Source organism: Bos mutus, chromosome 13, assembly GCF_027580195.1.
Source record: "Bos mutus isolate GX-2022 chromosome 13, NWIPB_WYAK_1.1, whole genome shotgun sequence".
Lineage (NCBI taxonomy): Eukaryota > Metazoa > Chordata > Mammalia > Artiodactyla > Bovidae > Bos > Bos mutus.
Window position 1 is genome coordinate 75,202,767 of NC_091629.1, and position 288,358 is coordinate 75,491,124.

Genomic DNA, 288,358 nt, shown 5'->3' on the forward strand with positions numbered 1-288,358 from the left:
TCTCTGCTGCTAAGTCACTTCAGTTGTGTCTGACTCTGTGCAACCCCATAGATGGCAGCCCACCAGGCTCCCCCATCCCTGGGATTCTCCAGGCAAGAACACTGGAGTGGGTTGTCATTTCCTTCTCCAATTCATGAAAGTGAAAAGTGAAAGTGAAGTCACTCAGTCATGTCCAACTCTTAGTGACCCTTTGGACTGCAGCTTACCAGGCTCCTCCATCCATGGGATTTTCCAGGCAAAAATACTTGAGTGGGGTGCCATTGCCTTCTCTGGAGAAAGTCTCTATTTCTCTTTAATTTTTGAAGGATAATTTCACTGGATACAGAATTCTAGGTTGGTGGTGTGTTTTCTTTCAACATTTCAAATATTTCATATCACCTTCCTTTTCTTTGCATGGTCTGTGATGAGAAGTCCACTGTAATTCTTATCCTGGTTCTTCTCTTGGTAAGGTATTTCCCCCCCTCTAGCTTCTTCAAGATTTTCTCTTTGTCTTTTTCTTCAGTTTGAATATGATATGCAAAAGGGTTTCATTTGTTTTCTTTGTATTTATTCTTCATCTCTGACCTTCCTGGATCTGTGATGATTTAGTTTTTGTCATTAGTTTTTGAAAGTTCTAAGCCATTATAACTTCAAATAATTCTTATTTACCCATGGAGAGTAGGTATTTGTGGTGGAAAATGTTTGGAGACATTTTTTGAAGGATTCCTCTTTCCCTCCCTGGCATTTATTTTTCATTCCTCTCTCTGTGAGTGAGCTGAGATCCACCTGACCTAGCCTGGGCACTTTCTGTGTAATTGGTAACATCTGTGGCAAGACGGTCCTCTGGAAATGTCAATTTTTGGTTTCTTGGAAAAGGTTATAATAACGTCATGCTAGACAGGACAAGTTCTTGTGACTTCAGTAAGATCACAGACCTCAAACTTAGATATTTGTGGGCCAAAGGGAAGACGTATCTTGCTTGGGTTCACCTGATGGCAGACTCAGGGACAAGTATTTAAACAGTTGGAGTTTATTTGGGAGATGAGAGCATGGGGAAGGGAGATGTAGTCAAGAAGACAGCCAATAAAATGTTCATTGATGAGCAGGTTACCACAGTGAGCAGCTGGAGCTCTAGCCTGTTGAGGGCACTCTGAGAGACTGTGCAGAACTTGCCTTCAAATGATGCCTCCAGATGGGAAAGGAATCAAGGTGCTCATCTGCTGACTCTCATCACGCACTGAGGAGGGCTGCTCTTGGGGCGTCAACTCTTGCTTTGTGTGGTTGGGGGCTCCTGAATGCACAGAAAACCCTTAGACAGAAGGAGGCAGGTGCTTAAAGCAGGAAGTGATCAGTGTGCCTGGTGACTTAGATCATGACTAAAGTTTGTCCGCATTGGAATATCAGAATAATTCAAGGGCACGATAGTGAACACGGGACAGCTTCAAAATAATTTCTTATCTCTTTGGTTAACTAAATCTATGTTCAACTCATGTGTCTCTCCTTTTAAGCATCTTTACATTTTTTCCAGGGGCAGAAACAGCAAGTTTCAAAGTATGAAGCTTGCTGTTAGATTCTTGTTTCTAGTACTTTCCCCTTTTAATAGAACATCTGTCTCATCATTAACGTTGGAAATACACATTTAAAAGAACTAGACAAGAATGCTCCTGGAGTTCTGCTGAACAGGAGTTTTCTAAAAGCACGTTACCTCATTCTTACTTCTGCAAGGGGAGGCCCTACTGCATACAGATGCTATTTTCACATGGCTCACTTATATTCACATTTAAAGCTGAAAGGTCAACATGGAGGAAGACACTGCTCAGGGATGGGGCAGGAATGAATTGCTGTGCACACTGTTATTTTTAGTGGCTACCTCTTGTTGTCCTTAAACTGTCACTGAAGAGTAGCTTTGAACAATCTGCAAAATCCTGAAAGGTCATAACCTAGGAGGGGGAGAGACCCCAGGAACATGCACCAGGGAAGATGCAGATGGATAAACAAGCCATAAAGTGCACCATATTTTCTTGTTTCCAGCATTTCACTGAAGAGTTGACCCCGGGCTATTCCCCTGTGAAAGTGGAATTTTAAAAGAACCAGCCCCAAACAAACCTATACTAATCCCCAGTTGGCTGGCTTTCCCCATCACTAATGAAACACAGGAGGGTCCCAAAGTGAGGTGTGACAATTTGAGAGGCAGAGTGAAGATCATAGAGGCGAGAAAACTACCACCTCTCCTTTCATATCCTGAGGAGCATATGGGCCAGACTTAGCACGCTCAGAGTTCTGGTGGCCGGGACAGTGTTCCCACTGCTGGAGAGCTGCATGTGGATGGACACCCACCACTGCAGTGCCCCCTCCTCCAGCAGGGCTCAGCTCACCCTTTCCAAAGATGCCTTAGCTGAGAGTGTTGCACATGTTGGTTCTGAGGACTGAAGTGAATGAAAAGAGAACGAGACATGGGATAAGGGACAGGCTGACCTGCTCACCAGCTAGCTGTGGGGACCTGACTCTGGGCTCTAGGACCAGCCTATGGATGGAGCTTACAAGGTCTCATGTATCAGTCAGGAGTAAATAGGGTGGGTATTAGAGCAGTACTGGGGGAGGAGGGCTGGATCTCTAGGGACTGAGAAATCAGGGTGTTGTTCTGGTTCACTCGCTCAGTCGTGTCCAAGTCTCTGTGACTGCATGGACTGTAGCACGCCAGGCCTCCCTGTCCATCACTATCTCCTGGAGTTTGCTCAGACTCATGTCCATTGAACTGATGCTACCATCCAACCATCTCATCCTCTCGCTTCCTTCTCTTCCTGCCCTCAATCTTTCCCAGCATCAGGATCTTTACCAATGAGTCAGCTCTTTGAATCAGATGGTCAAAGTATTGGAGTTTCAGCTTTAGCATCAGTCTTTTCAACTAATTTTCAGGGTTGATTTTCTTTGGAATTGACAGGTTTGATCTCCTTGCAGTGCAAGGGACTCTCAAGAGTCTTCTCCAACAGCACAGTTCAGTGCTCAGCCTTCTTTATGGTTTGACTCTCACATCACTGCTGGAACAACCATAGCTTTGACTATACAGACCTTTGTCAGCAAAGTGATGGCTCTTTTGAATATGCTGTCTAGGTTTGTCATAGCTTTTCTTCCAAGTAACAAACCTCTTTTAATTTCATGCCTGCAGTCACTTTCCATAGTGATTTTGGAGCACAAGAAAATAAAGTTTGTCGCTGTTTCCATTGTTTCCCCATCTATGTGCCATGAAGTGATGGGAGTGGCTGTCATGTTAGTTTTTTGAATGTTGAGTTTTAAGCCAACTTTTTCACTTTTCTCTTCCACCTTCATCAAAAGACTCTTTAGTTCCTCTTGGCTTTCTGCCATTAAGGTGGTGTCATCTGCATATCTGAGGTTATTGATATTTCTCCCAGCAATCTTGATTCCAGCTTGTGCTTCATCCAGCCCGGGCATGGATATAAGTTAACTCTGCATATAAGTTAAATAAGCAGGGTGACAATATACAGCCTTGACGTATTCCTTTCCCAATTTTGAACCAGTCCATTGTTCCATATCCGGTTGTAACTGTTGCTTCTTGACCTTGCATGCAGGTTTCACAGGAGGCAGGTAAGATGGTCTGGTATTCCCATCTCTTTAAGAATTTTCCACAGTTTGTTGTGATCCACACAATCAAAGGCTTTCAATTCAGTTGCTCAGTCGTGTTCGACTCTGCAACTCTATGGAAGGTAGCACTCCAGGCTTCCTTGTCCATCACCAACTCCCGGAGCTTGCTCAAATTCATGTCCATCAACTCGGTGATGTCACCCAATCATCTCATCCTCTGTCATCTGCTTCTCCTCCTGCCTTCAATCTTTCCCAGCATCAGGGTCTTTTTCAATGAGTTGGTTCTTCACATCAGGTGGCCAAAGTTTGAGTTTCACCTTCAGCATCAGTCCTTCCAATGAATATTCAGGACTGATTTCCTTTAGGATGGACTGGTTGGATCTCCTTGCAGTCCATGGGACTCTCAAGAGTCTTCTCCAACACCACAGTTCACAAGCATAAATTCTTCAGTGCTCATCTTTCTTTATAGTCCAAATCTCACATCCACATGGTTTTTCCATGACTACTGGAAAAACCATAGCTTTGACTAGATGGACCTTTGACGGCAAAAGCTTTAGCATAGTCAGTGAACAGAAGTAGATATTTTTCTGGCATTCCCTTATTTTACTATGATCCAACAGATGTTGGCAATTTGCTCTCTGGCTCCTCTGCTTTTTCTAAATCCAGTTTAAACACCTGGAAGTTCTCAGTTCACTTCTCACTTTTGAAGCCTAGCTTGAAGGATTTTGAGCATTACCTTGCTAGCATGTGAAATGAGTGCAATTGTGTGGTAGTTTGAGCATTCTTTGGCATTGTCCTTCTTTGGGATTGGAATGAAAACTGACCTTTTCCAGTCCAGTGGCCACTGCTGAGTTTTCCAAATTTGCTGGCATAACGAGTGCAGCACTTTTACAGCATCATCTTTTAGGATTTGAAATAGCTCAGCTGGAATTCCATCAGCTTCACTAGCTTTGTTCATAGTAATGCTTCCTAAGGCCCTCTTGACTTCACATTCCAGGATGTCTGCCTCTAGGTGAGTGACCACACAATTCTACTTCTTATTGGTCTCTGGATGCTCTTTTTGGGATTGTGGAAGCAGGGCCTGTCATCCTCCTTGGAAGACGTCCAAAGGGTCAAGGTTAAGTCGACTATCAGATGGTGCTAGGAGTTGGGCCTCTTCTATGCTCAGCTTTCCTTTCCCACAGGCTGACATCTGCAGCCTCAACCACACACGACATGACAAGGTCCTAGGCCTTAGTGGAGCCGCGATGGGTAGCTGTGTCCTGGAAACATGAGGAGGAGCTTGCCACCTAGAGACATGGATTTTGACTTCTCTACCAGAAAAAAACCAGCCCATCACCTTTCTTACAAATTTTAATCTACTTTAACTAATAAATTATTATTTTGATTTATTATTATTATGCTATGCTATTCTAAGTCACTTCAGTCGTGTCCAACTCTGTGTGACCCCATAGACAGCAGCCCACCAGGCTCCCCCGCCCCTGGGATTCTCCAGACAAGAACACTGGAGTGGGTTGCCATTTCCTTCTCCAATGCATGAAAGTGAAAAGTGAAAGTGAAGTCGCTCAGTCGTGTCCGACTCTTAGGGACCCCATGGATTGCAGCCTACCAGGCTCCTCGGTCCATGGGATTTTCCAGGCAAGAGTCCTGGAGTGGGGTGCCATTGCTTATTGTTATACTCCTGGGTTAATTTTGTTCTTTTGTAGATACCCTGTCTTTCTTTTGCTTGGATGTGTTTATGGGACTATTAGATAAGAAATTTTGTAAAGAAAAGGTACTGAGCAAGTAAACTTTGTAAACTTTTTATGTTAAAGACTCCCTATTTTGGGACTTCCCTGAAGATCCAGTGGTTAAGACTCCACCTTCCAGTGCAGGGGGTGTGGATTCGATTCTTGGTCGGGGGGCTAAGATCCCATATGCCTGATGGCCCAAAAACCATAAACAGCAGAAGCAATATTGTAACAAATTCAATAGACTTTAACAATGTCCTACAAAAAAAAAAAAAAACATTAAAAAAGTCCCTATTTCCCCCTACCTTGGTTAGACGTATTTTACTGGATATAGGATTTTAGACTCAAAACTATTTCCCTCTGAAATCGAAGTCATTTCTTCATTCTCCTCCAGCATCAGGAAATGCTAATGAGACATCCTTGAAGAAAAAGCAGCAGGGGATACAAACCAAAAACGCATAAGAGACCAATACAAACAGCCAAGCATACATGAGAAAGAAGTGTCACTAGTAAATGGGAGTCAGACATTAGTAAGAACCCATTTTCTTCTCCATCAGGTTGACAAAGATTATAGAAATGGTAATATTCAGCATTGACCCAGAAGGTGGAAATGAATATTTTTATAACTACTTGATGCGTACGAAAATTGGAACAAACTTTCTGGAGGACACATTTGTAATATTCAGAAGTAAAATCTGTTACTTTTACTTTTGTAGGTGAGATTGTTATTTTTTTTAATTTGAAAAATTTTTAGTTTTCTTTATCCTTGTTGTGGCCAAGTTTCACAAAGATGCTTTTAAGTGAAAATCTATTTTTATTCATCAACTCAGTACTTATTGGGCCTTTCCTACCATCTGTTTTGGTTCAGCCTCAGGGAAATAGTTCTATATTATTTCTTTAATGTTCTTTTTTTCCCCCTGCCTTAAGTTTTCCTTATTCTTTCTTTCTTAACATTTTGTTAGATAGATATTGGTTCTTCTGCTCCTTTATCTTTAAAATTTTCTCTCATGTTTTCCATTTCTTTTGTCCTTGGATTTATATTCTGAGAGAGATTTAAATTTTAAAGTTGCTTTTTTAATTTGCTCTATTAATTTGTTTTCACCAAACATTTAAATACTATTTTTAATTTTATGAACTCTGGTTCCTTTTCATATCAACCTCTTTTTGTTTTGGAAATGTGATATCTTTACACAATCAACTTGACCCATAAGAGCAATAATTAGAATATTTTAAAAGTTCCCTATTCTATGATTGTCTGTTGTTATTGGTGAATTTTTTTTTTTTCCTTTTTCATCTTTGCTATTCATTTTGGTGTTATTGGTTTTCTTCAAATATCTGGTAATCCCTGATCTTCCATCTAGATTCACAATCAAGGAACATATTAATAGTTTAAATAGCTGGCATGTTTCTTTTCTATTTGGCTATTATTAAGTAGTATATGCAAAAGGCAAAGGAGACAAGGAAAGATACATCTATCTGAATGCAGAGTTCCAAAGAACAACAAGGAGAGATAAGAAAGCCTTCCTCAGTGATCAGTGCAAAGAAATAGAGGAAAACATTAAAATGGGAAAGACTACAGATCTCTTCAAGAAAATTAGAGTTACCAAGGGAATATTTCATGCAAAGATGGGCACAATAAAGGACAGAAAAGGTATGGACTTAACAGAAGCAAAAGATATTAAGAAGGGGTGGCAAGAATACAGAGAAGAACTATACAAAAAAAGAACTATACAAAAAAAGACCCAGATAACCACATGGTATGGTCACCCACCTAGAGCCAGGCATCCTGGAGTGTGAAGTCAAGTAGGCCTTAGGAAGCCTCATTATGAACAAAGCTAGTGGAGATGATGGAATTCCAGCTGAGCTGTTAAAGTGCTGCACTCAATATGCCAGGAAATCTGGGAAACTCAGCAATGGCCACAGGATTGGGAAAGGTCAGTTTTCATTCCAACCCCAAAGAAAGGCAATGCCAAAGAATGTTCAAACTATCCCACAATTGCACTCATCCCACACGTTAGCAAGGTAATGCGCAAAATTCTCCAAGCTAGGCTTCAATAGTACGTGAACCAAGAACTTCCAGATGTTCAAGCTGGATTTAAAAAGGCAGACGAACCAAAATTGCTAACATCCGTTGGATCACAGAAAAAGCAAGAGAATTCTGGAAAAACATCTACTTCTGCTTCATTGACTATACTAAAGCCTCTGACTGTATGGATCACAACAAACTGTGGGAAATTCTTAAAGAGATGAGAATACCAGACCACCTTACCTGTCTCTTGAGAAATCTGTATCAGGTCAAGAAGGAACAGTTGGAACTGGACATTGAGTGGTTCCAAATTGGGAAAGATGTACATCAAGGCTGTATATTGTCACTCTGCTGACAACTTATATGCAGAGTATGTCATGTGAAATGCTGGGCTGGATGAAGATTGCCGGGAGAAATATAAATAACCTCACATATGCAGATGACACCACCCTTATGACAGAAAGCCAAGAGCCTCCTGATGAAAGTGAAAAAGAAAGTGAAAAAGTTGGCTTAAAACTCAACATTCCAAAAACGAAGATCATGGCATCTGGTCCCATCACTTCATGGCAAATAGATGGGGAAACAATGGAAACAATGAGAGACTTTATTTTCTTGGGCTCCAAAATCACTGCAGATGGTGACTGCAGCCATGATATTAAAAGATGCTTTCTCCTTGGAAGAAAGCTATGACCAACCTAGACAGAATATTTAAAAGTAGAGACATTACTTTGCCAATAAATGTCCATCTAGTCAAGGCTATGGTTTTTCCAGTAGTCATGTATGAACTATAAAGAAAGCTGAGCACCAAAGAATTGATGCTTTTGTACTGTGGTGTTGGATAAGACTCTTGAGTCCCTTGAACTGCTAGGCGATCAAACCAGTCAGTCCTAAAGGAAATCAGTCCTGAATATTCATTGGAAGGACTGATGCTGAATCTGAAACTCCAATTACTTTGGCCACCTTATGCGAAGAACTGACTCATTGGAGAAGACTCTGATGCTGGGAAAGATTGAAGGCAGGAGCAGAAGGGGCCGACAGAGGATGAGATGGTTGGATGGCATCACCGACCCAATGGACATGAGTTTGAGTAAACTCCGGGAGTTGGTGATGGACAGGGAAGCCTGGCGTGCTTCAGTCCAGGGGGTTGCAAAGAGTTGGACACATCTGAGGGACTGAGCTGACTGACTGATTGAAATAGTACATGAAATTTCCTGTAAAACATACAATTTTTCAGTGAGTTAATGTTCATTATAGTAGAAATAGACCCACTTTAATATAGTATTTTAATTTTCCATGTAATGTACCTGTAACACCTATAGGAGTCATAGAAGTATCTATGTGGACAATCTTTGACATTTGGTTCATCCTACTTAGTTGATCCAACTTAATGAATTGTCCCATTAATAAAAAATCTTACAAATATATACTTTGAGGTTTTGCCTAGGGGTTTTTTGTTTTGTTTTGTTTTTTGTCTTTTTTTTTTAGTTAAAAACTCTTAGATATTTAGTTGAAAATATTTTTGGGAATCTGGGTTGTATTTTTTAAGATAACACACTGTTTTATGCATATTGAAAACCACTTTTCATCATAGATGTCTATAATTATTGACCATGATTTATTGATATTTATGCATGCAGGAGTGTTTTTAAAAGAGTGGTATAAAGTATACGAAATTGATATGAACATTATTAAAATAGTTGTATGAGAACTACAATCATGTGCAAAGTAGACAAATTATAAGGAAATCATGTATTGTTGGTTAAAGAGATTATTTTTCCCTTCAAAAAAAAAAAAAAACAACTCATAGTCTGATTGGCTGCATCAACCTGGTGAACATTTTTCATTTGAAAGATGTCAAGATCTTTTTCCATGATCTCACATGGCTGCCCCTTCATTTTTCACACACAGGGCCTTATTCATGCTGGGGATCCCAAGTCAAGCAGGCTAGCTTGAGCTCATCTCAGTGAAGCCATTACACTTCTTTCAGTCATTCTTCCACATTTGTTCCATGCATGCTTCAAATCCAGAGGAAAAAAAAAAAAAAAACTCATGGAATTGGAGAAACAAAGAAGCGGCAATTTCCTTGCCTTATTCCTCAGCCGATGATGAAGTGGAGAGCGTGTGGTGATTGGAGCCACACTCTACCCTGGCCATGGGCAGTATACCCAACCTAATTAAGAAAGATCCTGAATAAACTTGGGTGGGAGCCAAAATCGCTAGCTCCTTCAATCAATATTTTTGATATAAAAATCAGCATCTGGACTGAATGAAAGGGAGCACTGTTTCATGCCATGGTGGGGAAAAAACACAACACACCCTCTTTCTTCTGCTCCTACCTTCTCATGATGGATGTTTCATTGATTTGTATCAGTGATAACCTTTCAGGGCAGTTGAGTTGCAGACAGTGGATGTGAGCCTATCATCTGGACCAAGGAGTAGAATGAGAATGAGAGTAACAATTTCTACCTTCAACCCTGTCCCAGGCATCGCCTTTTTTTCAAGTACGTAAGCTGGTTCACGTATTCCTGCTTGAATTACCTCTGCTAATATATCAAGTTTAGCTGAAATAACTTTTTAAGAAACTTGACTCAAGAAGGAGGAGGGCAGAAAAAAGCAACACCCTGTCGGAGTCTTGAAAGCCCTCTTTAGGCCCTGCTTCTCCCCTGACATCTTCAATACTGTGGTTGTGAGTCCACTACTCATCTCCAAGAGAGTCCTAGGAGATAATGTATGTCAGAGCTCTTTGCTATTTTTTTAAGGATGATATACTGTTGGTTAGTGGGAATGTTTTCCGTCTATTGCCTGAACTGGGTGGCAGGTAGGATCTTCACTCCCTGACGAGGGATCAAGCCTGTTCCCCCTGCCCTGGGAACACAGAATGTTAAGCCCTGGACCCCCAGGGGAGTCCCGATGTCACAGCTCTGTATACAGTGTCTGGTGCGTGAGAAATGTCCCCAAGTGATTGATTTATTATCTTTCAAGGCACCACATATCTGCTTCAAAAATAATTCTACTCTTACTCCAGAGAATTCTCGTGCAGGATGTGAGACAGAGAACATTTAACTCATTTTGGTGCCTTTTTTCTTTTTATCCTGAAGACTTATCTTTTAATGAGGTTGAAACAACAAATTAAGATATAGCTACCCTTTACAGAGACTCAGTGAAATACATACTGATGACGTTGTAAGATTCCTGGAGGTTGCCTTCAAGTAATCTGGTGGGAGGGGGCACCAGATGAAAACGGATGGCCATGAATTGATAATGTTTGGAGCTTGGTGATAGGCATGTGTGGGTTTGTTATACTGTTCTGTATTATTGTATGTTTAGATTTTTCCATTATGAAAATTTTTAAAGTGTGTAAATTAGAAATAAAATTTTTTTCAACTTTAAGGTCATCTTTTTATTGACTAAATTTTTCAGACAATCCAGGAAGTCAACATCTTTAAAGTAATGTTAAACTGTATTCATTAATTTCTTTGTAATAGTCATTAAAGAGAATAACATAAATAAATATAGTTATTAAAAATAAACATATTTATTATATATAGGTATGTATAACAAAATAAACTACATACATAAATTAAAAATATATACAATATTTATTTTTCTCTTCAGAGACTCAGTAGTATTTAATTATGCATTTTAGAAGTAAAAGTTTTAAGTGGATGGATGGCTATCAGCTCAAAGCTGAGTCCTTCCCCAAGAATTTCCCTTGACTGAAAGGAATTGTCTTGTCTAAGTTACCACTCTCCCCCAGGGATGCCCTGGTAGCCTGCATCCTTTAACTAGTAGGTAGGGGACAGACCTGGCACCCTCGCCTTCTTTTGAGCTACTTCTAAAGGCCCATCTCAGTTGTATAGCTTCTCTGGGGCTTACTGAAGCCTTTGTTATGATGACATCACACTGCAACTTCTGTTTCCAAGCCTGTTCCCTCCCTCCAACCTAGATATTGTAACACTGTATGCAGTCTCAGTGGTGTGCCTGATCAACATTTAACAGCCAGCTCTCCAGACCACCAATCTGTAGTGTTTGCCAGTTTCTGTGATGTAAATACTCCCAACAAGGCCGATTTCCAGCTATAAAGGTGATGTCACTGAAAACAGAGTTGGGAAGAGATGAGCACCATTGGCTCTGGTGACATAGTGCAAGTCATGGCTCCACCCTGGGCCATTTTTTCTCAATGAAATTCTTAAAAGCAAATCTTAGTCTTTTTTTTTTTTTAGGGCTGCTGCTGCTAAGTCGCTTCAGTCGTGTCCGACTCTGTGACCCCATAGACGGCAGCCTACTAGGCTCCTCTGTCCCTGGGATTCTCCAGGCAAGAACACTAGAGTGGGTCACCCAAACTAAGTCAACACAAAAACATCAACTCATTTTTATATTGCCAATTTGGGTGATTGGTTTATTAAAGAAATTAATGTATCACAGGGAGAATATAATGAAGTTGGTCACCTCAAATGTTTCAGTGAAACACACACATACATACACACATACAAAACACCACACCACAACACCCTAAGACAATGTCCCACGATAAATACCTAGAAACATTTAAAATACAGTCTCCTTTTAATTTCTTAAATATTATACAGCTCCATATAGCATCCTGAGAAAAAAGACTTCGAATATATTGTTCTTAGTGAAACTGGGAAAAAACTGCCAAGGAACTATGATAAGTTCAAATTACAATTGTTATTGTTGCCATAAATCAAATCCTATATTTAAGAGAGCCAAGGTTTCCTCGGTCAGAGTAACTCATTTATAATATTTGTTATCTCTGAAGACAAACACCGAGGAGCATTGCATGTTTGGACACTATTAAGACTTTCACCTGGCTTGAGAGCTACTGTTGGAATAAATAAATAATCAGAAGTCGAAGATTTTTTTCAGGGGGTGGGAAGAAAAAAAGGAAACAAGATACCACAATCGGTGGAACAAAGTCATGAAAAGAAAAAGGAACATCTTGTAAGAAATGACACAAAGGAGATGAAGGAGAGCTAGAGAAGAGATACTTCTGTTCAAATGAATGGCAGGTTATTCTTCAACACTGGGTTCATTTTTGGGGAAAGAGAAGGTACCTTGAAATGGGAACAAAATGTTGCATTGGGGTGAAAAGTTTAGAATAATTAATTTACTTTAACAATATAAACACTCTTAATCACCAACAGAGAATCAGAACAAAGTTCCTGGGAAAGTTACTAGAGTTACCAGTCCCAATGAAAGTGAAAGTCGCTCAGTCGTGTCCAACTCTTTGTGACCCCATGGACTATATAGTCAATGGAATTCTCCTGGCCAGAATACTGGAGTGGGTAGCCTTTCTCTTCTCCAGGGGATCTTCCCAACCCAGGGATTGAACCCAGGTCTCCCACATTGCAGGTGGATTCTTTATCAGCTGAGCCACCAGGGAAGCCCTGGTTCTCAAATTATAACCTGGTTGACAATCCCCTTGGGAAGACAGGCTGAAAAGCAAGATTCCTGGGCACTGGAGCTGTTTGATTCAGTGGAAGTCTGGTTTGGGGCCCAGGGATCTTTATTTTAATAAGCTTACTAGTACATTCTGAAGCCCATAGTCTCTGTCAAACCAAAGCCTGCTAAAAGGCAAGATAGTCAACAACAGGATACTGCATTCAGTAAGATTTGGAAGGTGTCTATGCCATTTTGCTATTATGCAAATACACCCTCCTTACAAATATCAGTCTGGATCCTTCCTCTTCTGCTTCCCTGAAGGTCATTTTTAGAAATAGCATCTTTCATCTATTTATTAGTCAGCCAGATTCTCATCTCTGAGTCTTTAAACTCTTGCTCTGTAAAGAAAGGGGCAAATGTGCTTGTATGTGTGTGCATGCGCACACGCATTCTTCACAGTTGGGAGGGTTGGGGGTGTAAGCCATTACAGTTCTTTTAGGAAATTATCTTTCCAAACAGAGCCAACCAAAGGGACATTTTTGGCTCTGGTATAGCTATAAAGGCCCAATAATACCTATTGAATTGAAATCACACTTTTATTAACTTAGCAGTAGATTTTTTCTTATAAAAATGAAAAATTCTCACAAGTACCCTCTTAACCAGTCTCACTCTATAAGACATATATCCTTATATCATTAACCCTCTGGGGCCTGAACCCCTCTAATGTGCTCAGGAAACATTCCATTTGGATTACAGTTGTTCTCATAAGTTCATATTCAGCACAGATGGTCTGACAGAGCTAGGTTCTTGATCTCATGTTGGAGAATGTAATCAATGACTCAGCACTCTGGCATCTTGATGAAGATTCATTTTGGACAATTAACTAAGATCAACTTCATTTAAACATACATTTTCAAGAGAAAAGACCTCTGCGCCTTCCTTTTCTTGGCATATGTATACAGTATATATTTTCTTTGCACAAGGAATGCTGCACTGGTTCACTGAGTTGAAATTTAGTCTCTGTTGGAATTGAGTTATCAAAATCAGCCATTGGATGGAGCAACTGCATTTTCAGGACCCACTTCCTGTCCCCTTCTGCTTATAGGACTCCTTACAAAAATTCAGGGGGAACTTTATCATGGGATCCAGTTTTTAGCTGATGTACCTATTAGGGTAATAGTTCCCTCCATAAAACGCTTTCCACACTGATCGCCTTTATCCTTTAAAAAGCTGTGAGCATCCGGGCCCCCAGAACACGGGGGGCGTGGGTGGGTTTCTGCTCCAGCACGCAGCATGAGAGCCGTGTCCGTCTGTGTCACGTGAAGTCAAACCTCTCTTGAAGTGATTTGTTTAGAGTGTCATTTGATGGAGTGGAATGTTCTGTAACTCATTTGAACTATTACAGAAGCTTTGGTAAAAGGTCACCACTACTTTTTAAGAGTTTCCCAATCTGGGCACCATCTGGGGGCTTGTTAAAGATAAGGCTTTCTACTGGCTTTTTTTCCATACCGACTAGATTCAATTAGCAAAGGGCTACTTTTGCAGAGAAGTGTGTGTTCACATTTAGAGAGGGAGAGACAGACAGACAGGCAGATGTATAGAGACAGAGAGACAGAGGCAACTCAAGTAAAGCCCACTTAGCACCAAAGTGGAGTGCTTATGCCAGAGGACAGTACTGTTTAATAGGTCTGAATGGAGGGGTCAGAATTGAAAAGCTGAATAGCATTTACTTTTAAATGTCACTTTTTAACGGATCCGTTCTCAAGTGTAGTCTTAGGAGTCAGCTCTAAAGGACTCCACACTCAGTAGGAAAAGGACAGCTCGTTTCTCAGTGTAGTAAAAGCGATGCGAAACATTCAGTCCACAAGGCAACAAGGACGCTCACATCGTCACACCTTTATCAGTTTAGTCTAGGCCTACAGTTGGCTTGCTTGCTTTCTTCCCTCTTCCTGATGAAACAAAAGTCTTGAATTTTCCAAACCTCAAAAGCTCAGCTATAAAACTGTAGGAAACCAGGAACAGGAAAAGGAAAGTTTCCTGTAAAGACGTCTTTGGTCTTGCTGGCCAGGTCTGCGCTCTCCCTTCAAACACTCAATATGGCTTCTGACACTTGTCCTTGGAAAAAGTCCAAATGTGACAAGTGGTAGAGGCAACATTTCTTTACCCTCCCACCTGGAACTTCCCATGATACGGATGAGTTCTAGCTGGTTCTTTCATGGGTAAGAAGGAGCCCAGCTACTGCCCACCTCCCTTGCCCCCATCTGCAGAGAAAATTAGCAAACATGTAGTGAGATCTACTGAAGTAAAAATCAAAACCCTCTCATTTGGCTGAATTCCTAAAAGGGCCTGGACCGAAGAGGCTGCACAGTAGCAGCTAAAACGCAGGCTCTTTGCCATTACAAATATTCTAAGAAATGTGTGTGTGGTATGTGTGTGTTTGTGGCAGGATGCTTGGGGGAGGAGAACGTTAATGTCTCTATAGAGACATTAAAAACACAACAACGATTGTTTCTCCCTTGGTTCAATGAAATTGTTTTGGAAACCAAAACTGTCCTTAGAAAGGAGGAGAAATCCGTTTATATTCCTTTTGAGACAAAGAAGGAGGTCTTCCTGGCCAAGTCTTTAGGGTCCATTCAGGTCCAGGAAACTCAGTCCTCAAGTTCAAAGCTCATCTCATCATAGAGTTCCGGGCGTGCTGACTTCCTGTTCCGGGAGTATTTCACATTCAGGAGGTCACCCATCTCATCCAGGGCTTCCAAAACCTGCAAAGAGATTGCCTTCCATTAGTTTTATTTAAACTCCCAAGTGGCCTTGCCCTCTGAGGTCTCACAGAAAACCACACTCTTCTTTTGCCAGCTTATTTGCTTTTTAAAGAAAAGGAAAAAGATCCAAGTCACTAAGCTGAGGTTCATAAACCAGCCCGAGAGGAATGTTAGAGGCGAATGCATTTTACTTCATATTCTTTAACAGTCTAACTCCACATTACACGTGTTTAAGATATTGTGGGGATGTGAAGAGAGGAAGAAACGCATTTGATTCATGCTTACCCTTGAAGTCTTTATTTTTAAAATTTAATGACAGTATAAACTTGTGAGAGAAAAAGAAAAATGTTCACAGATTACGATTAAGTCCTCATGACACAAGAAATCAACCTGACCAGGAAGAAAATGAACTTGGAGGTAACTAATTCCTTCCCTGGTGGCTTAGACAGTAAAGAATCTGTCTGCAATGCAGGAGACCCGGGTTCAATCCATATGTAGGGAAATGAACATCCTTCTTTCTCTCTCCCATGCTTCCTCATCCCTCCCACTCTCAGCTTTTAAATACTCAGCTCTACGCTCCATAGAATAATAGAGTTTAAAACCCTAAGGGACCAAGAGCTCATCTATTTCAATTCTCTTAATCCAGGCAGGTAAAGGTACAATTTTACAAATGAAACAACTGAAGTCCAGAATATACACAATGTAATTTTTCCTTCCAGTCTATTGCTAAGCCTACAGAATTGGGCATGCTTTTTTTTTTTTTTTTTAACATTTTGGTTCTGTTTTTCTCAACCAGTCAAAAGAAAATGGAAAGATATTAGAGTCTAATATTTTTAAAAAAGGGAAAGTAAGAGTTGCTAACATCAGAATAAATGACTCATGGGGCTTCTGGACGTTCTCTGTTAGGAAGACTTTCAAACTGACATCAGTTAATATCTCTATCAAGATGTTATGGATAGTTTATTTCTAGGTGGTACAATTATGGGTGATTAAAGTTTTCTTTTCACTTCATTGCATTTTCTTAACTTTTATACCAAATATAAGCACTAAGAAAAAGCAACAGACATTACATTTTAAGTGGCATAAATCTGGGATAGTTTCTACTGCTTTTGCTGAAGGTGGGGGATGGGGCAGGTCGGTGGCTTTGAAAGTAAAGGACCCACATACTTGGGGGCGAAGGGAGACAATTCATGGACGACGTGGGAGGGGAGCATAGGACTTCAATTATTTATTAATCTCAATCTTTTAAAACTATATTTTTATTTTTAATACAGTTTTAAATGGTACTTTCCGTTTACAGCTATTACAAAATATTGGCTGTATTCCCCAAGTTGCACGATACATCCTTGAGTCCCTCTTAAACCCAGTAGCTTGTGCCTCCTGCTCAGCCGCCCCATATTGCCCCTCCTGCCCCAGTAGCAACCACTGATTTGTTCTCTATGTCTGTGTCTGTTTCTTTTTTCTTATATTCATTAATTTGTTGTATTTTTTAGAGTCCACAGATGAGCAATAGCATACAGAATTTGTCTTTGTGTGACTTATTTTGCTTCTCATAATGCCCTCCACATCCCTCCATGTAGCTGCAAATGGAAAAATTTCATTCTCTTTTATGGCTGAATAGTATTCCATTGTGTGTGTGTGTGTGTGTGAACACATTACATTTTCTTTATCCATTTGTCTCTTGATGGACACCTAGGTTGCTTCCATATCTTGGCAATTATAAATAATGCTGCCATGAACATTGGGAGTGTATGTGTCTTTTTAAATTAGTGGCTTTTTTTTTTTTAGATATATACCCAGGAATGGAATTCCCGGGTCATGTGGCAGTTCTATTTTTATCTTTTGAGAAACCTCTATACTGTTTTTCATGGTAGCTGCACCAATTTACGTTCCCACCAACAGTGCATGAGGGTTCTCTGTTTTCCACATCCTTGCCAACACCTGTTACTTGTGTTCTTTATGATGACAGCCATTCTGACAGATGTGACGTAGTATCTCAAACTATTTAACTGTTTTTGGTGTCTGTTGTAAAATGTGCATAATATGCTGGTAATGCATATATAATCTCAAAATGGATTTATGTTGAGGCTCATTGATCAACTACCTGAAACACACCAGGACTCGAGAAAAGTTGGCTTTATGCAGCTTCTGCTGTCGCGGGGAGTACACACTCCTGAACCATCTTCGTAACATCTGGGAAGAGTTACTTGCCACCTTTGGATTCATGCGTGAGAGGATTCTAAGAAAATAGGGGGCCAGTTCTGGGTAGGATGCTGCCAAGAAGTGAGAGAAACTCAGGGTTGGTCATATGTAGATTTCTTATTTGGAAGGTGGGAGGATTAAAAGGTTAGAGCTGACCTTGGGCTTCTCTGGTGGCACAGACAGTGAAGAATCTGCCTGCAATGCAGGAGACCTGGGTTTGATCCTTGGGTCAGGAAACTCCCCTGGAGAAGGAAATAGCTGCCCATTCCAGTATTCTTGCCAGGAGAATTCGATGCACAGAGGTGCCTGGTGGGCTACTGTCCACGGGATTGCAGAGTCAGACGTGACTGAGCAACTAACACTACCACTCCTCCTACTAAAGCTGACCTCAGTCCTTTACTGAGGACTACCATTCATGTAGGAAGAGGTACATGTTAAGTCACTTTGTGCTTGTAAAGTGGCCCTGTTTCTGTCTTGTTCCAAAGGCGGTCACTGAATAGACTTGTCTAATAATATGTATTTTTGGCAAGTGTTGTTTATGTTCAGTCACCACCTTAATGCCCTGACTTTTCAAAGGGTCATTTTTCATATTCTCTTCTAGTAAGAAACCTGCTCAAAATTTTGTATTGATTTGATGATCTCAAAAGTTTAGAGGCGTTTGTCTAGGTGAGAGTTCCATGCCTCTTCCAAACCAGGTAATCTGTAGGAATTAACTTGTGAAGACAACCACAGGGTCTGATATCTACTGAACTGGCTATTCATTGAGTTCCTCAATGTTGTTTGGGTCAGAAATAAGATGCAAATCCACCCAGGTTACTCATCCCTTCTGCTGTCTCTAGAGCTTGCTTCTTAGCATGTGGACTTCTCCCCACACCTGCAATGTTCCTCTCATAACTCCCTTCTTCTATCGATGTGTAAACATGCTCAAGTCTCCCTCCACTTTCAAAAGCTTTTTCTAAACCAGTTTTTCTTGTCTTTACAAATTTCTTGAAAATCTTATCTACCCTTTCTTCAGAAAACTAAGATCATGGCATCTGGTCCCATCACTTCATGGGAAATAGATGGGGAAACAGTGGAAACAGTGTCAGACTTAATTTTTTGGGCTCCAAAATCACTGCAGATGGTGATTGCAGCCATGATATTAAAAGATGCTTACTCCTTGGAAGGAAAGTTATGACCAACCTAGATAGCATATTCAAAAGCAGAGACATTACTTTGCCAACAAAGGTCCATCTAGTCAAGGCTATGGTTTTTCCAGTGGTCATGTATGGATGTGAGAGTTGGACTGTGAAGAAAGCTGAGCACTGAAGAACTGATACTTTTGAACTGTGGTGTTGGAGAAGACTCTTGAGAGTCCCTTGGACTGCAAGGAGATCCAACCAGTCCATTCTAAAGGAGATCAGTCCTGGGTGTTCATTGGAAGGACTGATGTTGAAGCTGAAACTCCAGTACTATGGCCACCTCATGCGAAGAGTTGACTCATTGGAAAAGACCCTGCTGCTGGGAAAGATTGAGGCGGAGGGGAAGGGGACAACAGAGGATGAGATGGCTGGATGGCATCACCGACTCGATGGACATGGGTTTGGGTGAACTCTGGGAGTTGGTGATGGACAGGAAGGCCTGGTGTGCTGCAATTCATGGGGTCGCAAAGAGTCGGACATGACTGAGTGACTAAACTGGACTGAATAGACCCTTTCTTACCATCATTCATTACATTTAGAAGAAATGATTTGTTAAAATTAATATACTGGAAATATACACTCATTTTAGAGAAATTGGACAATGTAGAACAGAAACAGCAAAGTTCTCCCATCATCTCAAAACCTAGAGTTAGTTCAGTTGTTAATGTGTCATCTAATGAATCATTGCTGTGTTTTCTTATTCTTGTTGTTGAGTCACTAAGTCACATCTGACTCTGAGGCTGAGATGGTTGGATGGCATCACCGACTCAATGGACATGGGTTTGGGTGAACTCCAGGAGTTGGTGATGGACAGGGAGGCCTGGTGTGCTGTGGTTCATGGGGTCGCAAAGAGTTGAACATGACTGGGTGACTGAACTGAAATGAACTGAGCTCCATCTGAGCCCAGGTCCTCATCTGTGATTCCTGTATCCACCCACAGATGCAGGCACTTCTGGAGTCTGCCCTTCGCTCATGTACTTATATTTGGACAATTCTTTCTTCTACCATTGACTTTAGTGATCTCCCCTTGAAGTGAAGTGAAAGTCACTCAGTCATGTCCAACTCTTTGTGACCCATGGACTGTAGCCCACCAGGCTCCTCTGTCCATGGAATTCTCCAGGCCAGAATACTGGAGTGGGTTGCCACTTCTTCTCAAGGGGATCTTCCCAATCCAGGGATCAAACCCAGGTCTCCCGCATTGCAGGCAGACTCTTTACCAACCGAGCCACCTGGGAAGCCCGGATCTCCCCTTAGTTCCTCACATTACAGCAACTCCAGTCTTGCGTGTTATCCTAAGCTCTAGAATTGGATTTTCCTTTTTAAAAATTTTATTAAAGTATAGTTGGTTTACAGTGTTGTATTAACTTTCTCTACACAGCAGAGTGATTCAGTTATACATACATATATTGTTTTTCACATTCTTTTCCATTATGGTTTGTCCCAGAATACTGAGTATAGTTCCCTGTGCTATACAGTAGGTCCTTGCTATTTATCCATCCTATGTATAATAGTGGAACTTTCCCACCAGTGGCTCATAGACATGTAATCCCTACCTGTCTACAACTGAGCTCATTTGATTCCCCTAGTCCTGCTGATGATTTGCTATTCTTTGCCACATACCCTTATTTCCTAGTAACTTGGCTCTGCTGTCCTTCATTCACTAGAGGACTAGAGACCTTGGATTATCCTTGATTCCCTGGCCCACATGTGTCCTGCATCCAAATATTTGCCAAGTCTTGGCAGATCCATGCATGCATAATGTCTGTTCCTAGATTCATTTCTTTTGCTCCCATTGCCCTTGACCTCATCATCTCTTATTTTGCTCAAATAGCTCCTTACATGTGATGACTCTCTGCACTTCCACGCTCCTGCAGTTATCTTCACTAGATTGTCATCTAGAGTGTCTGTCCTGCGGTTGTCATTCTTCACTAGGTGAATTTATTCTCTCTGGTATGATTATGAGGTGCCTGTTTATAGTACATCCTCTTAGACTTTTTGCCCCAGAGTTTTGCATAGAGCAGACATCTGATAGCGTTTGCTAAACTGCATTGATTTTTATGAGACAGTTTCATCAATTCCAAACTGACTGACCTGGCTTGGATCTGGTAGTATTCATTCATACAGAGATTGAAATTTAAGGACAGTAAAATGGTAAAATGGTTTTGAAATCCGTTGCACCCCAGGTAGGATGAGCTTTTACAATAGGTCTGTCTTTGATGTTGGCTTTCCAAATGTGGCTTATTTGGGTCCTATTTTCTTGTGATGGATGTAGTGGCTCTGACCAGTGCCAGGGTGTAGGCAATTGCTGCTGAAACAGCACAAGAAATCAGCATCAGCATTTAAGAAGAAGCCAAGAGCAGACGTCTGGCTTCTCAGTCAGTCTTTGCTGTGAAACCGAAACACTGACTTGACTCAAGTCTTCCCTGGGTTGGTTTTCTTTTCTGTCTGCGGAGTTGATCACATTGTTGTGCATTGCTGGGACTCCCCTCCCCCATCCCCTTATTTTTTTTAAGTAGTGAGGGTTATTGGTGTTGTTTCCTTACACCATCCAAGAGAAATCCACGGAAACCCAAGCAAGCTCTGTAAAAGAAGGCACTCAGACTCCGAGGCCCCATCCCACTGCTTCTGCTGGGCCGTGGGCACTCACCGTGTCCAGCATCTCCTGGGTGTGTGCTGCTGAAACACAAAACCGAGCCCGCGCTTCTGCAAGGGGCGTAGCTGGAAATCCAACGACCACCACACCGATTTTTCTGTTTAATAGATGCCTTGCAAAAGCCCTAAGGGAAAGATTAAGAAGGAGGTTAACTGAGACATGACAAAATTCTACTGCAAAAAACGGAATGTGGCTAATGACTTTGTTTTTAAAAAATAAGTAGAAGATAACTGAAGTAATGAAACTTCCGTCAAATACAATGGACCAGGAAATGTGGCAGCCAGTCACTTGGTGGCACCCATAACTGTGTGTGTATTTTGTGGGACATGGCCCGTTCATTAGACAATGGTGTGTTCAGTCTTCGACACTGAGCAGAAAATGCGGATGGACATGGACACGACCGTGATCCTGGTTGGACAAATTTGCATATATGGAAACTTTTTGTCTGTAGAGTTCCTAAGGAATAAAAGCCCTAACACACTTGTAGGATGAGAATAGAGACACAGACTTCGAGCAGGGACTAGTGGACACAGAGGAAAGGAGAGGGTGTGATGAAGTGAGAGAGTAGCATTGACATATATTCATTACCTTGTGTAAAATGGACAGCTAATGAGAAGCTGCTGTCTACACAAGGAGCCCAGTCCGTGCTCCGTGATGACTCAGAGGGGTGGGATTGGTGGGGGTGGGGCGGGAGTGGGGCTCAGGAGGAAGGGGATATATGTATACATACGACTGATTCATGTTGTTGTACACGGAAACTAACACAGCATTGTAAAGAAATTATACTCCAATAAAAAGAACCATAACACAATGCAATTACATAAGGAAACAATTTGTTATATGCAAACCTATATGCTTTCAATACTTAATACAGTACCGATAATACAGTGTGGAGATTCTTATAAGCCTCTACTTCGTGACTGTAATTTCAGAATCAGGATCAGAGGGTCTGCAGGAGACAACCCCAAGCCACGTTCTCTCTCCAGAGCCAAGGATTTTATTTTCCATCAAGCCAAAGATATGAAATAGCAAGGGTCTTCTCACTTTTTATGTGTGCCTTCAGGGATAATAAACCCATTGGCTGGACTAAACGGGGATGGGGAGGAGGGTGGGAGGGAAAGAAGTGTTCACTCACAGAGTCTTTCTCTAGTAGGAGCCTAGAGGCGTAGGTCATAGAATTTCAAAGCTCTGTGATACAGAGTAAAACCTTTTAAAGCTAGGATTCCTTCCCCTTAACCACTTCTGCTGCTAAGTCGCTTCAGTCGTGTCCGACTCTGTGCGACCCCATAGAAGGCAGCCCACCAGGCTCCCCCGTCCCTGGGATTCTCCAGGCAAGAACACTGGAGTGGGTTGCTATTTCCTCCTCCAATGCATGAAAGTGAAAAGTGAAAGTGAAGTCGCTTAGTCGTGTCCGACTCTTAGGGACCCCATGGACTGCAGCCCACCAGGCTCCGCCATCCATGGGATTTTCCAGGCAAGAGTACTGGAGTGGGGTGCCATTTCAGAGCTAATCTCAGTAACGATTCTAGAATACTGAGCTCCCGAAGTCTGTAAATTTCTTGCACTGAGATCCAACCTCAGGCACAGGCTTGTGCGTCCAAGTAAGTAAGTATTTCCCTCTCTGTGCTCATCACTCCCCACAGGACTCCTTTGTCCTTGAGAAGCTCTGCCCACAAGTGGGGTAAAGGTCTCAGATCTTCTAAGCTTTAAGAGGCGGTGGTTGTTGTTTAGTCGCTAAGTCATGTCCGACTCTGTCACCCCAGGGACTGTAGTCTGCCAGGTTCCTCCGTCCAGGGATTTTCCAGGCAAGAATACTGGAGTGGGTTGCCATTTCCTTCTCCTTTGCGGGTGTCTTATTTTAGGCTGGAAGCTGACAGCACCACAGAAACCCTGAGTTTCAGGAAGAATCCTCGATGCAGCCACAGAGAGGAAGGTTGTGGGGTCTCTCCTTCTCCTCCTGTTTAGCTGACGGCTTTTAGGTTTCCTCAGGCAGAAGGCGGGTTATCAAAGGAAGCGATGGAGATTACAGGGACCACCAAACACAGCCTCTCTGGCCCCCTGGCTCGGGCAAGGCGAGATTCAGCCTTTGATTTGGGAAGGTTGCAAGGAGATGGAGCTTTCTAACTGAGGAAGCTTGAAAACCGGCCATTCTTTCTCTTTCTTGATCACCCTATGGAAGGCTGCCCACGGAACTGCACAGGATGAGAGCTTGTAATTGTCTGAGAAACAAGTCAAGAGCTTTTATTGCTAGAGTACAAACCACCTGACCCATGATTTCTGGTCGGCTTTTGGGACTCCCCAAAGACCATTTTCACTGTCTGCACTTTCCTCTTTGTACCAGAGGAAGTGAGTTTTGCCAAAGAATGTAGAGTGAAATATATGCCTGTTGATTCATTAGGTTAATCTGAGGCCTCCCTGGAGCATGTCTAAATTTAAAGCTTACAACTTACACAACTAAAGCTAGCCTCCTTCAGTTAATGTATATGATTGTTCTGAATGTTCAGCATAATGAGCCTCTGGGTTTGTACTCCCCAAATCAAATTAGAGCTGGCATAGCCCGAAAGAAACTAAACTACTTGAATAAGAAGAATAAAATATTAGCCTTGCACTGAGCACAGCATCAGTGCATTTTCTGCACCACCATCCTCCAAGCACATGATGAGGCCTGGGGCTGGAAAATGTCAGTCCTCCACCAAATACGAAATACAATTCTTCTGATTACTTAAGTGATTTTTTATCAGTGAAATCACATTCTACTCTACTACATAGAAGAGTCCAGTGGTAGAGCTGCAGTAAGACTTTATTCAAAAGGATACCTGGCTAGAGATCATATTTCTATTCTGCAGTGGGGGGGAAATGTGAAGAAATCACGGTTCTTTAATAAAATCAAAGGTTTTTAAATAAGCAAATGGAAAAAGTGTTCAGACACTGGCTGAGACAACTAACCCTCTGTTTCAAAAGCTTTTCTGCATATAAACTTTCCATTGAAGGAATATCCGAGAAGAAAACAAGACCAGGGAATGGCTACTCCTGCCAACAATAGATAACATTACCTTTTGGAACTAAACTGTTCTAAGTTTCCTTAACAACAGAAATAATTAGATTTTTTTTGGTGCTAATTGTATAGTCCCCATTGTACTAATCCATGCCCTTTTGATTCACCAATGATGACATTAAAGAGCGTTAAATTATACTCTGCATTGCTTTACAGAGATGTGTATTTTCCCCCATGGACTAAAGCTTGAGAGGCTGTGCAGTGCACTGAAAAGAGCCCTGATTTAGGAGGCAAATGGAACTGACCTGAACTCTGGGCTCTAGTACCTACAACAGGAGTGACACTGAGAAAATAGTTTTGACTTTGTGCATTTAGGTGTCTCCATTTGTAAACCCGAGCTAGGCATCCCACCTTCAATGGCTGAACATTGGGTTTAAGAGCCTTCCTTAGCATATAATTAACATTCAGCAATATTAGCTCCTCCTTAAAACTATCTTACATGGAAAGGTATTAGATTATTCGACATATCATCCAAGGTCCAGTTGATGCAGGACATAGCAAGATCTTTTCCTACTCTTTTCCTGGAAGTTTTATTTTTATTAAAGGATAATAATTATTTTACTTTATCTTGTATAAAATAAAGATTTTTTAAAATATTGTAATTATTTTAAAAAGACATGCAACCACAATGACTCAATCTTACACTCAGTTGAAACTAGTAATAATAATCATTGTAGCCACAGTGGTAGAAGTAGTTGTAATAATGATGTCTACCACTGAGTGCTTATTCAATCACTATACAAAGTGCTTCATATGCACTATTAATACAATTAAAAATAACAGCCAACACTGAGTAGACCGTAAGAGGTGACATGCCAATGCTGATACACTTCATCTTGTTTAATCTTCAAATGATGTTAGGAAATAGGTCCTATTCAATCCCATTTTCTTTCTTTTTTAAAATTTATGTTTAATTGGAAGATAATTGTCTTATGATGTTGTTGGGTTTCCACTGCACTACTTGAATCAGCCATAATTACACACGTGTCCCCTCCCTCCCCTCTCCCATCCTCAGAGCACCGGACTGAGCTCCCTGTGTTACACCACAGCTTCCCACTAGCCATCTGTTTTGCACACGGTAGCGTGCACATGGTAGTGTTCACGTGCCAGTGCTGCTCTCTTACTTCATCCCCACTCTCCTTCCCCCTCTATTTTCACAGTCTTTATTCTTTCCCCACAAATAGCTTCATCAGTACCATTTTTCTAGATTCCATATACATGTGTTAATATGTGGTATTTTTTAATGACTTATTTAATGCTGTATAATAGACACAAGGTTCATCCATCTCATTTCAACTAACTCAAATTTGTTCTTTTTACTGGCTGAATAATATTCCATTGGGCTTCCCTGGTGGCTCAGATGGTAAAGAATCTGCTTGCAATATGGGAGACGTAGGTTCGAGCCTTGGGTTGGGAAGAGACCCTGGAGGATGGCATGGCAACCCACTCTAGTATTCTTGCCTGGAAAATCCCTGTGGACAGAGGAGCCTGGCAGGCTACAGTCCATGGGATCGTAAAGAGTCAGACATGCCTGAGTGACTTGGCACAGCACAATATTCCACTGTATATATGTACCATAACTTCTTTATCCATTCATCTGTCAATGGACATCTAGGTTGCTTCCAGGTTCTGGCTATTGTAAACTGTGCTGCAATGAACACTGGGGTACATGCATCATGCATCTTTTTGAATTATGATCTTCTCAGGGTATAAAGAGGAGAAGGCAATGGCACCCCACTCCAGTACTCCTGCCTGGAAAATCACATGGATGGAAGGGCCTGGTGGGCTGCAGTCCATGGGGTCGCTAGGAGTCAGACACAACTGAGCGACTTCACTTTATTTTTTCACTTTCATGCATTGGAGAAGGAAATGGCAACCCACTCCAGTGTTCTTGCCTGGAGAATCCCAGGGATGGGGGAGCCTGGTGGGCTGCCGTCTATGGGGTCGCACAGAGTCGGACACGACTGAAGCGACTTAGCAGCAGCAGCAGCAGCAGGGTATAAAGATGCTCAATGTTGCTTATCATTAGAGAAATGCAAATAAAAATTACCATGAAGTATCACCTCACACTGGTCAGAATGGCTATCATTAAAAAAATCTATAAACAATAAACACTGGAGAGGGTATGAAGAAAAAGGGAACCCTCCTGCACTATTGGTGGGAATGTAAGTTGATACAACCACTATGGAGAGCAGTATGGAAATTCCTTAAAAAGCTAGGAATAAAACTACCATATGACCCAGCAATCCCACTACTGGCCAATGTACCTGATATATCTCATTTTCAATATGAGAAAATCAGGGATTCAGAAGTTTGGTTTAATGAGGAAGAGACAGAATGAAAATTCTTTTTCATTCCAAACATCTCATTATACTCTAGAACACAACTTTTCCAGGAAACTCCTTCTCAGTTTTACTTTCGTTTTTCACATTAGCTTTGCCAAGTCAGGACTCCTGTCATATAAAGCAGGAGAAGAACTCTCTTTCATTCTGTCACCATGCACTTAAGTGCATTTGTTTTGTTTGTCGTGGGCTCTTCTCATTAGATGGACTCAACTTCCCATCCTGTTGAGGTTCTAATTCCAGCTTCCATCATCAAATATCAAGCATACTCCCTAACACCACCCTCCAGTATTGTGTACTTGACGCATTCCAAAATAAAGCAAGCTTACTTCTGGTGTTTTCATTTGAGCAAATCATAAGGTATTAGATAAGCATGGGCTAAGCGTGGAGTCGGAACACGCCACTTCCCTGGCCACTCTGAGTAAATGTGGACTTTTTCCGTGCCATCCAAGACCAGATGCTAGAGGGCTTTGGGGTATCTGCCGCTCGGAATCACCATTGTCCCCGCTCCCCGCCATCAGCACAGAGCAGTGTCCTGTGGCATTCCCGAAGCACCCTGTCTTCTGGGCCACCCCAGCGCTGATTTCCTGACCCAGATCCACAAACAAAGGGCTCAGTGGTGGACAACGGTGGTGCACGAGGCCCTGGCGAAATGACGTGAGAGTGGACATCAAAGAAACCATCTTTTAGGAATGTTTAACGCAGTCCTAACCATCATGAGTTTTCAACAAATAGCTCCAGAGCTTCTTTTCTATACTACTTCTAATAGTCTGCCAATCAACCTAGACTGTCAGAGAATCAAATAGAAAGTTCCAACAATATGGTTGTGTTAAAGGAGTGTCAGGACCTCCAGAATCTGATGAACATCTGTTGATAATTACTTTCTCCCATGTGCTGGGTCAGACACACAAATATTTTATATTTAGAAAAGATTTTAATTAATTTCTTTTTAATCACAGAGTTCATTCATGTCTAGCAGATTGGAGAATGACTCCTGGAAAAACTCATTAACACCATATTGAGAAAAAGTCATTTTTTTTCTCTTTATGCATTTGTTACTAATGCTCAATTTCAGAGTCACAATCAGTGGAAAAGAGCCTGAAGTCGGCTTACAGGAGAGGTATTAAAATTTGGTGTTGGGAGCAAGAGCTTTGGAGCAAGAGCCTAAGTTTGGGTTGGCCTTTTGGTTTTCCTACACTTGATCTTGACTTTGGAAAGCTGTTTAACTGCTCTCAGCCTCAGTTTCCCCACACATGAGGCTGCCTTCTTTGGAGGATGGCTATGAGAGTTCAACGGGAGAGCACACAGAGCCTAGTCATGTTGTTTTTGAATGTTGGGAGAGGGGGTCTTTTGAGGTTCTCCCCAAGAAAGATCTTGGGGCAGGAGGAAGGGCAGGACCCTTGTTCATTTATAGCTGAGGCCTCAGGCAGCAAGTGGTTTCGCCCAATTCACAGAGCGTGGAAATGGTGGGCCGCAGCACCTGGCTCCCTTCCCACAAGACCTTGTGACTTTTGAGAAACTGGACAAGTGAGTTTTGAGCTTAGCATCTTGCGCAAGATGCAAAGCAGCATCTGCGCTGAAAGAGTCCCCTGGTGTCGGAGCGCCATCTCCATCAGATCCCCCTGGGGCTTAGGTGTTATGGTGGGGGTCTGCTGGATACTCACGCTACTTTCGCAGGCATGTAAAGGAGCAGGGGGACCACAGGAGACTCTTCGTTGCCATACACAATGAATCCCATTTTGCTTAGTCTCTGTCTGAAGTATCTTGTATTTTTTGCCAGTTGCTGTACTCTCTGCAGCCCTGGAAGGAAATAGGCATGAAATCCATCAGACTGTCTTGGCAAGTGCTGTTAAGTCTTTCTGCAGGCCTGCATTAAGGGCTGGAGGAGGGTCAGAGCAGGATGGGCAAAGATCTCCTGGTGGGCAGGGTGGGCACTGATGCCTGGGACCTGCCCTGTGCCTGGAAGACAGGGTCTGGGGGATGGTGCTGCTGGCCACTGCTGCCAACTACAGTCATGCTAGGCTTCAGGGCAGCAGGGGAGCAGGAAGTGTGTCTCGCCAGAACAAAGGAGGTGAACTACTATTTACTAGGTACCCACAGTGTGTGGAATCTGCTAAGTGCTATAGACACGTTAGTTCAGGGGAAGGGAATGTGACAGGAAACAGAACACCAACCAAGAAGGAGATTGTTGCAAATCTCAACTCTCCCTCTTCTTTTCTGTCATTACTCTTCACCCCTTCCCGCATCCTCATTCTCCAGGAAGATCCCTCCCCAGCTCTGCCAGTCCTCAGAAAGCAGACCATGAGGGAGAAAACACCTTGTTTGTTATACTTTCTTCAGAAAGCTGACCTATCCCCCAGGCTGGCAACAGCCCGTGGATGAAGGATACGCTTGGTTCATTTGGCTGCTGCCCCGGGAGCTGTGAGTGGGTCTCTCATGAGAGCTTTGCCAAAGAGATAATACATATGAATTAAACCAGTAAGACTGTCTTGCTAGTAGAGCATGACTATAAAAAATTTAGAGAGAATCAACAACTGGATGAAAAACAAAAAATGATGGAAATTGAGAGAAAAGTGTATTACTGGAATCTATGAGACAGAGGAAATCATTGGTCAGTAGAAACTAGGGTAGCCATGAAGTAGAGAAGTGGGCAGTGCAAGGTCATCAGGAGCAACGAGAGAAAAGAGATAGAAACAGTCTCCTGGGGGAGACAGGCATGAATCAAATAATCACAAATGAATGTAAAGTTGCAACTCTGACGAGGGTGGTAACGAATGCCGTGTGGTATTTGGGAGTCCACAGTGGAGAGCTTAGACCAAGTCCGAGGAAAGCAACGCGTGATGAGTGAACTGAGATCTGAAAGATAGACAAAGGTTACCAAAATAAAGAGGAGGGAATTCCTCACCCAGAAAACAGATGCAACGGTCCTATAGTTTGTAGAAAAAACAGAATGGTTGAGAACCAGCAAGAAGTGGTTGAGGGCAGGGCAAGATAGAAGGAACAAGTGAGTAGATTGTCTGAAAAACCAGAAGTACAGGGATTGGAGAATCCAGCATTGAGTGCTTGGGAAGAGGAGCTTAAAAGGGAAACAAAAGCAGGAGCAATCAGGGAGGGAAAAGAAGTCAGGAGAACTGGCATTCACTGGCGTCATTAATATGGCGCTCATGGATAACTGTTGCTTTGAGGGTTCCTAGCTGGGACTTGGGTTTAAAGAAACAGTTAGTTACAGGTATAGTTTACCTTCATTCATACGGGCTTTTAGTTTCCTACCCACCTTCCTGAAACAATAAGCTCTCTCCCCTAAAATTTCAGATTTGCAACATGAATCCAGGAAAGGGACTTGGAGAGGTGTAGAACCATTTGCATAAATTTTGTTGCATAGACACAGCCTCTTTTGTGCTTTTAAAAAAAAAAAGAATTGTTTTGGAACATGCTGAAGTGTCTTCTGGTACAGAGAGGAAGCGATTTGAAGGACAGAACTAGAAGTGAAGAAGAAAAATATTTGTCATTACTTCAAAAAATTTTCTTCATCCATACATTGAAACTGTGCGTGCTTAGGAAGATGAGAACATAGGAGCAGGGGGTATTGTGGATCAGAAAAGAGGGGCTGGACTATGACTTGCTTAAAGAAGGTGATTCAGATACAAATGAACTTATTTACAAAACAGAAACAGACACAAAAACAGACTTATGGTTACTAAAGGGGAAACATCGAGGGAATAAATCAAGAGCTTGGGATGAATGTACACATACGACTATACATAAGATGGATAACCAATGAGGATCTACTATATACTAATAGCACAGGGAACCACTCAATGTTCTGTGATGACCTATGAGAAGCGAATCTAAAAACAAATGTATACATCTACATGTATACCTGAATCAATTTGCTGTACACCTAAAACTAACACACCATTGCAAATCAACTATACGTCAATAGAAAAAAAAAAAAAAGGTGTTCCAAATGAAGGCACAGATATACATCCCAGTCTTCAAAATGTATTCCATATGGCTCGTCCCCTTGTGCGTTCAGCTCTTCTGTTGATGGTTAGCTGTACAATGAATAGATGAGTTCATCAGGCTGGGTCTGATACTTCCTAAATGATCCCCCTCTAGGACTAGAAGGATTTCCTGGTCTGGAAGTACCTGAATGACTTATATTGCTTTTCCCAATGGCATTATCTTTGCACTTGCCCATAATGACTCATCCATCATTGAGCTGCCCTGCTACTTAATCGGCCCCATCTGTCCTCTCTGCCTTGATTAACCCATGTAACTGATCACCAGCTAATGTCATTACTTTCTGGCTTCTAGATCCTTTGGAGAGTTGACCAGATGGATCAGAATATTGATCACAGGGGCAGCTGACTCTTAAGAACTGGATGTTTTGTTCTTGCCGTCTTTTCCCTCTTTGAAGCATGCAGCATAGCATGGCAGGCAAGCCATTATGACACACTGTGGACACCGCTTTTTCTCACATAGGGCTACTATAGATGGCTTGACGTCTTTTGAGCTGGCCAAGATACAGCTCCTTTCAATTACTCTATTGCTCACTTCTGAAAATTGGAAACATTCTCCTAGTGTTGGAGGGCCTGGAGGCAGAGAGAGATTTGTACATATAAAATGCTACTCATCTACAGGATGCGGGGGATTTGATTAATTATGCTGTACTTTGAGCTTCTTGTTTGAAAAGCACTTTGTCAAAGTAGAAAGAATTTTTGCACTTGTCGTTTCATACAGGGGTCCTGGATGAAGACTGGGCATGGTAATGACCTTCCCTTTGCAACACATAAGGTCCCTAGTTAAATACTTTTTGATTCTCCTTCAGCCTATTACAGAGAAGACAGGGGAGGCCCCGCCCAGATAAATAAGTTAGGGGTGAGATCTCTTATGTAGAGTGCTGGAGAGCTTATGCAATTGTGTTATTTTGCTAGATTCTTGGTTCTCTGGAAAAGGAATAAGCCCTGGAGTTAAATGGACTAGGAAACTCCAAACTCCACGTGGACGACTTAAGGCTTTAAAACCTCAGTTTTACCTGGAAATAAATAAACTTATTTCACAGGAAGACTTGGAGCAATAAAGGGGTTAATGCAGGAACATGCTTAGTACTGTGTCTGGGAAACAGATATTTACAAGGTTAGTTACATTTTTCCATTAGCAGCAGTTCTCAGCAGCCTCAGTGGCACTTGGGAGCATCTAGAGAGCTTGGCAGAGCCCCATGCCCGGACTGTACCCCAGACCAATGAAATCGGCATCTCTGGGAATGAGACCAAGCATGAGTTTGGCTTTCACCAGGTGCAGCCAAGGAAACTCGGTGTCTCAGAAACTATGGCCATTAGCAGTTCAGCCCCAAGGCCACGGGTGGCTGTGTTTGGCTGTGTCTTGGCTGAGTCATGCTCCTTGGTGGGACATGGAAAGTAAAAAGACGGGCATATGTCCTTGCCTCTTGTTTGGCAAGATGACATCCCAGCAGTTATTGAACGCCTGGGGTCTCCAGCAGTACATTTGGGGGGTGACTTGCTCCCAAACAGTTATCAGCTCCAAAATGCTCACAGTTATCAACCCCACTGTCAACCTCGCCCCTCCCGTGAGGCTGGATAAGGTCAGGGATGGACCCAGCTGGGCAGATGACCTGTAGGGTGCCATTCGGCCCACTCGGGTTTCTAGCTCTGCCGACTTGAGGGATGGACTGGGTTTAACCTTCTCTCCAATGCTGTTAAAACAAAAACAGCTGGGGCCGGGGAAGGAAAACAAATAAAACCCTAAGCGTCCCACTACAAAGCCGTGCAGTCCCCTAATAAAAACAATCATCAGTGGAGTTTCCAAAAATATGCTTGGGACAACTCAATCTTCAGAGGGCCAGGAGGCACTGTGGACAGAGGACATGCCCAGAATGACCTGTCAGAAGCTAAAGAAGGAAAATTTCTTCTCTGTTGAACCATCGGCTGGCAAGAAAGAGAAAGGCATTTCCCTCTGTAAGGCTCTGGCGCATTTGCCAGCCAATACCAATGACACACTCTATTTTCTGCAGACTTTTCAAGCTCGCTGTCTAACAGAGGAAATGTGCATAGACCCAGATGCCGTGGCGGGGACTCATTTTACGCCCCAGGTTGAAAAGGGCACATACAGAGACACCCATGGCGCTCCCCCCCAGTGCAGAATGCAGACTGGGAGACCTCAAACCTGCTTCTTGGCAGCTGTGCTGGGAAAGGGTGGTGGGTAGAATCTTCCCTTAAAACCTGTCGCACAGTTTAAGAAGTTGATCTTTCTCAACAATCAAATTGATCCTCCAGGGTGCCCCAGCAGTGGCCTCAGAAGGTCTCCCCTGCCCCTCCGCTCCCACCCCAACCCTCCATGGCCTACCCCTCCCTTCCATTCATTTGTCTGATGCTCACACTAGGCTTCTCCTCCAGGCACAGGGAGGGGCAGGGGCGGCGGTGCTGGGGAGAGATCTTGGAGTAAAATTTCAACGTGGCAGCAGGAACCCAATGTCTGTTATTTTAAGCTCTGGACACCAGACAGGACATTTTGTTTCCAACACACTCTGGGGCAGGGAGATCTCAGGAAAGATCAAGAGGCTACAGAGCAGCAAGAATCATAAGAATCACATTAGCAGTGACAAGCTTCCCAGTGGGATGGCGAAAACAGGGTTTGGAGTGGTTTGCGGAAAGGAACACACGTTTTCATCAGGCGCTGAAGCGCTCCCTTTTGATGTCCAGATTCCAAGGTTACGGCGTGTGTTATGCTCACACGCACATGTGCCAAGGACTGCCCAGGCCTCTCCATGCCCCCATTAATACACGCAGGAGTGGCATTAATACACGCAGGAGTGGGACTGGGCAGGCTGGACGCTTTCGTTTCCGTGCCTCTACCAAGCCACTCACGGCTCAAAGACACCGTCTGGGGCTTAATCCACAAGGAGAGGTAAGAATGAGCATCCCTCGTGCAGCTACTATGAGCCAGGCTCTGTGCTTTTGGGTCCCCTTCACAGACGAGGAGACTGAGGCTGGGAGATGGCTTTTGCGTTACCCGGTGGACCCGGACATTGGTGGCGCCATCGAGTTTATCAGAGTCTGCTCTTTGAAGAAGCTGTTAAACTTATTCCCGATGAGGTATGAGTCCCAAGATTCATGGGTTCATGCATTTCACAAATGAAAAGCCTTCACTGTGTATCAGAGAAGGGCCAGCTGCTAATAAGGAGGAGAAGATAAAAAATTCTAGGGCTGTACAATAATCTACCAGTTAGGCAAGAAATAATCTACCAGTTAGTGCTTCCGAGGTGTTGCTAGTGGTAAAGAACCCACCTGTCAATGCAGGAGACATAAAAGACACAGGTTTGATCCCTGGGTTGGGAAGACATCCTGGAGGAGGGCGTGGCAACCCACTCCAGTATTCTTGCCTGGAGAATCCCATGGACAGAGGAGCCTGGAGGGCTACAGTCCACGGAGTCACAAACAGTTAGACATGACTGCAGCAACTTAGGATGTGCACATAGTCTACCAGTAGACTGGGCAGATATCAGATAATAGACACGGGAGAAGGGCTGTAAGACAGATAGAGGCAGTCAGCAGGCCTGTCACACAGCAGTGCTTCTTGAATCCTTACAGAATACGTGATATGATTTAATTTTAATTTGCATTTAAATAGAGAGCAGTTCCTTAGAAAGTTACTAATGATGGGGAATGAGGGTAACTTGGGAGGCTGGAGTCTTCTGGGAACCTTGTGAATTGGTGATTCTTAAATAGGGGAGCACACCAGAGTCTTCAGGGAATTTTTTGTTTTCTAGGATACTCAGGGGTAAGTCCCCATCTGCAGAGATCCTGCTCCAGCAGGACTGGTGTGGACCTTCTTGAAAGCCTTCCCCTGGGTGACTGTGGTGTGTACCCTAGTTCAAAACCAGCCCTTGTAGTCATGAATTATTGTGGCTGTTGATTCTATGAAGGTAATAAGGGTGATTCTAATTGAAGACCCTGGAGAGCAATTTTGTCTCCGAGTATTTTTGCGTTTTTCTGCTCCATCTACAGATCTGTATGTCAGCTTCCATCCACCCTTTTCTCTTTGCCATGAAGATGAGCAAGTCACTCGTGTCTGAGCATGAATTTACTGCTCTGTTAAGTGGGGATGGTAACGATCTGTCTCCTGGGACTTTGGGGAGACTGCTACTTACTGCTTTTCAGTGCGGTGGCTGCTGTGTGGTGGGATTAAAAGACAAACGTGTCTACTGTTTTTAAGGAGCTTATAGATGACGAAAATTAATATAATAATCACAAACGGTGGAAAATTGAATGCCCTGTGGAAGAAATGCTCTGGGAGTTTGGAGCAAAGACCCCGGAGGTGGCCAGAACACACCTTTTGCACCAGAGGGGGCTCGGTAGCCCGCTTGCCCAGAACATTTGGTTCACCGTCAGGAGAAAGGTCAGGGGAATAAGACCCAGAGGGCTATAGTTGCCAGCCTAGGAGCTGGTGGGCACTAGAGAGTCCAGGCAGCATCACAAACGGGGTACGCCATGTTCTGAGGGGGTTTCGGGAGAGGAGATTGCAGTGTGTAAGGGAAGGCTGGAGGTGGCACAGGAGGAGGCCAGGGTGGCAGCACAAATGGGTGAGAGAGGGGCTGCAGCGACGGCTGTGGCCAAGGAGAGATTGTGGCTGAGAATCAGCTTCTTGGAGTTCCTTGAAAGGGCTCCAAGAGACGGTGCACATGGAAGAAGCCCCTCGGCAGCCCCTTTGAGGCAGGGTATACAGTATTCAAACTCTCCGGTTCTCAAAGTGTTTGCCGGGCAGGTTGTACTGAGGAAGCCTAGCGGGTGGGGGGAAAAGGTGAGGTGGAGGCTCAGCAGCTGGGAGAACAGAGCCCCCACCTCCAACGTGCTTCCACGCCAACAGAGTTGAGGACTGGGAGCCTGATTTTCCTGGGTTCAAAATCCGCTCTGCCACCTTGAGCAAGGCATCTCATCTTTCTGCAACTAAGGTTCTTCACCAGTAAAATGTGAATAATGACAATGACAATAACAGTAGTAAGCATGTCCATTTCGTACCGTTACAAGGATTTTATTTTAAGCACTTTGGAGAGTGTCTGGTACCCAACTGGTCCTATAAGAGTGTTGTAAAGTTATACAACGATTTTATAACATGGGCTTCCATGTGCATTTCATCTGAAAAAAAATTCTATGGTTCAAAAAGATTAAAAACCGTTCATTTTCAGTCATCATCAAGCACTGAACTGACTTGCTTGGATTTGCCCTCTGAAGCTGTGGCCAGCAGAAGTGACCTGTGCTATCCACAGCCATTCTGGTTGTTCCTGTAACCTCAGTTTTTTGTTTGCTTCTTTTTCGTTTTGGTGCCTAGGACATGTGTTTTTATATGTTCTTATCTTCCAGAACTAAGTATTCACTAGACTAATATTCATTCGGAGTATTCAAGATGAAGCTTATAACTACTGGAAATCTTCACATAAAGTCCTATTTTACAAAGGCAAAATGAATTTTAGGGGCATTAACCAATACCTAAGACCTAATCAGGTTAGCTCTGAGAAAGGCCTGGGCTCTCCCTGAAGAAAGAGACTCAAAGAGGGAGGGAGGGGTCTTAACAGGGACATTCTCCACTGCTGACTCTGAAAATGGAGGGCATCACATGGTAAGAAATTCAAGTCTCCAGCAGTTGAGGTGGGGTCCCAGCTGACACACAAACCGGAATCTCAGTCTGGCAACCCTCAGAAACTGGGTTCTGCCACACCTATGTGAGCTTGGAAGAGAAGGGTGAGCTCCAGAGAAAGCTGCTGACACCCTGATTTCTGCCTTGCCAGAGTCTGCCCAGACTCCCGACCCCAGGAGACTGTGAGATTATAAATGGGTGTTGTTTGAAACCTCTGAAGTTTGAGACTTCTCTGGCAGTTCAGTGGTTAAGACTCTGTACTCCCAGTGCAGGGGGCAAAGCTTCAATCCCTGGTTGGGGAAATAAGATCTCACATGCTGTGCAGCCCGGCCAAAAGATAAAAACAGGAAGCCCTGAAACTTGTGGTCATCTATTATGCAGAAATAGAGAACTAATACATTCTCTCTAGCCCAGAGCACAGCCACAAATCCACCTGCTTAATCCTCCCCAGCTGTGGCTGGTGGGGTAACTGGTTTTCTCCCCAACTTCTCCAGACAAGAGTGGGGCTAGGGTACGGCCCCCAGTGTATTGGCGATTTTTGGTGTTCAGTTGAAAATGAACCTGTGACAGGAAAAACAAAGATCAATGTGTAACAGCAACTCCCCTTCACCCTCAAAGATCCTACAGCTGGAATCACGTTCTTCTCCAGTTGGACTGAACCGACAGAATTCCATGTGTGTTACATCACAACGCCCCATCTCCCCATCCACACAAGAGGAAACAAAAGTGAAGAGGAAACTTCTGCAGGACTCCTGGTGTAAAAGGATATCTTGTTTGTAGGATGGGAGGAAGGAAGTGGCTACACTATCCTTTTGCCCCAGTGCCATGGAAAAGACAAACAGATTCTCTTTACACTCGTGCCGTGGAAATCGTTTACGGCCTCAAAGCAAGTGCAGAATTTACTGGTCTGCCATAAACTTCTACTCTTGGCTAACTCAAGGGGAAGGAAATGAAGGGACAGAACATTATGGACCAGTTTTTGAGCCATTTCTGCAGAAGCAGACAAACTTCCCCTCCTAGGTAGGGTTCCCCAGGTTGGCTAATTCTGCTTATTGGATGCCCTCCCCACCCGACTGTGGTCCTGAAAACATGTGAGCAGCCATAGGGCAGAGAGGCAATGACTGGCACTTTGCTTGCTAACTCCAACCTTAGGTCGCTCCCCGCCCCCCAGGCCAGGTAGAACTTTCTGACCCCCCAGCACAGGTGATTAATCATGGACAGAGGCAGCCTCTCAGTTGAGAGCCAGCCGAGCGTAGCACCTGCCATCTGTTCTGCATTAACTGTTGCTGAAAGGCCAGTGGCCTGTAACCGTTTAGAAAGCACAGCCCTCTGCGCCTTCTGCCTCTTTCTCTGCATTTCTCTGTGTCTCCAGCTGGCAACCAAGGGCCAAACAGATTTAGGAAGCAGCGGCAGGGGTCTTCCCTGAGCAAGGCCATGGGTCTCAGATGCCAGGGGCTCCAGACGGCCCGTTTCAGGTGGGATTCTCTGTGGACTTCTCTGCACTCACGGAGGGACTGCAGAGGGACAGAACTAACAATGTGTTGGGGTTTCAGGGGTAAAAAGAACTTGGAGGAAGTGCATTTGTATTCGCTAAACTCCCTGCCAAGGTAGGTGCTGAGAAGACCTTTACAAACTCCGCCTCTAATTATCATGGCTTCATCTGCCTGATCACAGTCCTGTCTGGTTGTCCCTCTTTATTCCTCATAGAGCTTCTGGGTGAAGAGTAAGTTAGCAAGAATGGCCACAGGATAAGCTTGATGGTTTGGATGGAAAGGCGTGGTTTGCAGCCCTCCAAACAGCTTGCCCTGTGGAGAAGCAATATCTTAGAAGTTTGTGAATGAGTCTCATGTCAAATGCAAACAGCAGGAAAGCAAGAAAACTCCACTCTGGAGAGTGAATTGCTGTCACCCAGTATACTCCTTTCTTTCCGCCTTCAAAGTCCTAAATCTTCCCAGTTAGTATTCCCTTTTTTTACACCTATCAAACTCAAGTGTAAAAATATGTGTGCCCTGTTCCAGGGACCAGAGCAAAGGTCCAAGGTCACAGCTGGAAGGCTCGGGGGCCACTTTCTCCAAGTCCATGTCGGGTTAGGAGTGGGGTCAGTATCTCACCTGCCAATCTCACGATAAAATTTCACAAATGAGCAGGATGAATGAAATAATCCAGACAAAATATTTTAAAAATGAGGCATAGCTGGATTTTCCAGTGCAAATGCGTTATAGTTTAAGTCTCACTCTTTTAAGTTTCCTCTCCGGAGGATAAAGAAAAGAAAAATGATTGAGGTTCATAAATGAAGTTATTTGAAAGATCTTGCCATTTTATTCAACCCCTGTTAAGAATTGAATAAAAAAATAGAAATTTAAGCCTCTGGAAAATTTTTAAATAAAATCCCAGGTATGGTAGAGAACGATTTATGTGGACTGAATTCGCCCATGTGTACAAAACAGAAGCACGCAGTTTTTGATGCTTCCCAAAATAGATGGATGCTTAAAGCAATGTTGCATAGAATTGTATTTTCATATACATTCCATCTTTATATAAAGTTGCTAGTTTTATCTTCCTGCCTGGGTTTAGAATTTAGTTTTACCTTGATTGGTTTGTACCTGCTGGGTGCTGATATGATGAACATCAGAAGTTTGATACTTTTTTAGCCTCTTTGCCTCCTTTTAGTCCGTGTCCCCAGATAACCAAAGTGCGGCTGAATAAGAGAGTTGGGATGTCTCAAAATAAACCCACCCAATTCAGATAATTAACCCAAAGGCCCATGGTTTAAAATTGCATGTTTTAAATGGCAATATAATTTTCTGATAAAGATGCAATTTATAATTTTCTGTCTCATCACATCCTCCCTTCCCCCAAAATGTCCTGAATTTCTGAGAGTGTGTTACCACTTCCAAAATATACATTCTCCCCTGTTCTGGCTTGACTTCCAGAGCTGTTCCAATTTCACGTCTTTTTAGTTTCTTCTGGGAAGCATTATGCCCAGGGTCCACTTTCTGCCTCCAAAAAGTACACAGCATTGGGGAATTTAGCACCATCATAATGATAACGATCTCAGTACCTGCCATGGCCTGGAATCAGGTTCTGTGAAAAAGAAGCCGAAGTGTTTCTCGTAAAAGCCAGACTAGAAGCCCTGAGCGTCCCTATAAAGGAACAGACTCATCTTCAGTCTTTTGGACCTTGTTTTGTTTTGTTTTTTTCTTTAGCTACTTTTATTCCATTCCAGGTCAAGAGTTTATTTACTAAGTCAATAGAGAAAGATTGGGAAACTCTTTAAAATATACAATGTCTTCCCACAATATACATCCGTCAGAAAGGCAGGGGAAAGAATGTCCTGGACTGAGGTTAAGTACTGCGGCAAAGACGGGCTGGCTATTCAACGAACCCTTTCCTTCTCCAAGGCAGATGGCTAATTTCATTTCCCAGGATCCTTTGTGGTTAGGCAAGGTCACACGACCCAGTTCTACCAAGAGGATGTGGGCAGAAATGAAACATGCCTTTTCAGTCATGGCCCCTGAAAACGTCCCACACACAGGTCATCTTAGCTCCTTGCCCCAACCTTTTAAACCATAGATTGAAGCGGGAGGAGCCACCAGATGGAAGGAGGCTGGGTTAACATCCCTTTTGGACTTTATGTGAACAACAAATAAATGTCTATTGTGTTATGTGTTGGACTTCATTATCACAACAAGTTAAACTTAACCAAAATTGATCTTGTAAGGAAAGACACCATGAAAAATTTTCAAGGATTCAAAATCCTAACGACCATTTGCTTTCCGTTGGCTAAATGGAAACAAGGGAAACTCTAATTTTTCTGTGGGAAATTTAGTTCCTCAATCTCTCATTACTAGTTTCCAGGGAATGTCATGAAAACATGAAATTTCTTGATTGAAAAGGATCCTAAGTGCAAATCACCATTAAGATGGGGAAGAGGAGGGCAGAGGTCCCTCAGCATACTCAGTGGAAAAATGCCATACAGGAAAAAACCCTCTTACCTGTATTTTGGAAATACACTTCAGCTCGGACAGAGGATTAAGTGGTGCCAGTCTTTGCTGATTACTGTGTGAGTCAAATGCACAGTTGAGCTTTGGATGGTGTCTCCAGAGGAGACCTTAAGTGAGGGATTCAGCTACTACTTGGATAATTAAAGGAAAAACTCCATTTTTGCTTCTGTGATTTGGTAGCAATAACTTGAATTATCCTGCTTACTCATCTCTATATTAGATGGTGTCCAGAACAAGCCTTAGCATATGTAATCATGTAAAACTATTCATTTATCAAAAGAATAGAAAAGGAACTATACATTTTGGCTTATGCATGTATCTACCAAGGAAGTGATCATAAATCCAGTATTTGAACCAAAATAATTCTATAAGTAACCTTTATAGAAATGATACTATAATTATTTATAGAGAGTGAATAGAATTCAGGGAATCTGCTTAGCCTTAAATTTGGTCATTCAGTTTCCATTCATTCATATACTTAATGCTTGCATGCGTGCTCAGTCACTCAATTGCATCCAACTGTTTGCAACCCTATGGACTGTAGCCCACCAGGTTCCTCTGTCCATGGGACTCTCCAGGCAAGAATACTGGCATGGGTAGCCATTCCCTTCTCCAGGGATCTTCCTGACCCAGGGATCAAACTTGTGTCTCCTGAATTGCAGGTGGATTCTTTACCGTCTGAGCCACCAGGAAAGCCCATTTGATGCTTAAGGCACAATTATTAATAACTAACTAATCACTACATATTTGGAGGACTGGACTAAGGTGTGTGTGACTAACATAAGAGGCAAGGATTGCATGAGACAGAGGAGGAAAGGATTGTTTCCTGTCTGTGGCATCAAGACAGGGCTTAGAAGCCTGAACAAAGGTTCAGAAGGTGAAGAGTGGGTATAGTGGATGTGTGGGGAGAGATGAGAGTCTTCTAGACAAAGGAAACATCACAAGCATGCAGAAGGGTGGTACCAAAGCCTTGTGCATAGTTATAGGATATGGCCAAAGCTTACACTGAATGAGGGGGTGGGGCATCACTCATCCAGCCAACATATATCGCCTGAGGCTGAGACAGTATCACTGCCCTCATGGCACTTGTACTCTCCTGGGGGAGACAGACAATCACCAAAGAAACAAGAACATAATGCTAAGTGGTGATGGACCCTACGGAGGAAAATGGTATGGAATGAAGGAGTAGATAGTCACCCACAAGGGAGGGGGTGGTACTTTAGAAAGGATAGTTATGGAAGGTCTGGGGTTGCTGGCACAAGTTAGAAGGGTCACTCCAGCATCAACACCCCCCTATTCCAAGCTGTGCTGAGTCCAGGTTTCATCCAGTCCCCAGGTTTCAGTCTGAAGTTCTGAGAGAGAGCTGGAGTAGCAGAAAACACAAGGGCATCTGTGTCTGGTTTTGGGAGCAAGGAAGGTCTGGGTGGTGGCCCAGGGGTCAACAATGAGGAAAGTGGAAGTTGCTGGAAAGCAGAAAGGACCACCATTGTTTTCTTTGATTTTGACGCATCTGTGTTTTTAAACCTGATCTGGACTTCATCCACTAACATCATCCACCAAAATCATCCGCTTTCCCTTTTCCATTGTTGTTCCTTTTTGAACAGAAACCACAGTCCTCTTTAACCCTTTGGATATTCTCAGGAATAGAATCAGAGATTTTGCAGGGAAGGGGCAGAACACTCAGTTTTGAGAATAGTCACCATAAACCAGTGATGCTATAATCTAATCAAAATTTGGATTTAAAAGACATCACCTCCCTGCTTCAGGAGAGGCCAGTATGCAGAGGGAAAAAGAAGAGCAATCACATTAGCTGAATCTTCATTCCTTAATCTTGCCAAAGACAGCAGAGGGACGTGCAAACAGAAACCTGGGGCTGAGGTAACAGCTTCTTCACAGATAGAATGTTTTGAATACCTTTCAAGTCATGCAAGAAATAAAAAGAATCTCAGAAAATCAGTGTGAGGAGGCCCTCTGTTGGGGAGCATGTCTATCTAACACTTCCTCCTCAGATCTTGGGCTCATCACGATTTTTATTTTCTAAAGAGCCAAGGAAGCTCTGCTTGAGGAAGAATGCCTGTATCGGCACAATGACAGGGGTACTTAGATCTAATTTGGGGGGTCAGTTACCCCATCCCTCTCTTACTGACCTTCCTGCTAATGTTTACCAAAGCCTGGGTCTCACACTGAAATATTGAAAGTGGAGAATTGAGGTAAATATCTGGATAATATCTAAGTTTGATTTGTAAGACGATTGAAGAGGGAAGCTGGTAATACTATTTGTCCTATCTTTTTTGCAGCAATAATCCCAGAATATTATACTGAGAAAACATATTAAATTATGAAGGTAAGACAGCTTATTGTGTTTCATCCTGTCAAATCCTGTATTTACATCAAGGAAAAACACAATTCATTATTCCATCCTGCCACCCACCCTGCCACCCAGAAGGTCCTATTTAAGGGCAAGACAAGTGTGATTTTGAAGAAAACTAGAAGATTCTATTTTTAGAAGAATCTTCTATTTTCCTTTATTGTTTAAGCACAGGAGATTTTATTAGCAACAATGAAAATGTATTTTACCAAAGTTGGATAGTATATATTAGAAATTGGAACTCTATTTATTTTCACTTATATGTAAATTTCCACTACTCTGTCCTTTCTAGGGAAACCTTATCAGACACTCAATTATAAACACATCAAATATTGCCATGTATATGATAGCAAAGGGACTTCTCTGTTGGCTCAGATGGTAAAGAATCTGCCTACAATGCAGGAGACACAGGTTTGGGAAGATCCCCTGGAGGAGGGCATGGCAACCCACTCCAGTATCCTTGCCTGGAGAATTCCATGGACAGAGGAGCCTGGCAGGCTACAGTCCATGGGGTCGCAAAGAGTCAGACGTGACTGAGTGACTAACAATTTCACTTTTTTACGATAGCAAAAGTGGCTTTGTGATTCACAGAGTTGGTGAATTCCATCAGCCTAGCACTGAAGTAACAGCAGGAAAAGTTGATGAAATCACAGAGATCCTTTTTTCAACAGCCATGCTGGTGAGACAAGGATGTGTTAGCCAATGGAGCAATCCATTGTGTGTCCTGAGGTGGAGAGGTTTCTTCCATCCCTTTTTCAGGTGACTGATGTGAGTTCAAGTTTGAGAAGCATGTTTCTACACAACAGAACGGAACAGGGGGGCAAGCATGGGCAGAGGGAAGCATAAAGAGAGCAGAGGCTGGAATTCCGGCAAATGTAGCTGGGGAAGAGCACCCAGCAGTAAAGGAGAGGAAGGACAGACAAAGAAAGAAGAACCAGAAAGAAGAGCGTCTTCCACAACTAAGGGAAGACTGTCCTCAGGAAGGGAGGGTGAGGTGGAGATGTCCGTCCAGTTTGGCTGGGGGAGCAGCGGCAGGGTAGGCGGGCGGTGGTGCCCTCTGAGGGACAGAGTCCAGGGAAATGGCCAGAGGACGAAGGCTGATAGCTGTGCGGGGAGGAGAACGGGAGCTGGCACATGGGCCATTCTTTCCGGAAGATTTGCAGCAATGGAAGGGATGCGACTCAATGGCTGTAGGAACAAAAGGAGGGGTGAGGGGAGGTTTTTACGGGGGAGGAAATGATCAAGTTCATAGTTGAGGAAAGGGGCCAATGCTGTTTACAAGGTGAGAAGGAAGAGAATCAAGCACAGAGGTGTGGAGGAGATAAGGGTCTTTTATTTACTGAGCTGAAAGGGAAAGAGCGAAGGATTCAACAAATATTTGTTGAGAACTTGTCACTGCCAGGCACTGTTCTCAGTGTAAAGACTAAGATGAAACACTTGTTCTCCTGGAGTTTACATTCTAGAGAGGGAAACCAGAAAACAGGCAGATCTGTGGATTATTTGCCCGGTGCTCATGAGCGCTGTGATGACTGAAGCAAGGTGAGGAGGATTAGAGGGATGGGCGGTGGGTGTGCAGTTCAGCACCCAGCGGCTCCTCTCATGAGGCTGATTCCAAGCGGAGATGGGCGGAAAGTGAGGGAGCGGGCCACGTCGGTGTTGGCTGAACATGCTGTTCCAGGAAGACCAGCATATGCGAAGACCCTCCTCTGTAGTAGCTGTTCCCTGGGTTCCGGGAAAAGCGAGGACACTACCTGCTCTGAGCAGACCGAGCAAGGGAGCGAGCGGTGGGAAATGTGGAAGATCGCATCAGGAGAAGAAGCCTTGAAGGCCACAGTCTGGACTTTTATACTAAGATGGAAAACAGTGGGAAACTCTGAGTGGAGCAGTGATCCAGTCTGAGTGAGTTTTTAAAAAAAGGTAATCGTGCTTCTGTGTGGAGAATGTCACAAGGCAACAAGCGTGGGGAGTGGGGACTCACTCCAGTGATCCAGGTGAGAGCTGATGGAGGGAGTGGTGGGGCGCGAGAGAAGACCCGCATCTGGCTTTACGTCAAAGGAACTGCTGCTGGATTTGCTGCTGGAGCAGGTGTAAGGCCTGAGAGATGGGGAGATTCCAGGGTGCATAAACACTGTTGGAAAAACTAGAGAAGGAAGAGGAGAAAGGAATCGTTTGCCTTTATCGGGTGCTTACTACGCATCAAGCATCATGCCGCATTCACTATTCTGTATTACATCACTTAATCCTTTTACAACCTCAGTTTATAATGAAGGAACTGAGGCTGAGAGAGGGCAGGCAACTGGCCATTTCATGGAGCAAGTGGCGGGTCGGGGACCGGGCCTCACACAGTTTGGCCGCAAAGCACACCCCCTAAACCCTCCACGTGATACAACTTCTGTTTCCTCTGAGAAGTGAAAGGTTACCCAGAGTTGGGGGGACAGAGAACCCCAATTAGGGGTTCAAAAAGAATGTTGACTGATTAATTGAAAAATATGCATCAAAAATTTAAATAAATAGTAAGATGACAATTGTAGACAATGCTTCCTTCAGGGGAGTGGTTGGTGCAGCTTGGGGCTCACCCTCCTGTGGCTCTCTGGGCCATAAAGAAAACGACAGAGCTGCCATCTTTCTGGACCGCTACCAAAGCAGTGTCCATCTCTGGGCAATCCCCATCGCTGAGTGACCCCTTCTGCAGTTGCCACAACTGGCGTGGGACTGCCCCCCAGCTCCCAGTCCTATGAGACAAACATTCCCTCCATCTTGTTCAGCATAAACACTGACCTGAAACTGAGTGGGCCTGCAAGGTGAAAGTTGAATCATGGAATGTTTATTAAGCCAAGCAGTGGGCTGGATACTCAGAGGAACATCAGATTAATGTAAGACACAGATTTTGCCCTTGAGGGGCTCACAGTGTTGGTGTTTGGCTGGTGGACCACTCAATGTCCGGTAGGACGGAGAAACCAAATCTCCACTTTGGGTTCATTGTGCTGTACAGGGCGATGGGCCAGGGGATGAAAAGGGCCTCGGTGCTGGGGAAAGGATTGGGCAGCTTGCAGACCTTCAGCTCGTGTGTATTAGCTCCGCGAGGAGCCTGGCTGCAGTCAAGGTGGCTATTTGTGCATAAACATTGTCATTTCACTGGGACTACTATTTCATCTTTGAACCTTGGCTTCAAAGGAACACTGACCTTATTCCTGCAGCCTGCCTTTCTTTGAAGCGTATGGCTTTGCCTTGCAGATTAAAGTGAAGACATTCATCAAGGAACAGATCTGGCCAACCGCTCCCCAAACTCAACCCGAAAACAAAGCCTTGAAAGGCTCCTATCAGAGCAGGAGGGGAGAAGGCTGAAGATGAAGGCTCAGAGCAGGGCAGTTTCTCAGACCCTGTAAGGCAGCTCGGGCTTGATGTAGTGCAGTCCTTTGAGCTTTGGGCAACTTTACCCTGGGAGTTGGTCTATCTCTGCAGAAAGGGGTGAGTTAATGCAATGCTCCCAACCAGTCTTGTTTATCTTATTTAAAGCAGGCACTGTTGTCAATGAGGCCAGGGTGATCATTCACTGGGTGCCTTTGAATTCTTCAAAAGCCATGTCAGGCTGAACCGTCTGCAACTTGGCTGATGATTCTATCAATTTTCTTTTCTATCGCTTTCTTTTGTTCATTTCTTTGAAAAGAAACTGTTCAATCTTTCTCCCTGCTTCCCCTATCTAGACTCTGAGGACACAGACTGTACACATAGCTTTTTCTCTTATTTTTTTCTTTCTGTTCTCTCTGAAAATGGCAATAAGACTGAAGAGAGAGGTTAAAAATAATGACCAAGCAATTCTTTAATTAGAGGCTAAGAGAGAAAACTAAAGGAAATATCTCCCTCCTTGGAGGGAGAAAAACTGATGACAGATGGCTATCAAAGGGCTTACGATCATATCTTTGAATGTAACTTTTCTGGAGATCTTTTTGATCAAACAGAGTGAGTTCTGTTCGTGATGAAGTGGCAAAGCTGTCCAGAGGCAGAAAGGAAAAGACTGTCGAGTTGGGTATGTGTGAATCAACGGATGATGATAACATATACACTGCAGGCATCACAATATTGTAAAGTAATTAGCCTCCAAATAAAATAAATTAATTAATTAAAAAAGAAAACAAAAAATATATAACCTACAGGGCTTAAAAAGTCAGTGATCTTTATGAAGACATAGGCTAATTTTCAGAGTAAACTTTTTCTAGTTATTTGTCTTTAAAATAAGATCAATGGATAATTCTGGTCATCACAGTACAATTCATTTAACTTGCATTTTAGCTGAAGTCTCAAATAACTTTTTTTCATTAAGAAATCCATGCAGTCAAGAATATCATTAAGACGACTTTGCAAGAAGCCAGTGGTTCCAAACTAATTTTTTCACATAACCTGGTAGCTCATGTGGGGATGGAGACAGGTCTATTTTGAGTTTCAGTTTTAAAAGATTGAATAATATCTGCTTATTCATGTCCATATTCAGACCCATTAATTTACTACTACCACCTCCCCAAATTCAGGTGGGTCATGTGACTAGTTTTGGCCGATGGATGGTAAGCAAGATGATAAGCATTACTTCTAGGCTGATGCTCTTATTGGCTACCATGGTGACTGTGGAGGCCATGTGTTGAGACAGCCAAGCCTCAAGCCAGCAGAAGCCTGAGTCACTTCCATGAGGGGAAGTGGACAGAAAGTTGTCCAATTTGTGTTATATTTGATATTAGATCTATGCTACTAATACTACTAAGTCACTTCAGTCGTGTCCGACTCTGTGTGACCCCATAGACGGCAGCCCACCAGGCCCCGCCGTCCCTGGGATTCTCCAGGCAAGAATACTGGAGTGGGTTGCCATTTCCTCCTCCAATGCATGAAAGTGAAAAGTGAAAGTGAAGTCGCTCAGTCGTATCCGACTCTTAGCAACCCCATGGACTGCAGCCTACCAGGCTCCTCTGTCCATGGGATTTTCCAGGCAAGAGTACTGGAGTGGGTTGCCATTGCCTTCTCCGAATTAGATCTATGAGCAAGAGATAAACCTTGGTTCAGTTAAGTCACTGTGATTTTCCAGGCTTATTTGTTATACTGGCATAATTTAGCTTATCCTGACTAACCCAGGACCTGGACGGAAATCTAGTCTTACTTCATTCACTTCCATCATAAGAATCCTTCCTACAGCATCCCCGAGGTAGCACAAATACTTCTTGAACACTTCAGGAATAATACCAAGTCATCTAGCAAGCAATTATATAATGCTTACCATAGATAGAATTGTTTCAGTCATAATGAAATCTTGTATGTCTTATTTTATCTAATTCTCACAAAAACCTTAGCTTATCAATAGCCTTTCCATTTTGCAACTGGAGGAGCTGAAGCACAGAGAAGTAACTTAGAGTTGAACAGATCAATGAAGACACTTGCCTAAGTCCACACAGAAACTTAAGCAGTGTCCCAGGAATCAAGTCCCGGCAGCTGCTTTGAGTTCATCCCTTAAGCACTGCAGCATGCATAGACTGGAATCACATTTCCTTTTCACATAGACTATTCAGTAAGACATAGAATCATAAAAACCCCAAAGGCAAGGCTGGAAAGAACCGTGGAAGTCAGTCAATCATTACATTTTACATGGAGGAACAAAGTCACCTCAAATCCATTTTTTCTTTAGTGAAAAAGAAAAGTCTACCATTTCTTTTCAACCTAGCGACCTGCGGAGCCCTAGCGCTCAGCGGAAGGGCATCAGGGACCAGGGTAAGGGCTTCCCTGGAGACTCAGATGGTAATGAATCTGCCTTCATTGCAGGAGACTTGGTTTGATCTCTGGGTCGGGGAGATCCCCTGGAGAAGGGAATGGCTGCCCATGCCAGCATTCTTGCCCGGAGAATCCCATGGACAGAGGAGCTTGGCGGGCTATAGTCCACGGGGTTGCAAAGAGTCAGAAACAACTGAGCAACTAACACCTTTTCAAAGACGCTACGTTATCCATATCAGCCCTGTTCTAGTCCGTTTTATATAGTAGGTTTCTGGGTACAAAGTGTATGTGAATCAAGTATTTTGTGGCTTTAATAATATTAAACAATGATGGACCTCTTCATACTTTTACTGAAATAGTAGGCTCGCTCAGGACGTTGCACTAAGCACTGTAGGGTTTCACATCAGCTCAGAGGTGGGACAGGGCACACGGATGGTATAGCCCAGCGCGCAGTTCTGGGGCCAGGATAATTTGCTGCTTCTATAAACACACTCACTAGATTGCTTGACAGCAAGAACTCCCCTAGTCATCACTGTGCCCTATGGTGGTACACAGTAGAAGCTGTATAAACTATATCTTAAAGATAGAAGGTGAAGTCTAACAGCCCTTGATGAAAGCATATTTCAAAAAAAAAAAGAAAAAAAGAGTAAGCTCATTTGAGTCAAACGAGGTAGCACATCTTGGCCATGGAGACCCAACATCAGAGAAATGGCTGATCAATTATTGTTGTGAGTGTTTTCTCTGTATATACTTGAATGAGGAGTGGCGGATTCCTTCTCCCCAAACCCTGGTGAGTAATGATCGAAGAAATGAATTAATGAATGAATAGATGGGTGGGGGATTAAAAAAAGAATATTAAATTGACTAGTTCATTCTTAGGGAAACAAATGACCATCCCCAGAAAGCACAGGCAAACACACACCAGGCAGGCTTCATTTTAACACGACTAATTAAACAAAATCATCCACATTTGCTGATCACATGAAGAGGTAAGTTAGAAAGTGTTCATTGCTTTAAAAAAGCATTGCCCTGCTCACCCTTTCTGTGTGCTAATGGCTGTTCCAGTACATTTATGTACTCTGTACTACTACGCATTATGTACTATTAATGCACACATGGCTTAATTTACAAATTGGTTACATTAAGACAAAGCAGTATATTTGAGAAGGGGAGAGGTTGATGGGGCAGAAGGGAGGCAGAGAGGGGTCTAGGAAGGAATGAAAGGGAGCTGGGCTTGCTGCAGACCCTCTTACCTTCTGTGGTCCCATCTAGTCCCATGATGAGTTTCATTACTCTGATGATTTGCTCTGCTACCGGGGGGCTCATGGATGTGCCATAAGCAGCGCTATGGGAGTGAGTCCGTAAATAATCCACAAGGTCCTTTAACGAAGGAGGGAAATCCAAAAAGAAGGCAAATAAATCTGTGTTGGTGGACCCATCTCCACACATTACAGCAGAAGACATTTGATTCTTGAACGTGGTCTGATTTTCCAGGCGCATCACTAAGCTATTTGTTTTTTCTATCCATTCTTCTCAGCCTCTCCCTCAACAACATAGAAGGTATACAAAAATAGGAGCTCCCTTGGAGTTGAGATGTGTAAGGCATCTTCCCGACCCAGGGATCGAACCTGGGTCTCCTGCATTGCAGGCAGATTCTTCACATCTGAGCCACCAGGGAACCTCAAAACCAGATGTGTAAAGGAAAAACGGCCTCCTAGACATTTGTTTGGGTATCCAGGTCATGCGAGCAGTGGTTTAGTATGCAGGAGGGTACAAAGAATGATCTAGAATGTGTCTTTTTATTTTTGTCCTTGAGCGTAGTACATGAGCTTGTGCACAGGAAGAAGTAACGGCAGGGGAAGTAACAAGATATGCAGACTAATATACGCAGCGAGGCTACCAGAAGGCAGAGGAGAAAGAGGGGATGTGCTTCTTTGGAAGTAGACACGGGAAGCTCCACTGAGGCAGTGGGACTGCGTCTTGAAGAAAGACAAAGATATAAAGAAAAGTTCCAGTGTAAGGGTGCAGCAGAAGGGAGAGGAGAGATTGACCCAACGTGGAGATAAGGACAAAATAAACTCCAGTGTGCCGTGGGCTGGAGAGAACCACTGGGATTTTTGCACCGCAGTCTTAGGAGCACTGGCTGGCTGCAGGATGCTGGTCCCTACGGTGGTAGAAATGGTTCTCCACCTGCACGCCTGATCAGCCTGAACCTGAGGTCGGCGTAAGCATGCCAAGAGCCTGAAGGAGCTCCAATCACCTCCTTCTACAGCGGTGTGGTTAGGGGAGGCTGAGCGCTGGTGCCCGGGGACACTCAGCCCGGCTGGGAAGACATCCTCCTGGCTCACAGCCCAGGACCCTCGGGGTGCCCTTCAGAAATGCCAGTGTGCTCAGGATGGCTCTGAGTGAGCAGTGGGGTCCATGAAGCGGCGGTCACTTATCTTCCAGGATCATGAGACAGCTTAGAACCCCACTTCGGTGTCTTCTCAGTCACTGCCTGGAAGGTGACCTGGGGGGAGCTCTGCTTTGAGCGGGCCGTGTCCTCCTGACCCCCCTGCACTGGCCACATCCACGCCCACCTCTGTGCTTGGCACCATGCCCACCTGTCACTTTTCCCTCTCAGGGTGGGTGTCCTGGTAGCTCACAGCCATGCGTCCTTACCCAAGCATTTTAAGTGTACATTGTTTATCTTCCTATGAGCTAGTAACTAAAGTTATTAATGGCGTAAGTAAAGTACCTGAAGTCACTATACACTTTCCTAAACGTTCCCGCAGTAGGCAGTGGCTTGGCTCCCTGGCAGCTGGTGGTGTGATACGTCTGCCTGACCCCCTGGGGGACCAGGTAGCTCCAGTCCACCTGCCCTGCTCCCTTCGGAATGTCTTTTGTCTGCAGTCCCCTCTCCAGCACTCCTGCTCCCCTGACTTTCTTTCCCCTGCGTTTCACACTCTTGACATCCTGATTTTTTGTGTCTTCTTCCCTCTCCATCGTTCTACTCTGGTTTCCTCTTTAGGTCTTTTAATTTTAGACTCTCCATTCCAGTTTTTTTTTTTTTCCTCTCTATTTTTTCCTCTCTATTTCCTCCCTTCTTTCCTTCCCCCCCACCTCCCTTCCTTCCCTTCTCCCCACCTTTCTGTGCCCATTCCCACCCCCACCCCGCCTCCACGCTCCTTCTATCTTTCTTTCCAGCAAGTCTGTACAAGGAGATGCTCTGGACTATGCTCCACGTGCAGGAACCTGAGAAGAAGAGGAGGACAGAAAGCCTAGTCCCCAGCAGCCATTCTCCACTTGCACTAAAATCAAAATTAAGTTTTCTGTTTGTTCTTTTGTTTAGTGAATCTTATAAGCGTTTTCATCATCTGATGGAGGTAGTATCCGTCACTGACCACATGGTGTCCAAGAAGTTCACTTTGGAGCATGGAGGATGCGGGGGAGCATCAGGGAGAAAGAGGTGGTCATTTTCCAGAGGAGCTGCAGCCAGGCTGTTCTTCATGCTCCTCTATGAGCAGAAGCAGGGGTTTTCTTTCTCTACTGAAAGCTGGTACCTCCCAGCAGGATGCTGGGTGGGATGCAGGAAAAGGGATGATGTGGGCTCCTGTGGTCCAGGAAGGAGAGTTTTGAGGAGGTGACTTGGCCTTAGAGGATGAGTAGATTTGGATAGTTGCAGATGAGGGGAGAGGCATGGACATGGGCTAAAATTAGGGATAAAGATGGTATGTTAATCGGCACAGGATGGAGGAGCCAAATGAAGGCAGATGGAAAAGCTAGTGCCTCCAAGAAAGGTAATGAGGGGTTGTTCCCTCCAGGGCAGGTCTGACCTCAGAGTTACGAGATAGGCTCTGGAGCCTGGATCACTTAGGTTCAAATCCTGGCTCTGCCACTTGCTGATATGAGACCATGGGCAAATTACTAAGCTTCTCTGTGCCTTAGTTTTCTTCTCTGAGAAATGGGACAACAGTTATACTTTTTTCAGAGTCATTATGAGGATTAGAGCTAACATATACATGGTGCTTAGAAAAGCATCTGCTGCATAGTGAGTATCTGGTGCTGTTGGTGGCTATTGTTAATGGATGGCCAGCTCGGAGACTCTGAACACTTGGAGCATGAGGTGGGAGGAGGGGGCAAAAACCAGATACTTGGTGTGTCTTTATCCCAGCCTCCTCGTCCAGCAGAGGGTCATGCTGTATGCTTATGCCTCCACACATTGGTAGATCTGGGCATCAAAGATTTGCACCCCAACACTTCTCCCATCCTTATTGGGTGGTAACAGTGAGAGTGCAAAGAAAGGAAAAGAGGCATTTCAAAGAAGGGAGAATCTAGACCTGATGAAACAGTGCTTCACTACAGAGATGGATAGACCCAAAGCCGATATCCATGGGCTGCTTGAGGCTCCATTGTAAGAATTTTAAATGTATTTCACATGCATAATTACCTACAGTAACTCATTTTAGCTTCTCAGTAGCGCTATAAGTTAGGTACTATTTTGATCTCTACTTTATAGGTGGGGTCACTGTGTTAAGGAACAGATCAGAACATTATCCCACCAAAAAGTGGCTCGATAACAAGGATTTGTACCCAAAGAGTCTGGCTCTAGAGTTCCCCCTTCTCCCACCCTTTAGTATCAGATTATATTACTTCTTCAGAGCAGAGGAGCTGGCTTGGTACGGTGATGGGGAGGCCCTGGGGAGTGCAGAGAAGACTGTTCATCGCTACTCATGTGGTGTTTCCCCTAATCACAGAGACTGCACCCTGGGGGGAGGTGAGGAAGGGGAGAATTTCTAATACACACACCTGTTCACAGTTCTAAACCATGGATTGAATTGTATCAGTCTCAAAATGTGTCCTGTATATTCCTCTTATTTCTCCAAAGAGACTGGGACCTCCTTGAGAGTAGCAAACAGAGTTACAGACTTTATTATATACTCTCTTAAAATCTGTAGTGGTGAGTACGTTGCAGGGGTCTGGTAGATACTGATGGTCTAATGGAAATCAGAAGGGTTTTAGGGACCAAGGAAGGATGCTGAGGGTCCCTGAGGTTCAGTCAGGGGGTACAAAGCTGTATTCTTAGGAACTAGTCTAGCAATATTCTCTTAGCTTTGGCGCATCACTGACAAAGATCAAAGAAGTGAAACAAAGCTGGCTTTGCCTCCTAAAGGTGCGTCCTCAGTCCTCAATTTCCCTCACGAGTTGAGAAATTTCACAAAACCAAGGTCACGTGCATCCTAAGTTTGAGTAAGTGCCTCATCGGCACAGTATCACTTACTTTTAAGAGAAAGACCATCTTGTCCACAATCTTATTTCTTTCAGACTGAGTCTACTTTCTCAGAGTCTGAGTGTGTGGATGGAAGTTAGCTTGCTTGTGTTCTTCAGAGAGGGGAGCTCCCGGGGGCACCTCAGCAGAGCATCTTCAGGGCAGCCTTGGCTCCTGGTTTCCGATTTGCTCCTATCACTCGCCCACTGGATGCCATGAGCCCTGAATGAAGAGTTGGCTTCGGTCCTAGGCAAGGAGAGTCTGGGCTGTGTTTTCCCTCAGGGAGGGTTAGAGGTCTTCTCAGACTGAGATTTCCAAGACCATTAGGAAGTACAAAACCCTGAACCTGGAGTTCAAGGACAAGAGTGGCTTTTCTGAGGAAGTCGGACAGGAGGCTCTTAGGGTAAACATCTTGGCATTCATTCCATGACCCCCATCTCCTTCAAAGGGCTGTTAATTCCAGCCAGGGCTGAGCATGCAGAGCAGAGCTGGCTTCCGCCTTTGGTGCCAGGCTTCTGGGCTAATGTTCACACCAAACTCAGCTGCTCTCCCTCGGCCCCTCCTCCAGAATCCCAGCCCTGCACCCTATCAGCCCTGAGGGTCACCTTTGCTGCATTCAGTTGCAAATCTCTGGTCTCATGGAGGCTGTGAAAGCCCGTGGTCAGCTCCAGGCATGCAAGAGGACACGGGATCTGTGCCTGAGAGAAATCTGGACCCCAGAAGCTGGGGTCTGTGCTGTTGACCCCATCTCCTCAGCAACTGGGTCAATGCAAATTAAAAAAATAAGGAAACCAGCCCCATCAGCTCAGGCTTTCTTCAAAGAAGAAGGGAGGGAGCTCTGACAGGTGGAGAGAAGTACCTGACATTTCACCTGAAGTTCTTGAAAGGATAGAAAGCTTCAGTGTGGGTTGTTCATGGCTCAGCTACAGCAGCTCCGAATTCACAGTGGGCAAAACAGTGAAACCCAGCTGGCTCTTGAGAGACAGTTTTAGCAGTTTCCCTGGGGTCAGGAGAGTTGGTTGGCCCAAGGCAGACATGAATTTCTAGGACATTTTGTTACTGGAAGGCTGGGATGAAGACAAAATCTCTACTCTCTGAGGTTGTATCTTAGCACCAAAGCAATTTTTCTCTTGTGTGTTTCCAAATATTTTTTCTTCTGTGACACATCTGGTTGCTAATGCATGCACTTCTGACCTTGACCTGCTCCATAAAGATTTCTGGAGCCTCCTAGAAACTGTTATTAAGATTACAGTCCCTGCACATTGACATTTAAAAAGAGAGTTAAGACCCAGAGAGTTTTATCGTTTTCTAGATTTTGGGACCCAAGTGATTATTTCACCTCTCAAGATTTACTAGGAAGCCCAGGAACATAGTGAACTTGAAATTATCAATAATTCAGAAAAATGTAAAGTCCTAGTGTGTACACTTTAACTTGTTTATGGTTAGTTTTGTTGCCTTTGTAGAATTTAATATCTAGAATGTTGGATATTTTGTAATACTTCCTCGAATTGAGATATCTATTTAAAAATATTCAGAAAAACGTATGTAACATGAAACTCTGAAAACTGAATTCGAATTATTTAAACAGATACTAGAAAGATTTTTTTCCCAAAGATTTTCAGCATTTGCCCAATCCTATGTCCTATCAATTAAAAAACAAATTCAAAGTGAAAATTCTTCACAAAATTCTTCAAAGTCCAGAGGAATTAAAATCCATGATTTAAATGGAAACTATACATAATTTAAAATTAACATAATTTAACAAGTTAAAGGCACAGAGGAGCAGATACTAAGTACGATTAACTCATGAGCTCATTAGGCTGGAAGGAAACCAGCCTGTGACCTGCATTTGTCACAGGCTCACCAAAATGACTCCAGGCAGGTGTTTTTATCTGTACTGTGCTGTGCTTAGTCGGGTAAGACTCTTTGGGACAGGCTCCTCTGTCCATGGGATTCTCCAGGCCAGAATACTGGAGTGGGTAGCCTTTTCCGTCTCCAGGGGATCGTCCCAACCCAGGGATCGAACCCAGGTCTCCCACATTGCAGGCGGATTCTTTACCGTCAGAGCCACCAGGGAATCCCAAGAATACTGGAGTAGGGTAGCCTATCCCATCTCCAGGGGATCTTCCCGACCCAGGACTCAAACTGGGACCTGCTGCGTTGCAGGTGAATTCTTTACCGGACTGAATTTTAAACCATCAGGGAACAACACGAGACACTCTCTCTGCTGTTGCTGCTGCTGAGTCGCTTCAGTCGTGTCCGACTCTGTACGACCCCATAGACGTCAGCCCACGAAGCTCCCCCGTCACTGGGATTCTCCAGGCAAGAACACTGGAGTGGGTTGCCATTTCAGGCCTCATATCCTGCTCACCCTCCACGCCTTGAAAACTGCCCGGTGTTTTCTTGGTTTTTCATCTTCCCAGTTCAGGGCTAATAGGTCTCTGCCAAACACTCTCTAATTCTCGCTGCCACCTAGTGGTAAATTCAGAGACTGCAGTGTAAAATAGAGGGAGAAGGGGGAAGGAGCGGGATGAGACATCCTTCTGGTTTCAAGTATGCCAAGAAGCTGTTTTTTAAAGAACAAAAAATGATCCACATATTTTTCTTCTTCCTGATTAAGGCAAATACTAAATATTAATGATTTTTACAATGGTTCCTTATCTACCGCAGATCAACAGAAGGTAGGTAGGCAAGAGCAAATACACTTTAAAAACAGCCCGCCTGCCTTCAGGATGGGGAGTACGTGAGAGAGTGTACTGAGCTGGGCGTGAACTGGCAATCGGGAGCCTCTGTTTCCAGCGGGTAACCACATGCAGGAACTCTAAGGGGGAACATGATGACAGCTGCCGAACTTGACAGCATTTCAAGGATCCGCTCACTTCAGTTTATTCAGGTTCCCTCGGCTCAGGAAACAGAGTTACGCTTGGTGAAAAATCTTGTAGCTCAGAACTGCTGCTAAAGTCATCACAAAACTGCAAGCTCACAAAACGAAGTAGCCTGGGCGAGGGCTCACCTACATTTAGGACCCTCTGACCCCATGGGAGCCTGGTGGGCTGCCGTCTCTGGGGTCGCACAGAGTCAGACATGACTGAAGCGACTTAGCAGCAGCAGCAGACCCCATGGCTTCGACAGTCGAGGAAGGGAACGTCGAGCCTCGCGCTAGACTTTAGCTGAATTCTGTAAGATCCTGGGCATTCCCTATGTTTTCAGTACCCCTCGATGAATTCCCGCAGGCCTGTGGAAGGAGGCTGAACAGCAGTGCTTTGAGCTCAGATGAAAGTGGCGCTTTTTGAAGGGCGAAGGTCACGGGGAGCTCTGAACATTTTTAGCGTTTGTGCCGCGTCTCATGGCAGGGTGGGTTGCGCGCAGTAAAATCTGCCGTTTTAAATCATGGGCTTTCCGCACCCGGACTGTGTTCAGCTGTCCTCCCTGGTTTGTCTAGCTGGTTTACCAGGAGTCTGAGCTCCTATTCCTGTTGGTGACAGTGAGGAGGAATCGGGAGTTTTAGAGAAGCCACAGGCCATCTGCATACACTGCTGTGCCCTCCCCGGGGGAGCCAACGCCAGTCCCTCTGGGGCAGGTGTACAGCTGGAGGAGAGAACCATCAGGGCTCTGGTGAAACTGTTGTATGATGGAGCAGAGAACTGGCTTTTTGAGCCCTGAAAGTCAGGTTTTAATATTTCATTTTCTTCCTCTCGTCTTCTTCCCTCTTCTTTTAAAAGCTTTTCAAAAATTTGTTTCATTTTGGTGACCTCCTGGGTGATGTTGGCAGTGGAATGACAGGGATAACACTTAGTCTAATTCCATCAGCTCAGAATCTTCAGTCACACAAATAAGATATGAGAGGATGACAAGATTAGACTCATGGCTTATCCAAGACTGTGGGAGAGAATTACTTGGCAGAGAAAAATCTCTTATGGACCTAGAGACTGTCATACAGAGTGAAAGAAGTCAGAAAGAGAAAAACAAATATTGCATAATCTCTTATATGTGGAATCTAGGGAAAAGGTACAGATGAACTTATTTGCAAAGCAGAAATAGAGACACAGATGAGAGAACAAACATGTGGATACCAAGGCGGGCAAAGGTGGGTGGAATGAATTGGGGAATTGGGATTGGCATATATACATTCTTGATACTATTAATATGTATTAAGTAGATAACCAATGAGAACACACCGGGTAGCACAGGGAATTCTACTCGGTGCTCTGTGATGACCTAAATGGGATGGGAATCCAAAAGAGAGGGGGTATTTGTGTCCGTATGGCTGATTCACTTTGCCTTGCAGCAGAAACTAACACAACATGGCAAAGCAACTACATTTCAATAAAATATATAAAAAAGATCTCCAATCTTGCCACTGTTTTGTTAAAACTCTGAAAACCCACATGTTGTCGCAGAGGGTCAGTGTCTTCAACATCTGACCTCTGCCGCTGTTCCTACCAGCCACCTTAGGTTTTTCCCAAACTACTTACAGTTCTGCAGCATCACTTCTGTGGCTTGGTAAACAGCATTCTCTTTTTGAAATATGACCCACACACCCCCTCGTCACCCTTGGGCTACAAGACTGACAGTCTTTCTGAGACTTCTGAGTCTTTCTTCTAAGTCTTTCTCTCCTTTGCACTGTCTTTGCCTATGTACACAGCCAGAGTTGTCGTTTCAGGATCACAGGATTATTCATCACAAGAACCTCTGCACTATCAGAGAATGAGCTCCTTGACCTTCTGGGCCTCCCATGCCTGTGAACCCATGCTGCCCAGGCCGCCTTAATCAGTCAGGTGTGCTAAACTGAACTGAAGCCCTCAGGGAAACCAGAGGACCCCCAAGACTGCATTCCCAGGGCATTCAGGTTTTAAATAGATGCAAGGAATCTGTCTCTTACCTTCCTTCCAGCTATGTAACCTCCTGCGGCTCCAAAGCTTTTGGTGAATGTGCCCATATATACATCAATATCTCTGGGGTCTAGTCCAAAGAACTCCACCACACCCCGGCCGGTGGGGCCCACGGACCCAATACTGTGAGCTTCATCCATGTAGAGATAAGCCTTGTATTTCTTCTTCAGAGCCACGATATCGGGCAGATGCACGATGGAACCTTCCATGCTAGGGCAAAAGAACAAATGCTTGTCAGCAGTGAGCATCCGCCAGGGAGGCTCTGTGTCACTCTCCCTTTCTGCCCTGATACCAAACAGGGATAACTGGGCAAATTTTATTTGGTGGAGACGTGCTCTCAATCTTGTACGGCTGCTCTGGTTTCGTTTCACTGGGGGGAAATTAATATACAGTCAATGGATTTAAGTGCTTTGAGTTGTTAAAGCTAATTCCCAAGTAAATACTTAGCTCACTGTGCTATTAATTAGCTTATTTGTAAAGTCAACTAGCATAACTAGACTGATCAGACTGGATTCCAGGTATTTTGATAATTTTAATTACATTGCTCTATGTCAATGCATCTATATCAGCCTGCTACTGTCTATTTGGCCAGGCTTCCCAGGCTATGCTCGTGGTAAAGAACCCACCTGCCAATATAGGAGACATTAAGAGACGCGGATTAAAGCTTTCCTGTGGCTCAGACAGTAAAGAATCTATCGGCAATGTGGGTTTGATCCTTGAGTTGGGAAGATCCCCTGGAGAAGGGCATGGCAACCCACTCCAGTATTCTTGCCTGCAGAATCCCATGGACAGAGGAGACTGATGGGCTACAGTCCATGGGGTTGCAGAGTCGGACACTACTGAGCGACTGACACTTTCAAGAGACATGCATTAGATCCCTGGCCAGAACCCCCTCCAGCATTCTTGCCTGGAGAATCCCATGATCAGAGAAGCCTGGCGAGCTACAGTCCATAGAGTCTCAAAGAGTCGGACACGACTGAAGTGACTTAGCAGCACGTCTGACCTAAACTCAGTGCTTGACTTGCTGAATATTAAAGGAAGGAAGTAAAAACACACAAAAGGGACTTCCCTGACAGCATGGTGGATGAGAATCCCAGCTGCTAATGCAGCGAACACAGGTTCGATCCCAGGCCTGGGAAGATTTCACGTGCTCCAGAGCAACAACACCCCTGTGCCACAACTGCTGAGCCTGTTCTGCAATTCCTGAAGCCTCTGCTCTGCAACAAGAGACGCTACCTCAATGAAGCCTGTGCATCTCAACAAGCAGTAATCCCCACTTGCCCATGAGAGAAAGCCCGTGAAAAGCAGTGAAGACCTAGCGCAGCCATAAATAAATTAAAAAAATTATTTTTAAAAGAGAAGATCAGCACCGAAGTTACAGGGAAAGGCACTTCTGCCTAATATAAGGAACAACAAACAAACAAATAAAAAACACACAGAAGAACTTGAAGACATCATTACCAGGGAAGTCTCTTAAGAGATCACAGTGTTCATTAAAGCACAGGAGAAAGGCCTTAGGCTCTCCTGTTGAGTCCTTACTGAACCTGAAGGCTTATTTGAGGTGTCTGCTGGTATCCCCTCTCTTCCTTTAGGGCAATGCTTCTCACTTGTGTGAGCATCAGAATCCTTTGAATGCTTTATTACATTCGAATGGTTTGTTACAAGGCAGGTTTCTGGGCCCCACCCAGAGTTTCCAGTGGGGGTCTGGGGTGGGTTGAGAACTTGGGTTTCTATCAAGGTTCCGAGAGATTCCAGGATTTCTGGCTGCAGACAACACTTGAGAACCACTGCTATAGATTAACTTTTGTTTTAGCCCTAAGTGCTTAATTTTTCACAGCAGTTTGCAATTTGGTAAATTTCCTTGGGGTTTTAAATTGCAAAATCACTTTAAGTTCTCCAGCAAAGGGAAAGACAGGAGGCAAATAAGCAAGTAAAATGAGCATTCGTATATACATGGCACCTCTGGAACCCAATGGATTTAAAAGAACTTCTGTCTTCAGTCAGTTCTCAGGACATCTTGTGAGCTGTGTTTTCCCACACAGTTTTGACTGCGCCGTCAGCTAAGCTCTATGAAAACACACAGACTCACACTCTCACCCCCATGAAGGAGCTTGTCAAACAATTCAAGGAACCCATCAGTTTAGTTCAAGAACTAGTCAACTGATGCAAACAGAGACTTGACCGTCTCTTCTTCTTAGTTTATTTATTAAATTTAATGTATTAAGAAAATAGCTTAAGTGTTAGGTCCATTCAGTCAAAACAGTCCAGCTGTTGGGTAGTCACCTAGACCAATGGGGAGTGGATGATCTTTTTAAAAGAATCATCTATACATGTGTTCCCCATCCTGAACCCTCCTCCCTCCTCCCTCCTCCCTCCCCATACCATCCCTCTGGGTCATTTTGATATTTGGCAAAACTAATACAATTATGTAAAGTTTAAAAAAAAAAAAAAAAAGAAAGAAATAGAAAAAAAAACAAAAAAAAAATAAAAGAATCATCTATTATTTATTTAACTTTGGCTCTGCTGGGTCTTCATTGCCGCACGGGCTTTTCTCTAGTTGCGATTCACGGAGGTGGCTCCTGTTGTGCAGCGCGGGCTCCAGGCCTTGACAGCGGCGGTACTTGTGGCACCTGGGCTCAGTTGTTGCGGCTCCCAGGCTCAGTAGTTGGGGTGCACGGGCTTAGTTGCTCTGTGGCGTGTCGGATCTTCTGGGATCAAGGATTGAGCCCAAGGCTCCTGCGTCGGCAGGCAGATTCTTTACCACTGAGCCACCAGGGAAGCCCCACTTTTTTTTTTTTTTAAATGGATTTTATTTTTCAGAGCAGTTTTGAGTTCACGGCAAAACTGAGCAGAGGGTATAGAGTTTTCCCATATGCTGTCTGCATCACACAGGCATAAGCTCCCCCCTTGTCAACAATACCTACCAAAGTGGTGCATTTCTTTCAGCCAGTTGACCGCCACCGGCAAGTCACCATCTAAAGCCCGCAGTTTATACTAGAGTTCACCCTTGGCATTGTTCGTGAAACTGAGCAGGGCCTTGTGGGGCTCCTGGGCACAAAAGCCTTTCTGTCCCCTGTTTCTTGTTTCTAGGGAATAGGCTTCAGCCTTCATAACTTTTCCTGAGTTCCAAAGTGTTAGCCACTCGGTCGTGTCTGACTTGTGACCCCATGGACTGTAGCCTGCCAAGCTGCTGTGTCCATGGGATTCTCCAGGCCAGAATACTGGAGTGGGTTGCCACGCCCTTCTCCAGGGGATCTTCCCGACCCAGGGAACAAACCCAGATCTCCTGTGTTGCAGGCAGATTCTTTACCATCTGAGCCACCAGGGAGCCCATAAGCTGCTAATCAGGGAAGGGACGGGGTGCAGGGAAGAGCAGTCAAGAGACAACAGAGCAGCCTTGGGGCTGGGTTCTGGTTCTGCCTCAAGGGACACACACAGTGTCTTTGAGCTCTTCTGCAGAATTAAAACCCCCAGGTGGAGGATGTTAAATACTTGATGACACATTCTTCATTCCCGAGGTCACAGAGTGATGCCCTCATCAGGAGACCACCTGAGGCCAGAATACAGGCCCTGCACACACACCCTGACCCCCAGAACCCTGCCTTGGAACCACTGCTGTAAAACTCCTCACCAAATCCCCCCAGGTTGGGACCCACAGTTTTAAGGGCATTATCCCCTTGCGTCCCACTTTGCCTGGCAAAGCAATAGAGCTATTCCTTTCTACTCCATCCAAAACTCTGTCTCTGAGATTCAATTTAGCAGCAGTGCACAGGGGCTGAGTTTCATCATCATACACTCTATGGGTTTGGACCAATGCATAATGATGTGTACCTGTCATTATAATACATACTACTTTTTTTTTTTTTGCCCTAAAATATCTGCTGTGCTTCACCTGTTTATCCATCTCTCCACCCAACTGCTGGCATCCAGGGATCTTTTAGCTGTTTTCATAGTTCTGCCTTTTCCAGAACATTATATAGCTGGAATCATACGCTATGTGATGTTTTCAGATTGGCTTCTTTCAGTTAGTAAAATGCATTTAGATTTTCTCTGTGTCTTTTCATGACTATAGCTCATTTCTTTTTAGTGCTACAATTCCACTGTCTGAATGCACCACCAGTTTTGCTGATTGAAAGACACTTTGGTTGCTTCCAAGTTTTGGCGATTATACATAAAGATGCTACAAACATCTGTGTGCAGGGTTTTGAGAGAACAGAAGTTTTCAGCTCCTTTGGGTAAATACCAAGGAGCAAGATTGCTGGATTTTATGGTAAGAGTATGTTGGTAAGAAACCACAAAACTGCCATCTAAAGTGACGGGACCACTTTGCATTCCCACCACCAGTGAGTGGGAGCTCTGGGTTCCTGCATATTCTCACCAGCACTTACTGTTGTCAGTGTTCCAGATTTCAGCCTTCTAATAGGTGTAGTGGTATCTCATTGTTTTAATTTGCATTTTCTCTGATGGCATACGATGTGAAGCATCCTTTCCCGTGCTTATTTTTATCTGCACAGCTTCTTTGGTAAGGTGTATGTTAAGGTCTTCGGCCCATTTTTTAAATTCAGTTGTTTGTTTTCTTATTGTTGAGTTCTAAGCATTCTCCTCCTTGCATCTTTTAGATAGCAGTGCTTTATCAGATCTTTTGCAAGTATTTCCCCCAGTCTGTGACTTGCCTTCTAACACTCTAGATATTCTCTTGCAGAGCTGAAGTTCTTAATTTTAATGAAGTCCATCTTATTTGTGCTTTTCACAAGGTCATTCTGAATGGATGCTTTCAGATTTTAACAACACGAAGATCATAGAGTCATCTTCTCTTACTTAAGTTTGCAAGTTAATTCCAGTATTTTCTTAGAGTAATTGCTTGTTAAAGTTATTGCCATTGATGGTGAGTCCAGCCCTCTGACCCCATAAGCTGAGGTGGTAGTCACATCATTTACTAATTCAGGACTTGGGCAACTTAGTTGCTGCTCTCTGCCTCAGTTTCCTTGGGTGTAAAATTAACACAATGATAGCACACTGCTCACAAAGCCTCAATGTGAATTACTAGAAATAGTACTTGTAAAGTGTCTGACACATAGTGGGCACCCATTGGGTTGCTCTTGTCCTCAGGAGGAGCTTAGGAGGAAATGGTAGCACTGGGGCCTCATTTGAGAAATTGGGAGCCCTCTGTGTTGACTCAGGAAGGAGGCATATGGGTGTCATACCCAGTACATGGATGGATGCCCTCAAAATTCTAGAACCTTCTTCTTACCTTTTAAAATGTTGTAAGTTGGTAACACAAACACACTAAAAACCTGACATGTCACAAATAGCCATTTTTTGTTCTGGAACTGAGTTTGGCAGGATCCAGAGTTCACACTGAACACTTTGCAGACACTCTAGGCAGCTAATTAGTCATCTTTGCTGGTGCTGGTCTAGCTGATGTTAGGAGTCTGTCTACCTGGTTTATATTTCTTCCTCAAAGATTAATGACTCAGCAATACTGCTGATTCCAGGAGTTAATGCAGGGCACACAAGAGTTCTAGAGAAAACTCAGTTTTTATAAAGAGTGATATTCATCCACAATAAGTTTTCATTTTCTCAATGTGACAAAATTTGAATTGAATCTTTCCCCATAGTGGTATATTGAGTTTGGTTTGTACTTGAAAAGGCTATCTATGTTATTAAAATTGCTGTCAAAGAATACTGTGCCAAAAATGATGAAAAACAAACAAACAAACCTAAGAACAGTATTTTCTTCTTGAGTGGAAGGTCATATTTTCTTTTGGTTTCAATAGAGGGGAAAAACAAAACAAAACAAAACTAAAATACAACCGTAGGTAAAAATAATTTCACTTGTTAATTGAAATCTCTCTGCAGGGATTTGGATTATTCTTAAACCAGTAAGCCAATGAATAATCTCTTTATATCTTTTCTGTTACATAATGTATTAGCTAAGTGACAAGACTCCTTTTTTAAATCTCCCTCTCACCACCTTCTCCTCTGTGTTTAAACCATATTACCCACTGGCATGACTGGGAATTAAGCCACTGGTTTGCCAACTTACAACAAAAATCTCCTTGGAAAAATCTCCTTGGTGGGCCCAGAGTATAATCCAAGAGAAGAAAGGTGGAAAGAGAGGAGAAAAAAAAAAAGGAGCTGAAATTAATTAAAAATCAAGTAACTACTGTTTTCTTTTCCTTTGTCTTTATTCATTTATACCATAGGGATAGAGGTTAGACTTTACTACTGAAGTTCTCAGTTCTTAAACTTACATTATTTGGGTCAAGAGAATGGCTTATATTCTTAGAGACAATGGCATGCTGAGATTCCAACATTTGTTTATATATGTAGCTTTGGATATGACTAGATAGTATTTCTTGATTAATTTTATTTAGAAAATTTAGGCTCCAGCTATACTGGTTTATATCCAAGGTTATTTTGGACCCATCTCCCATTTCTAATGTTTCCTTGGTGGCTCAGGCAGTAAAGAAACTGCCCACAGTGTAGGAGACACAGATGAGATCCCTGGGTCAGAAGACCCCCTGGAGAAGGGAATGGATATCCACTCCAGTATTCTTGCCTGGAGAATTCCAGGGACAGACGAGCCTGGCAGGCTACAGTCCATGGTGTTGCAAAGAGTTGGACATGACTGAGAGACTAACACTTTTCACTTTCCCTGACTGTAGTGTATATTTGAATGATTTTAAAACTTCTCGACCACCATGAATGGACTACTGGGCTTCCCAGAAACACAAAACTAGAAGAGAACGACTTTAAAAATAAGGAAAATGCAGATGAGAACATCAAAACAATACTATTGTACTTCTGAACCCCAGATCATGGAACTCTAGACTTCGATCTCGCTATTTTACAGATAAAGAAACTAAGCCCTAAATGGGTTGATGAGGAAGGTCAAATGGATGCCTCTGCATTTTCCACGTTCACTTCATCGGATGCGGGCACATGGGCAGACTCTTTGGTTATTGGGTCTCTATCCCTGCAGAGCCACCTGGTTTGAATCCCAGTTCTGCTTTATCTCAGTTACCTTCCCTGGGGCAAGTTATCTAGATCTTGGAACCTGAGTGCCTCCATCCTCACAATACCCTCAAGAGTACTGGTGGTGCCCCCCACATGAAATGTTTAATGCGTCAATGCGTAGGCACTTGATAAATGCATACTTTGTCCTCTGACACCCATTCTCCAGGTGTCAGATAGCTTCACCATGCAGATGGCTTACTGTTTTCTGAACTGTGTCTTCCTCAACTGAAAATAAATTTAATGATGAGGACTGCTATCCTTGATTGTGGGTTTACTCTGGGCTGGGCTTCTGCCAAGCACTGGCATGTATGATCTCATTTAATTTTTACAAAGGAATTCTATGAAGGACACATAGCTATAGGCAGCAACACAGGATCTGTGCCCACATCCAGGCCTCCCTCCAAATCCTGACTCCCCTGTCTTCTCTATATACATATTAATACTTTCATGATCTATGGATGGTGGTAGTATCATTGCTATTACTACTATTATTATACCTGCTGTTGTGGAGTTTATTGACTTCTAGGATTTGGTATCTAGACTTTTCTACCTTGATAACTACCTTGAGACTGATTTGGCTAACTACTCTTTTGGGGAGTTTTGAAAAAATTGATTTATGTGAGCTGTCTGTGGTAGGGGGACTTTGCCCATGGGGCAAACCACAGACAGAAATTAAAAGGATCTGAGAGTGAAAATTCTAAGGAAGATTCACGTGGATGTTAACAAGGTATACACCCATAATACATCTCTGGGAAGTAGCGGTGCATTTGTTGATTGCTGATTTTGCTGATATCAGGTAGGACCCAGCCCCAGCACAGCCATTACCAAGGGGTTTCTTTCTGTAACTGATGGGACTATTTGACAGTGAAATGCCGGTGGTCCGCTTAATTCAGCCATAATCAAAGTACTCAGAACACACAACTTCCTTTTAGTGGAGCTGAGTTCTGTTTGTTTGCAATTGGGTTCTGTTATTCTGCTTCAGGGAGATGCCCATCTCTGGCTCAGCTGATCCACCCTCCCACCAGTCCAGGCCTGACTGACAGGTGTTTAGATAAGGGCTCTCCTCCCAGGCTGGCATCTGGCACAGATCTCACAGGGAGAAAGACCCAAGTTGGAGGTCGTGACAGCCTGAGAGTCAAATCGAGATTATTTCCTAAAAGTCGCAAGTTCCGGGCCTGTGGTTGGTTACATGAGTCTACAGCAGGGCTTCTCACCCTTGTTACCGTTGGCATGTTGAGCATATTGCAGGGCCCACCCCGTGTGCTGTAAGGGGGTTGGCATCATCCCTGGCCTCTGCCCACCTGGGGCCAGCAGTGCTCTGTTGTGGCTGTGACAACTGACAATTGACAGGTATGCTCGGGTGGTGCCCTTGGGAACGGGAAGAAATGCTGCTCCTGATGGCAGACTTCCTTCGCAACCACATTCCCTCTTGTTGGGAATTTAAGCCCTCACTCCCTTCCTTGAAATATTGTTTATCTTTCCATAATTATATCATTGGAAGTATCACCCTTGATTCTTCTGACTTTAGGACTGAGCATTGATTTAGGAATGAGCAACTTCGTTGACTCATGGATTAGGGCATCCGACAGAAGCCGGGTTTGGGGCAATTTCGACTTTAGTAACAATCATCAATTTGGAGAATGAAGCAAATTCAATTGCAACCCTCAGTATGAAAGTGCAGTTCTGACCGGCTTAGAGGATGTTGTGTCTGCTCAGCCCACAAGCTGAGAGAAGACTGAACATGTCTTCAGATGCAAAAACCATCTCCTCTTCCCAGCTCTGAATCAAGAATTGCGCTCCGGGTTAGCCTTACCTTGAGGAAAATGTGCAGGCCTTTTGTGTTCTGATGCCAACTATTGGCCAAGTTCAAGGAGCAACTAGACTTTGGGTGCACTGTTGAATTAGGGGCAGCTGAGCTCCCATCAGCGGTACCTACTTTCTTGCCTTTGTCGTAAAGGCAAAGAGTGTTCTGAAGTTGAGTAACCCAGCCCCAGAGGTCTTTGAAACTGTGGGGCAGCCTAGGGTAGTGGGAGGAATCAATGCAAGCTAGCACCATTAGTCAGGACATTTCTGAAGACACTTTCTCCAGTACACCAGCCTCTGAGGTGCTGCACCATATGTATGGTCATGGACAGGTCAGGTGAGCCAACCCCTGACAGCTCACATTGGTGGCTTTGGCTCAGGTCCCTTCCTCTCCCCTTTATCTCATTCGTTTGTCTCTTTCACTAGGAGAGGTCAGCCTTGCCCCACTTGTCAGCTTGCTGTGCGCCTCAGTGTGTGAACAGGTCTCTGGTTGTTCACCTACCTGTAGATGCCCTCCACTAGGATGAGAATCTTTCTCCAAGCTCTGCGGGTTCGAGGCTGGCCGTAGATGACTGCATCTCTCAGGAGCTTCTCTAGGCTCTGCACGTCTTTAAATAATACAAAAAATTTGGAGTCATGAAAGGGTTTTTCTTTTCTTCCTTCTTTTTTTTTTTAATTATGGAGTAGGAGTCAGATATTTTACACTCAGGCTTGGGCCTGAATTTTCAGAGAGCAAAGCTGGAATCAGAGAACAACTGGAGGGGAGAGAGCAGTCTATTTCTTAGTAAAATTTAACTCTGACAAGATGAGAAGTTGGGTTTCCAAGCAGGGAGAATAAGCCTCTAGTGGAGGTATTGATACATGGTTTCACAAGCTCTTCCATGGCGCCTTTTAGAGATTGAAAAAATGCACGAAATGCATTTCTTAGGCTGAAGATTTGTTGCCAGGTTAAAGCTAGCCTGGAGAGATGTCATCATCTAACACTCACCAGTCGATCCTTTATGCACCATCTTGGAAGAGTTTAGCTGGGTTTGCTGGAGTGGCAGCGTGTTTGGCCGGCAGGGATCTCACTGCCTAGGCTTTGGGGGGTGGGTGAATGGATGCGGCGTGGAGGCCACACTCTGGAGTAAAGCGGTCCCAGGTTTGCTTCAAAACTTTAAGGCAGTGTCATTTTCATGTCACTTATCTACCAGGGGGGCTCAGACTTCAGACAATATGAAGCATCGTCTGGGGACCTGGTTAACGTGCACACCCCCAGTCTCAGCCCTAGAGGTTCTGGACTAGTTGCCATGGGAGGGGGTCCACAAGTCTGGTGCATGGGGTCTTGAGACTCCTGGATCCATCACCCAAAGCCAATCCTTTTTTTTTTTTTTTTCAATGAAAATTCTCTACTTTGATTTTAACATTTTTAAATTAACTTTTTAACTGAAGTATAGCTGATTTACAATGCTGTGTTAGTTTCTGCTGTATAGCAAAATGAATCAAGCATACTTATACACGTATCCACTGTTATCTAGACTCCATTCCTATACAGAAGATCTGTATTTTGAGCTACATTTTCCAACCACAGTTTAGAAAAATGCATAATGACCTCAAACCCAGCATTTCCAAGGTAGAACTTGCGGCAGGTGCTATTATTGGCCCTAATTCCTACCCTCCGCACATTCGAGTCCTTTGACATGTAAGCTCACAGCCCTCCCACTAAAGAGGTGGAGGATGTTTTCCTGCTTCTGACTTGGGTTCAGCCAATGACTTGGTTTGGCTAATAGGATCCAGGGAAGAGACAGCAGGCGAGTTCTGAGTATGGCCTGAAGAGACCTTCTGTGTTTCTGCTTTTCCTCTTGTGCTTCTGCCAGTAACAGGAAAAGAACACTCCCAGGGCTAGCCCAGCTGGTCCCAGGAGGGGCCCAAGTAGGACAGTTAGCCCAGCCCATCTTCAGTCACGTGTGAAAAATCAGGGGATATTTACTGGGTGCTACTGAGGGTTCGAGGCTGTTTGTTGCAGGAACAGCAAATGAACGCAGCCTCCCAAAGGCCCTTCCTAACCTAGCTCCTGGCTATCTTCCTGATATTATTTCTCAATATTCTTCAACACACAGCCTCTCATCTGTCTTACACACTTTCCCTCTCTTGTCTGTTTGGAGAACATCCACCCATCACGCAAGACTCCACTAGAGCTCTTTTGGCCAATACAGCAGGCTTTCTTTCTTCCTTGTGTCCTTAATGATTTATATATATAAATTGCCTTCTCCAGTTATACATATATGCATTCCTTTTTATAATCTTTTCCATTATGGTCTATCAGGCTGTTGAACATAGTCTCCTGTGCGCTACAGTGGGACTTTGTTGTTTAAGATGATGTGGTAAACATACACAATGGAATACTACTCAGCTGTAATAATGCCATTTGCAGCAACATGGATGGATGTAGAGATTAGCATATTAAGTGAAGTAAGTCAGACAAAGACAAATGCCATATGACATCACTTATGTGTGGAATCTAAAAAGCAACAGAAATGAACTTATCCAGAAAACAGATACAGTCTCGTCTATTCTATTTTTAAGCACTCATCACATTGCTCATTATTTGAGTTCACGTCTATCCTCCAGGGAAGGCAGGGACCTTATCTTATTCATCCTTTTAGCCTAGTCCTAATGCTCAGTGTTCAACTTCACTTTCACTTCACTTTCATGCATTGGAGAAGGAAATGGCAACCCACTCCAGTGTTCTTTCCTGGAGAATCCCAGGGACGGGGGAGCCTGGTGGGCTTCCGTCTATGGGGTCGCACAGAGTCGGACACGACTGAAGTGACTTAGCAGCAGCAGCAGCAGTAGCAGCAATGCTGTGTTAGAGCTAATTTGCTATGTAATAGTTGAATCCTTTATCTTTTCACAGAAAGGATTGTAGACCAGGAAACAGGAAAGGGAATGACACTTTGGGATATAAATATGAATTATCAGTAAGGACAGTTTCCTCATGCTTGCAGTAGTATTTCTTTAAGTAACTGTCTTTTTAGCTTTTGTTTTTTTTTTTCTAATTTTATTTTATTTTCAAACTTTACATAATTGTATTAGTTTTGCCAAATATCAAAATGAATCCGCCACAGGTATATATGTGTTCCCCATCCTGAACCCTCCTCCCTCCTCCCTCCCCATACCATCCCTCTGGGTCGTCCCAGTGCACTAGCCCCAAGCATCCAGTATCGTGCATCGAACCTGGACTGGCAACTCGTTTCTTACATGATATTTTACATGTTTCAATGCCATTCTCCCAAATCTTCCCACCCTCTCCCTCTCCCACAGAGTCCATAAGACTGTTTTATACATCAGTGTCTCTTTTGCTGTCTCGTACACCGGGTTATTGTTACCATCTTTCTAAATTCCATATATATGCGTTAGTATACTGTATTTATGTTTTTCCTTCTGGCTTACTTCACTCTGTATAAAGACAGGCAGATACATCTGAGTCATGACCTAAGATGCAGTATGTTTCTGCATCATTGATCACTAGAGGGCAGCCAAGGAAACAAAAAGCAGCTTTCTTTGAGAATTTCAGGGATAACAGCCCTTCACTTTTATTGACTTTTTGCTTTCAGCTGGGCTCCTAAAGTGTTGAAGGAACCCTTGTGCTTGGAGAAACCAGCTCCCTTTCCTGTAAGCCGCTGAAGGCCAGTTAGTCTTGGAAGAGAATAAAGAGATGATGATTCAGAGAATAAAGAGATGATGAGTCTAAGCAGAACTGTTTAAAGGGCTTTTCCTCCTGGGACTTGGAATTTACAAGTCTTTATACAGAAATAATACATGATGAATGTGATTCCAGTAATAAAAGAAAACCCAAGTGAACTAAATTATAAGTCATTTAAAAATCAATATTCTCCCAGTAGTTAGTTGCCTAGGGAAGAGATGGGAGATTGCAAAGAGGCAAACTTCTGGAGAAGAATAGAATGATGACTGCTGTCTTAGTGGGGATATCACCACTGTAGATGAACATCAAAGTTTATCACACTCTATATTTGTAATGGAAAAAAATCGATATTCTAAGCTTTTGAAAAACCTGCACATGCCTAGATTATCATACTCTTCATGGAGAAGGAAATGGCAACCCACTCCAGTATTCTTGCCTGGAGAATCCCAGGGACGGAGGAGCCTAGTGGGCTGCCGTCTATGGGGTCGCACAGAGTCGGACACGACTGAAGCAACTTAGCAGCAGCAGCAGCAGCAGCAGCATGCAGTCAAAAAGGTCACATACATCTTAGAGGCTGAGTTTGGGAGTTTAAGTCAACACCGCTAAGGAAAAGAAACGTTTCCATCCATTCTTCTAATATCAGACAGCCTGCAAATGCCATCGATGTGTTTGCCACATTTTGCAGACAGCAGGGAACTCATCGTGTTTGTCATGAATGGACAGCTCTTTGGGGAGAAGTTTTTAGCAGAACTTGAGAAGACCCCTGGTGTCCACCCACCATCCTCGCGCAAAGGGAGAATCAGTCAGTCATGTTTCCCCCTTGGGGGATAAACTAGCTAACCTCTTTACAGAATCACTGAGGCTAGACACAGAGAGGTATGACCTCACTCACTGTAGGATTCTGGACCCATGGTAACATCTGGTAACATGGTAACATTCTGATTCTCAGGTTCTTACTGTATAATTCTACAGTGTGGGTTACAGACCTGTAGGATTCAGGGGATTATGGCTTATGTTCTGCAGGCGTTACGAGAGTCTACTGTTTCAGCAAATCATGTGCTAACATCTGCAAGGGATTTTTGAATAATAATACTTATTAAAGTACTTATACTCACATTATGTTAATCCCTATGACACCTCTGAGAAGTAGGCAAGAACAATTAGGTTTTGGCTGTTTTCAGATAAGCAAACTAAAGTCAGAAGTTTGTCAAACCAATAAAACCCAAAACAAAGCCAAAAAAAAAGATTCAGACTAAACAAATCAGTTTCTGGTCAGAGTATAAAAAAAAACTTGAGTTAGGGAAATTAAAAGAGTACATTTGACGCTGTCCAGGTGCACCCACAGGGTGCTATCGTACTGTGTTGTTACAAAGTCATAATGACACACTGTGGACTTGCAATCATCACAACGTTGAGTAACAACAATGCCTGAGATGTTATTCACCACCACACCTGGCTCATCAAGGTGGGTTCCTTTGGTTTGTGACAGGATGAGAGAAGGGAGCTGGCATGGTGGGTGATGAGATGTAGCCTGGGGGCTACATTCTGGCTCGAAGCTGCCCTAGTTTGTCACCAGTTAAGGAATTAGTAAATCCCAGGAAGAGCCCATCTTTGTGCCCAAAGCGCCAACCAGCTTTAGGTGGCAATGACTGTCTGTGTCAGCTCCTGCACCTGTTTTTGAATTCAAAGTCCTGATAATATCAGCAAGCTTCTGGGATCTACACAGACACTGAGAAGAGAGCCCAAGTCAAAGACGATTGCAAAGAAGCCGTAATCATCTCAGAAGGCAGGTTCGGTGTAATTCAAAGAGCCTCTTCCTAGAGATTAGAACTGGGTCCCTGGCCTCTTTTTAACTCCCTTGTACAGTGCCGACACGGTTTCTCCTGCCACAGCCGCCTCTTTCTTCATCTCTTGTGCAACTGAGCTTTTGTTGAGACAGGAGAACTTTGTCCCCAGCCATCCCTCACTGCCCCGCCCTGCTGGCTCATCCCGGGCCGCAGTGGGGGCCGCATGGAAGGCTGTGCTTCCCAGACGCTGCCCAGTGTGCTGGCAATTCACCTCCACCCCCCAGAGCTCCAGGAAACCTGCCTGCAGTGCATTTGGATACATCCTCTGGCTCCCTGCTCTGTGGGATGCTTGCCCAAATCTTTTCATGCCTACAGACAAAAGATACTCAGCAGCTCAATAACTGCTTCTTAAGTGAAAAGATGGTTGGATGATGAAGAAATGCTACTTGTTTCTCTTTCTAATTCTTCCGCCCACCCATCCCCTAACCCCCCGCCCCACGTCCTTGGGTTCCTGCAGAGACACTCAGTGGCTTCCTCCAATATTGAGCCCAAATGTGAACTATCAAGCAACAGATACTTAAAGCAACTGTGACTGATGATAAATTATTCTTTTAAAAGACTTTGTGTGTGTGTGTGTGGACGATTTTTAAAGTCTTTATTCAATCTGTTACAATATTGCTTCTGTTTTAAGTTCTGGTGAAGATCCACAGGGCATGTGGATCTTAACTCCCGGACCAGGTACGGAACCTGCACCACCTGCATTGGAAGGGGAAGTCTTAACCACTGAACCTCCAGGGAAGTTCCCTAGTCTTACTTATAAGACGGTTTGGGGGGGACTGCTCCCTTGTGTAGCCTTTGGGGGGAAACATGATCATAATGGCCACTTCTGGCAAGCAAAGCAAATGTTCTTCTCAAGTCACATTTATGGAGTCTCCTCCGCAAGATCGGTGAGGGCATTTCTGATGTCCTGGAGAAGTGATGCCTTTGCAAAGCAGTTTGGTTACATACTTTGGTTCAGGTCTTCTGGATGGATCTATAAATATGGGGCAGGTATCACGTGGCCTTTTGTAAGTCAAAGAAGCAAGGTGAGGTTCCTGGAAGAGGGCAAAGGGCAGCAGGGAGGAGAGGAGTTGGGTTGAGGTTTGAGGGTGTGCTGGTTGCTGGAGGCAGGGGAGAGGGTCATTGCAGAAATGTCTGGCCTTGGGGACATGAGATGAGCAGACAGAGTCTGCATAAAGGGACAGGGTGTCCCATGCACTCAGGTTCGGGGCCTGATACAGCAGGGAGGTCTTGGATCCTCAGGCAAGGGCCTGTGGGAATAGACTGAGTGGGATCCTTGGGTGAGTGGGATCAGGGCAGGAAGGTGAGCCTTGACTCGGGGAGCAATGTGGGAGCCTGAGTCAGCACCTAGATGCTATGTTTCAGGTCATGGGGCAGCCAAAGGTGCCCAGTGAGTGCTGCCTGCCTCCGCCTGACCCAGCTGCCCTGACCCGGGAGAGTTGCATAAGAGATGGAAGCCGCAGCCTATTGCGTACATCACCCTTCCATCGGGGGAGGCATGGAGTGGAAAGGAGGTCTAAGTTCATTGTGTTTCAAAGGGGAACTCTGAACTCAGACCCCTCCTTGATTTACATCTCATCTCTGCCTCTTTCCAGCTCTGTCTCTGAACAAGTCACCTCACCACCACGTGCCTTTTTGCTTCATCTGGAGCAAGGGGCAATTGGTAGGTGTCTTGTTATGTAGCTGAGGTTGAAATGAGTGCGTGCATGTGAAAGTTTCATTCCAGCAAGGGTTCAATACTCTTACTGTTAAAAGGTATAGAGGCAATTGCTTTATTTATTAAAGTGAAAATCTAGTTCAAGAGCCTGGAGATCTAAAAGGCTGTGGCTTGTAAAGTAACCTAAGTGATGTTTATAGGTTTGACCTTCCACTCAAATGACACTCGTGAGCCCTCAGAAGAGGCAGGGCCCCGAGTGTTCCCACAGACACTGCATCCTTTGTTCCCCGTCCTCGTGGCCTGTGAATGCTTCTAGAAAGAATCCCGGGTCTTCCTCTCAACTTTTTTTTTCCCCAAACCACTCCAAATTCTTGGCCTGCCCATTCCTCTGACCTCACGCAACTCTCCTAGTTGAAAAGACTGCTTCTCCTCTTCAAGACCAGCTCCAGAAGCCCTTTGTGACTCGCTCGAGTATGGAGCTTACGCACACCTCTCTGCTCCAGGTGTGGCCTAGCGCCTGGAACAGCAGCATCACCTGGGAGCTTGTTGCAAAGGCAGATGCTCAGGCCCCTGCCCAGATCTGAGTCTGGACTCTGCATTTTAACAAGTCGCCACACAGTGCTTCCTTGTACATTAAAGTCTGCTGCTGCTGCTGCTAAGTCGCCTCAGCCGTGTCTGACTCTGTGCGACCCCCGTCGAGGGCAGAGGGCAGCCCACTAGGCTCCTCCATCCCTGGGATTCTCCAGGCGAGAACACTGGAGTGGGTTGCCATTTCCTTCTCCAATGCAAGAAAGTGAAAAGTGAAAGTAAAGTCGCTCAGTCATGCCCGACTCTTAGCGACCCCATGGACTGCAGCGTACCAGGCTCCTCCATCCATGGGATTTTCTAGGCAAGAGTACTGGAGTGGGGTGCCATTGCCTTCTCCGTCATTAAAGTCTAGGAAACATTATCCTAGAATCTACATCCTATGCATTTACCAGTAAAGTGAGCAGGTTCAGAAAAAGCAAAAACAAAACTCAGTTCTGATTGATTTCCACAGACCTCTGAAAGCAGAGGTTGACCTTTCCAGAAAGTTGAAATTCACCCAGGATTTGAGGTCCTGGAATTCTCAGGGTGATGATATACTCAGCCCAGAGGACGCATTCACTAAAGGCCTCCAGGTACCCCACGGTGCTTGGACCTATTTCCTCAACGCACCAGAATCATGAAGGAGACCAAGCCTGTGGGGCCCTGGTTGGAGCTGATGCGTTGGCCAGTGCTGTGAAATGGCTGGAGAGTCTGTTTTATGGCACTGATGAGTCACAAATACAAACTAAGTGTTGGCTGTTTCCCTGGAGCTACCCGCAGTAGACGGTGCAAGGAGATATTTTTAGCATGGTGCCAGAGGCCAGACTCCAGCTTCTGGGTTAACAGGCTGCTAACAGGATAAGACATCACACTAGACTGATTTTCACATGAGAATCCATGTCTCTCTCTGGGTCCTCCATGGGGTCTGGCAGTAGCTGGACTTAGCGAGAGTGGAAGAGTATCATCCAGAGATGTCCATGCACCTGGGTCTTCTCACTGCAAACACAGGCTATTCTTTGTCCAGGAGATTTCTTTCTGGCTGCAGGAGTGTACTCAGCCTGAGTCAGGACAGCCCTCAACCAACCAACAAGCGGGAACTGGTGGGTAAATCCTGCAGCTCCCACTCTTCAGGTGGGGTGACACTGAGGCAGCTCACTCTGGTGCCCAGAGCCTCCTGGTAGACTTGCTCCCCGGTTGTCTGTAGTGGTAGACAGCACACTCTTTCCTGGCTGCCTCCCTTCCCTGTCTTCATCCCCTGCTCATCTGCCTGCATCCTGGGATCACTTCCTCAAGAAAGGACCTGCCTTCACATCATGTCTCAGGTCTGGTCCTGGGGAAAATGAACCAAGACAGGAGCAACAGACTTGGGTTTGAATTTTGACTCTCATCGTATGTTGTGTGTGTCCTTGGTCAGGTCATTCAGTCACTTTGAGCCTAGTTCTCCCTTAATAAGTGAGAATAGTGAAGAGAAATATAATCTGGATTTTTGTTAAATTTAAATGGCTGATTATATAAAAGGCTTAATACAGTGCTTAGCAGCAGTGAATGTTGAATAAATGATCATTGGGATCTCAACATGGTTGTCCCTTGGTATCCACAAAGGACTGGTTCCAGGAACCTCTGTGGACTCACAAATCTACAGATGCTTAAGTCAGTTATATAAAATGGCATAGTGCTTGTATATAATCTATGTACATCCTCCCATATAATTGAAATCATCTCTGGATGACTTATAATACCTCAGTTCAGTTCAGTTCAGTTCAGTCACTCAGTCAGGTCCAACTCTTTGCAACCCCATGGACTACAGCATGCCAGACTTCCCTGTCCATCACCAACTCCCGGAGTTTACTCAGACTCATGTCCATTGAGATGGTGATGCCATCCCCCTTCTCCTCTTGCCCTCAATCTTTCCCAGCATCAGGGTCTTTTCAAATGAGTCAGCTCTTCGCGTCAGGTGGCCAAAGTATTGGAGTTTCAGCTTCAACATCAGTTCTTCCAATGAATATTCAGGACTGATCTCCTTTAGGATGGACTGATTGTACCTCCTTGCAGTCCAAGGGACTCTCAAGAGTCTTCTCCAACACCGCAGTTCAAAAGCATCAATTCTTTGGCGCTCAGCTTTCTTTATAATACCTAATACAATGTAAATCCTGTACAAATAGTTGCCAGCATGTGATAAAGTTTTGCTTTTTAAAAAATTTTGTTTGTTTACTTACTTATTTTTTAGCCTTGCCAGGCCTTCTTTGCTGTGCATGGACTTTCTCCAGTGGTGGCAAGCAGGAGCTACCCTCTAGTTGCTCCTCCGCATGTTGGATCTTCCAGGACCAGGGATTGAACCTGTGTCCCCTGCATTGGCAGGCGGATTTCTAATCACTAAACCCCCAGGGAGTCCAAGTTTTGCGTTTTTAACTTTCTGGAAAATGTTTTCCTGAATAATTTCAGTCTGTGGTTGGCTGAATCTGATGACTGTGGAGCAAGCAGAAGTGGAAGGCTGACAGTAACTGTCCACATCTGCTATCTGCTGCTGCTGCTAAGTCGCTTCAGTCGTGTCTGACTCTGTGCGAGGAAGAGCTAATCCTTGGTGATAGATTCTGCTAAAAATAGACTTAAGTGTTGTTTATTTTTCCTTAGAGAATATTGCCTTCCTTTCAGAACTTTCCTTCTTTTAGTCTTTTCAGTTCCTCATTCTAATTTGGGGGATTTGCCTGGAAAATCCCAAGGACGGAGGAGCCTGGTAGGCTGCAGTCCATGGGGTCGCTAGAGTCGGACACGACTGAGCGACTTCCCTTTCACTTTTCACTTTCATGCATTGGAGAAGGAAATGGCAACCCACTCCAGTGTTCTTGCCTGGAGAATCCCAGGGACGGGGAAGCCTGGTGGGCTGCCGTCTATGGGGTCGCACAGAGTCGGACAGGAACGACTGAAGCGACTTAGCAGCAGCAGCAGAGAAATGATGGGGGCTTCCCCGGCGGCGCTAGTAGTGAAACAACCCGCCTGCCGACGCAAGAGACAGGAAACGCGGGTTCAGTCCCTGGGTCAGGAAGATCCCTTGGAGGAGGGTGTGGCAACCCACTCCAGGATTCTTGCCTGGAGAATCCCGTGGACAGAGGAGCCTGGTGGGCTCCAGTCCACGGGGTCGCAAAGAGTTGGACTTCACCTGGAGGACTTAGCAGGCAGGCGGGGAAATGATGAATAGCTCAAAGTTACTGGTCAAACCCGGTCACATAGGATTCAACATTTTTATGACGGTCTGAATAGTCTTAACTATACTTCAGTTCAGTTCAGTTCAGTTCAGTCGCTCAGTCGTGTCCGACTCTTTGCGACCCTATGAATCGCAGCACACCAGGCCTCCCTGTCCATCACCAGCTCCCAGAGTTCACTCAGACTCACGTCCAGGTATATCTTTTTTCCCATACAGAATATAAAAATTCAAGGACCCAGAACTCTGATGAATTCATAGTTACTCTAATAACAAGCAAGTATTCTCTGGTATTAATCTACATAAAAATAGGACCTCTTCTCCCTCCAAGGTCAGGACAGTACCCTTAAATGTAAGCAGAGGACACAGGTGAAGGCAAGTCCAACAAAGTGGAACACACAGTTGTGTGATACCCCATAATCCTGATGTTCAAGAACGTTCCAGTTTAGGTGGCCATTCTTTTTTCCAATGAGTCAGACTTTATTCATTTGTTCACTTCTTTCCTCTTTCCAGTAAAGAATTGCACCAGTCAGTTTTTCTTGTTCAGCAATCATGTCACCCAGTTAACAAAAATACTTTTCCCCCACGCAAACCACTATCGAGTTCTTTCTCATACTGCAATAGACTCTTCAAGCCCAAATGTAGGATTTTACATTTGTCTCAGCTACATTTGATTTTATTTGTGTGACATTATTGATATTTTAAGAGTTTTTTTTTTTTCTTTGCTCGTGAAGTGCTACATTTTCCTCTTTTCTTGAAGCCACCTTCAGTTTTGATAAATAAGCCTTCCATTTCTTCCTCAAAGCCTTGGAACATGCCCATCAGACAGGGATCAGAGAGGAAGACTTTTTCTTTTCCTATTAAATAGTAGTTTTAGTGATATAGAATCCTATTATTTTCTGTTGACCAATCATGATACAGTGGTATTAAGTGAATAATAGTTATGAAATCACAACAGTAAAAGATGTTTATCAGTTTTCACAATCAGTAGCCAGACCAAAAAAAAAAGATAATTACAATTGCAAGCCATAATGGAAATATGATTAACCTAGCAGTATAAAATAATTACGCACAATTTGGGGGGTTAGGCGGAGTGATGTGGTAAGTGGGAGTGCACGCATGCACATGTTCTCCTCCACCCGGTCATTCTGTGTCTTTCGGTTGGTGCATTTAACCCATTTACAGTTAAGGTAATTATTGACATGTATGATCCCATTACCATTTTCTCAATTGCTTTGGGTTTATTTTGTGTAGGTCCTTTCCTTCTCTTATGTTTCCTGCCTAGAGAAGTTCCTTTAGCATTTGTTCTAAAGCTGGTTTGGTGGTGCTGAATTCTCTCAACTTTTGCTTGCCTGGAAAGCTTTTGTTTTATCCTCCAATCTGAATGAGATTGCTGTGTAGACTATTATTGTTTGTAGATTCTTCTCTTTCATCACTTTAAATACGTCATGAAGGTGGCCATTCTTAAACTCCATCTCACAAGTTATTAGCTCCTATCTGGCCTGGTTGCACACCTCTTATACACCCAGGGAGGCAACTTTATATCTTCAGCAGATTCTTTGAAAAATCTCTACTTTATTCCAGTCAGCACTTGTACCTATTAAGGATTAAAATATCATTGTTTACTGAGGTATTTAGGATTATTCCAGGATAAATTAAAGTTTTGCTTTTTGTAACTTTCTGGAAGTTTTTTTTTCTCAAATATTTCCAGTCTGTGGATAGTTGAATCCAGTGGATGTGGAACATGCAGAAATGGAGGGTGAACAGTAATTGCCCACATTTTGCTATCCAAGAACTCATCCAGCAATAAAGACAGCCAGCAGCTACTGATGCCTTACCTATTGTGAATTAATTAAATTATTTTTCCCTCCCTATACCATCTCATTTCTGGAACATCTCAAATGAGAAGTTGTTCCAAGGACACTGAAACTAGCCCTGCTCTCAAAGGTGGTTGTGTTCTGATGTAAATACAGCAGCAGGGAGAATTCTTTATGGGTAAAAGTTGGGTTGAGCACATTAGTGAGAGAGAACAAGTGATTTGTATATCTGAGACTGAAAGTCTATTAGTTTTCTACTGTAAGAGATTAGCACAAATCTATGGCTTTAAAATAGCACAAATTTGCTATCTTACAGTTCTGGAGGCTAAAGGCCTGAAATGGGTCTTGTTCAGTTTAGTTGCTCAGTCATGTCCATCTCTTTGTGAGCCCCACAGACTGGAGCATGTCAGGCCTCCCTGTCCATCACCAACTCCTGGAGTTTACTCAAACTCATGTCCATTGAGTCAGTGGTGGCATCCAACCATCTCATTCTCTGTTGTCCCCTTTTCCTCCTGCCTTCAATCTTTCCCAGCATCAGGGTCTTTTCAAATGAGCCAGTTCTTTGCATTAGGTGGTCAAAGTATTGGAGTTTCAGCTTCATCATCAGTCCTTCCAATAAATATTCAGGACTGATTTCCTTTAGGATGGACTGGTTGAATCTCCTTGCAGTCCAAGGGACTCTCAAGCGTCTTCTCCAACACCACAGTTCAAAAGCATCAATTCTATGGCGCTCAGCTTTCTTTATAGTCCAACTCTCACATCCATACATGACCACTGGAAAAACCATAGCTTTGACTAGATGGACCTTGGTTGGCAAAGTAATGTCTCTGCTTTTTAATATGCTGTCTAGATTGATCATAACTTTTCTTCAAGGAAAAATGTCTTTTAATTTCATGGGTGCAATTACCATCTGCAGTGATTTTGGAGCCCCCCAAAATAAAGTCTGTCACTGTTTCCATTGTTTCCCCATCTATTTGCCATGACGTAATGGGACTGGATACCATGATCTTAGTTTTCTGAATGTTGAATTTTAAGCCAACTTTTTCACTCTTCTCTTTCACTTTCATTAAAAGGCTCTTTAGTTCTTTGCTTTCTGCCATAAGGATGGTATCATCTGTGTGTCTGAGGTTATTGATATTTGTCCTGGCAATCTTATTCCAGCTTGTTCTTCAACCAGCCCAGCATTTCTCATGATGTACTCTGCAATATAACTTTGACATACTCCTTTCCTGATTTGGAACCAGTCTGCTGTTCCATGTCCAGTTCTAACTTGCTTCTTGATCTGCATACAGATTTCTCAGGAGGCAGGTCAGGTGGTCTGGTATTCCCATCTCTTTCAGAATTTTCCACAGTTTGTTGTGATCCACACAGTCAAAGGCTTTGGCATAGTCAATAAAGCAAAAGTAGATGTTTATCTGGAAATCTCTTGCTTTTTTGATGATCCAATGGATGTTGGCAATTTGGTCTCTGGTTCCTCTGCCTTTTCTAAATCCAGCTTGAACATCTGGAAGTTCACAGTTCACATACTGTTGAAGCCTGGCTTGGAGAATTTTGAGCATTACTTTGCTAGCGTGTGAGATGAGTGCAATTGTGTGGTAGTTTGAACATTCTTTGTCATTGCCTTTCTTTGGGATTGGAATGAAAACTGACCTTTTCCAGTCCTGTGGCCACTGCTGAGTTTTCCAAATTTGCTGGCATATTGAGAGCAGCACTGATCTTAGACAAGTATTAAGCAACCTGTTGTGGAGCCTGAATTTACTCATCTGTAAACTAGTACTGCCCTCATGGGGCTGTCCACAGGGTTAAATAAGTACGTAAGGAAAGATCATCAACTCAGCATCTGGTGCAGTGTAAATTCTCAGTAAATGCTAGTTGCTTATATAAAATAACCACAGTAAGCATTTATTAAAAGATATAAATGAGAACTGTTATCTATTTTCTTGGGCCCAAAGAGAGAGCATGAAGAATAAGTTACTGAACGTTTTAAGAGCTTTGTAAAATTGGAAGATAAATTGAAATTCTTCCATTGTAATTTTGGCAAAGGACTAAGAAATTACAATTTTGTTTGAAGATAATTTCAAACTTAGCAAAATATTTGCAAGAATAAGAATATTACAAAGAACATCCAAGTACCTTTTACTTAGATTCATCTAATAACACAGCAGGTACAAACAATTCAGTAGCTTCTATTACCAGGCATTTTATATTTCTTTTCCAACATACTGTGAATCAGGCATCATAATACAGATTAGTTCCATACCATGAATCAGGCATCATAATAGAGGTTATTTTTGGAATTAGTAAATAACAATCTAGGAAGGTTAAGTAATTTGCCTAGGACCACATTATAGTAGGTATAAAACAAGAAGACAAATGTTTGGGTCAAAGCCTATACTTAGGAAAAAAAAAAAAATCAGTGGTTGTAAATTTATGTATGCTATATACTGGGCTTTCCTGGTAGCTAGCTGGTAGAGAATCTGCCTGCAAGGCAGGAGACCCTGGTTTGATTACTTGGTCAGGAAGATCCCCTGGGAAAGGGATAGGCTACCCACTCCAATATTCTTGGGCTTCCCTGGTGGCTCATATGGTAAAAAATCTGCCTGCAATGCTGGAGACCTGGGTTCAATCCCTGGGTTGAGAAGATCCCTGGAGGAGGGCATGGCAACCCACTCTAGTTTCTTGCCTGAGAATCCCATGGACAGAGGAGCCTGGCAGGCTACAGTTGATGGGGTTGCAGAGAGCTGGACACAGCAAGTAACTAAGCGCAGCGCAGCACGTGCCGTATAGCATACTTGTGGTTGCTATTAACACATCCCATCTGTTTTATCACCCTATCTACTCATCATCTTCATCTTTATGGACTGTCCAAGGAAGACTATTACATTTAGAATGGATAAACAACAAGATCCTACTGTATAGCACAAGGAACTATATTCAATATCCTGTGATAAACCATTGGAGAAGGCAATGGCACCCCACTCCAGTACTCTTGCCTGGAAAATCCCACGGATGGAGGAGCCTGGTGGGCTGCAGTCCATGGGGTCACTGAGGGTCGGACACGACTGAGCGACTTCACTTTCACTTTTCACTTTCATGCATTGGAGAAGGAAATGGCAACCCACTCCAGTGTTCTTGCCTGGAGAATCCCAGGGACGGGGGAGCCTGGTGGGCTGCCGTCTCTGGGGTCGCACAGAATCGGACACGACTGAAGTGACTTAGCAGGCAGTGATAAACCATAATGGAAAAGAATATTAAAAATGTATACCTGTGCATAACTGAGTCATGTTGCTGTATAGCAGATTGGCACAACATTGTGAATCGACAATACTCAGTAAAAATAAAGGAAAATATGACACAGATGAACCTGTCTATGAAACAGGGAGAGACTCACAGAGGGTGGTTGGGGAGGGAGAGCTGGAACTTCAGTAGATGCAAACTGTTACACAGAGAATGGATAAATGGCAAGGTCCTACTGTGTAGGACTATACTCAGTACCCTGAGGTAAACCTTATGCAAGATTGCATGGATGCTCAGTCATGTGTGATTCTTTGCAACCCCAATGGACTGCAGCTCACCAGGCTCCTCTGTCCATGGGATTTTCCAAGCAGGACTACTGAAGTGGTTGCCAGTTCCTCCTCCAGGGGATCTTCCCAACCCAGGGATCGAACCCAAGTCTCCTGTGTCTCCTGCATTGGCAGGAGTATTCTTTACCACCGAGCCATTTCTGAGTTACTTTGCTGTACAGCAGAAATTAACAATAGAAATGATAAATTTATATAACATTATAAATCAGCTATACTGATTAAAAAACTAAACTAAAAAAAAAATAACAACTTAAGTCTCCAAACTTCCCCAAGGCAGTTCCAAAAAAGGAGGCAATTTTACACTTCTGATAATTGTACGCACTCTAAGAGCTCTGCCATAGCTTCGGCAGCCGCTTTGTAAGACCATTAATGACAGTGACACGAATATGTTTGGATTACACTTAGCAATCTGGGTGCTTAATGCAGTTCAACCATTTGCTCCAGGTCACCGGAGGTTAACAAGCCAGTTGTGAATATAAACATAACCGTGTTTCATTAGCTAAGCTCCCAGTGTGAAGAGCAAGGACAAAGCTGCATCAATAATCTTTGCTTTTGTCTAGGAGCAAGTGGTACCTCTTGGATAAAATCACTGATACTCACTGTTGTGTTTGAAGATCCTTATGGTCGCGCCTGAGAGTCGGGCCCCCAGCACTAGGGATGCGTGGTTTAACTCGTCGCTTAAAATGAGGCATCCCTGTGTAGAAAACAAGCACACGGAACACAGGCCAATAAATAAAGTCAAGGGGAAGAGGCACGCGGGAATAGGAGCTCACTTCAAGACCTGTAACATGGATTCCCACAGCCCTCTTTAATTTTAGAAGGCCGAGAGTTTAAACGGGTGTTTGTGTGTTTGCATGGATAAGATCCTCAAGAGCAATTAGCTGATGGAGATGGGGATCCTCTTAAGGGAATAACATCTTTTTGAATTATTTATATGCTACAGGATTGATGGTTGGCAGGAAAATGAATATACTTTTGGGTGGGGCATGGATTTTCTGGGATTTTCCAGTTCCTGCTGGATTATTTGAAATGGTTTTGAAGCACTGAGACTAGAAGGCAGAGTTGTTAGTTCATTTTTTTTTTCCCTGCAAGACATTTCAAGCTCTTCTTTTATGACTCCCATTCCACAGTATAGCAACATCCATGTAGACAGAAGCACCACTGCTTTACAGTTAAAACTGCATCTGGAAAAGTATGGATGCAATTCAGTCTGAGGCAAGGAGAGAAGGTCAGTCTAATTTACTGCTTATCAATTTATGTTTATAAACTATTTTTCTTTATTAATTTAAAGATTCCTAAATTATGAAATTGCCCAACCATATTTTAAATGCAGGGACATGCAAAAAAAAAAAAAAGAAAGAAAGCATTTTTCCTTTGTGGCCAGCCAGAATCTTTGAGTTCTTCCTTATATTTTAGAAATTTCACACATGATACATTTTAAATTTTTGAGGCCAAAGGGAGCAAAATTCTCACATCTCCATACTCCAGACATTGTGTATTTATAATTTTTTGGTGAACATATGAGAGTTGTAAATCATCATATCTCACTCAAATTCTTTAGCATGTATCCACTAGGAAAAAGGACATTCTCCTACATGATCATGATGCAGTCATCATAATTAAACATTAATACAATGCTATCACTTAAAATGGGCTTCCCTGGTGGCTCAGATGGTAAAGAATCTGCCTGCAGTGCAGGAGATGGGGGTTGGATTACTGGGTTGGGAAGATCTCTTGGAGAAGGAAAGGCAAGTATTCTTGCCTGGAGAATTTCATGGACAGAGGATCCTATGGGCTACAGTCCATGGGGTCACAAGGAGTCATCACTTAATATATCAGACTTTGCCAACGGTCCTAAAAATGTCTTGATGTCTTTTGTAGAAGTTTCATTTCCTTCTTTTTTGTTTTTTCAGTGCAGAATCCAATCAAAGATTATATATTGCATTGTATTAGTTGCCATGAGTCAGATTTTTAAAAACAGAAATCTGATTACGGCACTTGCTTACTGAAAATGAGGCAACCAATTCTCCATTTTTCTCCAGAAGAATTTCCAAAACTCTACCACCATTTATGCTGCAAAGTTCTTTACAATTTGGTACCTGTCTTCATTCTGATTTCTTCTTCAACCATTCTCTTCTGTTCTAATTCTTTTAAACTTCAGTGCTTTATACATACTTCCATTTCCTTCTCTTAAGGACATTACTTACTTATCTAAACAGATAAGTACCAGATTCTGTTCTTATGTCACCTTCTTTGCATGGGCACCCCAGCCTTTCTTGAAAGAATTATTTTGTCCCTTCCCATTTATGGGCACACCTTTTCTGTAATATTCATTCTAAGGTGGTACTAGTAGTAAATAACCCACCTGCCAATGCAGGAGACTTAAGAGATGTGGGTTTGATCCCTGGAGTGGGAAGATCCCCTGGAGGAGGGCATGGCAACCCACTCCAGTATTCTTGCTTGGAGAATCCCATGGACAGAGGAGCATGGCGGGCTATGGTTCATACGATTGCATAGAGTTGGACGCTATACCCCATTAGACTGTAAACTACCTGAATTTACAGGACAAAGGTCTTATACATCTTTGTATGCCCTACATCTTGCTTCATTGGAGGATACAGAAGATTCTCAATAAGTGACTTACTGAATGAACAAAAAAGTGAATTACACAAGCAAACTGTTTTGTCAAAATAAATGCTTAACAATCATTTGCTACACTGAACATGATGACTCAGGAGCTTAGAAATTTGATTGAACTTGCTAAATTGTCACGGAAGAGGAATTTTGACTCACATCTAGGGCTGAGATTCTATAACTGGAATCTCATGACCAAGAACTTTGTTGGACTCAGCTGGCACTGACACAGGCTGGGACCTGGACCTGGGACCCTTTGCCGCAGAGCTTGCACCTAGACGAACCTCTCTGTGTTCTTGAGCAACAAAGTACAAAGAAGTTATTTTTGTGGGACTAAAAATAGCTGTATGCATACACTGCAAATTATGGACAACGAAATATAAAACCCAACTGCCACTTCTGAAGAGCCAGCAGAAGAAGCAGGGTGTTGGGAGCAAAAACAGGGTACTGCACATGGTCCCTGCACACAACATCACCACAGCAGTGGGCAGACCACCTAAGCCATCCCTTCAGCCTGACCTCTGGACCCACCTCTGTCCTCACCTCATGTAAGAAACCAGATCGTCCCCCTTCAGGGAGTGAGCAAATAAGGGAACCTCTTACTTATTTTTGCTCCTGGGGCCCCCTTAAAGCCTTGTCTTAATCTCTTGTCTGGTCTCATCAATTTCTATTGATTAGGAAAGGACCCTGGTTGGTAATAGTACATATATTCAAAAAGCTGAACATCCAATCCTAAGAAAAGAAACTTCTCAGCTATATGTCTAACAGAAGGTCTACTCAGATTGTCTCAGGAATAACACAGCAGAAGACAATTATGTTAACAAAGACTCACCTTTCCAACGAGTGCAGGGATATTCATTGAGTTTGTTGCAAATCCCATCCCAAATACCATAGCAGCTTCCACGTTCAGGAACTTAGCTACAAGATCCTCCAGCTCTTTATGCTTATCCAAGGTTCCTGCACATGAAATAATAGGGTGGGTGAGTCTTCTGTTCTCAACAAGTTGAAGACTGAAGACTCAAATTCCAATGCTTACCCATCACCAAAAGACACATATAAGAGTGCTCATAGCAGGTCTGTTGGCTGTAGACCCATTATAGAAGCAATTCAAATACTCATACACTGTAGAATGGATCAATACACTGTGGGGGGTATTTATATAGTAGAATTCAGCACAGCGATGAGAAAAAACAAACTAATGTTCCATGCAACAACATGGAAAACATCACAAATATGTGGTTGAGTGAAAAAAGTCAGATATGTATACACGCATATTGTATGAATCCATTTATAGTTTACAAACAGACAGAAGCAACCGATAGTACCAGTGTTAGGAGTCAGGTATTTGCTGTTGTTGTTTAGTTGCTAAGTCATGTCTAACTCCTTGGACCACAGCCCGCCAGGCTGTCCATGGGATTTCCCAGGCAAGAAAACTAGAGTAGGTTACCACTTCCTTCTCCAGGGGATCCTCCCAACCCAGGGATGAAACTCCACCTCTGCCCTGGCAGGTGGATTCTTTACCACTGAGCCACCAAAGAAGTTCTAAAAGTCAGAAAAGTGGGTACTTTTCTTGGAAGCATGCAAAGCGCTTTGAGATGCAGAAAGTGAAGAGGAACTAAAAAGCCTCTTGATGAAGGTGAAAGAGGAGAGTGAAAAAGTTGGCTGAAAACTCAACATTCAGAAAACGAAGATCATGGCATCCGGTCCCATCACTTCATGGGAAATAGATGGGGAAACAGTGGAAGGTGTCAGACTTTATTTTTTTGGGCTCCAAAATCACTGCAGATGGTGACTTCAGCCATGAAATTAAAAGACATTTACTCCTTGGAAGAAAAGTTATGACCAACCTAGATAGCATATTCAAAAGCAGAGATATTACTTTGCCAACAAAGGTCCGTCCAGTCAAGGCTATGGTTTTTCCAGTGGTCATGTATGGATGTGAGAGTTGGACTATGAAGAAAGTTGAGCACCAAAGAATTGATGCTTCTGAACTGTGGTGTTGGAGAAGACTCTTGAGAGTCCCTTGGACTGCAAGGAGATCCAACCAGTCCATTCTGAAGGAGATCAGCCCTGGGATTTCTTTGGAAGGACTGATGCTAAAGCTGAAACTCCAGTACTTTGGCCACCTGATGTGAAGAGCTGACTCATTGGAAAAGACTCTGATGCTGGGAGGGATTGGGGGAAGAAGGAGACGGGGACGACAGAGGATGAGATGGCTGGATGGCGTCACTGACTTGATGGACATGAGTCTTAGTGAACTCTGGGAGTTGGTGATGGACAGGGAGGCCTGGCGTGCTGCGATTCATGGGGTCGCAAAGAGTCGGACACGACTGAGCAACTGAACCGAACTGAACTGAGACGTTTTGTTTCTAGATCCTGGTGCGAGTTATGTGGGTATGTTTTTTTTGTGACAATCCACTGAACTTTATACTTATGATTGGAGCAATTTTCTATATATATGTGTTTTATCATGTAATAAAATTTATAAAAAATGCCACAATTCCTCTTTCCTCCCACCCTACACCCCACGAATAATTAAATTCTAACTCCCTCAGAGATTCCCCACTCTTAAATGCAGAATTCATGACTTTCATACATGCAATCAAGCTATTTATTTATTGAACCTTTGGAATGTGCTAGATTTCAAAGCCCACTATTTAAGTTATCTCATTTAATTTTAAGGGCCCAATAATGCAGGTATTATTACTTTACAGATAAGAAAACTGAAGTGGGAAGCGGTAACAGATAAAAATCAACAGAGACAGTCAAGTCTAACTCCAGAGTTCACATTTTTACGACTCTACCACCTTTAAAAGCTTACTCTCTGACCACTTCTTTTTTTATTATTATTTCTTTTTTACTATTTTTCCCCCTTCTCTCTACAATAGGTTCTCATTAGTTATATATTTTATACAGAGTAGTGAATATATGTCAATCTGAATCTCTCAAATTATTGCTCCCTCCCTTCCCCTCTTGGTGTCCATACTTTTGTTCTCTTTGTCTATGTCTATTTTTGCTTTGCAAATAGGTTCACCTGTACTATTTTTTCTAGATTCCCTATATATGCATACAGATGGCCAAGAGGCACATGAAAAGATGCTCAACATCACTATCAGAGAAATGCAAATCAAAACTGCAATGAGGGCTTCCTGCATTGTAGCTCAGTGGTGGCTCAGTGGTAAGGGATCCCACTGCCAACGAAGGAGACACGGTTTTGATCCCTGATTTGGGAAGATCCCACATGCTGTGGAGCAATTGAACCTATGTGCCACAACTATTGAATCTGTTCTCTAGAGCCCAGTAGGCAAAACTCCCAAGCCCATGTGCTTCGGCTACTGAGGCCAAGCACCCTAGAGCCTGTGTTCTGCAACGGGGAACCACCACAATGAAAAGGCCATGCACCACAACTAGAGAGCAGTCTGCAGAGCAACAAAGACCCAGCACAGCCAAAAATAGATAAGTAGATACAATTCTGTAAAAAAACTACAGTAAGGTGCCACCTCACACCCCAGAATGTGCGTGCGTGTGTGTGTGTGTGTGTGTGTGTGTGCGCGCGCGCTAAGTCGCTTCAGTCATGTCTGACTCTTTGTGACACCATGGACTGTAGCCCACCAGGCTGCTCTTTCCACGGGTTTCTCCAGGCAAGAACATTGGAGTGGGTTGCCACACTCTTCTTCAGGGGATCTTCCCAAACCAAAGATGAACCCGCACCTGTTCTGTCTTGTGCATTGGCAGGTGAGTTCTTTACCACTAATGTCACGTGGGAAGCCCCACACCCCAGAATCAACCACCACCAAAAATCTACAAACAGGAAATGCTGGAGAGGGTGTGGAGAGGAGGGAAGCCTCCTACACTGTTGGTGGGAACAGACGTGGATACAGCCACTATGGAGGAGAGTATGGAGATTCTAGCACCCCCCTCTCCCCATGTTACGTACAGTCCCTCAGGCCTCACGGAGAGCGTCAAGGCTCCCATAGTCTTATGCTTGCCCTCGCTCTAAGTTCTGCATCTATGCTGTCCAGTATTGTAGCCATCAACTACACATGGCTAGTGCGATGGCAGAGCTGAGTGTTACATTTTTTTAAATTTTAGTTAATTTAAAGGTTAAAACTGAAGCTCTGGAAAATATTCTCTACTAAACACAATTTTACTGTTTTAGTCAGATTATTTTACATTTATTTCACTTTAACCAATGAAAATTTAATGTCTGGATTGACAGGTGCTGGAAGGGTAAAAGAATCTGCCTGCTAATGCTGAAGGCATAAGAGATGCAGGTTCAATTCCTGGGTTGGGAAGATCCCCTGGAGAAGGAAATGGCAACCCACTCCAGTATTCTTATCTGGAGGATCCTCATGGACAGAGGATCCTGGCTGGGTACAGTCTATGGGGTTGCAAAGAGTCAGACATGACTGAAGCAACTGAGCTCACATGGAAGGGTGTAATATCCACTATTTTTTGAAGATAGTACAAAGACAATAAAAACAGTATAGTATAGTTTATTAATATTTTACTTATTGATTACATTTTTAAATGGTAATATTTGGGATATATTGAGTCAAATAAAATGTATTATAAAATTAAGTTTGCCTGATTTTTTTTAAACTTTTCAAAAGGCAGCTACTAAAAAAATTTAAATTACACATGTCTTGCATTTTATTTTTGTTTCTCTAAGTAATACACTTAACAGAATAAAAAATGTACAAACTGAGAAATGCTGTAATTTATATTCATAGAACATAGGAGCAGACTTAACTTAGATTTAAGTTAGAGAAATATTGTTAGCATATTCAGGACTATTATAATCATGCTTCTATTAACACATTTGACTATACAGAGTGTGATATCAGAATTTTATCTAAATTGGTAAGTCAGCCTGCTTATTGAACTAAATTGATGAAGTGTTAAACTTGAGAAAGCATTGTATGGTGAGCTGAAAATTTTATTTTGCATTTAACATAAAAAAGAATATCTGATGACCCATCTTTGCTCTTCCTGAGAGGTCACAATAGCTAGCTGGTAGTCTTTTTCTCAAATCTGAATTCATTTATCCTCCAAACTGTCTGAAAACATTGTTTAGAAAACAAACATTCTAGCAGAGTCAATTTCACTCAAGATTTGGAGGTGGTGAATAGTTAGAAATTTAAATTGTAATTGAAAACTTTATTATTCAAGATATAACATAGTGTGAAGAAAAGAAACTGAAATTTAAAGATAAAATGTGGGCACATTTGTCAGACTTGTTTTTACCTCGCAGAGACTGTATCCTAAAGGGTGGTGAGAGGACCACCAGCGTAGCCATGAGGGAACTGGTCTTGATGGCAGCTCTCCCACTAAACAGCCGGATGGCCTCTGGCAATCTCTCCTCGCTGGAGGGATTGGGAGAAGTGCTGTTTTAGGCATCCTTGACCTTAGGAGTGCTCTTTCCTCCACCTAGAATGAGTTTCTGCAGCTCTGAGTCATTCTTTGAGACCCACCTAACACAACATCTTTTCTCGGATGCCATCTCAGCTTCCCTAGGCAAACTTGGTCATCTTCTCCCCTGCGATTGCATGAGCCTCATCACAGAATGATTGTAGCACTTAGTAAGTTTCACTGGGGATGTTCATGGGGCTGCCTTATTATAGGAAGAACCCTTGGAGCACAGATACTGGGTGTGGGACGTCTGTCTTGGCAACCATGGTGCCTATGGCAGTACTGACACATAACAGGTGCTTGCTGAGTTGCATGCTGCCTTTTGAGGAAAAAGAAGCCAAGACTGAGGCTAGAGGAGGGAATGGCACAGGGAAAAATGTCAAGAAGCCTTGTGATGCCAGGGCCACCAGGCCACCAGGCAGGGAGCATCAGTCTGGGAACACTGACGCCTGAGGAAGGCCTCCAGCGAGGATGGCAGGTTCCCAAACTTTTTCAGCTGGGTAACCTTCTCCATGAGCCTTTCCTGCCCAGAGATCAGGGGACAACAGTGTCCTGGCCCCATCACCCAGAAGTGTATCAGTAGATTTTCATGGTGAGTCACTGTGCTGTCTTCCTCCACTTACGTCTTCCCCAAATCTGATGTTTTAGGGGCTTGTCTGTAACAGTTGCATCATGAAAAGTCCTTAAGGTAATATGGAAGTGGATGTGCCTATGAACAGCCCGAGAAATTGCCCTCTACCAGGTCTCTTTCATTAGCTTGACTCAAAGGGAAGAAGAAGGGAGGAAATGCAGGTGACCATATTAAGTCCTTAGAAACCAGTCTTATGAATTTCCAGTGTTTGGGTGGTTAGTACATTCTCACATCTATCAGTTTCTGTGACCGGATGTCTCATAGGTGGGTTACAAGTTATTAGCGGTTTTGCATCTAGGGCTCTACTTTCCTCAATTTGTAGAATAGTCCCCACTCCCAACTCCCATGATCATGGAGTTTCTCTGATTAGTGTCCATCGCTCAAGTTTCATCAACAGATTTGAGAGATTTCCAGGATGGCTGGACATTTTCTACTCTAGGAAGCCAAGACTTTCAAAGTTAGACTAGGCTAGTCTGGGATGGGGTGGGGATTTTAAGAAAAATTAATGGACGGCTGCTTTCCTGCTCCTGTTCTTTGGATTCAAGAAATGAAAGTGTAGGGATTAACACAGTGTTGTAAATCAACTATACTTCAATAAAAATATTAAAACTGAAAAAAGGAAATAAAAATGTAGGAGGACCTTGAGGAAACAAAATGGGCACTAGAAACTTAACTCGCTTGCTTCTACCGATGTTCGAGCCATGTCCTGGTTGAATGAAGACGTTTGAGTCCTGTCAAGTGGCAGTTACTGATCTGAGCACGTTAGGAATTCTAGAATAGTAGTCAACCTTTTGTTGCTGATATGTAAATATGGGCAGTTTTTGAATCCCAAGAAAGCAGAGCTATAGTCCTAACTGATACTGTGAGTGTGCATACTCAATCGTGTCTGACTGTTTGTGACCCCATGGACTGTAGCCAATCAGGTTCCTCCGTCCATGGGATTTCCCAGGCGAGAATACTGGAGTGTGTTGTCATTGCCTTCTCCAGGGGTTCTTCCTGACCCAGGGATCGAACCCAAGTCTCCTGCATCGGCAGGCAGATTCTGAAGGTACAAATAAATCCACAATAATCTTTATTTCTCTTTCCCTCTGTGATGACTTTCATCTTTTCTTTAGTCTCTGAAAGTCAGTAACAACCACACCTAGGCTGGTAAGAATGGATATCCAAATTGTGACATTGTGCCTATATTGACATTTGCTCTTATCCTGATGGTTTATTTATCCAGTGACTACTGGAAATCTACGTTGTGATAAAAGAATAAATACAAGCTGGGTATATGCTCTTGGCAGCTCTCTCTGCAGGGCTTTTGCCTGCCAAGCACAGGCTATGCCACCATCAGTCATATCAATAAAAATCAGATTCAAGGAAAAGTAGCAAATTAGGAACTCCACATTTCAGTTGATTTTCTAATGGTATTGGTCATGATATTGACACTGGTTAATCGTAAAGAGCGTGGGTGTTATTAACAAGCCCGTTTCCCAACCACCACCTTTGCCTATGTAGCGCGTGGAAAGACTGTTTTCCAAACTGTGGCTGTCGTCACTTTTCATCCAGAATATCCTGTCTGTCAACTGTTCCTTAGACGTGAGCAAGGAGTAGGTGGCCATTTACGGTGGCAACCTGCCAGCTTTCTCATCTGGCCCCTCCTACCGTGCCACGGCTCCCAGCCCACTTCTGAGCCACTGTGCTTGAACTGGTGATTCCTGCGTTAGAAGGAGCATCGACCCTTCCACCTAAAGGATCCCACCTCTCAGCTCTCCACCACAAGGTTCCTAGAATACCTGCTCTCTGCTTAGTCCACTTGTGACCGGTCTAGTAGGGGTTGTGGACCTACAGAGCCTCCCGAGTACCTTTGTTTTCCTGTGAATCAGAGGAAAGCCTAGAAGCCAGATGTGGTGTCTGAAATGGGTCTAGAATACACTGCCACTCTGAATATTGGCCACTGCTGCTGGGCCGAGAGAACACTCATGCTGATGAAGTCCGGTAAAACAGCAGAAACAATTTTTATCTGCCCACCTTCCCAGGCCTTAATTTCAAGCAAACTCCTGACCCCTTGGAAGGTTAAAGCATTAATAGATAATTAGAATCCCATGCAAACAAAAACCTTAAGTGAGGTATGGATACATAACTATGATGAGCTTTCCTGTCACAAATAATCTCAATAAGAGGAGAATTTTTAAGTGGATCAAATGACCTGTACATAACCTCTGACCACATGCACAGTAGAGTTATGTTTCACACTTTTTCTTTTAAACATCTTATTTTGATAAAATTTTAGACATACTGAAAAGCTGTAAGAACTATACCAAGAATCCTTAAATACTTTTCACTCAAGATTCCCTAAATGTTATCATTTTAGTATGCTTCTTTAAACACCATTCTCTCTCTTTTTATATATTATATATATAAAATGTAATTTTTTCTGAACTACTTCATACATTACAATCATGATGCCTTTTCTACCCTTAAACATTTCACTATTTCCTAAAAACAGGGGAATTTGCTTATATAATCCCAGTACCATTATTATTAATACACTATTATCTACTGTACAGAGCAAATTCACATTTGATTCTGTCTTTAAAAACCCACTTCTAAATACAAAGGTAGAAGAAAGAAGGGGAATCAACTTCTAATGAGGGTCCACTTATGTACTGTGGTGATTTAATTTAATCATTACACCTTCACACACTCTATAAAATAGGCACCCTGGTCCTTATCTTATCAATGAAGAAATAGACACAGAAGTGATGCCACTTACCCAAAGGAGATAGAGCTAATACGGGCAGGCTATCTCCTTAGCAATGTGATAACCTGCCCTACTGAAACATTTCAAGCTTTAAATTAATTAATTGTCATACAACTTTTTGAAGTTATGAACTTGTTTTACAGGTAAGGACACCAAAACCAGGGTTTAGTTCACTTGCCCGAGGGCAGTGGTTAGTAAGTCTAGAGCCAAGGTTCAGATTCAGTGTGTGTGACTCTTGAGAGATGTTGCTTTCCCTTCAGAAGACTCTTTCAAATCTGTTTCCTGAACTACAATTCTTAAGATCCCAAACAAAGTTCTTTGTTCTTGGCAGCTTTGAGACTGATTATTGTTTGACATTATCAGTGGTTAAACGATATACACAAGTACCAATGTCAATGAAAGTTAACCCGTATCCTTAGTATATTTGGATTTAACAGGATTGTTAGTCTAAATGAAGTAAAGGAGACTATAGCTTGATATACCCTGATGTGCAGCGAATTCAGAAATCTGGACAATTGCTCTTAAATCTAGGGGATTCATCTTCCCAAGTACTTATCTATATCAGCTAACTTTTTAATTGAAAAAAAATTTGGCCATGCCACATGGCATGTGGGATCTCAGTTCTCTGACCAGGGATGGAAGCCACCTCCCTGGCGTTGGAAGCATGGAATCTTAGCCACTAAATTGCCAGCGAAGTCCCAGCACACTTTTTGTAGTGAGGCAGATGGCAGCCCAGAGGACTTACAGAGCACGTGGATTCAGATAATATGCTATTACTACACATCCACTTTTTGAAATCTTAATTTAAAAAAATTTATTTTTTTATTAGACTACAATTGCTTTACAATGTTGTGTTAGTTTCTGCGGTGCAATGAAGTGGGTCAGCTATATGCACACACATACACTCTCCCTCTTGAACCTTCCTTCTGCCCCCGCCACTCCACCCCTCTAGGTCATCACAGCGTTGAGCTCCCTGCGCTTTACAGTAGCTTCCCACCAGCTGTCTATTTTACATACAGCAGTCTATATATGCCAGTACTCTCCCAATTGGTCCCACCCTTCCTTTCCCCATCTGTGTCCACATGTCTGTTTTTGACATCTGTGTCTATTCCTGTCTTGCAAATAGGTTCATCTGTACCATTTTCTAGATTCCACATATATGCATTCATATATGATATTTATTTTTCTCTTTCCAACTTACTTCGCTCTGTATGACACACTCTAGGTCCATCCACCTAGAGTCCATCCACGTCACTACAAATGATCCAGTTTGTTCCTTTTGGTGGCTGAGCAATATTCCATCATATTCATGTGCTACATCTTTTTGTCTATTCATATGTTGTTGGACATTTAGGTTGCTTCCATGTCCTGGCTATTGTAACCAGTGCTGCTGTGAATATTGGGGTACATGACAACACATCCCCTTTTAACCATCCAGTACACAGGGAAAGAAAGACCAAGAAGCTACATCTCTTTGCTGACCAAAAGTAGAGAAGAGGGGAGAAATTGATGGAAGAAATTTTCACATATTGATGTATGGGGAAATCATCCTGGCCTACACATGATTTAAAAAACTTTATGCTAACTAGTTGAAGTAATTGTGAATAGAGACACAAATGTCAAGTCTTTATGCTAAGTTGCCAAAATAGCTCAGTTAGGAGAGTGTTAGGCTGAAGATCTAAAGGTCCTTGGTTCAATCCCGGGTTTCAGCAAGTTGCACTTTGGAGGCTCCCCTGGTGATTCAGATGGTAAAGAATCTGGCTGCAATGCAGTTTGCATTGCAAACTGGGTTTGATCCCTGGGTTGGGAAGATTCCCTGGAGAAGGGCAAGGCAACCTATTCCAATATTCTTTCCTGGAGAATCTCCACGGACAGAAGCGCCTGGAGGGCTACAGTCCATGGGGTCGCAGAGTCGGACACGACTGAGGAAGTAAGCACAGCACACATGCTAACTAGAGTAACTTGTCTGTGGCCTGTCAAATGGTTCTAATTTAACCATTAAAGAAAAGAATGCATTTAAAAACCAAAATAGAGTAACTGTGTTTCAGGCATCCGAAATGGAGCAAGGTGGCCGTTCTGGACGCGGTTTCAGACATGTTCCTGTATCACTGAGAACCTGACTTTTCTGAACTCTAACAAACTCAAGGACAGCACCTGCCATTCTCAAAACAATACCTGTTAGCAGTTGCCAGCTGCCACCTTAAGGTCTCAAGGTCTCTTGTAACTGTGCAACCATTTCTGCTGCTGCTGCTGCTAAGTCGCTTCAGTTGTGTCCGACTCTGTGCGACCCCATAGACTGCAGCCTACCAGGCTCCTGCGTCCACGGGATTTTCCAGGCAAGAGTACTGGAGTGGGTTGCCATTGCCTTCTCCGTCTCAGGCCCTGGTCCATTCAAATGAAGAACTAGTATTTGAATCCCAGCAACCTCATCCCAGAGACTTTCTTCTCAATCGTTCTGCTGAGCAACTACATTATAACTCTGCATGACTAATTAATATTATGTTAAACAGATCTACCAAGTATATCTAATCAATTTCCTATGGCTGGAAATTCACTTATTTCATTTTTTTCTATTATTAAATATAATTCAATGATTATTCTCAATCATACCTCATTGAACACCTTCAAATTTTTCAAAGCAAACTGTCTCAAAATGGAACTGCTGAGTTAAATAGCTTATTGTTGATACATTTTCAAATTGTCCTGCAATTTATTCTATCAACAATATAGTATATAAGGGTACCCTTTTCTTTACTCTTTTGAAACTATGGGATCTTATTTTTTGTCTTTTGCCAATGAAGTAAAAGATGGTAACTCTGCATCTTCATCACTTTTTCTTTAAGTGCAGAGTATTTTTCACAGGCTCATTGACCATTTATATTTATTTTTCTTAATTGTCCAGTTATGTACTGAATCTACTTTTAAAAATTAAATTTTCATTTAAACTAGCCATACATAGAGAAAAGGAAACAAATTGTCCATATGGAGCTCTATGAAATTTCATAAACAGAACTCACATAACTGCATCAAGATAAACAAACAAGCAAACAATATGAACAGCTTCCAGGAAGTCCCTCCTTGATCACCATCCTCCTCCCTGAAAGGTAACATATGCATTCTAAACAGGGATATTGCTCCCAAACGGTTGAAAATTGGTTTTTGGAGGGAGCGTACCTTACTCTACTTTTAGGTAAAGCAGAGATATCTGCGTACCATGTAGACAAATACTTAGTGTCTCTGGGCTGTTAAAGTATCATAGAGGAGGTGATAATGAAAAAGTGGGATGAGGAACATCACACTGTCCTAATTCTGAAGTTTGGTCTGCTTTGAAATTTGTCAAAATCTTGGCCCACTTCTTAAACTGGGATGTTCTCTTTCTTTTGATTTGTAAGAGTCTTTACACATCCCTGGACTTCCCTGGTGGCTCAGACTGTAAAGAAACTGCCTGCAATGCGGGAGGAGCTAGACGCAGGTTCGATCCCTGGGTCAGGAAGATCCCCTGGAGAAGGGCATGGCAACCCACTCCAGTATTCTGGAGAATTCCACAGACAGAGTAGCCTGCTGGGCTACAGTCCATGGGGTTGCAAAGAGTCAGAGACGACTGAGTGACTATCACTTTCACTTTACACATTAAGAATATGAATGTCTTGTTACATATAGGTGAATAATTCTAATTTTGTTCTTTGACTCTTAGTTGACATTGTTTGTTCTTTTTTTTTTTTGGTACAGAAGTTTAAATGTTTCATTTTGTTGTATCTTTTGCCTTATGTTTCTGGGAAAGCTATTTCTGATTCCCTGAAGCACAGGCACACGGTGGACCATTGTCTGAATCAGGTTTGTGAAATCCAAAGGATAGCTGTGGCTAGTGGTGGCTTGGGAGCAACTTGTCTCTCCGAACAAGAAGAGTCCCTGTGTTCTATGGACCTGAGCAGCTTGTGTTGCATGGAGATCATTTAGAATGGATCCCTGCCACATAAGCGGATTCTGCCAGGTGAGGTGAGTACAATTGGAAAGACCGGAGGTCATTATGGGTTGCAGGGCTGAGGGTTGATAAGTGACAAGCTAGTGAAGTGGCGGCTGGAGTCTGAATGCTTGTGTTCCCCTAAAATCCATACGGTGAAAACCTAATGTCCTGAGTGTTGGTATCTGGAGGTGAGGTTTGGTGGGGTTTCGAGAATGGAGCCCTCATAAATAGAATTTGTGCCCTTACAAAAGAGGCCCCAAAAAGCCAGCCTCACCCCTTCCACCACATGAGGAAACACACAAGGAGGTGTCGGCAGCTCAGAAGAGGGCCCCACCCGCCACGCTGGTTCCCTGATCTCAGACTTTCAGCTTCCAGAACTGCAAGGAGCACACTCATTGTTTATGAGTTACTCCGTGCGTGGTATTTTGTTACATCAGCCCATGGACTAAGACACAAGCATTGCTCACATCAAGGGCGCTGCAGTCTGACATTTCCAGCAGGGTCCTTACCAAGGGACACAAAACTAATGCCTTTTGTACTTGAATTGTCTGAGTAGCTTTATTCTGTTCAGTTGTTCATCCTTTCATCCATTTAGTCATTCACTCAGTCTCAGTTTTATTTATACAGTTATTTCTGGTGACTTTTTGTTTTTACCTACAATTGTAAACACATTAGCAGTTTAGCGAAGTGCAGCTTACTAAGATACTATGTGTGAGGCAGGAATCTGGATGATTTCTTTATATGATCAGCCAGTTATCACAAAATTAATCATGACATAATTGATCCTTTTCCAGCTGGTTTGAAATACTGTTCTTTTTCTTATACAAATGGGTGGACCGAACTGTGCCTGTCTCTAAAGCTTCAGTTTAGACCCACACTGCCCACTCTTTTTATTTATGTCATGGGATTGTGTTTAATTTACCCTTTCAATTAGGGAAGAGAGGATCAAATTTTAAGAATGAGATGTTCCCTTCTAAGATACTCATATCTTTCTGTTTGTTTCAAGTATTCTTTTAGGTCTTTTATAAAAATCTTATAGTTTTCTTCAAATAAGTTCTAAACATTTTCAACATAAGCTTATCCCCTAGGTCTGTGCTATTTTTCCTCATGTTTATTAATAATATTATTTTCCCCAGTATGTCCTCTTATTGATTGTGGATCATGGACTTACTGAATTTTTAAAATTGTCTTTTTTGAATTTAGGTCTTTATTGAATTCTTCATTAAATATTTGTTGTTTCTAATAAATGTTTGTTAGTTTACTATGTAAAATGGTGGAAAGTAGACTCGGACCCTGTCCCTCCTGCTCCACCACCCCTCATCTCTATAATAGTCTCGAGAACAGCCCCTTCAGAGGGTCGCTTTAGTCCTCAAAAATCAAGGCTTAAAAACTAGAGAAAGAAGCGACCAGATCATCTGTTCACCTCTTCTTTAATTGCACATATATTTCTTATTTTGTCACATGGTACTTATACATTGGCTATTTATTGACATAAAGAATAAAAAATTAATGAATAATTATGCTACCTAGTACTTCCAAAGGTTACTAAAATGGTGGTAAAAACACATCTTCATCTTTTCTCTGACTTCAAAGTGAAAGCTTCTAGTAACCAGAAGTTTCATCACAAAGTGTAGTCTTATTGTTTGAAGTAGATATTTTTTTATTCCATTCAAGAATCTCTTCTCTTTATCCTATTAAAAGTTTTATAAGGAATGGATACTAAATTTTATAACTGCTTTAGTGACATCTATCAAAATATTCATGTGTTTTCTTCTTGGGTCTTTCAAGGTTACAAAGTGTCTTACTGAGTTAACTATCCTTACAGTCCTGAATAGAACTACTTGCTCACGGTATTCTGTTATTTGACTGTGCTCTTGAACATGCAATGCCAATTTCTTATATATTTTTTTCTCAAATAATATTGCCTTATAATTTTCCTTTTATGAAATGTTTGTTTGCCAAATTTTGGGATCAGGGTTATGCTGGCTTAGTGGTGGGTGACTCTGAGTGGTCATCAGAATCACCTCTAGTGACTTATATAGTCATTATAAAATATAGGTGCCTCAGCACAACAGAAATTACTCTTCTCTAATTTATCTTTCTGTTTTAATCTTCAACAATTCGGTACTTTTGCTTTCCTCTTATCCCTTGTTCCTTTGATTGGTTAGTTTACTAGCTTCAGTTTTACTACTTTAGTAATGTAAGAATACATATTTTCCTCTGAGTACACAACTAGTTGGATCCTATGATGTTTTCATAATTGTTAGTTTCTAAATATGATTTCATTGTGACTTCATTTCCATGTTGATCCAAGAGTTACTTAGGACAGGGCTTTAAAACTTCCAAGTGATTTTTAAAAAGGTTTCATTTCTAATTTTGGTATTAATTTTTAGTTTTATTTCACTGTGGCCCAAGAATGTGACCTATGTAGATTTCATTTTTTGGAATTTAATGAGGTTTGCTTTGTGCATAAAATATAGTAAATTTGTATGAAAATTAAGTTAGTATTTAAAAAGATTACATCTACTGGTTTTTTTTTTTTTTTTTTTTTCAGGAAACATGAATTTTATTTTTACGGTATGTAACATCATTAAAAAAAAGCCTTTAACAACTTTTCCTATTTCCTTTTTTCAAAACAGTTTTCCTAAAAATTTATGTTTTGTTCTCTTTTTTTATTAAGTTTATTTTTTAATTGGAGGAAAACTACTTTACAATGTTGTATTGGTCGTTTTAAGTTCAGCATTAAATACATAATTATTAAACTAAACTCAATAACTATACCATCAATGTCTTCTTTGTCTTTATTTTTTTTTGCCTTCATTTTTCAAAGAGTGGAAGTTACTTTAGTCTCCTATCACTATTTCATTTTTTATTTTTGTTGCTTTTGTTTTTAATCAGGCACATTAAGTTGACCCACATGATTTTTGAAACCTCCTAGGATAATTCATTATCCTACTAATTTTCAGTTTCTATAGAAAAATTAGGAATCATCTATGCCTCTGCTGTGTTACTTAATGCACACTCTCTGGGCACTGCACTGATCTTCATTATGAAGAAGGCTCTCTACATAATTTTTATAAGATGAATCTCTTCTTATGTTTAATAATTCATGCATTAATCTTAACTTTCCTTAACTGCTTTCCTTTCTGTTTGCATTTGTCCCACACCTTCGGTCATTTATTTATTTATTTTTCAGGTTTCAGTTTATTCTTTTCTTGAAGCTTAATTCCTGTGACGTAAGAACAAGCAATTCTGCACATACCTTGCCTTAGGGTGAATGCATCAGTGTCTGCCATTGTTAAATCAATATATTCAAACAAACACCTTCCACATACAGAAATATCTTGCATAATAAAGATAATACTGATGGGTTTTTTCCATTTCATTTTTATTTATTTATTTTTTTAGGCCATGCTGTGAAGCTTGTAGGATCTTATTTCCCTGACCAGTTATCGAACCTGGGCCCATCAATGAAGGCATCGAATCCTAACCACTAGGCCTCCAAGGACTTCCTGAAGATATTACTGATTGTTTGATGCTACTACTCAGACATTATGAACAGTTTTTACACAATTCTCAATCCTAGTGCTAAAAATCTAAATAACTGTGTAGTTTTTGAATCCATTTCTAAATAGATTTCAGTAGTTATTCCAGCTACTTTTCAGCAAAGACAGTTAATCTATAGACTTTCCAGCTAAAAATTTGAAGGCAAGCCACTTTAAAAAGAGTATCAGTCTCAACACTTAATAGACTGTTCATTCCAGACATCCCTAATTCAGAGCGTAATATCACACACCTAAAGTCAAAAATGTCTAATCTTTCACAACAGATTAAAAATATTATTGAAAAAAAAGGCTAGTCTGTAGTGACCAAAAACATTGCATAAGGCACACAGTTGCAAGGAGACAGCCCAGATCAGGGAGCATTCTAACAAAAACCAACACTGGTATAGAAGATACGAATTGAAAACGGGTCAGAGATTTTAAACGCTTGAATGACGATTCAAAGTTGCCATTTCACTCTGTCTCATGTTTATGACATTTTAAACATCACAGTCATCCACTCCCCTCAGCCTGTGAAATGTTAAATCCACCCACGAGAGGGTCCAAACCTCCCTGAGCTCCAAGTTCCGCTCTCTTTTAGTTGTTCAGAAAAATAAGCAGCAGCACAGCACTTCACATCTTAAAATACCACTTGCAATTCTGTACGTATCTGTCTGGAAATGTGTCATTTCCAGCTCTATTTTGGGCCTGGTTTTAAAATTTTAGGTGCAGATTTGGCAAACACCCTACTCTTGGGCACTTTTTAGTGCTCCTTCCACTGTCCCAACCTCTCTCCTGGGCATGGAGGGTGTTTTTTTAGTGTTGTTTGTACCAGGGAGGTGGAATCAGGTGTCTGGTTGGGACCCATCTTCCCATTTTTTCACCTTTTAGAATAACTTTCATTTAGTTGTATTTTGATTACAGCCCATAATTGAATTTAGTTTTTGGCTCAGTCTTTTGCTTTCAGTAAGCAAATGTGTTCTAAATGTATATTTTTGGTCAACATAATATTTATGATGTTTTATCCTTTTACTACATTTTAAACATTTCTTCTTGATTTCTTTTTTGTTGAATTTTTCTATTTTGTAATATGATTTCTGTGTTCTTTCCCCCTTTGAATGTTGGCAACTGTTTTTAAAAGTTCTAGGAAGTATTTTAAGTGATTGCTGTTGCTCAATCACTAAGTTGTGTCCGACTCTTTGCGACCCCATGGACTGTGGCACGCCAGGCTTCCCCGTCCTTCACTATCTCCCAAAGTTTGCTCAAGTTCATGTTCATTGAGTTGGTGATGCTGTCTAACCATCTCATCCTCTGCCGTCCTCTTCTCTTTTTGTCTTCAATCTAAATGTCCCTAAACTTTTATTTCGAGTTCCTCAAGAAGCTATTTCAGTTAGTAAAAATTAAGTCTCTATATTTCCAAAGTATTGTTAGTCTATCGGCCCTGCTAACATTTTCTATGTAGTAGACATTTTCAAAAGTAACTTGTATTTCTTAAAATAAATGGCATTCAAAACTATATTACCAATTCCTACCTGCTATGTTCAGGTTACTATTAATCTTGCAAAACAATTTCAAATGTACCCTGTTTAGTCATATAGTTTTTAACTGCTTACATTCTTGTTTTCAGTTCTTCTATTTGCTAAAATTACTGCTGGTGGCTTTTGTTTTGCTCTCTCTCTGTTTACTTGGAAGTTGTTAAAATTTTCTTCTGAGAGCTTGAGCTGGAGAGCTCGAGGAAGCAAGTGAACATTAAAAGCTCAGCAATTCAGAAGGATGAGCAGGTGGGGAAAGCATGTCGGCTGTAGGCAGTGCAGACACGGTTCCTCATCTCTGTCTGGTTTCTCTGGGTTTGTTGAATCTGCAGAATCAGGGACCCTTATTCTGGATCTGTCTTCACTGGAAGCCTGTGCCAGGCTGTCTCCTTAAGGTTCTGGTGGCTGTGACTGTCTCTGACTCCGTGTCTCTTTTGACAAGGTGTCCTTCCAGGCTTGTGGGAGACTCAGCTCTTCTGAAGGAGGAGAACTTTTCTTCCTCTCCCTGCTTATTTCTCCAGCCATCATGCCTCAAAATAAAGATACAGTGTTGGGACTTCCCTGGTGGTCCGATGGTTAAAAATCTATCTTGCAGTTCAAGGGTTATTGGTTTGATCCCTGGTTGGGGAACTAAGATCCCACATACCACGGAACAACTCAGCCCATGACCCTCAACTACTGAGCCCGCACACCACAACAAGGGTCTGTATGTCACAACAAAAGATCCCATGCAACATGACGAAGATCCTGCATGCTGCAGCTAAGACCTGATGTAGCCAAGTAAATAAATATTAAAAAAAAAAAAAGATACCATGTCTTTCCCAAGAAATCTGGAAAACCACTTATAGACTCTGGAGTTCTAGTTAAGTACTGAGTATGTGGATAAAAATGTGTTCAATTTGAATGGCAATTTATTGCACAGTTCAGTTCAGTCACTCAGTTGTGTCTGACTTTTTGTGATCCCACAGACTGCAGCACACCAGGCCTCCCTGTCCATCACCAACTCCTGGAGCTTTCTCAAACTCATGTCCATCGAGTTGGTGATGCCATCCAACCATCTCATCCTCTGTCATCATCTTATCCTCTCACCTTCAATCTTTCCCAGCATCAGAGTCTTTTCCAATGAGTCAGTTCTTCACATCAGGTGGTCAAAGTATTGAAGTTTCAGCTTCAGCATCAGTCCTTCTAACGAATATTCAGGACTGATTTCCTTTAGGATGGACTGGTTGGATCTCCTTGCAGTCCAAGGGACTCTCAAGAGTCTTCTCCAACACCACAGTTCAAAAGCATCAGTTCTTCGGTGCTCAGTTTTCTTTATAGTCCAACTATCACATCCATACATAACCAAAGCTTTGACTAGATGGACCTTTGTTAGCAAAGTAATGTCTCTGTTTTTTAATATACTGTCTAGGTTGGTCATAGCTTTTCTTCCAAGGAGCAAGCATCTTTTAATTTCATGGCTGCAGTCAACATCTTCAGTGATTTTGGAGTCAAAGAAAATAAAGTCTCTCACTGTTTCCACTGTTTCTCCATTTATTTGCCATGACTTTATGGAACCAGATGCCATAATCTTAGTTTTCTGAATGTTGAGTTTTAAGCCAACTTTTTCACTTTCCTCTTTCACTTTCATCAAGAAGCTCTTTAGTTCTTTGCTTTCTGCCATAAGGGTGGTGTCATCTGCGTCTCTGAGGTTATTGATATTTTCCCCGGCAATCTTGATTCCATCTTGTGCTTCATCCAGTCTGGCATTACGCATGATGCACTCTGCATATAAGTTAAATAAGCAGGGTGCCAATATACAGCCTTGACGTACTCCTTTTCCTATTTGGAACCAGTCTGTTATTCCATGTTCCGTTCTAACTGTTGCTTCTTAACCTGCATACAGATTTCTCAGGAGGCAGGTCAGGTGGTCTGCTATCCCCATCTCTAAGAATTTTCCACAGTTTATTGTGATCCACACAAAGACTTTGGTGTAGTCAATAAAGCAGAAGCAGATGTTTTTCTGGAACTCTCTTCCTTTTTCGATGATCCAATGGACATTGGCAATTTGATCTCTGGTTCCTCTGCCTTTTCTAAATCCAGCTTGAACATCTGGAAATTCATGGTACACTTACTGTTGAAGCCTAGCTTGGAGAATTATGAGCATTACTTTGCTAGCCTGTGAGATGAGTGCAATTGTGCAATAATCTGAACATTCTTTGGCAGTGCCTTTCTTTGGGATTGTAGTGAAAACAGACCTTTTCCAGTCCTGTGGCCACTGCTAAGTTTTCCAAATTTGCTGGCATAGTGAGTGCAGCACTTTCACAGAATCATCTTTTAGGATTTAAAATAGCTCAATTGGAATTCCATCACCTCCACTAGCTTTGTTCATAGTGATGCTTCCTAAGGCCCACTTGACTTTGCATTCCAGGATGTCTGGCTCTAGGTGAGTGATCACACCATTTGTGGTTGTCTGGGTTGTGAAGATCTTTTTTGTATAGTTCTTCTGTGTATTCTTGCCACCTCTTCTTAATATCTTCTGCTTCTGTTAGGAACATACCATTTCTGTCCTTTATTGAGCCCATCTTTGCCTGAAATGTTCCCTTAGTATCTCTAATTTTCTTGAAGATATCTCTAGTCTTTCCCATTTTATTGTTTTCCTCTATTTCTTTGCACTGATTGCTGAGGAAGGCTTTCTTATCTCTCCTTGCTATTCTTTGGAACTCTGCATTCAAATGGGTATATCTTTCCCTTTCTCCTTTGCCTTTTCCCATCTTTTCTTTTCTCAGGTATTTGTAAGCCCTCCTCAGATAGCCATTTTGCCTTTTTGCATTTCTTTTTCTTGGGGATGGTCTTGATCCCTGTCTCCTGTATAATGTCATGAACCTCCGTCCATAGTTCATCAGGCACTCTATCAGATATAGCCCCTTAAATTTGTTTCTCACTTCCACTGTATAATCATAAGGAATTTGATTTAGATCATACCTGAATGGTCTAGTGGTTTTCCCTACTTTCTTCAATTTGAGTCTGAATTTGGCAATAAGGAGTTTATGATCTGAGCCACAGTTAGCTCCTGGTGTTGTTTTTGCTAACTGTGTAGAGCTTCTCCATCTTTGGCTTCGAAGAATAGAATCAATCTGATTTTGGTGTTGACCATCTGTTGATGTCCATGTGTAGAGTCTTCTCTTGTGTTGTTGGAACAGGGTGTTTTCTATGACCAGTGCATTCTCTTGGGAAAACTCTATTAGCCTTTGCCCTGCTTTGTTTTGTACTCCAATGCCAAATTTGCCTGTTACTCCAGGTATCTCTTGGCGTCCTACTTTTGCATTCCAGTCCTCTATGATGAAAAGGACATCTTTTTTTTTGCTATTAGTTCTAGAAGGTCTTATAGGTCATCATAGAACCGTTCAACTTCAGCTTCTTCAGCATTACTGGTTGGGGCATAGACTTGGATTACTGTGATATTGATTTATTGCACCGGTCTTTTTAATTGCTGGCTTTTAAAGCCCTTCTGCCAACTGGTTCTCTAGGAGTGGCATGTTTCATGAATGGTGAATCCACTTTTGGTAGATTTGCATCTGATTCTTAGGCCTGAGGCTGATCTGGTGAGCCCTGTGTTTATTATCCCAGATGGAAAACTGTTTAGTAGAAAAGCTGAGTGAGACTAGGAGTTACCGCAGCTGCCACTGTGGGCACATCACTGAGTTATGCGGTCCTCAGTTTCCTCCTCTGGAAGATGCGAATAACACCACTTGTACTGCCTCTACAGCACAGGTTCTGGAGAGGCATAAATGAGATCATATAGGAGAAGACACTGGGCCAGGAACAGTGAAGCCAAGCTACAGGAACAAGCTGCTCCCTCATTCTCCCAGAAGTGTGGGGAGCAGAAGTTTCCTTCTCAGATTTTACTCTTTTAAGAGAAAATTGTTTCAGCTAAAAAAGAAATAAAAAGATTGTTGGCTCTACCTTTCCCATTCATTCATCATTCATCCATCCATTCATTCAACACAACAGTCAAGGAGACCCATTCCTCCCTTCACAGGAGGAGCAGAAATAGGCAATAGTCAGGTACAAAAGTGGTGGGTATCACCAAAAAAAGTAGGAGAAAGAGCTAAATCCAAATGAGAAGTTGTTGTTTAATGGGTATGACACTTCTGAGATGCAGGATGAGTAAGTTCTAGAAATCTTCCCTACCACACAATGCCTAGAACAATCCTGTACTGTGCTCTAGAAACACTTGTTAAAAGAGTAGACCTCAAAATATAAAATTGCTAGGTGTACACCTGAAACTAACATAATGTTATAAGTCAACTATACTTCAATAAGTAAAAATAAAATTTTATTTAGGGGAAAAATAGAAAAAAAAAGAGTTAATCTCATGCTAAGTGTTCCTACCACAAAAAGGAGGGTGATATGACACTTTCTTAGGTAATAGATATATTTATTACCTTGATTGTGGTGACAGTTTCACAGGAATATGCATATGTCCAAACTCATTAAATTATACATATTAAATAAGTACAATGTTTTCCTTTTAATAGTAATCATACCTCAATGAGAAATGAAGTTGCTCAGTTGTGTACAATTCTTTGCGATCCCATGGACTGTAGCCTACCAGGCTCCTGTGTCCGTGGCATTTTCCAGGCAAGAGTGTTAGCAAGGCTTGCTATTTCCTATTATATCTCAAGGCATAATTAAACCTCAATAAACCTGTTTAATAAAGCTGGCATCATTGACTCAATGGACATGAGTTTGAGCAAACTCTGGGAGACAGTGAAGGACAGGGAAGCCTGTGATTGAAAAATAGCAAAGCTGCTTAATAAAAGTGGAGAAAATGACTCAGAAAAGGGCCAGATAGAAGAGGTATGATAGCTGCTTTTTTCAGATCACATGGTGAGGAGAGAATCATTTTTATTTGTTCTGGAGAATTAAAATCTTAATAAACTGCCTAGTATGAGCATAATGTTTGAAATTTTCAAAGAGGCCATAATATACCTTTTTCTTTTTGTATTTTAAAATAGCTTTTTGTGGCACACAATCTAGATATGATCTAGATTTGAGAAGTAGCCACAGGAATCAGGTCTAACTGAAAAAAATTTCAAAATAGTGAACGTACATACCCATTTCCTGTCTGGTGCTGCCCACGCCTAGGCCATATGTCTCTATAACCTCCTTTACTGTTCTCATGGATTCATCGTACTTGGCTGCCAAGCCAAGGAAGTTATAGGACCCCATATTGATGACATCTTTGATGATTCTTCCAGTAAACCTGCAGAGAGGTCAGGTGAACACAAAGGACTTTTTCATTCAATATCATCCTAGGGTACCATAAAATACTACCAGAAAGAGATCTTAGGCTTGGCCTAAATCACATCTTTTCTATTTTCCTTTTGATCAGCCTTGTTGTCACCACAAAATGATTTGCCCTTGGAGGAGAGTAACTCCATCATGAATCTGGGCAGAGCATTGGGAAAAGGTAGCTGGGCCATAGAGTATTACTCAGCTCTGATTTTTCTTGGGTGCTTGCTTTCATGACACCTTGGTTTAAATTGCAGCAAGGACTTTCAAAAGAGAAACAGCCATGGTCATCATGGGCTCCTTCAGCTGGAACTAGAAGGGTACAATTTGTCAATAAAGCTGAAAAAGACTCTTCCTGGCTGGTTCTGTGTATCCTGCACCTTCTGCCACAGATTTCTCTTAATTGCAATACAAATAAGCTGCCCTTGGCAACTTAATTACTGTGACTTCCCCACTGGCACCATGAGGGCTTGCAAAGGGCTGAATGATGGAAGACCAGCTGTTTCATTGCTGTTTTTCTTTCAGATCTGTAATCTGGCACCCATGCTAGAATTTCCTTGAAAGCATTTTCTTTCAAGCCCATCCAGATGGCTGCCTCACCTAAATGTCCAGTTGTAGTCATCTGTCACCCTTTCCATCACATCGAACACAGCTCCCGGGGCACTGCAGATGGGCCGGTTCCAGTTGTCTCTGATTCTCATATAAATGTTCCGTATATAAAAATTCTCAAAGTTTTGATACAGTGGCACAAAATCCTGTTATAAGAGAGGCAGAAGTTTACTTTGGTCTCTCCCTTTTTATAGTTCATTTACAAATAAACACTGAAAGATGTGGAGGAGCCATGAAAATATTCCATCTGCAAATATTTTGAGCAAGGGTTTTGGGTAAGGGGATGGGCCGGGTCCACAAATAACTCTGTGAGTTCTTCACCTCCAAGGAGCTTCCGTTTTAGTGGGAGAAGGAAAACCTGTGGCAAATAAAGGTATCAAAAATGATAGCACAACACAAATCTCCAAAAGAATGCTGGAGACAATGAATCCCAGTGAATTTTATTGAAAATGTACCAAGAGGTGTTTATGTCTAAAGCAGTTTAGTTGGAAAGAACTAGTTGGATGATTATTTGGTCTTAACTTTTTTGACCACGAATAGTCCCACTCATAACGTGTTTAGAAACGTGGATGAACTTGAATTGTTGGATCTATTGGCATAACTGCTGGCAGGTGACCAAGGGCATAGACACTGAGTTGGAGAGCTTCTGGAGGCATTTGGCTTCTCTCAAAGTTGAAGCAACAGCACTGTTTCGCTGTATCAAATGTCATCCATGCCCGAGGGACCTGCAATCCAGGTGAGGCTCAGAGCAAGACATATTTGACTTTGTCATCTAACTCCTAAGCTAGAACAAGGTAGAAAATGCAAACCTCGGGCAAAGTCAAATAGTTTGGGTGTTTGTAAGATTTTATCCAGAGGCGGAATCATGTTTTGCCAGAGGAATCAAGATGGCTTTATGCAGGAGAGGCTTTGGAGATGGTTACTGACAGTGTGATGAGATTACGATGGGTAGGTATGCTTAGAGAGGGCACTCAGCGTAAATTGGTCTCTTTGCTGGAAATGTAGGGTATATTTGAGAAGAATGAGCAAGAATAAAACATGATGGATCCTGTCATTCTTTGCTTCAAGCTTATAATGGCTCCCACTTCACTTGGAGTCAAAGCCAAGGTTCTGCTGGTCTGGCTCTGTCGCCTGAGTTCCCTACCATTCACTGCAGTGTGGGTGAGGCTGCCGAATCTGCTGGGTGCAGGACATGGGAGCCTTACATGTGCTCATGAGAAACTCAGACATTACCCTGGGGGCAGTAAGGAGCCACTGAAGATTGGGAGTGGTGAGCTTCCCTACTCCCCCTCTCATTTTCTTTAACTTCTTTCTTCCTCTTATGAAATGGAACTTATATCCTAAAGGCACAAGGAAGATGATGGGGAAAGGCTTTGCAGAAGGACTTCTTATGCTACCAATCTGGCCCTCTCATCTTCTGAGAGGGTCCAATCGGATGGAAAAAGATAGAATCTGCATCTTTTGATGGCTGCTGGCTGGATCCATGACACAGTTTTTTTCTGTTATTTCACTTTTTGGTTTTTAGTGACAATGGCATCATATCTGGGGATAACTGTGATCGTCTATAAGAAAAAGTCCTGGGGACTAGTGCATGTGAATTTGAAGGATGGTTGGGCAACTCTACTGATGACATTTGTAAGTTGAAATTCTCATATCAAATATATTTTCTCTCAAATAGTGAAATGCCCTTAAATAGATTTTACTATTATTTAAATCTATAGATTATGATAATTGTACCCTTTTACATTTAACATGGAAATGGACATATATTTGAGAGAAAATTTGATTATGTAATTCTAGGAAAATCTTTTTCAAACTATTTCTGTTTTGATTTCATACATTTTTCTCAGACCTCTTTTTTTTTAAACTGATCTGTCAGTTACTCTATATTCCCAAACATTGCTTGTGTCCTTCTATTTCTAATTTTTAATTTCTTATCTGAAATGAAGTCATCTAAACTTATCTTACAAAAAGAAAGAAAAGAAAGAAGTAGATCTGTCAGTAATATGTCTGGACTCTGAATGGAATGATAGTTCTAGGTTTTATGAGCAATCTGACACAAAATAGAGTTAGCAGTTAGTTTAGAGGAGAAGTTAAACTTTGGTTTAAGAAAACAGCTGATTTTAGAAAGAAAAGAACCAAAATAGTATGCCTACAAAATTAAAATAAAATTGATTTCAGACATGGAACCACAAGATGCTCAAGATGCTCAAGATACCAGGGCAGAAAGAACAACGGAAATCATGGAGTTCAAATACGCATTTGACCTGTGAGGAAAACTAGACCCAATTAGTTGAGTACTTTGGACTTTGGTCAACCTCCGCTCCATCTGGTCTACCAGCAGTCACTTCGGACATCACACTGCTACATTTAAAAGAGATCACCAACAAGAATTTACTGTACAGCACAGGGAACTCTGCTCTATATTCTCTAATAACCTAAATGGGAAAGGAATTTGAAAAAGAACAGATACATGTGTATATATAACTTAATCACTTTGCTGTACATCTGAACCTAACACATTGTTAATCAACTATACTTCAATATAAAATAAAAATTTCAAAAAGTGACCTATAATATGGTATACGAAGGCCAACAAATCGCCATGCCATGGAGGAGTTAAGAAAAAGTCTGCAGCTTCTGTCACTGAGGTCTCATGAAGATGTGTCTCTAGACACCCCGAGGGGAGGTGAGAACATGCTCTGCCCTGCCCAAACTTCTGGCTCCTGGCTCAGAGGTCCAGAGTTTCTACCTCTGAAGAAATGGGAAGCTAGCTCTTTATTGAGATAAAAGCTCTGAAAGCAAGACATGGGGATTCTAACCAATTTTGTGGGGTGAGAGAGGACTTTCTGCTACGGAATAATCTCCACATGCAATAGAAATTTCTATAAATTAGCCACTTGAAACTTCTCTGTTGAAGAGGTAGGGCAATTTTTAACCAAGTAGAGCTATGTTTTGTGGGTGGTATAAATGCTAACTTAAATCTGAATCACAGGCTCAGTCATCTACCTGTTCCTGAGAGGGGAAAATGAGGTTGGAAAGCTTAGAATGTAAGAATAATGCCATTTGCCACCACAAAGATGGAGCTGGAGATTATCATACTGAGTGAAGTAAGTTAGACAGAGAAAGACGAATGACATATGATATTGTTTATATGTTCAATCGTTAAAAAAGGATACAAATAAACATATTTACAAAACAGAAATGGACTCACAGACATAGAGGACAAACTTATGGTTGCCGGGGGTGGAGGTAGGGTATAGGGGAGGGATTGTTAGGGAGTTTGGGATTGACAGGTATACACTGCTAGATTAAAAATAGATCCCCAACAGGGATCTACTGTATAGCACAGGGAACTCTGCTCAATACTCTGTAAAAACCTAAATGTGGAAAGAATTTGAAAAACATTAGCCATATGCATAACCAAATCACTTTTCTGTATGTCCAAAACTAGCACAACATTGTTAATCAGCTATACTTTGATATGAAATAAAAATTAAAAAAAAAAAACAAAAAAACTAGATCTGGTTGGTCCAGCGAAGAAGTTCTGCCTTCTAGTTACAGAGCTCCTATTCCTCTGCAGCCATGAAGGTTCCTGCCTCTGTGCAGGTGTTTTCTCACCTCGCCTCATTCCTTTGAGCACTATGAGGTTTCTTTACGAGCAGTGAATGCCTTCCAAAGGTCATTGTCCTCTAGTCTCAGGTAAGCCTCCCACAGCATTGTCACTATATCAAAATATGAATCTGGACTAGCTGTTGCAAAAGCTGAAGTGCTGCAATAGGATGTATCTTTATCCATCTGCATATTTAGCTCATCACATGGTCTCAGTTCAGGTCAGTTCAGTCATTCAGTCATGTCCGACTCTTTGTGACCCCATGAATCGCAGCACGCCAGGCCTCCCTGTCCATCACCAACTCCTGGAGTTCACTCAGACTCACGTCCATCAAGTTGGTGATGCCATCCAGCCATCTCATCCTCTGAGTCACATGGTCTACTAACTATATTTTTCTTCCTGACACAAAAGGTGGATGTGAGAGTGAACCCTCGGCCACAAGAACACAATCATTTTCTGGAGTAGGGTATAGGAGGGTCATTGTTGCTGTTTAATTGCTAACTTGCGACCAACTCTTTGTAATCCCAATGACTGTGGCCCATCAGGTCCTCTGTCCATGGGATTTCCTAGCGCAGAAACTGAAGTGGGTTGCCATTTCCTTTTCCAGGGGATCTTCCTGACCCAGGGAAAGAACCCACATTTCCTGCATTGGCAGTCAGATTCCTTATCGCTGAGTCACCAGGGAAGCCTTATAGGAGGGTGGAGAAACCCTAATAATAATAATACAGCCACAAAATGACCTTGTTTCTTCTGCAATATGACTTTCTTTCTTTTTCTACCAGTAACCCTGTAAGGTACTTTATCATTTTCCAAGTGTTATAGATTTATCTATCCTATTTTTATAGACAATTTAACAGAAAGTCAGAAAATCTGAGTGGACAGATTGAGATTTGTACCAATGAATACTCTTTTCAACAAACCACACTGCAGGGCTAAGTGAACATATCCATGGTCTATTGCAAAAAATACTACCAAATTTGGAAGTATGTTTCTTCACTTCGGGTTTAACTACCTTCTCATTCAGTAGTAAATAGAACTATGGATTTGTAGAGAGAGGGAAAAGTCACTATCAAACACAGTTTTTACTTGTGCTGACAGTAACACTTCTCTTTTCACCTAATATTTCATGTTATTGCATTACTTCCTTTTGAGAAAGAGTTGTTTCTCTTACCACAGTTGAGCTCAGAAAAATAATAAAATATGTTTATGTTTTCCTTTTTTGTTGGGAAGGGTAATTTTATTATAGACAATTCACTGAAGTACGAGAAACACAAAGTAAGAAGGGCAAAATCTGATTTTTCTTATTAAGAAATTAGAGAGAGGTTGAAAAAAGATGGTACATTCAGTGCTTGGCTGTGTTCTACCACACGTCTAAAAGCCCTGTGAAATGACAAAAAAGTAGATATTTAAAAAAGAAAATCAGGAAGTTCTCTGGTGCTCCAGCACCTAGGACTCCACAACAGGGAATTCTCTGGTGCTCCAGCAGTTAGGACTCCCTGCTCTTATTCCTGAGGGCCCAGGTTCACTCCCTGTTAGGGAAACTACCGATTGTGGTGAGGGCAAAAAGGTTTTCTAAAAACTCTATAAACAATAGACTATAAATGTTTTATTATTTATTTATTTAATTAATAAAATTATATTATATTAATATAAATATAAAAATAAACTATAAAAAGTCTATAAACAGTAAATGCTGGAGAAGGTGTGGAGAAAAGGGAACCCTCTTACCCTGTTGGTGGGAATGCAAACTAGTACAGCCATTATAGAGAACAGTATGGAGATTCCTTAAAAAACTGGAAATAGAACTGCCATAAGACCCAGCAATCCCACTGCTGGGCATACACACTGGGGAAACCAGAATTGAAAGAGACACGTGTACCCCAATATTCATCGCAACACTGCTTATAATAGCCAGGACATGAAAGCAACCTAGATGTCCATCAGCAGACGAATGGATGAGAAAACTGTGGTACATATACAGCTATTATTACTCAGCTATTAAAAAGAATGCAGTTGAATCAGTTCTAATGAGGTAGATGAAACTGAAGCCGATTATACAGAGTTAAGGAAGTCAGAAAGAAAAGCACCAATACAGTATATTAAAGCATATATATGGAATTTAGAAAGATGGTAATGATGACCCCATATGCGAGACAGCAAAAGAGACACAGATGTAAAGAACAGACTTTTGGACTCTGTGGGAGAAGGCCAGGGTGGGATGACTTGAGAGAATAGCACTGAAACATGTATATTACCATATGTGAAACAGATCGCCAGTCCAGGTTTGATGCATGAAACAGGGCACTCAAAGCTGGTGCACTGGGACGACCCTGAGGGATGGGATGGGGAGGGAGGGGGGAGGGGGTTCAGGATGGGGGACACATGTACACCCGTGGCTGATTCATGTCAATGTATGGCAAAACCAATACAATACTGTAAAGTAATTAGCCTCCAATTAAAATAAATAAATTAAAACAAACAAACAAAAAATAGCATAATTAACAAGTTTTTTACAATAGATCAAAAGACAATATACAGTTTTCTATGACACACATGAAATTCCAATACAACTATCTGAGAAGCTGTGACAACTAAAAAGAGAATTCATTAAGGTGAGAGTTTTTGAACTTAAAATATGAAAATAGCAATAGTTTTCCTGTATGCCATCAATAACTAATTAGAATCGAAGATGGGGAAAAGTACTATTTAATTAGTACCATAATCAAAAAATTGTACCCAAATAACAATAATAAGAGAAAATGATGACTTTAGAATAAGAAAAGCTAAAAAAATTAAATAAAAATACATAAAAATTAAAAATAAATAAAATTTTATTTGAGGACATAATATCTAAATAAAAGGAGAGACATACCACCTTTTTGAATGCAAAGAATAAAAGAAAAATATTATATTATTATTAAGATGTCAAATTTTCCAAAGTCAAAACATAGATTTAATACATTACCAATTAAAGCAGCAACAGTTCCTTCTTAAAAATTCAATACCTGAAAAGCTAATTCTAAGGTGTATATAGAGAAAATCTTTACAAACTACTTGAAAACTTGTAAATTCACCTAAAAAATCAACATGTTGGCCGATATTTCATGTCAGTGGGTAAAAGTAATTGAACTATTCAATTACTGATACTGAGACAATTTAAAAATCCCTTGAAAAAGTAGTCCCCTTCTTAACTCTTCTAGGCTTCAGATACAACTAACCGCAGTAAGCAAAGTAGGGTGGTATTGCTATGCAAATGTGCATAGATATCAATGAAACAGAATAGAGAGCCGGAAAATAAACCCACCCATCTACAGTCAGTTAACCTTCAACAAAGGAGGCAGAATATAAAATGGGAAAACTCTTCAGCAAATGGTGCCCGGAAAGGTGGACAGCTGCGTGTTCTGGGAAAGGTAACGGGAAAGGTGGACAGTGATGTTAGTGCATGCTCTTACACTACACTCAAAAGGGCTTAACATAAGACATGACACCTTGAAATTCCTAGAAGCAAGCCTAGGCAAAATGTTCTCTGGCATAAATCATACCAGTGTTTTCTTAGGTCAGTCTCCCAAGGCAATAGCAATAAAAATATAAACAAATGGTATGTAATTAAATTTACAGGCTTTTCACAGCACAGGAAACCATTAAAAAACAATAGCTAAATGAAAAGGCAAGCTATATGACATGGGAGAAAATATTTGCAAATGATGTAACAGACAAAGGCTTAATCTCTAAAGGATAAAAACAGCCCACACAACTAAATAACAACAACAAAACAAACAACTAAATTGAAAAACGGGCAGAAGCCCTTAGTGGACATTTCTCCAAAGGAGAAATACAGATGGCCCACAGGCATGTGAAAAGATGCTCAACATCGCTAGTTATGAGGGAAATGCAAATCAAAACTACAATGAGGTACCACCTCACACCAGTCAGAATGCTGCTGCTGCTGCTAAGTCACTTCAGTCATGTCCGACTCTGTGCAGCCCTGTAGTCGGCAACCCACCAGGCTCCCCCATCCCTGGGATTTTCCAGGCAAGAACACTGGAGTGGGTTGCCATTTCCTTCTCCAATGCATAGCCATCATTAAAAGATCTACACATAACAAATCCTGAAGAGGGTGCAGAGAAAAGGGAATCCTCCTACATTGTTGGTGGGAATATAAATTGGTACAGCCATTGTGGAAAACAGTATGGAGATGCCTCAGAAAACTAAAAATAGAAATACCATATGATCCAGCAATCGCACTCCTGGGAATATATCCAGACAAACTGCAATTCAAAAAGATACATGCACTCTTTTATAGCAGCAACATGGAAACCATCTAAACGTCCATCCACAGATGAGTGAACAAAGGTGTGAATACGTGTACACGCAATGAAATATTACTCAACCGTAAGGAAGAACAAAACAATGCCATCTGCAGCAACACAGCTGCAGCCGGAGATGATCATACCAAGTGAAGCCAATCAGAAAGAGAAAGACAAACACCATATGATATCACTCATATGTGGAATCTAGAGTATGGGACAAACGAACCTATCTGTAATACAGAAGCAGACTCACAGACATAGAGAACAGGCTTGTGGTTGTTGGAATGTGGGGGTCGGGAGAGAGACTGGGCTTAGTAGATACAAACTATTACATTTAGGATGAATCAACAGCAAGGTCCTAATGTATAGCACAGGGAACCACTATCAATGTTCTGTGATAAACCATAATGGAGAAGAAGATTAAAGAAAGATTGTATATATATACATACACACACACACACACATATATATATATATAGCTGAGTCACTTTACTATATAGTAGGGTTTGGCACAAATCTGTAAAACAATTGTACTTCAATAAAAAAAATAGTCCTACTTCACAGAGCACATGGAATTAAATCCTAGATGAGTTTGTAGATTAAATGAATAACTACTCCAAATTATAAAAGTACTGAATGAAACTAGAGGAAAAATTTTTATCTTTCTTACAAGATGAAAACAGCCTTCCTAAACTACTCCCCCTTCACAAAGAGAAAGGACAGCAAAAAATAGCAAAACCAACAACAAAGAAAACATTAAGGAGGTGTTTGATACATGTGATTTAAAAATTAAAAATATACGTGTGGTTAAATATAGCACAGAAAGTTAAAAGCCTGGAAACAGAATTGAAAAAATAATTAAAACAGATTTAAGAGGCAAATTATTGATAAAGGATATACAGAAAGAGCTTCCCTCAATCAATAAGAAAAATAATTTAATAAAATTATGAGCAAATGATATCAATAGGAAATACAAGAAGAGTAAGCATACATGAGAAATAATCATATGAAAAGCTCAGTCTCATTATTAACCAGGGAAATGCAGAAAAACACAAGAACATTAAAAAAAAAAAGCTCCCTTATCAAATTGGCAAAAATGAGAAATATTTTGATAATATCAATGTATCAAGTGCTGGCAAGAAAGCAAGCACTCTTGCATACTACTAGAGACATGCTATGTAATCTTTTTTAAAGGCAATTTGCCAATATTTTGGAAGTGAAAATATTTATTTCTTGGGCCTGGAAAGTCATTTCTATGCATTATCCTTGAATAAATGCATAGGATGCTCACTGAAGCATTATTTTCAATAATAAAAATAAATAATCATATAACCTTACTGTACAATACCATCATGTAGCTATTAAAAACAATGAAGGTAATCCTCTTCTGGCAGGTAAAGATCTTCAGCGTACAATTTCTTGAAAAAATAAAAAAGACAGTCACACAACAAATGTATGTTATGAACACACCTTAAGGAAGGGAGAGGGTGAGTGCAAATGAGCATCTGTGTAAGTAAGTGCACGAAAGAGAAAGGAAAGATGAACGTAGCTTTTGCAGCTATTCCCATAATAAAAAGGAAAGGGGAAAAAGACACAGGAAGAGGCTAGTCATAACCCACTCATTCCACACATGGGCTTAGTACTAACTGATAGATGCTAGCAAAGCTCTACTTTATCAAGATCCATCAACCTTGCTACTATTCTTGTTAAAAACCTATTATTGCAGATTCCTTCTTGCTAAGGGAAGCAGAAAAGTCTATACTGTGAAAGAACTAAAACAAAATGATTTGACTAACATTTTAATGACATGTCAGAAATTTCATGCCTGTGGGTGTTTGGATATTTGGATATTTATATATATCCAAATAAACGCTTGGGCTTCGCAGGTGGCTCAGTGGTAAAGAATCCACCTGCCAGCACCGGAGATGCAGGTTTGACCCCTGGTTTGGGAAGATCCCCTGGAGAAGGAAAAGGCAACCCACTCTAGAATCCTTGCTTGGGAAATCCTGCGGACAGATGAGCCTGATAGGTTACAGTCCATGGGGGGTTGTAAAAGAGTCAGACAGGACCTAGAGACTAAACAAAAACAAAACAACTAAACAACAATCACAAAATAAATGTTGACCTGAAAACTCTCCATGGGTAGTTATAATCTGATTTTACTCATGGTCATATTTTACAAACTATTTCTCAAACTTTGATTTTGGAGTTTTTCCCCAAAGCTAGATGCAATCATGGAAAATATGCCTGTCTTGTGAGGGTGCATTTGCTTTTGAGAAGCAGCCAGAAGGTATTTGGAACCAAGCCTGGTTGGGGAGTCTAGGGATACCACTGCTGGTGACTCCTGCTGCCTTTAAAGCTGGTGATGTCCGGATGGATTTAATGAAGAAAGTGAGGGGGTGAGCTGTGCTGGTATCTGAGGGAAGAAGGATCATTCTGAACAGAGGGAAAGGCGAGTGAGAAATCCTTGTGGTAGGTGTGAGGGGCTGTGTTTGAGGAAGAGGAAGAAGGTCCTTGTGGAACAGGGACAGGGCTCATCAAGGGGGCGGTTCTGTAGCACCTTGACCAGTTCTGGCTCTTACTCTGAGCGACAAAGGAAAGCATTAAAGGCCTTCGGCCAGAGATGCCCATGTGAACTGACTTAAAAAGGTTTAAAAAGATCATTTTGGTTGTTAACTGAGAAGAGAATGAAGGGACTAAAGTGTTCCCACCCCACAAGCTGCTGGCTAATATGTTGGGTTCCCAGGGAAACTCTCTCATTTTGGACCCACCCAGATCCAAACAGGAAGCCCAGCACTGGGCCGTCTGTTTGCTTTGGACAAAACCATGCCTCACACCCAGTGACCTTCATGAACCCCATCCTTCAAAACACTCAGGAGAAAGTCACACTGGGCCCATCCTGCTGTTGTTTCAGAATGCCAAGTATGGATAAGAATGAGCAAGCTTTAATTCATGCAAACATTTGGAGATTTATGTCCACATTTTCTAGTTACAAATTCCTGAACCGTTTTTGTTATATGTGGGAGTAAAAATCTCTGGGGATGAACCAGAAATATCTGGGCTTTACTTGTAGGGCTCTGGGACTGCCTGAGTCTAACGGAAACACAGTATCGCAACTGATAAGTCTTATACAAGCAGGGGCCACAGGGATTGAGACATGCAGCCATACTTGAGTTTTTAAAATCCCTGACAATGCTTGATATTCCTTTAATTGTATTTTCTGACATCCTATTCTGGATTTAGCAAAGTTGGGCCGTGACATCACTGAGAAAGTACTATAGCTAGTACTTTTAATACATTGCAATTAAAATGTACTTTTAATACATTGCAATTCAACTCTAAAGTTGCCTTTAAAGGATTAAAAGAAGAATTGAAGCAAAATATTGAAACCTTGTATCTGTCTGGGTTGTCTTTTTTCCTCCTTAGTGTCTTGATTATTAATCAAGTCTGTTGAGATAGCAGGTGCTCTGGGTCTGAGATTTTTTTAGGGCTCTTTTGGAGGGAGATTTTGCCTTTTTTTTTTTTTTAATCTTTTCACTTAGTATTACTAATTCAGTCCCCAAGTGACGGGTGTGCCACTGCTGTTCTTGTATCTGACCAAAGAAGAAATGTGAGATTATCCTGGTTTCCTCCTCTGTCTTATTTTCCATATACTCAGCAACCAAGACTTGTTGGTTATACCCCCTAAATATCTTTATAACAAGCTTGCTTTTCTTCATTCCATCTTGCCTCTTCCCCAACTCAAGCACATATTATCTTCTTCCTAGACTATTATACGGATTTTTATTGTCGCATTGCTTCTAGTCTTGAGTTGGAATTCCATCTCTGCCACTTATAACATTCTCTAAAGTTCTCTGTCCTCTTCACACCCTTTGTCTTTTTCTCTTCCATAGACCTTCCCTGGGAGATCACATCCACTCCTATGGTTTTGATTAATTCAGTATGCTCCAGATATACTGAAGATGCTACAATATCCATCTCAGACTTTTCTCTGAGGTCTAGACCTCTCTATCCAGCTGTCAATTCTTTTAACTCAGCTTGTTTCAAAGTGAATTGATCACGTTCCCCTCCACCTCCATCTTCCTTCTCAATTTCCCATCTCAATATATGATATCGCCTTCTTTACATCCAGTTGCCCAAGTCGTAGACCAAGTGTGGACTTTGATTTGTACATCTCTGTAATTCCCCAAGTCAAATCAATCATTCCTAACTCTACCTCTTTTTTTTTTTTTTCAATTGAAGTACAGTTGATTTACAATGTTGTGTTAGTTTCAGGTTTATAGCAAAGTAATCCAGTTATACAGAATAGATATATCTATCTGCTGCTGCTGCTGCTGCTGCTAAGTCACGTCAGTCGTGTTAGATAAATATTCTTTTTCAGATTTTTTCCATTATAGATTATTACAAGATGTTGACTATATTAATACTTCCCTGCGCTATGGAGTAGGTCCTTGTCGTTTATCTAGTTTATATACAATAGTGTATATCTGATAATCCCAAACTCCTCTGCTATCCCTCCACTCTCCATTTCCCCTTTGGTAACCATAAATTTGTTTTTTATGTCTGTGAATCCATTTCTGTTTGTAAATAAGTTCATTTGTATTGTTTGTTTAGATTCTACATATAAATTACATTATGTACATTACATAATTCTACATATAAATTACATTATGTACATTACATAATTCCACATATAAATTACATTATGATATTTGTCCAACTTACTTCACTTACTATGATAGATTTTAGGTCCATGCATGCTACTGTGAATGGAATGATTTCATTCTTTTTTCTGGTGGGGTAGTCCTAATTCCAACCCTTAAGCATCTCTTGGCCTGTCTCTCATGGCCTATCACTAACCTGGGCCCAGCCCAAGGTATCATCTAGATTTTTTATCAACCTGAACTCTGCCTCAACCTTTTAATTGGATTTTTTTCTCTTTTTTTTGGTCCCTGTGTTGTCCTCCTGCAATCCATTTTTCGCATTGCAGTGAACACGATCTTTCTAATCTGCAAATCTGCATTCCTCCGCCTGAAATCCTTCAATGCCTTCCCATTGTTCTTATAACAAATGTCTGTGGCTTATAAAAACCCCTTGTAGTAAGATCTCTGCTTGCCTCTCAAGCAATCTTTCTCCCCACGTAATCCCACTCTCACAACATTCTGATCATTAGAATTCCTTGGTTCCTTACATGTTCAATGTATTCTCTTATCTCTGGGCCACTTCACACCATATTTCCTTTCCTTGAAAACTCCTTCCAGCTCATCTTGCCACACTCGTTGCCTTATTACTTACTCTTCAGTCTTTAGATGTCAATTTAAGTTTCTCTTCCCCCCAGCAGGCTTCACTGAACACCAAGTCCAGGTTAAATGCTTCTATTCTTTGCCTCCTTGATGTCATCTACTTACCTCTATGGTTCCTCTTATCAAATTCCACTGCAATTGCTTCTTTTGTGGTTAGCTCTCTACAGCCATTATCTGCCTCAGTTATTCCTATATTTCCAGACTGTTGTACAGTGCCTGGCACAAAATACACACTCCAAACGAATCTGACTTGCTTGACACAAGCAGCCCTCTTACAGACTGTCTTCCTTTGTACCTTGCTCAATAGGCAAATACCTGCTCACCACTCAGGCCCAGCATAATGCCTTCCTAACTTCCTAAGAGAAGCACAGGACACAGATCCCTGTTTTCCATATCAACTTCCTCCCCATCATCACTTTTTATCATTTGTTTTGCTCATGAGTCTTTTTTTGCATACCAGACTTCAAGTTCTCTGCTGGAAGGACCTATATTTTCTTCTCTATTAGTCCCCATTACTTGGTATAGGGACTTCCCAGGTGGCATTAGTGGTAAAGAACCCACCTGCCAATGCAGGAGACATGAGATTTGGGTTCGATTCCTGGGTCAGGAAGGTCCCTTGGAGGAGGACATGGCAACCCACTCCAGTATTCTTGCCTGGAGAACCCCATGGACAGAGGAGCCTGGCTAGCAACAGTCCATGGGGTCGCAGAGTCCGACACGACTGAAGTGACATAGTACACATGCATTTGGAGTAGAACATACGACTTAGTCTTTGCTAAGGTAAGAGAGAGTTCAACAGTCAAACTGGGCCTGATTTTCCCTTGAAGGTATGCTTAACTTAATTCCAATTTGGTAATTCCAAGATAAGTGTTCTACATGACCTGTTCATGGTTATGTTGCTATAATAAGAGCTTAGCTTACTATGGGTACTGGTCAGTAAGTTATAGGATTCGAGATTCTCCTATTACATGTGTCAATGATGCTTTACTTAGATATGGTCAAGGCTCCATCGTGTGGAATAATCTGTGGCCACAATTGTATATTTTAAAGCAAGTTTTAGGGAAAAAGAGATTCATGGCATTGTATATCATTTGAACCAATGTTGGAAAACATGGTAAAAGGACACAGGCTCTTCACAGATTTCTGAATATTTTCCAAGTTGTCCTGTTAGCTCTATGTGAAAAGGAGATGATGTAGACATTTATACATTCACTATTGAAAGTATCCAGATCAGTGGGTCTACACTGAGGGTGATATTCCACTTTGTAAGGCATTTGGCAATGTCTGGAGATATTTTTTATTGTCACAAGTATGTGGGAGAGTTCTAATTGAATCTAGTAGGTCAAGGTCAGGGATGCTGTTAAAAATCCTGCAATGCTTCCCACATCAAAGAATTACCCAGTTCGAAATGTCGATAGTGCCACAGTTGAGAAACTCTGATCTAGATGAAACCCTGACCTCATGTCACTCAAAAACACTTTCCTAGTCCAGTATAGAATATAAATAATACTCAGCTCACAACTAGGAGATCAGAATACAGTCCCACTCATGCCCTCACTTTCCGATTTTGATTTTTTACCTTTAAAATGCTATTTTGAAATCTATCTCATGGGATTGTTTTAAAAATTATATTTGTGATAATGTACAAGGAAACCTTTAGTTTAGCCTGGCATCTAGTAATTGCTCAATAAATATTGTAAAGAAAATAAGTCCATGAATACATGGGTAACTTTGGGGGCTTTTATGGGGTTCAGGGCAATAGAATTTGCCTTGAGTGGTTGCTGAGCATATCACTCTTTTCGGGATCCGTACATGCATTATCACTTACGAGCACACTTCAGAGAAGAATTGACATTGACAAAGACTCAGGGAGCTGCTCATGCGTACCTTTTGTTCTTCTCTCTCCACGGCTGCGTTGCATTTTTCTATTCCCGAGTTCCTCAGAAAGTCCCTGAGATAGCCAAATAGCGTTCCGATTCCATATCCCAAGTAAGTGAAAACCATAACATGAAGAGGTGCTTCCTCAAAGGATTCCACAATTGGCCTGTAAAAATTTGAATTTCCGTTTTGCTGAAAAGACAAATGGAAATGGAAAATGAGCACTCTTCCACTACAATGAACTACAACACTGAAAATTTTGAACTTTCAATCTTTTACATGTCAAAGAGCACATTTAAGATAAAGAAAATACTTGGAGAAAATTGGAAGTTGATCACTGAAGAAGGTAATCAGCAGTGTACGTTTTATTCCACAACTCTTAAAGAAATAATTGATTCAGGCAAAAATTATCAACAGATTCTAAATCCGTTAAGTGAAAAATGAATGAGGAATAGGGTTTTTGCAAGATACCAAAGTATCACTCTGTAAATTACTCCTTAATCACAAACCTGGGATTACAACCTTAATCAGGGAATCCAATTCCATCAGAGATGTTAGGACAACTCACCACTCTATACTCTTATCATGATGTAATGTTCAATACACTGACGACATATTTAAGCTGAATTTAGCGAAACTCTAATATCTAAATTCCATTTTACAAGAAATATCAGGTAAATAACTTCATGAGGAGACAATCAGATAATCCACAACATGGGACTTTCTATATGACAACTGACTTGTGTTTGATTTTATTTTTTTTTTCAATTTTTATTTGTTTACTTGCAGGATCTTTCACTGTGGTGCACTTGTGGAGCTCAAGCTTAGTTGCTCCACAGCATGCGGGGTCTTAGTTCCCAGACCAGGGATCAAACCTGCATCCCCTGTACTGCAAGGCAGATTCTTATCCACCGGACCACCAGGGAAGTCCCATGACTTGGTTTTTAAAAGCAAAACATAAACAAGTGGGACTACATGAAGCCAAAGACTTCTGCTCAGCAAAAGAAATGATCAACAAAATGAAAAGTCAACCTACAGAATGAGAGAGAATATTTGCAAACCACATATCTGATAAGGGGTTGATAATAATAAGGAACTCATACAAGTCAAAAAACCAAGCAATTCAATTAAAAATGGGAAGAGGACGTGAATAGACAAAGAAGACATCCAAACAGCTAACAGTTACATGAAAATGTGTTCGACATCACTAATCATCTGGGAATGTAAACCAAAATCACAAAGGGATATCACCTGACATGTTCTAACAGGGTTGTTATTACAAAATAAAAGAGAGAGAGGTAGCAAGTGTTGATAAGGATGTGGAGAAAGGGGAACCTTTGTACACGGCTGGTGAGAATGTAAATTAGTACAATCATTATGGAAAACAGTGTGGGGTTTCCTCCAAAAATTAAAAGAATTACCACATGATCCAGCTATCGCACTTCTGGGCGCATATTCCTAGGAAATCAAATCAGTATATTGAAGAGATATTTATATTATTCACAAGAGCCAAGATATAGAAACAATCTGTTGATCAAAGCATGAATGAATGAGGAGAATGTAGCTTGTGTATACACACACGCTAAGTATCATTCAGACACACACACAAGACAATTCTGTCATTTATGACAATGTAGATGAAACTATATATATATATTATACTGAGTGAAATAAGCCAGACTCAGGAAGACAAATGCTGCATAATCTTACTTATATGTGGAATCAAAAAAGTTGAGCTCACAGAAGTAGACAGTAAACTGGTGGCTTCCAGACCATGGGTGGGAAAAATGGTAAGATGTTGGTCCAAAGGCGCAAGTCTTCAGTTATAAGATGAAGAAATTCTGGGGACCAATGTACAGTATGGTACCTAGAGGGAGTAATAGTGTATAGCATACTTGAATTTGCTAAGACAGTAGATCTAAAGTGTTCTCATCTCACACACACATACACTCACATGCTTAGCTAGGTGAGATGACAGGTATGTTAATTAGCTTGATTGTGGTGATAATTTAATAATGTATACATATATCAAATAACATTGTATACCTCAAATACATAAATTATTATTTATTAACTACACCTCAGTCAAGCTGGGGAAAAAAGAATGAAGGGTAGGAGAGGGGACTTAAGAGACTCAAGTGTACTGTATGTTTTTCCACTAGATCCTCTTTTATTGTAAAAAAAAATGGTAAAAACACATATTTTAAACAACTGTGGAAACCCAAATGTGGACAGGAAATGTATATTTTTGAGGATTTGTTATTTTTGTTAGGAGTGATGGTAGTTGTATAGTTGTGTGAGAGGATGTTTTAATATTTGTCAATGCATGCTGAAGGCTTAAGGAGGGTGAAATGTTATAACCATTTTCTTTCAAATGGTTCATCAAAAATTAAATATATACATAAAGCAATTTTGGGAGAATTCTGAATCTAGATGCATTAGAGACTATATTGGAGATTGTTATATAATTTTTTTCACTTTTCTGCATGCTTGAAATTTTTCTTAGTAAAATGTTAATGAAAATATTTCTCTAGTGACTCAGCAGTAAAAAAAATCTACTTGAAATGCAGGAGCTGCAGGTTTGATACTGGATTGGGAAGATACTCTGGAGAAGGAAATGACAGCCCACTCCAGTATTCTTGCCTGGGAAATCCCATGGACAGAGGAGCCTGGTGGGCTACAGTCCATGGGGTAGCAAAAGAGTCAGACACCACTTAGTGACTGAACGACACGCAGCAAATGTCACTGGTAAGTAGACTTTAAATATCTGTGCAGTCCAGTCCAGTTCAGTTGCTCAGTCATGTCCGACTCTTCGCAACCCCATGGACTGCAGCACACCAGGGTGGTGTCATCTGCATATCTGAGGTTATTGATATTTCTCCCAGCCATCTACATTCTATCTTGTGCTTCATTCCACTTGGCATTTCTCATGATGTACTCTGCATATAAGTTAAATAAATAGGGTGACAATATACAGCCTTGACATACTCCTTTCCCAATTTGGAGCCAGTCCGTTGTTCCATGTCCCATTCTAACTGTTGCTTCTTGACCTGCATGCAGATTTCTCAAGAGAAAAGTAAGGTACTCTGGTAGTCCCATCTCTTTAAGAATTTTCCACAGTTTGTTGTGACTCCCAAAGGTTTTGGCATAGTCAATAAAGCTGAAGTAGATGTTTTTCTGGAACTCTTTTGCTTTTTCTATGATCCAACAGATGTTGGCAATTTGATCTCTGATTCCTCTGCCTTTTCTAAGTCCAGTTTGAACACCTGGAAGTTCTCAGTTCACATACTGTTGAAGGCTAGCTTGGAGAATTTTGAGCATTACTTTGCTAGCGTGTGAGATGAGTGCAATTGTGCGGTAGTTTGAACATTCTTTGGTATTTGCCTTTCTTTGGGATTGGAATGAAAACTGACCTTTTCCAGTTCTGTGGCCACTGCTGAGTTTTCCAAATTTGCTGGCATATTGAGTGTGGCATGTTCACAGCATCATCTTTTAGGATTTGAAAGAGCTCAGCTGGAATTTCATCACCTCCACTAGTTTCGTTTGTAGTGATGCTTCCTAAGGCCCACTTGACTTTGCACCCCAGGATGTCTAGTTCTAGGTGAGTGATCACACCATTGTCATTATCTGGGTCATTAAGATCTTTTTTCGTATAGTTCTTCTGCTTGTTCTTGCCACCTTTTCTTAATATCTTCTGCTTCTGTTAGGTCCATACCATTTCTGTCCTATATTTAAATATCAAAGCATTTTTGTTTCTGGTTAACTAATTTGCATATAGTAGCTTAATTTTTGCTCAATGCATTAGTGAATAAAGTATTCCTAGTGTTACTAATTAATAAATATTTACGCATTCATTCATTTTTTTAATTTTTAAATTTATTTATTTTAATTAGAGGCTAATTACTTTACAATATTGTATTGGTTTTGCCATACATCAACATGAATCCGCCATGGCTGTACAAGTGTTCCCAATCCTGAACCCCCCTCCCACCTCCCTCCCCATACCATCCCTCTGGGTCATCCCAGTGCACCAGCCCCAAGCATCCTGTATCCTGCATCAAACCTGGACTGGCGATTCATGTCTTATATGATATTATACATGTTTCAATGCCATTCTCCCAAATCATCTCCCCCTCCCTCTCCCACAGAGTCCAAAAGACTGTTCCATACATCTTTGTCTCTTTTGCTGTCTTGTATACAGGGTTATCATTACCATCTTTCTTTTTTTTTTTCTCTAATTTTATTTTATTTTTAAACTTTACATAATTGTATTAGTTTTGCCAAATATCAAAATGAATCCGCCACAGGTATACATGTGTTCCCCATCCGGAACCCTCCTCCCTCCTCCCTCCCCATACCATCCCTCTGGGCCGTCCCAGTGCACCAGCCCCAAGCATCCAGCATCATGCATCGAACCTGGACTGGCAACTCGTTTCCTACATGATATTTTACATGTTTCATTGCCATTCTCCCAAATCTTCCCACCCTCTCCCTCTCCCACAGAGTCCATAAGACTGTTCTATACATCAGTGTCTCTTTTGCTGTCTCGTACACGGGTTATTATTTACCATCTTTCTAAATTCCATATATATATGCGTTAGTATACTGTATTTATGTTTTTTCCTTCTGGCTTACTTCACTCTGTATAATAGGCTCCAGTTTCATCCACCTCATTAGAACTGATTCAAATGTATTCTTTTTAATGGCTGAGTAATACTCCATTGTGTATATATACCACAGCTTTCTTATCCATTCATCTGCTGATGGACATCTAGGTTGCTTCCATGTCTTGGCTATTATAAACAGTGCTGCGATGAACATTTGGGGTACACGTGTCTCTTTCCCTTCTGGTTTCCTCAGTGTGTATGCCCAGCAGTGGGGTTGCTGGATCATAAGGCAGTTCTATTTCCAGTTTTTAAGGAATCTCCACACTGTTCTCCATAGTGGCTGTACTAGTTTGCATTCCACCAACAGTGTAAAAGGGTTCCCTTTTCTCACACCCTCTCCAGCATTTATTATTTGTAGACTTTTTGGATCATAGCCATTCTGACTGGTGTGAAATGGTACCTCATAGTGGTTTTGATTTGCATTTCTCTGATAATGAGTGATGTTGAGCATCTTTTCATGTGTTTGTTAGCCATCTGTATGTCTTTTTTGGAGAAATGTCTATTTAGTTCTTTGGCCCATTTTTGATTGGGTCGTTTATTTTTCTGGAGTTGAGCTGTAGGAGTTGCTTGTATATTTTGAGATTAGTTGTTTGTCGGTTGCTTCATTTGCTATTATTTTCTCCCATTCTGAAGGCTGTCTTTTCACCTTGCTAATAGTTTCCTTTGATGTGCAGAAGCTTTTAAGGTTAATTAGGTCCCATTTGTTTATTTTGCTTTTATTTCCAATATTCTGGGAGGTGGGTCATAGAGGATCCTGCTGTGATGTATGTCGGAGAGTGTTTTGCCTATGTTCTCCTCTAGGAGTTTTATAGTTTCTGGTCTTACGTTTAGATCTTTAATCCATTTTGAGTTTATTTTTGTGTATGGTGTTAGAAAGTGGTCCAGTTTCATTCTTTTACAAGTGGTTGACCAGATTTCCCAGCACCACTTGTTAAAAGATTGTCTTTAATCCATTGTATATTCTTGCCTCCTTTGTCGAAGATAAGGTGTCCATATGTGCGTGGATTTATCTCTGGGCTTTCTATTTTATTCCATTGATCAATATTTCTGTCTTTGTGCCAGTACCATACTGTCTTGATAACTGTGGCTTTGTAGTAGAGCCTGAAGTCAGGTAGGTTGATTCCTCCAGTTCCATTCTTCTTTCTCAAGATCGCTTTGGCTATTCGAGGGTTTTTGTATTTCCATACAAATTGTGAAATTATTTGTTCTAGCTCTGTGAAGAATACTGTTGGTAGCTTGATAGGGATTGCGTTGAATCTATAAATTGCTTTGGGTAGTATACTCATTTTCACTATATTGATTCTTCCAATCCATGAACATGGTATATTTCTCCATCTATTAGTGTCCTCTTTGATTTCTTTCACCAGTGTTTTATAGTTTTCTATATATAGGTCTTTAGTTTCTTTAGGTAGATATATTCCTAAGTATTTTATTCTTTCCGTTGCAATGGTGAATGGAATTGTTTCCTTAATTTCTCTTTCTGTTTTCTCATTATTAGTGTATAGGAATGCAAGGGATTTCTGTGTGTTGATTTTATATCCTGCAACTTTACTGTAGTCATTGATTATTTCTAGTAATTTTCTGGTGGATTCTTTAGGGTTTTCTATGTAGAGGATCATGTCATCTGCAAATAGTGAGAGTTTTACTTCTTCTTTTCCAATTTGGATTCCTTTTATTTCTTTTTTCTGCTCTGATTGCTGTGGCCAAAACTTCCAAAACTATGTTGAATAGTAATGGTGAAAGTGGGCACCCTTGTCTTGTTCCTGACTTTAGAGGAAATGCTTTCAATTTTCACCATTGAGGATAATGTTTGCTGTGGGTTTGTCATATATAGCTTTTATTATGTTGAGGTATGTTCCTTCTATTCCTGCTTTCTGGAGAGTTTTTATCATAAATGGATGTTGAATTTTGTCAAAGGCTTTCTCTGCATCTATTGAGATAATCATATGGTTTTATTTTTCAATTTGTTAATGTGGTGTATTACATTGATTGATTTGCGGATATTGAAGAATCCTTGCATCCCTGGGATAAAGCCCACTTGATCATGGTGTATGATCTTTTTAATGTGTTGTTGGATTCTGATTGCTAGAATTTTGTTAAGGATTTTTGCATCTATGTTCATCAGTGATATTGGCCTGTAGTTTTCTTTTTTTGTGGGATCTTTGTCAGGTTTTGGTATTAGGGTGATGGTGGCCTCATAGAATGAGTTTGGAAGTTTACCTTCCTCTGCAATTTTCTGGAAGAGTTTGACCAGGATAGGTGTCAGCTCTTCTCTAAATTTTTGGTAGAATTCAGCTGTGAAGCCGTCTGGCTTTTGTTTGCTGGAAGATTTTTGATTACAGTTTCAATTTCCATGCTTGTGATGGGTCTGTTAAGATTTTCTATTTCTTCCTGGTCCAGTTTTGGAAAGTTGTACTTTTCTAAGAATTTGTCCATTTCTTCCACGTTGTCCATTTTATTGGCATATAATTGTTGATAGTAGTCTCTTATGATCCTTTGTATTTCTGTGTTGTCTGTTGTGATCTCTCCATTTTCGTTTCTAATTTTGTTGATTTGATTTTTCTCCCTTTGTTTCTTGATGAGTCTGGCTAATGGTTTGTCAATTTTATTTATCCTTTCAAAGAACCAGCTTTTAGTTTTGTTGATTTTGCTATGGTCTCTTTTGTTTCTTTTGCATTTATTTTGCTCTAATTTTTAAGATTTCTTTCCTTCTACTAACCCTGGGGTTCTTCATTTCTTCCTTTTCTAGTTGCTTTAGGTGTAGAGTTAGGTTATTTATTTGACTTTTTCTTGTTTCTTGAGGTGTGCCTGTATTGCTATGAACTTTCCCCTTAGGACTTCTTTTACCGTGTCCCACAGGTTTTGGGTTGTTGTGTTTTCATTTTCATTCGTTTCTATGCAAATTTTGATTTCTTTTTGATTTCTTCTGTGATTTGTTGGTTATTCAGCAGCGTGTTGTTCAGCCTCCATATGTTGGAATTTTTAATAGTTTTTCTCCTGTAATTGAGATCTAATCTTACTGCATTGTGGTCAGAAAAAATGCTTGGAATGATTTCTATTTTTTGAATTTACCAAGGCTAGCTTTATGGCCCAGCATGTGATCTATCCTGGAGAAGGTTCCATGTGCGCTTGAGAAAAAGGTGAAATTCATTGTTTTGGGATGAAATGACCTATAGATATCAATTAGGTCTAACTGGTCTATTGTATCGTTTAAAGTTTGTGTTTCCTTGTTAATTTTCTGTTTAGTTGATCTATCCATAGGTGTAAGTGGGGTATTAAAGTCTCCCACTATTATTGTGTTATTGTTAATTTCTCCTTTCATACTTGTTAGCATTTGTCTTACGTACTGTGGTGCTCCCGTGTTGGGTGCATATATATTTATAATTGTTATATCTTCTTCTTGGATTGATCCTTTGATCATTATGTAGTGACCTTCTTTGTCTCTTTTCACAGCCTTTGTTTTAAAGTCTATTTTATCTGATATGAGTATTGCTACTCCTGCTTTCTTTTGGTCCCTATTTGCATGGAAAATCTTTTCCAGCCCTTCACTTTCAGTCTGTATGTGTCCCCTGTTTTGAGGTGGGTCTCTTGTAGACAACATATGCAGGGTCTTGTTTTTGTATCCATTCAGCCAGTCTTTGTCTTTTGGTTTGGGGCATTCAACCCATTTACATTTAAGGTAATTACTGATAAGTATGTTCCGTTGCCATTTACTTTATTGTTTTGGGTTGAGTTTATACACCGTTTTTGTGTTTCCTGTCTAGAGAATATCCTTTAGTATTTGTTGGAGAGCTGGTTTGGTGGTGCAGAATTCTCTCAGCTTTTGCTTGTCTGAAAAGCTTTTGATTTCTCCTTCATACTTGAATGAGATCCTTGCTGGGTACAATAATCTGGGCTGTAGGTTATTTTCTTTCATCATTTTAAGTATGTCTTGCCATTCCCTCCTGGCTTGAAGAGTTTCTATTGAAAGATCAGCTGTTATCCTTATGGGAATTCCCTTGTGTGTTATTTGTTGTTTTCCCTTGCTGCTTTTAATATTTGTTCTTTGTGTTTGATCTTTGTTAATTTGATTAATATGTGTCTTGGGGTGTTTCTCCTTGGGTTTTATCCTGTTTGGTACTCTCTGGGTTTCTTGGACTTGGGTGATTATTTCCTTCCCCATTTTGGGAAGTTTTCCACTATTATCTCCTCAAGTATTTTCTCATGGTCTTTCTTTTTGTCTTCTTCTTCTGGAACCCCTATGATTGAATGTTGTAGCGTTTAATATTGTCCTGGAGGTCTCTGAGATTGTCCTCATTTCTTTTAATTCGTTTTTCTTTTTATCCTCTCTGATTCATTTATTTCTACCATTCTATCTTCTAATTCACTAATCCTGTCTTCTGCCTCTGTTATTCTACTATTTGTTGCCTCCAGAGTGTTTTTAATTTCACTTATTGCATTATTCATTATATATTGACTCTTTTTTATTTCTTCTAGGTCCTTGTTAAACCTTTCTTGCATCTTCTCAATCCTTGTCTCCAGGCTATTTATCTGTGATTCCATTTTAGTTTCAAGATTTTGGATCAATTTCACTATCATTATTGAATTCTTTATCAGGTAGATTCCCTATCTCTTCCTCTTTTGTTTGGTTTGGTGGGCATTTATCCTGTTCCTTTATCTGCTGAGTATTCCTCTGTCTCTTCATCTTGTTTAAATTGCTGAGTTTGGGGTGTCCTTTCTGTATTCTGGCAGTTTGTGGAGTTCTCTTTATTGTGGCGTTTCCTCACTGTGTGTGGGTTTGTACAGGTGGCTTGTCAAGGTTTCCTGGTTAGGGAAGCTTGTGTCGGTGTTCTGGTGGGTGGAGCTGTATTTCTTCTCTCTGGAGTGCAATGAAATGTCCAGTAATGAGTTATGAGATGTCTATAGTTTTGGGGTGACTTTGGGCAGCCTGTATCTTGAAGCTCAGGGCTGTGTTCCTTTGTTGCTGGAGAATTTGCTTGGTATGTCTTGCCCTGGAACTTATTGGCCCTTGTGTGGTGCTTGGTTTCAGTGTCGGTATGGAGGCATTTGATGAGCTCCTGTCAATGAATGTTCCTTGGAGTCAGGAGTTCCCTGGAGTCAGGGTTTGGACTTAAGTCTCCTGCTTCCGATTATCGGTCTTATTTTACAGTAGTTTCAAAACTTCTCCTTCTATACAACACCATTGATAAAACATCTACATTAAAGATGATAAGTTTCTCTACAGTGAGGTCACTCAGAGAGGTTCACAGGGTTACATGGAGAAGAGAAGAGGGAGGAGGGAGTTAGAGGTGACCCAGATGAGATGAGGTGAATCAATAGTGGAGAGAGTGGGCTAGCCAGTTGTCACTTCCTTATGTGCACTCCACAACTGGACCACTCAGAGATGTTCACGGGGTTATACAGAGAAGAGAAGAAGGAGGAAGGTAACAGAGGTGGCCAGAAGGATAAAAGGGGGGAATGAAAAGGAGGGAGACAGATCCAGCCAGTAATCAGTTCCTAAGTGTTCTCCACCGTCTGGAACACACAGAAATTCACAGAGTTGGGTAGAGTAGAGAGGGGTTAGGGGAGGAGACACAGGCGACCTGGTGGAGAAAAGGAGGGTCCAAGGGGGAGAGAGCAGTCAAGCCAGTAATCTCACTCCCTAGTGAAAAATGGGTCCTGAAGATTGGGTCCTTAAAGGTACAAAATTGGTAACAAATACATAAAAGCAAAAATTAAAAATCTAGAGTAGAGTTTGGAATTTCAAAAATACGACGTTAAAGAAAAGAAGAAGGAAGGAAAAGAGAAAAAAAAGCGAACAAACAAAAACAAACAAGGTCATGAAAATTATAAAGAAAGTACAGGTACAAAATTGATAACTAATACCAGAAAGCAAAAAATTAAAAATCTAGAGTAGAGTTTGGAATTTCAAAAATACAATGTTAAAGAAAAGAAGAAGAAAAGAAAAGAGAAAAAACAGACAAACAAAAACAAACAAGGTCAGTGAAAATTATAAAGAAAGTACAGGTACAAAATTGATAACTAATACCAGAAAGCAAAAATTAAAAATCTAGAGTAGAGTTTGGAATTTCAAAAATACAATGTTAAAAAAAAAAAAAAAAAAGAAGAAAAATAAAAGAGAAAACAAACAAACAAATACGAACAATGTCACAAAAATTATAAAGAAAATACAGGTACAAAATTGATATCAAATACCAAAAAGCATAAATTAAAAATCTAGAGTAAAGTTTGGAATTTCATATATACAATGTTATATAAAAAGAAGAAGAAAGAAACAACAGAAGAAGAAAAAAAAAAAAGTCACAGAAATTATATAAAAAAAAACTATAGGTACAAAATTGATAACATATACCAAAAAGCGAAAATTAAAAATCTAGAGTAGAGTTTGGAATTTCAAAAATACAATGTTAAAGAAAAGAAGAAAAAAACAAAAACAACAACAAAAAAAAAACCAAGGTCAAAAAATTATAAAATATATATATATGAAGTTTGCTGAAGAAGAAAAAAATAGGGTATTTTTTTTTTTTTTTTTTTTTGCAAAGTAATAGGTTATAAAAGTGAAAATTAAAGGAACAATAGAGGACTTAAATTTTTTTTTTTAGTTAAAAAAAAAAAAAAGAAAGAATGATCGTAAAAATAATAAAAATATATCTAGGACTTTTTTTTTTTTTTTTTTGTGGGTGTTGTGGGTTCAGTTCATTTTTGGCTAGTTCCTTGGTCAGATTTATATTTCTCAAGATCTATAGGCCCCTTCCTATGTAGTCCGTAGTAACCACAGGGTTTTGATCTATTGCCTGTAGCTTCCAAGGCGTTTCCCTCTGTTATATCTTCTTCTGTTTGCTAGTCTCTTCAGTATCTGGTTTCCGCCCTGACTCAAAGGGCACGGTGGAGGACACTTTTTTTTTTTTTTTTAGGCTTACTTGTTCAGTCGCTGGGGAGGGAGGGAGGGAGGGATGCAAACAAATAACACTGGCGTGGGCTCGCAGTGCCTCAGCCACCCTGGGTCTGCCCCCGCTCACGGCGCGTTTAGCCTCCCTGTCCACACTGCTCGGACTCTAGGTTGTTCCGCCGGGAACAATCCGAGGCTGGCCCTGGGCTGCATGCACCTCCCAGGTCCAAGCCGCTCAGGTTCAGGCACTCGGGTAGTCCTCAGAGGCGCAGACTCAGTTGGGCCTGCGTTTTGTGCTCTTCCCAGGTCCGGCGCCAATTTGCTCTTCCCAGGCGAGTGCCAATGCTGCGACTTATCGCCTCCCCGCCACTCGGTTATCTGGATGTAAAACCGGCGCACCTTCTCAGGCAGATGTTGACCGTCCAGACCCCCAAGAAGTTTTAGTTAGCAAAGAAGCCTGCTTACAATTTTATAGATAATGTCTCTCTGGGGCTGCGATTGCCCCCTTCGGCTCTGGCTGCCTGTCACGGAGGGAAGGTCTGCAGCCCGGCTATCTCTGTTCAGTCCTTTGTTTCGTGCGTGGGCCTGGCGGTCTTAGGTTAGGGCTGGCTTTTCGCGTGGTAGGTATCCCACAGTCTGGTTTGCTAGCCCAAATTATTTCGCTCAGATAGCGCTCAGGGTATTCAGGCCAGATTCTTACTCTCAGTGATGCAGCCACGCGCGCGCCTCCCTGCCCAGCCCGGTTTGCTAATGGCGGATGCAGGCGTCTGCGCTGCTTCTCTGCTGGGAGTTACTGTAGGGCTCGCAATCTGCGAGTTTTAAATTGTTTATTTATTTTTTCTCCCTGTTATGTTGCCCTCTGTGCTTCCAAAGCTCGGCACAGATTCGGCAGTGAAGGTTTCCTGATGTTTGGAAACTTCTCTCTTTTAAGATTCCCTTCCGGGACGGAACTCCGTCCCTCCCTCTTTGTCTCTTTTTTTTGTTTTTAATATTTTTTCCTACCTCCTTTCGAAGAGTTGGGTTGCTTTTCTGGGTGCCTGATGTCCTCTGCGGCATTCAGAAGTTGTTTTAATGGAATTTACTCGACGTTTAAATGCTCTTTTGATGAATTTGTGGGGAGAAAGTGTTCTCCCGTCCTACTCCTGATTCAAATATATTCTTTTTAATGGCTGAGTAATACTCCATTGTGTATATGTACCACAGCTTTCTTATCCATTCATCTGCTGATGGACATCTAGGTTGCTTCCATGTCCTGGCTATTATAAACAGTGCTGCGATGAACATTGGGGTACACGTGTCTCTTTTAATTCTGGTTTCCTCAGTGTGTATGCCCAGCAGTGGGATTGCTGGGTCGTATGGCAGTTCTATTTCCAGTTTTTTAAGGAATCTCCACACTGTTCTCCATAGTGGCTGTACTAGTTTGCATTCCCACCAACAGTGTAAGAGGGTTCCCTTTTTAACATAGATAATGCAATCCTCAGATTCTCCATTTCCAAATGAGATGACCCATAACAAGTGTTTTGATCACTTTTAGTGATTTACAGGAAACTGTAAAGTGCCTACTAACACTTAATATACTAATTTAGCCTACACATGTATATTTAGATTGACGCATTATGTAAGATGCCATGTACCACCATGCCATGTATGGCCACCCAAGATGGATGGGTCATAGCAGAGAGTTCTGATGAAACATGATCCAGTAGAGGAGGGAATGGCAAACCATCCCAGTATACTTGCTGTGAGAGCCTCATGAGTCGTATAAAAGGACAAAAAGATAGGACACCAAAGATGAATCCTCCAGGTCTGAATGTGTCCAATACGGTGCTGGGGAAGAATGGAGGAGAGCTACTAACAGCTCCAGAAAGAATGAAGTGGCTGGGCCAAAGTGGAAATGATGCTCAGTTGTGGATGTGTCTGGTGATAAAAGTAAAATCTGATGCTGCAAAGAACAGTGTTGCATAGGAACCTGGAATTTTAGGTCCATGAGTCAAGGAACATTGAATGTGGTCAAGCAGGAGATGGTAAGAATAAACACAGACATCTTTAGGAATCAGTAAACTAAAATGGACAGGAATGGGCAAATTTAATTCAGATGAACCTTATGTCTACTACTGTGGTCAAGAGTCCCATAGAAGAAATGAAATCGCCTCCATAAATTAACAAAAGAGTCAGAAATGTAGTACTTGGGTGCAGCCTCAAAAATTGCAGAATGATCTCTTTTCATTTCAACATCACAAGCCATTCAACATCACAGTAATCCAAGTCTATGCCCCTACCACAAATGCTGAAGAAGCTGAAGTTGATCAGTTCTATGAAGACCTAGAAGACCTCCTAGAACTAACACCCCAAAAGATGTTCTATTCATCATTGGGGATTGGAATACAAAAGTAGGAAGTCAAGAGATATCTGGAGTAACAGGCAAGTTTGGCCTTGGAGGACAAAAATGAAGCAGGGCAAAGGCTAACTGAATTCTGCAAAGAGAAAGCATCAGTTATAGCAAATAACCTTTTTCAACAATCCAAGAGATGACTTTACACGTGGACATCACCAAATGGCCAATACTGAAATCAAATTGATTACATTCTTTGTAGCCAAAGATGGAGAAGCATATACAGTCAGCAAAAACAAGACCTGGAGCTAACTGTGGCTCAGATCATCAGCGTCTTATAGCAAAATTAATGCTTAAACTAAAGAAAGCAGGGAAAACTACTAGGGCAGCCATGTACAACTTAAATCAAATTCCTATGAATATGCAGTGGAGGTAATGAATAGATTCAAGGGGTTAATTCTTCAGTGTGCCTGAAGAACGGTGGATAGAGGCCTGTAACATTGTACAGGAGGCAGTGAACAAAACCATCCCAAAGAAAAAGAAAAACAAGAAGGCAAAGTGGTTATCTGAGAAGCCCTTACAAACAGTTAAAGAAAGAAGAGAAGTGAAAAGCAAGGGAGAAAGTGAAAGTTACATCAAACGAAAAGCAGATTTCCAAAGAAGAGCTTGGAGAGACAAGAAGGCCTTCTTCAGTGAACGAGGTATAAAACGAGAATAAAACAACAGAAGGGGAAAAACTAGAGATCTCTTCAGGAAAATTGGAGCTATTAAGGGAACATTTTGCCTAAAGATGGGCACTATAAAGGACATGAACAGTAAAGCCCTAGTAGATGCTGAAGAGATCAAGACGAGAGGGAAAGAATACATGGAAGAACTGTATAAAAAAGGCCTATGTCTATGGTGGTGTGGTCAGCCACCCAGAGCCAGACATTCTGAGAGCAAAGTCAAGTGGGCCTTAGGAAGCACTGCTGTTAATAAAGCTAGTGGATGTGACAGAATTCCAGTAGAACTATTCAAAACCCTAAAGGATGATGCCATCAAGGTGTTGCATTCAATATGTCAGCAAATCTGGAAGACTGAGCAGTGGACACAGGACTGGACAAGGTCAATCCTTATCCCAATTCCCAAGAGGGTGGTACTAAAGAGTGTGCTAACCATCAGACAATTGCACTCATCTCCCATACTAGTAAGGTCATGCTTAAAAACTTGCATGCTAGGCTTCAGCATTATGCAAACCAAGAACTTCCAGACGTCCAAACTGGATTTAGAAAAGGAAGAGGAACCAGAGATCAAATTGCCAACATTTGCTGGATCATAGAGACAGTTAGGGAATTCCAGAAAAACATGGACCTCTGTTTCATTGACTATGCCAAAGCCTTTGATGGTGTGGATCACAATAAACTGTGGAAAGCTCTTAGAGAGATGGGAATACCAGACCATCTTACCTGTCTCCTGAGAAACCTGTATGTGGGTTAAGAAGTGACAGTTAGAACCCTGTATGGAACAACCAATTGGTTCAAAATTGAGAAAGGAATACGACGGGGCTGTCTGCTGTCACCCAGTTTGCTTAATCTATATGCTGAGTACATCAAGGGAAATGCCAGGCTGGATGAGTTACAAGCTGGAATCAAGATAAGTGGGAGAAACAACAACAAACTCAGATATGTGGATGGTACCACTCTAATGGCAGAAAGCAAAGAGGAACTAAAGAGCCTCTTGATGAGGGTGAAAGAGCTGGCTTAAAGCTAAACGTTAAAAAGCAAAAGCAAACGAGGATCAGGGCACCCAGTACCACCACTTCATGGCAAATAGAGGGAGAAGAGGTGGAAGCAGGCTTTCTTCTTGGGCTCTAAAATCACTGTGTATGGTGACTGTAGCCCTGGAATCAGACTACATTTGCCTCTTGGGAGGAAAGCTATGATAAACCTAGACAGTGTGTTGGAAAGCAGAGACAATACTCTTCTGACAAATGTCTGTATAGTCAAGGCTATGGTTTTCCCAGTGGTCATGTACGGATGTGAGAGTTGGACTGTAAAGAAGGTGGAGCACCAAAGAATTGGTGCTTTTGCACTGTGGTGCTGGAGAAGACTCCTGAGAGTCCCTTGGACAGTAATGAGATCCAACCAGTCAATATTAAGGGAAACAAAACCCTGACTATTCATTGGAAGGACTGATGCTAAAGCTGAAATTCCAGTGTTTTGGTCATTTGATGTGAACAGCTGACTCATTGGAAAAGTCTCTGATGCTTGGAAGGATTGAGGGCAGAAGGAGAAGAGGGCATCAGAGGATGAGATGGCTGGATGACATTCCTGATGCAATGGACGTGAACTTGGACAAACTTTGGGAGATGGTGTGGGACAGAGAGTCCTGGCATGGTGCAGTCCATGGGGACGCAAAGAGTCAGACATGATTGGGCAACTGAAAAACAGCAAATTATGTAAAAATCATGCTAATTTGAAATAATGTCTTCGTTACTGTCATAGTGTAAGCACCATTTGACTCCACCAACACCGGGTTCTACACTATATGCCTTTATTTCCTGTATACTGTTGGAGTTGCATGTATTTTTGGAATTAGTCCTGACAACCAAAAAGTCTACCTGATAGGTGAATATTTTTTATTTACATTATTTGGTTTTAAAGTAATTTTTGAAAAGCCTTTTTGTAATGATATTTTACACTTGCATTGTTCAGTCAAAAGCCCACAAAATCTTACTAAATCTTATTAAAATGGTTGACTCCTTATTTATCCATTACACCAGTGTTGTAATTGAGCAGGACCCTATGAAGCCTTCTCAGAATAGACCTCCACCCATGTCCTCCCCTGCCTTTTGTCTGTAGAAAAACTAAAGTCAAAGAGTAAATTTAATCAGAGAAGGGAGAAAATGAAGAAAGAAAGGAAAATAGTCAAGCAAAACAAAATAATAATACTTTAGCCATTCAATAAATTCAGGGACCTTTAGCTTTTCCTGAATACTATAGATAATATTCTGAGCCTTGTCCTTTGAGCTGTTTTGCAGATACTGAACACCCCTGTCAGATGGGAGAAGTGAGCTGCAGGCTGCTCATCAGCATGTAGACCCCAGACTGGTTGGAACCAGAAGGTTGATGATGCTGACAACCTCACCACAGCCAATCAGAAGAATGCCCATGACCTGACCGTGCCCTGCCCCTTAAACACTGTGAGTCCTCATTATACCCTCCAGGGTGGGACACTCAGTTTGGAAGCCCACTGTGGCCCCTTTGCCTGGCAAAGCAATAATACTATCCTTTTCTACTTCACCCCAAACTCTGTCTCTGCATTTCTATTTAACACTGGTGATTAGAAGCCGAGTTTTGGCAATAGTGTCTTCTCTCGACAACCCAAACTAATGTTATTGGATGTTGCTTTTGTCTAATATCTCCCCCAAGTGCTACCTGATGGTTTAAAATAATGAAAGTGAGAGAGCATTGCTTAACATGAGGGCTGGAATGGAAGGTGAAGGAAATAACCAACGCCTTGCATTGGGAGCACAGGGCACTAATTGGATGTCTTCTGTGAACCAGCAACATGCCAGGTTCTAGGAATTCCTAGATGAATGAGCCAGACTCCATCCCTGCTCCTGAGATCGTGACCTCCCTCTGTGTCCTCACACCAGTCCTAGGTCTGATGATGGCCAGTGCCAATCTTTGGCTCCCTTCCTGGGTTCTGTTCTCTGTATGACCTTTGAACTGCATCCATCTCCAGCATTCTTGGTGACCTGCCAACCCAGTTAAGATCCACCTCCTGGTTCTTTCCACAACATAGGGATATGTAAGGGGATTCCTTCCTTCCTTCCTTGTCCAGACTCTAGCAAAAGGGGCTGAGAGCCTCAGGAAATAGATCTGATAAAATTTCATAACTGGCTAGGTATAAGGTCAAGGGAGAGATCATGACAGTACCGGGGAGGAATGTTACTGGAATATGGATAAGAGGAAGAGGGGAACAGAAGGAGATCTGTGCATGGGAGGAGACAGTGAGTGTGCATGGAACCTGCGGAGTTGGGGTGCTGTCTGCTTGCCTAAGTGGAGTGTTTGGGGGCAGTTAGAGATGCAAGACAATCTCTTTAACAAGTGGTTCTGGGAAAACTAGTCAACCACTTGTAAAAGAATGAAACTAGAACACTTTCTAACACCATACACAAAAATAAACTAAAATGGATTGAAGATCTAAATGTAAGACCAGAAACTATAAAACTCCTAGAGGAAAACATAGGCAAAACACTCTCTGACATAAATCACAGCAAGATCCTCTATGACCCTCCTCCCAGAGTAATGGAAATAAAAATAAAAATTAAATGGGACCTAATTAAAATTAAAAGCTTTTGTACAATGAAGGAACCTATAAGAAAGGTGAAAAGACAGCCTTCAGAGTGGAAGAAAATAAGAGTAAATGAAGCAACTGACAAATAATTAATCTCAAAAATATATAAAAAGCTCATGCAGCTCAATACCAGAGAAATAAACGACCCAATCAAAAAATGGGCCAAAGAACTAAACAGATATTTCTCCAAAGAAAACATACAGATGGCTAACAAACACATGAAAAGACGCTCAACATCACTCATTATCAGAGAAATGCAAATTAAAACCACAATGTGGTACCATCTCATGCTGGTAAAAATGGCTGCTATCAGAAAGTCTACAAACAACAAATGCTGGAGAGGGTGTGGACAAAAGGGAGCCCTCTTACACTGTTGGTGGGAATGCAAACTAGTACAGCCAGTATGGAGAGCAGTGTGGAGATTCCTTAAAAAACTGAAAATAGATCTGCCATTCGACCTAGCAGTCCCACTGCTGGGAATACACACTGGGGAAACCAGAACTGAAAGAGACACATGTAGCCCAGGGTTCATTGCAGCACTGTACAATAGCCAGATCATGGAAGCAACCTAGATGTCTATCGGCAGATGAGTGGATAAGAAAGCTGTGGTACATATACACAATGGAATATTACTCAGCCATTAAAAAGAATGCATTTGATTCCATTCTAATGAGGTGGATGAAACTGGAGCCTATTATACAGAGTGAAGTCAGAAAGAAAAACACCAATACAGTATATTAATGCATATATATGGAATTTAGAAAGATGGTAACGATGACCTTATACACGAGACAGCAAAAGAGACACAGATGTAAAGAACAGACTTTTGAACTCTGTGAAAGAAGGCAAGGGTGGGATGATTTGAGAGAATAGCATTGAAACATGTATATTACCATATGTGAAATAGATGACCAGTCCAGGTTTGATGCATGAAACAGGGCACTCAAAGCTGGTGCATTGGGAGGACCCTGAGGGATGGGATGGGGAGGGAGCGGGGAGGGGGTTCAGGATGGGGGACACATGTACATCCGTGGCTGATTCATGTGAATGTATGGCAAAAACCACAATAGTGTAAAGTAATTAGCCTCCAACTAAAATAAATAAATTAATGTAAATGAGAAAAAAGAAAAAGAGAAAGGCCTGGCTGAAGTATAAGATGGGGGACTCAGCTACTTTGAGTGAGCCATGGTTAAAGGCAAACGTGATAAAGGACAAAATAAAAAAGAGTAGGAAGCATGGGGCCAAATTTTGGGACCCCCTGATTTTAAGGGCACCATAGATGAAGAAGGGTGGGTGAAGGGTGCCAGTGTGGGTGACTTCAGAACCTTGATGTAACCTGCTCACAAATGAACCCCTTTGGCTGATTTAGAGGATGACTAAATCACACGTGAGTATATGATCAGTTGCTGGGTCATGTCCAACTCTTTGCAACCCTATGGACTGTGGCTGCAAGGCTCCTTTATCCATCGGATTTCCCAGGCAAGAGTACTGGAGTGGGCTGTCATGTCCTACTCCAGGGGATCTCCCCAACCCAGTGATTGAACCCATGTCTCCTTCATCTCCTGCATTGGTAGGCAGATTTTTTACCACTGCGCCACTTGGGAAGCTGGCCAAGTCTCATAGGCACATATAGGAAGAGAAACTTTCAGGACTCAAGGCCATCCTGTGAGGATAGTGTGTTTTCCCCTTTTCCTTGTCTGACCTTAAAGCCCTTACTGAGCTCCATATATGGCCAAATCAATGGGAACTTTTTGCTTGAGTTGGCTTTCAGGCAAACCTGTGCTGTATGTAACAGACCGTCTACCTCTATGGAAATAAAACCCTCAGTTGGGTGCAGAGACTGGGCTTCTGTAACTTTTTTTTTTTTTTTTTTTGCCCCTGGGATTTGTTCTGGAAGATAGTTTTATCATGAAGAAGGGGTTTCCAACAGTGTCTGTTGGCCTCAACTGGTATCTGCTTTACTGTCTCTTATATGAGTTTATTTTTAATTTAATGTAATTTTGCTTGGCAGAAAATGAGATACCTTCATGGAGAGCAATGTTATTTGGAAATGTATAGGTCTTTCTTAATGGATGAAAAATAACACATTCACTGAATTTTTTAATGAAAATTGAAGTTGGTAGCACCTCTTGGGAAGGGTTTCTCAATCTGGTATTGGATAATTCTTTTGAAATATGAGAATCTGTACTGTCAAAGTAAATAAAGCTTAAAATCTTGCTTAAAAGATTTGCTAGCCAAGGTCAACACAGCATGGTAATCTGTGATGCACTTCCTTTGTTCTACCTATTAGAAATACATCTTCTTTCGATGTTCTACTTTTTCTTTTGTAGCTCTGCTGCTGCTGCTGCTAAGTTGCTTCAGTTGTGTCTGATTCTGTGCGACCCCATGGACAGCAGCCCACCAGGCTCCCCCATCCCTGGGATTCTCCAGGCAAGAACACTGGAGTGGGTTGCCATTTTCTTCTCCAATGCATAAAACTGAAAAGTGAAAGTAAAGTCGCTCAGTCGTGTCTGACTCTTAGCGACCCCATGGACTTCAGCCTACCAGGCTCCTCCATCCATGGGATTTTCCAGGCAAGAGTACTGGAGTGGGGTGACTGGAAACCCCAATAGATCCTGAACTACCTTTCCCAGAGTGCCTGGTCATTTGGGACTCGGCGACCCACTGTGGGCTGTTTACTTCCTGCATTTCCATCAAGTGATGGAAATGAGCATGCGTGCTGTGCATGCTAAGTTGCTTCAGTTGTGTCCAACTCTTTGTGACCCTATTAGCTGTAGCCCTCCAGGGACTGTAGGATTCTATAAGCAAGAATACTGGAGTGGGTTGCCATGCCCTCCTCCAGGGGATCTTTCCAACCCAGGGATAATACCTGTGTCTCTAATGTCTCCTTCATGGGCAGGCAGGTTCTTTACCTAGATGGAAATGAGCAGGTCCATTCAAATGAGCAGGTCCCTTATTGGCTGCCTGTTTTTCACTGCTGTAGGCTAACATTGGGCTTTCCTGGGCTCAGGCAGTAAACCAATCTGTTTGCAATGCAGGAGACCAGGCTTCAGTCACTGGCTTGGAAAGATCCCCTAGAGAATGGAATGGCACCCTAATCCAGTATTCTTACCTGGAAAATTCCATGGGCAGAGGAGCCTGGTGGGCTGCAAAGAGTTGGACAGGACTGAGCAGAGCACAGCACAACAGGCTACTATTAGAGAGGATAGGAAATAAAAAATATAGCCTCTTTTCCCCAGAATTGATAGCATAATGCTGTGGGGGTAGGGGAAAAAGTATAATCATAACATTGAGCAAAAAGTAATGTCATCAGAGTGACACAAATGGAGAGATTGTATCACACGGGATGATCAGGGGTGGCTCCCTAAAGAAAGGGACATCTGAGCCCAGTCTTGAAGGGAGGCAGGGCCTGATGGCAGGGAGGGCTCGGGTGGGAGGGAGACTGCCTGGCTTCGGATTCAGGCATTTCACTTGCTGACTGTAAGACTTGGTGCAAGTCACTTAATTTTTCTTGCTCTCAAATGCCTTCAATGTAAAATGGAGCTAGTAAGGTTTCTGTTGTTGTTCAGTAGCCAAGTCATGTCCGACTCTTTGTGACCCTATGAATGCACACCAGGTTTCCCTGTCTTTCACCATCACCCGGAATTTGCCCAAGTTCATATCCATTGTTTATTTTGAAAATTAAATTAGATAATAAACGCAAAGGACCTGTCCTAGAGCAAACACTCATTAAATGTTCCTGAAATCTTCTGAGTGCGATGATAAAGGGAACTGCTAGAATGAATGATACTGCTTTTAGAGAAATATTTGGGAAAGAGAAAGAATATGTATAGAGCCTTGGCCAGTACCTATATGTAGGGAGAAGCAAGAGACTGAGGACCCATGAGGAGGCAGTAAATGTGAGAGGGGACAAAGAGGTGGGGGTTAGAGGCATTGGGGGGTTGTTGCTGAGATACTGACGTTGAGAAAGACCATGATGCTTGGGTCATCTGGAATTGCAGCAACCATTTGTGGCCACAGGTGAAGACAGTTATGCACAAAAGATGGTAGAAAGAGGAAATGGAAAGACTTGATCCTTGATGACCAAGAGTTAAGGCACCAAAACAACCAATCCAGGGACCATCCAGTTAGAGGCTCTTCCCAACTCTAGACTCTTATTACATGAGAATAACAAAATCTTATTTTTAATCTCCTTAAATTTGAGTCTTCCAGTACTGGCAGCTGAGGATCCAGCTGATCCAGTAGATCAGGTCTCTTCCCCAGTCAAGAGAGTAACAAGAACTGTAGGTGAGAGGCTGGTGGAGGTGAGTGGGACTGGTGTTCACCTAGTATTCACAATATATTCATCTCAGTTATTTCTCCTGAGCGTCCATTCTGGTTGGCTAATGAGTGCCCGGTTCTGACTGATAAGTATACCTTCCTTACTGAGTGTGTACGCCGTATGTTGTGTTGTGTGTGTATAATAAACTTTCACTCACAGTGGCAGCTAAAACTCAAAGCAGCGCTCTCCTCAGTAGAATCCTCTATTTTTATTCTAAGACATTTGAGAATCTTTTTGACTTCAAAGTTGCCATTTATTTCTCTTCTAAAATACTTTGGAATGCCAGTTCGATTCGGCTGAAGTAGTAGAAATGATACAGCTCCAAAGCTTATGGAAGTGGAATGAAGCAAGACAGATGAGAGTGCATAGTTCTACCTTAGCTGGAAGGGTACTTAATATCTTAAAGTTGCATTGCATTTTAAGAAATGAGTATTGTAATCACAGTCTGCTATAGATGTAAATGTTTAGAAATGCTTTATCAAACTCCTATGTCTAGTCTAACTCGTATCATCTTGTCACAAACATGTGGGCTGCTTTCATTTCACATCCTGATACCCTGATTTTTATGCCCTTCCAAACCTTCTCTCACGCTGACACGTTCCTGTAATTTTTTTGGTGTCCACTCCTTTTTTGAATGTCCTCTGTTGCCCGCCTCCTTTACGCCACCCTTTATACCTTTGCCTGCCTAATATCCACTGTTTAAGACCTAGGTCTGTCTTCACTTCCTAAAAAGATCCAGGCTGGGTGTTCTCACTGCATAACACCATTGTAATACTCATCACATTGTATTACAAAAATATTTTAAAAAGACAGGTTATTTAATAAAAGGACAGAAAATAAAGGATCACTTGCAAAAAATAATAGCTGTTATTATCTCTCACTTAGGCCTTTTGAATGTTTCAAATATTTTCACACTAATGTCCATTGTGGGGGAGACTGGCTGTGAGCATCAAACCACTTCCCTCTCCTCTTTCTCACAGCTGGGCTACAAGTCCCACGTCCGTTGCAGACAAGCGTGATGGTGTGACTGAGTTCTGATCAGTGTGAAATTGGTAGAAGTGAAACGTGCCATCTCTGGGCCTGACCTGTGGCTCTCTCCTGACCCGTCTCTTTCTCTCTTTGCCCTGTTGCCATCTGAATGCTGACGGCTGTTGTGACCGTGGAAGCTACCCAGTCTAGTCTGCAGAGCTTTTCTCATCCTGGTGACCTGAATGACCATGTGGAGCAGAGTCCTCACCATTTACCCCTCCAGATTCCTATAAGTGCCCATTGGACTTCATGGGAATGAGAAATAAACTTATATCGGGTTCTGCCATGAGATTTGGTGGTGCATTTTTTAAAGTATTGTAACAAATGCTTTTATTTTGGCTGTGCCGAGCCTTTGTTGCTGTGTGTGGGCTTTCTCTAGTGGTTCGAGGGTTACTCTCTAACTGTGGCATGTGGGCTTTACGCTGTGGCGGCCTGTCTTGTGGGGCACAGGCCCTGGAGTGTACAGGAGTCAGTAGTAGCACCCCGCGGGCTCAGTCGTTGTGGTGTGTGCGCTCAGTTGATCCTGGGCATGTGGAATCTTCCTGGACCAGGGATGGAACTGTGTCCTTTGCATCTACAGGTGGATTCTTAACCACTGGACCATCAGGGAAGTCTGGTGACTCATTTTTTAAATATTACCTTAATATTGTTAAAATATTATCTTGAAGAATAGATACTTCGTGTCTAAATCTTGCTTAGAAGGGTTTGGAAGAAGCCTGGGAACTAAGTTACTTCCCCAAGGAAAAGAATACATCAGGACCTGTCTGCATTGGCCAATATTTTAATTTAAATCTGGCGAGTGTAAATTGGCGTGGCCATTGTGGAAATGGTATGAAGGTGCCTCAGAAAATTTTAAAACAGGACAACCGTATGATCAGGAGTTCCACTCCTGAGTAATTATCTGAAGAAAATTAAAACATTGATTTAAAAAGATATATGTATGTACAGTGTGTGTGTATGTATATGTGTGTGTGTATATATATATATATATATAAATGGAATAATACTCTGGTATTAAAAATAATGAATTCTGCCATTTGCAACCACATGGATAGACCTGGAGGGTATTATGCTTAGTAAAATAAGTCAGAGGAAAACAAATACTGTAATTTCTCTTTTATATGTAGTATCTAAAAAACTAAAACAAATGAATATAATAAAGCAGAAATAAACTCATAGATACAGAGAACAAACTAGTGGTTACCAGCTGGGAGGGGCAAGCTAGGGAAAAGTGATTAAGAGGTACAAACCACTATGTAAAAAATAAATCAGATACAAAGGTGTAGTGTACAACACAGGGAATGTAAAGAATATTCTATAATAACTTTAAATGTAGTATAATCTATTCAAGTATTGAATCATTTTGTCATACACCTGAAACTGTATTGTAAATCAACTATAATTTAAAAAAAGATGAAATGAGATAATCAATCAAATCAATCAATGTTGCCCAATGATTCTGGGCAAGCTTATTCCAGAAAGCTGAGCCAAAGATTTAATTCTTGGTATATTGAGCATCTGTGTGTGAAGTGGTGCATGACAGAAAGAATCACATTAAAAGATTTAGGCCTCAGTGTCCACAGAAGTCAGAAAGACAGACAGACAGGTAATAAACATGGAAATTCTTGAAGGCACAAGGTCTTTATGTATTAGCTACTCCAAACTTTCTTTGTCATGGTGCACAAGTTCAGTCGTTGAGAGGTCAAGTCGCTTTCCCCGCGTTTTCGGCTTGCCCATCCACCACCACCAGGGAAGTTAGGGAACAAGTCAGGGCAGCCCATGAAGAGTCCCAGGCTTCCACAGTGGGAAGTGAAGGAGTCACAGAAAAGGTCGGATGGCTTGGAGGGACTAAATGAAGTCCTTAGGAGCAAGCCACACGAAGATCTGCGTAGGAGTGAGTGAATGAGACAGAGCCAAGACTGGGAAACGCTGAGGGAGGAGGTGAGGGTCTCTCGGACAGGAGAATCAGCACAGGCACTTCGTGGTGGAAATGAGAGGAATGGGACCTTGCAAGGACCTCATTTCCTGCCTGTTTGGAGATGAAATGTGTAGTGCCTACTGGAACCGAATAGGCCTACACAGCAGGATGAGCCAGACCTTTCCCAGGATCTTGCCTGATTTGGTGGCTGGGGTGGAGTCTCTAAGTCAGGTGGACATAATTGAACTTTGGAACAAAGCGGTCATCCTTCATCAGCCTGTAATGACTGCAGTGTTCTAATCTTACCTACAGCCAGCTGGATCACTTGAGGAGCACAGCTTTTCTGAAGCTATCCTGATAAGCCAGAGAAAGCAATGCACACGTGTTTCAATATCACTGAGATTAACTACCACCCACTGTCTTCTTGTTAAGTTATAATTCCTCAGTCCAGGTGAGAGCGTTCGTCAAGTTAAGTTTTGAGGTGCTCAAAACTTAAACTTCTGAGACATGACAGATTGGAACATATTTCAGAAATAAATTAGCCATGGGACTGGCTCTTTTTCCTTCCCAGATGGGCACGAGTAGCTGTCAACTCTCCTGAGAAGGCTGACTACCATGTTTATGCAGCTATGCCTGGCAGTGGACGAGTCATTCGGGTCGTTTTATCTTATGACTTCCATCCTCCTGGTGCTTATGGGCCAAGGTGGCGGGGGGGAGAAAATATTCTTATCTACCTAAAACCAGCTGGATCACTTGAGGAACACAGAGCTTTTCTGTGCATGCAGAATACATCTCAGGACCAGAGACCAAGAAGTCTTCAGTGACAACATCTAATCTAACAACATCTAAAGCAGTGGAAAAAGCAAACCAGAAATTTAATGGCTTTCCATATTTATACATTTGTTCATTTTTTCCCTTCCTTTTTTTTTTAATTTTCTGATTGAAATATAATTTTTTGTTTTAATTAGGAACTCTTTTTTAATTGAAGTATAGTTGACTTACAATGTTGTATTAGTTTCAGGTGTACAGCAAAGTGGTTCAGTTACATATATACATGAATCTATTCTTTCACGGAGAAGGCGATGGCACCCCACTCCAGTACTCTTGCCTGGAAAATCCCATGGATGGAGGAGCCTGGTGGGCTGCAGTCCATGGGGTCGCTAAGAGTCGGACACGACTGAGTGACTTCACTTTCACATTTCACTCTCATGCATTGGAGAAGGAAATGGCAACCCACTCCAGTGTTCTTGCCTGGAGAATCCCAGGGATGGGGAAGCCTGGTGGGCTGCTGTCTCTGGGGTCGTACAGAGTCAGACACGACTGAAATGACTTAGCAGCAGCATTCTCTTTCAGATTCTTTTCCATTATAGGTTACTATAAGATATTGAGTAGTTTCTTGTGCTACACTGTAGGTCCTTGTTGTTTATCTATTTTCCATATAGGAGTATGTATGTACTAATTCCAAACTTCTAATTTATCCCTCCCCCTGCATTTCCCCTCTGGTGATCATAGGTTTATCTTTTACGTCTATGAGTCTATTTCTGTTTTGTAAATAAGTTCATTTGTATCATTTTTTTTTAGATTTCACATATAAGTGCTATTATATGATATTTGTCTTTCTCTTACTTAGACTTACTTAGTACGATTATCTGTAGGCATATTTGTTCAGTCATTTAGCCAACAAACACATTTGTTTATTTGTTGTCCATGGCTTCCTTCTTGCCATAAAACAGAGATGAGTAGTTGGGACAGGAACTGCGTGCCCCAAAGAGCTGAAAATATTATCTGGCCTATTGCAGAGAAAGTTTCCCAACTCCTGGTCTAAAGGGAAATGCAGATGCAAAACAATTACTTACAAAAAGGGAAATGATGAATAAGTCATGGGGCTATGGAGTGGATAGGATAGGATCTGATCTTGTAAAAGAAAAGAGAAAGGTCTCCCTGAAGAAGACAATGCTTAAAATAAGATCTGCATGAAATTAAAAGATGTGTGCTACTTGGAAGAAAAACTATGACAAACCTAGACAGTGTATTAAAAAGCAGAGATATCACTTTGTTGACAAGGGTCCATATAGTCAAACCCATGGTTTTTCTAGTAGTCATGTACAGATGTGAGATTTGGACCATAAAGAAGGCTGAGCACCAAAGATTTGATGCTTTTGAATTGTGGTGCTGGAGAAGACTCTTGAGAGTCCCTTGGACAGCAAAGAGATCAAACTAGTCCGTGATAAAGGAAATCAACCCTGAATATTCATTGGAACAACTGATACTGAAGCTGAAACTCCAATCTTTTGGCCACTTGATGAGAAGAGCCAACTCACTGGAAAAGACCCTGATGGGCAAGATTCAGGGAAGGAGGTGAAAGGGGGTGACAGAGGATGAGATGGTTGGATGGCATCAAATTCCAGGAGATAATGAAGGACAGGGAAGCCTGGTGTGCTACAGTCCATGGGGTCACAAAGAATCGGATGTGACTGAGTGACTGAACAAAAGTCAGTAGGATTTAACAAAGTGCAGTGTTCCCAGCAGGAGGAAGAGCCTGGGAACTGTGGGGAGGGAAGGCGGTACGGTAGCAGGCTGGCAGGGACTAGTGAGGGGCTGGTCAGTTCTAAAGGGGAAATGTCATCCACTTTGTCCATCATTAGTATTCCAGTGCCTAGAAGGTCATCTGATACGAAGTAGGTATCCAACAAATATCTGTTGAATAAATGGATAAATCCGCTGGGGAGGTTGTACAGAGCTTGTAAACTGAGTTTAGGATCAGAGGTTTGATCCTAAGGGAGGCCATTGATGAGTTTTAAGCAAATGCTGGTTTAAAATCTGATCTGATATCTGATATCTGTTTTCATAAGAGCCCCTGCAAAGCCATGAGTGGATCTTCAGGGAACCCCAACATTCAGTGATTCACAGTGATTCATGGTTGTGTGGTTGGTAATTCTGACAAAGACAGATAGCTTATGATATCGCTTATATGGAGAATCTTTTTAAAAAAATCATACAAGTGAACTTATTTATAAAACAGAGACTCATAGAGAGCACACATATGGCTAACAGGGTGTGTGTGGGGGGTAAGGATGGCAGGGAGGGATGGACTAGGAGTTTGGGATTGACTGTACACATTGCTATTTGAAATAGATACCCAGCAAGGATCTTTCCATTCTGCACAGAGAACTCTACTCAGTATTCTGTAATAATCTAAATGGGAAAAGAATTTGAAAAAACAGATACAGGTGTATATATGTATACACACACACACACACATATACAGCTGAATCATTCTGCTGTACACCTGAAGCTACCACAACATTGTTAATCAACTACACTCCAATATAAAATTTAAAAAGTCTTTCTTGTATCCACTGAGGAAGAATATTTGATGAAGCAAACTCATTCTGCTGATTCTGAAAGTTGGAACCTACGAGCCAAAATCAAAAGGAAAGTGTCTCCTAAGCTACCTGAGAGTGAATTAACACCAGAGATGAGCTTTGCCACACAAGTGAGGTGTGCGCTGTGGCATTCCTTTCTCTTGCCAGGCAGCTGGTGACTCATAGGTCAGTTGAAACGAGGGTAGGGCTCCAGAGCCACACAAAATGTGGTCCTGAGTCATTTGGCTGAGCTCAGGGAACTGAACTTGAAGTATAAACAATGGCTTTTCTCTTTGAATCAAATGGAAACACTTTCTTCTTGGCCTTTGATTATGCTGAACCCCTGAACCCTCTGAACCCCAACCAGAACTTCTCATTCCCTGAAGATGGACCAAGCGGTACCTGCCATTGAGTAACCTGAAGAAGCAGAAAGCCCCCTACCAAGAAAGTTGCACTGGTCTCCCTTCCCTGTGTGTTTATCAGGATTTGGCTCATGGTTTCACAGACCTATTCTCCTTTACCTTCCTTCCTCCTCTGCCCGTCACCCTATAAAATCCCTTATATTTTATGCACGTCTAGAACAGTCTAGGTTCAGTTAACCTATAACCTGGCTCATTCTTTGCTTGCCTTTGAAGAGAGAATGTGTCCTTAAAGAGGCACTGCTTGAATGCATACAATTTCTCTGGCTGAAATCTTCAGTTTTCATGGAAGGCAGTGTGCATTTGATTTTCCATGAAAACCTTTTGCTTCTTGGGAAAGTAGACATAATGTCTCCAACCAACCAATTTCCCAAGAGTATGGTACCACAATGATTTGTTTCTTTGCTTCCAAGAAAACCTGATAACATTCACGGTCACACCTGTAATTATCTGATTAACTTTTTTTTTAGAAAAAGTTATTCTGTACTGTGGTATACAATACAGAAAAAAAAATTAAAAGTAACTTCTCCCAGAGCAAGGCTAGTCTTGATTAGTTTTTACCTGTACTCCTGAATCAACCATTTAGAAGTTACAGGCATTTTTTTTCTTTTTAACCATCATAATTTATGGGCCCTAAGTAATGGACAGACACAAAGCATGAGTCATCTGACTGGTATAAAGATTGATATAACACTTAAAAAACGTAAACTGATATTCACAGCCTATTTATTTCAGCCATTGAGTCATTATCTCAGGCCACCCTGTGGAGAACTTTTGTGTCTTTGCATATAGGTACCTATATGCGGTGGGCTTGGGAAGAACTAATCAGTGAGAAGCATAGTCCAATGAATGAAATGGCAGCCCCTCTTGCATAAACTTACAAACCAGTCCATCAAACCTTACATCAGTTGTGGGATTTACCCAGATACCCTCGTTATTTGCATGGTTTGGCAAAAGACCTTGTTGTCAAGGGCTCCACCAGGGTTTGTTTTGGATTCTGCACTTTGAGAAACAGTACTGTGTAGAAGCTCTAGAAACTGGCAGTGGACAGGCGTCTGTCTTATCCCGGATTGGCCGTTCTGAGATATTGGGCAAGTGAGTCTCAGTTCTGTTCTTTATTGAGAAATATGTTGCTAAGACCTATACAATGAGATTTCATGCTTCTCTGAGATCTGAGATCAATTCTGCTATGAATATTCTAGTGTTTGAGAACATCTGGAGCCCAGTTTCTTTCAGACTATCAAAGTAGATGACTGGGAAACAGGCCTTGTTGCAAGACGTAAGAATCCTTACCACATCATCAATGTCATTGCTTCAGGGAACTTCAGCAAAGGAACCAAGAAGTGAATTGACTTGCATTCCCATGCTGGGTCTGGAAGCAAGCCTTCATGATGGCACACACACTTAAAAATGAAATTGAGGATTCACGAAGGCTCAGAAGAAGGTAATTCTGAGGAACACACATGCTATATGCCATAAACATGTAAAGACAAAGGTCAATGATTTTTAAAGAAAGATTTATAGGAAGTTGTGCTATCTGATGTGCCATGTAAAATCACTTTGCTGCCTGGCTATGAAAATCTAAGATAGGAATTAACATTATTCAAGACTTGTACAATCTCATAGATTTAAAAAAATTACTACGACTGACCCCCAAAGCTGCTCTTCTAAGTGTAATGACCAAAATAGCACTTCATATCTTGCTATGAATATATCTACTGAAGACTAGAGGCACTGATTTTTTGTAACTTCCTGCCTGTTCTTGTGAGGAATAGTTGATGCAGTTGGTATGCAGAGTATGGGCCTACTGTGTGTCTAGTCCTTTGAGACATCCCTGAACTTAGAGGCAAAATATGTCTGAGATTCTTGTCTAACTCTTTCCCCTTCATCCATGCGTCTTTGGTCTCATTATTTTTCTGAGCCCAGTTTTTTCCATCCATGAAATGGGTCAACAGCCTTCAAAACTTCACAGCATAGTTGTGAGAGTCCAACAAGATCTTGGATATAAGGATCATTACAGCTGATGCTGAAAGTTAAAAGGGGCCAGGCAAGCACTGGTTAAGTTTCAAGAAATCATTTTGAGTCTTTGCATGTGCTATCATATTTACTTCTTACACGGGATCCACTGGGCAGACACTACTATTATCCTCATCTTCCAGATGAGGAAACTGAGGCACAGAGATTAAATCACTTTCCCAAGGCCACAAAATGATGATGTGAAGCTGAAATTCAAGCCCAAGCAGTGCTAAGGGGAGGCCCTGCTCCCAATCTCTATATGATGGTTCAGTTTAAGAGAACAGTGGGGCTGTGAGATGTGGCAACCATTTATGTGATACTGCTTGGGTGCATCTGAGTTACTTCAGTCATGCCCAACTCTTTGTGACTCTATGGATCATAGCCCACCAGGCTCCTCTGTCCATGGAATTCTCCAGGCAAGAGTACTGGAGTGGGTTGTCATGCCCTCCTGCAGGGGAATCTTCCCAACTCAGGAATTGAACCTGCGTCTCATGTTTTCTGCATTGACAGGCAGCTTCTTTACTACTAGCGCCAACTGGGAAGCCCTTATGTGATACTAGGGGTCGTAATAGCCTCCTAATACTTGCCTTCCATGTGGGTGATTATCTCACTTCTTTGGATCTTGGATCCTTATATGTGAAATTTGAAAGTGATAGGTGAGAATTAACAATATCTCAAAAAGCATAAACATTTGGCGGCATCTTGTGTGTGGCAGCAATCATTAACTCTAAATAAATATTGATTTCTCTGACATATTTTTTCTAAGATACACAAAGAAGGAGGCTCCCTCTGTGCGTCTTTTATTTGGAGAAATAGGAAAAAAGAGGTCTTTACATCTTACATGAGACAAATGCAATTTTGCAGCATCAATTTTGAAGTCAAAGCTAAAGAATTTGCAATCGCAGGTACCACTGCTGCTGCTGCTAAGTCACTTCAGTCGTGTCTGACTCTATGCGACCCCATAGACGGCAGCCCACCAGGCTCCCCCGTCCCTGGGATTCTCCAGGCAAGAACACTGGAGTGGGTTGCCATTTCCTTCTCCAATGCATGAAAGTGAAAAGTGAAAGGGAAGTCGCTCAGTAGTGTCCGACCCCTAGCGACCCCATGGACTACAGCCCACCAGGCTCCTCTGTCCATGGGATTTCCAGGCAAGAGTACTGGAGTGGGGTGCCATTGCCTTCTTCGGCAGGTACCACTATGAATCATCAAATACCTTAGTCCCTGCCTGATTACTTTTACAGGTGGGAGGTTTCCAATAAAATGGATCTTTCCAGAAAGGTCCTTGGTTGAGGTATCAAGAAACTGGAATGATGAGGGTGTCTCACACTGGTGTGACTTCTGAGATAGCCACTTAGCTTTGTTGAACCTCATTACTCCACATGTAAGAAAGACAGGGCATGGAATGGAAATGTAAGAATTTCTATACTAAGTTCCTTTCCTGTTCGCTGGATTATACTAAAGAAAAAAAAAAGAGGAAAATGGCTCTTGATCTCTGCAGAATTACAGATGTACAGCAGGGGAGTTTCTCAAGAGGGAGCGGCTCTGCTGAGTCCTTATTTCATCTCTGCTGTGCTGGGCTAAGTCGCTTCAGTTGCGTCCGACTCTTTGCGACCCTACAGACTGTAGCCCTCCAGGCTTCTCTGTCCATGGGATTTCGCAGGCAAGGATACTGGAGGGGGCTGCCATGCCCTCCTCCAGGGGATCTTCCTGACCCAGCGATCAAACCTGCGTCTCTTATGTCTGTTGTGTTAGCAGGCGTGTTCTTTACCACTAGAGCCACCTGGGAAGCCCATCTTCCATCTCACTAGATGTGAATTTACACACCACTCAGTTGTTTTGTCCAGAGGTTAAGCTCTCCAATGTCAAGTGAGTGGTTTTTATAAATCTTGCTACAGTCAAAACTACATTATGGAACTCTTTCCAACAAGAGAAATCAAAAGGTGATATAAGCCAAAATTCAATGTAAATTTTGCCTCAAAAGAAAAAAAAAAAGAGCTATGGACAAATATTGCAGTCCGGCTAATACTTAGGGGTGGGATGTGCTGATTTTACAATTTTCTTTGAAATGCACCAAACATATGGATTGATGGCTGAGTAGAGGGATGTGCAGACAGAAAAAAGTGTGGTGAAACAAATACAATAAAATGTTAATTGCAGATTCTATGTGGTAGGTATATGAGTATTCACTGCAGAACTCTTTTAATTTTCTGTAAGTTTGAAATTATTCACAAAAAAAAAAGTTTAAAGAAAAGGCTTTTTTTTTTCTTCTAATGATTAAAAACACAGACCTTGGGGCCAGTCTCCACTAACAGGAGGTTTAATCTTAAGCAAATTTACTGAACTTTTCTATAATATAAAAATGCTTTGCATAATTAAGTTCATAAGGTTCTGAGAATCAAATAAGCTTGTATTTAGAAAATTCCTAGCATACAGTGTGATGCAAAATTTGTTAAATTAAATATTAAAAATCATCTCATATACAGGGTCATGAATGGGAAAGCAAGTTATTCTGGTTTTTCTTGGATATGCGATCCTGAGAATGCAGAATTTTTATTAAAACCAGATAACAGGTCTCTATACCCTGAGGTATTAGTTATTTTCCTTCTAATCCAGGCATATTTCATCTTCTATTAAGAGGTAGTAGAATCATCAGGATAAATTAATAACATTTATTTCTTTTTTAATTTCCTTTAAAAAGTTCTTCTTGCTGAAAGCACATTCCCTAACCCCAGGCTTAGATTATACCTAATATTTGGATATCAACATAAAAAGTATGTAGTGACCTGGTCACACAAAATAATCTAGCAATCTACTGATGTTTAAAAAGAGGGAAGTAAACAGTAGTTACGTTCTCCAACAAAGGATAGGAAACCTTTCATTACTAATTAATTAATTACTAATAATTAAATTAGTAATTAATTAATAAGAGGTTAGACAGTTCAAAACCTACAAAGTAGACTATGTATCATATGGGTGGGGCCTTTTCCATCTTTTAAAGAACCAGAACCAGCAAAGGAAATAAAGCAAGCTGAAATCAGGTCTTTAATCACTGTGCAACCATTATTGAGCACCTACTGTGTACTGGCTCTGGTTGAGGTTCCGGGGATTCAGCAGTGAGTAAGATGGAAATCTCAGCTAGAGCCTAGCTCCCATTCTAGAACCAGAGGCAGACAAATACAGAAGAAATAAATCTATGTGTATACATGCAGATGGTGTTAAGTACTAAAGAAAACAAGCAGTTAAGGGAGGCAGGAAGCAAGGAGGTTTGCAATTTTGATAGGATTGTGAGTAGCATTTGACTTGAAAGGAGGGAGGTACAGTCACGTGGATTTCTGGGAAGTACAAATGGGAGAGGATGTGGGGATATCCCCAGGTGGGCGGGTCCTGGGCTCCTGGCTCAAGTGTGACTGGAACACCCCAAGCACCCAGAAAGGGGCAAGAGCTGAGTCATGGATGGATCAGAGTGCCCATGGTGCCTGTGGTCATTGTAAGGATCTCAGCTTTTACTCTGAGTGAAATGGGGTCCATGGGGAGGATTTAGGCAGAAGCTCACTCTGCCCAAATGACACCAAGCTCTTGATGTCATTTCAAAAGGATCATTCTGCTGCTGTATTGAGAGCAGTCTTGCTGATCGTAGTGGAGGGGGCGCAGGGGTGGAAGCAGGGTATGAAATTTAAAAGATGTCTATAAGCTTTTTAATCATCTTTCCATTGAGAGGTAGGTGTTTGTTTTTTTTAATTTATTTGTTTGCTTTTGCTTTCAAAAAAGACTTTAACTACAGATCTAATACATTTTTACCCAGAGAAAGACAAAAAATGCAATTGCCATAAGACATCACAAAGCATTCTACTTTGTTCTGTCTTCATTTATAATACCAATGAAAAAAAATACAATGCAATTGAAAAAAAAAAATCTCTACACTTACAAGAGTCTTGCATAATAAAGCCAGTCTGCCTCGATCAAAGTAACATCATAACAAATACAATAAGAGCATCATCGACTTGCTTTCCAAGCATATTCTTAAATTTACTCCTTTACTTTTGGTAAAAATCTAAGTAGGCATTATATGCCTGTTTATTCTCAAAGACTGTGCTTGAACCTGGTGGGCTTGTGACTGCTTCAACAGGTGTTCATGAAGCTGACCTCTGAGGCTAGGGTACAGAAGGCTGTGAAAGTTCTGCTTTACTTACGAGAAAACTCTTGGAGCCCTCCCTGCTGGTGGAGACATACGGGCAATGCAGCCCACAGTCTTGGCTTGCCCTGTTTCTCAGCCATCTCAGACTGCATGGGTCATGGGATTGAGGACTCTATCTTGCAGGCGAATGCTCCAGGCTCAGCTGTTCTAGGTCCTGCAGTCAAAGTCCTAGGTATCATGGAACCAGGAAGAGCTATCTCTGCAGGGTGTTTTCCTACCCAGCAGAGTCCATGATCATAGCGAATGGCTGTTGTTTAGCATTGCTCTGTGTTGGTATGGGTGGTTATTCAGTAGTGGATAACCAGAGAATGGGGAAAAAGGATGAGGCTTCCAAAACGATCAAGGTGAGAGATTGTGGGGGCTGAGACCAGAGAGGTTGCTGTGGGGAGGTGAGGAGTGGTCAGATTCTGGATATCTTGTGAAGGGAGGATCATGAGTTTGCTGACTCATTCAATGTAGAATGAAAAAGTCATGAACTATTCCATGTTTTTGGTTTGAGCTACTGGAAGACTAGAGTTGTCATTTTCTGCAATGGGAAAGGCTCTAAAGGAAGCATGTTTGGGATAGAAGGAGTATCAGGGGCTCAGTTTTGGGCATGTTAAGTTGGAGATGACTTTGATCCTCCAAGTGAAATATCAAGTAAGCTATTGGAAATGGCATATGTACGCATAATACATAAACATGGATAGTGATGTTCGTATAGTGATGGGGCAAGGTCCAATCAGGAGGTATTTACAGTTAGGAAAGAGAAGGGGTACAAGGACTGAGCCTTGGGTCACTCCACTGTTTAAAGGTCAAGGAGATGAGTAAAGCCAGGAATAGACACTGCAAAGGAAGAGCTGGTGGTATAAGAGGGTCATACCTGGAAGCCAAGAGAGCAAAGTGATTGAAGGAGGAGGAATGATTATTTGTGTCAAGTGCTGCCGACAGACCAAGTAAAATAAAGCCACCACTGGATAAGGGAATTCAAGGCATAAAACTATCATTTTTTGAGCCTCTGTTACATGCCAGGCATTGTATTGAACATTCTTAAAATAGCAGTAGAGGAGTAAGAGATAGCTGCAGGCTAACTTCCAGAGATAAAAGCTACCGTTTATTGTCGACTACACATGTGAGAGTTACTGAGAGCCTAGAATACACTATCTCATCAAATCTTCAGCATTGCCTTATGAGGTATGGATCAGAGACATGAAGCGACTTTTCCGATGAGGCACGGCTAGTAAGGGGCAAACTAGGACTCAAACCCAATGCTGCTGCTGCTGCTAAGTCGCTTCAGTTGTGTCCGACTCTGGGCGACCCCATAGACGGCAGCCCACCAGGCTCCCCCGTCCCTGGGATTCTCCAGGCAAGAACACTGGAGTGGGTTGCCATTTCCTTCTCCAATGCATGAAAGTGAAAATTGAAAGTGAAGTCGCTCAGTCGTGTCCGACTCTTCGAGACCCCATGGACTGCAGCCTACCAGGCTCCTCCGTCCATGGGATTTCCAGGCAAGAGTACTGGAGTGGGGTGCCATTGCCTTCTCTGAATTCTAGCTGAGGTCAAAGCTCGTTTTCCTGCTATCATTCTTCCTTAAGGGGTTCCCTGGGAAATCCTGAGGGCTGCTGGGTTGTGAAAAGCCACCAGAAAAGAAGTATCTCCCTGGAGAGTTCATTTTTACTCAAGGTTGTAAGGCGGGATATAAATGTAGTTTTATAGTAAAAGAAATATGAAAATAGTATTAAAAAGTGGGGTACAAAATTCTAATATAAAGTTTTTAAATAGATTAATAACAGGTGGTCTTGTTGAATCACTTTGGCTTCACTCTTTGTGTTTGTGTGGTTTTTGTTTTTGTTTTTGTTTTTTCCTCCTTGGTAAATCAATTTATGAATCCCTTTACCCTGTCTTCTCTGGAAAGACGGGTTTGTTGGTTTTTCTGATCGGGGTGTGAGAGTTAAGGTTCTTAATCTGGGGACCCGAGAAAGTCTAGGAACACATGAGCCTTCTACATGGAAAATTCTGCAATACAGAAAATATCCCAAAGGATCCTTGACTTTCCAAAGGATAAGCTCTACATGGCAGGGAAAGAACAGTCAGGTATAACTTGTAGTTGACAGGATAATCATATTTACACATAGCCGTTTTCCTGGGCAACTTTTGAAGACCCAGTTATATCATAGCCAGAGAATAATAATGGTCACCAAGATATATGAGTGCACTATCTAACAAAAAGTTTGTATGTCACTTCCTATGAAGTTTGAGAGAGGAAGATTGAGCAGTAAAATGGTGTCAGTTCTGTGACTTCTTGACATCTATTACTTGAAATCAGGGTCAGTCTGGGAAACCCAGTATACATGGTGGAGTCAGAGTTGTTCCTCAAACTTGCACACTCCAGGAATATGTGTTAATATAACAAGTCAAGAAAATTAAGAAGTAAGATACACCTATTGCTTTTAAAAATATATAAAATCAGTCTAAATTAAGAAGACCCAAGTTCCCTGAATCACTCTATTTAGGACCTCTTATTTTTCTCATCAGAGGGACTTCCCTGGTGGCTCAGCGGTAAAGAGTCTGCCTGCAATGCTGGAGATGTGGGAGATGCAGTTTCAATCCCTGGCTCTGGAAGATCCCCTGAAGAAGGAAATGGCAACCCACTCTAGTATTCTTGTGGGGAAAATCCCATGGATGCAGGAGTCTAGTGGGCTATAGTCCATGGGGTCACAAAGAGTTGGACAGAACTTAGTGACTAAACACTAGTTCAGAGATTACAGACTTGTGGCTGGTAGCAATGTCTCCTTGAAATCTACACTACTGGCCTTTTGAAGGATTAAATGACAATCCTTAAAAATTAGGATATTCTCTTCCCCTCCTCCCCCATCTGGATTTCCAGCTTCTTTTGAAAATCATAACATCTGTCAACACAACAGCGTCCTGAGTAGTTGCTGTTGTTGTTACCTGAGTTGCTTTGCTCTACTTGGGCAAACCCGTGCTTTGTTACTGTTGTTTAGTTGCTGAGTCATGTCGGACTCTTTGCAACCCCATGGGCTGCAACCTGCCAGGCTCCTCTGCCTGTGGGATTTTCCAAGCAAGAATACTGGATTGGGTTGCTCTTCCCTTCTCCAGGGGATCTTGCCGATCCAGATATTGATCCTGTGTCTCCTGCTTGGCAGGCAGACTCTTTACTGCTGAGCCACCTGGGAAGCCTTAACCCATGCTGACCTCTTTCTATTGTCCACCCCGGGCCTTGCCAGCCTGCTGGGTATTTGTCATCTCAACCTCTGCTGTAATCAAACGATCTGCAATGTGGAAAGCTTTTGAGTGAAGCATTATTTAGAGAGAATTGTGATGGATGAAGTAGATTATGGAGAAGAGTTTTGAATACTTCTCTGAGCCCTGCTCATAGTGTTTGTTTCCAAATGTTTAATTGGTGAATGAATGGCCCTATGACTTTCTATCAGTAATATGGTGGCAACAACTTCTCACATGAATTTATGGGTTAGGATACTTTAGAATTTCATTAAAACATTAGTTCAGGCCAACTAAGAGAGATGACAATACTTAGTAGGAAGATTAAAACAAGTGTATTTCAAAATAACTGGAGTGGATTCCTTGAGAATAATTAGGTTAATGTCAATCTACTTGTGTTTCTAAAGAGAATCATTTTCTAGGAAACTTTAACCAATAGATAAAATTAATTTATAATTGGAAGATATGAAATATACTTTAAAATATATATTCTTTCAATCAACAAAACAGCTAAACCTGAACGCATGCATCCTTCTTTGCCTGCTATTTCTTAGATAAGGCAGCAAGTTACAGACCTCCTCAGGTTGAATGATTACACTTTGGATTTGACAGCATGAGGCCAGGGGTGGTGGCCAGGAGGAGCAACCCCACGCCCGAGGTCAGGGGCGGTGGCCAGGAGGACCAACCCCACGTCCAAGGAGCCATGGCTGTGCGGGCGCAGGAGGGCCTAGAGGAGGTATCCCACATTGAAGGTCAGGAAGGGCGGCGGTGAGGAGATACCCCTCGTCCAAGGTAAGGAGCAATGGCTGCGCTTTGCTGGAGCAGCTGTGAAAAGATACCGCACGCCCAAGGTAAGAGAAACCCAAGAAGGTGGGTGTTGCAAGAGGGCATCAGAGGGCAAATACACTGAAACCATACTCACAGAAAACTAGTCAATCTAATCACACTAGGACCACAGCCTTGTCTAACTCAATGAAACTAAGCCATGCCCGTGGGGCAACCCGATTTGACAGAATGTGGTCCACTGGAGAAGGGAATGGCAAACCACTTCAGTATTCTTGCCTTGAGAACCCTATGAACAGTATAAAAAGGCAAAATGATAGGATACTGAAAGATAAACTCCCCAGGTCAGTTGCTGCTACTGCTAAGTTGCTTCAGTCGTGTCCGACTCTGTGTGACCCCAGAGACGGCAGCCAATGAGGCTCCCCTGTCCCTGGGATTTTCCAGGCAAGAACGCTGGAGTGGGTTGCCATTTCCTTCTCCCGTGCATGAAAGGGAAAATTGGAAGTGAAGTCGCTCAGTCGTGTCCGACTCTTAGTGACCCCATGGACTGCAGCCTACCAGGCTCCTCTGTCCATGGGATTTTCCAGGCAAGAGTACTGGAGTAGGGTGCCATTGCCTTCTCCGCAGGTCAGTAGGTGCCCAATATGCTACTGGAGATCAGTGAGAAATAACTCCAGAAAGAATGAAGGGATGGAGCCAAAGCAAAAACAATACCCAGCTGTGGATGTGACTGGTGATAGAAGCAAGGTCCGATGCTGTAAAGAGCAATATTGCATAGGAACCTGGAATGTCAGGTCCATGAATCAAGGCAAATTGGAAGTGATCAAACAAGAGATGGCAAGAGTGAATGTCGACATTCTAGGAATCAGCGAACTGAAATGGACTGGAATGGGTGAATTTAACTCAGATGACCATTATATCTACTACTGCGGGCAGGAATCCCTCAGAAGAAATGGAGTGGCCATCATGGTCAACAAAAGGGTCCGAAATGCAGTACTTGGATGCAATCTCAAAAATAACAGAATGATCTCTGTTCGTTTCCAAGGCAAACCATTCAATATCACAGTAATCCAAGTCTATGCCCCAACTAGTAATGCTGAAGAAGCTGAAGTTGAACGGGTCAATGAAGACCTACAAGACCTTTTAGAACTAACACCCAAAAAAGATGTCCTTTTCATTATAGGGGACTGGAATGCAAAAATAGGAAGTCAAGAAACACCTGGAGTAACAGGCAAATTTGGCCTTGGAATATGGAATGAAGCTGGGCAAAGACATAGAGTTTTGCCAAGAAAATGCACTGGTCATAACAAACACCCTCTTCCAACAACACAAGAGAAGGCTCTATACATGGAAATCACCAGATGGTCAACACCGAAATCAGACTGATTATATTCTTTGCAGACAAAGATGGAGAAGCTCTATACAGTCAGCAAAAACAAGACCAGGAGCTGACTGTGGCTCAGACCATGAACTCCTTATTGCTAAATTCAGACTTAAATTGAAGAAAGTAGGGAAAACCACTAGACCATTCAGGTATGACCTAAATCAAATCCCTTATGATTATACAGTGGAAGTGAGAAATAGAGTTAAGGGCCTAGATCTGATAGATAGAGTGCCTGATGAACTATGGAATGAGGTTCGTGACATTGTCCAGGAGACAGGGATCAAGACCATTCCCATGGAAAAGAAATGCAAAAAAGCAAAATGGCTGTCTGGGGAGGCCTTACAAATAGCTGTGAAAACAAGAGAAGCGAAAAGCAAAGGAGAAAAGGAAAGATATAAACATCTGAATGCAGAGTTCCAAAGAATAGCAAGAAGAGATAAGAAAGCCTTCTTCAGCGATCAATGCAAAGAAATAGAGGAAAACAACAGAATGGGAAAGACTAGGGATCTCTTCAAGAAAATCAGAGATACCAAAGGAACATTTCATGCAAAGATGAGCTCGATAGAGGACAGAAATGGTATGGACCTAACAGAAGCAGAAGATATTAAGAAGAGATGGCAAGAATACACAGAAGAACTGTACAAAAAAGATCTTCATGACCCAGATAATCACGATGGTGTGATCACTGACCTAGAGCCAGACATCCTGGAATGTGAAGTCAGGTGGGCCTTAGAAAGCATCACTATGAACAAAGCTAGTGGAGGTGATGGAATTCCAGTTGAGCTATTCCAAATCCTGAAAGATGATGCTGTGAAAGTGCTGCACTCAATATGCCAGCAAATTTGGAAAACTCTGCAGTGGCCACAGGACTGGAAAAGGTCAGTTTGCATTCCAATCCCAAAGAAAGGCAATGCCAAAGAATGCTCAAACTACCACACAATTGCACTCATCTCACACACTAGTAAAGTAATGTTCAAAATTCTCCAAGCCAGGCTTCAGCAATATGTGAACTGTGAACTTCCAGATGTTCAAGCTGGTTTTAGAAAAGGCAGAGGAACCAGTGATCAAATTGCCAACATCTGCTGGATCATGGAAAAAGAAAGCAGTTCCAGAAAAACATCTATTTCTGCTTTATTGACTATGCCAAAGCCTTTGACTGTGTGGATCACAATAAACTGTGGAAAATTCTGAAAGAGATGGGAATACCAGAACACCTGATCTGCCTCTTGAGAAATTTGTATGCAGGTCAGGAAGCAACAGTTAAAACCGGACATGGAAAAACAGACTGGTTCCAAATAGGAAAAGGAGTTCGTCAAGGCTGTATATTGTCACCCTGTTTATTTAACTTACATGCAGAGTACATCATGAGAAACGCTGGACTGGAAGAAACACAAGCTGGAATCAAGATTGCCGGGAGAAATAGCAATAACCTCAGATATGCAGATGACACCACCCTCATGGCAGAAAGTGAAGAGGAACTCAAAAGCCTCTTGATGAAAGTGAAAGTGGAGAGTGAAAAAGTTGGCTTCCAGCTCAACATTCAGAAAACGAAGATCATGGCATCCGGTCCCACCACCTCATGGGAAATAGATGGGGAAACAGTGGAAACAGTGTCAGACTTTATTTTTCTGGGCTCCAAAATCACTGCAGATGGTGATTGCAGCCATGAAATTAAAAGACGCTTACTCCTTGGAAGGAAAGTTATGACCAACCTAGATAGCATATTCAAAAGCAGAGACATTACTTTGCCAACAAAGATCTGTCTAGTCAAGGTTATGGTTTTACCTGTGGTCATGTATGGATGTGAGAGTTGGACTGTGAAGAAGGCTGAGCACCAAAGAATTGATGCTTTTGAACTGTGGTGTTGGAGAAGACTCTTGAGAGTCCCTTGGACTGCAAGGAGATCCAACCAGTCCATTCTGAAGGAGATCAGCTCTGGGATTTCTTTGGAAGGAATGATGCTAAAGCTGAAACTCCAGTACTTTGGCCACCTCATGCGAAGAGTTGACTCATTGGTAAAGACTCTGATGCTGGGAGGGATTGGGGGCAGGAGGAGAAGGGGACGACAGGAGATGAGATGGCTGGATGGCATCACTGACTCGATGGACATGAGTCTGAGTGAAGTCCGGGAGTTGGTGATGGACAGGGAGGCCTGGCGTGCTGCGATTCATGGGGTCGCAAAGAGTCGGAAATGACTGAGCGACTGATCTGATCTGATCTGAAACGATTGTGCTTTTGCACTGATGTCATATGAGTTCATTGTGTTTGGTTTTACCAGCCAGACACTCACGTTAAGTCCTTATGCAAAATACAAAATAAAACAAAATAAAAATATAAAGGTTAGGAAAAGGAATCTTTGCCAAAGATTGATGGGCAAAACTGTTTCCTCAAATTGAAGGCATTGAGAATGGTTGTAATAAGACTGTAGAATGATTTTTCTAGGCATTTTAAAGAAATAGAATATCCATGTGTTTACATGTTTATTGTGGTTTAATAAATCACCACCATTCTTAAAACAACGATTCTTGTTTGCTCAAGAATCTGTAATCTGAGCAAGGCCGGGGGGACATGGAGAAGGAAATGGCAAGCCACTCCAGTATTCTTGCCTGGAGAATCCCACGGACAGAGGAGCATGCGGAGGGCTACAGCCCATGGGATCACAAACGGTCGGACACAACTGAAGCAACTTAGCAGCAGTAGGGACAAGTCATCTCTACTCCATGAAGTACAATTGGAACAGACAGACTCCAGGGCTGGGGCACCCACTTCTAAGACAGCTGACTCACTCCGTCTACCAGCTGGTGCCACATCTGTCCTGGGTTACTTGGTCTTTCTCTGCTTGGGCTTCTCCTGAGCTGCAATGGCTTCCTTCAAACATGGTGGCTGGGTTCCAAGAGTGAGTTTGTTCTACGAGGACTGGGTTCAAGCTGCAAGGCTTTTGGTCAAGACTCAGTTTGCTTAGGGTGTCCTCAAAGTGAAATGGGCCAAAGCCGGTGACTGAGGATCATGATGGGAAAGGCGACCACACCCACAACCACAGAGGGGAAAACAGACCCTCGTCTGCCCTACTGCCCTAAGAACCCAGCAGGGTTTCTTCTTTCTGGAACATACTTTTTAAGCCATAATTGAGGCTCTCAGTGGAAGCCAATTTCAACTTAGTAACACCTAAATATATCTGAGCAAATAGGTTCTGGATGTTCCTTCCCTCAGAAAGAGCTGTTAGAAAAGGCAGTGGCTGCCCTAATATTTCCTGCTGCTCCTTGGCAAGTGTGGGTGAATTCAAAGTTATTTACAGTCTTGTAGGAGCATTTAGTAACAAACCTTCTGGATTCTGGCTTTTCTTCTTACTTAGGAGTGGTCGTCACCATCTAGCTAAGTCTCTAGCCTCAGACACTAGAGGGTGGTTACAGAACCAAGATAAAGTAGGGACAGAAAGAAGGAATCCCCTAAATGCATTTCTGCCCTCAGGGTGGGGATGGTTCAGAAGGTGAGTAGGCCAGGGGCCAGTGTTACAGTCATTTTAGGGGCAAAGAGAGTCCTGAGTGGTAGTGATCTGAATTGATGCAGTGATGAAGAATTGGTGGGAATTAATATGATCCCCCTCACGTGAATAATGAGACTTAAATACTTTCTCTTCACATTACGTTGGGAGGGCCAATAAGGTCATTCGGGTTTGTCAGGAAGATAGCATGGAGAAACCCGAATCCACTTTTTGACTGACCGAATAATCAGCTGGAGGAGGCCAGACCTGAGGGTTTTAGTAGGCACTTCAAGGCTAGGGTAAGGGCTTTTGTTGAGAGAGGAGCGCATTTTGGAGACTACAGCCTATTCACAAACGACCCAGACTCCAGAGCGATTCCCCCTCTCCACCTCTTTCGTCCCACTGGACACGAATTTAATTCACTGAATCGTGAGCTGGCCTCCAAGCAGCCCCACCTGTCCTGTGATCTTAGAACCATCTGACTTTTCCCCGCTTCCCCCCAGTTCTCCCGAGTGGGCTCCTTGCCACTCAGCTTCTCATTTTCCATGAGTAAAGCTGCTGGTTTGCCTATGCTAATCTGCTCCCAAGCAGGTGAGGTCACCCTGCTGCTCCTGCAGCTCAGAGCAGAGGGCTGGGCATCCAGTGGGAAGCTGGGGACTGCCTGACTGTTTTCACAAGTATCTTGCAGACCCGGCTTGGCTCCCTCTTTGAATAAGCTGACAACACTTTTTTGGGTTCCTCCTCCTCCTCCTCAGCACGTTCCCCTCAAACATTCTGCCAGAGCAGGAGTGAAAAAATTTTTTAAAGCCTCACATGGGAAAACAATTCAAAGTCTGTTTGGTTCCTGTGTGCAGCATGTAACAATAAGCCACGCTTTCTGAAGTGTCTTATAAAAAGGAATGCTTGTGATGTCAAATTTCAAAGAAAGACTTTGGCCCCAAATCAAGCTGTGAGTTCTGACAAGGCTCCACGGAACACCGAAAAGAAGTCGCCTTTCAAACAGAGAGACATTCCTACTCTACCAGGGGAAAATGCCACCCACTCCACATAATCTCAGCAGCATTTACTTTCGCTTCCTTTTTTATTTCTTTTGAAGCATGGTGAATGCAGCCTGTTGTGATTTTCTGAGGGACTGAAATTCAGCTCAAGAATTTTAGCCTTTGCAACTGTGCTCCCTAAAACTCTTGAGAGAAAACAACAGTCTAGGAGGGATGTTTGTACATTAGGAGTTGAAAGCTCTTGGGTCTACATATTTCCTCTCCTGTATAAAGAAGAAATTCCCTCCTTAACCCATATCTAAACTTTTTAGTAGCCAAGCATTTGAAATGAGCCGAAGCAAAGAGTCCAAACACGGAAAACACTTTCTGCCAAGGACTTTCAATGAGGACAGCTTCAAAGAGCTTTACAGCAAAATATTGAAATGTCCCGGTCATTCAGATGAAGGGGGAGGGATCGCTTCTTACCTGGGATTCTTTCACCACCCCGTTCTTCCAGCAGTTTCCCCCGTGACAGTCGGCGGCACTCTGATTATGAGGCGTCCCATTGTAAACAGCACCACCTCCAGGATCAGCCATTTGTGGGAAATCGATGGAGGCCACAGACTCCCTTCCAGAGGCCCCGGGAGAGCTTGAGTTTTTGAAGTTGGTGAGGAGATAGGATAAAGCACTTCAGACTGAGCGCTTGGAGGAAAGCTACCAATCAGGGTTTTCCAGAGGAAGAGCAACAGCCTATCTTTGGAGCAGATCTTTGGAACTAAAAGCAAAGGATTACCTTTACATTCCTCAAATCAGATTGTGGCCTCCATGGCAACAAAACTGCTCCTGGAACTACAAAGGAGATAGCCAGCTCCTAGCCTGAATTGAGGCAACCGGCCGGCTGGAAAACCCAGTGGCAAATGGTAAGGAGGCTGGCCGGGAGGTGGAGAATCTTTTAAAGACACACACACACACATACCACAGTACACTCCCCAGGTGTCTCCTCCCGAAGACAGTCAGTGCTAAATTGACATTTACCCTTTCCTCACCCTGCTCCTGCATCTAATTACATTTCTGGTTGTAAACCAAGGTCAAAGTCAACACTTCTTTTTGCTGTAAAAGAATGTTCAGAAGTGGTTGGCAGGGGCTAGAGGGAGGAGAGATGGGAAGTTTCTTTTTAACGTCGGAGAAGATGGAAAAAGTCGGGGCATGAATGGTGGTGATGATTGCCATATGAATGTGCCCTATGCCACTGAACTATACACTTAACAGTGGTTAAAAGGGTAAATTTGATATCATATATACTTAACCATAATGCAAAAATGGCAAACGAAAACCATTCAGAACCTACCGGGTTAAAACCAGTGACATCAAGAAGGACTAAGTGATCCAGAAAGATGTGGGTTCAATCTCTGGATCAGGAAGATCCCCTGGAGGAGAGCATGGCAACCCACTCCAGCAGCCTAGCTTGGCGAATTCCATGGGCAGAGGAGGCTGGCAGGCTACAGTCCATAGGGTCATAAAGAGTCGGACATGACTGAGTGACTGAACATGCATAACTGCATTACCTTTATTATGTGACCTTGGGAAAGTGGTTTTCTCTCTTTTACCTTGATTTCTCCAGCTATAAAGTTAGATAAAACCTTTTTTGTGGGCTAACCTCTGATGGGGGAGTTTGTTATGAACACAGGTGTTGGAGGCAGCATCCTAGCCCTGATAGCTCTGGTTTACTTATCGGTTCTTATTCTCTCAATGCACTAGTCACCAGACAGATCTAAAGGCCTTGTGATGAGACAGATTGTTGCACAACGTTAATTATTTACAGCCTGTGTGAGTCCTCCCAAGCCTGCCCTCATGGTCCTCTTGAATGGAGACTTCTTCAACATCAGGCACTTAGAAAAGAAACGCGTTTCTTGGGTCAGTGAACACAAACAAGCAAACACAACAAAAAGACAGAAGTAGCCCTGTTGTCAGAGCCTCATGTCCTGGTTCTCAGCTCTTTTGGGCAGGGTTTGTCTCCCCTCTAGGAAGATGTGGCAGACAAAGGAAGTGATCAGAATGCTTCTCCCAACCATGCTTTTGCCTGTGAAGGTATCCTTTCCCATAGAGACCTGGGGCAAATGATGGAGCTAATATCAGTGTATGTGAAATAGATCACCAATGGGAGTTTGATGTATGACTCAGGGAACTCAAACCAGAGTGACAACCCAGAGAGGTGGGACGGGGTGGGACGTGGGAGGGAAGATCAAGAGGGATGAGACATGTGTATACTTATGGCTGATGCATGCTGATGTATGGAAGAAACTGGCACAATATTGTAAAGCAATTAATCCTCCAATCATAAGTAAATAAATTTTTAAAAGTACTAAGTGTGCCCTTCCTTTCTGGTCTCAGGATCACAATTTTTATTGCATTTCTCCCAGCCTTTGTCTTCAGAGGAGGACTGCTCTCTTCTATGGTTGCTCCACTAAGATTTGGGAGCTAAATCTGTGTTGGCTTATTTCCTTCTAGATTTATATAAAAGAAAGAAGACTAAGAAGGAGTGCTGGTAACTGCTGGTCTGACTGCCTCACCTTAGAAAGACACATTAAGTACATGGTGTTATTTTAACTGAGCTCTGTTGACCCTACAAAGTTATTTCTGAGTAAGGATTTTGATGTAAAACTTCTAAACCTTAGATGCTTCCACCTTTTCAGCTTTTTCCCCTCTTCTTCCTTTCCATCCCTGTTCTTTTTGAATTTCCTGTGTTTTCTTTCCCCCATCCTTCTTTCTCATCTTTTCTTCACATTTTTTCTTTCTTTCTTTTTGACAAGGGGGCAAAAAACACATGTAAAGAAAACATGTCAAGGGGAAGGCAGGAGGGATACATTAGGAATTTAGAATTGACATATACAGACTTCTGAGAAGGAACTGGCAACCCATTCCAGTATTCTTGCCTGGAGAATCCCATGGACAGAAGAGTCTGGCAGACCATGGGGTCACAGAGTCAGACATGACTGAGCGGCTATATGATGATGATGACATATAAAATAGATAAATAACAGGGGTCTGCGGTATAGCACAGGGAACTCAATTCAATACATTGTAATAACCTATAATAGAAGAGAAAGTAAAGAAAAGAATATGTGTATTTTTATTCATACATATGTACAACAGAATCTCTTTGCTCTACACCTTAAACTAATACATTGTAACTTAACTATATTTTCAGTTCAGCTCAGTTCAGTCACTCAGTCATGTCTGACTCTTTGCGACCCCATAGACTGCATCATGTCAGGCTTCCCTGTCCATCACCAACTCCCAGAGCTTATTCAGACTCATGTCTAGTGAGTCAATGATGCCATCCAACCATCTTATCCTCTGTCATTCCCTTCTCCTCCCGACTTCAATTTTTCCCAGCATCAGGGTCTTTTCCAATGAGTCAGTTCTTCTGATCAGGTGGCCAAAGTATTGGAGCTTCAGCATCCGTCCTTCTAATGAATATTCAGGACTGATTTACCTTAGGATTGACTGGTTGGATCTCCTTGCAGCCCAAGGAACTCTCAAGAGTCTTCTGTAACACCGCAGTTCAAAAGCATTAATTCTTCAGCCCTCAGCTTTCTTCATAGTCAAAATCTCACATCCATACATGACTACTGGAAAAACCATGGCTTTGACTAGATGGACCTTTGTTGGCAAAGTAATGTCTCTGCTTTTTAATATGCTGTGTAGGTTGGTCATAACTTTTCTTCCAAGGAGCAAGCATCTTCTAATTTCATGACTGCAGTCACCATCTGCAGTGATTTTGGAGCCAAGAAAATAAAGTCTGTCACTGTTTCCATTGTTTCCCCATCTATTTGCGATGAAATGATGGGACCAGATGCCATGATCTTCATTTTTTGAACGTTGAGTTATAAGCCAGCTTTTTCACTCTCCTCTTTCACTTTCATCAAGAGGCTTTTTAGTTCTTCACTTTCTTCCATAAGGGGAATGTCATCTGAATATCTGAAGTTATTGATATTTCTCCCAACAATCTATATTCCAGCTGGAGCTTCATCCAGCCTGGCATTTCACATGATGCAGTCTGCATGTAAGTTTAATAAGCAGTGTGACAATATACAGCCTTGATGTACTCCTTTTCCAATATGGAACCAGTCTGTTATTCCATGTCCAGTTCTAATTGCTCCTTCTTGACCTGCATACAGTTTTCTCAGGAGGCAGGTAAGCTGGTCTGGTATTCCCACCTCTTTCAGAATTTTTCACAGTTTGTTGTGATCTACACAGTCAAAGACTTTGGCATAGTCAATAAAGCAGAAGTAGATTTTTGGGGTATTTTTTTGCTTTATCGATGATCCAATGGATGTTGGGAATTTGATCTCTGGTTCCTCTGCCGTTTCTAAATCCAGCTTGAACATCTGGAAGTTCATGGTTCATGTACTGTTGAAGCCTGGCTTGGAGAATTTTGAGCATTTCTTTGCTAGTGTGTGAGAGGAATGCAATTGTGCAGTAGTTTGAACATTCTTTGGCATTGCCTTTATTTGGGGTTGTAATGAAAACTGACCTTTTCCAGTCCTGTGGCTACTTCTAAACTTTCCAAATGTTCTGGCATATTGAGTGCAGCGTTTTCACAGCATCATCTTTCAGGATTTGAAATAGCTCAACTGGAATTCCACCACCTCCATGAGCTTTGTTTGTAGTAACGCTTCCTAAGGCCCACTTGACTTGGCATCCTGGATGTCTGGCTCTAGATGAGTGATCACACCATTGTGGTTTCTAAGTCATGATGATCTTTTTTGTATAGTTTTTCTGTGTATTCTTGCCACCTCTTCTTAGTATCTTCTGCTTCTGTTAGGTCCATACCATTTCTGTCCTTTATTGTACCCTCCTTTGCATGAAATGTTCCCTTGATATCTCCAATTTTCTTGAAGTGATCCCTAGTCTTTCCCATTCCACTGTTTTCCTCTATTTCTTTGCACTGATCACTGAAGAAGGCGTTCTTATCTGTCTTTGCTATTCTTTGGAACTCTTCATTCAAATGGATATATCTTTCCTTTACTCCTTTGCCTTTAGCTTCTCTCCTTTTCTCAGTTATTTGTAAGGCCTCCTCAGATAACTGTGTTTTTGAATTTCTTTTTCTTGGGGATGGTCTTGATCCCTGTCTCCTGTACAATGTCATGAACCTCCGTCCATATTTCTTCAGGTACTCTGGTCTATTAGATTTAATCCCTTAAATCTATTTGTCACTTCCACTGTATAATTGTAAGGGATTTGATTTAGGTCCTACTTGAATGGTCTGTTGGTTAGTTTCTTCAATTTAAGTCTGAATTTGGCAATAAGGAGTTCATGATCTGAGCCACAGTCAGCTCCTGGTCTTGTTTTTGTTGACTGTATAGAGCTTCTCCATCTTTGGCTTCCAAGAATATAATCAATCCAATTCCAGTGTTGACCATCTGGTGATGTCTATGTGTAGAGTCTTCTCTTGTGTTGTTGGAACAGGGTGTTTGCTATGACCAGTGAGTTCTCTTGGAAAAATTCCATTAGCCTTTGACCTGCTTTGTTTTGTAATCCAAGGCCAAATTTGTCTGTTACTCTAGGTATCTCTTGATGTCCTACTTTTGCATTCCAGTCCCCTATGGTGAAAAGGACATCTTTTTTTGGTATTAGTTCTAGAAGGTCTTATAGGTCATCATAGAACCGTTCAATTTCAACTTCTTCAGCATTATTGGTTGGGGCATAGACTTGGATTACTGTGATAATGAATGGCTTGCCTTGGAAACGAACCGAGATCATTCTGTAGTTTTTGAGATTACACACAAGTATTGCATTTCAGACTCTTTTGTGACTATGATGGCTACTCCATTTCTTCTAATGGATTCCTGCCCACAGTAGTAGATATAATGGTCATCTGAGTTAAATTTACCCATTTTAGTTTGCTGATTCCTAAAATGTCTATGTTCACTCTTGCCATTTCTTGTTTGACCACTTCTAATTTATCTTGATTCATGCACCTAACATTCCAGGTTCCTATGCAAGATTTTTCTTTACAGCATTGGACTTTACTTCTATCACCAGTCACTTCCACAACTGGGTGTTGTTTTTGCTTTGGCTCCATCTCTTCATTCTTTCTTGATTTATTTCTCTATTCTTCTCCAGTACCATACTGGGCACCTACCAACCTGGGGAGTTCATCTTTCAGGATCATATATTTTTGCCTTTTCATACTGTTTATGGGGTTCTTAAGGCAAGATAACTGAAGTGGTTTGCTGTTCCCTTCTCCAGTGGACCACATTTTGTCAGAACTCTCCAGCATGCCCTGTTCATCTTGGGTAGCCCTACATGGCATGGCTCATAGTTTCATTGAGTTAGACAAGGCTGTGGTCCATGTGATCCATTTGATTATTCACACAGCCTGTGGCACAAGCCCTCTTGGAGGAGGTCACCAATAACCCCACCATAAAGCTGCCGAGCAGATACCCAACTGCAGAACAATTATACCAAAGACATTCTCACACTGCTAAGAAATTTCTAGGACCCACAACAGATTTTCCAACCTGGGGATCTGGCAAAGGGATTGAGAACCCCCAGGGAATTTGACTTTGGAGGCCAGTGAGATTTGATTAGAGAACTTACACAGGACTGGGGAAACAGACTCTTGCAGGGCACCAACAAAACCTTGTGGGCACCAGGACCCAGGAGAAAGGAGCAGTGACCCCACAAGAGACTGAGCCAGACTTGCCTGTGAGTGTCTAGGAGTCTCCAGTGGAGGCGTGGGTTGGTGGTGGCCTGCTGCAGGGTCAGGGGCACTGAATGCAGCAGTGTGTGCCCCGGACCTTTTGAAGGAGGCCGCCATTATCTTCATTACCTCCACCATAGATTGGTCTCAGGTCAAACAACAAGGAGGGAACACAGCCCCACCCATCAACAGAAAATTGGATTAAAGATTTACTGAACATGGCCCCATCCATCAGAACAAGGCCCAGTTTCCCTGCATTCAGTCTCTCCCATCAGGAAGCTTCCATAAGCCTCTTATCCTTATCTCTCAGAGGGCAGACAGAATGAAAACTATATTTAACACAAATTAAAAACAAAAGAAAACATTTCAAACCACAGTTGAAATCTGCTTCTCTTTTTTTCTTTCTAATCTCAACTGCCAACTTTGGGTAATCATATAATGACCTTCATGCAGTATGTACTACATGTTCTCACTTTTGAAACTTGCCATACTGGAATATGTGAAATTCTTTTCAAACATCAGGTACCTTGGATATGTACAATCAGTGTGGCTATTGTTTCATATCATCTCCATTTAAAATAAATGTGAAGGTCTGTCTGAGTGAGTGGTGGTTTTGGGTTTAAAGGTATCTACTGCTATTGGTTTGAATGTTTGTATGCTACCTAATTCCACAAGTTGAAATCCAGATTCCCAGAGGTGAAACTATTAGGTGGTGAGGCTGTTGGGAGATGATTAGATCAGAAGGGTGGAACCTTTGTGGTGGGATTAGTGCCCTTATAAGAAGCCCAGGAATATCCCTTGGTCCTTCAGCCCTGAGGAGTCACATCAGAAAGGTGGCTGTCTAGTATGCAACCTCACCAGACATCAAGTCTTCTGGTGCCTTGATCTTGGATTTCTCAGCTTCCAGAACTGAGAGAAATAAATTTCTGTTGTTTAATGGGGCACTTAGTTTATGGTATTTTGTTAAAGCAACCCAAATGGGTTAAAGATTCAATCACTAAAATACAAACTAAATATTGAGTATGAATAACTAGGACTGCTTTAGATCAACCAGCAAACTCAACAAATGTTTGAATAACTACTGTGTCTTGGGCCATTTGCTAAGCCTTTCCACACAACAGTGAACAAGACAGTTGTAATTTCTACCCTCACGAGAAAGCAGCTAGCAGCACCTTGCATATCTTCTATTCAAGAAATCTCTTAACTGAAGACTAAAATAAACCTGCCCATTAGTGTATTAAAGGCAAATATCTAAGTACTTAATTGATGGCCTTGTGGTATTTCCTAAAGGGACTTTTTTTTTTTTTTCTGTACCTTTGTAAGCTTCTAGGGGTAGGCAAGAAAGGGGTGTTCAGAGGCTTGGTAGTGTGTTCTGAAAAAGTTCTGGGACCTATTGAGAAATGGAAAGTTGGTAGAAAATGGAGGAAACAAACCAAACAAATGGTCAGAATTATATGGTATCTGGTAATCCATTAATTCTCACTGATTCAGTCTTTACTTTTATAATACAGGGTGATGCTGATGCAAAAACTAAAATCCCAATGTGCTAGGTGACCTCTCTAAAGCCACATGAGTGTGGGTCAGAAGTATGTTTTGAATTCTAGAATTTCTGGGTGCAGAGTGACTCCCAGATAGGACATCTCTCCTTCAACTGTTATCCTGAAAATCATCAACCACCAAATAAAGACGTAACAGAAATTTTTATGATTTAGGAAATTTGATTGAATTGTGCAAATAATAACAAACTATTTAGCCTTTCTGACCATTAAAATCCTGTAATTTATATAAAAAAATGCAAAGATGTAATGGCATTTCAGTATCTACTAGAATTTGATACTCTGGGATTCCTCTGCAAGGAAGTACTTACACTTCTCAAAGAACTCAGTATGGAAAAATTCTGTGTAGAGAAAATTCTGTTCCAAAGCTTTTCTCATCAATTGTTTGTAAATAGCACAACAGAAGGAGGCCAGCTACTAACAATGCAGATATCAGATATTAGGTTGGTTTTTTAATTTGTATCAAGACATTTGCTAATAGAATGGCAATGCTATTTTCAAGTTAGAAAAAAGAAAATTTATTGATTCTTACCCCAGTGTCAGCAACAGTGGGGTAATTCTGCTTTTCTTCATGGTATAATCCTCCAGGGACAAGTGTCACCTAAGCCCTTACGATAGTAATTACCTTCAGAATGTCCCTTAGCAAAGGACAGGCAACTTCCCCTTCCCAGTGGATGTCCCAACATTTTGCTTATGAAACTGAACATCTATTAAAGAACCCCAAAACCTTCAGGGCTCAGACTCAAGTCATAAACCTGGGTATTCCTAAGTAGTACTTGAGGGTCAGTATTATAACTCTAGATACTTGGAGATGAGCTTCTTGATGTCACTATATTTTGGGGAGCAGCTATTGATTTTTGTTAAACCCCCAAACATTTTATTTCTGTCAACATGAATTTCTTTTTTTTCATAGGGTAATCATTGTATAAAGCAATGAGGATTTACATAAGTAGGTTTTAGATTAATATTTGGCATATTAAATTAGAAATGGAGACCTAGTAAAGTTCAGTCTATAAAGTTCTGTATGAAATAAGAAAAATCACTTTCACATTGTTAATTGAATAATATGTGATAGATGTATTTTGAGTAGGCTAAATTCTTAAAGCAAGAATGTCATTTACAAACAACTAAAGCACTGCCTTCAAGCACTTAAAACTTAATTTAATACCTTTAAAATTTAGAACATAAAACACTTTTATTTTATTTTGAATACTTTAAATGGCTATTGGGGAAGCTTTTAGCCTGAGCAAGCAAAACCTAGCCAAGCACAAACATGAATCATATAATTTTAATACATTTAAAATAAATTTATATGGCAAATCCAAGTTCTTCTCAATATCCTAATACTGTCTGTAGAAAACTTAATATTCTGTTATGTATACTGACTTAATGATTATAGATTCTTTAGCTCATTCACACACATAGATTATTCCTAAACTTAATAGACAAGTATTAATACTATGGGTTGATTTTCTTTATCATGCCCCTATTCAATTCAATATTCCCAGGATTGGAAATGCAGTCACCTGACTTTAAGGAACAAGTGTACCCTCTTGGGGACGTTGAGGCTCCTGATACCATTCCTAAGGGGAAGAGAATCAACAGGTGTGTGGGTGCCCAGGGCCTTGGAATCCGGGAAGGCTGACTCAGATCCCCAGGCTCTGGCTGGCCCCATATTTTGCCATCGTGTCATCAGGGAACTCTGAGTTTAGACTGTGCAGCGATCTGCTCTTACCTGCTTATCTAGGAAGAGCAAGTTCTGGAATCCTCCACCACTCACCTCTTTCTGGTCACACCATTCCTTGCCATGTTTCCACACTGTGCTTATTTGCTCACTCGTGCCCGACTCTTTGCGGCCCCGTGGACTGTAGCCCACCAGGCTCCTCTGTGCATGGGATTCTCCAGGCGACAGCACTAGAGTGGGTTGCCATGTCCTCCTCCAGGGGAACTTCCCAACCCAGGATCAAACCCAGGTCTCCCGCATTGCAGGCGGATTCTCTACCACCTGAACCACCAGAGAATTTTTAAAAAATGTAGTTGTTTTACAGCATCTTGGTGGATCCTGTTTCTTTGCATACAGTTGTTCCATTGTGTGCTTAGACCCAGCTCTTTGGTTGCTGCAATGATGATTTTAGTCCTGGTTTCCTGTATTGCTGTTCCTTGGACATCAAGTTCCTTCATTAGCTCATATATTAATAAGTTCAGTGCATTTAATAAAGCAGAGCTGTGATAATCTAATCACCGATAACTCCTTTAGATCTTTTACAGCCTCAGTTTTCATTGTCAGGCTTCTGTAGGCGTAGGGAACAGGACTGAATAGATATCAAATGATGTCAAAATACAGATTTTTAAAAATTAAATCTTTGAGATAAGCTTATTTCAATTTTATTTCCTTTTTAATTTAAAAATAAAATGCCATAACCATGTTATAGGACAACATTTTAATAAAGTTTTATTTTGTTACCTCTTTGATGGTTGAAATAAGATGGATAATATACACATGAAACTCATTTATCCTGTATCAAAGCAGAGTTCTAGTAATAACGAACCTCTGAGACAGGTCTATTAGATGCAGTTCAATTAGATTTCTTTCAACTTAATGATTGTCTAAATAGGCCAATCACTGTTCCTGGCTCTTAGGAAATAAAGATGAATTTGACACAACCAGAACCTTCAAAGAATTGTGGGCAAGAGAAACACATCAAGAGCTCTAGTCCAATAAGTGTGTGTGTGTGTGTGTGTGTGTGTGTGTGTGTGTGTGTGGCGGTGGAGGTGGGCGGGGGGGCCGGTGGGTTCGAGAAAACCAGGGCGCATAGAAGATAAGGGAGCAGCTAATTTTGCCAAGTCATGGAAAACCACACATCAAAGGCAGGATTTGAAAGAGACTTGGAACATGAATGGGAGAGGATCAGGAGATAAGATGGGGAAAGAAGGTTTCAGACAGAGGGAGTGGCATGAAAGTGCAAATGTAAGGCATGCATAGGAAAACAGATGAGAAAAGAGACCTTGTAAGTGTGAAGAGAGACAGGTCAACTTTCTCCAAGGGAGACCGGAAGTCTGGAGTCCTTTTTGAATGGCAGACGGGACAAGGAGCTGGGAGAGCAGGAGGAAGGGGTGAAGCAGGCGGCCAGAGGACAACTCATAGCTTGCTTTCTAAAAATAAAATGTTTTATTGAAGTGGAAGTTGAGCTGATTTACAATGTTGTGTTAATCTCTACTGCACAGCAAAGTGATTCAGTTATGCATACATATATATATATATATATATATATATATATATGCATTCTCTGTCATACTCTTTTCCATTATGTTTTATTATAGGATATTGAATATAGTTCCCTGTGCTATACAGTAGCACCTTGTTGTTAATCCATCCTATATATACTTTATTTGCATTTGCTAACCCCAAACTCCCATTCCAAACTCCCAAGCCTCCCCCACCCCATACCCCACTGGCAACGAAAAGTCTGTTTTCTTTGTCAGTCGGTCCGTTTCTATTTTTCAGATTAGTTTGTTTGTACCATAGTTTAGATTCCACATTTAAACCGTATCATATGACATTTGTCTTTCCCTGTCTAACTTTCTTCACTTAGTCCCATAATCTCTAGTTCAGTCAGTCAGTCAGTTCAGTTGCTCAGTCGTATCCGACTCTTTGCAACCCCATGAACCGCAGCACGCCAGGCCTCCCTGTCCATCACCAACGCCCATAGTTTACTCAAACTCATGTCCATTGAGTCAGTGATGCCATCCAGCCATGTCATCCTCTGTCCTCATCCCTGTCTCCTCCTGCCCTCAATCTTGCCCAGCATCAGGGTTGTTTCTAATGCGTCAGCTCTTCGCATAAGGTGGCCAAAGTATTGGAGTTGCAGCTTCATCAGTCTTTCCAATGAACACCCAGGACTGATCGCCTTTAGGATGGACTGGTTGGATCCCCTTGCAGTCCAAGGGACTCTCAAGAGTCTTCTCCAACACCACAGTTCAAAAGCATCAATTCTTTGGTGCTCAGCTTTCTTCACAGTCCAACTCTCACATCCATACATGACTACTGGAAAAACCATAGCCTTGACTAGACAGACCTTTGTTGGCAAAGTAATGTCTCTGCTTTTTAATATGCTGTCTAGGTTGGTCATAACTTTTCTTCTAAGGAGTAACCGTCTTTTAATTTCATGGCTGCAATCACCATCTTCAGTGATTTTGGAGCCCCCCAAAATAGTCTGCCACTGTTTCCACTGTTTCTCCATCTATTTGCCATGAAGTGATGGGACCGGATGCCATTATCTTTGTTTTCTGAATGTTGAGCTTTAAGCCAACTTTTTCACTCTCCTCTTTCACTTTCATCAAGAGGCTTTTTAGTTCCTCTTCACTCTCTGCCATAAGGGTGGTGTCATCTGCATATCTGAGGTTATTGATATTTCTCCTGGCAATCTTGATTCCAGCCTGTGTGCCTCCAGCCCAGCATTTCTCATGATGTACTCTTCACATAAGTTAATAAACAAGGTGACAACATACAGCCTTGACATACTCCTTTTCCTATTTGGAACCAGTCTGTTTTTCCATGTCCAGTTCTAACTGTTGCTTCCTGACCTGCATACAGATTTCTCAAGAGGCAGGTCAGGTGGTCTGGTATTCCCATGTCTTTCAGAATTTTCCACAGTTTGTTGTGATCCACACAGTCAAAGGCTTTGGCATAGTCCATAAAGCAGAATAATCTATTTCAGGGGTCTCCAAACACTGGGATCTAATGCCTGATGACCTCAGGTGGGGCTGATATAATAATAATAGAAATATAGTGCATAATAAATGTAAAATGCTTGAATCACCCCAAAACCATCTCCAACCTGAGTCTGTGGAAAAATTGTCTTCTATGACACAGGTCCCTGGTACCGAAAAGGCTGGGGACTGCTGCTTTGGTCCATTCATGCTGCTGCAAATGGCATTATTTCACATTTTTTACAGCTGAGTAGTATGCCACTGTATGTATGGACCACATCCTCTTTATCCATTCATCTGTCAACGGGCATCTAGTTTGTTTCCACATCTTGGCTGTTGTGAATTATCCTGCCATAAACATATAAGTGCATGTACCTTTGTGAACTATAGTTCTGTCCAGATATATGCCCAGGGAGGGGATTGCATACAGCATTCTTGATATCCTCTGCTCTCCAAAGGAGTGGAAGGAAATCCAGATACTTCAGTGGGTTCCAAGTAGGGCTGAGAAGCAACTGTGAAGGCGTTAGTGCCTTCAAGGCTGCCAGGAAATCAAGGAGGTTGTTAGTGAGTACTCAGAATGGCTAGAGAGGGACTGCTGCTGTGTCCTGGAGGCTAGTCAGCAGCAGGCTGCCTGGAAGTGCGTGTTGGTGCCAGAGAACATCCAGCACACCCCTGGGGAAGCACCGTGCTTCACTGTTGCAAACAGCGAGACTGAGCAGACAGAACACTGCAGGCCGGATGTGGAAACCCAGAACAGAAAGAAGGTTGTTCACTTTCTGCTCCTTCCAGAGTGGGCTACTGTGTAAGCAACCTTAGAACAGAGAGAGAGGGACAAGGGGGAAACACGTGACCAAACTGGAGACTTGTGACCAAACTGGAAATCAGAATTGACCAAGAAGTCCCTGAAATTCTCAGAGAAACCCCAGAAAATGACCGCATTAATTTGTCTGCTCTCTGATGGAAACAGCTACTTTTAACCAAGGTCAAGTGAAGTGTAGTTCTGACGCATCTGGGTTTTGTACACCACTGTGATTGAGAAAGTCAAGAATCACATATTTATCACTACCTACCTTTGCTTCCCTAGTGGCTTCCCTGGCGGCTCAGATGGTAGAGAATCTGCCTGCAATTCAGGAAACCCAGGTTTGATCCCTGGGTCAGGACAATCCCCTGGAGGAGAAAATGGCAACCCACTGTAGCATTCTTGCCTGAAGAACTTCATGCACAGAGGAGCCTGGAGGGCTCTATTCCATGGGGTTGCAAAGAGTCAGACACGACTGAGCGATTTAACATACACACACCTTTGCTTGAAGGCTTCCAGGTGGCGCTAGTGGTAAAGAATTTGCCTGTTAATGCAGGAGATGCAAGAGATGAGGGTTTGATCCCTGTCTGGAAGATCCCCTGGGGTAGGAAATGGCAACCCACTCCAGTAATCTTCCCTGAAAGATTCCATGGACAAGAGGGACCTGGTGGGCTACAGTCCATGGGGTCACAAAGAGTCAGATGCAACTGAGCACGCACACACACACCCACCTCTGCTTGAAGCAAGTCATACCCACCATTGCAGATGCAGTCACTGCTTCTGGCTTTCAACAGACAGTCCTCTGACCTGCCAGCTGCTTCCTGCATCTCTCTGTGCCTGAGCAGGTTCTCTGACCACATCATGTGCTCCGCTCGTGCAACGAGGCCAGATGTGCTGGGGAGTCACATCCCTTGGAGCAATCCTCAGCCAACGAGGGTAAGGAGCTGTCTATAAAAGCCCCGTAGTTTTTCTTCTCTACGGGATGATTCTGAGGGGTGTGCACAGTCTCTCTAGAGTCCCAGAGGGATTGTGTCCCTTTCCCTTTGACAGTAACTCTGATGTGAAAGCATCTATTGTTAGCTTTCCTCCTTTCCTGGTTTACCTATCATTCTTCTCGAAAACACCCCCTAATAAACTGCTTGCATCTGAATCCTTGTCTCAGAGTCTATTTGGGGGAAACCTAAACAAAAACAAACAGGGCCCAGTTAGTTGATCAGAGATCCGATTGGATCTTTTGAATTATGACGTCAGATTGCCCTGAACATTAGGAGAGTTAGCATATGAGAAACCTCAATATGTTCATTGAGTAAAACGTCAATAAATTTGGGAGAGAGACAGGAAAGCTGTGCTTTTGTGCTTCCTACAGGAAATGTTTGCCAGATATTTGTGAGAAGAAGGTCTCTACATCCTCGTTAGGGGAAGGAAAGCCATGCATTTTGAGTTACAATATCATAAAGGCCTAAACATTTGAATGAGGATCAAGCTCCACAGATTCTTTTAGCATGTATTTTATTTGGAGAAAAAGTAAAATGGATTTATCCTTTCTTTAAAGTTTTCCTGAGTAGAGATCCTGTTTTTAGCTACCAAGGGATGATAAATGGAGATTATGTGCTCAGTGTCTTTATTAGTTTTCTATTGCTGCTGTAATAAATTATCAAAGACTTGGCTAAAACAGCACAGATTCATCACCTTGCAGTAAGTCAGGACTCTGACATGGCTCTCACTGGGCTAAAATCAAGGTTTCAGCAGGGACTGACATATATATACACACACACACAATTGATACTATATATAAAATGGATAACTAATGAGATCCTATCGTATAGCTCAATGCTCTGTGGTGAACTAAATGGGAAGGAAATTCAGAAAAGGTGTGTGTGTGTGTGTGTCTGTATACTTATAGCTGATTTATTTTGCTTTATAGTAGAAAATAACACAGTGTTGTAAAGCAAATATACTCCAGTAACAATTAATTTTTGAAAAAATGTATCCTGTGGTACATCCCTTTCTAGAGGCTCTAGGGGAGGATCTGTTTCACTGGCTTTTTGAGCTTCTAGGGGCCACCCGTGTTCCTGGGCTTATGGCCCCCTTCCTCCACCTCAAAGCCGGCAATGTGGCATCTCTGACTGACTACAGCTGGGAAGGTTCTCTGCTTTCAAGAAGTCATGTGATTAGATTGTGATGATCTGGATATTCCAAGATAATGTCAGAATAATTTCAATCACTTCATAAAATCCTTTTTGCCGTGTTCAATAACATATTTAGAAGTTCCAGGGATGATGGTATGGACATCTTTGGGTGGCCATTATGCTGCCTACCACGGTACCTATAGCTACTAACTCGAAATAGATAAAAAAGAAAAAATCACAGAGTGTATCTTTAGTTTTTTGTTTTTAGTTTTGAAGGAATACAGTAAATGCATATTTTTAAAGGCTTCCATAGGTTCATTCTCAGATTGACTATCCCAAACTACTTTTGGGAATTTTTTTTTAATTGCAATCTAATATTCATAGGCCAAAGCACACTTCAACAAGTGACCTTCTCTGGAAGCTACAATCAGATCAAGAAATAGGACGTGTCTAGCATACAGACCTCTTCTCATGCTCTGCCACACTCGCATTCCCTTCTCTCCCACAGAAAACAGTCTCTCGATTTCTATATCACAGATTTGTTCTGCCTCTAAATCTGATCCAGAGAGAATTATACAGAATATATCCTTTTGTGTCTGCTTCCTTCAGTCATTTACTGCCTTAAGAGATTTTCCTCTTGTACCAATAACATGTTCATTCTCACTTGTATAGAGTTTCCATTTTATGAACATATCACCATTTATTTATGCATTACATGGTGGCCATTTGGATTGTTTCTAGGTTGTAACTAATGTTGACACTGAATTTTCCAGTGTATCTCTCTGTAACCATATACATACATTAATGTTGGGTATCTATGGAATGGAATCCCTGGGACATAAAGTGTGCACATACTCATCTTTGGACGATATTGACAAGTGCTCCAGGTGTTTGGACCATGAGCATTCTGGTTGTTCTACATCCTTAGCAACATTCGGTATTGTCAGTCTTTTAAATGTGTTAACCTTTCGGGTGAGTGTATAGTGATATCTCATTAAGATTTGTTTGTTGTTCTCTTTTTTTTTTTAAGGTAGAATTTACAGATAGTTAAATACACAGATCTTAAGGGTTTGAATAATTTTTTTCAAACTCTAAGCTTGTTTGAACAATTCAATGAATTCAATGAATTTTATCAAACTCTAAGGGCTGAAGGGCTTCCCGGGTGGCTCAGTGGAAAAGAATCTGCCTACGAATGCAGAAGATGCAGGAAATGTGGGTTTGATTCCTGGGTCAGAAAGATCCCCTGGAGAAGGAAATGGCAACCCTCTCCAGTATTCTTGCCTGGGAAATCCCTTGGACAGAGAAGCTTGGTGGGCTGCAGTCCATAGGGTCACAAAGAGTCAGACGTGACTGAGCGACTGCACGCAAGCTTCTTTGAACTTTAAGATTCCAATTTGTGTGTTTTTCTATCAAGACTGCTTTGGGAGAATTAAATCTCTTGTGATTGAAGAGGGAAAACTGTGTTTACTTTACGCTCTTAACCCACTCCTTCTAGTGCTAAGTGTAATATAAAGGCACAAGCAAGCATCCAATCAAGCTTGTGAACCACTGGACTGACTGAATCAGAACATGTTACTCATTTCACAGGCCATTTACCTTCAGACCTGAGGGGACACTTGTCCTGGAAAAGGGAAGGCAGAGACTCAGAAACATTACATAGTAACCAGGCATCACGAGAGTTTGCCTATTTGTCTCCAAGCTCTTGGATATGGTGCCAAACCACAAGTATGTGATAAGAATTAGCTCAAGAGCATTCAGAATTCAAAACAGTCTCCTTCCTTTTCTCAGCTCTTGTCACATTCTTGCGGGAGTCACATACCATCAGGTAGTTACGTCATTGTTAAAATGCAGATGCATGCTCCTGGCACACAGCGGTGCTGATGCTGCGCATTACGGCACGTGCATCATGTAGTTTTGTTTTGCCTGCAAGTTAAGAAGGTAGAAAATAGAATGGCTGTGAGTAAACAGTGACCTGAATGGTCTTTGTCCAATGAAACAGCCTCAACTTTGATTTTAGTTATATGTATCTTGTGAAGGCTGGGTGGCATAGATAACTAGCATTGCTTGGATTGAGTGAATGTATTTCTCTGATTCTTGTTTGTTTCCATCTATAAAAGATGATAACGGCCTCCAGGGCTGCTACATGGACTATGTGAGTGAACACCGGAAAGCATGCGGTACAAAAGTTTTGAGTCTCTCTTCCTCCTTTACTCACAAACACTGTTTTTGCTCAAGTCACTGAGTCGTGTCTGACTCTTTGTGACCTCATGGACTGTAACCCACCAGCCTCCTCTGTCCATGGGATTCCTCAAGCAAGGATACTGGAGTGAGTTGCTGTTTCCTTCTCCAGGGCATCTTCCCAGCCCAGGGATTGGACCTGAGTCTTGTGCATAGACAGGCAGGTTCTTTACCACTGAGCCACCATAAATAACGTTAGTGATAATATCATGACATTCGTGGAGTTAAGTAAAAAAGGTCCAAATATCACAAGCTAAGCTTAATCAATGATATGAGGTCATCCATTGAGAAGGCTCCGCTGAGGACTGTGACTGCAAATTGTTACTTCTACACAGGAAACCAGGAAGGGCCCTGGGCATTGACAGGAACCGTATAACTCAGCTCAAGTGTGAGGTCCACTGAAGTGACCCAGGCCATATCAGATTGTGCTTTCCAAGACCATTGTGATCCACTCCCTTCCCTTGACCACAGGAGAAAAGGCACAGAAAAATAGTGTCCCTGGGGGAGTTTTATGGGTCAGGCCTGGAAGTGCCACACATCTTGTTTTCCTAATTCCGCTGGCTGCAGTTCAGGCACCTGGCCATACTTCACGGTAAAGGAGGCTGGGAAATGCCATGAAGCTATCTGTGCATCTGGGAAGAAGAGAGAAAGGTAGATTTTCATGACTGCTAGACATCTCAGCACAGACGGTCCAGAGTCTGACCCTGGGCAATCTTTCCCACAATCATGGCAATATACTCATTGCCACATCACTGTGGCAGCAATGCAGGAAAGATAAAAGGCTCTTAATTTTTTTTTTAAACTTTAAATTTTATACTGGAGAATAGCTGATTAAACATTGTGAGAGCTTTTGGTGCACAGCTAAGGGACACAGTCATACATACACGCGTATCTATTCCCCGCCGGCATCCCCTCCCCACAGGCTGCCACATGTCACTGCACAGAGCTCCATGTGTGCTATACAGGAGGACCTAGTTGCTTATTCATTTTAAATATACCAGTGGGTATATGTCAATGCCAATTTTCAAGAATTTTGCTATGCCTGATCTTCATTTCAGCATGCACGATCTTGTTCCTTGACCAGGGATTGAACCTGGGCCCCCTACACTGGGGGCCTGGAGTCATAACCACTGGAATATTAGGGAAGTAGTCCCTTAAAAATGTTTATAAAATACTGTTGTTTAAAACCTATTTCCAAACTTCTTGAATGCGAAGACTCCATGAAAGGCATTTATATCTCCTGTCTCTCCTAGGTAATATATCTGGACTCCTAAGTATGACTGGGTCACTTTACACCTTTACTGGGCAGTTTAAAAATCTATCTGGTTCCAGGGAGGTGGGAGGGAGGGTCAGGATGGGGAACACATGTACACCCATGGCTGATTCATGTGAATGTATGGCAAAAGCCACCACAATATTGTAAAGTAATTAGCCTCCATTAAAAAAAAAAAAAAATCTATCTGGTTCCATACTCTCAAAGGATAAATCCACCCTCTGGTGGCCTGACCCTGGAGGTGAGTCCTCAGATTATTCTATGCCTTGGGATGGAGAAATTTTCTAAGCTTCTAAGAGGCATGTGGCTAAGCCTTTCTGATGCTGGTAATAAGAGGTTCAGGATTGTGGATCCTTCTAAGGATCTCTAGATCTCAATCTCTAGATTGAGCTTTGGGCCTGTTGGTGGGCTAAATCTCTCTAAGCACAGCTGTTACCAAATCACAAGTCCATGTGCCCCAAGCACGGTGAGGCCAATCAATACTAAGACATTAGAGATTGGAAGAGAGAAGAATTGACTACAGGTTCATACAAGGAGATGGGTGGCTCATGCCCTAAGAACCCCAAAGTGACTGATAGCTCTCAGCAAGCCCCTTTAAAAGGAAAAGCTGAGGGAGGGGTGGGATTCATTGTTGCAGACTTCTTGATGTCAGATCCTTTTTTCTTGAGGTCTGGCCATGGTCAGGTAACAATGTTCCTATAAATTTCTATCAAATGAATGTTACTCTCCCTCCTGACAAGGAAGGGCAAAGGTCCCAAAGCGCAGCTTTCCCGCTCCACGGTCCCAGTCTCGGCTAAGAGGATGCAGATCTCGATTGGCAGCCCCTTTAGGGCCTGGTTCCCACACTCTGCCTAGCTGTCATCCCCGAGGGAGTCAGCCATCCCGCCCGCTGGCTTTCAGTCTCCTCAGGCTGCCCAAAGTGGAGAGAGGTTTACCACTGCCTTGAGGGCTGGGCCGAGGGCTCTGGAGCCCTGCAGGGAGTAATTCCCAGTCTGTTCCCTGAAGCGAGAAGGCCAGGGTCTGCCTCTTACCTGACTCTCGACCTCACGACCACTCTTCCACTGTGGTCTGAATCCCTTTACTAACTGTCATTTCTTAATCCAACGGCTGAGCAGGACCCCTTACCTGGTAACAGGGTGCAGTGTAATGATGTGCAGTAATGACGGGCGTGCTGAGGGCTGAGCTCGCTGCGCTGCGGTGCACAGCCGCCGTATGTACAGCATATAAATAACAGCCCGTGACTACTCTGTGCCCAAATATAACCTTTTCCTACTACTCAATTTTAATTTGGAGCACTGTCTCCTCCTTCCATTAGGTGGTTAAGATAATCTCAGTCCAGACATCTAGTTATGAGGAGCTTTTGTGAGATCAGGTTGTGATGGAGACAGCAGACTTGGAGAATGTCAATGTCCTTGTGAAACCATTCACCTCAGATTGGGACTTGAATTTATGTGCTAGGACTCGAACCCAGCCAAAACACTGCCTGGGACTCTTATGCACAATATTTTAATGAGAACCACCTACCTGGTGTCTGGACTTACTGAGGCTCAGGTTCTTGGGTTCTCGTTGCCTCATCACAGAAAGAATTCAGTGAGAGACAGAGTGATAGCTGAGAAGTGGATTTATTTAGAGAGAAACACACTCCACAGACAGAGTGTGGGTCATCGCAGAAGGAAGAAGCAGCCTGAGACTCCAATCCTTCGGCCACCTGGTGCGAAGAACCGACTCACTGGAAAAGGCCCTGATGCTGGAAAAGATTGAAGGTAGAGGAGAAGGGGAGAACAGAGGATGAGATGGTTGGATGGCATCACCGACTCAATGGACATGAGTTTGAGTAGACCCTGGGGTTGCTGCTGGACAGGGAAGCCTGGCATGCTGCAGTCCATGGGGTCACAAAAAGCCAGACATGATTGAGCGACTGAATTGAACTGAACTTGCCGGGGTCCAGCCCCCGTGGATCCAGGGAATTCGAAGCGGGGACGGCGTCGGCGAGGATCAGGAAACAACTGCTTAATTAAACGTTCATTAAGGATATAAAGAGTAATAGAATAAGGATAGCTCAGTGAGGAAATTCAGTGGAAAAAAGAGGCTGAATAATTCAGCCAGAAGGTAAGAGAAAGAACGACATGGTGAGACCAAGTTTCGGTGAACAAGGCCCGCACTTTATTTTCCAAAGTAGTTTTTATACCTTAAGTTATGCATAGAGGATAATGGGGGAAGGGGTAGAGTCCTGCAGTAAGCCAGGCTTTCTTCCTGCAAACTTATCATATGCAAAAGTTTAGGTCATTTGCATCATCTTCTGGCCTGGAGGCCTTTTCCTCTAAAGGTGATTATTCTAAAGTCAGGCGCCAGCCTCCAAAAAGCATTAGATAAAGTTGCATTCCTACAGAGCAAAGGTGTGGTGGGCTATAACAAGAAAAAGAATTAACTCAAGGGTCCCAGGTTACAAACATTAAAGCTACTATTTACACCAATTATATTAATCAATACACTGCCAGGGACACAGCAGGTAAGGGATATGGAGACTTAGCAGCAAACATTGGCCCAACAAGTGAAAATCCCTTCACCAATACAATTTCTAATCAATCTTTTAACTGCTCAAAGGAATCTGTATTTAGACAGTTTAGAACATCTCATGCCTCTCACAGTTTGGAGGCTCTGAGCAATCACATGTGGCCGGAAAAACCTATTCAGGCAGGCTAGAGGACTTCCAAGGGAGTTTGTAGGTTGAAACACTGTCACACCCAGGAATTATTAACTGGAGCTGTAAGCTAACTCTTTTTTCAGAGAGAGGTAGTGGGGGACAGCCCCCCGTAAAGTCAGAGGTGTAGGTGAAAGCACAAAGCAGAAAGTAGGCAGACTCTGGTTTTGGGGGTAGATTGCTCGAGAATTTCCAGGGAGACTCCTGAGGCTTGATCCCGCCTTTGCGTATGCCAAGCCTCCTTCCTCATGACCTTTGCCAGGGGCGGAGCTTGCTCCCCGCATGAACTGAATGAGTGGCAGGATCATTCAAACTATTTTGGGGAAGGGGCAGAGATTTCCAGGAATTGGGCCACCAGCCACATTTTGATCTCTGATGGTTGGAACCTTCATGGTGCCTGTGGGTGGTCATGTAGCTTGCTGATGTGTTACAGTGAGCATATACTGAAGCTCAAGGTCTAGTGGATGTCAACTTGCTTGCTATCTTGGACCCGTTTGGTTCTAATCAGGTTATTTTGTGTCCCTGGGCCATATCATTCTTTCAAAGGTTGTGCCCTGTCTTTGGGGCTTCCCAGGTGGCACTAGTGGTAAAGAACCCACCTGCTAATGCATGAGACATAAGAGACACAGTTCAGTCTCTGGGCTGGGAAGATCCCCTGGAGGAGGGCGTCGCAACCCACTCCAGTATTCTTGCGTGGAGAATCCCATGGACAGAAGAACTGGCAGACTACAGTCTATAGGGTCACAAAGAGTCAGACTGTACTGAAGTGACTTAGCAAACATGCACGAACTGCCTCCTTCCCTCCGGTTTCTCTTGGTCCTTGATACATGCTATTGGGTGTCTTCTGATTCTGCCCTTCTGCCCACTTCAATTCTGGCAGATTTCAGATTTCTCTCTGCTTTCCCTGCGCTATGTGGGAAGGCAAAGAAGTCACTCTGCTCCCCCTGCCAGACTAGGAGTCGGGGGTCCTTCCAAACTTGCCCAGGGCCCCATTCACCTAGGTTCCTGCTCAAGGGAGTGTCTCCTGCTAAGCGGCACTGCCTGGGGTGCAGGACAAGCCCCTCCCACTGCCACCCATCTGTGCCTCCGCTCGCCTTATTTCCCTTCTAATCACCCCCTGCTCAACCTGGAAGCATCTCTCCTCGAGTCCCCCAGAACACCCCTTTCTCCCCAAACCTGCTGCTGTCATTCATGTGAGTGTTTTTGTGTTCCCCTAAGCACTTCACTTTTGGAACACAGAAGTCCAGAATAGTTTATTTACTCTTTTTATTCCTCTGCATTCTCTTTTTGTAAGCTCTCCCTCTTAGTTCAATGAGAATAGAACATTTTAACAGCTACGATGAGGGATGGGGAGGACTGTGATGATGCCCATTAGTTAATGTATTATTCTAATAATAATCCATATGTTTTAGAATAACATATATCAGAATAATACTTTACAATGCTATTCACCTACCTACCTTACAACATAGAAACAAATGAATACATACAAAGAAAGCAAGCAGACAATGTCCCACTATAGTATCTGAAATGGATGTGTGTGAGCTTAAGTATTTCACAGTGTTTCCATTCAGTTGCATACACTGAAGTATACTGTATATAAATTTGTAAGAAAAAAATGCTCATGACTTGGAAATAAATGAGAAAAATTATGCAGTGTCCTTTCACGGTTTGTAAATTCTGAGGAGATCATCTGATTCTGCAAGCTTTTTTGATTGATTTATGTTTACTATTTTACAATTCTGTAGGGATAGACGTCAATAGGTAGAAAACTGATAGCAAAGGCTATGATGATTCTTGTGGCTAACCATGCAAATAAATATTGACTGGTAGAGATATAATCAATTTCTGCCAATTTGAAGAGACTACCCCAAACATTATATTGCATCACCTTAGAAGACACTACTCCATTTTATACTTAGAAATTTCATTGCTATTTATATCTATCTACATCAATATTTGTCCATTATTCAAATTCTCCCTTGACCCAGTTACATACTACTGTTGATTACTGATGACAAATTGAATGAAACCCTTGATGTGTTCATTTTACGAAATTTTGTTTGAAAACAAAGCTTGGGAATTAAGCTTTTTTACTTTGGAAGATTACACCATTGCCATTCGTCATAAAAAACTGTTTCTTTGGTGTCTAAACCGCCACTCTCATCCTCTTTTTGCTCCATCAGCAATATTCCCAACAGTTTCTCAGGGTTCACATTTCATTTAGTCTTCAAAATAATCTTCACAATGATAGGTAGTAAAATTTCTATTTGGCACATTAAAAATGGAGGCTCAGAGAATGGTTTGTTTAATTTTCGGTCCCAGGTAGCTAAAAAACACTCTGTAAGAGAGCTGTGTTTCCAATAGTTATCAAGCATGCTTTTAACCCCTTGACCTTTGTTACCCCGAACAGTTTTAAGGTCAACATTTCTTAGGATTACACACGCAATACTCCTGTAAGTTTTAAAGTATTGGAAGGCCTTAGAGTCCTCATTTTAAGTATTTTCAAGAAAAAGCAAGCTGTTAGCTTTGGATTTTTAAATTCAAAGCAACATTTGGTAAGAAATGAAGACTGCTGAGCCAATAATTTTTGTATCTACTTTATGCCTGTAGGACGCTGGGTAATGGATGTCAGTTGAATCAAGGAATCAGTTCAGTTCAGTTCAGTTGCTCAGTCATGTCTGACTCTGCAACCCCATGGACTGCAGCATGCCAGGCTTCCCTGTCCATCACCAACTCCCAGAGCCTACTCAAACTCATGTCCATCGCAAAGGTGATGCCATCCAAGCATCTCATCCTCTGCCGTCCCTTTCTCCTCCCATCTCCAATCTTTCCCAGCATCAGGGTCTTTTCCAATGAGTTGGTTCTTCACGTTAGGTGGTCATAGTATTGGAGTTTCAGCTTCAGCATTGGTCCTTCCAATGAATATTCAGGACTGATTTCCTTTAGGATCGACTGGTTTGATCTCCTTGCAGTCCAAGGGACTCTCAAGAGTCAAGGAATATATAATATTTAAGTGGTTAGCAATGAAGAGGTTTTCCTGGTGGCTCAGTGGTAAAGAAACCACCCGCAATGTAAGAGCTGCAAAAGATGTGGGTTCGGTCCCTAGGTTGGAAAGATCCCCTGGAGAAGGAAATGGCAATCCACCCCAGTATTCTTGCCTCAAGAATCCCATAGACAGAGGAGCCTGACAGGCTATGGTCCACAGGGTCACAAAGAGTCAGACACAGCTAAAGAGACTTGCCCGCTTGCCAGCAATTAAGAATCTAACTGAGAAGGCAAGGAATGTGCATGTAAAATAAAATTTATTCCTTATAATTAAAAGATCTAAACAAATATTTTTCAGAAAAGGAATAGATGACAACACAATTAATGAGTAACTGCTGATCAAATGAATTATTCTTCTCAACGGAGGAAAGAGAAAAGCACAAAAGATAATGCTTGGTATTCAGATTCAAAATCAGTCAGTCAATCCTGATTATTTTCCTTTTTCTCACCATGCCAAACTCCAAGAAAGGTGTCATTCAAAGTCAAATGGCATCTGTAGTGGTATAACATATGAAGTATCTTATAACATATACAAGAATTCTTGCCTTCTTCAGACTAGCTTGTATTCATTGTTTTTTTCCTGCCCTGATCTCATGGTTCACAACATTTTGAAGAGCTGCATTTCTTCTTGAACATCCAGATAGAGAAAATATATTGAATAAGTAGACCTAAGGCAATGGTTTAGCCCTGGACCCCATCCAGTCTTAACTTTCCCGAGGGTAGTCATTATCTTGACTTCTAGCAGCAGAGATTGTTTCTTTTACTCAGCATTATGATTGTGAGGTTTTTGGATACAGTTGCATGTAATTGTAATTTGTTCATTCTTCTTGCTGGATAGCATTCATTGTATAGAATCGTAAAATTGTTACTCTTATTGTCATAGTAAGTCTCCTTCCTCCCCAAATTTGTCTTCTCTCATGCACCAACAACATACACAACCCGCTGTGATGAATTTTCTCTACTCTGAAAGGAAGTGGGGAAGGGAAGGTTGTATATTAACTGGGTTTTGACCTTTGAATAGGGTGTTGGTTGCCCAGTAACCAAGATTGGTTAAACATCCAGAAGATATTGGTTGACACATCATCTTCTTTCCAAATGGCTACTTTTTTTTTTTCCCCCTCCTGTGACTGAGCTAGTGAAGGAAACTTAAGTTGGCAACACACCAAATCTAAACTCAACCTGTTTTTCCAGTTCTGGGAATCTGACAACTTTCCCTCACTCCATTTTGAACTAGTTAATATCCAGTTCTTGCCATAGTAGTCTGATGATGAGTATGAAGAAATCACATGTACGTAGGGAAGTCTGAAAAAATTCATAGAAACAGACCACAAGTAACATGGACATGAGTTCAGATATTTTCTTCTAGTGTTTTGAAATTGAATAGCACACAGTTCGCTGATTTCCTTTATTTAAGGGAAAGTGACTTCACTCTACTCAGAGTTGTGCAATCATCACCAAAGCTATGTTAGAACATCTTCATGACTCTAAAAGGAAACTCCACACCCCTTAGAAGTTACTGCTCATTTCTCAGTTTCCCTCTCCCCCTACCTCCCCACCACCTTCCTCTAGTTAGACAACTATTCACCTATTTTTGGACTCTACAGTTTTACCTTTTCTGAACGTTTCATATCAGTGGAATCATACAATACGTGTTCTTTTGGGAATGGCTTTTTTTATCACTGCTTTATTCCTTTTTTAAGGTTGAATATTCCATTGTATAGATATACCACATTTTGTTTATCCATATATCAGTTGGTGGATATTTGGATTGTTTCCACTTTTTGGTTATTATGAGTAATGCTGCAGTGAATATTTGTATATAGATTTTTATTTCTTTTGAGTATACACATAGGAGAGGAATTGCTAGACCATACATAAAAATCCTAAAAGATGATGCTATTAAAGTGCTGCACTCAATATGCCAGCAAATTTGGAAAACTCTGCAGTGGCCACAGGACTGGTAAAGGTCAGTTATCATTCCAATCACAAAGAAAGGCAATGACAAAGAATCTTCAAACTACTATATAATTGCTCTCATTTCACATGTTAGCAATGTAATGCTCAAAATCCTTCAAGCTAGGCTTTAATAGTACCCGAACTGAGAAGTTCCAGATATACAAGCTGGGTTTAGAAAAGGCAGAGGAACCAGAGATGAAATTGCCAACATCCATCGCATCATGGAAAGAGCAAAAGAGTTCCAGAAAAACATCTACTTCTGCTTTATTAACTACACCAAAGCCTTTGACTGTGTGGATCACAACAAACTGTGGAAAATTCTTAAAGAGATGGAAACACCAGACCACCTGATCTGCCTCCTGAGAAAACTGTATGGAGGTCAAGAAGCAACAGTTATAACCAGACATGAAACAACAGAATGGTTCACAGTTAAAAAAGGGGTATGTCAAGACTGTATGTTGTTACCCTTTTTATTTAACTTATATGCAAAGTATATCATGCAAAATGCCAGGCTGGATGAAGCTCAAGCTGGAATCAAGATTGCTGTGAGAAATATCAATTATCTCAGATATGCAGATGACACCACCCTATGGCAGAAACTGAAGAAGAACTAAAGAGGCTCTTGATGAAGGTGAAAGAGGAGAGTGCAAAAGCTGGCTTACAACTCAGCATTAAAAAAACTGAGATCATGGTATCTGGTCCCATCACTTCATGGCAAACAGGTGAGGAAAATGGAAACAGTGGCAGACTGTATTTTCTTAGGATACAGAATCACTGTGGATGGTAACTGTAGCCAGGGAATTAAATGGCGTTTGCTCCTTGGAAGAAAGGCTATGATAAACCTAGATAGCATATTAAAAAGCAGAGATATCACTTTACTGACAAAGGTGGGTTTAGTCAAAGCTATGGTTTTTCCAGTAGTCATGTACGTATGTGAGAGTTGGACTATAAAGAATGATGAGCACTGAAGAATTGATGCTTTTGAACTGTGGTGTTGGAAAAGACTCTTGAGACTCCCTTAAACAGCAGGAATCAAACCAGTCAATCCCAAAGGAGATCAACCCTGAATATTCATTGGAATGACTGATATTAAAGCTGAAGCTCCAATACTTTGGCCACCTGATATGAACAGCTGACTCATTGGAAAACACCCTGGTGCTGTGAATAATTGAGGGCAGGAGGAAAAGAGGGCAACAGAAGATGAGATGGTTGGATGGCGTCACTAAGTCAATGGACATGAGTTTGAACAAACTCTGGGAGACAGTGAAGGACAGGGAAGCCTGGTGTGCTACAGTCCGTGGGGTCACAAAGAGTCAGATATGACTGAGTGACAGAACAACAGCAATATTAACTCTAACATTTGAGGAACTGCCAGACTGTTTTCCAACGTGATTGTATCATTTTCATTGCACGCAGCAACAGATGAGCATTCCGATTTCTCTACATCCGCACTAGCAGTTTTAATTCTCTCTCTTTTTTTCCTTATTACAGTTATTCTAGCAGGCATGAGGTAGCATCTCACTAGGGTTTTGATTTGTATTTCCCTGAGTGGAAGTGATATTGAGCATGTTTTCATAAGCTTGTTGATTATGCGCATATCTTCTTTGGAGGAAGGATTCTATTGAACTTCTCTATTTTTAAATTGGGTTATTTGTCTTTTAATTATTAGGTTGTAAGAATTCTTTAGGAGAAGGCAATGGCACCCCACTCCAGTACTCTTGCCTGGAAAACCCCATGGGAGGAGCTTCGTAGGCTGCAGTCCATGGGGTCGCTAAGAGTCGGACACGACTGAGCGGCTTCACTTTCACTTTTCACTTTCATGCATTGGAGAAGGAAATGGCAACCCACTCCAGTGTTCCTGCCTGGAGAATCCCAGAGATGGGGGAGCCTGGTGGGCTGCCGTCTATGGGGTCGCACAGAGTCGGACACGACTGAAGTGATTTAGCAGCAGACTTAGCAAGAATTCTTTATATATTCTAGTTACAAATAGTCTGTCATACATATGATTTGCAAATATTTTCTCCTATTCAGTAGGTTATCTTTTTACTTTTTTGACAGTATTCTTTGAAACACAAAATTTTAAAATTTTGATGAAGTCTAATTTACCTGTTTTTATTTTTCAGTTGGGCTGTTGGTGCCATTGAACTTTATTCTGAAAATTCAAGGCATTTATGAATTGTTAATGTTTACAAATTTATTGTATATTTTCCCTGAAACTTGATATGCTTATTACCATTTCAGAAAAGAATTTCTAATGACAAACTAGTCAATGATTTGCCATATGATTTTGGGAGGTTGGAATTTCCACTTTTGCTTAGGTCTGGTTTGAATTTAAAAATCATTTTAAAAAACCCAAGGAAAATTTTTTTTCGAATAAGAAAAATAAGAATGACCAGGAAATAAAAGACCCTGGAATCAATCTCAGGAAAAGAATGGTTGATTGCTGATTGGCGTCTTATGATCTTGGTGGCATGCTGAGAGGATCCTAAGATAATCAGCATGGTATTAGGTACATACTGATTCTAGGCCCTGGGCTGGGCTAGGCAGTGAAAGAGGCTGCCAAGCAGGATGCACTCTGTTCTACTTAGCAGCTTCTACGTTAGGTGGAAGAGATTTATCTAACATATAAGAAGTAATCTATGAACAGCCTTTCTAATTCCCAGGGCATCCAGTTTAATGTACTTTGAATAAATCCTAAGTAAATACTTAGACAACTAAGTGAAAGAGGTTATAGAATCAGAGGCTAAAGTATGTGGTATGGATTATGATCATGGTGTGACTCTGGACAAGTCCATTCACCTTTCTGAACTTTGGTTTATTCATCGTTAAGTGGAGACATTAATAAAGCTTAGTTCAGAGGGCTGTAAGGAAGGGCAGAGGATTCACTGCCCACCCCAGAGTGCATGAAACTATAAAGACATACAAGTGCCATGGGAACAGAGCAGGAACACAGAGACCTCAAGAGGGAGGGGGTCAGACATGGGGCTCGGAGTTGACGAGAATTGGGAGAAAATTTGGTATCTGTGTTTTGGGGTAGTCCTTATTTGTAAAAACTACTTTATGTAGAGTGCCATGTGGAGTATGTTCAAGGAGGTAAGATATTCAAAGAACTGAACACAGGAAGATTTTCTAGGTGAAGGAGGCAACAGGTGCACAAAGTATAAAATACATATGCTTCTCTTTGAATTATGGTTTTCTTGGGGTATACACTTAGTAGTGGGATTGCTAGGTAACACGGTCAGATCAGATCAGATCAGATCAGTTGCTCAGTCGTGTCTGACTCTTTGCGACCCCATGAATCGCAGCACGCCAGGCCTCCCTGTCCATCACCAACTCCCGGAGCTCACTCAGACTCACGTCCATTGAGTCGGTGATGCCATCCAGCCATCTCATCCTCTGTCATCCCCTTCTCCTCTTGCCCCCAATCCCTCCCAGCATCAGAGTCTTTTCCAATGACTCAACCCTTTGCATGAGGTGGCCAAAGTACTGGAGTTTCAGCTTTAGCATCATTCCCTTCAAAGAAATCCCAGGGCTGATCTCCTTTAGAATGGACTGGTTGGATCTCCTTGCAGTCCAAGGGACTCTCAAGAGTCTTCTCCAACACCACAGTTCAAAAGCATCAATTCTTTGGTGCTCAGCTTTCTTCACAGTCCAACTCTCACATCCATACATGACCACAGGAAAAACCATAGCCTTGACTAGACGAACCTTTGTTGGCAAAGCCATGTCTCTGCTTTTAAATGTGCTATCTAGATTGGTCATAACTTTGCTTCCAAGGAGTAAGAGTCTTTTAATTTCATGGCTGCAGTCACCATCCGCAGTGATTTTGGAGCCCAGAAAAATAAAGTCTGACACTGTTTCCACTGTTTCCCCATCTATTTCCCATACAGTGATGGGACCGGATGCCATGATCTTGGTTTTCTGAATGTTGAGCTTTAAGCCAACTTTTTCACTCTCCACTTTCACTTTCATCAAGAGGCTTTTTAGTTCCTCTTCACTTTCTGCCATAAGGGTGGTGTCATCTGCATATCTGAGGTTATTGATATTTCTCCCGGCAATCTTGATTCCAGCCTGTGTTTCTTCCAGTCCAGCATTTCTCATGATGTACTCTGCATATAGGGTAAATAAACAGGGTGACAATATACAGCCTTGACGTACTCCTTTTCCTATTTGGAACCAGTCTGTTGTTCCATGTCCAGTTCTAACTGTTGCTTCCTGACCTGCATACAAATTTCTCAAGAGGCAGATCAGGTGGCCTGGTATTCCCATCTCTTTCAGGATTTCCCACAGTTTATTGTGATCCACACAGTCAAAGGCTTTGGCATAGTCAATAAAGCAGAAATAGGTGTTTTTCTGGAACTCTCTTGCTTTTTCCATGATCCAGCGGATGTTGGCAATTTGATCTCTGGTTCCTCTGCCTTTTCTAAAACCAGCTTGAATATCAGGAAGTTCACGGTTCACATATTGCTGAAGCCTGGCTTGGAGAATTTTGAGCATTACTTTACTAGCGTGTGAGATGAGTGCAATTGTGCGGTAGTTTGAGCATTCTTTGGCATTGCCTTTCTTTGGGATTGGAAAGAAAACTGACCTTTTCCAGTCCTGTGGCCACTGCTGAGTTTCATACTGTCCTTCATAGTGGTTATATCCATTTACATTCCCATCAACAGTGCAAGAGGGTTCCATTTTCTCCACACCTTCTCCAGCATTTATTGTTTGTAGATTTTTTTATGATGGCCATTCTGACAGTCATAGTGAGGTGATACCTCATTACACTGTCGATTTGGGTTTCCCTAATAATCAGTGGTATTGAGCATGTTTTCAGGTGCTTTTCAGCCATCTGTATGTCTTCTTTGTACTCAAACGGTCATCGCATAACTATTTACAACAGCCAGGACATAGAAGCAACCCAAATGTCCAGCAACAGATGAATGAATAAGGAAGATGTGGTACTTACATATAATGGAATAATATTAAATCATAAAAAAGGGACAAAATTGGATCATTTGTAGTGGTGTGAATGGACCAAGAGTCTATCATACAGAGTAAAGTAAGTCAGAAACAGAAAAACCAATACCACATATATATCAAATCTAGAAAAATGGTACAGATGCACCTATTTGCAGGGCAGGAACAGAGAGAGATGCAGATGTGGAGAATGGGCATGTGGATACGGCTGGAGGAGGAGGGTGGGATGAACTTCGAGAGTAGCGTTGACTCACATTCACTAGCGTGTGTAAAATAGACCGCTAGAGGGAAGGTGCTGTGCACCACGGGGAGCTCAGCTCGGTGTTATGTGATGGGCGGGCTGAGGGGGTAGGAGGGAGGCTCAAGAGGGAGGGGATGTATGTATACATGTAGCTGATTCACTTGGTTGTACAGCAGAAACCAACACAACACTGGAAAGCAATTATACTCCAATAACAAAAAAGTCCACGGTTCTCCCAGGAGAAAACTACCTGTTCCAAAGTAATAAAGAGGCAAAGCTGAGAATGATTTGCAGAAGGACTGAAAACACAACCAGAGAGCTGACTCCAGGTCTGGCTGGAGTTCGAGCAACAGCCATATGGCTAACACTGGTCTCAGACTGCAGAGGAGTTGGGGAAAACCCATTCTGGGGATCTGGAGGCCTGGGATTAGTTCTAGCTCTTCCACCAGTTAGCTGCGGATCTCAGAACTGTATCTAACCTTTCTGGGCTTTGTCACCAGATAAGTTTCCCAAAGTTTAATTTGAGAAATAGTAAGCTCCAGGTGGACAGATCTGGTTCTCCAGATGGTGCCACATTCAGATTGCTCCCAAAGTTTAGGAAACAAAGAATGTTTGGTCATCTGGGACTTGAGGCAATTTCCTAACCCCTGCAGGACTTTGAACATTCTTGATGGTCTGTGGCACAAAATATATGATGTAAATGGACATTCAAATTCAGTCCAAAGTGATGCTTGGCAAAGTATTCCAGAGCATTCAGGTGTCTTTCTGCAATGTGATAGACATTCCCATGAAATCCCAGCAGCGTGTTTCCTAAACATTTATTGATGTACACCATACATAGAGAAAAGTGCCCCAATCTCTCCTAGTTCTCACAAACTGAACACACCTGACTAATAGTTTCCAATTCAAGAAATAGAACATAAACAAGGCCATGTTATTCCCTCTTACATTCTCTTCTAATTATTTCCTCATCTAAGAATCCCTTCCGAATACCATAGTTTTAAAATGTTAAAAAAAAAAAAAAACTGTTGAAAAATAAAGATTGCCAAGTTCTTATGTAGAGATCTTTGCGTGTCATTCAGAAATCTAACCCTCTGCTTGTGCCCAGATGAATAGGTACTAAACTTCTGGAAAAGAGTGTGTCACTCTATCTCAAGGTCTGTTAGCACATTTATTCTGCTCTGTCCTTGAACATTTTCCAAGGAAGACCTGCTGTAAAAAGGATGGTTTGATATTTATGAATATTTTAACTTCATAGTTATCTGTAAATGTTAAACCAGAAAGTAGCTCAGACAGTCAACAATGGATGAATCATTAATTAGTTTCCAGATATACACCATGAAACATTAAGCAGCTGGTAAAAGGGAAGACAAGGACAGTATTTATTTTCTAAATTATAGTAAAAAATTGAAAGTACAAAATTACACCACGTGAGAACTATATCTTTATAAAATTCAAATGCATATGGACAAGAACTAGAAAATATTTATGGGAGATGATGGTTGCTTTCTATATCTGTTACATTCTAAAACTGTTATTGTAATAAAAATCTGATAGGCACAATAGGAACATGCAAGCTTTTTGATTTAAAAAACGAACATTTTATAACAGCACATCAGCACTTTTAAAGTACAAAGAAATGAAAAATTACAAATCTATCTTTTGAAGTATAGATGTCCACCAAGAGCTATAAGAATGACAAAATGCTAGAGCATAGCGACCTTCAATGTCGGCAATGATTCAAGGAAATAGGTACTTTCATACACTGATGTGTGTATGCCACATGTGCCAAGTTGCTTCAGTCATACCCACCTCTTTGCAATCCTGGGCTGTAGCCTGCCAGGCTCCTCTGTCCGTGGAATTGTCCAGGCAAGAATACTGGAGTGGGTTGCCTTGCCTTCCTCAAGGGGATCTTCCCAAACCAGGGATTAAACAAACATCTCTTAAGTCTCCTGCATTGGCAGTTGATGACACACTTAGGAGGCACAGATAAACATGCCCCTTGGACCTTAGCTAGATTCTCAGTCATTGGAAGCATTCTAGTTCCAAAGGCAACCTTCTTGAGGCCAGAAATAATCTAAAGAAAGTTTCCCAGATGGAGGCCCTCTCCCACAGAGTTAAGACTGAGTAGGCTTTGGAGGCATAAGCAATGGTGTGTTAGTCTTTTTATGATCTCATTGCTCTTGAAGGTAAATTGGGTCTGCCCAGAGGCCAAGGATCTGGTGGAGGCATCAGCAATGGTTTGGGAGCTGTGGTGACCTGGAATGCCTCTTCTAATCCTTTCTAGAACAAGTGTGGGAGGTTTTCATTACAACTTTCAGTGTACTATGCTCATATTGTGGGTGGGTTCCTTGGTGGGGAAGTGATACAGAAATGGATTTGCTTTTGCTATTTTCCCCTTAGCCTCCTAGTTTTCTCAAAAAGGCTTGATTCTATCTGTTGTTTGGTATCCATTTAGGCAGGTATGCCCTTAGGTTTCACTTGGAGAGTAGGGTGGAGGAGAGAAACATGTGAGTCTGAAGTATCTGTTTCCACCCATGGCAGCAATGACTGCTTGAGAGTCTAATGGGGTTCACCTTATACTTTTTGAGTCTCACACCACCCCGATTTGCTGTTAAATGTTCAACTGTCCATCAGGCTATGTCTCTTCAATCCAAGTGACATGGCTAGATAAGCCTGGAAATATTTCTTTGATGCTTTCAGTTTTTAAAGAAAAAAATTTACTGGGGTATAGTTGATTTACAGTGATGTGTTAGTTTTTTTAGGTGCACATCAAAGTCAATACGTTAGGCTGTTGTTCAGTCGTTAAGTGATGTCCGACTCTTTGCAACCCCATGGACTGTAGCACAACAGGCCTCCCTGTCCCTTACTATCTCCCAGAGTTTGCCTGAGTTCATGTCATTTGAATCGGTGATCTTATCCAACCATCTCATCTTCTGCTGCCCCCTTCTCCTTCTTCAATCTTTCCCAGCATTAGGGTCTTTTCTAATGAGTTGGCTGTTCGAATCAGATGGCCAAAGTATTGTAGCTTCAGTTTCAGCATCAGTCCTTCCAATAAGTTATTCAGGGTTGATTTTCTTTAGGATTGACTGGTTTGATCGCCCTGATGTCCAAGGGACTCTCAAGAGTCTTCTCCAGGACCATAATTCGAAAGCATCGATTCTTTGGCATTCACCCTAACTCTCTCAATCTGTTATACATACATGTATATCTGTTCTTTTTTTTTTTTTTAAGATTCTTTTCCCTTATAAATAATTACAGAGTATTGTGAAGTTCTTAGGCTTTAATATTTAAAAAATGTTCCTCAGACTTTCTTCCCTCCGTAGTCGGTAGGTTTGTATCCACTGGTCCTCTTACCACTAGCATCTTCATAAATAATGTCAGATAGGTGCCAGCTCATTTCAGTCCTAGATGTTCTGATCACCGTGCCCCAGCTGTCATTATCCTAGATGTGGCACGTGGCTGTGTGTGCTCTCGGGCAATCACTTGACTTCTCTGGGCTGATTCATCTTTTTCTAACCTACTGATCTGAATCTTATGAAAGGTGCACAGCAGATGTCCAACAAAGGTGTGCTGAACGAGTGAATGAGCCTCGGTTTATTCATCTGTGAAATGAGGATGTTGGCTGAGCCTATTACAATCTCTTATTCAGCCCAAGCATTTGAAGATTGCTTAGGTCTTTATTATTGTAGCTGCTCAGGATATTGGGCCATATGTGGTATAAACAGGTTAGACACAATACACCCTGCAATTAAGCTTTCTACTTTTAGCAAGGAACATTGATAGGCACGTATATTTAATGTCATAGAAAGATAACACGTTCATTATACACAAAAATGGGCTTCAGGATAAAAAGTTTTCTCTTTAAAAGTACATGAAAATTTTCACAACATTCTTTAAGTAAATTAATGAAAAGATAATGATTTTTTTAAAAAGTCTTGAATCACTTTCAAGGTGAGTTTGTTGGTGTCTTGGTATTTATAAACTTTCAGTGAGAAAAAATATACAGATATGTTCTAATTTGAGATGCTTATACCTAATGTGGGACAAGATACACAAACCAATATGGACTTGGATTCTGGATCTGATCTACTCCTTACCCAACTCTGAGCTCTCAGCCAATCAGAGACTCAATTTTCCCATCTGTATAATGTACAATTGTTGCTGTTGTTCAGTGGCTCGGTTGTGTCTGACTCTTTGTGACCTCAGAGACTGTAGAACTTCCCTGTCCTTCACCATCTTCTGGAGTTTGCTCAAACTCATGTCCATCGAGTAGATGAAGCAATAAATATACCATTTTTCCTTGTGTTTCCAGACTTTTGAACACTTCATGGTATATTTATTATATTTTTTTCCAACAGTTAAATCCATTGTTTTAAAAATAAGGCCCATTATTTGAAAATGAAACTGGCATGCTGTTTTAAATAGGTTTATTCTATGGACTCCACCTTTGTAGATATCCTATAGACTTTCATTTATGAAAGTGAAATGCATATTAAAGGGAAGTACAATGCAGTCTTTATGGAAGGGGCATGAACCACCCATAATGACCCCAAAACACTCTCAGGAACTGCTTTCCGAAAGTAGAAAGCAGGCCATTAAAGATAAAGCAAGAAAGCCTCAAGACAAATGGGGTCAATGATTATGAGTGGGGAAGCAAGATGCTCATAGTGACGCTGAGAGCTCCAAACTACCACTGCCCACAGCCGGGCTGAGAATCTCTAGCTGTGGCGGGGAAGGAACTCTTACCTGCAGAGGTCCCGTTGGGCTGCCAGTCTCCTACCGTCTTAGTCCACATGTGCTTGAGGAGTCTCCAGACGGACGGTGAGAAGTGACATCATCTGAACACAGAAATGTGTTCTAGAAGTCCCTAACATCATCCAGTCACCAGGCAGCAGGTTGGTTTCCCTTCCACCAGGATGCCCTGTTCTGAGGATCCAGTAACAAGGAAACAGAACCCTCAGTCTGTCCCGACCCCTACCTATTTACCTGGGTCAGTTCTGGGGGACACAACCTTTCCAACTAGAAAGCAGTAAGAGATGCTAACATTGATGTTGTAGAAGATCCCCCCACCCGCTTTGCAGTTGAGGGAACTGGGGCTTAGTGCAGCTGAGTGCCCATGGCAGGAAGAACACACTGGGCTAATGGCAGACCCAGGGTTAGAGACCATTCCTCCCGACACAATGTCCAGAACTCTTTTCACAAGACTATGTCTATCCTATGCAGAATATAATCTGAAGAAATGGTTGAAATATCCACCCGTATTCTTAAAATGTTTTGTATTTAGTGGCGATAGCTTTGGGAGAAGTCCCTCTATGGATGGGTCTACTGCTGAAACGGACACATCCCTGATGTTCAAGGAGATGTCCAGGGCCACAAATGATGAAAACAAGAGGACGCTCAGTGAGAGCTCAGCTGTGAATACGTACTGCTTTGGCCTGAATTCAAGACCCAGCGTGAGTCACTCATTAGGACTAGTGAGCAAGATCATGACAGGTGAGATAAGAGTTATCCTAATGAAACCCTTTGGGGAGTGCCTCATGCATTTCCTGCATTGCTGACGTTCTTTTGGCTTGTGCGATCCAGTAAACCATGCTACTTCCTTTGCTGTGATGTAGACAGGTCTATACGACACATCTGGAATTCTTCTGCATGAAAAAATGAGAAGAAAAAAGGAAAGAAAGAAAGAAAAGAAGAGAAAAAGAGTTCAGAAGCTTAGTATTTTCAGGAAGAAGGAGACTGGCTCTCTTTTAAACCTCATATATGCTGTTTTCCTTTGGCTATGGCATTCTGAATCACATAACTAAAAATTTCACCTCCTGATTTACGATTCTAATAATTACACCTCATAAAAGCACTTCTATATGGATGAATAAAGGTCTATATATTTGTGGTTTAACATGGTAGCCACTAGCTACATGTGGCTATTGGAACATGAAGCAGTTAAAAGGAAATTAAAATGAAAATTCACTTCTTTAATCACATGAATTGCATTTCATGGGCTCAAAAGCCATGTGTGGCTAGTGGCTTCCATACTGGCTATTAGAGACATGGATATCTCCATTATCATTGAATGTTCTGTTGGGAAGTGCTGGTCTATTTGGTAAAGAACTATTAAATAATAGTGAAAATTATGAATTAAGTAAAATGCTTACGATTATCTAGGCGATAAGTGACAGTGCTGGAATTGCAACCCATAATAGTGAAAATTTTCATAACAGGGAAAATCATGAACCACATTCTTTAAATAGAAAGACTTACATTTAGATCCCGATTGTGAAATATCAGAACAATAAGGATAAAAAAAATATTTTGGTAATAGACTTATCATTGGAAACCTCAGATATTAGAATAACAATAGAACAATGCCTTCATATTTTTGAAGAAAAATAAGTTTTCTTCCTCCTTTCTTTTCTTTCATCTTTTTTCCTATCCATCCACTCATCCATCCATCTGTATTAACCCAGCTTTCCTGAATTTTTCTGTATAGTCCACATATTTTCTAAGCCACTTTATTATAGCCGTTGACATGCATACTGTAAACAGATCTGTCAAGTTTTCCCACTTAAATCTGGACAATATTATTAACTCGTCTAGTACAGCATTGGCTGATATGTTTTCATACTTTATATGGGGATTTTTTTCCCTTAAGAATTGTTTTTACCAATATGAATACTTATGATACATGTTATTTTGAATTTTGCTTTTTCTCAATTAACATATAAACAGTACACATGTCAAAATGGATCTAATTAACTGCATCTATTAACTATCTAATATTTCTTTATAGACATTTACCATGATTTATTCAACTATTTTCCTATTAAGAGTCATTCCATTTATTTCCAGCAACCATGTGCCAGTCTCTTAGAGCAGTAGAGGCTGAGAGAAGTAACTAGTAGCCAGAGTGGGAACATGGAGAGCCCCAGATTATCCTGGTGTATTTCCAGAGTTTGCATTCTGTTTCACTCTCTCACACTCTCAACTTTCTACATAATATTTGCACAGACTTCTGGTATTCTTACACAGAATATTACCTGCTTATCACTGAAAATATACCTCTAGGTAACAGCTTATCTTTCCTTCTAAAAAGAAGTACATGAATTATGCGTAGTGCAAGGCTACATTTTCCTGCTCAAATGGACTTTCTACTGCCCTTAACTCACTTTTATTCCCCAAGTAAGTCACAAGAACAACAGATTCTATAGGTCTCTATCTTGTTTTTGAACAGTAAATATAATTTTTGACTTCCCAAACAGGTAATCTTAAGTATATGCTTCATAGAGCTTATCTGGATGAAAGATAATGAACAGTAATTTAATTTTGCTTTCTAAGCTAATTACATAAAGTTGTATGCTATCTTTTGTACATGAGCTCTATCTACCCTACGGATAGAAGGACATACTTTTCTAAGCACTAAATTATTTCTCATGGTGAGAAATATAGGCAGCCAAATCAGTTTGATCCTTAAAGCAACTTTTATGAACCATGAACCTAATTGAAAAAATATTCCTTAAAAAGAGTTTACACATGAATATAAATATATATTTATATATTTTTGAATATATAAATATGACATTTGAGCATAATATTTTTTCTACGGTAGGACTTTAGTCATTTTAATTATAGATTTCTTTGAACAAACCACTGCTTTATCTTTTCCCAGTGACTTCAGAATTTGGGGCTGTAATTTAGCATTTGAGATACGGGTGATTATTAAAGTATTAATTTTATAACATTCACTATCTCTTATAAAAATAATTACATTCATATTTTAAACCTGAGTATGTTATTTCATATATACTACAGGTTTTTTTTACTGGTTTTATAGCTCACACTTAGGTCTTGTTCAACCATTATTTCTGCCATTTTATTTTGATTCATTCCTCAGATAATAAATTTGAGTGTTTTGACTTGTTAGGTGTTTTTCTCAGGGAGGTTGAGGGGGTACTACATTATCAATGTCCTAGTTTTCTTTTTTTTTTTTAACTTAGATGTTATTAGCATAAAATAAAGTGCAGAGTTGTCACATGTTCAGATGTTTTGAACAATTATATAATACATGTAACTGCCACCAAAAATAGGATGCAGAACATTTGCACCTTTTAAGAAGTTCCCTCACATAGCTTTCCACCCCATTCTCCATCCATTCCTTTCTTTTCCCCCTTAACATCCACTATGTTTTTTATTTCTATTGCCATAGATGAACTTCCCTGAATTTAGACTTCATGTAAATGACATCACAAGGCACAGACTTTTATCTGATGTCCTTAACATTATATTTTTGAGATTCAGCAATGTTATTGTATATGTCAATAGTCCATTCTCTTTTTAATTGTTGAATAGCTCTCCGTTATACGAATACACTGCAATTTGTTCATCTAATTTGTCTTGTTGATGGACCATATTTTGATTAAGGCTGCTGGAAATATTCTTCTTTTTAACTTTTAATTTTGTATTGGGGTATTTATTCCCTGGTGGCTCAGATGGTAGAGAATCTGCTTTCAGTGCAGGAGACTTGGGTTCGATCCTTGGGTGGGGAAGATCCCCTGGAGAAGGGAATGGCAACCCACTCCCGTATTCTTGCCTGGAGAATTCCATGGACAGAGGAGACTCACGGGTTAGAGTCCACTGGGTCACATAGAGCCAGACATGGCTGCGTGACTAACACATAGCCAATTAACAATGTTGTGATGGTTTCAGGTGAACAGAAAAGGGACTCAGCCATACATATTCATGCATCCACTCTCCCCCAAACTCCCCTCCCATCCAGGCTGCCACATAACACTGAGCAGAATTCCCTGTGCTATACAGCAGGTCCTTGTTAGCTATCCATTTTAAATATAGCAGTGTGTACATGTCCATCCCAAACTTCCTAACAGTGTTTTGTGGGCATATATTTTCATTCTCTTGGGTAAGTACCTAAGAGTGAAATTATTGGGCCTTAAGATAGGGTTAAACGTTATAAGAAATTTGCCAAACAACTCTGAAAAATGGTTGTTCCACTTTATACTCCAACCATCAGTGTAGCAAGATTCCAGTTGCTATACTTCCTTGCCAATATTTCCTCTTATAATACATCCCATGATAATTGTAATGGTTGCTTGATTGTTCCACCTTTTATTTTCACTTTTTCAGTTTCTCCCACTCTAATGGATCCTATGTGCGTCTTCAAGGCTCATTGCCCTCAGGTTCAACTCCAGTGAAATAATTCTCAGCTCAAATTCTTTGAATGGCATCTCAGTCACAACCTCAGACTGACAGCGAAGATTCTCTGTGATCCAACCTTACTTATCTCCCAATCTCAAATACATAAATTCTACACTCTACATTCCAGCCAAACTAGCTTTCCTAAGAGATTTCTTGCCTCTCTGCTTTCTTTCCTGCTGTTTGTTCTCCACCCTCAAGTTGTCCCTGACGTCTCTTATCTCCATGGACTGTCCATTTCCCAGGATTCAGCTCAGACTGTAATGTTCTAGACATCCACTCCCCCGAACCTGTACTTGAACCTCAGAATCCCTTTAGAATTTGACGTTTAGCTTTGTTATAGGATCTTTCACTTTCACTTTTGATTATAGTTCATTTTCTCTATGCCTTTTGACCCTTTCCCAGTTGCAAACTAGTTTAAAAATGAGAACACATCACATTCCATTTCTTCTCTGTTCACGGTAAGCCCTCAACAACTCTTTTTAAAAATTTTTTTTGACATTTAAATTGAAATGTAGTTGATGTACAATATCATATGCTGCTGCTAAGTCGCTTCAGTCGTGTCTGACTCTGTGCGGCCCCATAGACAGCAGCCCACCAGGCTCCCCTCTCCCTGGGATTCTCCAGGCAAGAATACTGGAGTGGGTTGCCATTTCCTTCTCCAATGCATGAAGGTGAAAAGTGAAAGTTAAGTCACTCAGTCGTGTCCGACTCTGAGCAACCCCATGGACTACAGCCTACAGGGCTCCTCCATCCATGGGATTTTCCAGGCAAGAGTACTGGAGTAGGGTGCAATTGTCTTCTCCATATTATATGCTATAGGTATACAATACAGTGATTCACAATTTAAAAGGTTATATTCTATTTATCGTTACTATGAAATATTGGCTATATTCCCTGTGTTGTACAATATATCCCTGCAGTTTATTTTATATCTAGTAGCTTGTACCTCCTAATCCCCTACCAGGTTGACCCTTCCCCTTCCCTCTTGCTAAGGTAACCACTAGTTTGTTCTCTAATGTCTGTGAATGTGCTTCTTTCTTTGTTACATTCACTAGCTTGTTGTATTCTTTAGCTTCCATATATAAGCGACATCATTCAGTATTTGCCTTTTTATATCTGACTTACCTTGCTTAGGATAATACCCTCCAAGTTCATCCGTGTTGCTACAAATAGTAAAAATTCATTTTTTATGGCTGAGAAATATTTCAATATACATCCTTGACAATTTTGTGTATACTTCTTTCCCAATTTTCATTCAGCCCATTGTTCCATGTCTGGTTTTAACTGTTGCTTCTTGACCTGCATACAGGTTCTCAGGAGGCAGGTCAGGTGGTCTGGTATTCCCAACTCTTGAAGAATTTTCCACAGTGTTTTGGGATACATACAGTCAAAGGCTTTAGTGTAGTCAATGAAGCAGAAGTAGATGTTTTTCTGGAATTACCTTGCTTTTTGTATGATCCAACAGATGTTGACAGTTTGACCTCTGGTTCCTCAGTTCAGTTCAGTTCAGTCGCTCAGTCGTGTCTGACTCTTTGGGAACCCATGGACTGCAGCATGCCAGGCCTCCCTGTCCATCACCAACTCTCTCAGCTGACTCAAACTCATGTCCATCAAGCCAGTGATGCCATCCAACCATCTCATCCTCTGTCATCCCCTTCTCCTCCTGCCTTCAATCTTTCCCAGCATCAAGGTCTTTTCCAACAAGTTGCCTCTTTGCATCAGGTGGCCAAAGTGTTGGAGTTTCAGCTTCAGCAACAGTCCTTCCAATGAACACTCAGGACTGATCTCCTTTAGGATGGACTGGTTGGATCTCCTTGAAGTCCAAGGGACTCTCAAGAGTCTTCTCCAACGTCACAGTTTGAAAGCTGAGCACCAAAGCAGTTACCAGGCTTGGGTGCGACTGCCAGCACTTCTTTCCCTCAACTCCAGGTCTATAGTCAGTTCTAAATTAGAACCAGCCCTGCAGTCTGAAATATATTGGCCTAGAACATTTTATCCCAAACTGTGCTCAGCTTTCTTCATAGTCCAACTCTCACATCTGTATTAACTACTGGAAAAACCACAGCTTTGACTAGATGGACCTTTGTTGGCAAAGTAATGTCTCTGCTTTTTAATATGCTGTCTAGGTTGGTCATAACCTTTCTTCTGATGAGCAAGCATCTTTTAATTTCATGGCTGCAGTCGCCATCTGCAGTGATTTTGGAGCCCAAGAAAATAAAGTCTCTCACTGTTTCCATTGTCTCCCCATCTATTTGCTGTGAAATGATGGGACCAGATGCCATGATTTTAGTTTTCTGAATGTTGAGTTTTAAGCCAAATTTTTCACTCTCCTCTTTCACTTTCATCAAGAGGCTCTTTAGTTCTTCTTCACTTTCTGCCACAAAGGTGGTGTCATCTGCATATCTGAGGTTATTGATATTTCTCTGGGCAACCTTGATTTCAGCTTGTGCTTTATCCAGCCCGGCATTTTGAAAGATGTACCCTGCATATAAATTAAATAAAGAGGGTGACAATATACAGCCTTGATGTACTTCTTTCCCTATTCGGAACCAGTCTGTTGTTCCATGTCCAGTTCTAACTGTTGCTTCTTGACCTGCTTACAGATTTTTCAGGAGGCAGGTCAGGTGGTCTGGTATTCCCATCTCTTTAAGAATTTTCCACAGTTTGTTGTAATCCACACAGTCAAAGGCTTGTACAAACTGGACTTAGAAAAGGCAGAGGAACCAGAGATCAGATTGCCAACATCTGTTGGATCATCAAAAAAGCAAGAGAGTTCCAGAAAAAACATCTACTTCTGCTTTATTGGCTACGCCAAAGCCTTTGACTATGTAGATCACAACAAACTGGTTCATCTGTCTTTTTTAAGTCCAATTTATACATCTGAAAGTTTTCAGTTCACATACTGCTGAGGCCTAGCTTGAAGAATTTTGAGCATTACTTTGCTAGCATGTGAAATGAGTGCAATTGTGTAGTAGCTTGAACATTCTTTGGTATTGTGCTTCTTTGGGATTGGAGTGAAAACTGACTTTTTCCAGTCCTGTGAGTTTTCCAAATTTGCTGGCATATTGAGTGCAGCACTTTAACAGCATCATCTTTTAGAATTCGAAATAGCTCATTGGAATTCCATCACCTCCACGAGCTTTGTTTGTAGTGATGCTTCCTAAGGCCAACTTGACCTCACCCTCCAGTATGTCTGTCTCTAGGTGAGTGAACACACCATCGTGGTTATCTGGGTTATGAAGATCTGTTTTGTATAGTTCTGTGTATTTGTGCCACCTCTTCTTAATATCTTCTGCTTCTGTTAGGTCCATGCCACTTCTGTCCTTTATTGTCCTTTATTGTGCCCATCTTTGTATGAAATGTTCCCTTGGTATGTCTAATTTTCTTGAAGCGATCTCTAGTCTTTCCCATTCTATTGTTTTCCTCCATTTCTTTGCATTGTTCACTTAAAAAGTCTTTCTCTTTTTATTTCTCCTTGCTATTCTTTGGAACTCTGCATTCAGATGGTATATCTTTTCTTTTCTCCTTTTCCTTTCACTTCTCTTCTTCTCTCAGTTATTTGTAAGACCTCTGAATATTTAAAGCTTAAAATTTCCTCATTTAACAAGTGAGAATCATATTACTTTACTGTCTTCCTGTGATAATTAGTTGAAAGAAAGTAAGTACTCAAAACATATTAGAGTTGTCTTCTTTTCTTTAACACAGCGGACCTAAGGACAAAGTGAGTTACACACCCATCTTCTTAAAACCAATGGGACTAGGCCCAGCTCCAGGCCTCACACAGTGAGATGCATCATCTTTATTATTCATCAAAGTCAGCCAAACATAGAAGCACTGGGAGAAGCAGGGGGATTCATAAAAAGTGTGGGTATCAGCCTGGGGAAACAGGTGTTCATAATAGTGACGTGTTTTCATCTCTAAAACCAAATGATGACATTTCTAACAAAATCACTCATAAAGATGGGGGTGCCTGCAAAGGGGGAAAGCTGGATCTCTTCCCCAGATGGACGTCTCCCCAGGCCTGTAAGCTCACCCACCTTCACAAGCCCAGTTGAAAATGGAGAGAAAAGACAAGGGCCAGGGCAGAGAGCAGGGACCAATGGCTGAGATCTCTGCACACTCACAGTTGGAATGCAGAGCTGGCTACAGTGGCATCACAGAAAAGAGCCAGTTTTGTGTCATTTTATCTTCCCAAGTGGCACAGTGGTAAAGAATTCTCCTGTCAGTGCAGGAGATGCAGGAGACTTGGGTTCAATCCCCAGGTTGGGAAGATCCCCTGGAAGAGGAAATGGCAACCCACTCCAGTATTCTTGCCTAGAAAATTCCATGGATAGAGGAGCCTGGTGGGCTACAGTCAGGGGTTTGCAAAGAGTTGGGTATGACTGAACCACTAAGCATGCAGATACATCAATTCTTCACTGGAGACGGTTGCTTAAAAGCAAAGCCTGCTTACCAAGAACTAGGGTATGGGAGTCTCCACCAGGAAAGGAATATAAAGGAAACTGGAAAGGGGCTGGAGTTACACATCAGCAAACTGTGTTGCAGGGAGACCCTAGTAAGACCTTTAAAAGATTTTGTGCATCAAATCTGGGGAGGGCCAGTGTTTGAAAGTGTCTTTCACTTGGAGGGTTTGGTGGCCAGTCTGTGGGAGCTCGGAAGCAGCAGCCACCAGAGAAAAAAATGGCAAACTCACCCAGGAAAAAAGGCTTTTATATTTTCCCTGAACCTTCTTCCTCACCCAACACCAGAAGAGCCCAAGGTCAGAAAAGGATCAGGAGCGATCTCAGAGGTCAACAATGTCTTCCCATTACCAGCTCCAAATTGCTGGAGTAAAAGAGAGGATCACTGTCTCATCAGTTCTGAAATGGGGGCCTTTGCTTGGAGAACAGGAGAGAGATATATATATATATATATATATATATATATATATATATGCATACATACATACATACATATACATATACATAGAGAGAGAGAGTTGTTTAGTCACTAAGTCGTGTTTGACTCTTTTGAGAACCCCATGGACTGTAACCCACCAGGCTCTTCTGTCCATGGGATTTCTCAGGCAAGAATACTGGAGTGGGTTGCCATTTCCTCCTCCAACTTAGGGATGGAACCCATGTCTCCTGAATTGGCAGGTAATGACAGCCCTCTCCAGTATTCTTGGTTGGAAAATCCCACAGACAGAGCCTGGTGGGCTATATAGTTCATAGGGTTGCAAAAAGTTGGACACGACTGAGTATTTGAGCACATATCATATAATGGACATTTAGATTAAAAGTTTAAATGAATATAACCTTGAAATTGAAAGTGACTATAATATCACGGACTCTGCTGAATATGCACCTGAGGGACTAGACAAGGAAATCCTGCAGAGCGCCAAGGAAAACAATACTGTGGGAAGTAGAGAAAAGCCTTTTCTTCTTTTTACCCCATTATGTTGAGATTTAGTGATTGGACAAAAAAAGGCATTCCAAATGATTAAAACTTCACAAGTCACCCTTCAAGTAGTCGCTATAACTACACAGAACTTTCCAAAGGTAAAACACAGTGTATGCACTTCTAAATGATTTACTGAGAAGAGGGTGCATTCTCATGTGACTTTTTGGTAGCTCTTTTTCCTTGTTTGTTTTGGTTCAGATTTTCATCCGGTGAAGCAGAATCTGCCAACTACCGGCCTCCCCAACACCCTTGATTAAAGCGGCCTTTGGGAGTCTGGGGGAGTCTGTCGTGCCCTGGGGGTGGGTCTCACTGCTCCATACGCATCGTGGTGTCCTCCACGGGTCATTACCGATGACCACCAGCGCCAGGCTGGCCCAGGAAAGAGCCGAAAGCCCGTGCATGATTGGACGTGTCTGGAAGCGGTTATTTCCACCCTTACAAAATTCACAGGGCGGCCCCCGCCTCCTTTCTGCCTTCTCTGATGTGTGGCAAAAACGTGATTCTAGGAGCTCCCACAGGCATTCCGCACCACAGGGCAGGTTCTTTTAACAGGCGAGGGCAGGCTACAAGAGGAAAAGCTGTTTTCATCCGTCTCTGCATCTCAGAGACCCCGAACGCGCCCTGGGGTTGTCTCCGAGCTCCTGCTGGGAGGCAGGTACAGCGCGTCCTCCCTGCGGGTCAGGGCAGGGGTTCTGCGGATGCGCTCGCTCGGCCCGGGAACTCCGCGCTCCCCGGGCGGTGGGGAGGAAGGGCGGCTCCTCCCGAGGCTGCACACCAGGAGGCGCAGGCCCTTTGAAGTGCGCAGAGATCAAGGAAAGGACGGCGGTGTGCTTGGTGCCGGCGATCCAGAGACGCTCCGTCTGCTCGGGATCGCGAGGCCGAGGGTCTTACCCATGAAGACCACCCAGTGGTCTTTGCGGTCGTTGGACCTGACCCCGAGTGTCTTGAAATCTCTAAGTTCCTCCCGGACAGAAAGAAAACAAGTTTCATTCCGCGGGCCTGGGAAATGATGAGAGGACTGAGCTTGCGCTGACATCTTGTGGTTGACCATGAAATAGCCGCGTCACTAACAAATGACTCCTGTGGACTGGCGAATGGGTGCGAGCAGAGGTGGCCTGAGAATAGAAAGAAAACAAAAGCAGCTTTTTTTCAAAAGCAGCTTTTTTTTTTTTTTTTTTTTCGGATGGCGTGGCGATATTCCTTAATTGAATTTGAAGGGTATATATGAGAAAGATAATATTTATGTTTTTGGCTAATCCAAACGGCACAGGGTTAAGTGCAAGCGTGCTTAGTTTTGTCTGACCTTTTGCATCCCATGGCTATAGCTCACCAAACTCTTCTGTCCATGGAACTGTCCAGGCAAGAATACTGAAGTGGGCTGCCGTTTTCTCCTCCCGGAGATCTTCCCGACTCAGTATCAAACCCGAGTCTCTTTGCAGTCCTGCATTAGCAGGCATTTGCTTTACAACTGAGCCACCTAGGAAGCCCCACACAGGTTAATTACCTCCAAATATGACTAATTCTGGGCTTCCCTGGCGGCTCAGTGGTAAAGAACCTGCCTGCAAATGGAGGACCCTCAGGTTGGATCCTTGGATTAGGAAGATCCCCTGGAGAAGGAAAAGGCAACCCACTCCAGTGTTCTTGCCTGGGAAATCCCATGGACAGAGGAGCCTGGCCGGCTACAGACCATGGGGTCGTAGTGTGTCGGACATGACTTAGTAACTAAACACAAAAATGACTAGTTCTGCACCCAATTAATTTCCAATATATGGGAGGAGGTTTTCCTTTATTGTTCACTTGTCCTTGCTCTGAGCCCCACCCTAACCCTCCACTCCTTCCCCAGCAGCCCCGTGGGTCCTGACAGTTGTTTCTGAGACCCCAGAGGAGCGCTAGAAAGTTTCTCAAGCCCACCTGTGCCCCTCACACCTCAAGCTGCAGGCTCAGTCCCCTCTTGCAGGTCTTTGACCCCTTTCCCACTCCGTAGTTCTCTCAAGACTTTTCTGACAAAGAGCATGGACAAAGATGACCCTCCAATCATAACTTACAGAAGGGGTGTGAATTCTACTCTCCGGACACTTGGATAACATCTAGGAACCGCAATGCCCAAAGGGAAAAGTTAAAATTCTGTTTTCTGAGAATTCATGAATTGCTGTTTCCCTTTGATTTCTCTGCTGGCCATACAAAGCTCCTGGCCTGATGCCATATACTAGGGTATATGCTTTGTCCCAGGAGAAGCACAGATTTTTAGTGTCTTTCAGAATGGAAGAACCAGAGAACTGACTCTAGTCCTTTTCTGATGAAGCAAAGCATGAAACCACATCACATCACACTCAGCTCTGTGGTCATGTAACCCCACAGCCCAGCACGTATTTAAATGGGACAACTATCTCCTCATTTGGAAGCACTACGATTACCTTGCCAGTGTTCAATTTTTCCCAAAATAATGGGCCCTCGCTTGTTATACATTTCATGACAAAACTGGCTCAGAAAGATAGTTCTTCTCAAAAACAAGTGAGTCTATCCTGATTGCTATTTTTAACTTTTACCTTCAGGGCTACATGAAAGATGGGTTTTAATATAGAAGCATTGTTTCCTCAGATACACAGACGACACCACCCTTATGGCAGAAAGCGAAGAAGAACTAAAGAGCCTCTTGATGAAAGTGAAAGAGGAGAGTGAAAAAGTTGGCTTAAAACTCAACAGTCAGAAAACAAAGGCATCTGGTCCCATCACTTCCTGGCAAATAGATGGGGAAACAATAGAAACAGTGACAGACTTTATTTTCTTGGGCTCCAAAATCACTGCAGATGGTGACTGCAGCCATGAAATTAAAAGATGCTTGCTCCTTGGAAGGAAAGCCATGACCAACCTAGACAGCATATTAAAAAGCAGAGACATTACTTTGCCAACAAAGGTCTGTCTAGTCAAGGCTATGGTTTTTCCAGTAGTCATGTATGGATGTTAGAGTTGGACTATAAAGAAAGCTGAGCGCCGAAGAATTGATGTTTTTGAACTGTGACGTTGGAGAAGACTCTTGAGAGTCCCTTGGTCTGCAAGGAGATCAAACCAATCAATCCTAAAGGAAATCAGTCCTGAATATTCATTGGAAGGACAGATGCTGAAGCTGAAACTCCAATACTTTGGCCACCTGATGTGAAGAGCCAACTCACTGGAAAAGACACTGATGCTGGGAAAGATTGAAGGCAGGAGGAGAAGAGGACAACAGAGGATAAGATGGTTTTGATGGCATCACTGACTCAGTGGACATGAGTTTGAGCAAGCTCTGGGAGTTGGTGATGGATAGGAAAGCCTGGCGTTCTGCAGTCCATGGGGTCTCAAAAAGCCAGACACCACTGAGTGACTGACCTGAAGTGAAGTGAAAGATGGGTTTTAATATAGGAGCATGGTTTCATATGATTATCTCACTATATGCTGATGACAAAAAGTTTTACTTCCCTAGACCTCCAAATAAGGGCAGTAATACGTACTTCACCGAGTAAGAATAAGATGAGATAATTTATGTGAAAGCATTGCATAAACAATATTCTATAAAAATAAATATGCATTTTTTATTTTCAAGTCTTAATGCTTTTGAAGCTGGTAAATAAGAGTTTACAATGTATAATTCTGTGTTAGTGCAGTACTACTGACAGGAAATGCTAAAATTATTCTTTATTAATTCATTTCTGTATGTTAGGATTGGCATTTTGAAATAAACGAATATGCTCTTCTATTTTAGGTTTCTGTACTTACGGCCTTCTCTCCTGTTACCTGAAGTACCTTGTCTCCTTGGGCAGATGGGTAAAGTGAGGGTTTGGGAGGATGGCGAGAGATGAGAATCGTTCTAGCAGAAATGGAAAGAGTAAAGAAGATGACCTGTCATATAAAATAATTGCTGCTGTTGTTTTTAAATCAGAGTCTTGAGAGTCAGGCTTTGTTACATGAGAAAGAATCTTCTAAAACTCCAGTGGTCCCACTGAACAGATAAACAGTGTGGACCTGGAGGCTCGGATCATAGAGTTTTTCTACCTCTTCCATCCATGGCCACTGGGAGAAGGATGAATGGACAGACAGTGGAGGAGAGAAAAGCCCGGTGGAAGGTTACGGCCCTGGGTGGGATATAATATTAAAGAAAGAAAAGCCTGAGAATTATTGCTTTACATACTCAACGTTTGCTTTAAAGAGAGGGAGCAAAGGGGATGGAGGGGAAGGAGGAGCAGGGAACGTATCAGGTGCTGAGGTTCTAACTCCTAGTCCTGTGGCTGGGCTTTTATTTATTTATTAAAAAAAATTTTTTTATTTCATTCTTTTTATTTTTATTTATTATTTTCTTTCTTTTCTTAAAATTAAATTTATTTATTTTAATTAGAGGCTAATTACTTTACAATATTGTATTGGTTTTGCCATACATCAACATGAATCCACCACGGGTGTACACGTGTTCCTAATACTGAACCCCCTCCCACCTCCCTCCCCATACCATCCTTCTGGGTCATCCCAGTGCACCAGCCCCAAGCTTCCTGTATCCTGCATCGAACCTGGACTGGGTTTCTTATATGATATTATACATGTTTCAATACCATTCTCCCAAATCATCCCCCCCTCCCTCTCCCACAGAGTCCAAAAGACTGTTCTATACATTTCTGTCTCTTTTGCTGTCTCGCATACAGGGTTATTGTTACCATCTTTCTAAATTCCATATATATGCGTTAGTATACTGTATTGGTGTTTTTCTTTCTGGCTTACTTCAATGTGGCTGGGCTTTTAAAATGCAAACCTACGGATAGGTCTAGGGCAGCCTGAGAACGCGGGGGAGGTGGCTCGCTTGCCTGAAACACTGTGGAGGATCTGCAGACCTAAGAGAATGCAGCATATGGCCACTTCCAACCTGGAAATGGGCAATGATGCTCCTGCAGGCACCAAAGACCCAGCCCAGGGGGTGGACAGGTGATCAGACGTGTGTCTAGTCGCCCTTTCAAGACCAAGTTCACATTTATGACCCTGGAGAATATAGCTTCACTGTGTTGAAGATAGAGAAATGTACTTGCCTGTTAGTTGCTCAGTCGTGCTCAACTCTTTGCAACTGCGTAGATTGTAGCCTACCAGGCTCCTCTGTGCATGGAATTCTCCAGGCAAGAATACTGGAGTGGGTTGCCATTCCCTTCTCCAGGGGATTTTTCTGACCCAGGAATCAAACCCATCTCTCCTGCATTGTGTACTTAGGCACTAGGAAAGAGCTTGAATTCGGTCTCCCCAAGCTGTCCTCAGTTCCTATGTGGTATGGGTGGGACCTGGAAGCTCCTACGTCCCCCTTCAGAGGAGAAATAGAGAAACCTGGGAGTAAGGTCAAGGATCTTGCCTGAAGCTGACTGTGGTAGAGAAAGAAGCATCATCGTGGAAACGTCTGGGCCAAGATCATGGCCTTATACCAAAAGGCATTCACAGCATCATCCAGAACTGACGCATTGATGGGGGCCCGGTTAGCAGAAGCAGTAACCAGGCATTGCTCAACTATGCACTACCTGAGTGATACCAGATACCAGAAGCTGAGGACAGCAGAGTGAGCATCGACCCTTCCCAGAACCCATGTGGATTCTGACTGCAGATCTGAGACCCTCTTGCTTTCAGATCATGACAACACTTCTGCCCTACAGCCTCCATAATTAGATGCTCTCTCTGATGAGCACAGAAAAGGGGGAAAGGGCATATATCATGTGACAGATGGAGCATGTTACATAAAGGACAATTTTATAAACAGTTTAAAATATTGAAACAGATCAGGGTTATCAGATTGAATTATATCAATTACTGCCCACCACCCACTCTAGGTTTAATAGCAGGGAGTGGCCTGAGGGGGTGGTTTGAGGGTGCTGGTAATGTTCCCTTTCTTGATCTGGGTGCTCACTCCATGGGTGCGTTTTTGGAAAATCCCAAAGCTGAACACTTAGATACTTGCATATTTTGTTATATATATTTTCCTTCAACAAAAAAGTTTGCTTGAGAATTTTGGTGCATCTGAACTCCCATACACAGTCACAGGCACACGGACAACCCAGTAGGTGGCACTTGTGAGATAAAATCAGTCAATTTTAGAGAAATAAAGATGCCATCTTTTCCCACACACCCAAATGCAGTGTGAGTAAATGTGTGCATTAATTTTATGTGCTTTTACTAATGGAAATGGGTCAAAGTCCATGAACCTGGAAGACTCTTCAAATGGTGGCAAGAGTGTCATAAGGAAAAACTCAGGCTAGTTCCATACTTAATACTCTCTACAGTAGCCAGTTTTTTGTTTTTTTTTCAAAGTAAACGCTTCGGGCCCCGCGGGACACTCAGCTAAGAGCATCAAGGGGACGCTGAGAGGCAAGGAGTGGGGACTTCCCTGGTGGCTCAGACAGTGAAGCGTCTGTCTATGATGTGGGAGACCCGGGTTCGATCCCTGGGTTGGGAAGATCCCTTGGAAAAGGAAATGGCAATCCACTCTATTACTATTGCCTGGAAAATCCCATGGACAGAGGAGCCTGGTAGGCTATAGTCCATGGGGTCGCAAAGAGTCTGACACGACTGAGCGACTTCAGGTTCACGTTCACAGTAGCCAGCTAAATAAGGCCAATTTTAGGTGACAGGAATTGAAGTTAGTCCTTGTTATGTCTACATACAAGCATACCTTGGAGATAACAAGGGTTTGATTCCAGACCACTGAAATAAAGTGAGTCACACCAGATTTTTTGTTTATCTGTGTATATAAAAATGAATTATAGTCTATTAAGTGTAAAATAGCTTTACATCTAAAAAGCAATGTACATATCAAAAATGCTTTTTCCTAAAAAATGCTAAGCATCGTTTAGCATTGACTTTGAGCAAGTCTTTATCTTGTTGCAACAGTTACATCAAAGATCACTTATAACAGATCGCCAAAACAAACGCAATAATAATAATGAAAAGAGTGTGAAATATTTTAAGAATTATCAAAATGTGATCCAGAGACATGAAGTGAGCAAATGCTGTTGGGAAAACGGTACCAAGAGACTTGCTCAATGCAGAGTTGCTACATACCTTTGATTTGCAACAAACAAACAAAAACCCACAGTATCTGTGAAGCCCAATAAAATGGGATATGCCTGTACTATATTATATGTGTTAGTAGTTGAAGCTCATTTATTATATTTTATTACAATTTTGATCTATTTGGAACTATTACATGCCTTCCAATATGGTTCTAAATGAACTTTAACTAAAATCTTCCCCAAATCAGCATTAGTCTTATAGTACAGAAAGGTTGCTTGTAAGAGGAAAATGTCAACCTCTGGAAAATGAATAGATATGTCTCACAGAGGAAGAGACTTGGCAGCACACAGTTACTCCTGTTTTGTCTGCTCTTTATAAAGAGAAGATAAGAAGTTTCTCAAAAAATCTTCACAAAGGACTTGGTATTAAAGGCGATATAAGTAACATCTGAATAGAAATCCAAGCAATTTTTAACATGACCAGATTATAATGTTTTAATTAGAATCCCACATGGTGCTTCAAAAAAACAGTTACAGGGGAGGTGAGGAAGGAAAATGAAATAACCCAAATAGCAGAAGACATCTAAAGTACAATGACGCAACAAAAACAAAACTGAGTCCTGCAAACATGTATTTAAATTTACTGCTATGTTCAAAATTGGTTACAATTTGTCCACGGAATAATTTTAAAATGTATGCTTTTTATTAGAATGCATCAATGCTCAGTTAATGGGAAGAATAACTGTAGGATTTCCAGATGAAACAATAAAATCCCATACAGACGGTCTAAATTCTCATCAGCCGGTTCTTATCGCGTTCCATCTTTATTGTAAAGCACAGCAGTTTTAAAGGGACAGCATTTGAGACAAGACAGCTGTGAAATCTAATCAGCACAGTTACCAAGCACAACAGAGAATCAGCAAGAAGCACAGTCCTCGGAGCAGCACCAGCAGCATCACCCTGACTGCACTTTCCTAAGCATCACGCGCACACCCCGGCTTTCCGTGGTGCGTGCGCACTGGCTTCGCTGACGATAGCTCCTGTGTCAGCACCAAAGCACTTGAGCAGCAGGGGAGAAGTCTTAGTGATTCGCCCCCCGAGGCCGCCCACGAGGTCAGGGCCGGGTGCTGGTTACCGCTTACCCCTAAATGTACACAGCGATTGTTGAGTGAGGGTGCTCACCCGGACACAGAAACCCAGCTCTTTGAGAGCTTGTCTTTTCTCCTGCATCATTCATTCTTCAACCTTCTCTACCCAGCAGTAGAGACACATGTCTCTTTTTCTCTCTCAGACATTGAAGATGATAAAACACATTGATATCCTCTGTCTGCTTTGAGTCTCTTCAATTTTTGGAGGCTGGGAAACACATCCTAGTAACACGTGTCCCATGGATGCCTCACAAAGGACTTGGTATTAAATAAAAACCAGTGGACTAACACCTGTCTGGTAGCCATGGTCCTGCCGCCTTCCTCTCTTTAATCAAAGAAAGAGAGCCCACGAGATGGCTTTCACCCAAGGCGTCAGGACAAAATACATTTCTGTTCTTCAGCACCCTTCCTCTTTCTCCCTTCCCCTTGGAATCAAATCGTGGCTGATTCATGTTGATGTTTGACAGAAAACAACAAAATCCTGTAAAAAATTATCCTTCAATTAGAAAATAAGTACATTACAAAAAACTATACTAAAAAAACTCATTCCTGGTCCTATGACAACATCTTAACATTATCTTCAACCTGTCACTTCTGACCCCTCCACCCCATGCCACGGTTTTCTGCTGCTTGGGGAAAATTAAACAACTCTGGTGTATTTTTCTCAGGCAATAGTTTCTGGACAAAAAATTAATAACTATTGCAAAAATTTAAGGTAAATTTCCTCCTACAGATATTTCTAGTACATAAGTTTCTCTCACATAACTGATCCAAGTTCAGACTATCAGAACTGAACCTTGACTTACATCAACACAGTGCTTCTGCTAAAAGCTATTATTACTACTACTACTAAGTCACTTCAGTCGTGTCCGACTCTGTGCGACCCCATAGACCGCAGCCCACCAGGCTCCCCCGTCCCTGGGATTCTCCAGGCAAGAACACTGGAGTGGGTTGCAATTTCCTTCTCCAATGCATGAAAGTGAAAGTGAAAGTGAAGTCACTCAGTCGTGTTTGACTCTTAGCGACCCCATGGACTGCAGCCCACCAGGCTCCTCCGTCCATGGGATTTTCCAGGCAAGAGTACTGGAGTGGGCGCCATTGCCCCCTCTCAAAAAAGCCTGCCCCAGTGGAGACTGATATAAGACTGGTCCAATAGTCAGATATACGCCAGGCTGCTTTACAGGAACTGTTTAATTCCTTGAGGGATAAAATATTGTGTCAGTACTGTTGCAAACTAATGTCTAATAATCCCAGTAGAGTTCATACCCCACTAGGCTCTGCTGATTACCTGGCTCTCAGGATGATCTCGAATACAAGCATAGGTTGGTGTCTATCATCTGCCTCAAATGAATCCTGCATTTTCAGGACAATTATTAGAAACTTTTGCATATTTGAAACTATCATCTCTCTAGGAGACCATGTTTCCCTGAGGAAATAATATCCAGAAACCTGCAGAAAGAGGCAAACAGAATTTACTTGAGAGAATTCCGAGAGGGAAAACAGACCCCTTCACACATACACTGGGAATAGTGACCCCCATGGTAGGGATAATGCAACTGAAAAAATTGCATTGAGTTCAAGACTTATTTCCAACCCTAGCAGATATTGTGGATGACACCATTTCTTCTTTGGAAACCCAGCAAACCAGTTTAAATTTATTGGCCAGAGTTGACATGAATAATCACAATATGTGAATTTCCTCTTAACCAACCAAGGGGGAGTTTCCTCTGTAGCAGACACTTCCTGCTGCAGCTACATACTCCAGGCGAGTAAAACAGCCTGCGACTGAGGGAAGAGGGACCAAGCCCCTCTACTTGGTCCCTCTTCCCCATATCATCGTGGCTCTTTCTTTACAACCTTAGTTGTAAGAGATATTTCCTTTTCGTCTTTAGAGTGCTCTCATTGTTAGTAGCTGCATTTTTGGTGTGCTCACAGGAGGAAGTGAGCTCAGGGTCTTCCTCCTCCACCGTCTCAGCTGCTCCTTCAGCTTCTGTTTTGAGCTGCACACTCTTTATTCTGTTCTCTCACTGTGCACGATTTAGCACCTTCCTGGCATTGAGTGACCATAGTTCAAGGTGATAAGCAGTGAATCACACATTTCATTGACAGTTTCCTTGCAGCCTGTGATAACTGTCCTCCATAGCCTACTCTTGGATTGGATTTGCTCATTTCTCTCCATCAAAGGAGCAGAAAAGATTTCTCCAACACTTGGCAGTGCTGACAGTTTCTCAGAAGACTTTCAAAATCTGTCGACGGTTGTGGCTCCTTCTGTAACGGGATGCAGGGCCTCGCTGGCAGGTGCCCCCGGCAGTCCAGAAATCTTGCATTGCGGTCACGGAGATGCAGACTCAGGTGCCACCCACACTGAGCACCGTGAGGAAGATGGAGTTGGCTCCTCAGTGGCTCCGGGACAGTCTGTTCCACGGCCAGGTTTGGCCTCTGCTTACAGGTCTCAGTATGGCTCCTCCCTGCCCAGCTCCAACTCAACAAGGGAGCCTGGAGAAGAAAAGCCTCCCAAAATTTAGATAAGGTTTTTAAAGTCACCCCATCATATAATCGACTCCACTTCCTGACAGCATCCACTGCAGAGCACAGCTTCAATTCCTTGAACTTTCCTCTAGACCACCTAACTCAAGCCCAGATCCTATAGTCTAGAAACTTGCAACCTTTATCTTGCTCTTAAAGAGAGACCCCAAAGTTCTCCACGGTGTTTCCCTTGTTTTAATAAGCTATAAATCAACTTATTCAACCACAGATCTGTTTCCTGTGGTCACTGGCTGGAGAGCACTGACAATGTAGAAAGAAGAACTCTTCTAGGGGTATGTCCCTGGAAACCTGGGCTAGAGACAGATTTCCAGGTACTGTGGTCTAAACAGAAACAGAAATTGCCATCAAAGAAGATAATTTCGAGTCACAAGGTCAAGTTGTGACCTTCCACTGATGGAACTGCTTATTTTACTGTGTCTGCAGTTGTGGGTTTCACATCCATGGATTCAACTGAACATGGGTTGAAAATGTTTGAAATAAATTCCAGGAAATTTTAGAAGGCAAAGTTTGAATTTGCTGCATGCTGACAACTATTTCATAGCCTTTACTCATTGTATTTAAATACCCTTCAACAACACAGACTTGTTAAATATAGGGTTGGCCAAAAAGTTTGTAACAGCTTACAGAAAGACTTGAATGAACTTTTTGGCCAACCCAATATTGACTATAGTACCATAGGGATTCGTAGACATGGAGAGCTGACTGTAAAATTATACTCAGATATTAGACTGTGGTGGTGGGGGAGGTTAGTTGACCTCTGCATTTTCAGAGGTCAACTGTACAAGCATTTACACAGTACTAGGTATTATAAATAATTTAGAGATAAAAAAGTATGTAAGAGGATGTGTGTAGGTTATATGCAACTACTCTGCTGCTGCTGCTAAGTCACTTCAGTCGTGTTTGACTCTGTGCGACCCCATAGATGGCAGCCCACGGCTCCCCTGTCCCTGGGATTCTCCAGGCAAGAACACTGGAATGGGTTGCCATTTCCTTCTCCAATGCATGAAAGTGAAAAGTGAAAGTGAAGTTGCTCAGTCATGTCCAACTCTTCACAACCCCATGGACTGCAGTCCACCAGGCTCCTCCGTTCATGGGATTTTCCAGGCAAGAGTACTGGAGTGTGGTGCTATTGCCTTCTCCAATGCAACTACTCTACCATATTACAAAAGGGACTTGAGCATCCATGGATTTTGCTATCCGTGGGGTCCCAGGACCAGTCCCCCAAGGATACCAAGAGGTGACTGCATTTGCTTATGCCAATAGTTAACATTACCGGTTTAGACTATTATGATGTATCATCCTTTTAGGGCTTCCCAGGTGGCACGAGTGCTAAAGAACATGCCTGCCAACGCAGGAGACATAAGAGACTCGGGTTCAGTCACTGGCTCAGGAGGATCTCCTGGAGAAGGACATGGGAACCCACTCCAGTATTCTTTCTGGAGAATGCCATGGACAGAGGAGCCTGGCAGGTTAGGCCAGAGGGTTGCAAAGAGTCAGACACGACTGAGGCAACTTAGCATGCACACATGCATCCTTTAAAAATATTTTTATTTATAAAGGCTCATGTGATTCTGATGCAGAGGTCAGGTTGGGGGGTTCCTTGTCCATGTCAATGGGACCCAGTTGAGGAGGGTCTGGATTTCATTACAACTTTGCAGTAGGTGGTCCTAATAGAAACTTCACCTATTTATCTCTCTGGGGCTTGGAGTTAGGTGGGACCTTTAAGGCTCAGAGAAAATCTGTTCATAATCAGGGTAGTCAGTAAATCACAGTAAAGATGACCAGAACTAACATATACTGAGCACGGTACGTGGGCACTGTTTTGAATCTTGGGGTTTTAACCTCCTAACAACCAGAGGTGGATTCTATTACTGGAAGGATTTACCAAGGAGAAGACTGAGCTACAGACATATGCAGGGAACTTGCCCCAGGTGGCTGAGCTGGGAGCTGGGTTGCGCACAGGGTCCACTGACTCACACACCACACTCTGCACCCAGGAAGAAGCTGGCCCTCCCCTCTCCCTCTGCAGAACTCTCAACCTGCTTCACAGCCCCTTCCCCTACTGCATTTTTTTCTTGGGACAAGGAGCAGCAGGACAGGAAGAAGGCAGCGATTGCCCAGGCAAATTGTCTGTCCAACCTCGGCAAAGCCTCCTTCAAAACATGACATTCCTCCTGGATGTCACATTCTCTTTTGCACACAGTTCTGAGAGGAGAAGCCAAAGGCAGCTCACAGGCCTGACTTGCTCTGGGTGGAGCCTGGAGCTGCTCTGACCATAGCTGAGTTTCTCATCCTCTGAGCCACCTGCTCTCTGGGGGAGCTGAACAGCCTCATGCAGTCCCTTTCCTTCGCTGTCCATGGAAGTTACCCTGGAGTTGACTCCTGGAGCAGCAGAAGCCTGCTGATCTGTGGGTTTAGTGTCTCCTGAGACCCCAGTGGAAGATACACCCAGGCTGCAGAGACTATTCACGTGCCATCTGCATCCTACCAGGCAACATGTTTTCCTCTGTAAAAAAAAAAAAAAAAAAAGTGTTTTAAAGAGAAAAATATAGCACCTATAACCAAAATCCAACTCTCCTTGCTGTCTCCTCTTCCCTTTCCTTGGAGTTGACCCTGATCTTGAAGGTGTGCATCCTAGGGCGTGACATTTGAATGCTTTTTTACACAACCCTGTCCAGTGAACAATATCCCAACATGTGTCCCACTTTACAGGCATGCACATCAAGCACCTTCCCAGGCCCACTTACTTAGAATGCCTTAATTAAAAAAAAGTATTTTTATTGGAGTATAGTTGCTTTACAGTGTTGTGTTGTTTTCAACAGCAAAAATAGTACTATCATATGACCGGACAACCCCACTACTGGGCATATATTTAGACAAAACCATAATTTGTACCCCAGTGTTCACAGCAGCAGTGTTTACAACAGCCAGGACATGGAAGCAACTTAAATGTCCATCTACAGAGAGATAGATGAAGAAGTAGTGGTACATATATACAATGGAATATTACTTGGCCATAAAAAGGAATGAAATCCTGCCATTTGCAGAGATGTGGTTGGACCTTGAGAATGTCATATGGAGTGAAGTCAGTAAAAAAGAGGATGCCTTACTTTTGTGTCTGGATACTTGATCCCCACAGATCAGCTGCAGGAAAGGGCCGAGAATGTTTCCACTGGATCGTGTTCTCCAAAGTGTCCACAAGCATAGCAGTTCATCTGGATGGAAATTACTGGTGGCCATCATTCTGGTGGCCCAAGGGCAGAGCAAGAGATAAGCAGGGGCCTGGGCTGCTCATCCTGGCGGAGGGGCCATGGCTCAGACTGGTTTTGTGCACTGCTAGAAGCAACAGACTGCCTTTGGGAAGAAAATAGGCCCAGACTGCAGAGGCACATTCTCTGCAGAGTTCTTACAGTCTCAGCAGAGCAAGTCTCAGAACTCCTGGCTCCTGACACCTGCCCCAGGGCTCCCTGCACCTGCCTTGATTCTGGGGCCTAGGCAGGTGACAGCAGCAGTTATGTAAGTGCTTTTAAACTGAACTATAGCTGAGTTACAATGTTGTGTTAGTTTCAAATAAACACAAAGTGATATATACATATATATACACAGTTGTTCCATTGTTAAGTTATGTCTGACTCTTTGTGACCCCATGGACGACAGCACGCCAGGCTTCCCTGTCCTTCACTATCTCCCGGAATCTGCTCAAATTCATGTCCCTTAGTTTCCTGTGTGATACAGTAGGTCCTTATTGTTTATCTATTTTATATCTAGAAGTGTGTATATTTTCATCCCAAACTCCTAATTTTTCCCTCCCCTTTTTTCCCCTTTGGTAACTGTAAGCTTGTTTTCTATCTCTGTGAGTCTATTTCTGTTTTGTATATAAGTTCATGTGTATTATTTTTTATCTTCCACATATAAGTGATATCACATGACATTTGTCTTTCTCTTCAGGACTCACTTTTCTTAGTATGATAATCTCTAGGTCCATCCAGGTTGCTGCAAATGGTGTTATTTCATTCTTTTTTATGGCTGAGTAACATTACATTGCATATACACCACATTTTCTTTATCTGTTCTTCTCTTAATGGACACTTTGGTTGCTTCCATGTCTAGGCTCTTGTGAGTAGTGCTGCTCTGAACACTGGGGTGCATGTATTTTTTCAAATTAGGGTTTTCATCTTTTGAGGATACATGCTCGGGGATGGAAGTGCTGGATCACACAGTAACTCTATTTTTAGTATTTTGAGATACTCCCATAGTGTTCTCCATAGTGGCTGCACCGATTTACCTTCCCACCAACAGTGTAGGAGGGTTCCTTTTTCTTCACATCCTCTCCAGCATTTATTATTTTTAGACTTTCTGATGATGGTCATTCTAAGTGCTATGAGTTGGTACCTTACTGTTATTTTGATTTACATTTCTCTAATAAACAGTGATGTTGAGCATCTTTTTTCTGTGCTTGTTGGTCATCTGGATGTCTTCTTTAGAGAAATGTCTATAGATCTCTTCCTCTGGCAAAAGGCAGCAGCTAAGTTGATGTTTTCCTTGCTTGGTCTCACCGAAGCTCTTCAATCTTCCCTGAGAGTCACAACTGGACCTTCTTCTTTTTTTTTTTTTTTTTTTTTCACCCAGCTCCTGGCAGACAGACAAGTGCCCTAAGTTCAAATTCATCACTCCAGGCTCTAGAATTCAGTCTGAATCATTGATCTCTGACACTGAACATTGTTTTCAAGGAAGCTAGAGGCTCCTCATACCCAAGGCAAAGATAAGCTGCATTTTTGTTTGCTTGTTTTTGCCTTTTCTGATGCGTGGAGAGAACGTGATTCTAGAAGCTCCCGAATTTATTTCTCATCCCCAGGGAAGGTTCGGATGACAACTTGGGGGGACAAGCTACAAGCGCACCGCGAAGATGCTGAGCCAGCCCTGTGCCGTCTCCCCGCCCCTGTTGGGAGGCAGGTTCGCTGCGTCCGTCCCTCGAGCCAGGACAGCGGGTTCGGTTCCTGCGCAGGAAGCGCGGCGGATGCGCTCGCTCGCCCGGGAACTCCGCGCTCCCGAGGCGGCGGGAGGGAAGGGCGGCTCCTCCCGAGACTGCACACAGAGCAGAGCGGAGACCCTTAGAAGCGCTCGGAGCTCAAGGAAAGGATGGCGGTGTACTTGGTGCGGGAGATCTGGAGACGCTCCATCTGCTGGGAATGCAGAGGAAGGGAAGGGAAGGGAAAGAATCTGTTCAGGCTCCGGAAAAAAGAGACAATGGCTGAGCTTAGACTGACACCCTGTGGCTGAGACGGAAAAAAGCGTTTCACTGAGAAATGAATGGAGTAGTTGGGGCACAGGGGTGGGGGTAGGAAGTGGGGTCTGAACACAAGAAACTTGAACTTTCAAATTTCAGCCTCACTTTTTCTCCATTTTCCTTTTTATTAGGTGTCATAGTTCCTCAATGGTATTTTTCAGTATAGCTATGAGACAGATGGTCTTCCCTGTTGGCTCAGACAGTAAAGCATCTGCCCGCAATGAGGAAGATCCTGGGTGGGGAAGATCCCGTGGAGAAGGGAATGGCTACCCTTCCCGGTATTCTTGCCTGGAGAATCCCATGGACAGAGGAGCTTGGTGAGCTACAGTCCATGGATCACAGAGAGTCGGACAAGACTTACCCACTAACACACCGGAAAGATAGTATTTCAACTATAATGACTACAAACAAACATTTCTGACTAATAAATAACTAGTTTGATTAGTTCTGGTTCAGAGGAATAATGAATAAGCCATCAACCTAATATCAATTGATGACTTCCTTTAAATGGTTAACATAATGCAATAGACTTGAATGATGCCTATGGTTTTCTAACTAGAAGTTAAAAAAAAAAAGCCTCCTATATAACCTTCTTTATGAGTAGGCTGTGTCTGCACTTTATATCCATGGAGGTTAAGTGATGCCCAGGGTCACACAAATGGTGGAGGAGGCCTGACCCCCACGACCGCAGAGCCCTGACCACCTGACCCCCACGACTCCAGAGCCCAGAGTGGAGTTTGTGGCTGTCACTTTCTTCTAATGGGCAGGGTGACAAGCAGGGTCCACTCACCTCACTTGTTTGAGACCACCCTGTAAGGGACACATTGTTCTGCTCTTTTTTAGAGGAGGAAGTAGAAGCTGAGAGACATGGGCGCTGGTTTCGTGGGCATCTGAACCTTGTCCTGTTCCCAGAGCCCATCCTTCTCATCTGCCTCCACTCTTAGAGATAGCTCATCCTCAGTTGTCCTGTGCCCCACGCCTTCCTCCCTAACTTCCATACACCTCTCCCATCACCCCGGGTTGCAAGAAATTGTTAGCCTTTGATGCTTCAGTCCTCCTTGAAATATAAGTTGATACAGAAGTTTTTTTTTCCCCCCAGAGACTTTCATATAATAATAGATAAGGAGCTTCTGAACACAGAAAACCTTTGGGATTTAAAGAGAGCATGTCAGACTGGAAGAGATATATGAGGTAAGGACATTTTGGGGCACGTAAACAAAGATCTCCTTTAAATAACCTTGCAAAGGCAGTCTTTTCTTCAGCAGCCTCAGGCTTCCAGACATCAGATGACATGTCTGGTATAATTGAAAATCCAACTGGAGGCAAACTATTGTTTATTCAGCATCCTGGACAGATTTACTGTCAGACCAATGCAAACGCCACCTGTGAGGAGCTGGAAGCCGACCCCAAAGCACACGGAAGGGTTTTTTTTTCTATTGTTTTGCAAAACAATGGTTTTAAAATGCCAAAATGCAAAGGGCTAGAACATTTTAATTCCAATTAACTTGCAGCTTTCATTTTTCCTAGAATAAATTTGAAAATCACTGGACCATTAGCTGGTATACGTACGATATTTGTCATCAGCCTAGATGGACACTCATGGCGCTTACTAAGGGCCAGTAAGATTATGCACCCAATTCCCATGTGGTAGGTTTCCTCCTACACCAAGCAGTTCTCTGACACTCGCTGGGTGTCTTACAACTCGATTCTGACATGTCTACCCAGAAATGGTATCAGATTCCCCAGGGGAAGGGCTCAGTCCCACAGGACTGCCCCCCCCACTTCAGATGCCAATTTTACATTTACTGCTTCTGGTCAATAGATTCCCACAATCCCCACAATCCCCTCCTTTCCTTGGGTTCAGTTAATTTCCTAGAGCAGTTCACAGAATTCAGAAAAACAATGTGCTCACTGGATGACTGGTTTAATACAAAATAAACGGTGATATAAATCAACAGCCAAAGAAAGAGATGCATCAGGGCACGATATGGGGAAAAGGTCATGGCGCTTCTGTGACTGACCTTTCCCTCAATTTTTATTTGTTCACCAACCCGGCAGCTCTCTGAACCCTGCCCTTCTGGATTTTTATGGATATCTCATTACAAAGGCACCACTGAATAAATCATTGGCCATTGGTGATGAAACTCAATCTCCAGGCCTTCTCTCCTTCCTGGAAATCAGAGGGTGGGGTGGAAAGTTCCAACCCTATCATCATGATTGGTCCCCTATCAGCCATTACTCATCCTTAGGCACAATGATGACTGTGCCTTTTCCCAATCACCTTTCCCTGTGCCCTCCACACTTCAGACCACACTGCTTCTTTATTCTTTATCCCATAAATACCCTGAGCCCCTCACCTTCAGGGAGGCAGATTTGAGACTGGTCCTTCCATCTCCTCGCTGGCTACCTTGTGAATAAACACACTTTCCACTGCAAACTTCAGTGTGCCAGTGTTTGGGTTGGCTGCATGTTGGGGTAACAGTTGTACCCACAGTGTTTGGGTTGGCTGTATGTTGGGGTAACAGTTGTATGCAGGTGTCCTGCACTGTGGGATGCCCTCTTTCTTTTATTATCTGGTGTCCTAAGTTGGAGCTCCCTTTGGACGTAAGCAGGTATTCTGAGACCACTGGGGAGCATGGGAGTGTTCCACGGGTCCACCTGTACCCTTAGCAGCTCAGGTACCATGTGGAGGCTCATCTCTCCCCACCCCCCTCCCTTTCTGCTTCTTCAAGTCTCTGCCCCCACCCCCCCTTCTCTTTGTATGTAGCTATTCTCTATGAAAGGGAAATTAAGATAGAGTCAGTATTGCTCTGAAATTAAGCCCTACCATGAAGGAGTCTGGATGGCTTTGACCTGATGACATCATCCAGAACATCTGACAGCCTATCTGCTTATCTGACCTTTTCTCTAAAAGTAACTCATGATTCCTTAAGGACAAGTATCTTCTGACTGGAGTCAGAGTCAATCATGATTTTTGTCAGGCAACTCTTAACAACCTTGGGGCCTTTTTTTTTTTTTTTAAACCTGGACTCTTTCACTTCCTTGTAACACTCTTGGTTTTACCTGAATCTATGTCTCTCGAGATGAAATTCTTAAAGCACCAAATAAAGTCTTTTGTTTGCAGCTTCCTGCATTATTATCATTGTTACTATTTTGGGTTGACATCTATATGGTCTGAGATAGTCCTCAAAGAACCATTTGCATGTGCCTTTTGAGTTCAACAGAACTTACTGATGCTTAAAGATGCCGGAAGGAAATCGCAATGCAGAAAAGGGTAAACTTACAATACTAGATAACGCTTTTCCTAGAATTCAGCAATTTATCTCTGCTCTGGGACTCTCTCTGTCTCCCATTTCAAGAGTCCAAGTTTTTAGGATCCTCCAGAGTACAAACCCCCAACTCCTGTCTCTGATCCCTGCCCAGGAAACGAACTATCAATTCACATCACAATAGCCGCTAAGGAGAGCTCTGTTCTGGGGAGAGAGTGGCTTCATGTTTCTGAACAACACACTTCTTTCTCAGTAGCACACCTCATTCAGTTTCTTCACCTGCTGAGTGTTTCTCCAGGGCACGTAATCTGAAGGACTTCCCTGAAGTGTCTCCTACGAAAGCAAGAAGAGTTCGCCCCCAATACACTTTTCATTTCTACCTCTAAATCCACAAGAAAGGCAGCCTTAAAATGTGTTTTGCTTTTGTTCTCAAAGTCTAGTTCCACGTTGGTTGGTCATAAGAGTAGGACACAACTGAGCGACTAAACCACCCACCACCACGTTGGTTGGTGGCAAATAGATTAACTGCTCTAGGCCTCTAAGCGAAGATAGCAAAACAGAACCCGCAGGATGTTATAGGGTTACATCGGGCTTCCCAGGTAGCATAGATGGTAAAGAATCTACCTGCACTGGAGGAGACCTGGGTTCAATCCCTGGGTTGGGAGGATCCCCTGGAGAAGGGAATGGCCACCCACTCCAGTATTCTTGCCTGGAGAATCCCATGCACCTAGGGGCCTGGTGGGTATAGTCCATAGGGTTGCAAAGAGTCAGTCACACTAACACTTTCACTTTCATGTAGGACTGGAGGTAACATCTGAGCTGGAGATATTTTAGGACTTCCCTGGTGGCTCAGACAGTAAAGCCTACAATGCGGGAGACCCTGGTTCGATCCCTGGGTCAGGAAGATCCTCTGGAGAAGGAAATAGCAACCCACTCCAGTACTCTTGCCTGAAAAGTCCCATGGACGGAGGAGTGTGGTAGGCTGCAGTCCGTGGGGTCGCAAAAAGTAGGACACGACTGAGCCACTTCACTTTCTTTCTTTTCTAAGTTAAGTATTCAAAAGCATCTTGCAAACAATACAACACTATGTAAATACAAGCTACTAATGTCCCTCTTTTATTTTCAGAATTACTTGGCCCAGGTCTTCTGAAACTGATGAATTAGGGTTCGTTAATTACCAAGTGTGGTTCTGTTACATGCTGGCAAATTGGGAGATGTGCCAAAATTACTTTTGGTGTATTTTATGCTAATGCATTTTTGTATCTCTTGAGAGTAGTATTTTGAAACATGACATTTTGAGTCTATGTTTCTGTGTTTGTGAGTTCTTCCTCTTCTTGATGTACTTTCTGTCTTTTTTTTTTTTTTTTGCTTCAAAGCAAGGAAATGGATAAATTGCTGGGGTGAGGGAAGGGGGTTGGAAAACAGATTAGGATTAGGATTATTGTAGCAAATATTTTAAGAGGAAAAAATTCAGTTCTTGACATGAAATACAGGGTCCCCCTCACCCTTCTCATGCAGCAAGTGTCAACTAAAAAAAGAGTACAACTTGAGAGTTGTGAGTTAAGTTTTATTTGGGGGCAAAATGAGGACTGCAGCCCAGGAGGCAGCATCTCAGATAGCTCTGAGAGACTGTTCCAAAACGGCAGTCGGGGAAAGACAATATGTAAGGTTTTGGTGAAGGCAGAATTCAATACCATGAAGCACTCGTTTTACAGAAGGTTTTTGTTCGTCATGAGGATCTGATGTCACCAGGAAGGGACTTAGTGCTTCTCTAGATATGAGGAGACTCAATGATTGAGATCATTAAATCTGTTCCTAAAAACATCCAACTATCTAAAGACCTGTCCCACCAGATTCCCTGGAGCACAGAGTGCCTCACTCCACCCTGAACTCCCTCAGGGGTTGTTGAAGGTCAACAGCTATAGCAGCATGAGGTTCAGTCTCCATAGAGGCAGATGGCAAACGCTGTTGTTGTTCAGTCGTTGGCAGTGCTCTTGGTAAGTGCCAATTTGTGGTTGACATGGCCCCTCTGTGGTCACAAATCCAGGCATACTTTGGGGGACTTTTCATTACCATTTCGTCCCGCATTGCTGTTGAGGCTAGTTCCCAGTTCTAAAGAAGGTTTTTATTGATAGGCCACTCAACGTGCTGTTCCTGTACTAGGTCTTAATAGTCAAAGATCCCTGGACACCTGTATTCTAGTTATGGTCCAGGAGAAAAGTATTCCCCTTTCGTTGCATCTTCCCATATCCAGAGTTACACTATTATAATCATTGATCATTGTGAACCTGTGGACTGTAGCCCACCAGGCTCCTCCGTCCATGGGATTCTCCAGGCAAGAATACTGGAGTGGGTTGCCATTACCTTCTCCAGGGGGTCTTCCCGACCCAGGGATTGAACCTAGGTCTCCCACATTGCAGGCAGATGCTTTAACCTCTGAGCCACCAGGGAAGCCTATATTGAGCTATACATTTGATCAACTGCTTCAAGTCTAGTCATCATTATTTTTGGTGGAGGCTCAGTCATACACTTGGTAATACAAGAAATAATAATCTTGTGAAACAAGCAAATTGCAAATGATATAGTTAATGACATTCAGTTCAGTTCAGTTCACTCGTTCAGTCGTTTCTGACTCTTTGCGACCCCATGAATTGCAGCATGCCAGGCCTCCCTGTCCATCACCAACTCCCAGAGTTCACCCAAACTCATGTCCATAGAATCGGTGATGCCATCCAGCCATCTCATCGTGTGTTGTCCCCTTTTCCTCCTGCCCCCAATCCCTCCCAGCATCAGAGTCTTTTCCAATGAGTCAACTCTTCACATGAGGTGGCCAAAATACTGGAGTTTCAGCTTTAGCATCATTCCTTCCAAAGAACACCCAGGACTGATCTCCTTTAGAGTGGACTGGTTGGATTTCCTTGCAGTCCAAGGGACTCTCAAGCGTCTTCTCCAACACCACAGTTCAAAAGCGTCAATTCTTCGGCACTCAGCTTTCTTCACAGTCCAACTCTCACATCCATACATGACTACTGGAAAAACCATAACCTTGACTAGATGGACCTTTTTTGGCAAAGTAATGTCTCTGCTTTTGAATATGCTATCTAGGTTAGTCATAACTTTCCTTCCAAGGAGTAAGCGTCTTTTAATTTCATGGCTGCAGTCACCATCTGCAGTGATTTTGGAAACAAGAAAAATAAAGTCTGACACTGTTTCCACTGTTTTCCCATCTAATTCCCATGAAGTGATGGGACCAGATGCCATGATCTTCGTTTTCTGAATGTTGAGCTTTAAGCCAACTTTTTAACTCTCCTCTTTCATTCTCATCAAGAGGCTTTTTAGTTCCTCTTCAATTTCTGCCATAAGGATGGTGTCATCTGCATATATGAAGTTATTGATATTTCTCCCAGCAATCTTGATTCCAGCTTGTGCTTCTTCTAGTCCAGTGTTTCTTATGATGTACTCTGCATATAAGTTAAATAAGCAGGATGACAATATACAGCCTTGACGTACTCCTTTTCCTATTTGGAACCAGTCTGTTGTTCCATGTCCAGTTCTAACTGTTGCTTCCTGAACTGCATACAGGTTTCTCAAGAGGCAGGTCAGGTGGTCTGGTATTGACATAGTTAATGACATTAGGGGGATTAAAAGTGAATACTTTAGCCATGGGGCTTCCCTTGTAGTTCAGTCAGTAAAGAATCTGCCTGCAGTACAGAAGACCTGGGTTTGATCCCTGAGTTGGGAAGATCCCCTGGAGAAGGAAATGGCAACCCACTCCAGTATCTTTGCCTGGAAAATCTCATGGACAGTCCATGGGGTCACAAAGAGTCGGGCACGACTGAGTCCATGGGGTCACAAAGAGTCGGGCACGACTGAGCGACTAACACTTACTTACTTACTCTAGCCATGAGCCTCCCACACCAAACCAGTTTTTGTTTGTTTGTTTGTTTTGTTTTTAAAAGCTCATCAAAACTAGGGAATGGGTCATTTAAAGCAGAAATCTGATTTTTCATGTGGTTCATCAAATGTGTTACATTAAAGGATTTATTAGGAATGAAAATATGGCATTCACTTTGAATTATAGCACAGATATCTCCCTGAAATGCTGTGTCAAGGGCCTTGCAATTTTGTAGCACTGCGTTTTTCATCATAGAGATCTCAGAATTCAATAGGCTAATATCCTGTTACTATCATTTAAAGCTTATGAAAATTGTTAAGGCTTTGATATGGCCAATTACATCCTCTAACCCCAGTGAAGGCACACACACACACAGACACACACACACGAAAGCTGCTAAATGGTCATGTCAATAGAATACAGATCTTTGACCTGTTGGGATCATACCAGTGGTAGATTGGGTAGGGTTACCTCTAATTTGTTGATGTGTATGACCTTAAATTCATGGAAATCGCAGCCTACACCTTTGTGTCCATCCCTGTAGATGTCAAGGCCATAAATTAGTGCCACAAACCCACTGAGTTCCATACCAATCACTCTCTCTAAGGGTAATAGTAGGCATAGTTCATAAAGTTCTTGTCTCATAATTCATTCCCAACATAGAGGAGCCTTTAAACTTGAATGACCATAGCCTAGTGTTAACCATGTAGATCCTCCCCATGACTATGGGAGTTTTCCTTTTAATAGATAGGAGGTTAATTTTTTAATTGAGACTTAGCTCATCATTCTGATTGAGTTTGTCCATCGAGTTGGTGATGCCATCCAGACATCTCATCTTCTGTCGTCCCCTTTTCCTCCTGCCCCCAATCCTTCCCAGCATCAGAGTCTTTTCCACTGAGTCAACTCTTCACATGAGGTGCCAAAGTACCGGAGTTTCAGCTTTAGTATCATTCCTTCCAAAGAAATCCCAGGGCTGATCTCCTTCAGAACGGACTGGTTGGATCTCCTTGCAGTCCAAGGGACTCTCAAGAGTCTTCTCCAACACCACAGTTCAGAAGCATCAATTCTTTGGTGCTCAGCTTTCTTCACAGTCCAACTCTCACATCCATACATGACCACTGGAAAAACCATAACCTTGACTAGACAGACCTTTGTTGGCAAAGTAATGTCTCTGCTTTTCAATATGCTATCTAGGTTGGTCATAACTTTTCTTCCAAGGAGTAAGCGTCTTTTAATTTCATGGCTGCAGTCACCATCTGCAGTGATTTTGGAGCCCCCAAAAATAAAGTCTGACACTGTTTCCACTGTTTCCCCATTTTCATTCCAATCCCAAAGAAAGGCAATGCCAAAAAGTTTTACATTAATAGAACTATCCAGGAAATGAGTCTTAGTAGACACAGACCTCCATTAACAAACTGGGACTTAACATTCATTGAAACATTTTTTTCCCCTAAAATCACTATCATTTTTACCAAATATAACCAAATTAAGATTTGTTTTTAATATAGGTATGGTTTCAGTAAACTTGGTCTGATGATTTATATAACCATAATTGATCATAGACCTTTTTGCTGTGCTGAAACTTTTATAAAGTCTCAGACTGGAGTTTTAAAATAAAAACTTATAGGGTTAGGAGTCTTATCACATATTTTGCCTAACAGATCTAAGTAAGTTCCTCCCTTCTCAGGGTCTGCAAAATTCCTTGAGATTTCTGTTAGTGAGATAACCTTCCTAACTTATCTGATGAAGTAACTGGAAACTAAGAGCTTCCAGTCTCTGGAGGGTTCACATAGAGAGAAAAGATAAATGCTTCAATTTGTTTATAAAATATAATTTTACCAAATTACCATCATAATTAGTTTGAGGGGAAGGTTTTTTTCTTAAACCGGGAAAACACAGATTCACATCAGTAATTTTTCAGATAGAAACCATAAAAGTTATAAGCATATTCACCAGTTTGTTTAGTCCTTTTGCTAACCTTTGTGAAGTCATCAGGTTTTTCCATTTGAATCTTTACCCAGTTCAGAAACTTGCTTTTTATCTAAAAGTCCTTTCTATAAATCTTCTTGAAGAAGAAGCAGTTTTGCAAAACTTGGTTTGTGCTAGGACAATATTTTGAGATAGTAACTAGAATTATGCCTGATAGCATTTTACCCAAACATATCAGAATTTTAGGAATTCCATCCAGTTTCTAGGATATCTATATTAGTAACATTTGCCATACAATATAGCCTGAGACTTATTACTCACTTGACAATACTCCCCATGTAATTCTGTACACAAAATGAACCTAATTAGTGTAGTATCTCTCTTTGAGATGTTTCAGGGGCCCTCTGAAGCATCCCAAAGTTAGCTAGAAATCTTCTTCATTAGAATGATTTAGGAAATTTTGTCAACAAATATCAAAAAAGTTTAGAACACTCAGTTAGATATGGTTTAGGTCACTGTGAAACAATAGCTATTCACTTAACCAAAGCAACAAAAGGATTTCAGAACAGATCATTTAAAAGATAAAGAAACTTAAATCTATTATCAAAGGCAGTTCAACATCTGAAGAAAAGGTGTCATCTTAACAGAGAGAAAAGCTAAATTCAAGTTTTTGCACCAGCTTACTTTATTTAAACTTAATTAAATTTATTTTAAGCTTATTTTAAAACATGTACAAAACTCTCTTCTCATGGTTCACTTTCCACAAACCTTATCACTTTCTGTACCCATTATTTTATTCTTCCATCCTAAAAAGCCACCTGTCAGTCAGACTTACTTCCTTTTGCCTTCACAAAATGCAATTCCATTTTTCATTCCTTTACTGAGAACATACTTCTTACTTTCCTTAAGCAATGAAGAAATGACTTTTATATTAGCATTTTATAATTGGTGAGCAAAAATACCAGTGATAATTTCTAAAAACTTTGCTTTCTTAGAACATTTTAGGATGGCACCAAACATCATTTATTTTTAATCCCAAATCTCTTGAGTTTCTTTGTAAGAGGTAATTAGTGTTTAGTAGTAAATGTTTCAAAATCTTATTTTATTTGGAAATGAGTTAGCTATTCAATAGACTTTCAACACTTAGTTTAGCACAACCCTTAGAAGTTCAAGTTACCCCAATCTAGAGACTATTTTAGATAGACATTCCAAAAGCATAATCATTCTTAATAGAGTTTATCTAAAGGCTCATATCTCACTTACTTTTTTTAGAAGTTTCTTCACTCAAGGTGATTTCTTTGCTGACAAACTTGTAACAGATATAACAATATTTAACTTATAATTTGTATAAACCTAGGTATAATGAAAATATTCTGCTTAATGTTAATTACACTTAGACATGTCCACATTAGTTAGATCAACAAACAAACATTAGTATCAGGTATTTAATACTGAATATTTCCCAGTTCATGTGAACCTGAAATTCATTTAGTTTAATTTCTCTTGTATTTAGAATTATTTGATTCGCAAGTACTTCTTTTTTTTTTTTTTTTAAGGCCAATTAGGTTAGAACTCATTTACAAACTGGTATCAGCAATCAGCAATATTATCCAAAAAACAAAGACACACACTGAGACATACATATATCCAAACAGACATAAGAGATCCTGTAGCTTTGTTTTCCAAATTTATGAGCCAGATTATGAATCAGATATCACAGAATAAAACTCACTAGTTGTAAACAATGGTTGGAATAAGATTTTAAATGACTTTGTTCCCCTTTTTCTTTCTTTTGGTTTCAGGAATTAGAGATGGTCTAGATAAGTGGTCCAGAAAGCTCTGGTCTAAAGATATAGGAGGAGTTATTTCCTTAGGGCAAGAATGTTTAAAGAGATAATTTTTTTCCTTAAGTTTTCTCTGGAATCTAAAGAATATTGTGACCACATTGTGAAAAATCGTATTTTTCTGTGATCATAGTTTTATAACCAAAATTTAGACCAGATAGTGCTCAACTTGGCCCTGATAGCGAGGGCAGATTGGTCTCAGCAGGGACTGTCCCTCTGGGGAAGTAGGGGTCTCAGTTTGATCAGCCACAGGCTGTTGATTACAGGAGGAAGTCCTTGACATAAGGGAACTTCAGTCCATTTCCCTATCTTATGTCAATAAAGAGCTAATATTTTTAGGCCATTTTTCTTGTCACTGGATCATAGCTATAGATTGACCAGCCAAAAAAAAAAATTTTTTTTTTTTTTTCCTCAAGGGGTTCCCAGGTGCAGTGTGGAACCTTAGAGTGAGCAATTCCCTATTAGCTTGAGCAGTTTGGACCAGATGTCTGTGTGCTCAAACCCACACAACCAAACTGAACCAGAACTTTACCAGGAGTCACACTGCAAATGAAACAAAAGGCAAAGAGATGCCCAGAAATCAAAAGCCAAGTGGCGTAAATGCAAAATGTGACTTCCCACTTCCACTAGACCTGTGACCTGGCACAGTCAGCGCTAGCAGTCTTTTTTAGTTTTGATAGTTTCAAGCCATTTCTTGTTGGTTTTCTACAAAGAAGTTACTCTGTCATTTCATGTTTTAGAAGCTTCCAGATACCAGTCAAAGTAAGCACGGCCAATCTTTTCTAATTGTGCGCACAAAAATATCCATTTTGTAATATCAGAAGAACCCCAATTTGGTCATTTTAGGTTGAGATCTCTTTCAGTATAATTTCTGCAATTAACTAGGTACGTACTTGCAATAATGAGCTCAGTGTGTATTGTGCATGAACCTGGCTGGAGTATTGGTCAGAGGCTGGCTTTCGGACACCCACTTTGTTTCTGTTTTTGAGAGATTCTCTTTCCCATTTTAAGCTGAATTTGTCAGGGATAAAATCACTAGTGAACTTGTGTGGTGGGCCCATGTGCTGCCTGTGAGCTTAACTCCTCCACGAGTCACTCCAGAGTCATCTCAGCTTGGCCTACGTGTCTCAGATTCTGCCTCCAGAGATCTAAGACCACCACGGCTGCTCAGGTGGCTGAATGGCCAGTTCTTATGCGTGACCCCCAGATGAGCAAGTGTGTTAATTAATGAGTGGGTTTCCCTGCGGGACCACTGCATGGTATGAGGACTAGGCCTCCACCATTCCTGTAAATTTCTCAGTCACCTGAGAAAACCAAAACCGGCTGGGAGGAGTCTTGTTCCTTTTCTTCAGAGCAAAGCTCTGATAGATTCTCCTCACTTTTACCCTGACAAGTTCTATAATGGCAGTCAAGTTGAGGGAAAGTGTCAGATCAGCCTCTTCCTTAACCACTTAGCCAAGACCATTCAGTCCCCTACGATGGAGCAACCTCGGCATCTTTCAGCTGAGCCCTGGGTATTTCTCGATTTTTTCCCAATCGAGCCCCCCTACCCAGGACCTTCCCACTGGGTGGGTAATTCCCCTGGCATCTTCCAGTATCTTTTGCCTGGGTGGGAATTTCTCGGTATCTTTCAGCTGAGCTCCACTCAGTGTCTAGACCAGGAGTGGGTATATCCTGGATGTTTCACCCACCCCCCTCACCCCAGTATCTTTCCTGCTGGGAGGGGGCAAGTAACCTGCTCCACCATCAAATAAAACAGAATCTCAACCAATACAGGAGATTCAAGAACCAGGAGAGACTTACCCAAATTTGTCTGCATTCCCTGAGGAAGCAGATGGGTGCAAGGGGCCACTGCTGGTAGCAATGCTCCAGTTCCTCATGGAGTCCAGTCGAAGGAAGGAAGTCCATTCTGGGTCCCTTGGTGGTTGCCATAACTGTGGGCTAAAAAAGATGTGCAACTTGAGAGTTGCGAGTTAAGTTTTATTTGGGGCAAAATGAGGACTGCTGCCTGGCCTCCTGGGCTGCAAGTTGTGACAAGCATCTTGAAAATCAGGATTTTGAGGGTCAGAAAGTACTTTCTAACTTTAAAGGATTCTAGTTTTCTTCTACCATAGGGCAGATACCTTCTTTTTTTTAATGACTGCTGGGATAGGATGTAGATAATTCACAGTGAAGGAAGGGAAAACTCAGCTAGAAGAGTTAATGCCCTGGAGGAGAAGGATATGGTGTGGAAGAAAGGAAAATTTGAAGAGAGATGGAAGCACAGTGTCAACTAAAAAGATGCACAATGTGAGACTAGCGAATTAAGTTTTATTTTGGGCAAAATGAGGACTGCAGCCCGGGAGACAGCACCTCAGATAGCTCTGAGAGACTGCTCTAAAGAGGCCATGCCAGAAAGTCAATATAAAACATTTTGGTGATGAGGGAGTTCAATTCAATCAAGTGCTTATTTTACAAGAGGTTTTCTGTTAGTCACCAGGAGCCGACGTCACCATGAAAGCATTTAGTGCTTTTCTAGATATGAGGCTCAGCTGGTAAAGAATCTGCCTGCAGTGTGGGAGACCTGGGTTTGATCCCTGGGTTGGGAAGATTCCCTGGAGAAGGGAAAGGCTACCCATTGCAGTATTCTGGCCTGGAGAATTCCATGGACTGTATAGACCATGGGGTCGCAAAGAGTCGGACACAACTGAGTGACTTTCACTTCGCTTCACTTAGGTATGAGGAGATGCAAGGATTGGGATCAGGAAATCAGTTTCTAAGAATATATAACTATTTCAAGACCTGTTTCGCCAGTTTCCCTGGAGCACAGAGTGCCCCATTTCCCCCCTGAATTTCCCTCAGGGGCTGTTGAAGGTTGGCAGCTGCAGTGGCACAGGGTTCAGTCTCTGCAGGGGCAGAGATGAGCACCCTTGTTGTTGCTGTGCGGTCACTGGCAAATTCTCTTGGCAAGTGCCAATTTGTAGTACTACAGGAGTATTAGGTTAGGTGCTGGAGATCACTTCCCGAGTTTAAGTTGGATGTACTGGAGGGGCCGAATTTCCTTAACCTCATTCAGGTGGGTGTGCAGCAGTCCAGGAGCACGGGGGCTGGGTGGCCTCCAAGGGTACACTGCACGGAGCTTGCAAGCCCTTATTTCTGCATATGGTCACTGAAAACTGAACAGTAGGCGATGGTGCTGGCATGAGGGGTGGAAAGAGGGGAGGGGCAGACATGGGCCTCTGCCCTTCCTTCCAAGACCAGCAGCTGCCTCTCAGAACGCCCTCGCTCTAGCCTGGTGCAGTCCCACCAATGGCATTTTCCTGGTGCAGTCTTTTTAGGCCGGAAGAGTTTGAGTTGGTAATGGCATGTGAGAGATGGAGTATTTCCTGTCACATCAGTAAATAAGGATATGCCAATCATCAGCAATTTTGGCCCTCCTAATGTGAATTTCTGAGCCCTGAGGGCAACCAGGAAGAACAGAACCTGTGGTCCAGCAGCCATTAGCCACTCCCGGTGAGCTCTGAGAAACTCAGGATGCAAAAAAAGGCAGGATACTGGCTCCAGTAGCTGCGATGCATATGAAAGGAATGATTTCAGTGAGCCCAGGCTCTTGCACCTTCCCCAAAGCACTAAATTCCTTAACTTGATGTATCTGGTTTTCTTCAATTCCCCCAAATGCTTTTAATGTTCAGACTACCTGCCATTTGCTGCAAACTTCTATATAACCTGACTCCTGCTCCCCTAAAAATTCCCACTGAATAAAACATAACTCTAAGTTGACACATGGATGGGACCTGAGTTTTCCCGTCTCCTTTACCCTCTTCTGCAAAGAGGGGAAAGAGAAATATTTGGCAGAATGGTAGAGGGTCCTGCCAGAGGATGTGGTGGGGCACAGAGGCTCTGTCCCTGAGGGCTGCAAAGTGAGCACATGACCCAGAATTACGTGAGAGTCTTTGCAGCTTACCAGCAGAGACTCTGAGCTGCTGGGTTTCTTCCATTTCTGGATCTGAGCTCGGGTTACAGGGAATTTTGAAAAAGATTGCCCAGCTATGCACTTATGATTTGTACATATTTCTGTTGTAAATTACACTTCAGAAGAAAACAATGTTAAAAATCTATACACATCACCTGCACGCTACCCCACAGAATTAAACCATACACACGTATGTGTGCACACATGTTACTGAGTCCAAGCTTGTTCTGCTTGCCGCACGACAGGCCAATGAATCTGAGAGACGAGGTGCTGAGGCAAGGACGACTTTAATCAGGGAGCCAGAAACTGAGAAGATGGCAGGATAGAGCCTCAAAATAACCATCTTATCCGGGTCTGGATGCCAGGTTCTTTTACAGATCAGAGATGGAGGGAGGTGAGGAAGAAAAGTAAAAAGACCATTAATCTTGCGAACATCTCCTAGAATGGCAAACCTCAGGCAGGGGATGTGTTAATTTCTCCCTTCCTGCCATCTACAGGTGGACAGTGTTCTGAACAAAGTAGTTTAACAGTCAAGCAGAAGGGCAGGATTCTCTGAGGTAGGCCATTCTGTATGTCTGTAATAACAAAAGCTATGAAAAGCAAGTCAAAGAAACATTTCCAACATGAGTCAGGATTGCCTTTTCCTTGCAACACAGACACACAAACACACACAAGCAGGTTGTGAGAAATATAAAGTCCATTATAAAGAAATTTAAAAATGAGTTATTTTTTCCCATGCATTTAAGATTAGTGTGAGCAAATGCATGCTTTTCCTAAAGAGAGAGAAATACAAATAAATGAACTTGGAAACTCCTCAGATACAATGACGACGATACCACCGAGCTCACGCTCAGTTGCTGTCTTCTCCGACTCTGCAACCCCATGGACTGTAGCCCTCCATGCTCCTCTGTCTGTAGAATTTTCCAGGCAAGAATACTGGAGTGGGTTGTCATTTCCTCCTGCAAGGGATCTTCCTGACCCAGGGATTGAACCCTTGTCTCCTGTGTCTGCTGCATTGGTAGGTAGATTCTTTACCACTCTGCCAATTGGAAAGTACTATGAAACCATAAGGAGAAGGCGATGGCACCTCACTCCAGTACTCTTGCCTGGAAAATCCCATGGATGGAGGAACCTGATAGGCTGCAGTCCATGGGGGTCGCTAAGGGTTGGACACGACTGAGCGACTTCGCTTTCACTTTTCCCTTTCATGCATTGGAGAAGGAAATGGCAACCCACTCCAGTGTTCTTGCCTGGAGAATCCCAGGGATGGTGGAGCCTGATGGGCTGCCGTCTATGGGGTCGCACAGAGTCGGACACGACTGAAGTGACTTAGCATAGCATAGCATGATACTATAAGGAAGTATCAGGGGGTGGGATACTTATGATACTATAAGGAAGAAAAAATCAATCTACCTGGATATTTAATTTTAAAGCAATATCAGGCAAAGTTCTCTAGCTTAAATTCCAGCTATTACAGTTTAAGAACCAATTTAGATATTGTTGCATGTAGATGCCTTTATCTGTTGAAACAAATTTTGTATACACTGTGTATTTTTAGTTTTCTATATCTTTGGGAATATCACATACTTTATATTTTTAGAAGTCTTAAAGACAACTTTAACTAGAATCTTCCCTGATTTTAAACTGAATCTTCTCCAACTTAGGCTAAAATTCAGCAGGTGTAGTGATTTCATTTTTCCTTACTGATATTCTAAACAATGATATATCTATACTGATATTCTGGAGTTTAGTGTAGCTCCAAAGAAACAAATGTAAAATGGGTTAGAGAAAAAAAAAATCTGTATGTTTCCTTAAAGACAACTGTCAGGTTTATTAATGTGTTCATTTATCAGGGGGAACTGTGACGTTATAGGAGGTAAAAATAGAACCAGTATTTGTCTGCTCTTCATTGTGCCTTCTCCTCCTGTCCCTCTCCCTCCGTCACTTTCCATTCCTTCCCTGTATGTGGTCTTTTCTGGACCTCTCCCACCTCCCATAGACAATTTAGAATGCTAATGAGTTAAGTCAGAGAAAGACAAATATCATCTTGTATGTGTCTTGTGTGTATCACTTGTGTGTGTCTAAAAAATGGACACAAATGAATTTATTTACAAAACAGACTCACAGACAAATGAACTTATGGCTACCAAAGAGGAAAGGTTGAGGGAGGAATAAATTAGGAATTTGGGATTAACAGATACATACTGTTATATATACAATAGATAACCAATAAGGTCCTACTGTATAATACAGATTACTTGGCTCAATATCTTGTAATAACCTGTAATGGGAAATAATCTGAAAAAGAGTAGATTTGTGTACATATATATGTATAGCTGAAGCACTTTGCAGTACATCTGAAACTAACACAGCATTGTAAATTAGTAAAAATGAATAAGTAAATGAAGCTTGGCTCCTTATTTATTTATTATTTTTAAATTAAATTGTATTGGAGTATGACTGCTTTGTTGTGGTGGGAGGAAGCTTCAGGATGGGGAACACATGTACACCTGGGGCAGATTCATGTCAATGTATGGCAAAACCAGTACAATATTGTAAAATAATCGGCCTCCAATTAAAATGAATAAATTTATATTTAAAAAAAAAAATAAAATAAAAAGAAAGAAAAAAAAAAAAACAAGCTTTAGATGGCACCACCAGACATCTGCCTCGGGGCTAACACATTTCTACACAATAACATTCCTCCTGTGCCTTGCGTGCTGTGTGCTCATTTGTGTTCGACTGTTTGCGACCCCATGGACTATATATAGCCCACCAGGTCCTTTGTCCATGGAATTCTCCAGGCAAGAATACTGGAGTGGGTTGCCATTTCCTCCTCCAGGGACTCTTCCTGACCCAGGGGTTGAAGCTGAGTCTCTTGTATTTCTGGCATTGGACAAATGGAGTCTTTATCTCTGTACCTTTACCTCTTGCAAAATTATCTATTAAAAAAAAAAAGAGTGCAAGTACTGCTAGTTGGAATATTATTTAAAAGTTGTTGAGCGTACTTAGAATCATAGGTCATTGTTGTAAATCTTGAGTAACTTTAAAGGCTTCCTAATTTCCTAATGCCGAATAGACAAAACCTGGCTTGATCAAGAGTCAGATGAAAAGTCTTTGAAAATGTACAAGGACTCTTTGTGTCTGTGCTTGTTTGCTAATCATGGCAGATCCCGTCTACCTTTTAGAGGTTTTGTGCAAGAATAAAGCATAGCTTATAACAGTTAAATGGCTTGAAAATCTTTTCAATAACCACAATCTACCATGAAATATGTACTTTGCTTCAGGAAAAGGGGAGGGTTATTTTTCCATCCCTGAGACTAAGTGGTTTTGTCAGTGACACCAAGCCTGGGTTTCTCTCTGAAACTGAAATGCCAGGGAGAGTATTGATTTCTCTCAGTATTTCCCATTGGATAGTTCAGGTTGGTATTTTAAAAGCTCGGGTTGTTTCCAAATGGATGAGACTGAGAGACATTAAAAGGGAACTGGAGCAGCCAGATCAGAGGAGATCGTTCTTAGCCAGTAAAAATTCATAAATTAAATTTAATAGGGATCTTAGATTTTCAGTGTTCTGGAATTTTCCCTTTGAGAAATAGGATGTAGTGTTTTATGGCAGTGATCATACCTTGAAGGTTTTCTGTGGAGAAAAAAAGTTTGCTATAAAAACATTGAATGTGTAACTAAAATATAATTTATTTTGTTGTTAGTGCCTATCTTAACTTTTTATGGCTTGCATTTGTTTTTTAGTAAAACAAGGCAAATCCTTTTATCCAGTCAAGCATGTTTTCATACTTATCTTGCAAAAATGCTCACATTTCTACAATATACAAGCCACAGAAGTCCCTTTTATGGGCTGCAGTCCATGGGGTTGCAAAAGAGTCAGACACAACTTAGTGACTAAACAACAACAGTAACAATATAGTTTGTGACTGTCTGTCTGTGAAGTCACTCAGTCGTGTCCGACTCTTTGCAACCCCGTGGACTGTAGCCCACCAGGTTCCTCCGTCCATGGGATTTTCCAGGCAAGAGTACTGGACTGGGTTGCCATTTCCTTAGTCTAGAAGGTTGTAAAATTGTGTTTTTTTGGAGAGGGTGTGATGGAAGAGAGGGGGAAAGGATGGTCTAATTTGCACTAAAGACTTTTTAATCTTCTTATGTTCATAGTTTGGGTGTGTTTTCCCATCGATCAAGCATACATAATAAACGTTACTTTCTTCTAGAGGAGACAAAAGAAGAAGAATGAATGCTGGTGAAAAGTGATAACTTTAGGATAAAAAAAGAGTATTATTGATTTTCTTTGTGCTGTGTACATTATTCATGACAAGAAGGAGAAAGCAGAGGTGCTTAGGGACACAACATTTATGGAAAAGTCATACTGTTAAAAGTAGGGAAGAATTGAGAGTTAGAGATAAAATAACTTTTCCATTCTCAGATATCTAATTCAGAATCCCCACCTTTGGGGGCCAAACAAGCACTGAGTCAAAGAAGAATTAGCATATGTACAGCTCTGTTGGTGGAAAGGCATGTGCAAGACTATCAGTTAGGCTTCTTGCTTCAGTTAGGGCGTTTGTGCTGCGTTTTCAACTCCTAACTTATTTGACTGCCTTTCCTTGTTGGTTAAATAGATTCATCTTTACTCTGATTTCTCTCTGTCTCTATCTCTCATTCTTGATCTTTCAAAATATTTCAAACAGTCAGTGTGTATAGCCTTTACATTATCAATCCTTTTATTTTTTTTAATAGAGAAGGTGATGCTTTATTTTCTAATATTCATTTATTTATTTATGGTGGCATCAAGTCTTAGCTGTAGCGTGTGAAATCTTTTGTTGCCAAGTGAGGACTTCATGCTAAGATGGGCACAATAAAGGACAGAAATGGTATGCACCTAACAGAAGGAGAAGATGTTAAGAAGTGGTGGCAAGAATACACAGAAGAACTATGCAAAAAGATCTTTATGACCCAGATAACCATGATGGTGTGATCACTCACCTAGAACCAGACATCCTGGAATGTGAAGTCAAGTGCTCCTTAGGAAGTATCACTATGAACAAAGCTAGTGGAGGTGATGAAATTCCAGTTGAGCTCTGTCACATCCTAAAAGATGATGCTGTGAAAGTGATGCACTCAATATGCCAGCAAATTTGGAAAACTCAGCAGTGGCCACAGGACTGGAAAAGGTCAGTTTTCATTCCAATCCCAAGAAAAGGCAATGCCAAAGAATGCTCAAACTACTGCACAATTGCACTCATCTCACATACTAGTAAAGTAATGCTAAAAATTCTCCAAGCCGGACTTCAACAATATGTGAACTGTGAACTTCCAGATGTTCAAGCTGGTTTTATAAAAGGCAGAGGAACCAAGGATCAAATTGCCAACATCCGCTGGATCATCAAAAAAGAAAGAGAGTTCCAGAAAAACATCTACTTCTGCTTTATTGACTACGCCAAAGCCTTTGACTGTGTGGATCACACACAACCAACTGTGGAAAATTCTTAAAGAGATGGGAATACCAGACCACCTGACCTGCCTCCTGGGAAATCTGCATGCGGGTCAAGAAGCAACAGTTAGAACCTGACATGGAAAAACAGACTGGTTCCAAACTGGGAAAGGAGTTTATCAAGGCTGTATATTGTCACCCTGCTTATTTAACTTATATGCAGAGTACATCATGTGAAATGCTGGGTTGGATGAATCACAAGCTGGAATCAAGATTGCCAGGAGAAATATCAATAACCTCCGATATGCAGATGACACCACACTTACTGCAGAAAGTGAAGAAGAACTAAAGAGCCTCTTGATGAATGTGAAAGAGGAGGGTGAAAAAGTTGGTTTAAAACTCAATTATTCAAAAAACTAAGATCACGGCATCTGGGCCCATCACTTCATGGCAAATAGATGGGGAAACAGTGGAAACTGTGTCAGACTTTATTTTTTTGAGTTCCAAAATCACTTTAGATGGTGACTGCAGCCATGAAGTTAAAAGACACTTGCTCCTTGGAGGAAAAGTTATGACCAACCTAGACAGCACATTAAAAAGCAGAGATATTATTTTGCCAACAAAGGTCTGTCTCGTCAAAGCTATGGTTTTTCCAGTGGTGATGTATGGATGTGAGAGTTGGACTATAAAGTAAGCTGAGCACTGAAGAATTGATGCTTTTGAACTGTGGTGTTGGTGAAGACTCTTGAGAGTCCCTTGGACTACAAGGCAATCCAACCAGTCCATCCTAAAGGAAATCAGTCCTGAATATTCATTGGAAGGACTAACGATGAAGCTGAAACTCCAGTACTTTGGTGACCTGGTGCAAAGAACTGACTCATTGGAAAAGGCCCTGATGCTGGGAAAGATTGAAGGCAGGGGGAGAAGGGGACAACAGGATGAGATGGCTGAATGGCATCACTGACTCGATGAATATGAGTTTGAGTAGGCTCTGAGAGTTGGTGATGGACAGGGCGGCCTGGTGTGCTGTAGTCCATGGGGTCACAAAGAGTCTAAGATATGCAATGCCTACTGTATAAACTTTAAGAGGGATCATTGCAAATGTTTAAAAAGCTTAGGGATGATATGGAAATAAAAATCCCCAAACAGGATTGTTGATTCCTCTGATGGGGAGAGAGGAGTCTGTAATCAGAGACAGAATTTTGATTGGATAGTTGCTTTACTTCTTACATTGGGTGTTCCCTGTACTGTTCTTTGTGTCTTTTGCTGTATTTTAAATACTACCTCCAAGCTCAAATACATTAGCAAATAGCTAAAGAATGCAACAAATAATATATTAGTGCATCGACTGTTTTTTCATGTATTTGTTTCTTAACTTAGTAAGACCTTGTAAGTTGATATAAGGTGTGTTTATACAAAGGCATCTGGTTAGAGTTTGAGGATCTTCTGAGATTGGAAGCAAAGTACAGACTGAAAGTTTGTGTCTCCAGTGTAGAGAGTGAACATTCATAGACTTAAAGAAAGTACATAAGATCTCCCAATCAGTAAGCTGAATTTCTTGGTCTAAGCCGAATTTTACAATTTTTTATTCCTGTGCCCCTAAAGCAGGCTTTGTCTATTTATATCTGAACTATTTTTACATTGCTGTCTAGATGCCCTTTCTCATGCCCTCATCAACATTATTTTTTTCCTGTTCACATTTCCAGAAGGTTGTATTCTGTCTGAAGCACACATATGTTTATTGAACAGGTATTAGTTGAGAATTTATTACATGCCAAACATTGCTAGATACGGACTCAAATCTTTCAAATTGAGTCTTTTTTTAAGTGCAAAGTTTTTTATTATGTGTAACATAGGCAAAATTAAGTCAACACATTTTTAAAGAATTTCACATGTTCTGAGTCTTTCCGTTGCCAATCACCTTAGTTCCTCTGAAGTCACAATCTTCAGGATAAGATAGCCATTTCAAAAAAGAATGTATTAGGTTCACATCCTTTACTCCTAAGCTATCACACCCTAGAACAGTACAGATCATTTTGATGTCATTTGAATTTATTTTTATGAATAGTAATTACACAAGTGAGAGATGGTGGTCAGGTGAGCCAGAGATACGGAGGTGCTCTCAGGATCCCTTTCTGATGCCTGACGTCCTCCTTCCTCAATAGGTCCTCCTTGAGCCCTAAATTGGGGCCTGGTATGCTACTGAAACATCCCCCCAAACCTTTCACATTATGTTAAGGTTATCACAATTATCGGGAAGGTAATGGCAACCCACTCCAGTATCCTTGCCTGGAGAATTCCATGGACAGAGGAGCCTGGCGGGCTGCAGTCCATGGGGTTGAAAAAGTTGGACATAACTGACTTTCACTGTCATGATTATTATTAAAAATATAAGCACTTCATATTTTTCATAGGAAAAAGTGAGAAACGTTTCTAAGATCAACTTTTCCACTTCGTATCAGTCATAGTGCTGATTTCAAAGCAAGTTGAAAGTCTTGACATGCTGTGTCTTAATGGTTCTGACTCACAGTCCCAGAGAAGTAAACGTGGGGCCAGGCTGCACTTTGTAGAGTTGTTTCAAATGACTGAACGGCTTCTGCCAGCACCAAGGGTGCTGCCACACGACAGCAAGGGAGGTTTCTGAAGTGGAAATTTGCCTTTGGAAAGTCTCTGTGGTCACAGCAATTTCTGCAGAAACAGTGTATGCTGACATGTTTGTTTGTTTTTTCCCCAATCATTTTCTTCACAGCATTGTTTGGCACCACATCATTGCCCTTTTATTTGCATTTGCTCACAGAGTTCATGATATGATAATCACCAGGATTATTATATTTGTTATTACAGGCAAGATAAAGTCAAGCATTTTCATGTACCAGGCTCTCTTTTAAGCATTTTAAGCTGTTCTAGTCCTAGCAATCTAAGACCACCCCGGGACAAGTCTCTGGTTCCATTAAGACAGATTATCGTTTCATTGACAAGAAGCATGCACTGGAGAAAGTGTAGTGTGAAAGAAAGGAAATTGTGCAGATATGATAGGATTTTGGAGAAGAGAGGAGTTTAGGCAAAATGTAACTGGAGCAGCATCTTGATGGGCTCAAAGCAAAGCAGGCTGTGTGTGAGAGATCAGTGTTAGGTTTGTACATCAGGCAGGGTTCTTTCACTCTGAAACAGTCAAGTTAAGGCAGGCTTTATGGCCAGATGCCCCTTATTGAAGACCCACACATGAACTCTAAGTCCAGGCTGTTTTCCTTTGTCAAAGTGATGGAGATTCTCTAAGTAAGATGTAGAATGCTTTTGTGGAAAGCCTCCAGAGCAGAGACCAGACTGGCTGACAATCAGCAAGGAAACCTTAGTCCTGCAGTCGGAAGGAACCAAGTTCAGCCAGCAACGTGGATGAGCTCAGAGAATTTCCCTACAGCCTCAGTAGGGTGCTCAACCCTGCTAACATGTTGATTTCAGCGTTGTAAGACCCTTAGCAGAAGAACCAGGCAAGCTGATCTGGGCTTCTGATCTTCAGAAATGTATGTTTTTGTTTTTTTTTTTAAAGACCAAAACAAATCAAACACAAAGAATAGAATGTTTAATTTATACTGTCTGATTTCAAACATCAGTGAGTGTTTCATAACAGTCTATGATTTTGGAGAAAAAGTTTCTCAGTAAGTGAGAAAACAGTTGTCACCCAGTGGGGAGTACTTTATGATGTTTTACTACTGTAGTGTGTCCTTGGGAGGAATATTGTTTGCTATGAAATATGCAGCTGGTTTTTTTGTCTATTTTCCCAGCCTGATGAAATGCCAGGCAGATTTTTCTCCTTCTTAGTCTAAGCTAATTTTTACTTTCTTAAGATGCTAACTTATTTAATCCTTACAACATCCCTGTGAAGTAGGTAGTATTATTGGCCCATTTAATAGATGAAGGAACTGAGGCACTAGGAGTGATAAAGTTGCCCAAGAGGAGAAAAAAGGGTCATAAGAAGTGGTATCAGGCTTCTCTCCAGATCATCTGTCTTCAAAACCATGTACTCAGTCCTTGTTCTGTATTATTGAATCAGACTTTGCATTTAGGCAGAGAACAAATATTATCTTAGCAAATGAAAAGAGAATTCCTCATAGAGAAGAGAGATTTGTTTCAAATACTTCTCAGGCCAGAATATGACACATGGGTTAGTCCCGGTGATGGGACAAATAGAGAGGTTAATTGAGTTGTTCTGCAAAATAACACTTGTACACATTCTTCACATGCCAAAGGCTACCCATGTATCAGTTCATTTCAGTTCACTTGCTCAGTCATGTCCGACTCTTTGCAACCCCGTGGACTGCAGCGTGCCAGGCCTCCCTGTCCATCATCAACTCCCGGAGCTTGCTTAAACTCATGTCCATCGAGTCAGTGATACCATGACAGACTTTCTGTTTTGCATTTAATGTGTGTTATCTCATCAAATTGACTTCAGTATGTGGAATTTGACAAAGCTTTGCCTATTCATCGATCTTAGTCATGACACGTGCGCTAGGTGACACTTTAAAAAACTGAAAGGAATTAGTAACCATCTGTAGTCTCACTCTAATTCACAAAATAAAAACACAAATAGTGTGGGGTGGGAAAGAGTTTCTGATTGTCTATAAGCACAAGAAACGCTGGGCTGGATGAAGCACAAGCTGGAATCAAGATTGCCGGGAGAAATATCAATAACCTCAGATATGCAGATGACACCCCCCTTATGGCAGAAAGTGAAGAGGAACTAAAGAGCCTCTTGATGAAAGTGAAAGAGGAGAGTGAAAAAGTTGGCTTAAAGCTCAACATTCAGAAAACAAAGATCATGGTATCCGGTCCCATCACTTCATGGGAAATAGATGGAGAAACAGTGGCAGACTTTATTTCTTTCAGCTCCAAAATCACTGCAGATGGTGACTGCAGCCATGAAATTGAAAGACGCTTATTCCTTGGAAGAAAAGTTATGACATACCTAGATATCACATTAAAAAGCGGAGACTTTGCCAACAAAGGCCCGTCTAGTCAAGGCTATGGTTTTTCCAGTAGTCAGGTATGGATGTGAGAGTTGGACTATAAAGAAAACTGAGTGCCAAAGAATCGATGCTTTTGAACTGTGGTGTTGGAAAAGACTCTTGAGAGTCCCTTGGACTGCAAGGAGATCCAACCAGTCCATCCTAAAGGAGATCAGTCCTGAATATTCATTGGAAGGACTGACGTTGAAGCTGAAACTCCAGTACTTTGGCCACCTGATTTAACTTATATGCAGAGTACATCATGAGAAATGCTGGGCTGGAGGAAGCACAAGCTGTAATCAAGATTGCTGGGAGAAATATCAATAACCTCAGATATGCAGATGACACCACCCTTATGGCAGAAAGTGAATAAGAACTAAAGAACCTCTTGATGAAAGTGAAAGAGAAGAGTGAAAAAGCTGGCTTAAAACTCAATATTAAAAAAAAATAAAATAAAATAAAATCATGGCGTCTGGTCCCATCACTTCATGGCAAATAGATGGGGAAACAGTGGCAACAGTGTCAGACTTTATTTTCTTGGCTCCAAAATCACTGCAGACGGTGACTGCAGCCATGGAATTAAAAAACACATGCTCCTTGAAAGAAAACCTGTGACAAACCTAGACAGCTTATTAAAAAGCAGAGACATCACTTTTCCGACAAAGGTCCATCTAGTCAAAGCTGTGGTTTTTCCAGTAGTCACATATGGATGTGAGAGTTGGACCATAAAAAAGGCTGAGCACCGAAGAATTGATGCTTTTGAACTGTGGTGTTGGAGAAGACTCTTGAGACTCCCTTGGACTGCAAGGAGATTCAACTAGTCCATCCTAAAGGAAATCAGTCCTGAATATTCATCAGTAGGATTGAAGCTGAAGCTCCAATACTTTGGCCACATGATGCAAAGAACTGACTCATTAGAAAAGCCCTGATGCTGGGAAAGATTGAACGCAGGAGGAAAAGGGGATGACAGAGGATGAAATGGTTGGATGGCATCACTGACTTAATGGATATGAGTTTGAACAAGCTTCAGGAGTTGGTGATGGACAGGGAGGCCTGGTGTGCTGCAGTCCATGGGGCTGCAAAGAGTTGAACACGACTGAGCGACTGAACTGAAATGAACTGAAAATCATCATAAACCAATGAGATAGCTATTCTCTCAGCCTTAAATTTTGTGTGTGAGGAAACTGAGGCTCAGAGCAGTTCAGGTGTCTTCCTAAGGCCTCTGGTGGGACACAGAGTGAGTGACAGCTGAAATTTGAGCCCAGCCCTCCCAGGACTTCAGCACTAGCGCTCTCCTTACCTCTAATGTTCAGCCTCTAAGTTCACTCATGATAGTTGGTTGATTAGACTGGATTGTCTTCCCGGGTGATTTCTTACTCACAAATAACCAGATTGATGCCTCTTTCTTCTCCCAATAAGTGGTGCTATGCATTCGTATAATTCGTTAAAAATATGAACAAAGTGATAGCCACACTGTGACACCATGAGAGAAGGCTCTAGCTGTCTAGCGTCAGGGTTATTTTCGTGTGAGTTCTGAATGAAGCAGGTTAGGACTGCTGATCTCACAGTAAAGGCATTCACCTCCTGGAGGTGTAGGATGGGCACTGCTCAGTCGAGCCAACTGGGGTCTGATTCAGTCACAGAGTCAGTGACTTTGACCAGTCACCAGTCAGTCTGGTTTGATCAGTGTCTTCTAGTAACTCTAGCTAATATCTCTCTTTGGCTCATCCCTGATCATGTTCATCTTACTCAGAAGCAAAGAGTGACATTGCAGCTTGAAGACTTCTCTCTTTCAAACTTCACTGAGTGTGGACTTGCCCTTCAACTCACTTACTTCCTGTATAAAGGCTTAAGACAAGTTAGTGCCTGCAATAGAATGATTATTATATCTGTCTTGAAAGGTTCTTAAGGCTACTCAAACATATAAATTAGTAAATGTTTCACTTTGACCAAAGAAGTTGGTTTTTGAAAGAATTAGTGAAGTCTGACTCCTAAAATTCACATACACTTTTAAAATTCAAAGACTCTTTTATTTTCTTTTTTCCTATGTATTAGTGTATATAGGTCAGTCCCTAGCTCCTAATTCATCCTCCCTCCCGCTTCCCTCTACTTGGCGTCTATAGGTTTGCTCTCCATGTCTATGTCTCTATTTCTGCCTTGCAAACAGGTTTTCAGAACCTGCTGTACAGCAGACAGGGAACTCTACTTAATGCTCTGTGGTGTCATAAATGGGAAGGAAATAAAAAAAGAGAGGCTCATGCACACACACATATAGCCAATTCACTTTGCTGTACAGCAGAAACTAATACAACATTGTAAAGCAATATACCCCAATTAAAACAGGAGACAAAAAAATAAATAATTAAAAAACACTTATTTCCTAACACCCACTAATGATTTTCATCTTGGGAAATATATACTATTGTTTCTATAAAACTAGGTTTCAGAAAGAAGTATAAAGTGAACTGCTTCATACGTTTCCTTTCCCTCCACTCAGCCTACATTTGTGTGTTTGTGCAGATGCTCTAACTGTGTCCCATGACACACCCAGGACAGGTGTGAGGGGCCCCCAGGGAGGTGACAGCAGGGAAAAGCTGGAGCACCTTCAGGCTCTTCAGTCCTTACACGCTTCCCCAGGGCCACCCTGCTTGAGCCTGTTTGATATTTGGAGTTCCACTTCAACTTTTATTTGAAAAAAGGATTCCACGGCTTGCATGAGTCTGGGAGTCACTCAAGTAGAGAGGGCTGAGAGAAAGCAATTTGTTTCTAGTCATGGATGACTTGAAGGGAGTGGGGTAGGTTGCACCTCACGACCTTTGCACAGTTGAGTTTCAATTATCCACCCCCCCTCGCAAAGGTATGAAATCTCAACATCCAACATATTCATATCCATCTGTCAATTCAAAAATGCACTCCAATCAAATATCTATTACTTGAACAAATATATTTTGGATGGCCGCTAAGTGATTTTGCCCGTGAAAACAAATCCCAAAAAGGTCATTATCCCAAATAATATGGGTGTGCAATCTTTGCCATAAATTAGAGGATTAACATCGATAATTTGTCATTGTTGTTCAGTTGCTAAGTCATGTCTGACTCTTTGTGACCCATGGACTATAGCCTGCCAGACTCTTCTCTGTCCATGGGATTTCCCAGGCAAGAATACTGAACTGGGTTGCCATTTCCTTCTCCAGGGGATTTTCCCTGACCTAGGGTTGGAACCCACATCTCCTGCACTGGCAGGTGGATTCTTTACCACTGAGCCACCTGGGAAGCAGGCAATATCAATAATAACTAATGATTAATTTTGTTAGGAGCCACAGTGATCTACAGTCCCTAGATATATAACAATCGATAACTAGCATAGAAAGTTTCACAGTCAATAAACATTGTGGTCTTTACCATTAGTTTATAGTCCATACTGATTGAATATAGGAACTTGGCATGTGTCAGGCACTGTCTTACCATGAATTAACTTATGTCACAGCAACCCCACAATCTCAATGTTAAAATATGCATAAAAGGAAGCACAGAGAGGCGACGTGACTTGCTTGATGTCACACAGCTAGTTAGTGATATATGAAGAGCTAAAAAATCAAGTCCATGCATTACTCTATCTAGTCTAAAATCACACACAAACAGAATCACTTTTTGGACTGCATCAGGACTTTATACTAAAAGTGGGCTTTGTACACAAGAACTGTCTGCTTACAAGTACTGACACTTGGAAAGGAAAAATTAACATCACCGTTCCTTATTTGCGGGACTTTAAACAAAATAAAAATGACGTTATTCAGGAACTTAGACTAGGACCTGTTTCGCACAGGTGAATGCTCACATATTTTGGACAAACATGACTGGCTCTATATTTAACATGTTGATGTTAAGAAAAACCTTGTGCAAAACAGAAATCATTGCTCCACACACTCACACACTCAATATCTACAGACTCATCATTGGGATCAAGAAGTTACTCATCATAAGACATCAAAAGAAAATTTTAAATCATTGTAGTATTTATTGCCTTTATAGCAGTTGCTTTTATAGTCATTTTCTCATTTAATTTTCTCAGCAGTTTTGAGGACTCCTCGTATTGACCTCACTTCACAGAAGAGGTTAAATAGTTTGTCCATAGTCCTGGAGCTAGAAAGTGGCTGAGCTGAGTTTCAACTCACACCCCAGAGATCCCAAAGTCCCAGAATACAGTTTTTGCCCCCTTCTCTTTAGTGGTGGAAGACAGCAGACCACCCAACCTTTCATGTTTGTAAATTGCATTTTCTCACTCACTTGGGGGTTGACTGCTTCAATGGCTTTTACATCCATGGGAAGAGGGAAAGAAAGAAGTTTTAGGCAGATACTGTCTTACTTTTTTCCTGTTTTCTGACAAGTTTGGTCTTTGTAACCCTTAGCAAGGAGACATACTTCCTTTTTTTGCACTTCTTACCTAGAATTCTCCTTAATAACCCTCTCCCAATCAAATCCTCATCAATCTGGTTCATTTGTTGAAGTTTCAGCACCTCTGGGGCCTTTCCTGGTCCCTCCACATCACATCAACCACTCCTTATTGCCCATTCCCTTCAATATATCAATCTGTTTCTGTGTAATACCACAGCAGCTCATTTTTGTTGAACTTTTTGGCCCCTGGCCTGGGAGCAGTGTGGAAGTTGAGACTGTTTGGTCCATTGTTTCTCTGTTCCTAATGTAGACTGGGTGCCCTGAATACAATTGCGGATTAAATGAGTGTTTTTACATAAAAGGGAATACGTGATATATGGCTTTTCTACTTGCATGGCTGAACTGCGTCTGATGTATAGCAAGTGTTCAAAATGTTTGCTAAGTGAATCAGTTCAGCAGATTAGCAGTTTCAGCTAGAATCCTAAGAAAGAGTAGTTTTATGGAAAACTGTAAGCTTAAGTATCCTGAAAATGAACATATTTCTCTTAGAGTAGGTTTAAGAAACTAAATGCCCTTCATTCTGGAGGGAACAGATATTTTAATTTGTGCCTTAAGAGGAATCAAATGTTCTTTGGACCATTTCCCCTTTTAAAGCCAATGCACTCACTTACAACTGTTGTCTATCAGTTACTTGGATGTGAAATTAAGCTTAGAGCCATATTCTAAATCTTCTGGATTCTATTTTATGTTAAAAAAATTTTTGAACATGTTCAACCTCCTAGGTTGCTGGAGGCTGCCTATGATGAGACAGCCATGTGGGCCAAGGGCAAATACATCTATTCAGCTGTTGAGAATGCAACATAGACACTAACCAGCCATGGAAAGACAGATATCCTCTATAGGAAACATTGTCTCCTTTTTTAATAGAATAAGTCATCCTTCACACTCTCTCTAACAAAGTAATATTTGTAACAAAGTACTATTTGCTACAGTGTTACTTCTGTTTTAAGAGATGTTTTTTGGCCTTGAGGCATGTGGAATCTTAGCTACAGAAAAAGGGATCCAACCCACATCCTCTACATGGGGAGGTGGAGTCTTATCCACTAGATCTCTAGGGAAGTTCTTCTCTCTACTGAGTATAAACACAAAGTCAGAAGAAAGAAAATAAAAAGCTCTGAGTCTTTGATTCCAGAGCCTTGGAATGATGAACCTGCAGGTTTCTGCCACTGATTCCCACACGGCTAAGAGTTCTAATGGATCCAAGTCACTCCCCACTGAGAGCTTGTCTGCAGTCACTTCAACCACCAGCTCCAATCTACCAACTCGACTTTCAGATCAAATGCTTGGCATACAATAGGAATTCACCAAATGTTTGCTGAAAGGAGGAAGGGAGGAGGAGAATGCAGTTAATGGTGGAACCCTGTGTCTGTGCATGCGTGTGTAGTCCTGGGTGTGTGTTCACAGTCACCTTCTCTGACATCAGAGTGAACCCTAATATAGACCAAGAGGTGAGGCTGGCCTGAAGTCTAGTCCAAGCAAGGGAGACTGTGATTTATTTCCCTATTAATACTTGGCAAACATTATCTCTTATAGTTTCCCTGCTGCTGATCGGCAGAGCTCTGAAGGGAGGCATGGGGACCGGGGACCCCCAGCCCCGACCTGTTCATCCTGTACTTTGATGAGGATCCCAGCCTCTAGCCCTAGGAAAATGCTGACGTCATCCTGGTGATATGATAAGTCTCTCCAAGACCTGGTGTTTCTGGACCAGCTGAGTTTCAATTGCAGGGTGATGTTCTCCTGTTGGGCTTCTCTGGGAACAAATTGTAAGTCATTTCCCCAGATGCCATCTCTTGCTGGAATTCACACAGAGTCAGAAGAAAAAAGTCTAAATGAATTCCACTGGTCCTGGTGTCAAGCTCCTAAGCCCCTTGGGGGCTTCTGCACCACACCTCGCATCCCCCTCCTTCTGCACCTGGCAATGTACATCACTCTTCAAAGCTGGTTGGGGCAATTTTATTTGTTCTTAGTGAGCTAAACAAAAACATACCTAGGCTGAGTGTTTGTTTATAAACAGAAAGCTGTGCTGCATAAATGCCAAATTTTTGCTAATGTTAGTTTCTTCTAAATATAACATTCTGGGTGGGAGAATAAAACCCCACCTTGGCTCAGGTGGTAAAGCATCTGCCTGCAATGTGAGAGACCTGGGTTCGATCCCTGGGTCAGGAAGATCCCTTGGAGAAGAAAATGACAACCCACTCAAGTATTCTTACCTGGAAAATCCCATGGATGGAGGAGCCTGGTAGGGTACAGTCCACAGGGTCGCAAAGAATTGGACACGACTGAGTGACTTCACTTTTCTTTCTCCCTCAATAAATAAATAAAATAAAAAATAAAACAAACAAACAAACAAACCAAAAGATAAAAAAAGAAAAGAAAAATTTAAGGAGCAGCACTGTTGCTGACCCTTTTTGTGGTCCTGTGAGTGAAAATCATTCAATGTCTGACTCTTTGTGACCCTATGGACTATACTATACAGTCCATGGAATTCTCCAGGCCAGAATACTGGAGTGTGTAGCCTTTCCCTTCTCCAAGGGATCTACCCAACTCAGGGATCAAATCCAGGTCTTCCACTTTGCAGGCAGATTCTTTACCAGCTGAGCCACAAGGGAAGCTCAAGAATACTAGAGTGGGTAGCCTGTCCCTTCTCCAGGGGAATCTTTCCCACCCAGGGATCAAACTGGGGCCTCCTGCATTGCAGGCGGATTCTTTACCAACTGAGCTATCAGGGAAGCTCTTTTGTGGTCCTGGCTCTAAGCTATGGAAAAACCTTCTGAGGGATAAATGGTTGAAACAAGAAAGTATTTTTTCAGTTACATTTTCTGTAGGAATTATATTTTAATTTTATTTTTCTCATGGCTTTGGTTGCCATGGTACCTTATGAACATCAGCTAGACCTGGAGTTTTAGGTTTCCCCTACTCATTCAACTGATGGGAAACTAAAAAGGACATGAGGGTTTGAGTCCCTTTCCTAACACCACACAGTGGCTGGGTGCAGAGCCCGAGTGGATCTTCCCTGGTGCTTTTTAGAAATGCTTTGGGAGAGCATGGCCAGGAAGAAGAGGTGCCTTATCATATATATATATGTATATATATATATATATATATATATATACATACATACACACATATATATATATATATATATATTCTTTTCAGATTCTTTTCCATTATAGGTTATTAGAACATACTGAATATAGACCTCTGTGCCATGTAGTAGGTCCTTGTTGTTTAGCTATTTTATGTATAATAAATGTGTGTATGTTAATCCCAAACTCTTATTTATCTCCCCCATCACCTTTAGTAACCATAAGTTTGTTTTCTCTCCTTGTGAGTCTGTTTCTATTTTATAAATAAGTTCATTTGTATCATTTTTAAGATTCCACGTATAAGTGATATCATAGGATTTTGTCCATCTCTGTCTTACTTCACTTAGTATGCTAATCTCTAGGTCTATTCATGTTGCTGCACGTGGCATTATTCCATTCTTTTTTATGACTGAGTAGCATTACAAGGTACATATACCACATCTTTTTCCATCTATCTGTTGATGGACATTTAGGTTGCTTCCATGTCTTGTTTATTGTAAACAGTGGGGCTGCTGTGAATATTAGGGTGCTTGCATCTTTTTGAATTAGAGAATTAGAGTTTTCACTGAATATATGCCCAGGAGTGGGATTTTAGGATCATATGGTAACTCTAATTTTAGTCACTTTTTTAAAAAACAAAATTGAATTTTTTTTTTTAAGCTTTTATCTTGCATGAAGTACAGTTGATTAACAAACTTATCATAGTTTCAGGTGAACAGCGAAGTGACTCAGCCACACATATACATGTATCCATTCTCCCCCAAACCCCTCCCATTCAAACTGCCACGTAACGCTGAGCAGAGTTCCACGTGCTATACAGTAGGTCCCTGTGTTATCCATTTTAAATATAGTAGTGTGTACATGCCCATCCCGAAGCCTCTAACTATCTCTTCTCTCCATCCTCTCCCCCACCCCCAGCTGGCAGCCATAAACTTCTCATAAAGTCTGTGAGTCTGTTTCTGTTTTGTAAGCAAGTTCATTTGTATCATTTCTTTTTAGATTCCACACATAGGGAATGCCATATTTCTCCTTCTCTGTCTGACTTACTTCACTCAGTATGACTCTCTTTAATCCATCCATGTTGCTGCAAATGGCATTATTTCGTTCTTTTTTATGACTGAGTAATATTCCATTGTGTATATGTACCGCATCTTCTCTATCTATTTCACTGTAAAATGAAAAGTGGAAATGTTAGCTGCTCAGGTGTGTCTGACTCTTTGTGACCCCATGGACTATATAGCCTGTCAGGCTCCTTTGTCCATAGAATTCTCTAGGCAATCTGTGCTTGGCTAAACTGTTTCAGTGATGTCCGACTCTTTGCAACACTATAAACTGTGTCTCGCCAGGCATCGCTGTCTATGGGATTCTCCAGGCAAGAAAACTGGAGTGAGTTGTATTCCCTTCTCCAGAAGTTCTTACCAACTCAGGGATTGAACCTGGTCTCTTGCATTGCACTGCAGGTAGATTCTTTACCATCTGAGCCACCAGGGTCATTGCAAACAGTATTGTGATGAACACTGGGGTCCATGTCTGTTTTTGGATTATGTATTTCTCCAGATAAATGCCCAGGAGTGGGATTGCAGAATCACACAGTAGCTCTACTTTTGGTTTTTGTGGGACCTTCATACTGTTCTCCATGTGGCTGTACCAATTCACCTTCCCAGTAACAGTGTAGGAGGATTCCTTTTCCTCCACATCCTCTCCAGCATTTATTATTTATAGACTTTAATGATGGTCATTTTGACACGTGTGAGGTCAGTGACACCCCATTGCAGTTTTGATTTGCATTTCTCTAGTAATTAGTGATATTGAACGTCTTGCAAATGGTGCTACTGAGAAGAGATTAATTTTCAAAATATACAAACATCTCATACAGTTTACTATTAAAAAACCCCAAACAACTCAGTCCAAAGTGTGCAGGAGACCTAAATAGACATTTCTCCAAAGAAGTCATACAGATGGCCAACAGGCACATGAGAAAGAGGCTCAATATCCACTTCAGTCTTGAAAGAGATGGGAGAGTATAGGAGGGGCCTGGGTGTGGCCTCTGGGGTCACTGCTGCCTCAGTCACTGCCCCAGAGATTCCCCAAACTGTTTCTGTCCTCCATAGGGTATGGCCAGAGTTAAACTTTCCCACTTAGGTTTGTAAAAATATAAGTGCATTCAAAAATGTAAGTGCATTCATGCTCTTCAGCTTGAAACCATAAGAAGCAGGAGAAGGCAGGAGAAGATTGTGGAACTTGAAGCATTCAGGGAAAAAAAAAAAAACAAAACTGCAGCCAAAGCACGAAACACAAGGCCCTGTAACACTGCCCTTTTAAAGGATCTGGCCACCCTTATAGTAACATGGGAGTCCTTCTTGCAGTTCTTGAAGCTCCTAAGACCCCTTTGAAATTCTGCTCCTCACCTCCCATCACACTTAAACTGCTTCACCAGTATCTATCTCGTGTATTGTGTATAAGCTCTGGGCAGGAAGGGAGCATGTTTTTCTCATTCACAGCATTAGCCCGAGGGCTGAGCAGAGTTCCTGACATCCAGCAGGTGAGCAGTCACTGTTCGTTGGATGAGTGGACAGGATCGGATGACTTCTCCAGTTGACTGCATTCGTGGACAAATGCCTGCAGTCATGAGCTTGGGGGAAAGCTCAGATTCTGCCTGGGGCCAGACCACAGTTTTCTGGAAAGGAACTCAGAGATTTTGCTGGCTGACTCTGTGTCCTCGATCACACAGGGTGTACACAGTTCAGCATGCTCAGAAGGAACAAGGAAGCTGGAGTTTCTTTCCGGTTGATTTATCTAACTACTCAAGGCAGAAATGGCCTCACCGGGCCTGGTCTCCACCAGGTGTAACTGGGTGAAAATTGGCCTCATTTCTTTGCTTTTTGTAGGACAGAGTTTTGTCTAGTCTCCATCTTGGGTGTTTATGTTGGGGTTGGTTGAGGTCAGGTAATACTGCTCCCCAGAGAGTCGAAGAGCAGCTGCTGTAAATCATTGAACAGGCCAGTGACAGCCCTTCACCTCTGTCCGTGGACCCCTCTGCTCAGACAGGCGTTGTCATCCACTTCGGGTGGTCCTGGGGAAGCAGAAGCTGGCCTATGGCAGCCGGGATCCATTAGATGGCTGTATTGCATTTCTTTCTATGAACAGAGGTTTCTCCTCCCAGTGCAGATGCAGAGTGCTGTGTCTCCCTGGGAGAGAGGCAGCTTCCCCAAAACCAGGGAAACCAGGGAGAAGCTTTCCATCAGATCTACACGGAGCACTGTGGTTCTGGTTTCCTCACACTTCTCCGGCAGTCAGTGTGAAGATGTGCTGGAACTTTCCTCCGGAACACAGCTGTGGTCTCTTGGCTTCCAGACCGCATGGAGACAGTGAGGGCTGATGCAGAGATGCTGGGCTAGCTGTCAGGAGAGACCTGGTTTTGTCCTCCCTCTTACATGACCTGGAGGCAGGGAGGCTGTGGTGCATGCGTGCCCACGCTTCCCCTCCTCTCTCCACCCTTGTCCTGGCTCATGGGCGTGGGGTATCCTTCCAGGGGTTCTGGACTTGCCCAGATGGCTGCGTTTGGCCAATGGATGGTGGCCATGGCAGGATGCTAGTTAAAAGCTGAGGGTCTAAGTGTTCTCACTGCCCACTGCCCTTCTACTTTGGTCAGCCATGAGAAGATCTTTCCCTGGGCAGTTTCTAGAAACCCCAGAAGGACACATCTCACAGGATAACTGGTCAACCTGCACACTTGTGAGCAAGAAACAAGTGTTTGCTGTTGCAAGCCATTGAGCCTTGGGGTTATTTGGGCATTATTGCAGCGACATCTGGTTAACGTAAAGGCTTTCAAGTTCCCTAATTTTGGGGGTGGAGAGTGGAGGGGTCTGAGGTATGATTTGTGTAAATACCATAAACAGATATTACTATTCTTATTGTATTTAATGGACTCTGACACTCATGTATTAGGGACATGGGAACTCAAGTCATTTCCACCCCAAAAAAGCTACTGATCATTTTCTATCCCTCTAGCAAGCCCCATCATGTCCCTTTCCAGAAATTCTGTCCTCACACTAGGAGCAACCCTTTTCTGGGTTCTAGCCCTACACTTCATTTTCACCTGTTCCTGGATTCCGTGCAGTATGGTCTCTTAGTGCCTGGCTTCTTCTGAGCAACATAGTGTCTTTAAAGGAGTCATCCACGTGGTATGAATACAGTTTGTTCTTTTTTATTGCTTTCTAGTATCTCATTATATGAGTGCACCACAATATACTACAATTTGTTTCTACATTTCCCTGGTGACAGATAATCGGGTTGATTCTGGATTTGCACTATGGTAAATCAAGCTGCTTTGTGTGAACACTGGTTTTCATTTCTCCTGTTAAATGGCCGGAATTTCTGGGATATAGGGCAAACTGCTCTCCAAATTGGTTAAGCCCTCTTACCTTCGATTAACAATGTATTGTATCATAGTTTCAATGCCTTTACATGCTTGGTGACATGGCATTTCCGATCTTTTTAATTTCAGATCTTCCAGTGGATGTGTAATGGCATTGCACCACGGTTTTATTTTTCATTTCCCTGGTGACTAATGGGAGGGAATATCTTTTCCTCTTCTCATTGTCCATTACAGTATTTTCTTTGATGTGTCTGTTTAAGTCCTTTGCCCAGTTTTTACACTGGATTTTTTTTGGCGGGGGGTCTCATTATTGAGTTGTAAGAGTTCTTTGTATCTTCTAGATACAAGTTCTTTATCACTTATGTGTGTTGCAAATATTTGCCTCTAGATTGTTCTATCAATAACTGAGCTGATGTTGACATCTCTTATTGTGAATTTGACTATTCCTTCAGTTATGGCTTCCCTGGTGGCTCAGAGGGTAATGCGTCTGCCTGCAATGCAGGAGACTTGGGTTCGATCCCTGGGTCAGGAAGATCCCCTGGAAAAGGAAATGGCAACCCACTCCAGTATTCTTGCCTGGAAAATCCCATGGACAGAGAAGCCTGGTAGACAACAGTCCATGGGATCGCAAAGAGTCGGACATGACTGAGCAACTTCACTTTCACTTTCAGTTATGTTAGTTTTCGCTTCATGTGTTTGGAAGTTCTGTGATTCAACATTTCCCCTATTTAGGATTACTTCTGTGTTCTAGATAAGTTTCTTTTACGATTATCTTTATCCCTTTTAAAATATAACATTCTTTGTTTATTTCTGGCCGTGCTGGGTCTTCACTGCTTTGGGTGGGCTTTCCCTAGCTGCGGTGCGTGTGTGCTCTCTGAGGGGGTGCACAGGCACTACACTCATGGGCGCACAGGCGTGGTAGTTGTGACTCATGGGCTCTAGAGCGCAGGCTCGGTGGCTGTGCCCATGTGTTCAGTTGCCCTGTGGCATGAGGAGTCTTCCTGGACCAGGAATCGAACCAATGTCCCCTGCATTGGCAGGTGGATTCTTACCTCTTGTGCAACCAGGGAAGTCCAGTCCTTCTTTATCTCTTAAAACAGTTTCTGTCTTGACATTTACCTCATCTGATATTAATACAGCCAAGACTCCAGCTTCTCTTTGCTTACTGTTATATGTTAGATCAATTCCCTTCCTTTTACTTTCAACCAATTTGTGTTTTTATTTGAAAAAGACATCTCTGTAGGCAACAAATAGTTGGGTCTTCCTTCATTTTCTTAGATACTATCTTTCAATTCCCATTTTGTTGTTATTGTATACTTAGATATAATTATCACGGTGGTGGGTTTATGGCTATCATTTGCTATTTTTAGTTTCTATTTGCCTCACTTGTCCATCTGTCCTGTGTAAGAATTTGTAACATCAGAGTTATATTTACTTCCCTCCGGCCCTCTATGCTCTAGTCATTTCTTTCTACCATTGTCAACCACAAATTGACACTTGCCATTGGCACTTGCCATCTACTTCTACAAAGATTAAATTATGTGTTGCTGCAGCTGCTGACTTTCAGTACACTCTGAAAGGAGTTCAGGCTGGAAAGCAGAAATGAGGTACTCTGTGCTTTGGGAAAAACTGGCAGAACAGGTCTTCAGATCATTAGATATTTTCAGAAGCTGATTTTGTGAGCCCAATTCTTGTATCCCCTTATATTTACAAGAGCACTAAAATCTTTCATGTTGACTATTGCTGCCCCTTGTGACTAGCAGAAACAAAAATACATGCTTGATTGCATGTACTCTCCCTTCACCAAAATCACTTATATACGGGCCGTCCCCCCTACCTCTGTGGAGCAGTTTCTCAGAGCTACTGGAATGCTGTCTTCTGGGCTGCAGTCCTCATTTTGCCCCAAATAAAGCTTAACTTGCAACTCTCATGTTGTGCATTCCTTTTAATTGGCACTATGTTATGTTATAAACCCTACAAAATACTCTCATTATTTTGTCTCAATCAATACTCCTTTAAAGAAATGTAGTATAATATGATTGGAGAAGGAAATGGCAATCCACTCTAGTATTCTGGCCCGGAGAATTCCACGGACAGAGGAGCCTGGCAGGCTACAGCCCATGGGATCGCTAAGAGTCAGACATGACTGCAGGGACTAAGCATGCACACAGCATAGTATGATCATTTTAAAAGAGTTCTATTTTTACCCACAAGTTTCTCCTTTCTGGTATTCTTCCTCTGTGATCCCAGTTTCCACCTGGTATTTTCCTTGGTCTACGAATCACCTTTGAGCTTCTCTTGCAGCACAGGTCCTGTCCTAAAGAGGAGTCTCCTCCTTCACCCTCCACTGGGGCTGGGCAGCCTCGACTCTCTTTTTCTCCCAGAAAGATGGCTATTTTCTACATCTTAGTTCATTTAGGCTTCTTTGTGTCCTTCATTCTCTGACAGGTTTGAAAAAATGATTTTAGAGCTTTTCCTGTTTGCCTTCTTAAGTAGGGTGGAAGGAACAGTGTCTTGCAATTTTCTTAATCTGCAATAGAAGTCCAAAATTTAGTTTGTTCATTTTAAAATGAAAAGTTCAAACTCTTGTCCATTTATTTGACCAATAAATGTTTCTGTGCAGTCCTTCCAGAAGCTTGGCATGCAAATGATAGAGGAGCATGAAACTTTCCTTTTAGTCACTTCTTAGAATAAACTTTTACATCTTTAATATGACCCTGCACATCCCATCTTTATATGCTGTTTGTACCTTGCACTTCTCTATCTTGAGGCTCGATAATTCTTGAGACTTTTATTATTTGTATTTCTGATTCATTTCCAGCCGTGTCAAGGAATGGCCCATTCATTTTGAAATGGTCGATGTGTGCTTTCATGCACATTCTCACCACCCTCCCTCTTACCTGGAAATGCCTTTTCCTTCTGTATGTGTATTCAATAACCATTCTCCTTTTTCTTCTCTTGATGGCTCCCTAAGTCATCTCTTTCCTCCATACTCCATGCCTAGGTCCTAAAAGGTCCATTGTTGGATATGTGTTTAAATATTTTTGGTTTATGCCTCACTGTTCAACTGTTTCCAAATTTGTTTATTTGTTTTTTAAATATTTATTTATTTGGCTGCCTTGGGTCTTCGTTTTGACATGCCAGATCTTTGATCTTAGTTGCAGCATGCAGGATCTTTTATCTGTGGCATGTGAACTCTTAGTTGCAGATTGTGGGACCTAGTTTATTGACCAGAGATTGAACTGGGGCTCCCTGTGTTGGGAGGGTGGAGTCTGAGCCACCTGATCACCAGACCCCCACGTTTGAATTAAGAAAGTGAATTCTAGGATAATTAACCCTACTGCTTGATTGCCCAGTACTTATACTGCTGCTGCTGCTGCTACTTAGTCACTTCAGTCATGTCCAACCCTATGGACTGTAGCCCATGAGGCTCCTCTGTCCATGGGATTCTCCAGGCAAGAGTACTGGAGTGGGTTGTATGCCCTTCTCCAGGGGATCTTCCTGACCCACGGATTGAAGCCAGGTCTCTTGCATTTCAGGCAGATTCTTTACTGCTGAGTCACCAGGGAATTGATTGATTGGCCAGTACCTGTACATTACTAACTATTTTGTCAATCACTTCAACAGGATTATCTGTATTTTGCATGGTACTTAGTTCTTAGTACAGGCTCAGTACATATTTGTTAAATAAATTAAGGTTCTCCAGGATGGTTGAATAGTTTGCTACAGGTTTTCCAGCTTCTAGGCCCTGTTCTGGGGCTTCCTTTATAGCTCAGTCAGTAAAGAATCTGCCTGCAATGCAGGGGACCTGGGTTCGATTCCTGGATCAGGAAGATCCCCTGGAGAAAGAAATGGCAACCTACACCAGTATTCTTGCCTGAAGAATCCCCATGGACAGAGGAGCCTGGCAGGCTACAGTCCATGGGGTTTCAAGAGTCAGATACAACTGAGCAACTAAACCACCACTACCACCAGGCCCTGTTCTATACTCTAGGACTCAAAGGAAAATGATGCACAACCTCTGGCCTTAATTGGGATCCATACATTATGTTCAGCAGCTATATCCTCCCACCCCACCATTTTGTTTTGGCCACTGCTGCACACAGGTGTATCCTAAGGGCACGTCCTATATACCCCACATCTTCTGGTTTTTGCATCATTGCCAATACTCTCTGAATGTATCTTGATCACTGTGGGGAGAGGACTTGGATAGTAAATACTCTTTTTTCTCCAAGCAGACTATTCCAGGTACATTTAAGACAGTCCGTCAGAGGGCCTTGAGACAGGCTTGGACCTGTGACCCTTGGCTGCAGTGCTTGGACCTGGACAAATGTCTCCTTGAGCAGCAGATGCAAAGAAACCATCAGGGACTAAAAATAACTGTGTGCATTTAGTTGGGGAAAAGTATGAATGGTAAGATATAAAAAGACCAAAAACTCAACTGCCACTTCTGATGAACCAAGAGCAAAGGTAGGATGCCGAACATTCTCCCTGCACATAGCACCACCAATGGGGTGGGCAGCCCTCCAGCTCAACCTCTGGACCCATCCTGCACTCACCCCATTTCAGAGACCAGCTCAACCTCCAGCAGGGAGCAGACAAGGGATGCCTGTTACTTGTTTTCCCTCCCTTGTGCTGCAGCATGAATCCCAGTAAAGCCTTACCTGAATTTCTCATCTGGCCTCTTGTCTATTTCTATTGATTAGAGAGTCCAAGAACCTGGATCCTTAACAGTCCCAGTGGATGGAACCCAGCTGCCTACGGGGCTGAGCAGTTCAACAGTTGCTTCTTGGATTGCCTTTGCCATCTCTCGTCCTTCTCAGTGCCCACTCTGGTTCTTTAGGGAATCATGTCTCGAAGTAAATTCTCTGAGGGCAAGCCTTGTCTCTCCTTTTTGGGAGATCCAGAAGACAACCTATAAACAATTATTCACAGTATAATGTAGTCAGTGTGTTAACAATTACCAGGGTCATGAAAAACAGGGGAAGACTGAGGGCAGGAGGTGAAGGGGATGACAGAGGATGAGATGGTTGTATGGCATCACTGACTCAATGGACATGAGTTTGAGTAAACTCTAGGAGATGGTGAAGGACAGGGAAGGCTTCAGTCCTTCTGCCTTCTGCCACCCTCTGGCATGCTGCCTCCATGGGATCACAAAGAATCAGACCCAATTTAGTGCCTAACAACAACTTTACAGAAAAATTACATTTGAATCAGTTTTTAGGATGAGTAGAAGGCAGGCAGATAAGAGGGTAAAGGCATTCTGTGCTTAGGGAACAGTGGAGAAAAGGAAGGAGGGTAGACAGCTTCCAAGGTGGCCCCCAGGGTGTTCCCACCTCCTGGTGTTCACACTCTCCTGTAGCCCCTCCTCCCGCTTTGTACCGGGACTGAGCTGTGTGACCCATAGGATATGACAGAGTTGATGGTATGTTTCTCCTGGGCGCTAAAAAATTTGAGCTCCCATCTGGACTCTGTCCCTCTTGGGTCATATACAGCTGCTGTGTCATGAGGATCCTTAGGGGGCTGTGGAGTGGCCATGCATTGAGAAACTGAGGTCTCTGGCCATCAGTCAGCAAGAAACTCTCAACAATAACATGAGTGAGCAAGAGTCAGAGCCCTAGTCACGCTTTCAGTCTGTTACCAACCAGGGTTTTTGGCCTTCCTTAAACAACAGAGGGCTTTCCTTGTGGCTCAGCTAGTAAAGAATCTGCCTGCAATGAGGGAGACCTGGGTTTGATTCCTGGGTTGGGAAGATCCCCTGGAGAAGGGAAAGGCTACCCACTCCAGTATCCTGGCCTGGAGAATTCCACGGGGTCGCAAAGAGTAGGACACGACCGAGTGACTTTCACTTTCATTTTCAATCAACAGACATTCATGCAAGGCTTTACTAGTGCTCCTGCTGCAGCAGGAAGAAGTGAAAATAAGTAACAGGTTCCCTTGCTAGCTCACTCCCCAAGGAGTAGGGGCAAACTGTTTCCTTACAAGGAGTGAGGGTAGGGGTGTGTCCAGGGATCAGGCTTTAGATGATTTGCCCACCCTTTTGGTGGTGTTGTGTGCAAGGGGCATGAGCAGTACCCCGTTTTTGCTCCTGGCTTTTCAGAAGTGGCAATTGGGATTTTGGTCTTTTTGTATACTCTTGTCCATAATTTGCCCCAACTACACATGCACACAGCTGTTTTTAGTCCCATATAATTTGTGGGTATTTTTTGCTGGAAGAGGCATCTGTCTGGTCTGGATGCAAGCCCTGCAACAAAGGATCCCAGGCCCCAGGTCCCGGTTTGTCTCAAGACACATCCGCCAGCTTGACTGCCACCTTGTGAAGACACCAGAGCCAGACCATCCAGCCTAGCTGCTCCTGGGTGGAGATAAGAAGTGTCTGGGATAATCGTGAGAAAAAAATGATGCACCCTGGAATTGCAAGTGGATTTTATTTTTACCTCCTTCTTACTCCAGAAATAATGACTGCATTGTCATAGGGTTAAGTCAGCATTGATGAGATTAAATGCATTGTCTTCGGAGACAGATTCTCATGTTAAGTCCCTCCTCTGGTGTGCACTAACTTTGTGATCTTGGGCAATTTTCTTGACTTTTAAACTTTAACTTTCTCACCTTTAATATGGGATTGATACTCACATTTATCCCATAGAATCGTGAGAGCTAAATAACATGGCACATGAAAAATTATCATATTTCTTACACATGAAAAACACATAGTAAATCTGAGCTGTCATTATACTGACAAAATGGTCTCAACTCCCAAAACTCAATTACAAATATAGGTTACAGAATAAGGTCAGAGCGTTGCTTTTTCATAAATTCAACAGATACTCCCCCCTTTTTTTTCTTAATCAACTTAGTTCTAGGAATCTAAGAATTTGAAGAAGTGTAAAGGTATATCAATACCTTTAATTAGTAACCACTAACATATTTCCCCAATGTGCTAACAAAAAGGTTGAAAGTAATCAGCCCATGAAAGATTAATTAACTCAATCTTTTGCAGGTCAGAACAGGCTGGGCTGAGCTTCAGAATACTTCATTTGGGGAGAGAACCTTATGCCCGAAAGGAAAAGAGAAAGAAAATTCATTCCTTTTCAACAAACAAACAGAGAAATGGTGTCAAGAAGATTGACTGACAGCTCAACTTCTTTCCCATTTTTTTCCTCAAGACCTTTCCACTCCGAAAGTGGACTTGGTGCCAGGAATGCTGCTAAGAGAATAGGATCTGAGTAAGGAAATGGCGAAGTCAGTGTCTCCCAGGGCAGGATTCTGGGCAGTAAAGCAGAGGGGAGAGCTAGTCAGTACCCTGAGGCCAGCTGATGGTCAGCTTGCATTAGCTGTTAGAGGAAGTTTCTCTGAAGGGTCCTTCCCTCTCCATCTCCATCACTTCCTATCTCTACCACCTCCTCTGATCCCCCTAGAAATTCTGTCTGCAGAGATCTTTTCTCTCTGTCATTCTTACCTTATGAATTGTAGTCATTGGACTTTGCTCCTGGGGACATTTGTGCATAAGTTCCCTCCATCCTCTTGATAGAAGCACCAGGGAACAGTTGGGGCAAACGTTTGTCCGCATGTCAGTCAACTTCTCAGAACACAGGAAATCATCCTTGAGTTGGGCTTATTATCAGGCGCATGTTAGGGGGCTTTACAGCCTGAAGGGCAAGGCAGGGACAGCAGCAACGTGAGCCCAAGTGAAATGTACAGCCTCTAGGAAAGTAGACTGACATCTGCAGTTAGGATGAATTTCAATTAATCCTTCTGACATTGTGTGTGTTAGTCATTCAGTCATGTCCGACTCTTTGCAAGTCCAAGGCTGTAGCCCACCAGGCTCCTCTGTCCATGGAATTCTCCGCAAGAATCCTGGAGTGGGTTGACATGCCCTTCTCCAAGGGATCTTCCCAACCCAGAGATCGAACCCAGATGATCTACATTACCGGCAGATTCTTTACTGTTTGAGCTACCTGGGAAGCCCTATGGACCAATTTAAGGAAAGTATTTCCCCTTTCCTCATTTTTAAGCACAACACTTATAACCTGGGCTTCTTTGTGTCAGAGTCTTGTGGTTACGTCAGATCAGCCTTACAAGGAAAACCATCAGAGCTGCTTTTTCTTGTCTCCCAACCCAGCTGTGACTCTGTCTTGGGGTTCTCTGATTACCCATAATGCCCGCCGCATCACCAGGATGGCTCAGGCAAAGGCATACAGTGGCCTGATGAATGCAAAGTGCTAGGATGCAGGGAATGGCCTGTGGCTTCCAGCTTGGGTGAGACAAAATTCGAGATGGTGAGGGCAACTTGAAGAAATGGTACCCTAGCCAGAGTCCAGGACTTGGGATCTGGAAAAACAACAACAAAATGCAGCGAAAGCACTTCCATTTTTCTTTCCTTCTCATCTTTGTATCTCAAGGTAAAATTTTTAAAGTGAGAAGCATCATGGAAAAGTGAGGAACCATTGGAAAGAAAGTAAAGGGGGGCGTTCACAGGTTGATGGGCACTCTGAGGGGGTTTGCGTTCTCTCGAGAAGCAGCACTACCACTGAGAGGATACGTGGATCCTTTCCCTGTGGTCTCATCCAGGAGGGTTGTGCTGTGGTGGGAGGTCATCTCTCAGCACTGAGAGACAGAGCTGCCCCTGGGCAGGTCTCCTCCTGCACTCTTGGGGTCCGTGCCTGTGTTCTGTGAGGCTGTGGTGGAAATGTCTTGCTTCTTTGTCATATCTGAGTAATCTTAGAAAGGATGATCCTTGAGGTCAAGGAGGTCTGTTTTCACTGATGTCATCTGGTCCACCCACTGACACCATGATACCTGCACTGTCTTATAGGTGACTGCACGGACAGTGTGTCATTTCTGACTGTGCTTTAGGGTGACTGTAGCACCCCTGGGACACTTGCAGAGTGCAACTATCAGTGTCCAGACCCTGGAAAGGACTGTCAAGACTTGCCTGTGACACACTGGACTCTTCTGAGCTGCCAGGCCACTCGTGTCCAATGAGGGCATCAGATTAGACCAGCTCCTTTCCCCTTCCCGCTCCATCAGTGTTGAGGTTTACATCAGCTCTTTATAAATCTAAATTATATGGAGATGACAGATGCATTTCTATGTCATACCTCAACCTTAGGAAAGAAGCAGCTTCCCTGGTCTTACTTTCTCAAACAGGGGTCATGATCTAAAATTTTCCAACCAGCCTGTCCTACTCAAATCATACCCAGATCATCTTAATTTATGATTTCCATACTGTTGGAAAAATATGAGTGATGTCTATAGAGACTTGAAACAGCCTCAAGCACTTGCTGTAATATATACACAGCTATGGGCCCATAATGCTGGGTTGGCTTAAAAGTTCATTTGGGTTTTTTCATAAGATCTTAAGGAAAAACTTGAAGGAACACTTTGGCCAGTCTAACACAAACATCTGTAAGCAGATTAGAGAAGTAAATCATTAACTAAGCAATATAATGGCAATTAGCTTCCACTCATGTAAGAATTTCAATGTGCTGGGCACACATGTTGTGTGCTAAATTTATATTAACTCAACTCTCACAATGACCCTACGAAGTGAGCTTTGTCTTTTACAGTTGAGGAAACATGACCCAGGTGGTCAGGCTGTGCTGAATGATACCTCTGGGTTCCTCCAGACATACCCTCCTATCTCTGCAATACCTGGGATTCCGTTGTACTACATCCTTCTTTAGCCAAGTGGAGCACAAAAGGCTTTGTGGTCACATGTTGCTGGGTGTGAGTTCTGACTCCGCTCTGAGCTGTGTGATTTCTGGTACATTTCTGAACTTCTCTGAACTTCAGTTCCCTTCTCTGTAGAATGAAGGTCATTCCATTTACCTGTCAAATTGCAAGGGGGGCTAAATGAGACTGTCTGGCATGGTGAAGTTTCCAAAGTAAAGTTACTTCCTTCCTGCCTTGCACCTACTTCTTCACCCTTCCCTCTCCCTTCTCCCATCTGGATCCCTTGGCTTGCTGAGCTGTGCATTGTTTATTTCCTGTGCTTCCCCAGAAAAAGGGTTGTATTCACCCTTTATCTGTAAGCCCTTCATGTGATCTGTTCTCTCTTTTCTACTCACAAGTATTTCCTTTTTGGATCCACCAACTTCATTAGGCTGGGGAGCCCCAATCTTCACAGTCTTTGCAGAACAGCCCATGGGGACCTAATCGTGGGGCTTTGAACATCTTCTCTGTCCCTGCTCAGGACAATCACCTCCCAGAATTCAAGAAACAGTCATATAATAGCATCACAGACAGGAGTCAAAGGAGGTTGTGCGTACTCAGTCCCTCAGTCATGTCCAACTCCTTGCAATCTTAGGGACTGTTGTTCACCAGCTCCTCTGTCCATGGGATTTCCCAGGAAAGAATACTGGAGTGGGTTGCCATTTCTCCCTTTAGGGGAACTTCCTGACCCAGGGATCGAACCTGAGTCTTCTGCATTGGCAGGTGGGTTCTTTACCACTGTGCCACCTGGGAAGCAGAGGAGCTCACTGGATTCTAATTCTATATAAAACAAGCTGGAGTTGTATAATGAAGTTGAACAGATTTATAGCTGCTTTAGAGAGACTGTGACCCCAACTGACAAAAGATGGGAAACTCGGGGAGGTGGCTGCCTCATCAACCTTGCCTTGGAATATAGCCTGGTTTAGGGGCTGATATATTGTTCCCCTTCAAGGTATTTTGAGCTTCTAATTTCTGAATTTTCACTTTTAAGGCATTCACAGAATGTTATACCTAGGAGACTGATGGACTCCTTTGAAACTTAAATAACCCAAAGGAGCCATCCAAATCAGTGGGTAGAATACGCATTCATGCATTTTTAAAAAGGCATATTATATACATCAGAGAGTTGGATGGCTCATTAGGAAGTGTTTGGTGGAGTATGTAATTCAGGATTTAATGTGCTGTCCATGGACTAAGCTTACTGGGGCTGTGCTGAAGCTGTTTTATTTTCCTTTCTTTTCCATAGTAACATCAGAAGTCTAAAGCATTTACACAAAATGACTGACTAATCATTTGCATAGTTTCATTTTTGAAATCTAAGCCTTTTTCAAGTTAGATAAAGACCAGACGTACCTAAAGCCAACATGCCTTCCCTGAAACTTAAATAACCTTGGTAAAACCTTCTCTTCTTTCTTCTTTTGATTTACAGCTAAGCTGAGAGTAAGTTATTTGAACTTTTGTCTTTGGGGGACTTTCTGTGCTTGGAATCTCAGGATTCCTTATAGGAAACATGCTTCATTTGAACTAAACTCTATACGCATGTAGTAATATTTTATTCTTTTGCATTTGACTAGTCTTTCTATTGGAGAAGGCAATGGCACCCCACTCCAGTACTCTTGCCTGGAAAATCCCATGGACAGAGGAGCCTGGAAGGCTGCAGTCCATGGGGTCGCAAAGAGTCGGACAGGACTGAGAGACTTCACTTTCACTTTTCACCTTCATGCATTGGAGAAAGCAATGGCAACCCACTCCAGTGTTCTTGCCTGGAGAATCCCAGGGATGGCGGAGCCTGGTAGGCTGCTGTCTATCGGGTCTCACAGAGTTGGACATGACTGAAGCGACTTAGCAGTAGCAGCAGCAGCAGCCTTTCTATTCTTCAAGATTAAGAAAGAAGAGGCAGGTGGTGAGCAAGATTTAAAGGAAATCAATGTGATGACCAAAGTTTGGGGAACTATATATATTCATGATATGAGATGAGTAATCAGGTCAAGAGGGATGACACTCAACTCTTTGCATCTTGTGTGGATTCCAAGACCTGTGTTATCCCCCATTCCTGCACATTGTATCTCTTTTCTTCATTTTTTTCCTGCCAAAATTTATGGACATAAAACATATTTCTCATTAGTTGCTGTTTGAATTGGCTACACAGAAATATCCAAATGACTAGTGCATCCATATGGCTATTGAGAGTCTGTGAAATTTTTTTTTTTTTTTTTCATATTCAAATGCATCACTTTGTTTTCCTTGTAAGGCAGCCATACATTACACACCTTAAGCACGTGACAGTCACGTGATTTCTTCAAGGAGCCCTGGAGCTGCCACAGCTCTCCAGGGGCCTACAGCCCAAGCAGGCCTGAGGAGTCAAATGTTAAAGCTTTCTCCACAGCCACACGTTCCTTTGATGTTTGGGTTATTGAACACAAACTCACTGGATCATTTGGTTCGACATAGCCCATTCTGTCCCTAACAGTGTTAGCTGTGCTTTCTTCTGGATGAACTCTCTGACTCCATCTAGAACAACTTCTTTGTCAGAGTCCCCTTTTGTCTTTGTATAGTCTAAAGTGCAAGAAACACCATTTCAAACCCTGGTTCGGACACCAACTCTCGCACCAACACGTTCAGGCTTATCTTTAGGAAGTTGTTTTATCTGTTTATGGCTGAAGGTGTTTTTACTTTATCCAATGCCATAGATACTGGAGAAATTTTCCATCCTCAATACTGTATTTCCTTCGTCATTCCCCAGGCTACTTTCATTTTGTTTTCAGCGTGAGGGTGGCCTAGGTGGGCTGCGGCCTTCTCTGTGGGCCGCACTAACGAAGTGGGCGTCCCTGCCATCCTGGCCCCCTGGTGCCAGGGGCTGCAGCTCTGTCATCTTTACCGCTTGCCACAGACGCCACGGAAGCAAGCGAAATTCATGTTTTTTTTTTGGGGGGGGCGGTTTGCCTCTGCCTTTTTAATTTTTTTTTTCTGTTTATTTATTTTACTTTACAATATTGTATTGGTTTTGGCATACATGAACATGAATCTGCCATGGGTGTAACACATGTTCCCCATCCTGAGCCCCCCTCCCATCTCCCTCCCCATACCATCCCTCTGGGTCATCCCAGTGCACCAGCCCCGAGCACCCTGTATCATGTATCAAACCTGGACTCACAATTCATTTCACATATGATATTATACATGTTTCAATGCCATTCTCCCATATCATCCCGCCCTCGCCCTCTCCCACAGAGTCCAAAAGACTGTTCAATACATCTGTCTCTTTTACTGTCTCGCACACAGGGTTATTGTTACCATCTTTCTAAATTCCATATATATGCGTTAGTATACTGTATTGGTGTTTTTCTTTTTGGCTTACTTCACTCTGTATAATAGGCTCCAGTTTCATCCACCTCATTAGAACTGATTCAAATGTATTCTTTTTAATGGCTGAGTAATACTCCATTGTGTATATGTACCACAGCTTTCTTATCCATTTATCTGCTGATGGACATCTAGGTTGCTTCCATGTCCTGGCTATTATAAACAGTGCTGCGATGAACATTGAGGTCCACGTGTCTCTTTCAATTCTGGTTTCTTCAGTGTGTATGCCCAGCAGCAGGATTTCTGGGTCGTGTGGCATTTCTATTTCCAGTTTTTTAAGGAATCTCCACACTGTTTTCCATAGTGGCTGTACTAGTTTGCATTCCCACCAACAGTGTAAGAGGGTTCCCTTTTCTCCAGACCCTCTCCAGCATTTATTGCTTGTAGACTTTTGGATTGCAGCCATTCTGACCAGCGTGAGATGGTACCTCATTGTGGTTTTGATTTGCATTTATCTGATAATGAGTGATGTTGAGCATCTTTTCATGATGTATTTGTTAGCCATCTATATATCTTCTTTGGAGAAATGTCTGTTTAGTTCTTTGGCCCACTTTTTGATTGGATCATTTATTTTTCTGGAATTGAGCTGCAGGAGTTGCTTGTATATTTTTGAGATTCATTCTTTGTCTGTTGCTCTGTTTGCTATTATTTTCTCCCATTCTGAAGGGTGTCTTTTCACCTTGCTTATAGTTTCCTTTGTTGTGCAGAAGCTTTTAATTTTAATTAGGTCCCATTTGTTTATTTTTGCTTTTATTTCCAATATTCTGGGAGGTGGGTCAAAGAGGATCCTGCTGTGGTTTATGTCAGAGAGTGTTTTGCTTATGTTTTCCTCTAGGAGTTTAATAGTTTCTGGTCTTACATTTATTTATTTATTTTTTTTCCTAAGTATTTTATTCTTTTCGTTGCAATGGTGAATGGAATTGTTTCCTTAATTTCTCTTTCTGTTTTCTCATTATTAGTGTATAGGAATGCAAGGGATTTCTGTGTGTTGATTTTATATCCTGCAACTTTACAATAATCATTGATTAGTTCTAGTAATTTTCTGGTGGAGTCTTTAGGGTTTTCTATGTAGAGGATCATGTCATCTGCAAATAGTGAGAGTTTTACTTCTTCTTTTCCAATTTGGATTCCTTTTATTTCTTTTTCTGCTCTGATTGCTGTGGCCAAAACTTCCAAAACTATGTTGAACAGTAATGGTGAAAGTGGGCACCCTTGTCTTGTTCCTGACTTTAGAGGAAATGCTTTCAATTTTCACCATTGAGGATAATGTTTGCTGTGGGTTTGTCATATATAGCTTTTATTATGTTGAGGTATGTTCCTTCTATTCCTGCTTTCTGGAGAGTTTTTGTCATAAATGGATGTTGAATTTTGTCAAAGGCTTTCTCTGCATCTATTGAGATAATCATATGGTTTTTGTTTTTCAATTTGTTAATGTGGTGTATTACATTGATTGATTTGCGGATATTGAAGAATCCTTGCATCCCCGGGATAAAGCCCACTTGGTCATGGTGTATGATCTTTTTAATGTGTTGTTGGATTCTGATTGCTAGAATTTTGTTTAGGATTTTTGCATCTATGTTCATCAGTGATATTGGCCTGTAGTTTTCTTTTTTTGTGGGATCTTTGTCAGGTTTTGGTATTAGGGTGATGGTGGCCTCACAGAATGAGTTTGGAAGTTTACCTTCCTCTGCAATTTTCTGGAAGAGTTTGAGCAGGATAGGTGTTAGCTCTTCTCTAAATTTTTGGTAGAATTCAGCTGTGAAGCCATCTGGACCTGGGCTTTTGTTTGCTGGAAGATTTTTGATTATAGTTTCAATTTCCGTGCTTGTGATGGGTCTGTTAAGGTTTTCTATTTCTTCCTGGTTGAGTTTTGGAAAGTTGTACTTTTCTAAGAATTTGTCCATTTCTTCCTCGTTGTAAATTTTACATCGACAATGTTGGTCTTACATTTAGATCTTTAATCCATTTTAAGTTTATTTTTGTGTATGGTGTTAGAAAGTATTCTAGTTTAATTCTTTTACAAGTGGTTGACCAGTTTTCCCAGAACCACTTGTTAAAGAGATTGTCTTTTCTCCATTGTATATTCTTGCCTCCTTTGTCAAAGATAAGGTGTCCATAGGTGCATGGATTTATCTCTGGGCTTTCACCTCAAGAAACAAGAAAAAAGTCAAATAAATAACCTAACTACACCTAAAGCAACTTGAAGAGGAAGAAATTATGAACCCCAGGGTTAGTAGCAGGAAAGAAATCTTAAAAATTAGGGCAGGTATAAATGCAAAAGAAACAAAAGATACCATAGCAAAAATCAACAAAACCAAAAGCTGATTCCTTGAGGAGTTAAATAAAATTGACAAACCATTAGCCAGACTCATCAAGAAACAAAGGGAGAAAAATTAAATCAACGAAATTATTTTCATTTTGGCCCCTGCGGAGCTGCAGAAGGAAGTGAATTCAGCTCTCCTCTGGGGAGCTGCAATCTCTCCCAGCTTAGTCTGTGGAGAATGGGTTGGCTTGAGGCTTCTGTTGAGAGTCTGAGAGCCACAAGCTCTTACCTAGAGCTTCCTGACCCAAGCTGAGGGCATCACAACCAAGAAAGAAAAGTGGACTTTTCAACCAGTATTTGGGAAGCAACATAAACAGCTTCCAAGTTATTTAACACTCTGTGGATGGCACATAGAGAAACAGACTTCATTTGAAATATGGAGGGGGAGTGTGTGAAAATTCCCTTCCCTAGGTGCCCTTAAAAGCAGAAAAGGGTTTGGGTTTTCTTTATTTTTTATTTTCATTTTTTTTAATTTCATTTTTATTGATCACAGTTGCTTTACAATGTTGTGCTGGTTTCTGCTCTCCAGCAAATGAATCAGCTGTGTGTATACTTGTATCCCCTCTTTTTTTGGATTTCCTTCCCATTTAGGTCGCCACAGAGCATTGAGTAGAATTCTCTGTGCTACACAGTCGGTTCTCATTAGTTATCTATACATCAGTTCCATTCTCCCAATTCCTCCTACCCGCTTCCCTCCCCTGGGTGTCCATATGTTTGCTTTCTATGTCTGTGTCTATTTCTGATTTGCAAATAAGTTCATCAATGCCATTTTATTAGAGTTCCACATTTATGCACTAATATTTGATATTTGTTTTTCTCTTCTGATTTATTTCACTCTTTATGGCATTTTCTTTAATCTGTTATTTCCAACAGCATTAGGTACAGCTTCATGTTGTGGGTAGAAAGAAAGGGCAAAGAGGGAGAGGATAATTTATTAAACATGGGCTGTGTGCTAATCACAGCAATCTCTGTGTCAGATACTTTACACACATCCATGATTTTGTTCCCCACTCCCACTCATCAGGGTGACCATGTTCATCCCTGTGCGTGCGTGCGTATGCTAAGTCACTTCAGTCATGTTCAACTGTTTATGAGGCCATGGTCTGTAGCCTACCAGGCTCTTCTGTCCATGGAATTCTCCAGGTGAGACTCTGGAGTGGGTTGCCATGCCCTCTTCTAGGGGATCTTCCCGACCCAGGGCTTGAACCCACATCTCTTACCTCTCCTGTGTTGGCAGGCAGTTTTTTTTTTTTTTTTTTTTTTTTTACCACTAGAAGCACCTGGGAAGCTCTATGATCACCCCTACTTACAGATAAACAAATTGAAACAGAAGGTGAGAAACTTCATCCATGACAACGTTGCTTTTCTTGGTTCTGCAGCTAAGAAACTGTGTGACCTGTTCCTGCATGCAGGGTATCTCTGGTTCATGTTCTCCTTTGTCCAGTGAATAAGTTGGACTAGGATTCTTGTGGATTCTGGGAGGAAGGGTCTGGACTCTAAAATTCCAAGTATTTTCTGTAGATTCTGTGGTCTTTTATCAGAAGAACAGGCTAGATGACTCTCAGAGTTCCACAGTGCCTGTCAACCCATCATAGATCAGGTCCACATGGTGGAGCCCAAGATGCCGCTCAGAACCTCCACTGTTAGGACCTGTTAGGACCACGAGGAATGTTGTCTTGTTCTGGCTGGAGAAAGTGAGGACTCAGGTTATGGGCTTTTGAAAAGTGAAGGGTTAAGGGACTGCACGGTGCTTTGCTCAGAAAACACAAATGCGAAACTTGTGGTCAGCAGCTGAAGTCTTTCTTGATCACTTCTCAGGTGTTCCTGACTCCCTTTTCTAACTGCACAGGGTGATATATTCTTCTGCTTTATTGGAGATGGTTAAGATAGCTGTATCTTGCTTACCTCATCCCCACCATTTCTTA

General features: G+C 42.1%; 1 protein-coding gene and 1 non-coding gene across 2 annotated transcripts; one reads left to right on the forward strand and one right to left on the reverse strand.

The window, feature by feature from the left end:
- Nucleotides 1–13,315: 13,315 nt before the first annotated feature.
- On the reverse strand, nt 13,316–171,749 carry SPTLC3 (serine palmitoyltransferase long chain base subunit 3). The gene is made up of 12 exons (XM_014476477.2): nt 171,306–171,749; nt 125,490–125,672; nt 110,368–110,522; nt 109,590–109,738; nt 87,493–87,617; nt 84,627–84,720; nt 68,173–68,278; nt 58,838–59,057; nt 49,961–50,087; nt 28,598–28,733; nt 21,531–21,660; nt 13,316–15,500 (listed from the first exon to the last, which is right to left on the reverse strand). Exons 1-12 carry the CDS (start codon nt 171,414–171,416, stop codon nt 15,387–15,389), a joined length of 1,650 nt encoding a protein of 549 aa, XP_014331963.2. The 5' UTR covers nt 171,417–171,749; the 3' UTR covers nt 13,316–15,386.
- TRNAF-GAA (transfer RNA phenylalanine (anticodon GAA)) lies at nt 97,092–97,164 on the forward strand. The gene has a single exon. It is a non-coding gene; the product is annotated as a tRNA-Phe (tRNA).
- Nucleotides 171,750–288,358: the final 116,609 nt, after the last annotated feature.

Coding starts and splice junctions, on each gene's coding strand:
- SPTLC3 (XM_014476477.2), bottom strand. CDS start 171,416: ATGGCTGATCCTGGAGGTGGTGCTGTTTACAATGGGACGCCTCATAAT. Junction 125,673..171,305: donor GGGTGGTGAAAGAATCCCAG/GTAAGAAGCGAT, acceptor TTGTCTTTTCAG/CAAAACGGAAATTCAAATTT. Junction 59,058..68,172: donor CTAGTGGAGGGCATCTACAG/GTAGGTGAACAA, acceptor CTTTTGCCCTAG/CATGGAAGGTTCCATCGTGC.